This window comes from Papio anubis, chromosome 2 (assembly GCF_008728515.1).
Source record: "Papio anubis isolate 15944 chromosome 2, Panubis1.0, whole genome shotgun sequence".
Classification (NCBI taxonomy): domain Eukaryota; kingdom Metazoa; phylum Chordata; class Mammalia; order Primates; family Cercopithecidae; genus Papio; species Papio anubis.
In genome coordinates, this window is record NC_044977.1 from 110241437 (window position 1) to 110529794 (window position 288358).

General features: G+C 37.4%; 2 protein-coding genes, 1 long non-coding RNA gene and 2 other non-coding genes across 14 annotated transcripts; 2 read left to right on the plus strand and 3 right to left on the minus strand.

Annotated features, from left to right (window-relative positions):
- The first annotated feature begins 58178 nt into the window (after positions 1-58178).
- On the plus strand, positions 58179-116770 carry CCDC39 (coiled-coil domain containing 39). Its single transcript, XM_031663548.1, has 20 exons — positions 58179-58619; positions 70930-71049; positions 72941-73087; positions 74217-74375; positions 75180-75272; positions 75369-75497; positions 79967-80158; positions 82953-83056; positions 83699-83831; positions 86886-87080; positions 88007-88171; positions 90990-91127; positions 92721-92929; positions 103190-103313; positions 111518-111677; positions 112118-112224; positions 114076-114216; positions 114347-114526; positions 114681-114766; positions 115962-116770. The coding sequence occupies exons 1-20, from the start codon at positions 58530-58532 to the stop codon at positions 116116-116118; spliced, it is 2829 nt and encodes a 942-aa protein (XP_031519408.1). The 5' UTR covers positions 58179-58529; the 3' UTR covers positions 116119-116770.
- Positions 92724-129210, minus strand: TTC14 (tetratricopeptide repeat domain 14). 10 transcript variants are annotated; one of them, XM_031663550.1, is made up of 15 exons: positions 128923-129210; positions 128329-128453; positions 128018-128217; positions 127060-127144; positions 126764-126893; positions 126283-126438; positions 125468-125539; positions 124918-125037; positions 124687-124809; positions 123520-123637; positions 122479-122588; positions 121294-121670; positions 113455-113638; positions 104254-104348; positions 102273-103269 (listed from the first exon to the last, which is right to left on the minus strand). In XM_031663550.1, exons 1-14 carry the CDS (start codon positions 129081-129083, stop codon positions 104279-104281), a joined length of 2031 nt encoding a protein of 676 aa, XP_031519410.1. In that variant the 5' UTR covers positions 129084-129210; the 3' UTR covers positions 102273-103269; positions 104254-104278. The 10 variants fall into 10 exon arrangements, with proteins under 10 accessions (XP_021790327.1, XP_021790328.1, XP_031519410.1 ...); XM_021934633.2 differs by lacking the exon at positions 104254-104348 and adding an exon at positions 111282-111354 and having other exon boundaries at positions 103169-103269; XM_021934635.2 differs by lacking the exons at positions 102273-103269; positions 104254-104348 and adding an exon at positions 92724-92807.
- A 136-nt stretch (positions 129211-129346) lies between these two features.
- LOC116273795 lies at positions 129347-213005 on the plus strand. Its single transcript, XR_004182212.1, has 4 exons — positions 129347-129706; positions 147823-147990; positions 210024-210118; positions 211044-213005. It is a non-coding gene; the product is annotated as an uncharacterized LOC116273795 (long non-coding RNA).
- On the minus strand, positions 151172-151278 carry LOC116273895. The gene has a single exon (XR_004182399.1). It is a non-coding gene; the product is annotated as a U6 spliceosomal RNA (small nuclear RNA).
- LOC116273995 lies at positions 192398-192532 on the minus strand. Its single transcript, XR_004182478.1, has one exon. It is a non-coding gene; the product is annotated as a U8 small nucleolar RNA (small nucleolar RNA).
- Positions 213006-288358: the final 75353 nt, after the last annotated feature.

Below are 288358 nucleotides of genomic sequence, written 5' to 3' on the forward strand. Positions count from 1 at the left end.
TCCTGGAGACGGGACCATCAGGTTGCCTAAGGAGGGATGAAATGGCTCAGGTCAGAAGGAGAGTAGGTAAAAACTTTCATACTGATCAGTAGTGGGATTGCACCTGTGAATAACCACTGTACTTTGGGAAACATAGCAAGACCCCATCCCTAGAAAATAAATAAATATTAAGATATAAAACTTAAGAAATCAGTGCTCAGACTGGAGGTTGGTGGATAGCTTAGAGTTTGACCAGGCAGGGCAGAGAGGACCTGGAAAGCGTATATGCCTTTGGAATGATTCAGGCACTCAGAAGAAGTCTACCTAGATGGGCCACAATGTTCAGAGAGAATGGAGACATAAACAGGTAATAGTTTGATCAGACAGCAACATTAGGTGATACAGCAGGAGGTAGGTTCTCAAAGACAAACAGAGGTTTTCAGACTAGGAATTACGTGGAGATTCAGGTGGAAGCATGAGGCAAAAGAGGAAGCAGGTGGCTGGCCCTGATCTCTAGGCTGACTGACATTCAGGAACAAGCCTCCAGGGCCTCAGATAATTGGGGCGAACCAAGCAGGGTGTGGAGTCAAGAGTACAGTACAACACATGGAGTCAGGACCAGCTCAGGGGTTCTAAGTAGAGGCCTGGTCATAGAAACAAGATAGAAGGGCAGTTGCTAGAAAGTGAGTCCAAGGTCAGAGCATTAAGTACTTAAGATAATGAACTATGACTTTAAAATTGCTCTTACCTAGACCAACCTTAGAATGAGTTCTAAAACAGGCTGAGCGCTGATTTTTGCCAGGAAGCATTTAAGGAATCCTGTTTCTGTAGTTGATAGCCAGGTGGGGTATTATACTGAGTGATAAGATCATATAGAAAACATTTTTTAAAGTAATTGAAAGACATCTAACTTATTAAAAATGTTTGCTGTTTTTTCTCCCAAATTTGTTTATTAGAATTTTTATTGGTGAAATTTAATTTTACATTGAGAACATTTAGAGAAGCAGTAACATTCCTTCTGTTTTTTGGTTTGCTTTGTTTTTCAGTAATTATTTTCCAACTATCCCTTTACTATGAAACTATCCTTTCTGTTAAGATCATTTGCTTAGAAGTTATGCTTATGCAGATAGAGGGGAAAATTGCACATTGGTTAATAATAGTTACAAATTATCATTAGCACTATGCAGTTTTAATGAATCATTATCTATTTTAAGTTAATATTTCTGCGATGTGGATCTGACAATCCTATTTTTATAAAATAATCTGACTAATCAGGATGTTCTAATCAGGGCAGAAAATAAAATGCAGAAACTTGGGGTCTTCAGACCTTCCCTTGGCCATGGGACTAAAACTGTGTCTCTAATAAAAGCATTTTGAAAGACCCAGACATGGTATGAGGTTTCTTTTGGCTGGCCACCAAAAGACCTCAAGGACTTGCTTCCCTTATGGAGACAGTTTTCTTCAAGACTGTGGTCCAGCGAGCCAACAGGGCAACACACATGTTTTACAAGGGATTTTGATTTCCATTAAGTCTCCTGCACACTTTTGAGCAAAGGACGGGAGAGGGTATTTTCCATGAGGAGATCCGTTGAGTTTTTGTGCCAACTGAAGACTATGAATTAATACTTTTCTGATATTCCTAAAATTAAAACCCCATGAACTAACCATTTTAGGGTATTAAGCTTTGCTTCAAAATGCATTCTCCACAGATGAATCAAAGGGCCTAATGCATTTACCATTTGGGAATAATAAGGTGTGAAATGGGGTCTAGGACTTATATATTTACATAAGAAGAAAGAGCTGGAAAACTTAAGGAAAAACAACAACAGAGGAAGGTGCTACTGTGAGACTTGCTCTGAAAACACAGACATGCCAACTGCTCCTCTTCAAACCACGGCCCAGTCTATGGCAATTGACAAGCACATTTGAAAACCTCAATCCTTTTTTCCCTTGGGTTTCCTAGAACTTCTAGATTTTGACATTCTCCTTGTCTTTGCTGTGTACCCCTGGGAGAAACAAAGAGTGAGAAGAAACAAGGGAAAGGAGAAACATTTGTGTATTCCAAGTTTTCGGTGTTGATCAGGTATGACCATTGCTATAAGGAAATAGGCATTGAGGATTACTATAACATGAGGGAGCGGGGAAAGGGTTGAAAAACTAACTGTTGGGTACTATGATAACTACCTGCACATGGGATCATTTGTACCCCAGACCTTAGCATCAAGCGATATACCCACATAACAAACCTGCACATGTACTCCCTGAATCTAAAATAAAACTTGAATTTAAAAAATAAATAAAATGGAAAAGAAAAAGTCAGTATATAGAAACTTTAGAAATAGCAGTCATCTAGTTTTAACTTAAAATTGAGCAATTTAGGTTTTGCCCTGTTTCACACGTTTGTGTGAAGAGACCACCAAACAGGCTTTGTGTGAGCAACATGGCTGTTTATTTCACCTGGGTGCAGGCAGGCTGAGTCTGAAAAGAGAGTCAGCAAGGGGTGGTGGATTATCATTAGTTGTTATAGGTTTTGGGATAGGCGGTGGAGTTAGGAGCAATGTTTTGCAGGCAGGGGGTGGGTCTCACAAAGTACATTCTCAAGGGTGGGGAGAATTACAAATAATCTTCTTAAGGGTGGGGGAGATTACAAAGTACATTGATCAGTTAGGGTGGGGCAGAAACAAATTACAATGGTGGAATGTCACCAGTTAAGGCTATTTTCACTTCTTTTGTGGATCTTCAGTTGCTTCAGGCCATCTGGATGTATACGTGCAGGTCACAGGGGATATGATGGCTTAGCTTGGGCTCAGAGGCCTGACATGCCCTATGTGAGAAAAAGTTGCCTAAGTCATGTATAAATGTGCGCAGTTTGTTGCAGTTTCCTGTACCACCTGTGGCCCTCATGTCATTTCACTGAAGAATCATGGAATCACACAGCTTTGTAGCTGTGAGTTGAACATCTTAAGATAACTAGGATTTAATATTTTTACACAAAAACATCATTATTGATAGAATCACTTTTATTTGACTTACATCAAAACAAAGTCAGGACTGGAGTCATGCTGTCTGCAGTCCTTGAGTGAACAGAGGCTGTGTCAGCATAGGGTCAGCTGCATATGATGGCACACCCAAAGTTATAAAGACATAAACAAGATTAAAAGTTTATTTGTTTTTCAAGTAAAATTATTCTGGAGATAATGAGTCCAGGGTTGACCTGGTGGCTCTATGGTCATTGGGGATCCCAACTCCTTTGTTCTTGCTTCTTTGCCATTTTAAGCTTACCTCATTTCTGAAAATGGCAGTTCTAGCACCAGTCATGTTTGCATTCCAACCAGCGGGAATAAAGAGAAGATGTGTAAGATGGAAGGCAAAAGAGATTCCCAGAAGCTGCTGCAGATCTCTTCCAGCTGCATTTCGAAAGCCATTACTTAAGTGTATGTTGTTGCCTAGCTGCAAGAAAGGCTGGGATTGTATTCTGTATTCTGGGCAGTAATGTGTCCAGCTGAGCACTGGAGTTTTATTAATAAGGAGGAAGGTGAGAATGAATGTCAGAGTAGATAGTTATCAGTCTCTGTCTACATGTCAACTATTCTAATATCCATTCTTTACCTTGGTTACTTATTTCTTCACTTTGAACCTTACTGATTTTCTCCTAAATGCAAGTACAGAGCCCTGATATATCAGTTACATTATGTGAAGTCTATAACAATAATAATTAATTGGAAACACAAGAGATAAAAACAGAGATGGTTTCTAACTAAGAAATGAAAAACAAAAGGGAAAAGGGCCTTTCCATTTTCTCTCTCCCTCTTCTTCACTTTCTAATTCCCCACCACACACACACTTTTATATACATTCTGGCTGTTTTTCACTATTTCTTGGCTAGGGCATCTCACTGTACAGCAGAAAATATTTCACACAATCCAGAGAAGAAAAGAAAGACAGTTACTTGGCTTTTTTGCTCTTTATGAGAGGCCATTTTACAGAAAGGACAGCTAGTTTGTTTAGGGAATTAGTGAAGAGGAAGATAGTAGCATATAAAAGGCATCAGCTGAAAGGAAGAAGCAAAATCTTTTTATCACTCTTTTTTTTTTTGAGGCGGAGTCTTCACTCTGTCGCCCAGGCTGGAGTGCAGTGGCACGATCTCGGCTCACTGCAAGCTCCGCCTCCCGGGTCCGCGCCATTCTCCTGCCTCAGCCTCCCAAGTAGCTGGGACTACAGGCGCCTGCCACCGCGCCCGGCTAATTTTTTGTGTTTTAGTAGAGACGGGGTTTCACCGTGTTAGCCAGGATGGTCTCGATCTCCTGACCTCGTGATCCGCCCGCCTCGGCCTCCCAAAGTGCAGGGATTACAGGCGTGAGCCACCGCGCCCGGCCTTTTTATCACTCTTAAATGAGGAAAGTGAAAAGCCTTCTGAGCTTTTTTGATTAATTTCAAACCCTGCCTTTCATTGGATATTTTTTGCCCTCAATTTTTGGCCATCTGAGACATAAGTTATTTTACTGAGATAACTTCTAGAAGTGGTGGGTTTCACCTGTAACACCAACAAAAACAATGCATCAGAAGATTCATTTGTTGTCTAATTCATTTTCAGGATATACTGAGTTGCCTTACTCAAGGGACTTATCTGGTAACATTTGAGGACAATGTAGGATGGAGACTTTATTGTGTTGGACTTGACAGTAGGGTAATATGAGTGAAGTACAACATTATAATATATTAACTTATTAATTAGTTGGATGATGCTAGTACAACGTGGTAGAAAATAACATACACCAAGAACTGTGGTTCTTTGAGTATGTAATAATCCATTGAGGAGCTTGTTAAACACATCTGTTCCTAATCCAATCTCTAAAACTCTGATTTAGTACACCTAGGATAGATCCTAGGAATCTAAATTTCTAACAAGCATCCTAGGACGAGGCTTTGAGAGATACTGACCTAGAAATTCAGGTAGCATGAAGACCTTGATATGAGACTTAATGCTACAAGGGCTGGATTTGAGCTGTCTTCACCACTTACTAACTGTGTGATCTTGGACAAGCTATGTAACCTCTGAGCTCACTTTCTTTATTTTTAAAATGAGTGAAAATATAACTAGGATTGTTTTTCAGATTAACTGAAAGAACATATGTGAACACATATAGCACATTGCTTAACACTTGATAAACATGTAAAAAATTCCTCCATCATGTTAGGATCTGAAGTGCTCTAGAGACTATTTATCCAAAAGTTCTGTGGCAAATAGGCACCTGAAATTTCTACTAAAGCAGCAGGCCTTTTGGTTAAACTATTGTCTTCAGAAAACACCTATTGCTCACTGTTCAGTTCTCACCTATGAGTGAGAACATGCGGTGTTTGGTTTTCTGTTCTTGTGATAGTTTGCTAAGAATGATGGTTTCCAGCTGCATCCATGTCCCAACAAAGGACACGAACTCATCCTTTTTTATGGCTGCATAGTATTCCATGGTGTATATGTGCCACATTTTCTTAATCCAATCTGTCACTGATGGACATTTGGGTTGATTCCAAGTCTTTGATATTTTGAATAGTGCCACAATAAACATACGTGTGCATGTGTCTTTATAGCAGCATGATTTATAATCCTTTGGGTATATACCCAGTAATGGGATGGCTGGGTCATATGGTACATCTAGTTCTAGATCCTTGAGGAATCGCCATACTGTTTTCCATAATGGTTGAACTAGTTTACAATCCCACCAACAGTGTAAAAGTGTTCCTATTTCTCCACATCCTCTCCAGCACCTGTTGTTTCCTGACTTTTTAATGATCGCTATTCTAACTGGTCTGAGATGGTATCTCATTGTGGTTTTGATTTGCATTTCTCTGATGGCCAGTGATGATGAGCATTTTTTCATGTGTCTGTTGGCGGTAGGGAACATCACACACCGGGGCCTATCATGGGGAGGGGGGAGGGGGGAGGGATTGCATTGGGAGTTATACCTGATGTAAATGACAAGTTGATGGGTGCTGACGAGTTGTTGGGTGCAGCACACCAACATGGCACAAGTATACATATGTTACAAACCTGCACGTTATGCACATGTACCCTAGAACTTAAAGTATAATAATAATAATAATAAAAAAAAGAAATGCTCAAGTAACTAAATGTCAGGCTTTTTAAATAAAGTACAGTAATGAAAAAAAAAAAGAAAACACCTATTGCTACTCAGATAAGCCACTTTGAATTGCTAATCCTTACCTAGTGCTTTCTGTGTTGTGTTCTGTGGAATGGGGTCCTGTACCACCTTAAGAGGTGATAGTTTACAAAAAGGGTTCATGGTCAAATATTAAACAAAATCAACAAAGTTCCCTTAGTGTAAGACTTCTCTGAGCCTTTAATATGTTAATGCACATTTGAGTCTATAAGAGGGAGGTTTTGTGTAAACCCTTTCCAATTATTTTGTTTGTTTTTTTGAGACAGTCTTGCTCTGTCACCCAGGCTGGAGTGCAGTGATGTGATCTCAGCTCACTGCAGCCTCCAGCTCTGGGCTCAAGCGGTTCTCCTGCCTCAGCCTCCCAATTAGCTGGGGTTATAGGCATGTGCCACCACGCCCAGCTAATTTTTGTATTTTTAGTAGAGACAGGATTTTGCCATGTTGTCCAGGCTGGTCTCAAACTCATGGCCTCAAGTGATTCACTGCCTTGACTTTCCAAAGTGCTGGGACTATAGGTGTGATCCAGTGTACCAGCCACATTTTCCAAATTTAATTGAGAAATATATTTTCATGTATCATCTCAGGAGGTTTCGGTCTACAGAACACACTGGGAACACAATTACCTATTTCTACATGTGAAAGTTTTAGATTTGCCAGCAGACAGCAGTAAGCTAATACAGAGAATAGAATGTGGGTTTGTGGGGAAGGAATAGAAAACTTTGTGGGACATTGGATTCAGCCTAGGGAGGAAAGTCCAGGTGAGAAACTCACATCTGCCAAGGATGTCAGAAGGGTGCCAGGGATCCTGGAGGCTGAAGCCCTAAAATGGAGTAAGGAAGACTTGAAAGTCGAAATGCTTTAGTTATAATTTAATATAGTAGTGCTTGTCTGGGAAAACAAGTTCTATGCTTCCTTTCTCTATTCTTACATTTACCTTCACAGCTTCTGACCTGCCTAATTGAGATTACCTAGGTACTTACAAGGAAAGTTCATTCTTCCCACCCCTTTCCCCTGAAAAAGAAATTTAAATTGAGTGTTTAATGTATGTCAAGCATTGGGCTTGGAGCTAAGAACTGAAAGACATGCATAAGATGATGTTTATGTCCTGGAAGATCAACAGTGCAGTCAGAAGGAAATACAGGTGAAAAGATGCATACAACCATATGGTAATGTTAATTAAGTTATGCATACCACTTAATAGTGAATAAGGGACATTGCTTCTAGGATTAGAGATGTCAGGAAAATTTCACATACAAAGTTATGGTTTGATATGGTTTGGCTGTGTTACCACCCAAATCTCAACTTGAATTCCCACATGTTGTGGGAGGTAATTGAATCATGAGGGCAGGTTTTTCCCATGCTGTTCTCATGGTGGTGAATAAGTCTCATGAAATCTGATGTTTTAAAAATGCGAGTTTCCCTGAACAAGCTCTCTCTTTGCCTGCTGCTATCCATGTAAGACGTGACTTGCTCCTCCTTGCCTTCCGCCATGATTATGAGGCCTCCCCAGCCATGTGGAACTGTAAGTCCATTAAACACTTTTTCCTGTACAAATTACCCAGTCTCGGGTATGTCTTTATCAGCAGTGTGAAAATGGACTAATACATGGTTGAACCAATCCTTGAGGAAATAAGGCTTGACTGCAATGCAAAGATTTAGAAGCATGCAGGAGAATAGAGTCCTAGAGGACAGAACCTCAGCTAGAAGCAGGGAGCACATATATTATTTGATGGGAGCATGTTGTCATTTTATGAGGCGAAGCTCTAAGGGTAAATTCTCAAAACAATGACATTAAATTCTCCCTGTAATTGAGAAACATTTTCCATCCATGACACAGTGACATTAATGAAGAAGTCAGCACTTAATATAGTATCCATAGGGGAATCTAATGTGCTTGCGGTCACCCTGATGGATTCCCTCTCAGGTGAGTCTTCTAGGGACCTCACATAGTCACTGCTGAGTCTTGAGTTCATTACCTGTGCCCCTTGCTTGGCTGGTTCTTGAATTGGAATACCCATCTATTTTCATTTGAAACCAGTCATCCTTCAAGGAAGAAGTATGAATCTCATGGACACTCAGTGTGAAACTTTCTCTGTAGTCCAAAGTGTCATCTTTTCTCTGTTTATGGTCTAAAGATAACATAGACACACCATTCAACTCATTCACTGGAGTTGCATCTTATGTGGGAATTATCCCAGAACATTTCTTAAATTGTTGTTTGAATGGATATGGTCAGATCACTTTGAAGTTCAAAAACCAAGAACTAGTTACTTGGGTTTTTTCCTACTTTTTTGTCTGTCTCTCTTTCCTGAAGCAGTGGAGATGAAGGTTTCAATTTACCTATAGACTGACAAACAGAGAAAATGGGAGTTAAATGAAATATGAGGCCAAGGGACCTGTCCAGCCTCTCTGGATTCTGCTTTTATTTCTGGTTCATTGGTTAGTTTAGGGAGAGAAGAATCTACATCAGTTAGAAGTATGAATCGACTTTCCTAGACAAAAATGGCTACTCAATGGACTTTCAAAGACCAAGTGGCTACTCAATTTGAAGGCAACCAGATAGAGAAGCCATCTCTGCTTCAGAACAAGCGTCCCTGGTAAACAACTACTTCTTACGTGCAAGGCTCTATATATTCGAATATATTTAAAAAGAAAAAAGTAGAATTAGATGAAATAAAGCTATTTTCCCCAAAACTCAGGAAATAGGAGTTTTAAAGTGTGTGTACATAAAACAGAGATGAGTCTCCAGGCCTATTAGTTATATTAAGTTCTGACAGGGAAAAAAAAAAGCTATGCTGTTAGAGAAATAACGTTAAGAGCTACTAATGTGTATGCCTCCAGTGACAAAATATAAAAGAGAAAAGCAGAGCACTTATTCCTTCCAACTGCTATGGCTTTAGGCAAAACTTTGGCCACAAGGTCTGCTGCCTTCTAACTGACTTTCTTATTTCAACAATTGCACTAAATTCTGGGTAAATTAATTTTCCCTCAAAGTGAAAGGTTCTTTTAATAATTCCTTGAGTGTTCACATCATTGTCATTAATGGGCTTTGTTCTGTTCACTGTAGGATAACTTCTTTATATACTTGTCTTTTCAAAAGCTTTCTTCCAATGAATAGACATCATAGTAAGTCACTTGAAAAATCTCCCGTAAATATGGATTTTTTTTCAACATTATCAGCCATTGTCTCATAATTTCTTTAAAAAAAATAATTCTGACTTGGAATTACAGAAACCCTAGTCATGAATACCAGGTCAAATTCTATACTTGTAGCTTGCAAAAGCAGTTTGATAATAAATACAAAGCTTATTATAGTTAAAAACATTAATATGTTAGCATTTTAAAGAATTTATTTTTAAGCACATTTTATTCTCTGTACTTCGAAGTTTAATGATACAAAATAAAAAATATGAAGAGTTAAAAGTTCAAGGAAATGGTACTTCTGGAGACTATATTTCTGAAAAGCCTCTTTTTTTTTCAATTATCAAGTAAAGGATGCAGAGAATAATGTTTAAATGTGTGTCTCCAATGAGTTACACACGTGGAAGAGTCAATCTCTTTGTTCTTCCACTTACTAGATGTGTGACTTTGTTTTTCTAATCTATAAATTGGGGATAACAGCAACTACATAAAGGACTTTTATGAAAATGAAATGAGGTAGCCCATCTAAAGTGCCTAGAACAGTGTCTTAGACCTATCAAGATGGCTATATTATTATTATTGTTTTTCTATTATTGTGGCACTATATGGAACTTAAAACCAGGAAACCTAGCAATTCCAGGAATGACAATTTGGAAATTTTCTTTTTTGTGGGGCCCAAAGGAACAATTTTCAGGGATAATGGTTCTTATATTTGGGTGGACCAGGTATGAACACAGCTTTTCCAGAAGAGAGATGTGATTGGATATTATTTTATGTCTTCCAGGAGTCTGGCCAGCCATGCAGGGCGGGTCACCAAATCATCAAGTGGATTAAGAATAAATCGACAGATAGGCGTGGGCACAGTGGCTCACACCTATAATCCCAGTACTTTGGGAGGCCAAGGTGGGCAGATCACTTGAGGTCAGGAGTTCAAGACCAGCCTGGCCAACATAGTGAAACCTCGTCTCTACTAAAAATATAAAAATTAGCCGGGCGTGGTGGCATGCACCTGTAATCTCACCTACTTGGGAGGCTGAGGCACAAGAATCGCTTGAATCTGGGAGGCAGAGGTTGCAGTGATCCAAGATCACACCACTGGACTCAAGCCTGGGTGACACAGTGAGATTCTGTTTTTAAAAAAAAGAGACTGGGCGCAGTGGCTCACACCTGTAATCCCAGCACTTTGGGAGGCCGAGGCAGGCAGATCATGAGGTCAGGAGATTGAGACCATCCTGGCTAACACCATGAAACCCCGTCTCTACTAAAAGCACAAAAAATTAGCTGGGCGTGGTGGCAGGTGCCTGTAGTCCCAGCTACTCAGGAGGCTGAGGCAGGAGAATGGTGTCTACCCAGGAGGGAGAGCTTGCAGTGAGCCGAGATCACGCCACCGCACTCCAGCCTGGGTGACAGAGCAAGATTCCATCTCAAAAATAAATAAATAAATAAAAATAAAATAAAATTTACAGTCTACTAATCAGGTGTGTCAAAACACTTTTTCTATGGGCTACATTAATATCTATCTCTAGTTCTCATGCCACCAAGAGGCAGAAATTAAACTCCTAGTTAATTCAAGGTTGCGTCTAAATCCTGGATTTACTTGGCCCTCACCATGATTTTGGATTGAATGTTTGTGTCCCTCCCATACCCCTACATTCATAATCTGAACCCCTAAACACTAGTGTGGCTGTATTTGGAATAAGGAACTAATTAAGGTTAAATGAAATCATAAGGATGGGGTCTTAATCTGATAGTGTTGTTCTTTTTATTTTATTATTATTTTTGAGATGGAGTTTTGCTCTTGTTGCCCAGGCTGGAGTGCAATGGCACAATCTCAACTCACTACAACCTCTGTCTCCCGGGTTCAAGCAACTCTCCTGCCTCAGTCTCCTGAGTAGCTGGGATTACAGGCTCCTGCCACCATGCCTGGCTAATTTATTTTTTTATTTTATTTTTTATTTTTAGTAGAGACAGGGTTTTGCCCTGTTGGCCAGACTGGTCTCGAACTCCTGACCTCAGGTGATCTGCCTGCCTCAGCCTCCCAAAGTGCTGGGATTACAGGCCTGAACCACCGTGTCCGGCCAGATAGTGTTATATTCTTAGAAGAAGAGGCACCGGAGAGTTCATTCACTCTCTCTTCTCTGTGTGAGGACATAGTGAAAAAGCAGCCATCTGCAAAGCAGGAAGAGAGAACTCACCAAAACCTGAATCAACCTGCACCTTGATCTTAGACGTCCCAGCCTCAAGAATTATGAGAAAATAAATTTGTGTTGCTTAAGCAGTCTAGTATTTTATTAGGGCAACCTAAGCAGACCAATATACTCACCAAGGATTTTGGGAACTTGGCATCAAGAGTTGAGGGGAGAACTCATTCTCCAGTCCATTTTAAACATCTAGCATGATTGCTTTCTTCCCCCGCCCTTTTACTTTCTCTAGTCTGGACAATCTCTCTTTAGCCTCTGGAATGACAATCTCTCTTTAGACTCTGGAATGAGATGGTATGTCTCCCCTCCTCTCCTCTCCTCTTTTTTCCAACTTACTTACTCATTTGCAGTAGTTTTTTTTTTTCTTCTTCTTCTTCTTCTTTTTCTTTTTTTAGAAAGGGTCTTGCTTATTGCCTTGGTTGGTCTCAAACTCCTGGTTCCTGGGTTCAAGTGATCCTCCTGCCTTGGCCTCTCAAATGCTAGGATTATAGGCATGAGCCACTGCACTGGCCTAATTACTTTTTAATGGATAAATTCTATGTCCTGAATCCTTAAGATTAGATTTTTGAAATTCCTTAACCTCAGATTTTACAGATAAAAAGCTTTGTGTTTCATTATGAAGCCATCGGAGAAATGTGACTCCTACATATTTGATGATATTGAGGAATTATTTAATGTTTAAGTGTGATAAGAATATTGTGATCATATTTAAAAGATGAGCCTCTTCCAATTAATACATCATGTACAACAAAAAGATTGATGTAGAAAGAGGGAGTCCAAAAATCCTTTGTCTTTTGGAGAAATATGCTAAATATTTGTGGGTGAAATGATATGATGTCTGGGATTTGCTTTCAAAACTTCAAGACAGAAGGGGAGTGTTAGGTAGGTATAGATAAATGAGGATTGGCTTTGAGTTAATGGTTAGATGGGGTGCTACATATATAGGAACTAATTATATTAGTTTCTCTGCTTTTGTATTTGTTTGAGAATTTTCATTATAAATATGTTCTAAAAAATGAGTTCTAAGAACCTGTTATGGCAATCAGAAAACAAGAACTGACTGTCTTTGTATTCTGCATTCTTTTAGGTATTTTCCTCCTTTCCTGAAATAATGTGTAGTTCTGACCAAGTGAGAAGAATCATAAAGTAGAATCAGATTCTTGAAAGGAGGAAATCTTGTTACTACCTCAAATTTTCATCCTGTTGCACAAACCAACTACCCAATCCAGGGTTTGCATATGGATACATTTAATGAATAAAAATACGAATCACTGATATTTTCTTAATATCTTTTAGTTATTTATTCACCATGTTAGAGGTGCTAGTGATGTGAAAAGTTAGGAACTGCTAAAATATTTTATAAGCTGGAGGAAGTTTTTTTTTTTTTTAATCAACCAGTTTATTTTAAGTCAACAGATTTGGGGTTAAGGGTGGATTTATTAATCTGTTCTTACACTGCTATAAAGAACTACCTGAGACGGGGTAATTTATGAAAAAAAGAGGTTTAATTGACTTACAGTTCCGTAGGCTATACAGGAAGCGTGGCTGGGAGGCTTCAGGAAACTTATAATCATGGTGGAAGGTGAAGAGGAAGGAAGTACATGTTCACATGGTGACAGGATGTAGAGAGAGGGAGAAGAGGGAAGTGCTACACATTTTTAAACAACCAGGTCTCGTGAGAACTCACTCACTATCATGAGAACAGTGAGGGGAAGTCCACCCCCATGATTCAATCACCTCCCATCAGGCCCCACGTTCAACGCATGGGAATTACAATTCAAGATGAGATTTGCGTGGGCACACAGAGCCAAACCATACTAGTTGGGTAAAGATTTCACTATATGAGGTATTCTGTACAGTTTAGCTAATGGAAAATATTTACCAAATTATCTCCTCCATTGCTAAGAGTTTGTGGTAGTTGATCTAACTATACTCTGGAAAATATAAGGAGACCCTGTAAGAGAATGAAGGTTGAGAGTGTGAAGCATAGAATCAAAATAAAGTATTAGCCATGTTCAGGCTGATGTTGAAAATGGCAAAGGCAGCTAATGTGCGGAATGTAGAAGATTCAGCAGTGTGGCTGATTTCTGCCTGATTTGTCCCTTCATGGGAGAAATTTTATTCATGAAACATTTATTGAGTACCTATGCAGGGCGAGGCACTAAACATGAGAAATCAAATGATACATAGACCCCAACTTGAAGCTCAGTATTGTAGGAAGCTGGGGGTACGGCTTGGACTACCTCAGATTTTTATTCTCTCCTACCCTCACTCTTGTAGCATATATTCATAGCTATTAAGATCGGGGTAAAAAAAAATCCTGTAAAACTTTATTTATATTTAGTATGAACCATTTAGATACACATAGATTTAGTCTTCTTAATGACAAAGAATAGTGATGATGAACCATTATGGGATAAAATAATTAAGTGCATTACTTATCTTTGATAACTTTGAAATTCAGAGCTAGGTGTGGGGAAGAAGGTGTTTTCCTTCTTAATTCATTTATTCTGCCACTCATTTCTTCTTTTCTTTACCCCTGCCTACCTGCTAGAGTCACACTGAGAATTATTTTAATTTCTAAAAGGCACTTCTGTAGGAGAGAAAAAATAGTTACAGTGGAAATAAATGTTGGAACCAGCAGAGTGCCCTCTCTGAAGGACACTGAAGTAGCTAATAGTTCCCCTAAGAGATTACCAGTGGAGTGGTCCTACATGAAAGAAAGGTGGCATGAAAGATCATTACTTCAGTTATTATTAATGGATTGCTATTCCCACAAAGATCATCTGGGGAATGGTTCTGATTGGTTGGCTGGTACCATCAAAGGTAGTTTGTTTAGCTGTGTGACTAATGCCACTGTTTTCAAGGTCTGTTCATGGTACTTCAATTAGATGGAGGCTGTGGTAGTTAGAGAAGGCTTCTTGAACTCTTTGCTGAGTTTCAGGAAAGGAAAACTTTTCCATTAACTGTGAAGTTAAAAGAAAAATCCTATAATGTATTTCTTAACCAGATTAGAAACCAGAACCCTGGTAGGCTTTTGTTTAGCTATTTTGCTGAGAGTGTTCTGCTAAGGCCATGCAAAGAATGAATAATTCACATTGAAAACCTTAGCATTTTGCTTAAAAGCCTTATTTTCATTTTTGGAAAAAGTGACAGCAAGAATTAGTACCAGCACTTCTGTTTCAATAATGGTGGTGATGTTTAAATGACAACAAATACATAATTGGACTTACATGCACATTTATGGACACAAAAATGTCATTACCTATTTTGGTGGAACATTTTACACTTTATATACAAGAAAAATCAGCGTAAGTTGTTTTTATCTATAAGCGATGAATCAATGTGAGAAACCCTTGTGGCATTCATACTTTGAGAAAAATATACACTTTTTTCATTCCCTGATTTTGAAAGGATGATATTGTTTATTTTAAATAAGACCCTTAATGAGCCCTCCTAGAATAAATGGTAACCCATTTTCATAATATTCCTAAAGGTCTTTTGAAATTCAATACTTCGACTCCTCCCGAAATTAGAGGATAGAGACAAACTCTTGCATAATAATTCTTTGCTCAGTTGATTGAGCTGAAATTTTGTGAATATTACAGGGTATAAGATTCAATATTTTATGATGAGAACTGGGAAAAGGAATTAGGAAATTTAATGTTGTAGGAATAATGGAGGCACCGGCTGATACTATCTTGGGTACTATTTTACCCATGGAAAGCAAAGGACAGATAAAAATAATACAAAACAATGAAGTGAAAAGAACTACTCTTCCCTCAACTACTGCATAGATTTCCATTTTTAAAGCAAGAATAAATTTAGTTATAAATGGTTATGGGCTCAAAGACTTGCTGTGAAATTCTGGTTTACTCAACCCTAATGATAGGACTGAGTCTTTCCATGCCACCTCTGTTTCTGAGATGGATAAGCATTACAAATACTCCTATCACTTTTGATCTGCCAGTCTCCTGGCATTATTGTGTATATTCTATTTGCTAACTTGAATTCAATTTCTTTTAAAAATATGGTGACTTAAAAGGATGTTTTCCCAGATGTTGGATAAAGATAATAGGTATTGCTAACCTTAGAGGTTATACATGCGTGATATTTCAGAGTGACCATTAAACACTGCTGTTTCTCCTAGAGACAATTTTAGTTCATCTATTAGTTGGGACGTATGATTAAACTCTGTAAGTAAAACATATAAAATGACTAGCAATAGAAATGCTAAGGTGAACTATCCTGTCTTTAGCATCTGTATAGAATGAATTCATTTTTTTCCCCTCCTGCAGTGGCTCAGTAAGAATGTGGTGGCTGCTGCCATTTGTTACACATATTTCTCTGTTTCTTTTTCAGCCTCAGGTTATTCTCCATCCTCATTTTTTGACCAGATTGCTCCATAACTCACAAGCCCTCAGTGGTTCCCACAACTCACATTTCTCCAAAAGCTGGTTCAGTACAATTTGTGATAATCTTGGGTTTTGACCATGAATGCGAGCTGTCTCAAGTGCAGTCTACAGTAGACCACTGGCATTTTTTGTCTCTGATATTCTGGCTTACCACTCCTCTCCAAGTATACCCCTACTTGGTCATTTAGTGCCTGCCTGTACTAAATGTATTTCTTTCTTTCTTTTTTCTTTTTTAAATCAAATCTAACCAGAAGAAAGAAAATGTTAAACTCACACTATTGTCTAAATCAAATATATTGTTTCAAGGGTTGTATCTCTCAGCCACATCTACATATACTAGCTGACATAAGTTTTAGATAAAATTATTCTTTTGGGTAGAGTTTTAGATCTCAAAAAGCATAGTGGAAAAGTTTCTCAGGTGAGGGAATGAAGGTGCAATGAGTCAAGGGGTCTTGTCTAGCATCTTGGAAAATACTCTCAGTCTCTTACTTTGCTTACTTACAAGATTAGTTCTGGTGAAGCCTAACTCCGCTTCTCCAAACCATCTCTCTCTCTCCACCTTTATAGTGAAGATCAGGGAAACCTCCACTAAGAAGCTTTTCTTGATTAGTCTCACTATGCTTGAGCCAGCCTGTTTAAATTCTGGCCTACTGTTATCAGGCTGTTTAAGACCTCTGAGGGACTGGGCACTCCCACTTTTATAGGCCCTACCCCACATCATATCACATCAAAATGCACCAATATTCCATATTAATTATATATAGATTTTTTACTGTAAAAATAATTCAAAAGAATTTTTATCCTTTTATATCCAAAATTATTTGGTTATGTGTAACTCACTTAAGATTGATTATAATTTCTTGGTAATTATTTTGCATCCTCAGAAATTTTTGTGATGTGAAAATACACCTTACATTTTTTAATGTAATGAATTTTTATGAATATTAAATTTCAGAGGTAATAAGATATGAATGGAGCAGTTTATAGAAATTTAATTAAATACATTCATTTATTTTAAAAGTTTTTTTTTCTATTTTGTACTAATTTTTTTTTCAGATCTCAAACATAAATTCATGGAAAGCTCATAGACATGTATTTTAATGACGTCTATGTACCAGGCATTGTTCTGGCTGCTAGAATTAGAGTTGAAAAGACAAAGTGCCTGCCTTAAAGAGTGCAAGACATGAGGATATTTGAGTAAATAATACCAAAGCACTGTGATAAATATGCTAATAAAAATAGAATTAGGAGTACACAGGTGTCTGTGACCAACCAAGTCCTCAGAAGAGATGACTTTTGAACATAGAGATGACTGACTTCAGTCACTGCTAGATTGAAGAGTCTTTAGATCATGATATTTCAAGGAGGATTGTCTCATGGATTATTTTCACATTCTATTTCTTAACTAACACAATTTTGGGTTCTTGAGTTCTTACTATAGAAATCTGAAACATTTACCACAATGAGTCTGACATAATTTCCAACTCATGAGGCCACCCTTTGTTTTCAGGTGCCTCCCCCTCTATTACGGTGATAGAATATGAAGAGCAGAATGATTCAGTTGCATGTGATCTTCACAGAGAGCCTTCGAGGTCAGAGTTATCATAATCCTGTTTTATAGGTGAGGAAATAAAAACTAAAAGATGGTAAGTCGTTTGCCTAAAATTAGGCGGTTAGTCAAGTGGCAGAGCTGGGATTCAGTTGCCCATCTGTTTGGCCTCACAGGCTGTAAACCTCACCACTCTATAGATTGGGACACTGAATAGCACTTTGCCAAATGCATTCCTGTGGCTCTAGGTAACGGTATGTGTTCATTTTCTCATTAATTTTCTTTTCTGATGATGAAGTATAAAAGGAGGGGGGAAAAACCCAACCTTCTCTATGCCCAAGAAAAGGTAAAAACTTATATCAGGAAAAGGTAACTCAGAAAAGGAAAAATATTGAGCATAAAATCATCCCCCCAATACTTCCAGCCTTTCCCTTAACTTCTTTCATAAGGTGATAAGCATTTCCATCCCCACTCCACATTTTTGCCTACCTTAGCAAAAAATATTTTGCTTTATCCATAATTTTTGATGAGGGAAGATTCATCAGAATAAAAAGAACTATAGTATTTAATATATGTGAATGAATTTTAGAATGGTAGTTAAACAGAACAATAGAAGTATTCATATTATAATAACCATTTCTAATGATCCAATTCTAAGATTTTGTTAGAAGTTGATAGTAGAACTCACACAAACACTGAGTGAAAGGTACTAATAGCAAAAATTCTTCAGAGCCATGAAGATTAGTCTTTGCTGTAAGTTAGGATAATATTCTGTTAGAAGAATTCTGACTTTAGTATTGTGTAAGCTGTTTTCTTAATACATATCTACCCTCTGCCTAGGTGATAGTCACGAAATAAGGCATAGATAATGCATTTAGTAACACTGAGCTGAATCATGCAAAACATAATTTGTGTGCAATTTCAGGAGTATAAAATAAAAGTTGTTTTAAATATCATAAAAAGCAACCATAAAAATAAAGCATTCTAATCAGAGGGAAGAAATTCAAAAGCTTGTGTCAAAAAGGAAAACAATTTACTTGTGCTGGTACCCTTAATAAGTGCCCCAAAGCGTTCCAGTGCTGTTACATTCTCTAATGATATTACTGTATGTGGCACATCTCATCTAATCTGTTAGTAAAATCCTAAAGTCACTTATGTCAGTCTCTAATGCAAGCCAAATGAGTCTTTCCAGTAATAAGAAGCTTCGCAGAATTAGTTTTCGTTTTGCAGAAAATTGCCATTGGGGCTGGCACTTTTATCTAAAAATTTCACTCGTGCATAAGCAAAAAACTCATATATTATTTGGTTACATTCCATCAGTATGAGAAATAACATTGTGAGAATTCTATGCATGCTAATGATATATAGAAATCCACCTGCTTTCAGATAAAATGAGTTTAATTTTCTGTTGCCCACTGCCTGGTTGGCCTTTCATAAATTACTTATGCACAGCTATTATTAAAATAGAGGGAAAGCAAATTAGAAAGTCCTCCTATCTCTCCACTGGATTTAGCCAAGGCAGGGCTGTGACAGCTAGAGTCAGCGTTTTTGAAAAAATTCTGCTCTCTTGAAAAATTTTGCATCTCTATACAATTCTATACCACTGTTGTAAACGTTCTGACCTGCCTTCTTACCAAATTAACCTAAATCCTTTCTATTTTTCAACATTAATGGAATCCTCTAGAGTCCTGCTGATATATATTAAAATATATTTATTGGTTAATTTGAATTCCAGCATTTTGTACCTCATTTCCAGACTCCTGTTATATCTGAACAGCCTTGAGCTTTAGCATTTAAAACTTATAAATTAAGATACATATAGTACCTCTTACAATTATCAGATCACAACAACTTAACTTTCATTGGAGTATAGAATGGCAAATTTAACTTTCTGATAAAATAGAAAATGAAGGTTGTCTGCATGAAAGAGTTAATGGGATTTCAAAGGGTGTTTTCTAGCTGATGGTGATGAGAGTCTTTATGGGTCAATGAATACTTTATCTCTTGATTTAAGGACAGGTGAAAAGTTTTTATTTCCAGAGGGTTTTGGAAATCACTTAAGATTCTCAATTAAGTGGAATTCCCAATCACTTAAAATTAATTCCTGTTAATTATTTCACTTTGTTCAACTATGATCAAAAATTTCTTAGGATGTATCAGGTGACTATGTCTTCGAAGGCTGAATAAATATCATTGAAGAAGCTCTCCACTTTCAGTGCCATGGTGTTAAAAAAGCTTTCAAAATACTATGTTGAAAATAAATCCTAATTATAATTCTGACTGAAAAAGATAATGATAGCTTCCAAAACATTTCATAAAATTTCAATATAAAGAGGTCACTTGTTAAGACAATTGCATCCTGTGCCAGGGAGGATACCTACAGTACTCAAAGAGCATTTTAAACTAATTCCAAAAAATAAACTAAGCTTATTTTCTGTTAAGGTTCTTCTTCAAAGTGTTCTGATATAAGCTTTGTCCGTAACTAAATGGAGTTTTAAAAAGAGCAACTTGATAGTATAAGTTATTGATATGAATAAAATTACAAATGAGTATTTGTGGTGTATGTGTGGGTAAGAGTGGATGGGTCTTGGGAAAGCATAGTGGGATGGGGAAGGGAGATACATACCTCTTTTTCTCATCTTTGCTCTGAATCCAAACTAGCAATTTCCCTTTATTTTTGGGGAGAAATCTTTCAAACAAAGGTAACAAATGTGCTTACAGTGTTTTAAAACTGACACTCAAAAATAATATCAAGCAAGTAAAACCTAGCAACACAACTCAAAAGGCATATAAATGATTCTGAAAATGATGCTTCTATAAGATGGAGTAAAATATCATTTTCAGATCTATCCATAGCCGTTTTCAAATACTGTCATCTCTCCTGGTAAAGTTTAATGACAAAATGTTTGTTCCTTAACAACACCGAATGAAAAATACTGTTTATGTGTCCATCATTATAACTTCTAAAATTTTCAGTGTGTAATTATATAGTCTTAGGATGCTTTTAAATCTCCTCTGAAATTTGCAAGTTGAAATTCACCAGCAATTGAGCTTTGTAAAATGTTCCCAAAAGGCAGACTACAGAGTTTGAGCTCAGTCAGCTGTTTGGACCATGATATGTTAATCCTCTGTTTATAAGATACTTAACTAACTGAAACTTCCTAAATGTATTGTTTTGACCTTGGCAATGGTGATTTGAGCCGTTAAGAAATCCCATGGAAGACGAATAATCAAAGTGTCATTATTCCCCAGAAGTCTGCATAGAGTCTAGCTCTTGCATGTAGAGTGAGACAGCCATTCCTTGAGCTAATTTAAGGTATCAGTGTGATTGACATTGTGTATTCACAACTTCCTATACGTTCTAAGAGTTCTGGAATAGGAAGAAACAAATCTAAACTAAAACTAGAAAATAAATCAAATTATCAGGATACTTCAGGCAAAAAGACAAAATAAAGTTTTGCAAATAAATTAATCACATGCTATTCCTGAAAAACTTTAGTTTGATTTTTTTTTTTTTCCAGACGGTTTACTTGTTTTTTTTTTTTTTTTTTTTTTTTTTTTTTTGAGACGGAGTCTCACTCTGTTGCTCAGGCTGGAGTGCAGTGGCGCGATCTCAGCTCACTTAAGCTCCGCCTCCCGGGTTCACGCCATTCTCCTGCCTCAGCCTCCCGAGTTGCTGGGACTACAGGCACCCGCCACCACGCCCGGCTAACTTTTTGTATTTTTAGTAAAGACGGGGTTTCACCGTGTTAGCCCGGGTGGTCTCGATTTGCTGACCTTGTGATCCGCCAGCCTCAAACTCCCAAAGTGCTGGGATTACAGGCGTGCGCAACCGCGCCCGTCCTCAGACGGTTTACTTTTAATTAATTCCTCATTTTATTGATGAATTGTGTCTTTGTGAATTGCCTCAGAGGCAGCACGCATGTATTTGTAATAAGTTATAAACTCTTGAATCTAACAAACCTAGATTCGAAATTTGGCAATGGCATTACCTAGCTACTCTATGTTGGCTAGATACGTAACTTCACTTGAGCATCAATTTATTCATTTAGAAAGATGAGATGACAATACTCATAGTTTGTTGGGAAGAATGAGTAAAACATGCATAAAAATAATTGACTTATTAATATATAGGTACTTAATAAACATTAGGTGCACTTAATCAACTGAAGGTATGTAAGACTACTTTTTTGTGTGTGCACATATTTTTTCTAAAATTGTTGGTATGATTTCCACATATAACTGTTTAGTCAATTAGAGGGATGTAAAACCATTTTTTGTTGTTATACTTTAGATCTTATGTGTTTTTTAGTATATTGGCATGATCTCCATATGTAATTCTTCAATACGTACATCCATGAGTAATGTAGAGATGGGCTTGTTTCTCAAAAGAGAACTGGGACTTTGAACATATGACACATTTTAATACCTTCTAAACAAAAAAAATCTTGACATGTTCAATGCAGAATATTTAAGAAATATAGAACAACATATATTAAAACATTTAAATCTTTCTTTTCGTATTTCAAAGGCATTTAAATGTGCTATTTTCTCAGCTTTTTTTCTATTCAGATATTCAAAGTTGATGTCATATTGTATTTTCTATGATTTAATATATATTTCACTATAATAGTGCTTCACCATGACTTAACTATTTTAAAATACTATTTATATTTTATTGTATTTAAATTATTATACTGCTATTTTACATATTTTTATTATTGAAGCATAATTTTTAATGGCTGCAAAATAGCCAATTGAGTGACCTTACAATAATTTATCAAACCATTTACTATTTTTAGATGCTTAGGTTGTTTTTAATTTAAGGCTACTATATAGATTAATTAATGAAAGTTTTTATCTGTATTTCTTCTTATCTTCTTAGATTAGATAGTGGTCAACAAATACAAATATTTTTAAAGGTATTTATGATTCAATGACAAACTCTAGAAGAGTTGTAGCACTGTATACTCTCACAAGCAAACTGTGAGAATATTCTTCTCAAATCCTTCTTTTGTAACTTGAGCACATTATTTCTCAAAACTTTTGTAAATTTAATCATTGAACATTTTAATTTCTACCAAAAGTGTATGAGTACCAGCGTCATGTAAGCCTCATTAGCACTGAACATTATAAATGAAATAAGCTATTTTATTTGTTTTGACTAAATTTGTTTTAAAAAATGAAAGATACATTTGTTTTTACTAGGACCTTTTTTATTGCTAGTGAGTTTGAACTTTTTTCTCCTACATTTATTGGAATTAAAATGTCTTTTATGGTAAATCATCTTATCCTTTTTTCCTTTATCTATTGGTGTGTTTATCTTTTTGTTATTAATTTATGAGGACTATTTACACATTAAAATACAAACCCTTTATTATTTTACACTTATTGTTGGCCTTTTGATGTTTTAAACTTTTGGCATTTTTATCTTTTAATTTTATTTATTTATTTGTTAATGAAGTTTTATTGGAACAAAGTCATACTTGCTTATTTACTTATTATCTATGGCTGCTTTTAAATAACAAGGGCAGAGCTGAATAGTCACAACAGAGAGTATATGGCCTGCAAAGCCTAAAATATTTATTATCTGGTCCTTTATAGAAAAGTTTGCCCACTTTTGACTGTGCCATTACTTAACAATTATGGTGTGATTGGCCTGACTTCTGTCCTCCTCCATCAACACACACCCACTCAGAAAATTTTTGTGTTTATAGTGAAAACGTCCTTTTTTATTTTTAATATTGTAAATTTTAGCACTTTTATAAATGTTACCTCCAAATATTTCACTCCTAGGCAGCAGAAAATTATTGCTTAAAATTAGTTCTGGCCAGGTGTGGTGACTCACGCCTGTAATCCCGGCACTTTGGGAGACTGGGGCGGGAGGATCATGAGGTCTAGAGATCAAGACCATCTTGGCCAAGATGGTGAAACCTCGTCTCTACTAAAAATACAAAAAATTAGCTGGGCGTGGTGGTGCGTGCCTGTAGTCCCAGCTACTCAGGAGGCTGAGGCAGGGGAATCGCTTGAACCCGGGAGGCAGAGATTGCAGTAAGCCAAGAGCTGAGATCGTGCCACTGCACTCCAGCCTGGCGACAGAATGAGACTCCGTCCAAAAAAAAAAATTCATTCTAAACTTTATAGTTTCAGTGTTTACATTTACACAAACCATCTGAAATTTATTTTGGAATTTAGGAAGAGGTAGGCTGTTAGTTTTGTTTTTACACACAGTTGGGCACTTTTCCAACCCCTTGTATTAGATGTCTCATTGATTTATGATGCTTTCCGACTTAGATTTTGACTATTTTGATCTATTTATCTGTAGGTATTATCCCCCTATATTATTGTGCTCTTTTATATAATACAAATCTCAGTTATTTTTATTAGTATTTTGGTAATAATAATAGTGAATAATAAACATGATGATGACAAGTATTTCATTCAAGTCAAGGACTCATTTGCTAGGTAATCTTAGGTAAGTTATTCCATTTGAAGTAAGTAAAATGGAAAGAATCTGAGAGATGGAGAGAATATTATCTAGTGAATATTATCATTTAATTCTCATTAGTGGTTCCATCTTAACTCTTTAGTGACAGATTATGATAGTCTTACTTATCACACTTAACAGAAGTTGGTTTAGATAAGGTCCTGTCTAAACCAATTTGGGCCAATAAAACTTGAGAAGAGTCTTGCTTAGTCCTGGGAAAGAAGCTTCTTGTGTCTAATAAGGTTGGCAGGAGTAGTTTTTCTCTGTCTTTCTCTCTCTCTGACACACGTATGCACACACACACACCCTGCCCTCAAACAAGAACAAGGAATCCTGTTGCCCTGGCTACTGTTGGCAACCATCTTGAGATAATGAGGGAAGTCAGCCCAGGGACCAAAGACCAAAACTGACTCAAAGAGAAGAGAGAAGCTAAGAAAATAACATGAAGTGGAGCCTAGTACTCTGATATCCCTTTGTCTGAAGCCTACATTACCTCTGGCTGATTACTGTTACTTGCAATTGAAAGCATCGTGACTGATACATATTAAGTCTTCCAAGTCTAGTGTGATAAACAAATAAAAGCATGATTCTAGAGTGCTATAGACTATCACCAGGAACATGGCAATTGTTATTAATAAGATTTCTTTCGGGACAAAAATGTTGCTGCCATTATGCATGAGTTAGTTGATCTCACATCTCAGTCACAAGTGTTTGAGCATGCAGCTTCAATACATTTATTTATTAGAAACATTGCTCTACAAATATATACATATAAAATATAGTACATAATATATGTAATGTATATTATATATGCTATAAAATATACAAAATCACAAAAGAAATAAGGGATAAAAATGAAGTAGTTATTTAAAACATAATTTTATTTTGTTTATTTACTTATTACAGAAAACTCCTTTTCTCCCACTAACATAATCATTATCATCATTAAATTTATTTATTTTATAAAAATGTCTGCTGGGTAATACCCAATGCCAAATATTTATCATCTCAGTAAAAGTCAACAAATTTAGAACAGTTGTTTTTTAAAAAGCCACAACTCATCTTTAAGCTCAAACACTCTTCTAAGTACTTTTTGGAGAGACTACTAGCAAGCATCTGTAACATACTAGAATTTTTTTTTTTTTTTTTTTGAGATGGAGTCTTGCTCTGTTGCCCAGGCTGGAGTGCAATGGTGCAATCTCGGCTCACTGCAACCTCCGCCTCCCAATATGCCAGGATTTTCGTAGTCACTTCCAATCTAACTCTAGATATTGTAAAGATTCTATTCTTTAAAGTAATATCTATATGTACATTTATCCACAGACATAGACTGCAGTAGACCACTATATGCTAAAAGCTTGTAGATAAAAGCTTTCCTGTCAACCCTTTGCCTTGCTATAATTATACACGTCCTTCAGGCAAACTGATAAATGTTTTATGAAAGGCTGAACAATTTTGGATGCCAGTGTCAACCATTTATTAAATATTAATATAATTTATTTCTAAGACAAAAATAAAAATAAATATAAATTCATAATTTCTTCTCACCTGTCAATGAATTGTCTTATGCTCTCGGCTTGTGAGCACCCACAGTTGAATCCATTAATTAGATATAAATTGTGAGTTGCCACAAAAAAATTAACAAAGCCTATATATGCATCTATTTTTTTTCAGAAACTTCCATCATGAGATAATATGTCAAAACAATTGAAAAACAAATTCTAAGCAATAAACCATTCCAGCTGATAAACTGTTATGAATGCAGTGGGTCTCGTTATTTCAGCCACAGTATTGATTACAAACCTTGCAATAATAGTCACAAGCATGAAACAAGAGTAGTCAGTGCTAGCACGGAAATTGAGGAAAAGCAATGTTAAACCAATGATCACTTCTGCTAGTTATGGGATAGAACTAGAAATCTATCACGGTGTAACAAAACCACATACAGTATTATCTTAAATACTTTCCACATCAGCAGAGAGCCAATAATATTTATTTGTAGAGTTCAGCTGGTTTGAAAATTAAGGTAAAAATACCATTATATTTGGGTACTTTGAATTCTTGGCAAGTGAGTTATATTTTTAAAGGTAAACTTTTGCTTCCTAAGGACTAAGCTGTGACAACCCTTTTATATGTATTTCAATAATTCTGATTGAAAATTTTTCCAGTATGAGTGTCAATCTTTTGTTTACTAACAATGCAGACATTTTCAAGAGTCTTCAGTAGGTAACTATAAAGGGCTCCTCTGAGGTATATAAGACCGTCTACCATATCCTTAAATGTCTCTACATACCTGCCTTTTTTGAGTTCTTGCTTTATTTTTTGTGGCATTTCTCCATTTTCTTTTTCTTCTATGTTGTCATTTCTTATTAAAATACCGAAGTCTGTTTGTAGGAAATATCCGTCTACATCGCTTCTCTCCCTTCCTAATCTGCTGCTTCTAATCATTTTTGACCTTGGAACAAATTAGAAATGTCCATTAGGAAGTAGATGGATTCTGATTACTGATATAAAGTCTCTCCTACGAGAAAAGTGTGTAAATTTTACTGTCTGGGTATTATAATATACATTTCAACAACTTAACCTTTCTTTTTGGCTTTGAGATTGGTGAGGAGGTTAGAGACTCAAGCTTCAGAATAGGCAAACTGTTATTCAGGCATGCAGTGCTTCCTGCTCTTGGTCTTGACTTCTTGTCAGTGGATCCCTTCAAATCTGGCACTTGTCTATGTTGATCGTGAAGTCTTAACTCATGCAGGATAATCATAACACATTTCCTGTCTTCCCAGTTTCTCAATTTTTTTTCTTAGAATATGGTATTTTGAAAAACATGAAAACATCCTAAGAAATACCAGGAAGGAGTCCCACACTGAAACACAAATGGTACATTATCAAATTTTTATAATTCCTTCAGTCTAAAACCAAATTTACAGAATACTGATTGACTAAGAATTGTTTGTTTTACTTCTAGAAACTCAAAGCGACTGCCTAAATTTTTGGCTGAAATAAACTAAGAGGTGAATGAATGAAATAGTAAATAACTAAAATCAAATGTATTTATTGCTTGTCCCAAAGTAACTTTCAAATTACTTGAATATTTGCTAAAATTAGAGTTGATAGTGTTCACTCGATATTTAAAGCATCTTTTACAATAGATTTCTTTTCTTTTCTTTTTCGCAATTTAGAAATTACGAAGACTTTTTCTTTGCAATACCACTACTACTTTTTGTTTGCTTAGTATTTCAGAATTTCTAGAGCATTTTCTCCATAACTTATTTAATTCTCAGAACAATGCCAAGAGGCAAATGGGGCAGTTATTATAACTATTTTACAGGTAAGAAAACTAAGCCACTTTAAGACTGGTTAAGAGACTGATCAGGTCACATAGATGGTTTATGATTGGCAGGACTGAATGGGAATGCTAAATCTAGCCCAGGGCTTTTTACCCTTCAGCATGCTGCCTTGGGATACAGTTCACAGAACTCCTGATATGAAAATGAATGCTTAATAAAAAACTATTGAGGTGATTGACTGATTGATGAAAGAGTAAATATTCATGTATTAAGTAAGTAGGGATTGCAAAGTGTCTCATAATAGGCCTTGGGAGGACCTGGCTTACACCTATAAATTTTCATCTTCAGCCACTCTTAGGTCCCATTTCTACTGTCTATGAAATGGACCCAGGGATGCTCCTCTTTGGCAGTGGCAGTAGCAGTCACAGCTGTATGTAATAAACGAACTCTTCATTTAACTAAGATTGAGGAGGGACTATAAAAAGAGTGGCAAAGGGAATCATCTTCCTACTGAATAAGATGAAAAAATGTTCAAGATTCAGGGCAGGCCTTTGGCTCCTTATCTAAGTGGAAAAAGAACACTGGAACAGACAAGGAATTCTACCTTGCCACTTTGGATTTTGGGAGATGCCATTACAATGGTATATCACGTATCAATACATATAACGTTTAAAAATAAGCAGTCCCTTGTCCCCAGAAGTGAATTTCCTTTTTTATTTAGCATGGAACAAATTCTCGAAACTTAGTAAAGGGCATGCTACAATATTAAGAACTCTATAATTAATGTTGGCCAGGATTTGAATTTAAATCCTTTACTTTTCAGGGTCTAATTAAAGTCAGACATTATTGTGAGTGGAATAAGACATTTTCCTCACCAACCACATATTAATGGTTTCATGTGTAAGGCTTTTATGTTAAAAGTTTAAAATATATTTGAAATAATGTGTTTCCCTTTGAAGTCAGCAAGAGTGAAAAGTTATCTTGTCTTAACATAAAAGGAAATCACCTTTGATAAAAATGGTCTTATTAGGGCAAATATTATCGCTTCACAATTCTGAGTAGCTCTAAAATACACTGCAAGATTGTAAATATAATTATAGACACTATGTAAAGATAACTACTATAGTCTAAATTATTAATTCACTTAGATCACAGTTTTAGCTGTTAAAGAGAACGCTTGGGGAATGATGTTAATATCTGCAGATAGCTTAACAGCAAAACTGTTGGTGTGACATAATTGTGTACTCGAGTGCTTAATTTCAGGTTTTACTTGAACTGTGAAAGGTAGTTTAATATATATCATAGAAAATAAACTATAATAAAATTAGCTGTTGATGTTTACTATGTGCTCTAGAAAGAAAATACTGTTCATTTTCAGTCAATTATTTATTCCAGAATTATAAGTTGTATGTATTAATAGAATTAATGCTTTAAATACCTATAACATCTTTCACCCTAATAATTGAAGTGCTTTTACATCTATGACTTCATTGTCTCTTGACATCACTATATGTGCTTCATCAATGCTGTATGTAGAAACTTGACAAAAATATTTAAAAAGAATAAAAGTGTATGTGTTCCATTATATTTCAAACCTACAAATAAATGCTCATTGAAAATGGCATTATAAAGCTGAACTGAAAATAAAAATGCATAATCTCTGAAATCTATAAACTGCAAACATTTTAAAAAAGCAAAACTCCAAAACTACTGTTTCATAAAAGAATAATCTTCAAATTTCATGAAGAGGAAAACATTAGTTAGATTATTTAAAATCCAACTAGTATTGAATAAAATCATCAGGCATAAATAAAACAGCCAAAAATGCTTTAAAATGAGCTTTCAATTTTTGTGTAAAATAAAAGTGTGTTTTCATGCTCATACAAGCTTATAATCTTCTTCTGCCTCACTTCTTCCCTGATCTTAGGAAGAAAGGATCAAGTTCTTTTGCTTTTTTTCTCTGTTTTGTCAAAATAGAAATCATAGATCTCAGGAGAAAGGGGGCAAGGAAGTAAATCAAAGGACAAAGCTGAAGACCAAGTGGACTGAAAAGAAGATGGAATACATTTTCCCAAACACTGGTGTTCTCTGGAGTTGGCTTATCAACATCTTGTGTAATAGTCATATAATTGTCCCGCATTTCTATCTCCTCCTAAAACTAGAGAAATGGCCTCTTAATATTAGAAAGTGTATAACTATCACAAAGCCCTCAGATTAAGGTCCAGGACACAGAATGGAATATATGAGCACGCAGAAATGTATACCTTTAGATTGAACTTGGATGATTTACCTTTTGACTGTCACCACCAGCAAATCCTGAAATTGGATCTCTTGAAACTTATAGTTTTCTTTCAGCAGCACAGGAGTTAAGTTTTCTTCTAACTTGCCCTAGGTTCTCTCAGGAACTGGGAAAGCAGTTCTCCCAAATCCCAAGTAAGTTATTCAAGACAGTATAAGGCAGAGCTAAATTCTTCTGTTGAAGAATTTAACATGACTCAAACCGTAAGGAAATCTAAAGAAGGCTGCCAAACTATCTCGCTGCTGCCCTCCCCCACCAAAAAGGAGAGATAAAAATGTTAGATTTACAAAACAAACTACAATGTATGTGTATATATATCTCTATATATGATATATATATATTCCACATATATAGTTATATATAGATATATATACACACACACAATTTTTTTTAACCTACCACTTTGTCTTATTTGCATGAGCACAAATCGCTTTCAACTTAATGCCAGAGAAAAAGGCAACATTCCCGGTGATGACTTGCTGAAAAGCTCACTGTATTTGTTTGATAATGGATTTTAGTTCATTGTCATGTACTTCACTCTTCATCAGCAGGAGCACTTCAGGGTAAAGAAACAGGCTTTTACCACACTGGAACAAAAGCTATATAAGGAAAAAAAATCCTGAGCAGATGGAATATTATTTGCATTTGCACAAATAGTGCTTTTTAGCACAATTCATATTACCTCATTGTGAGCTAAAGTAAGCCAGATGTGTCTACAGCATGCTGCAGACGCAGAATCGGCTTTTTGTTTGTCAGACTCAGAGGTCCCAACCTTATGATATCTTTGTACTTGTATATCCATTAGTTTTATTTCAGTTACTTATCAGAAGGGAAAAGAAAAAAATGGCACTATGCAGTTAAGAGGACCATTGCATGGAGGGCTAAATTAACTATTTTTTATTTTCATGAATGAGGATCAAATAGGTTTCAGGTGTCTCAATATCTATCTGGAGATGTAGATGATGATGTTATAAAATTAAAATGCAGAATGTAAGTGTAATAAAATTCATTTCTCCATGATTGTATTAAATAATCTTTGACATATATTTTTCTTAAGTATCTCTCATGCAGAGTAGATCAACATATGATTTGACATGATTAAATAGAATTTTAGGTCTAAAGAAATCTTTGACACTAGATTAGCTTTCTCATTCTACAAATCAGGAAACTGAGGCTCAGGAACTAATGTGACTTGTGAAGGATGGCGTAGTCAAGAGTGGAGCCTGGTCTCCTGACCTTGAATCCAGTCCTGTACCCATATATCAGTATTTTCTGTAACATTTTACCTGTGCTTCAAGATCAAACAGGTTTGATAATTCAGGCTTCAAAAAAATTTAACAAATTTTTCTCAGCCAGAAAATAATAAGCCACACAATCCCAATTTACTTTGCCTATACCTCCTTTTTCCACAATACATACCAAAGGCCACTTGTTTTGTAGAATGCCCTTTTGAGGATAGCAGTGAAGTGCCATGCCTCCTACAATGAAAAGACAATGAACAAAATTAAGGAAATCAAAGGAAAAAAAAACATGGATGACTTCAAATTCTGGTATAGATAAAATAAGGGCACTTAGTTGCAGTTAAAACTGAGTGGTATTTTTAAAGTTTGCTAGAAACTATTTTATTAACTAAACATTTATTTATTTATTTCATTTCTTTCTTTTTTTTGAGACGGAGTTTTGCTCTTGTTGCCCTGTCTGGAATGCAATGGCATGATCTCTGCTCACCGCAACCTCTGCCTCCTGAGTTCAAGCGATTCTCCTGCTTCAGCCTTCTGAGTAGCTGGGTTTACAGGCATGCACCATCACAACTGGCTAATTTTGTATTTTTAGTAGAGATGGGGTTTCTCCACGTTGGTCAGGCTGGTCTCAAGCTCCCGGCCTCAGGTGATCCACCCTCCTCAGCCTCTCAAACTGCTGGGATTACAGGCATGAGCCACCGCGCCCAGCCTTTTTTATTTCATTTCTTAAATAAGCCTCTGATTTATAGGTTATATAGTATGCTTTGTATAAACCAGTGTGCTTGTCCTCCATATTGATAGTGAAATAGGGGCTGTGTCTGTGCTAGTGGTGGAACAGTGGCTGTTCTCTACTTGTGCTAACCCAGGGACTAGCCATTTGTATTTGTATTTGAGATGCCTCTTTCATTTGTCTACGCAATCATTCCATGATATGATCAAGCCTCTGCTAGAAATCAGGCACTGCACTGCGCATTGAGAGACCAAAAAACAAACAAACAAACAAAATGTAAACAGATAAACATATCAAGAAAAAATAGTTATGATAAAATGCTATTACCATATATTCCACACCATATATTATCATAGCATACTTTATGATATCATAATATGCATGAGTGCCTATAACAGGATGCCATAGGAGCAGGAAGTATTACACAGACCAGGCAGTCAAGGAAAGCTTCCTGGAGAAAAATATATCCACGCTAAGGCTCATAGGACAACCAGATGCCAGCTACTGTTAGGCACAGAGGGAAGGGGAGAAGGAAAAAGCACTGTAGATGCATTGTTGACATAGAAACTCAGCAAGAGGTGAGGGAAGACATGGCATGTTCTAGGGGTTCTGGTGCAAGAGTATCCATGTGTGAAAAGTAGAAGATATACGGCTGAAGAAGTAAGCAGACCCCAGAAGGTGAGGCTTTCATGAACCATGTTAAGGAGTTAACCACTGAACAGTGGAATGGGAAGCCTGTGCAGGTGTTTGCTTTGTGCGATTTACACTTTAGGATGATAACTCTGCTTCCTGCAGAGTTATCAAAGGGGCAGTGGGCAGGGAGGCTGAAAGCATGCAGACAAGTCCAGGAAAAAGGTGGTGGTGAACTGAGTTAGCATAGCAGTGGTGGCAATGAAAAGAAGCAGACAGATTCAAAGATTTTCAAGAAGGGAACATGGAAGAGTTGGATGACTTGTGTGGCCCAAGAAGAGAGAAGACCCTAAATGGTACATGTGGCTGGGTCATTGGTAGGTTAATTAACTACTTAGTTATCTTTTGTTCATGTTTTTCTCTAATCACTTGACAGCAAAGAAGGAAAAGTAACTTTTAATTTAGCAGTGCATTTAGCGTATTTTAATTTAGCAAATGTGTATAATTTGCAAAAGTAGAGAGAAGAAAATGAAAGTAATCTCCCATTCCTCCATTCACAGACAGGTACTTTTAAAATGTTTTAATATACAGGTATTTCTAACTGTCCAAATTCTTGTTATCTGAATTCGGAAACTGATATGAGTTTGGATAGCATGAAATATTTGTATTTCCTTCCAATCTTTTAATGTAGACATTTCACAAAATTGGCTACAAGTCAAATGTGTGATTGTGCTCTGATTTTCTATTTAATATTATATTTATACATTTCCCTATGTCATAATATAATCTTTAGAAACATGATTGTACTGACTGGATAATCATCCCCTGTACTATAATCTGTAAACCATTTCCCGATTGAAGAACATTTAGGTTATTTTTTCTTTTTTTGCTACAATAAATACTGTAGCAATGAACATGTTTTTATGCAGCATTAGCGTTTGTTTCCTTAGAATAAATTCCTAGAAGTGGAATTGCTAAATCAAATTATTCACATCTGTAAGTCTCTTAATAGATGATGCCAAATTGACCTGATGTTTTATGTGAATATTTCGAGTGTTCCCTGTGTTCCCAGAAAACTATGAGTGTTCTCAGAAAACAGAAACGTTTCAAAAATGCCCTGAAATCAGGGATACATACCAGTTATTGAAAAAAGAGAAAATGTGACTGTTTGGTTTTTTAGTCATTTCAAATAGAGCCATAGGTGTACCTGTCATAATAAACAATTGCCTGATGTCTCTTCACACCAACTGAGCATATAGCATCTATCACAGCCCAATAGAGTGGGGATGATGAAAGAGACCTAGTGAGGAGCTCATCAATTTGTGACACAGTCAGTGGAGAACAAATAAGACAATACATAATCAAGCATTCTGACTTCGTATCTACTCAGGTATTAATTCAGCACACATTTCCTGAGTGACCGTCAGGTGCCAGTTACTTTGTTAGAGAACTGAGATACAAAGATGAATGGCACAGAACCTGCATTCAAGAAGTCTGGCAGGTAGAAACAGACTCATAAACCAATAATATCTACCATTAGTCTAGTGTTTTCTATGTGCTACTCAGTATATTATTAAAAGATTCACAATTATCTTCTTTATTCTCAAAACAACCTTGTGAAGGAGGTATTTTTCTCAACCTCACTTTCCCCAAGCAGAACCCCACATCCTTGCCTTTTTTTTTCTTTTTTCTTTCTTTCTTTCTTTCTTTCTTTCTTTTTTTTTTTTTTTTTTACATAGGAGAAAACTATGACTTGGGTAATTTTCCCAAGGCCACATGACCAGTGAATTGTGGAGTGTAAATCCAACTCAGATCTGTACAAAACCTGAAGTCTGTTTTCTTGTCTCAGTGCTATAGGATAAGAACATTACAAGAAGTATAAAAAGAATATTACTGTACAAAGCCCCAGGGACCTGGGACAAAGGTTGAAATTCTACTAGAGGATGAAAAACTGAAGATCCAAAAAACCTCATGGAGATATTATGATTGCGTGTTATCATCTCAGATGAATATATATTCATAAGATAGGCAAAGGAAAAAGACCACTCCAGGTTGAGGGATTATCATGAACAAAGGCTTATTCTTTAAATGCTGATATTTTAGACTATAGAGAGTCCATTTTCCACCATCTTTTACTTCTCACTTTATGGGCTGTCTGTGAACAATCTCATCCATTCTGGAGACTATAAACACTGGTGTAGATATATTACTTTCAAGCCTATGTCTTTATTGGGACCCTCCTACAGATCAGCAGAACTGTATTTTTTTTTATTTTTTAATTTTTCTTTTTTTTAATCCCCCAGAGCAACCCTGCAAAATGAACTGTGTTCTTAACAACCCACTTCTCAGGTATGTTGACTTATTTCTGTAATCCCAGTTCTTCGGGATACTGAAGAGGGAGAATCACTAGAGGCCAGGAGTTTGAGACCAGCCTGGGCAACACAGTGAGACCCCATCTATGCAAAGAAAACCCCCAAGAATTAGCCAGGCATGATGCTGTGTGCCTGTAATCCCAGTTATTTGGTGGGCTGAGACAGGAGTATCACTTAAGCCCAAAAATATGAGGCTGCAGTGAGCTATGATCAAGCCACTACACTCTCATCTGGGCGACAGAATGAGACCTTTTCTCTGAAAAACAAACAAATAAACAATAACCCCCAACTGGACGGTTCCACTTGGATATTCAACAAGCACTTCAAATGAAACATGATTTGTTCCTTCCAGCCAGATTTTCTTCCTATACTTACTTAAGTTAACCTGATTTCAGAATCTTCTTAGATTTCTAACTGTTCCTCAACATTTAAAATTCATTGATAAACTCACCAGGAATCTAGAATCACTAGACTCTCTCTTAAATACCTCTTGATTTTGTCTTTTCTTCTTGTCTTCACTGCCATGCCTTAGTTCAGGCTTTTATTACTTCTCACCTGGAATATTGATTTCTAATGATACTGAAGCAATGTAGCATAGAGACAGTAAAGTGGAAAGAGCATAAACTTTGGAGGTGAACAAATATTTAGAACGTCATTTCCAACTTTTAACAACTAACTAAATTTTGGGGAGTTTCTTATTTGACTCATGGATTTTCCCTCTGTAAAATGGGAAGTCATAATATCTACATTTCAAGGTCATTATAAAGATTTGGTATAATAATGTGCATAAAGTACCCAACACCATGCCTTGTATACAATAAGTGTTCAATAAGTGGCAAGTGCCTTTTCTTTTAAGTCAGGACTTTTTTTAGTCACTGAATGAAAGAGATGCAGTTCGAATGAGCTTGAACAAAAGGAGGATAATATTGACACATGTAATTGATAATTTCAAGACAGGACTGAAGCAATGTCAATAGAGTTCTGCCTCTTTTTTCCTTTCACCTCGATTTTTCTCATGTGTTGGCTTCAATGTAATGGCAAGATGGCTGCTGGAAACTTAAGTCTACATTCTTGGAGAATGCTGTCTGAAAGGATTCAGGTATTAAACCTTAGAAGGGACACAGATTGGTCCTGCTTGAGTTATATGCTTACCCGTGAACTAATTACTGTGTCCCAGGAAATACAGCACAACATTAGCCCTGCCTTGTGGTTATGTGGGACGCTGTGACAAAGCAGAGAAGTTCTTTCAGGAAATTAACGCTTTCAGACAAAAAACAAAACAAAACAAAACAAAACAAGACAAAGAAACCCCATGCCTGACATACCTTTCCTACTCAACTCCTGGTCTTCATCATTTCTGTCCAGTGTATACTCCACAATATCATCAGAGTTACCTTTATAAAATATAAACTATATCGTGTGACTCTCAAAACCTTAAAACCCTAATATTGCTCAGAGAACACGGGGCCAATTTCTTTATAGAGGTCAAATATGCACATCTAGCTGACCCCAACCAACCCTCTATCCTTTCCTGCTGTGTTTAACCAATACCATCTATTCCTTTAATACACACTTTTTCCCTCTTATTGTTTACTGAGACTCTCTTCCCTGCTTAGAGTGATCTTTTTCTCCATGTCAGTTTAACAGTGGCCAGTCTGTCTTCTAGGCTGCACTGGAATTCATTCTTTTTGTTTATCCGGAACCCCTCTTCCTTTAAGAACCGGTTTTATTCTCACTGCAACAATGTGTTTTTGGAAGCCTTGTCATCACAGCAGCGACTCAATTCTGGTGACATGACCTAGACCAGGTAAATCATCAGTTTTGCAACCACAATGTTGATCCAAGGATAAAGAAGTAACCAAATGTGCCAAATGGAGTCCTTCCTAGATTGAAGTTAGGCAAGAGTTACTCTTTCCTTCTGAGTCATTAATTCGGAATTACGTTAGCCTAAAGCTGCCAGCAATCATGTTCTTCAATACAAGGAGAAAGCTCACATACAGTAGGAGAAAATGAGGCCACCATGCTTCATGACTCAGGAGAATCAGAGAGATAGAATGAAAGAGACTAGGAGAGTCTATGTGTTCCAGGCCATGTTCTGACAGTGCCAAACCATAATCTCTGTTTTGTTTTTTCTCATAAACTACTTTGAATTGAACCTCTGTCACTTGAAAGAAATTGTTTTCCAGGTCCTGCTTAAATATTTCTTTCACTAGGTTGCCTTTCTGGACTGTGTCCTTATAGACCTCTTTTATTATACTGATTACCGTCTGCTTTTTAGAAGGTATGCATACGTATTTAATCATTCCACTAGGTTCATTCATTCAGTAATGCTGGCCAAATGTTACCATATTTCTGACTGTGCTAGGCTGAAAGCTTGACTCCTACCCTACTTAGCATAAAGCTTGGTAAAGAGTCGAATTTTGAAAAATATTTATTGAATTGAATTGTGAAAGGTCATTGAAAGACCTTTGTGTCTTCACATTGTGCCCAATGACATGTATTTCTCTCTCCATTCTAAACTCTGCACTGATAACAGAATCACAAATGATTAAAATATTTCACTGAAAATGTAAATTTTGCAAAAAAATACGTGAACTGGAGAACATGAGCTACATTCAAAGTGGAAAAAGGTTAGGTTTTCAAATCATAAACTCAAGCCATTTCTGTGTCTTACCTCTAAATAGCAGGTACAAATTGGTTTATTTGCATTTTCTTGGTTAATTACACATTTTGGAATGATCTTTCCATGTGGAAGTCATTGATAACAGGATCTAATTCCAGAGACCAAAGTGCCATTAGTTTCATTGAATTGAAGCATTTTCAGAGGTTGGAGTCAAAGCCTGGGAATTAGAAATTATGGGTCTTAATTACATCTTGGTCACAGATTGGTTGTTTTCTTGGAAGCACACAGTCTCAAAAAATTCAAGTGCCTGTAAAATGAAGATGAGAATCTGTGCTGCCTTCAACTTCAGACCTTTATAGAGTTGAATGAAATAGTACCTATAAACACCTTTGAAATCCTAGGGTTGTGTGCATTAATTACTTTCCTGAGCCTTTAAATCCAGCGGCTATTTCAGCATTATGAACCAATAAGTAAATTGGACTGTGCTCTTATAGACCTTTTTTATTATGCTGATTGCTGTCTGCTGTGATTAAGATCTCTTGATACAGTGATACACAATCTACTTGTTGGCAAATAAGTCAAAGGTAAAGGGAAGAGAAGGAAGCTGACCTGAACTGGGTACGTAAGTTACACCAGTTGGTGTTGGGCTTGGCTCTTTACCTACCTTTAATCCTTAGCAAATTTTTATGAGATAGAGATAACATTTTACCCATAATGAAACTAAACCTTAGCTACGTCAAGTAATTTTCTTTAGGATCACGCAAGGAACAACTGGATGATGGTCTGTGTGCTGATCTTTTGTATAATTAATTATTATGTAAAAAGGGCTATGCTTTTGGTTCTGGCAGACTCAGCTGTTTACTTACAACGTTTATAAAAACTAGGCACAAATTATGGGTGTCTTATCAAAAGCAGTGCTATATATTTTATTGTTAATTATTGCCACCTATAAAAGGAACTTTAGGCTTTAAGGGTGTTTTTGCTTTATCAGAATGGCTCATAAACTTAGAAAGTTAGCCCTTGAGTTTGTCTCTAGTTGGGACTAGGAATTCTATGGGCAGTCATTCTCAAGCTACAGATTCAGCATCATATTCACTTTGGAATCTTGCTGAAAACTCCAACCCTGAATCCATTTCATGTAGACTCTGAAGAGTGTGTGTGTGTGTGTGTGTGTGTGTGTGTGTTTACAATCTCCTTTCTCAGGTAGGAAATTATGACCCAAAATGATATATTTCTCTGGGAAAAGCCTAAAGCCAGTTCTGTGGAGGCAGATAAGTGTAGGAAACCCAAGTTCTCTTTAATGTAACCTGGTTCCCTAAACTCACTCTCCAGTGGCAGATGTTTCTAAATCATCTCCAGAATTGACCTGTGATTCATAAAACCTGTTTGACAGAGTCATCACCTGGACCCAACATGTCCTCATTTCTCATTTTGGAGCAAGTCACAGCCAAAATAGTTAACAGAGGTGAAGAGGCGGCACTCTAGGTAAATATGTGAAGCAGCTAAAGTGAGAATCCTCTGGCAACAAGCCAAAAACCTTACCATGAAGGAGGCTGCACCCCATTCAACCAGCAGATAAGACAGGATAATACCTTCATGTTTCACTTGGCCAGTTCATAATGTACCACTCAAAAGGGAGCAAGTCTGTCAAGCTTGTGACTGCATTATCTGGTTTCCTTCACACTGCTCCTGCCATGCCTCCATTGTGTGGGAAGTGCATTACTTGTTGGAGCAGTGAGGCTCAACCAACGTGGAGAGCAGGCCTGGGAGGATTATGGTGAAGGGCAGTGAGGCTCAGCTAATGTGGAGCATGGGGAGAGGTAGAGAGATGTCTAACAGCACAAGCCCTGCTTTGCCTCACACAACCAGACCCAGTTGAAAAGCCGGTTCAGGTTTTGGTGGACAACTCTATCGGCAAAAGACAGCTGAAGTTTTTCTAAAGCTGTTTCTTTTGAGCTCAGAGGAAACAGTGTTAGGAGGTGAATACCACTCTCTTAATTTCATTTATTGAAAAAAAGGTGTGTGTGTGTGTGTGTGTGTGTGTGTGTCTGTGTACATTCATCCTTCCTTATGTTGGCATATAAACATGGAAGTCTTTTTTGGAAATAGCCATAGAGTGCTATGGGATAAAGGTATTTCATTGATATTCTTCTTGCACATAAGACGCATAATTTAACCTGATAATCCTTTCCCATGGAAACTGGCAGTCATCAAACAATATAGCATTGGTTTCTGATGATAATTAGGGTGTGTGAGGGTCCACATCTTGATTTAAGAGTTTATCTACATGTAAAAGCAAATAGTCTATAGCATAGTTAAAACAATCAGTATATATTGACTATGAATTTGAAATAGTTTCATAAAAATCATTATTTTTTAACTGAAATAGATATGCTAATCACATTGATCATGAAAACTGGCCTTAGAAAACCACAGGGATCATTTAAAACATGCAGAGTTTAACAAATTTAAATAGATCCACTCATAGATGATACCCTGCTTTTCCTCATCTCTCTGCCAAAGAAAAATTTAAATTCTTCAGTTGAGAACACCAACTAAAAAGTGCATAGTAGCTTTTACTAGAGAATCTCACATGCACATTTTTTTTAAGAGACAAAGTCTCTCTCTGTCACCCAGGCTGGAGTGCGATGGCACAATCATATTTCACTGTGGCCTCAAACTCCTGGGCTCAAGGGATCCTCCCACCTCAGCCTCCCAAGAAGCTAGAACTACAGTTGTGTGCCACTATGACAAGCTCAATTTCTTATTTTTATTGATTTATTGATTTTTGTAGAGACAGGGTCGAGCCATGTTGCTCAGGCTGGTTTTGAACACCTGGCCTCCAACTATCCTCCCACTTCGGCCTCCCAAAGTGCTGGGATTACAGATGTGAGCTACTATGCTTCACATGCACTTTTAAAAATGAGCATTGAACAATAACAAAGGCTATTAATAAAAATAGCTACCATCTACTGAGTAACTACTATTTGCCCTACATAGTGGTGTTTTACATATGTTTTCTCAGTTAATTATCTCAAAAACCCTATATACTGATGAGGAAAATAAAGCCTATAGACTTCAAGGTCATATGGCTAAACTAAGTGTTGGATTTAGGAATGCAACCAAAGAGGACTGATGCCTGGAACTTGGCACTTAACCATTACTCGATCTTAAAGTCACTAACACCAACAGAATGCAGAGACATAGCAAAAGGAGTTAAATGGCTTGTCATCTTGATAGATCTGGGGCAAGAGTTTCCAAATTGTCATTAGGAGTTACTCAGATTACATAAAATCAGCATTAAAACAAGCCAAGTAATCCTTCTTTTTTGCCAGCATGATATCAACAAAGGATTGACCAGGGAGATTAGATTTCCAGTTAATGTTTGTTAAAGCATGGCTGTTCCTATAAATATACAATGTAAGCACCACCCCACTGTCTAAAAGACCCCAGACATGCTCCATTACAACCTCCTTAAATTACTTTTAAATTAAGATTTGCTATTTAGAAATATACTTTCATTATTTGAAAAAAATATATATTCAATAAAAAAACACCTATCACCTCATCACCCAAAGACCACTGTTTACTTTTTGTTGTTCTTCTAGTTTGTTTGTATATTCTTCTAGTTTATTTCTGTGCCTATATATGCCTACTTTTAAAATAAAAACTAGATATGTCATAATATTATTTCATTTATTGTCTTTTATTATCAATATATGCATGATGTTATTAATATAGTACTTGCTTCCTCTACAACAAAGTATTTATTTGTTACAGAGTGCCATATGAATTTACAACCATTTCTTTCCACTTTTTTATTGTAGAAACAGAGCTATAATGATAACTTCTTGTGTATATACATAATTACTTCTCAAGAATTTATTTCTAAAATTAAAACTACTGGATAGTGCAGTGATTAAGGACACTTAGATTCTGTAGCTATAACTCAGCTTCACACCTTAAGAACTGTGAGATTTTGGGAAAATCACTTAGCTTCTAAGTGCCTCCATTTGGTTTTCTACAAAATGAAGATATTAGTACCTACCTGATTGTGTGGTCATTATTTTGTTTTTTAGTATATGAAAAACACTTAGAGCAGTGACTGGCACACTGCAAATACAACGTAGATGTTTGTAAAATAAAAAAAGTACTGGAGCAAAGGATATGCATCTTTTAAAAGACTTTAATAACATATTACCAAATTACCTTCCAGAAAGATTCCTCCAATCTTTATTCCTTACAGCAGCATGTAAGTGGAGTACTCATTTTCCTGTCCCCATGGAATAGTGGTTAAGAGTATGAGAGATCAGATCACCTTATTTCAAAATCTGGCTCAACCACCCAGTATCTGTGTTATCTTGGGAAAGCTATTTGAACACGCTAAGCTTCAGTTTTCTTTTTTTGTAAAATGGTGATGACAATAAATATCTACCTCATAGGAAGCCAAACTGAGACAATATAAAGTGCTTTAAAAAGTGCCTAGGGTAGGCCAGGCTAGGCGGCTCATGCCTGTAATCCCAACACTTTGGGAGGCCAAGGCAGATGGATCTCCTGAGGTCAAGAGTTTGAGACCAGCCTGGCCAACATGCTGAAACCCCGTCTCTACTAAAAGTACAAAAATTAGCCAGGTATGGTGGTGGGCACCTGTAATCCCAGCTACTTGGGAGGCTGAGGCAGGAGAATCTCTTGAACCTGGGGGACGGAGGTTGTAGTGAGCAGAGATTACACCACTGCACGCCAGCCTGGACAAAAGAGTGAAACTCCGCCTCAAAAAAAGAAAACAAAAAACAAAAAACAAACAAACAAAAAAATGGTGCCTAGTAGTAAGGGATCAATATATGCTGATAGTCTATGTTTTTAAAAATGCCTAGTATAGAGTAAGGGATCAATAAATGCTGTTAGTCTATGTTTGCTGTCTCTTCATTTCAAAGATGAGGAAAATTAGGACCAGAAAATATGGCATCTATGGCTGAAGCATTAAGGTAATAGGTCAAAATGATGCAAGAAATCAAGTGGGAAAAAAGAAATATTTGGTTCTGGATGATAAATATTTTCTGCTTGACTGGCCAATATGGATATCTTTTTAAAAATGTCAGGATGCCTTCCTGTGCCTAGTGCTCAGCATGTATTTGTCAGAGACATGTACAGGGGAACCGAAAGGATGGTTACTAAACTTGTCACTGTGCGTTCAGAAAGGAGGGAATTTCATCTTGAAAGAAAGAATCAAGAAAATATGATTTTACAAGGAAAAATAATAGTCTATGTATCAGAGTCCTTTGAATAAAATCAGTTTTCCAAGTATCAGATGTGGAACTAGTGATTGTGCTCAAACCAGTCAGCAAAAGTTGTATTAGCTATTCTGTGCAAAACAACAACTAAAACCATCTGACAATGAACATAACTCTACAGATAAAATTTACCAATGATACTTGCGTAGACAGATTGAAACTAGGTGGTGTTCTGTTCTTTTTGGGTGCCGCTGGCCAGCTTTTTATGAAAGTTAAGAGGCAGGACTGGATTCCCCGATTAGAGATGGTCTTGTAGAGTGTAAGACTCATCAGAGGAGACCTACAATTCTGATGGCTTGAAAGATAAAGGATCTAGCATTATTCACTTTGGGGAGTTTAAGACAGATAATTTTGTTATTTTTCTCAAGTTTGGCCAAGATTCTTAGAAAGGAAAGTGTACAATGGTTTATTTCTACTGAGAATGGAACTGTAGGAAGCAAATTTCAAGCTGCAGCGTGAAAGATTTAAGTTAGAATGATTGAAAAAATTTTATTTGCAATATGCCCTGAGAAACACTGCAAATGATTAACAAGGAAAGCTATGCAAGATCTTCACAAGCATATAAAATAGGACTGTTTTTGTGTTTGTTTCACATTATTTTTGTGGGTCTTAACTAAAGGCAGGAGAATAGGCTAGGTAGATGCCCAAGGTTCCTTTCTATGATTTGACGATAAAAAAAACTTGATCCTATAAAGATTGCTCTGGTTTCTTTTCTATTGCAGCTACCCAAGGAATAGCTGTTGCCTTGACAACAAGAGACATTCTTAGGTTCCTCATATGCTAATAGGAAAATGGCCAATTTTCTTCTTCATTAAAGACAACTGTTGGTTAATGTGTGCATCTCTCTCTCTTTCTCTTTCTTTCTTTTCCTCTTTCGCTGTCTCTCCCCTACCATTACTAGCTACCCTTCAATGAACCTTAGTGAGAGTCAGGGTTAAAAGAAAATAAGAAAGGGTAGAATAGTTTGTATCTTCAGAAATCCTCACTGAAGCTTAAAGAAACTCACTCATAAAGGAGTTTGGAGTAAGATAATGATATGGGAATAATAAGAAATTGGTGTTGAGTGTGGAGAGAAGAAAAAAATTTGATAGCATAAAATTCTCAGCTTATGGTAGGACATGGTAGGCACACTGACCGGATTCCAGGATGGAGTCAGTGTAACTTCACAGGTGTGTCAACATGTGATGGCATTTGTAAGACAGTTTTTCAAATAACTGCTTCCAACTATCTAGGTACATGAATACAGGCAGTTCATCTGCTTTTGAATATACTGACTAGATTGTACTCAACTTGAGCTTTACATAGGATTTATGTGAATAAAACCATAGAATATGGCAGAAGAACAGCAATTACTTCCACATACAATTCACTAAAGTAACAAGCAACAGTTAATTCCCCCAGGGCAAGAGCCATGGAATAATCCCTGTTTTCTCCTTTGCTACCTGAAATGTAGCCAAATACAAGCTAAGAAACAGATTGACAGCTGATAAAAAGTGCTTTGAGTAAACTTACCCATATATTATGTGGAGAGCTATAGCTCATAGAATAAAAGCAAGCCACCTCTCTGCAGTGTCTCTTAAATTAAAGCCTTAGCTATGAGAAAGCCAAGTGTCTTAGCCCAGTGGAGGGCTGCTTTTTCCATATACCAGCATGGAAGTTCAAGCTGAAGCCTCATACCAGCCTTGTTTTTGTGCTGTGCTCACATGGATGATGTGTACAGTATCATGACAAACACACATTTCCTTGTATCTTTACCCTGCATTTTTCTATATAGTGGTTACATGGTGGGTATGTTTTTTGTTTGCTGTTTTCACTACTTCCTGTTGTTTCAAGGATTTTTTTTTTTTGCATATTATTGTTGTTAGAAAGTATTTTTCTTTTAATTATAGGAGTAGTTCATGCTCATTGTAAAGAACATGAAAAAAGTTCAAGAAAGAATAAGGAAGGAAATGAAAGATAGTGTAATTTTGAAGAGCAACACTGAAAGCAAAGAAAGCCATTACCAATATTTCTTTTACTAACAACTAGTGCAGCATACGGGGCATAGAATTCCTGCCCCTTTTTTCTTTATTTCCTGTGCTGAGGCCTGGTCTTCCCGTGGACCCCGGAGAATTAGCTGATGTTTACAAACATACAGGTACTCGTAGGTGTTAACAGATACTCTGATGCCTTAAAGAGTGTGGTTGTTAGGAACACTGGAGAATATATAAGCATTTGAAAAGTTAGGCAAAACCATGTTTACACTTTATAAGGTGATCGTAAAGAGGTTTTGAAAACTTTGCTACTTGTGGCACAATATTGCTGGCAGATTTGGGGGTTAGTTTTTTCACCCCAAATCCCCTGGTCCCTGATATTTCCCACACAATGAGAAGAGCATCCTCTTGGTTGGCCCCACTTTAAAATAGTCACAAAGTCTTGCTTTCTGCCTCTTTTCTCTTCTCCTATTTCACATTCTCCTTTCCTCTCATCTTTCTCATTTAAAATTATTCAATTTATGCCCATTGTCTACAAGAAAATATTTTTGTGATCTGGTATCTTTCAGCTTTTCCTGTCTTATGTCATGTCATTCTCCCAGGCAAATGTTACCCCACAAAAGTCACCCTGTGACCAGCAGTGTTAAACTACTTGTATTTCTCCACTAATTACAACTAGTTCCTTGGACTCCCCCAGCGAAGCTCAGGAGTTTCTACATTATTGTCTTTTTATTGTTATTCCTACCACCTGGAATGCACTTTCACCCAACTTTTTATGGGAACCTTTGTATTCCTATCTTAAAAGCTTCAGGTAAGAGGCTTTTCTTCCTGGGTGGCTCCTCTGCCTCTGCTGCTCTCCCACCTGGAGACATAGAAATGCTTGTCTTGATGAGTCCTGACAGCCCTGCTATATACTGTGTGCACTTGGTCTGCTCTTGTTAATGTAACAAAATTTCTGGAAGGCAACATTCTAGTCTTTTTTGTTCACAGATACATGTCCCCATCACCTCTACTGAGAGCATGTCACGTATTAGGTGCTCAATGACTGTTAATACAATGAACGCATGAATGTCTACTGGGTACCTAGTGCTAGGGAGCCAGTGCTAAATAAGGTGGATGCTGTCTGACTTATGTTGCTTTTAGAGTAATAGAAGACCAGGAGAAATAAAAAGTACAACAAACTCAAGGAGGCAGGACTATGTCATGATATCAAAAATAATGTATTAGGGGGCACATATAGGTTAGAGAAGGTTGGCATTCGCTGGGCAAATGAGAGAAGAGTACCCAAGCAGAGGGAACAGATGTGTGAAAGACTGAAGTGAGAGAGAACTTGAGGAAAAAAAAAATTTAGTCAGGCTAAAAATTGTAGTGTTAAGGTAAAGGTGAGTGAAAGATAAGGCTGGGGAAGAAACAGGGCCCAGTTCAGTTCAGGAAGGCCTTATATGCCATGTTAGCGGGGTCACAGAGAGGCGTGGAGGAGTTTCCACAGGGAAGGGGTGATGTACTCAGATTTGAGGTTTGGAAAAATCACTTCGACAGAGGTATGGAGATGATATTAGAGAGTTCAGTTATGGAGGTCAGGAGTTCAGATAGGAGGCCACTTCTGTGGTCAGTTCTCCACTTGATGGTAAACTCAAGGGAAAGGATAATCATTTTTTTCAGTGTTGTAACTTAAGGGCTTAGATCACTGTCTCAATGAATGCAACGTTTCTTTTATAAATGAAGAACTTTACTTATAACAATTATCATATCTCAAAAAAGTAAGAATTTAAAAGCTACTTCACTTGGGAAGTTCTATCCCTTTACAACCCATCTAGTCATTGGGTCAATGTTACCACCTCTAGTTAGGCTAGTTACACAAAGGAGGTGTTAGCAGCACCCTACTCTGACCTCATCTACCAAGAGATATTTAAGTTGATTTATGTTATCCACTTTGCCTATATTATAATTGATCATTTTAATTATATATATTTTTGATCTTTTTCATTAAGTTGTCGTTCTCTTGATGAAGATCATGTGCTTTTCTATTTTGTGTAACGTACCTAGGAGTAACCGATTATATACTGTTTCCTTGAGTTTGTTCAAAGATAGGTAAAAGAGTTGAAGGAGATATGAATGAAGGAAAGAATAAATGATAAGTCATCTGAAAGCTTACTTCTGATTTTCCTATATTTGTACCAGAATTTAACCCTTAAACGGGTATAGTTCATCAACTAAAGCCATTTTATTAAGCCTTGTGTCAGCAGATTATGAATACCTGTATTATCTATAACACTGATTAGTGACCATAGCTCTCATTTTTCTTTTGAGTCAATGAAAAGAGCAAAAGAATTTTCAAAAAATTTGAAAGAATTTCATGAAATTGCATCATAATGAACTAAATCAAAATGTAATATGGTAAACTAATGCAGCAATGAAAATATTCTAATTTTTATTTTAATAGTTGATGTCTCCGTTATCCTTGATTTACAATGCAATGACACTTTTCAAAGCATTTTGAGTGTGTGGGATAACATATTATAAATTTGCAAACTCAAAAGAGGCAAAAAAGGGATAACTTCTGATTCAGATTATATGTCAAGTTTAGTTGTATTTAGAGTAAATAAGAAACATAAATTAATTGTTTGTAGGTTGCAGAGTGATATGGATTATTTGTGCTGACACTTAAATATCATCACTGCTTTCCTAAAGCTTTCTGTTTTTTATGATCCATAAATGAACATTAATTTATGTGACTAGATTAATCACTGATTCAACAAAAAACTTCATGTTTATAAATTTTTATATATCTAAGTTTATAACTTGAGTAACAAACTGATTTATCCATTATGATCCTGAATTTAAACTTTTATTGCTAATTATTATCATTATTATGATTGCTTTAAAACAATAGCAACTAGCAGTTTTTAGAAGAATAAGAGGGACTATGATTTTTTTTGGATTTTTCATGGATTGACACAGAGTTCTGTGTGGGGTCAACGATTTGTCATTTTAAAGTAAAAATGAACTGAGGGGAAAAATGTTAATAAATTGTTAGGTTGGTATCTGGTCCAAAATTATTTCTAGGGGGTTTTCTTCTTAAGTACATCTTTAAAGCTGCACCCAAAGATTTGACTCAGATGTCAAGAATAATGATCTTCATTATAATAGTAGACCTTGATGAGAGTTCTGGCTTAAAAGAAAAAAGAAAGAAAGAAAGAAAAGAGAGAGAGAAAAAAGCACTGTGGTACTTTACATATACAGACATGTAGCACCATCTACTGGATTAGAGTAAACGAATAAAATCCGTAAAGTGTGTTTTTTTCCACTAGTAAAAATGTGGACCTCTGAATATCAAAGCTTCTTAGAGTATTCGTTTAGCCAATTCCTTTGATTTTTAGGACTATTTTACTTGTATGTGAAAATACTTTGATATAAAGAGCCTTCTTTTCTTCTTTGTCTTGGGTTGTAGGAAATAGTCACAGAAAATTGTTAGCTTTTATTTCAAGTTACTCATCTACAGAAATTAATTACACAAACACACACATACACACGCACACACACCCCTGTATCCAGGTTAATTACATAATAATAGACATACACATCCTTAAAAATATTAAGTAAATTACATAATTTTTTTTACAAGGCAATGGTTATCATGGGCAAAAACAAATTGTGAATGTGTATTTCCCAGAAAAAGATATTGAAAATCTGTAATTAGAGAGGTCTTTACTGTACCTCTGCATTAGAAATTTTTTTTAATGTAGTTATGTCTCTCTGTTATTAGGACAAATAAATCCATAAGAATGATCCATTCATTAATTCATTATTAATTCAGTGAGTATTAATGAAGAGATTACTATGTGCCAGGAACAATGATTAAAACACTGAAAAAAGTAACAATGATTTCAGAAATATTGCATAATATTTGGCTGTGAGTTTAATGTCCCTTTGTAAAGACTTACATCCATCTCTTTCATTAACAGTGCCCAACAGAACAGCCAACAATCTGATACAGCCTTGTGAAGTGGACATGTTTAAAGATTTTTATACTTACTGGTCAAGATAATCATCACTAAAAAAGCACTTTGTATAGATAAGGAAATTATGAAATAGGACAATTACAGGACCCCTCTGACATTTTCCCTGTGTGACTTATTTCATTACCCAAGTCATTATCTATTTCATTATCCATTGTTATAAAATGCATTTCCTCAGGAGGTAGTGAGTACCTAATCAGTGGAAGTGTAAAAGCACTGCATGTTGCTGATGTACATTTTGTAGTAGGGGCAATCTTGGAGGTTTCTTCTAATTCTGGGGTTATAGGAATGCTGTGAATCTGGTCATGTGCAACTATATTAAGAATTAATTACATAAAAGAAGATCTGAACAAACAGAGACATTTACATATTTCTGGGTAGGAAGACAATATGATAAAATTTCAGTTCTTCAATTATTCTGCATATTCAAGAAAATTTCAGTGAAAATGCCTAGGACTCTTAAAAAAAACTTGACAAGTCAATTCCAAAGTTTGTTTGGAGGTGTAAGTGTGTGATACTAGACAGAATAATTGTGACGGTGGTGATAATATGTTTTGCACTACCATACTAAAAAGCTATGCTACTCAAAACAGTGTGGCACTTTTGTAAAGATAAATAAATCAATGAAACACTAGACATCCAGAAGCATATCTTTCCATGTATGAGAATTTAATATAAAAAGGATGCATTTCAAATCAAAGGAGAGAGATAAACTATTTAATAAATCGTCTATTGCTATTTGTTTTGAAAAAAGAGTTATGAATCTGCTTCCTCTCACACACAAACATACATTTCATGTGCATTACAAATTTTGCTGTAGAATATGTAATTACATAAATATGAGAAGGAATTATTGGAGACTTTTAAAATAATCTGGGAAAGGCCTTCCTCAGTGTAGCACAAAAAATAAAAATCACCAAAGACTGACAGATGTAACTACATACAAATCTAAAACTCTTGTCATTCTCTTGTCATGCCTATTCTTTCTACGGATTTTTATTGAGCACTGTTATGTTCCAGGCATTACTCTAGATTCTGAATATAGGGTGAACAAAATGCACATGCTTCTTGCCACTAAGCTTAAGCAATTTTTTTTAAATGCATATGGTTCCTATTGTCATGCATCTTGTAGTCTAGGGGAAAATATAGAAAATAAGCAAATAGAAACGTAATTATTAATTGTGGTAAGTTGTTTGAAGGTAATTACTAAATGTGGAAAGGTTGCCAGGAGAGAACAAAACTAGAAAAAACTGTATCAAATTAAATGGGCAGTTTAAATTTATATATAAACTGAAGAATATGGGGCCCTGGTGAATAATAAGGAACTAGCCATTAGGGAAGGAAAATGTTTTGGGAAGAGAGACGAGCATATCTGAAGACACTCCTTTTGTTTGTTTGTTTGTTTTGAAACAGGGTCTCACTCTGTTGCCCAGGCTGGAGTGCAGTGGTGTGATCTCACTGCTACCTCTGCCTCCCAGGCTCAAGCAATCCTCCCACTTCAACCTCCCAAGTAGCTGGAACTATAGGCATATGCCACCATGCCTGGCTATTTGTTTTATTTTTAGTAGAGACAGAGTTTTGCCATGTTGCCCAGGGTGGTCTTAAACTTCTGGCTTCAAGTGATCTGCCCACCCCAGCCTTCCAAAGTGTTGGGATTACAGGCATGGATCACCATGCCCGGTCAGTTTTTTGAGGCTCTGGAGAAACAATTTTGGAAAGTCGGTGTGGCTGAAACGTAGTTAGTGAAGGAAGAGTTGGCAAGAGATGGGATGAGAAAAATAGGCAGAGGTCAGATCACATAGGACTTTGCAGACCAGTTAAGGAGTTTGGATTTAAATCTAACTAAACTAGGTGTCCATTGAAGAGTTTTAACCTGGGAAAAATTTGATTTAACAAAAGACAACCCTTAAAATGGCATAATTACTTTGGAAAAAGGTCTTGTGTGTTTTTATAAAACTAATCATGCATTTATCTTTTTAAGAACAATTTTATTTAAGAAACAGGGTCTTGGTACGTTGCCCAGCTGGTCTCAAACTCCTGAGCTGAAGCAATCCTCCTGCATCAGCCTCCTGAGTAGCTAGGATTATAGGTGTGTGCCCCATGCTGGCCCAAACACCTATCTTTCATCAGCAATTGCACTTCTTGGAATTTATTCAAGAGAAATAAAAGCATACGTCCACGAAAACATTTGTGCTGGAAGTACAGGTTAATAATTCTGAAACTACTTTAAATGTATACTGGGGCTGAAAAAAATAAGTACATGAATAATGGATTGTAGGAGCAAGATTTCTCAGGACCAGCAGGGAAGTTATAAATAGGTAAAAAGGGAAGGCTAGTACAAGTTTTATGGTACTGGGTGAGAGTCAGAGATAGCAATATGTGCTAGTGTTTAGCTTATGCATACAGAGGCAAAAACAATGATAGATATGTATGAATTCATGGGTTAATAATGTACATACGTATATTATTTAGCTCTGACTCTGAGGGGACCTGAAAGCAATGACACCACCACAAAAACAAACATACCCAGATTCCAGATATTGGTTTCTACACACCATTCTCCCATAAAAGGAACCAGGGCTCCTTGGAGAAATGGCTGATTCTTGAGCTGGGTTAGGAGAAATACAAGATGAACCTGAAAAGTCATGCAGTACCAGAAAGTAAGGAGGTGCTCAAAAACAAACCAAATGAAACAAAAACAAAAGGATGAAGGCATGTCAAAGACACACAGGGACCAATGGCCAAGGCTGGAACAAATTGAGCCACAAAACGAATAACATTGTTTGGATTATAACCCCAAATATAAAATATACATTTGTCCATAGTAACATAAAAAGATTGAGCAAATAAAGAAAGAAGAAATAGTGTTATTTACAGAAAAATTTTAAATAATATATGTAGATACTATTCTTTTAGGAGATAGAGCTTAATCTCCCTCTTTTGAGACCAGGCTGAACTTAGTAAATTGCTTCCAAGTAATTGGGTATGGATGGGAAAAAATAGTAACTTCACAGTGAAGAAACCTGGCAAACATTATCATAACAGAATGACTGAAGGTAAAATCACAAATGATGTCATGGAGACATCATATACCTCTGATCTCATGTGATGAGGACACTTCACCTCTGTGGTTTTCTTTCCAAAAACCCCTAACTCCAGCCTAACCATGTGACAACCATTAGACAAAATCAAACTGAGGGATATTTTACACAATATTGGATGAGTCAGTGCTCCTGAATACTGTCAAGGTAATGAAAAAGAAAAAAATTGAGAACTCATTACAGACACGAGGGAGATTAATGAGATAAAACAATAAAATGCAGTGTGATATGCTGGATTGGATTCTGGAACAGAAAATGAACATTAATGGAAGAACTAGAAAGTCTGGGTTGGGCGCAGTGGCTCACACCTGTAATCCCAGTACTTTGGGACGCTGAGGCGGGCAGATCACGAGGTCAGGAGTTCGAGACGAGCCTCACCTCTACTAAAAATGCAAAAATTAGCCAGGTGTGGTGGCGGGCGCCTGTAATCCCAGCTACTCTGGAAGCTGAGGCAGGAGAATCGCTTGAACCTAGGAGGCAGAGGTTGCAGTGAGCCGAGATCATGCCACTTCACTCCAGCCTAGGCAACAGAGTGAGACTCCATCTAAAAAAAAACAAAACAAAAATTCAAGTGTAGCCTATAGTAATGTAGCACAGCTGGCTTCTTCATTTTGACAGATGTACCATGATAATGTGAAATAATAGCATTGGGGAAACTAAAACTTGGTGAGGGGTATCTGGAAACTCTGTTTACTATCTTTGTAAATTTTATGTAAATCCAAAACTATTCTAAAATAAAAAGCATGTTAAAAAGACTGGTACAAGGATGTTTATAATAGCTTTATTCATAGTTGTCCAAACCTGGAAACAATACAGCAATAAAAAGAAACATAAACTATTGCTATGTACCACAATTATGGATAAATATCAAAAACATTATGCAGAGTGAAAAAAAGTGTGTTATTTCAAAAAGTACAAACTGTCCTTGTATGAATCTGGGTCCAGTGAGGAGAAAGAAACCACATAGTAACTTAATAGAGAAAGTTTAATATAAAAATTGTTCATTATAACAGAGAATAAGAGTCACAATGATTGACTATTAAGATGTAAAGAACTCTAAGGAATATAAAAATAGCAACTATAAGGAGCAGTCAGTATCCCTAAAGCTGAAATACAGTACCCAAGGAAGAGACCTTCCCTCCCCCACCGCAGGGTTCAGAGAGTGGCCGAGTTGTTTTGGTGCAGTGGAACTGACTGAAAATCTATTCTTTATGATGCTAGGAAATCTGTTAATTGGAAGATGTCTCACCAGAGGCACTCTGCTACGGAACTGCCCAAGTGAAGAGTTCAGAGTGGGGTAGGGTGCTAAGGAAAGCTTCTGGATGCTGCTGCCTGCTACACTTTGCAGGAGCTGGGAACTGGAGAAGTCACAAGCACTGCAGGAGCCTAATGCTGGAGAAAATGCCTGTGATGCAGGGGCTGGACACTGGAGAAGCTGTGTGCAACACAGGAGCCAGGGGCTGGAGAAGCTCTGTGTGCTACGGGAGCCTGCCAGGTGAGCTCATGGAAACCAGAAAGAAAAACAAAGCAAAAAAAAAAAAAAAAAAAACCAAACTATTTTCCTTCTGCAAAGTATCTCCCGTACCCTCTGTTGATAAAGCTTAATTTTATGCCAACAGCCAAAAGAGAACTCTGTAAAGAGCCCATACAGTTTTAACAGAACAGGCAAAATGGGTGAATTTGGAGCTGAAAGGCAATAAATTATTAACTGGTACAATATGGTACCTTTCTGTTTATTTAGAATTTTAAAAGAAAGAAAACTTACAATAGAAAAATAAAAACCTGGAAAAATAGTTGTCTCTGGGGATTTGGGGAGGTGAGAGCAGGGACTGACTAGAAAGAGGCATGAGGGAATGTTTTATGGTAGTGGTAATATTCTATATCTTGAGAGTAGTTTAGGTTAACCAAGTCATGCATTTCTCAAAATGCGAGATTTGTGTATTTCTTTGTGTGTAAATTTCACTGTAGAAGAAAAATGTAAACAAAAGTAAACATATGCATGGTAAAATATTTAAGAAGGAGGTATATTGATTCTTACAATTTATTTTGAAATGCATGAAGAAATAATATGGATTGATGGATGAATAGAGAGATAAACGTATGATAACACAAGAAGAGGCAAATATTAATGGCAGGATCTAGGTACCAACTAGATCTAGAGGTCATCGGTGCTCATGGTAAAATTATTTCAGCCTTTTTTATGTTAAAAACATTTTGGAATTTGATGTCAGAAAGAAAAGATTACCTTAATTGCTGAGGGGAGGATGGATTTTAGGAGAACAAGAGCGGAAGTGGGCACATTGATGGGAAGACAATTTTGGTAATGTAATGACAGGTGATGAAAGCCTAAATTAGAGTAGTGGTAGTGGAGATGGAGAGCAGTAGGATCAGTGCAGCTTTGGGGGCTGAAAGTGAGATGTAATAGTGATGGATTGAAGATGGGAGGTGAGGAAAAGGAAGGAATCAGTAATCACAGTCAGGATTTGATTTTATACAGTTCAGTAGATGGTGGTGTGTTGGCTGTGTAGAGAAGACAGAGAAACAGGTTTGAAATATGTGCAGTTAAAATCAAGACCTGTGAATTGGGTTTAAGATATCTATAAGACATCTTGACGGAATTGTCTAGTAAGCAGCTGGATGTACGTTTGGAGAACAGAAGAGAGATCTGGGCTAGAGAAATGTTAAGAGTAAAATCAAGAAAATATCAGCAGTTTTGGACTGAGTTGGATCCCTCCCCTGCCCAAATTCATATGTTGAAGCCACTCCCAATTTGACTGTATTTGGAAACAGGGCCTTTACCGAGGGAACTAAGGTTTAAAGAGGTCATGACTGTGGAACCCTCATCCAACAGGACTGGTGGTATCCTTATAAGAAGAGAAAGAGACACCAGCAATGCATGTGCACAGAGAAAAGACCATGTGAGGACACGGCCATCTGCAAGCCAAGGAGAGAGGCCTCACCAGAAACCATCCCTTGCTCTTGAATTGCTAGCCCCCAGAACTGTGAGAAAATAAATTTCTGTTAAGCCACCTAGTGTATGATATTTTATTATGGCACTCCTAACAAACTAATACACCTATCATGGCATGTAAAGACATGAAAATGGATATCATCACCTAGGAAGCAAGTGTAAGAGTAGAGGGATCAGCTTTGAGTCTTGAGGAATACCAATGTTGAGTGGCCAAATGAGCCAAGATAAAGCAGCAAAGGAGATTAATAAAGTTAATGGGAAACTGACAGGAAAAAAAAGTTATAAAAGCCAAAAGAGGAAAATGTTTTAACAGGGAAGGAACAGCTGGGTTTAATGCTGCTGCTAGATTGGGTAAGTTGATGATGAAAGAGTTCGCTGAATAGGAAGCATGCTGATGGCAACAAGGGTAGTTTCTGAGCCATGCATGGCAAAATACACTAAAAACAAAGTTAAACAGAAGCCTCCAAAAACAGACTGGGAGAAAAATATTTACACACACACACACACACCACACCACACAGAAAGAGAGAGAGAGAAAGAGAGAGAGAGGGAGAATACTATCCGTAACACAGAAAGCACTGCTATAATTCAATAAGATCACTGAATAGGGAAAAACTGGGCAAAGAATATGATAAAGAAATTCTTAGAAGAAATGTGATGCTTGGTCTCACTTATTAGGGAAATGTCCATTAACTACGAGATACCACATTTTGTTATTTATATTGTAAAATATTTAATATTTTGTAATATCCAGGTATGCAAAGATACTCTCATATTTTTGGAGAATATGTAAAGCCTTTTTGAAGAATAATTTAGTGTTACCCATCAAAATAATATTGCTTATATCTGTTTTCCATTAATTTTACTTCTAAGAATTTTTCCTGCAGAGACATTTACATAGGTATGCAAGATTATATCTTATTTCACCAAATCTAACTTCATTGATTAAAAAGATGCATCTCAATTTCAGAGATATTAAAATGTGAAAATAAGTATAACCAGAATTGATGAAATGCAGTGTTATCAAGATGTGCATTGCAGCATTGTTTAACAGTTATAATTGATAATGCTGAATTTTAAGTTTCTATAAAAAGACTAAGGTAGATTCAAATGTACTGACATGGAAACATGGCCACTATTGTTAAGTGAAAAGAATGGATTTGCGGAAGAATGTTTACTATATGATTATATTTATGTAGGACAAAATTGACATATGTAAATATTTAAAGCTTCATTTAAAAATGCTGGTTAGGTAAACACTAAACAGTGGTACTCTCTTACAAGGAGGATTGGCATGGAGGTGAAATATATCTTTTTCTTTTACTTCATAAATAGAAGTTTTTTTTCTATCTTTTTAAACAAAGATAACATTATTTTTGCAGAACAAATAAACTTTATGTTTTAGCCTTAGCAACTTGATCTGGTAAATTTAAGGGAATAAGATAGTAAAACACCTTCTTTAGCATGTTGGAAATAAATTGAGCATTTCAGCAACAAAGCTTATAAAACTATGGGTTTTATTTCCAAAGCTAGATCTGGATGAATACAAATAGAGTTATGGTCTAGAACTTGTAGAATTCGAGTGAGAACTAGGTGATATGAGATGTCGTGATGATGAGGTAGAGAAGCAGGGATACCATTTTAAGGCAGAATTGTAGAATTTGGAGAAAGCATGGGCATTTCATCTAGAAGTAAATATCACATAATTGTTATCCTCAAATTCAGGAAATGGAATCTTTGACAAATGAGACATGGGACTCTCAGAGCTTCAGTTGCTAGACTTCTTATGCCCATGTGGTGTAAACGCATGGAACTTACCTATGTAACTGTTTCTGCAGGACATATTCCTAGAAGTAAAATTAATGGAAAGATGAAAAAGACTCCACAGTCATGCATTTGGCAGCTACAGCTGACACTGAGAGGGGTGCTTCAACTCATTGGCACAGGTCAAGGCAGCTCAGTATTCATATTAAAAACTGGGATGGTAAACTAGGTAATTTTAAGATACATGGGTGGTAATAATACCAATTATTTTATTTTATTTTTATTTTTTGCTTTATTAAAATGTAATTAAATGTGACTGGTTTCCTTAGCTCTTGTGAAGGTATTTTCATAGGTGCAGAGTTGTTCAAATGATGTTTCTGTGAGGGCTGATTGCTGGAAGTCTTTTGTTCTGCCATTTTCCTCCCCACCTTTGACCCAACACCAATAATTTTAGGAAGCCGCATTGCCATAACAAATCTCAAGTATAAATAACTATGTACCATCTTAACATAAGCTGAATACTAACATTTTCATTAGTTGGAATGACTACACTATTATAAAATAAGCAATGATCATTTATAAAGGATTAAATATCATTATATCTAAAATTCCACTATTCCATACAGGTTAAAATTTCTTCTACAAGTTGAGCCTTTCTCCCCAACCTTTAATCATTGTAGAAAGGGGGAATAAAATGCTTTGCTAATTCTAGTCTTTACAGGCACAAAGTCCACGAGATTAAGTTTATAGAAAACAATGTAGGCACAAAGAGACAAAGCTCCTACAGGAGGATTTCAGAACTATAGTAACAAATCGACTGTAAAAATATATTTTAAGACAGTCAAAATATGAATCTGAAATGGTTATTAGATGATATTGAAGAATCGTTGTTTTTTTTAAGATGTGATAATGATATTGTGCTTGTTAGATAACATTAACCACTCTTCTACCAATACATGCTCAAGTATTTAGGGATGTAATGTCATGATGTCTATGATTATCTTTTACTTGAGCAAAAGATACAGATGATGCTAATATGGCAAAATATGAATGCTAAATCAAGGTGATGCGTATATAGCAGTTATTTATACTTTGCTTTCTATTCCCATATACATTTAAAATATTTATAATAAAAGTTTAATAATGTCTAGGTAAAATAAAATTCGAAAGAGCAAAAAAAGGTTACAGGTGGCTATTGGATACGTAAAATTAATTCATGCACAACATCCCTTCTTTGCCTAAAGAAGCCTCAGTTTAATTTACCCAGAAAATGAAAGGATTAGATTAGTTGATTGTTTTGTCCTTTCCAGTTCTGAGATACTATACAAGACAGACTATAACTCAAATGCCTACCCATGCCAAGCAGGTAATTCAAATTAGTGAATTGGTAAAGTGCTTGTCGGTCTAAAGGGGGCGGCTCTCTAGCGGAACATTACCTTTTGATAATGGGGCTTGTGTGACCTACCCTTTTTCTAAGCGGAGGAAATACAGAAGTTTATGCGAAATTCCACACTTTAAATGTTAGCTAACGAAAATGCAAAGAAAAATGCAAGTATGGGAGTGGTGCCAGAGGGGCCACCATACCGCGCTACAAGTGTGCGGCCTCCCAGCGGACAGTGTCTGCGGTCGACCGCGACGGGGTGAGTAAGCACGGTGAGGAAGGCTGGCCGACTGAAAGAGGCGACGATCACAACATCCCAGTGATGCCAGAGAGAGAGTTCTGTTTCCAAACACCAGTTCACCCCGGTCTACTTTCACCTACTGTAGTAGCTGATGAAATCTACACAACACAGCAAACACAACTTGAAATGAAACGTAGTTTATTATCTCTGTTGGCTTCCGTCTTCCCCCAGGCAATCGGAGGATCCTGTGGTTTACTTCCAGTCACCTGCCCGGTGGTCCTCCAGCCCGCTCCGGGGGCCACAGGTTTCACACTCTCCGGGAGCGATCTGAGAGCCGCCTTTTCGTGGAAAGTTATGCTGCCGCCTGGCAAGCTCGGGAACCTCGGGAGGGGTAAGTTGCTGCTCTTCCCTCAGTGCTCAAGGTGAAAAAAAAAAGGTTATTTGGCCTGGAGGCAGGGATTTCTCAACCGGAAGTTTCGCCTTTGGTCTGGAGCGCTTCCTGTTTGGTAACTAAGGACGCGGGAAGGTTGGTAGGGCTCCCGCCGCAATTACCGCGGCGCTGTGCGGGTGCCTGGGCTTGACGCGGGTGCTGTTCACCCGATGTACAAGAAGGCGGATCTTTGTTCTGTACCTTCTCTATCCGTTTGCAGTCATGAGTAGCGAATTCCTGGCTGAGCTGCACTGGGAGGATGGGTTCGCCATCCCGGTGGCGAATGAGGAGAACAAGCTACTGGAAGATCAGGTGAGATCAGTTGAAGAAGGCGGGAGGAAGCAGAGAGGGCCTGCCGGGGGGCGTTTTCTGGTTGGCAGTACTACCCCAGCCCTTTTATTTCTCTCCTTTCCTAATCCTGTGCTTCCTCTAAAACTCTCCCCACCATCGCCGTCCTCCCTTACCCTATTTCAGTAATTGTTAAGCATTTAAAAATGTTATTAAAACCATAATTGACATTTAGGGTTATAAAGCTCGAATTATTACTTCCTCATGCCCATTCCTCTTATTTCATTCCTCCTGGTGGGAGAGGAAAGGCTGGTTCTGACGCCCGCTTTTTGCTTGCTCAAAAATTAAAGAGCTGCTTGGAAAAGAACTTCTGAGGTTTGCATAGCAACGGTTATTTGCGCACGTTTATAAATTAAACACTAGAAGGTTCATGTTTCTTTGTGAGTTTCCGTCTATAATGTTTAAAGCTGAAAGTGACTTGAGATGTTTTCAACAGGAACAGCCCAGTAAGAATGTGAAATGTGCAGTTTACAATTTTTCAAAGAGAAGATTGAGTTGTCACAGATTGACATAAGAAATTTTACGTTGTAAGGACGAACTTATACTCACTACAATTCATAGCAGTTGTTAAAAAAAAAAAAAAAATTGCAGGCCGGGCGCAGTGGCTCACGCCTGTAATCCCAGCACGTTGGGAGGCTGAGGCGGAGGGTTCCTAAAAGCCAGAAGTAAACCAGCTTGAACAGCAAAGCGAGACCCCCCACAAACCCCTCCCACCTCGTCTCTACGAAAAAATAAAAATAAAAAAATAAAAAGTTGCAGCCGGGTCAGCAAATTTTGAAAAACTGTGGTGGTGATTTGTGTAGAAGAAGGTCCAAGAATAACAGATGATGCTTACACAACTTTACAAAACGGAACAGAAAGTTTTCTCAGCTCTAAAAAAGGAAAATGAAAATCCCGTGACTCTACCTTTTGAAAAGAATGGAAATACTTTTTAAAACGTTCTGACCTATTTACTCGTGTAATTTAGAAGACTGCAATTTTTCCCCAAAGAAGGGCAATATTAAGAAATAGAAGAAATCTAGCACTGAGTACTGAGGAATTAATACTAAGTATCCAGCCCTGGGTTCAGATCCTACTTACCAACCCTAATCCTGCTTCTTTTTCTGTAAAGTGGAGATGGAGATAAACAAACTAATTACTTCGCGGGCTCTAGGAACATAATATGGGTTAAAGCTCCATCCAAATTTTAGGTTTTAGTATTATTGCTTATTGTGTCTCACAGAATTTTTATGTACATATTACCTATATTAGCTATTTTTAAAAATTACAGAGCCGTATAGTGAAGAAAAAAGAGGACCACAATTGCATTACATAAATAAACTCTGACATTTAAAAAGCAACTCCTGTAAATTTAAGATATTCAAACAGAATAGAAGGGTATGAGATAAAAACATAAGGTATTCCCTCCCCAAAGTGTCCGCTGTACTGTAGAAATGACTATCGTGGCATTAAACACACATTTCAGACATCTTGGTATACAGATATACAGAAAGAGAAAAATGAGGAGTATTATAATGGAATTCTGTTATATATATGCTGTTTTTAACACAATATTAATTTTAGTATTTGAGAGAAGAAAAGGCAGTTGTTGAATTTCAGGTAAATATTACTTGATCACAAGAGGTGCTGATTGCTAAAAAATTCCTCTAAGTTAAGAAAAACTACTTAAGAAAAAATAGTTTTTAAGAACTCTATATTTCAATTATAGATGACTGAATGTCTCTGATTTTAAAGAATAAGTTAGCACTCTTACACATTTTCCCATGTCCTCTTCCCCTATTAAAAATAATGGTTTTATCATTTTTAATATTATCAAGTTTTATTTGCATTTGATTCAATGCCCTTAATTTATCACAAGTGTTTAGTGTTAGTTTTATACTTGATTTGCTCTAATGGTCCTTACTGCAGTCACTTTTATTCAGTTTATCTTTCTTGAACTTTTCTTTTGATTTGTCTTTTGGCTGGCTGGATTTTATCCTCAAATGATTGTTGCAAGAAGGGCCCGTAGTACTGTGATTTTAATTTCTTGCATCCTAGATTGCCAGTCTACTTCCTTGCATTGCCTGCTTTAAGTTTATACATCTTAAATCAAAGTATCAGATCTTCAAGGTACTCTTCTATTCCTTCTGCCCCCTACTTCCCACCCACTTCCTTCTGGAGTACCCTATTTTACAATATGTACAGATTTCCCCACAGACCTGTTTTACAACTGTTGCCTTAGAAATTCTCTTTATTCTTCTGCTGAGTTGAGGCTGTATTTCCTAGATCACATACCTTCATTTTTCTTGTATAGGCATACCTTCAAGATACTGTGAGTTCAGTTCCAGACCACTGCAATAAAGTGAACGTTGCAATAAAGCAAGTCACACAGTGCATGTAAAAGTTATGTTTACTTTTACTTCAGTCTATTAGGTGTTCAATAAAAAATACCTTAATTAAAAATGCTTTATTGTTAAAAAATATACTAACAAGTATCTGAGCCTTCAAGGAGTTGTAACCATTTTGCTGGTGGAGAGTCTTGCTTTGATGTTGATGTTTGCTGACTGATCAAGGTGGTTGTTGAAGGTTCAAGTGGCTGTGCCAATTTTTTAAAATAAGAGAACAATGAAGTTTGCTGCATCAATGGATTCTTCCTTTCATGAAAAATTTTTCTGTAGCGTGCAATAATATTTGATAACATTGTATGCACAGTAAAACTTTCAAAGGTGGAGTCAATTCTCTCATACCCTGCTGCTGCTTTATCAAATAAGTTTATGTAATATTCTAAATCCTTGTAATTTCAACAGTGTTCACAGCGTCTTCACTAGGAGTAGATTCTATCTCAAGGAACCACTTTCTTTGCTCATCCATAAGAAACAATTCCTCATCTGTTCAAGTTTGTTATTAAGATTGCAGCAATTCAGTCACATCTTCAGGCTCCCCTTTTAATTCTAGTTCTCTAGCTATTTCTACCTTATCTGCAGTTACTTTCTCCATTGAAGACTTGAACCTCTCAAAGTTATCCATGAGGGCTGAAATATTCTTCTAAACTCCTATTAATACCGATATTTTGATCATCTCTCATGAATCATGAATGTTCTTAATGGCACCTAGAATGATAAATCCTTTTCAGAAGGTTTCCAGTTTACCTTGCTCAGATCCACCATAGGAATCACTATCTATGGCAGCTATAGCCCAACAAAATGTATTTCTGAAATAAGTCTTGAAAGTCAAAATTTCTTCTTGATCCATGGGCTGCAGAATGGATGTTGTGTTAACACGCATGAAAACATTAATCTCTTTGTACGTCTCCATCATAGCTCTCGGGTGACCAGGTGCATTGTCAATTAGCATTAATTTTTTTGTTTGTTTGTTTGAGAGGGAGCCTTACTCTGTTATTATCCAGGATGAGATACAGTGGTGTGATCTTGGCTCACTGCAACCTCTACCTCCTGGGTTCAAGCGATTCTCCTTCCTCAGCCTTCTGAGTAGCAGGAATTGCAGGCATGCGCCACCATGACTGGCTAATTTTTGTATTTTTAGTAGAGATGGAGTTTCACCATGTTGGCCAGGCTGCTCTTGAACTCCTGACCTCAAGTGATCACCTGCCTTGGCCTCCCAAAGTGCTGGGATTACAGGTATGAGCCACCACACTCGACCAATGAGCAGTAATATTTTGAGAGGAATTCCTTTTTTTCTGAGCCGCTGAAATCAAGAGTGGCCTTAAAATGTTCAGTAAACCAAGTTGTAAACAGATGTGTCATCCAGGCTTTTTTGTTCTATTTATAGAGCACGGGCAGAGTAGATTTAGCATAATTCTGAAGGGCCTCAGGATTTTCAGAATAGTAAATGAGCATTGGCTTCAACTTAAAGTCACTGGCTGCATTAGCCCCTAATAAAGAGTCAACCTGTCCTTTGAAGCTATGAGCCAGGCAATGACTTCTCCTACTGAGCTATAAAAGTCATAGATGGCATCTTCTTTTAATATATGGCTGTTTCATCTATGTTTAAAATCTGTTGTTTGGTGTAGCCACCTTTATCAATGATCTTTGTTAGATCTTCTAGATAACTTACTGCAGTCTCTGCATCAGAACTTGCTATCTCACTTTGTACTTTTGTGTTGCGGAGATGGTTTCTTTCCTTAAACATCATGAACCCAGCTCTGCTAGTTTTAAACTTTTCTTCTGCCGCTTCCTCACTTTTCTCAGCCTTCATAGAATTGAAGAAAGTTAAGGGCCTTGCTCTGGATTAGGCTTTGGCTTACAGAAATGGTGGTGCATGCCTGTAATCTCCACTACTCAGGAGGCTGAGGAAGGACAATTGCTTGAACCCAGGAGGTGGAGGTTGCAGTGAACTGAGATCACACCACTGCATCTGTAAGCCGATTGTGGCTGATTTAATCTTCTATCTGGACCACTAAATCTTTTGATGCGGGGAAGGTGAACTCCAAAATTGAGGCTTAGCCCTGGAGGGTTCTTGGCTCCATTCAGGAAAGATTTCAAGGGTGAGTCAGTGGTGTTAGACAGCAACTTTTCTTGAAGTGTCAGGATGCAACAGCTGAGGTACTGCTCCTTGTGGAGCAGGAATGCTTGAAAACAGGTGCCCAGAGTAGCAGCTCAGAGGAAGTTCTGTAGTCATATTTATACCCACTTTTAATTATACATATACTTAGGGTCAGATTATGCAGCAATTTCTAAAACAAGGGTGGTAATTTCTGAGTCATTGGGTTGTTGCCATGGGAACAATTTTTTTTTTTTTTTTCTGAGACAGAGTCTTGCTCAGTCAGCCAGCCTAGAGTGCAGTGACACCATCTTGGCTCACTGCAACCTCCGCCTCCCAGGCTCAAGCATTCTTGTGCCTCAGCCCTGCAAGTAGCTGGGATTACAGGTGCATGCCACCACACCTAGCTAGTTTTTGTATTTTTAGTAGACATAGGGTTTTGCCATGTGGGCCAGGCTGGTCTTGAACTCCAGGCCTGAAGTGATCCGCCAGCCTTGGCCTCCCAGTATGTTGGGATTACAGGTGTGAGCCACCGCGTCCAGCCCAAAGGGATGATCACTTCTGGGTATTGCCATGGCAGTGGTAAACTGACATGGGACACTGGTGAGCATGTCTTATGGAAAGCTGCTTCCCCTTCATCCCTGCTTTAGCTAGTCCTCAATTTGGTCTGGTGTCGAAGCCCTGCCTTTGAGTCTAGACCCACCTCGTATCTCACTTTCTCCATATCAGCAATAAGGCTTTTTTACTTTCTTATCATTTATATGTTCAAGGGAGTAGCACTTTTGATTTATTTTTAGAAATTAAATAAAGAGAAAAAAGTAAAGCGAAAAAAAAAAAAAAGAAAAGAAAAAAAAAAGGCACTGTGATACTTTACAAATACAGACATGAAGTACTATCTGTGGGATCAGAGTAAATGAATACAATCAGTAAAGTCTATTTTTCCACTAGTAAAAGTGTGGACCTCTGAATATCAAAGCTTCTTAAAGTATTGGTTTAACCAATTCTTTTGATTTTTAGGACCATTTTACTTATAGGTGAGAATACTTTGATATAAAAACCTTTCTTTTCTTCTTCGTCTTGAGTTCTAGGAAATAGTCATAGAAAGTTGTTAGCTTTTGTTTAATGTCACTCATCTTCAGGAATTAATTAGAAACACACATACACACCCCTTCCACACACACCACTGTACCCAACTTAATTACATGATAATACTTGTACATGTCCTTAAAAATATTAAATAAATTACATATATATATTTTTTTTACGAGGCAGTGGTTGTCATGGGCAAAAACAAATTGTGAATGCGTATTTCCCAGAAAAGGATATTGAAAGTCTGTAGTTAGAGAGGTCTTTACTGTTTCTCTGCATTATAACATTTTTTTTAACGTAGTTATGTCCCCCTGTTATGAGGAGAAATAAATCCATAAGAATGATCCATTCATTAATTCAGTGAGTATTAATCAAGAGATTACTATGTGCCAGGAACAATGATGAAAACACTGAAAAAAAGTAACAGTGATTTCTGAAATATTTGGCTGTGAAGTCAGTGCCCCTTTATAAAGACTTTATATCCATCTCTTTCATTAACAGTGCTCAACAGAACAGTCAACAATCTGATACAGCCTTGTGAAGTGTACATGTTTAAAAATTTTTATAGATACTGGTCAAGATAATCATCACTAAAAAAGCATTTTGTGTAGATAAGCAAATTGTGAAACAGGACAATTAGAGGACCCCTCTGGCATTTTCCCTATGAGACTTATTTGATTATCCAAGTCATTATCTATTTCATTATCTATTGTGATAAAATGCATTTCCTCAGGAGGTAGTAAGTACCTCAGGAAGTGTAAAAGCACTGCATGTTGCTGATGTACATTTTGTAGTCAGGGCAATCTTGGAGGTTTCTTCTAATTCTGGGGTTATAGAAATGCTCTGAATCTGGTCATGTGCAAGTATATTGAGAATTAATTACGTAAAAGAAGATCTGAACAAACAGACATTTACATATTTCTGGGTAGGAAGACAATATGATAAAAGTTTCAGTTCTTAAATTATTCTGTATATTTAAGAAAATTTCAATGAAAATGCCTAGGGCCCTTTTAAAACAAAACTTGACAAGTCAATTCCAAAGTTCATTTGGAAGTGAAAGTGTTTGATACTAAACAAAATAGTTGTGATGGTGGTGATAGTGTGTTTTGCCCTACCATACTAAAAAGCCATGCTACTCAAAACAGTGTGGCACTTTTGTAAAGATAAATCAATGAAACACCCGGCATCTAGAAGCACATCTTTGCATGTATGAGAATTTAGTATAAAAAAGATGCATTTCCAACCAAAGGAGAGGGATATACTATTTAATAAATGGTCTATTGCTATTTGTTTTGAAAAAAGAGTTATGAATCTGCTTCCTCTCACACATGAACATACATTTCATATGTGTTACAAATTTTGCTGTAGAGTATGTATAAAAGTACTACGTGAATTTATTGGAGACTTTTAAAATAATCTTCTGGGAAAGGCCTTCTTCAGTGTAGCACAAAACATAAAAATCACCAAAGAAAAGACTAACAGATATAACTACATACAAATCTAAAACTCTTGTAATTCCTATATCTGTTCTCTCTGTGGATTTTTATTGAGTGCTATTATGTTCTAGGCATTACTCTAGATTCTGAATGTAGGGTGAACAAAATGCATACGCTTCTTGCCATTAAGCTTAAGCACAAAATTTTTAAGAATGCATATGGTTCCTGTTGTCATTCATCTTATAATCTAGTGGCAAAGATAGAAAATAAGCAAGCAAATAGAAACATAGTTACTAATTGTGGTAAGTTGTTTGAAGGTAATTACTAAATGTGAAAAGGTTGCCATGAGAGAAAATAACTGGGAAAAACTGTATTGAATTAAATGGGCAGGGACAGCCTCTCTAATTTTATATACAAACTGAAGAATATGAGGCCCTGAATAATAATATAGAACTAGCCATTAGGGAAGGAAAATGTTCTAGGAAGAGAGGCCAGCTTATCTGAAGACCCCAAGTCTTCAGATAAAAACCAAGACACCTTGGTTTTTTCATTTGTTTTGTTTTTTGAGATAGGGTCTCATTTTGTTGGCAGGTTGGAGTGCAGTGGCGTGATCTCAGCTCACTGCAACCTCTGCCTCCCAGGCTCAAGTGATCCCCCTAATTTACCTTCCCAAGTAGCTGGGACTACCATCGTGTGCCACCATGCCCAGCTAATTTTTTTTTTTTTGGTAGAGATGGGTTTTGCCATGTTGGCAAGGCTGGTCTGGAACTCCTGGTCTCAAGTGATCTGCCCGCCTTGGCCTCCCAACATGCTGGGATTACAGACATGAGCCATTGTGCCTGGTTCAAAGGGGTAATAACTTCTGGATGTTGCCATGGCAAAGGTGAACTCACAAGGCACACTGCTGAGCATGTCTTATAGAAACCTGCCTCCACCTGTCCCTGTTTTAGCTAGTCCTCAATTTGGTCTGGTGTCTGAGTCCTGCCTTTGGAGTCTAGACCCACCTCCTACCTCACTTTCTCCATATCAGCAATAAGGCTATTTTGCTTTCTTAACATTTGTGTGTTCAAGGGAGTAGCACTTTTAGTTTCCTTCAAGAACATTTCCTTTGCATTCACAACTTGGTTAATTGTTTGGTGCAGGAAGCTGAGTTTTTGGCCTATGTCAACTTTGAGACTTCATCATTTCTAGCTTTTGATTTTTATACATAGAGGCCATTGTAAGGTTATTAATTGGCCTAATTTCAATATTGTGTTTCAATGAATAGGCCCCAAAAGAAGGAGAGAGATGAGGGAATGCCTGGTCAGTGGCTCAGTCAGAACACACACAATATTTTTTGATTAAGTTCATTGTCTTATAGAGGCATGGTTTGTGGCACCCCAAAACAATTACAATAGTAACATCGAAGATCACTGATCACTGATCACCATAATAGATATAATAATAATGAAAAAGTTTTAAATATTGCAAGAAGTACCAGCATGTGACGTAGAGATGCAAAATAAGCACATGGTGTTGGAAAAATGATACTGATGGACTTGCTAGACACAAGGTTGCCACAAACCTTCACTTTGTGAAAAATGTGCTATTGGAGAAGCACAATCAAGTAAAGTGCAATAAAATGAAGTATGTCTGTATTATCCCCTTATTTTGGTAGAATAGTTTCTTGTGTCTCCATAAGAAGGCTGTATGAGATGTAAACACTCTGAATATTTGAATCTCTGAAAATATCTTTATTTACCTTCACATTTGAAGGTAGTTTGGCTGGGTGGAAGACTCTAAGTTGAAAATAATTTTACTTCAGAATTTGGAATGTATCAATTATCTTCCAGCTGTGTTTCAGTTAGTAATCTGCTATTAGTCTGATTTCTGTTTCTTTGTAGTTTACCTTTTTTTAAAAAAACTCTGAAAGTATTTAGGGTTTTATCTTTCCATTGCATGTTTTATTTGGGAAACTATATAGATGAACTATATTTTCAAGTTCTTTGTTGCTTTTTTTGTAGCACTATGGTCTTGTTTTAGGGGGAAAATATCTTCTCCAGTCTGATTGTGTGTGTGTGTGTTTGTGTGTGTGTGTGTGTATGTGTTCAGTTCTTGTCTTTTTTGTTCTGAATTATTTGTTTCTTCTGGGATCTTGTTTGTTTATTTTGGCATCATGCACATGATGTAAGTTTTCAATAAATATCTGGTGATTGGTACATGTCCCTTTATATTTAAGAAAGAAGCTATAAAATGTTGTTTGGGAACTCTATGGGGAAGGGCTTTTCAACTTGTGGAGAGTTAATTATGCTTTCATTCAAAAGTCAGAAGTTTGCTCTGGGGACATTATGCAATTATAAATGGCATAACTGATGAAGCAAATAAAAGTCATAAAGCTCTATGCACCAAACACAGCAGCTAATTACATGAAAGCAAGACCTATTATAAATGCAAGTAGAATTTGACAAAAGTACAGTTACAGTGAGCTATTTCATTGAGCACCTTAGAATTAGACAACTCACTAGACAAAAATAAGGATATAAGGGATATAATACAATAAAAATAAAAACATAGAGACATCTATCTCTTGAATAGAGAATATATACTTTAAAACATACCCATAAAACATTTACAAGAGTGGATCATATACTATACCAAAATAAAAATCTTAATGCATTAAGTCAATGATGAAACTTGAAAGCATTATGCTAAGTGAATAAGCCAGAAACAAAAGGCCAAATATTGCATGATTGCACTTATGTGAGGTACCTAGAGTAGTCAAATTCATAGAGATGGAAAGTGGAATGGTGATTGTCAGGGGCTGAGAGGAGTGGGGAATGGGGAGTTAGTGTTTATAGAGGTTCAGGGAAGATGAAAAAGTTCTGTAGATGAATTGCTGGTGATGGTTGTATAACAGTGTGAATGTACTTAATGCCACTGAACTGTACACATAGCAGTGGTTAAAATGGAAAATGTTATGTTGTTGTATATTTTACCAAAATTAAAAAATTATAATCCCTAAAATGCTATACAAACAAACATTTTGTAGGTCACATTATTTGATAATAAGCCAATATAATTTATAATAATTTTAAAATTATTTTTTTAAATTATGTATTAAATAATTAAAAATGATCCTCCATATTAAATACTTAGGCATGTTTCTGAGAAATATTCTTCAGTGGCCCTTATATGAAAAAGAAATTGAAACGGAAAAATCACCTTTTAGAAAACAATAAAAAGAGACTGCTTCATGCCCAGATCCATGGGAAACAGCAAAAATTTTAAAGAAAACATATAGCCTTAAATGCCTTTTTAATTCAATCATTAAGACAAAAAGTAAAGAAGCTAAGAACTCAGTTTAATAATTTTTTTTAAAAAAGAACAAGAAACGAGAGGGAATTAAAAGTAAAAGTTTGATGACACAAGCAAAAAAATATGTATATAATATTAGTATAGGACATACAAAGGAGTCAATTAGTATTTTTTTCTTAAATAGAAATTCTAGTATTTCCTTTCACACTGCAGTGGATTGTGTTGTGTACCCTCAGGAGATATCCCTGACTTTGGGGACTGTAGCTCCAGACCTTAAGAAAACATATTTTTATTTTGTTGAGCTTATATTCTGCTTTGAGGGATAGTATATTCTAATAATCCTGAGAATCTGTCTTACAATTTCCCAAGGATTTATTTTGTTTAACATTTACGCAGTTTTGTTTCTAGTCAGAGTTATAATTCAAAGGTAAACAAAATAAGAACAGTTTCTAGGTACATGAGAGTCAGTTGTTCTGTTCTCTTAAGCTTAGCCCAGTTCAATGGGGTTTGAAAAGGAGTTCTTGGAGAAGAAATCATGCTTGGTGCCTAGCGACTATTCAAATTTATGGTTCCTGCTCTGTGTTTTTGTTACATCTTGTTAGTATGCTCTTGTTTACTTAAGATACCTTGTGAGGCCAGGCGCGGTGGCTCAAGCCTGTAATCCCAGCACTTTGGGAGGCCGAGACGGGCGGATCACGAGGTCAGGAGATCGAGACCATCCTTGCTAACACGGTGAAACCCCGTCTCTACTAAAAATACAAAAAAACTAGCCGGGTGAGGTGGCGGGCGCCTGTAGTCCCAGCTACTCGGGAGGCTGAGGCAGGAGAATGGCATAAACCTGGGAGACAGAGCTTGCAGTGAGCTGAGATCCGGCCACTGTACTCCAGCCTGGGTGACAGAGCGAGACTCCGTCTCAAAAAAAAAAAAAAAAGATACCTTGTGGTTTAGGCCGGGCGTGGTAGCTCATGCCTGTAATCCCAGCACATTGGGAGGCTGAGGCGGGCAGATCACCTGAGGTCAGGAGTTCAAGACCAGCCTAGCCAACATGGTGAAACACCTTCTCTACTAAAAATACCAAAAAAAAAAAAAAAAAAAAAAAAAAATTAGCCAGGTGTAGTGGTGGGTGCCTGTAATCCCAGCTACTCAGGAGGCCGAGACAGGAGAATCTCGCTTGAACCTGGGAGGCAGAGGTTGCAGTGAGCTGAGATCGCGCCACTGCACTCCAGCCTGGGTAACAAGAGCAAGACTCTATCTCAAAAAAAAAAAAAGATACTTGTGGTTTAATAATGGAATAGAATCTCATTTTTGCCCTATAAAAATATAGTATTGCTGTATGAAAAATGAGTTTTTGAGTAGATCTACTACTACTGCAAATCTGAGAGGTTTCTATTCCATGTAATATGGTGCTAATTTTCCCACAGTAATCTCCAAATCACAACACTATTTTATAACATTTAAAGAATTAGTAGACTTTAGAAGTTCATGTGGACGTTTAAAGAAACAGAATGCTATGTTTTTAATGTTTGTGTCCTCCCAAAATTCATATGGTGGTCTCAGTCCTCAATGTGATGGTATTTGGAGGTGAAGCCTTTGAGAAGTAAATAGGTCATAGAGGTAGCGCCCTCATGAATGGTGCTGGTGCCCTTTTAAGAAAAGACAAGAGGGAGATGATCTCTTTCTCTGCCATGTGAAGATACAGCAAGAAGGCATCTGTCTGCAAATCAGAAGGAAGGCCATTACCAGGAACTAAATTAGTTGGCACCTTGATCTTGGACTTCCTAGTCTTCAGAACTGTGAGGAATTTCTCATGAATCAAATTAAATTTTATTTAAGCTACCTAGTCTATGATATTTTTGTTATAGCAGTCCAAATTGACTGAGACAAGTAAATGAAAATTTAATTTTCTTCGATTTTAAGTCCTTCATATGGTAAAACTTAATAGAACTTTGGTTAATCATAGTATTTATTTTTTACAGTTGTCAAAACTGAAGGATGAAAGAGCAAGCTTGCAAGATGAGTTACGTGAGTATGAAGAGCGTATTAATTCTATGACTTCTCACTTCAAAAATGTTAAGCAAGAGCTCTCAATTACACAGGTACAGTAACTGAAATTTATGTTGATTATATCATGTATAGTCATGAAATATCTCATAGTACATTTACATCTGTAATTTTTACAGCTCTAATAGGAAGGCTTAGCATAGTTAAACTACTGTGAACATAACCTTGAACATGAAAGTAGATAGAAAAAGGCTTAGAGGAACTAACTAACTACTGACCCATTTTTTTTTTTTTTTTTTTTTTTGAGACGGAGTCTTGCTCTGTTGTCCAGGCTGGAATACAGTGGCATGATCTCAGCTCACTGAAACCTCTGCCTCCCGAATTCAAGTGATTCTCATGCCTCAGCATCCCGAGTAGCTGGGATTACAGGCACCTGCCACCATACCCAGCTAATTTTTATATTTTTAGTAGAGATGGGGTTTCACCATGTTGGCCAGGCTGGTCTCGAACTCCTGACCTCAGGTGATCTGCCTGCCTCAGCCTCCCAAAGTGCTGCTACTGCTCCGATTTTAAACAAAAAATTAATCCATATGAAAGGAGAAATCATTATTCAAACAATCTGTATTAGACAGCAGGTTATTTGAGAAAGGTATAATGATGGTGGTGAGAAATGATGACTATAAGCAGAAACAGAGCTAATATATCACGTAATAAAATTTCTGTCTCCTTTTTAATTTATCAGCACAACTCACTGGGGCCATTTTGAGTGGAGGCTAGTAGTCTACACATACGGCATTTTAGCATTGTTCAGGAATTGAAACTCATAGTAATAATCCTGAGATTAAAAAGTTAAATTATACTCAAGAGACTTTATTTAAGATAACTGGGGAAGACATTAGGCATCTTAGAAATGTTAACATAAATATAATAAAAATTAAAACTTCTGGTGATTAAGTAAGCTTGTTTTATAAATAATCTGTTCAAGTATAGAAACTCACTCCCTAATGATGCCCAGCAAACCAGGCAGCTCAGCAAACAGCATTGGAAAGTTCCCTAACTTCTATCTCAAACTAGTTTTTTTTAAAAGTGCATCTACTGTCTGAGAAATAGTATGCAGTTTCAAAAAATGAACAGTGCCATATTTTAAAAAGCAATTTATAATCATTATAGATAAGTAAGTATTACATGGCTTACAAGTCTTATTAGAAAGTTACAAATTTAATAAACTCAAAAACAAACTCAGAATTCTTGAATCTCAATGTGGTTGAGTAATTGATTAACTATTTGGAACAACACTTTTCCTTAAGTTATTGAACTACTGAGCTGGGGATTTGAGAGGCAGAGACTCTGTAGTTGTATCTTACTATCGTCGAACTTCAAATAAATAGAGTAATAGAGATAAAAGAAGAATAAGCCTCCAACAATGGTAGCTTTAGTACTGTAAAATTAATACTAAATGATAACTTTGAAGCACTGTAAAATTAGTTAACACATACTCTTTTATTACATACAACTGAACACAAAGGTGTGATTATATGCTAATATATTCTAGGGAATATTTACAACCATTGGTATTTAAATAATTATTTTAAAATAATGTCTTAATTAGAATATTTGATCAATTCATATAAAACATCTCATTTCTCAATTGTTTTTTAATGCATATTTCTTATTTGTAGATAATAAGTTTTAAGTCTAACCAAACCTTTGGTTTTCTTTAGTTTTCCTAGATCAAAGTAGATGTGAAAACTATTGACAGTATTTTCTCCTAGCACAGTTCATTGACTTTCTTACAACTAGTGAGCAACACCAACTATATTGTAATCACAGTCTAATGTAATGTAGGTTTTAGACTAGTGGAATTAATAGTACTTAATGTAAGCAATTTATGGGAACTTTGTTTTAATCTAATGGATTATTATAAATATTTTTATTCAAAATTTCTAAAATTTTAAAAGCCTTTTTATCTTGTGTGTTATTCTGTAGTCTCTTTGCAAAGCAAGGGAGCGTGAGACTGAAAGTGAAGAACATTTTAAGGCCATTGCTCAAAGAGAATTGGGACGAGTGAAAGATGAAATTCAACGACTGGAAAATGAGATGGCTTCAATACTGGAAAAGAAAAGCGATAAAGAAGTATATGTTGAAATATTACTTAAAATTCTGTGCTACTGCTCATTCTTCCATCACCAAATGAGCATTGAATTTTTTTTTTTTCTGTATGGGAAAGGCATATATTAGTTTTCTAGTGTTTCCTTACATATTTTTTGGACAATGAAAGGTACATAGAGCTGTGATTTGAATGAAACAATAATGGAATATTACATTTTTCCCATGATTCATTCACCAGCTACTTATTGAGACTTACTATAAGTACCATGCTTGCTGCCTGTTATAAAATACCAGGCATGGTTTATATGTAAGTGTAATATTTTTAATAGCCACATTTAAAAAAATCACTTTTAGTTTTGAATTTCATTTAAAATGTTGACCTTTCATATTGATTTATCAGTTTTGTGACTCTAACACTAAACTACTTTAACCTATTTCTGTGTTTTCTTTTGTTTGTAGTTACTTGATTCCCTGGGAGCTCTTTCCAAATTCTGATTCTTCTCTTTACATGTGCATATACATATGGAAATACACATACATATTTTATAATGTAATCTTTGTATATAATTACATACTTATTAATTTGTATTTGTTTATATAGTCTTCTCCGTTTTTTTATGAGTCTAGGTTTTTTAAGTGACTAAATTTAGTACATAAATGTTTTTATCTCTTTTACCATATTTACTTCGATTGGAAGTGTTTCCAACATTCTCTATAAGAGACTTCGTAGGGGCAAACAATATGATTGGAAATGGGGCTGAAGGATATTTGTCTTGGATTTGAGTTAGCATACCAAACATATTATTTTAACTATGATTGCATATATATTTGGGGTGGCTTTGGTGGAATGATTAATGCAGTTGCTGTGAGGGAGCTACCTTAAAGCCTAAAGCCTTTTAAAGCAACCTTTGGCTCAACTACTGTTCTTGACTTTGTATGGTCATCTCTCCTCTTTTTTACAATCAAAGAATTAAGATACAAGTGTAATAGTTATATAATTGAAATATGGCATATTATAAACATCTGGAAGGCAGGGACAGGATTTCTTCTTTTTAAATTTTGCTTCATAGTATATAAAGGTATGTTTTATTTTAGTCTGTATAATAAATAATGTTTTTTAATGTCCCCTTTTCTCTCTCTCTTTGGAAATTAGAATGGCATATTTAAAGCCACTCAAAAATTGGATGGTTTGAAATGTCAAATGAACTGGGACCAGCAAGCATTGGAGGCCTGGTTAGAAGAATCAGCTCATAAAGATAGTGATGCTCTCACTCTTCAGAAGTATGCACAACAAGATGATAATAAAATCAGGGTGAGAAATTACAAATTGTAACTGTTAAGTTTTCTCTAAATCTATAGTATGTCAACCTATTTACCTAAAGTTATACTTAACGATTTTTAAGGGAGCAATTCTGAAACTTCTAAGTCAGAGGCTTCTTGGAGAAGCTAATAAAGCCAAATGTCTTCTCTGTAGAAAAAAATGACTATATTCAAATGCCCATAAAATATTACTGACTGTTTTATAGATTCTCTGATTCCCTTTGATTATTTGAGGATCCACGGACCGCAGGTTAAGAATATCCTGATTTATAAGGATGCTCAAAAGCATTTCAGAAGAGAAAGTTTTCTACTAGAAGTATTTTAATGTATTTTGGCTATTTTGCCTAAAATGTAGTTTGAATATTACATGTAGTTTTTGCTGATTTGAGACTGTAGTGCTATTGATTATGTTATAAAAAATCACTTAAAATCTACTTATATCTGGTGATACTAATAAAGCTAGTATTATAAAACATGCTATTTTCTAGTAGATTTAATACCAAATGCATTATTTTAAAACTTTCAAATAGCAAATTATAACTTAAGTTTTTTCTAATTTACTTTAAAAATATTAAAAGTCATTTTAGAAACAATTGAGTTTTTATGCAGCTATGTGCAAACACATTACATTAGCTTTTTGGGATTAAAAGATAAGAAAGATATTATTTCACAGTTGTTTTAGATATCAAATAAATGTATATGTATAGTGTAATACTATTTAATGTTAGATACACTAATAACATTTAAATTAGTAGAATGAGAATTATAAGTATCTTTGTATATAATTACATTATAGGCACTGACTCTGCAATTAGAAAGACTTACTTTGGAATGTAATCAAAAAAGAAAGATACTTGACAACGAACTTACAGAGACTATAAGTGCACAGGTTAGTTTAAGGAAGATTTTTATTTCTTAATTTTCAAGGTGATGTTTGCAAAACCACTTAAATTTACAGAAATGTTGTTTGCTCTCTATTTGACAGTTAGAATTGGATAAAGCGGCACAAGATTTTCGTAAGATTCATAATGAAAGACAAGAACTCATTAAACAGTGGGAGAACACAATAGAACAGATGCGGAAGAGGGATGGAGACATAGATAACAGTGCTTTGGTAAAGTAGTTGTTTGGTCCTTGTAATGTTCAGCTGTATTTGTCTCTTTTGTATTTAACTCATTATTCCAAATGTAAATCACATTGTTATTTGAAAGTCAATTTTGTAGCAATATTGAGTAGTTTTGGTAAATATTTTTGAAAGCTGACTCTATATGCATTTGGAAATGTGGTGAAGATTATTTGCATGTAGTATTATAACTCCAAACACTGGATCCTGTCATCTCAGAATTGTGGAACAAGAGAGAGTCAGTAGATACTGTTGTTGCAATAAAACCAACGCCCTGACTTACACATGGCTGTCCAAGGTCCCTTGGATTTAATGTGTATGCTATTTGGCAGTAAGTTACAATAGGAAAATGAACCTCCATGAATAACCAAGGGACAAGGAGAGAGAGTCAGAAAAGAAACCTAGACTACAATTTGAAGCTGAGACACCAGTAATGACATAGAGGCTTGGAAGGGGGGAATAGTGCACTGATAACACAGACCAAGTGTTATCTCTTGTTATTTTCAGAAGTAATTTAGGATAATGTTTTTGGAAAATCATCAAGGAGTGAAATAATGGGGAGTAAAAGTGGGAAGATTTGAGAAAGAGAAGGAATTCGGAGTCAGGTGAGAAGATGGGTTAAATTCCATCTACTCCACGGAAAGGCATTTGGCAAGCAGCTCAGGCTACTGGGAGTTTAAATTTTGGTATCTGGGTGTGGTTTACTTTTGGTTGTTATATTTTCAATTTCTGTAAGTAACCAACATTTTGTCAACAAAATGGGTTATACCTCCCTAGGAGGGACAAAGGACAACCAATCCTAACTATGAGGTTCTCTTAATTCTTTTTTTTTTTTCTGAGACGGAGTCTTGCTCTGTCGCCCAGGCTGGAGTGCAGAGGCGCGATCTCTGCTCATTGCAAGCTCCGCCTCCCGGGTTTACACCATTCTCCTGCCTCAGCCTCCCGAGTAGCTGTGACTACATGCGCCCGCCACCACGCCTGGCTAATTTTTTTGTATTTTTAGTAGAGACGGAGTTTCACTGTGTTAGCCAAGATGATATCGATCTCCTGACCTCGTGATCTGCCTGCCTTGGCCCCCCAAAGTGCTGGGATTACAGACGTGAGCCACCGCGCCTGGCCCAGGTTCTCTTAATTCTTAATGCTGATACTATTTTTTTTTTTTTTTTGAGACGGAGTTTCACTTTTGTGGCCCAGGCTAGAGTGCAATGCTGTGATCTCAGCTCACTGCAATCTCTGCCTCCCGGATTCAAGCAATTCTCCTGCCTCATCCTCCCAAGTAGCTGGGATTACAGGCTCTCACCACCACGCCCAGCTAATTTTTTTTTTTTTTTTTTTTTTTCAGTAGAGACAGGGTTTCATCATGTTGGCCAGGCTGGTCCTGAACTCCTGACCTCAGGCCATCCGCTCGCCTACCAAAGTGCTGGGATTTCAGGCGTGAGCCACCACACCTGGTCTGTTATTAATATTTCTTAACTTCTCATTGCTTTCAAACATTAAGCTGTCAACTTACAAGGAAGAAGCTGAAGCAAAATTAATGGAGCAGAGTTTCTTTGGGCCAAGCTTGAGGATTGCAGCCTGGGAGTATAGATTCAAGTTGCCCTGATATACACTCCAATTAGCAGTAGTTGCAAGTAGATTTTTAAAGGGGGAAAAAAGAGGAAGTTCCTGATTTGTTTATCAAGAATTTACATTGAAATAACATCAGCTATTGATTGGCTATACATTGTTAAGCTGTGGGGTGTGGGTTATAGCATCTGCTGAGGCATTATTAGGTTAATTTACAGCTACTTGTGGCAATCGCAAGCTGTATCAAGAGATGAATACACAGCTCATAAAAGGGGTTGAGTGGGATGTTATTTCTGTCTGATTTTAACGCCTTTCTGGGCTTGATAATGTAAAATTCTCAGATAAAAATTCTTTTCTCAAGTCATGACTGCTTCCTCTCTGTAAGTCATGTGCCAATTATGGATCCACAATCAGTTTTCTCATACAACCCCATGGCTAAAGTAACTCAGTCAGCTGATTTGGCAGAATACACAACTAATAGCTCCCTAGTTACATTCACAGAGGTTCCTTTCTTACATGTTGACATCTCCTCGCTGTGCTGTCAGGGACTAAGGAGGGTGCTAAGAGGTGGTTCCATTGGCAGTGGGATGCTTCTAAGTGTTTGACAACTGCTCTCTGAGAATAAAACGAAACAGAACACATTTTTAAAAAACCCCTGATACATAGGATTTCTGATTTCTATGGTTTTATTATTTTCATACTGTTACCAGAAAGCGGTCCTGATCCAGACCCTGAAAGAGTGTTCTTGGATCTCATGCAAGAAAAAATTTGAGGCAAATCCACAGAGTAAAAGTGAAAGCAGGTTTATTAAGAAAGCAAAGGAATAAAGGAATGACTGTTCCATAGGCAAAGCAGCCCTGACGACTGGTGGTTGCCCATTTTTATGGTTATTTCTTGATTATATGCTAAATAAGGGGGTAGATTATTCATGCCTCCCCCTTTTAGACCACATAGGGTAACTCCCTGACATTGCTAGGGCATTTGAAAACTGCCATGGTGCTGGTGGGAGTTTCTTTTAGTAGGCTAATGTATCATAATTAGCATATAATAAGCAGTGAAGATGACCAGAGGTCACTCTGTTTGCCATCTTGGTCAGGGGAGGTTTTAGCTGGTTTCTTTACTGCAATCTTTTTTATCAGCAAGTTCTTTATGACCTGTATCTTGAGCCAACCTCCTGTCTCATCCTGTGACTTAGATTGCCTGTCTGGGAATGCAGCCCTGTAGGTCACAGCCTTATTTTACACTATTCATCTTCAAGGAAGATGGAGTTGCTCTGGTTCAAATGCCTCTGACAGTAGCATATTTGAGGGTGGCATATTTTATCTCCTAACTGAACTCTTTTGTTCCTCTTCCTGCAAAACAATTCATTCCTGCCTTCTCAGCATTTTCTTGTCAGGGGTCTGGTCATAAAATCCTGAAATTGTATTCTTAAAAGAAACCATGTGGAGAAGTGGAAAAATATTTTTCTACTATGCTTTTATTACAGTGTAGAAGTTTTACAATATTACTTAGTATTACCTATATGAAAAATTTGTGATGAATAACACTATTAAGTATGATATTAAAGTAGAATTAAAGCATCTGATTAAGTGGTAGAAAAAATCATAAGGCAAGAAACTCTGGATTCATATTTTGAAATATTTAAACTTAGGAAGTTTTGACGTGTCTTTTGAGTGAATGACAGTAAATATTTAGAATGCTACTATTATGGAATGCTAATTCTATAATCAAACAACTTAAAAACTGGATTAAACAACTTGAAAATTAAACAACTTTAAATTTTCCTTTTTAAAATATGTTATATCTCAGATGTGTAGCCATTTAATATGCTAATATGTATACATGCAGCATTTCTAAAATCTACTGATTTCAGAACACATACCTCCTCCCCCAGTCTCCTGTGATTAGTTGTTTGGAAGGACTTCATTTTGGAATACATGCAAGTAATACATATTAGGGTAATTTTTTTCTAATTCATCCAACTTATTGCCATCAGCATCACTTGTAAACACAACATCTAATCTTTTTATTTCCCAGCTTTGAAATCTTTTTGTTTTACATTACTTAAAAGGTAATCTTTAACATGATATTTGAATTTTTTCACAGTTTGGCCCTAACCCCTACTTTTCCAGCTTTATGCCTTTCATCTGGACCCCAACCCTTCTTAATGTATTCCCTTTGCACCCTTGCCTTCCCACCCTACACTTTAACTACATTAGAGTATTTATGCAACCCCATTCATGTTTGTAAGCCTGACTCAAATGATGCCTCTTGGGCACGTCTTTTTTCTTCTTCTACTTTTTCTTTTTCTTTTCCTTTTCTTCCCTATCCTGGAAAGCCAGGAAAGTGTAATGTCATCTAATGACTCCTCTTGGAAATAATTCATCATCTCTTTGTTCCCATGGTACTTTGTCCACATTTCAGTTACAGTGCTTTGTGTATTCTAGTTATTATTGTCTCTATGACCAGTGAAAGGCCTGAATGAAGACATTCCTATTGAAACCAGTAACTAAAATGCTATTTTCAAAACATGAAAAAAAACAGCCTGTAAAATATTTGGGAAACTTCACTGAAACCCCGCTTTCCAGTTGAAAAATATTCAACACTGTTACATTTGTAGGTTTTACCTTTCATGTATAACTGTTTTCTCATCTCTTTAGCAAAATACCAGATATATGAAAGAAATAGAGACATTTAACAATATGAATTTATAGACATTAATATGTAGCATACTAATATTTTGTTTTTATTAATATAAAAGTATTTAAAATGTTTTCTAAGAAGTTTTGGTAAAATAAGTACTAAATGTAATAATAGAAAAATAAAAACTAAATTCCTTTTAGTTTTGTCAGTTTAAACATATATTTAAGTAAATACATTTGTTTTAATCCTAGGAATTAGCAAGGATAAAGCAGGAAACAAGAGAAAAAGAAAATTTGGTTAAAGAAAAGATCAAGTTTTTGGAAAATGAGATTGGGAATAACACAGAGTATGAGAAAAGAATTTCTGTGGCTGATCGTAAACTTTTAAAAAGTAGAACGGCATATCAAGACCATGAAACTAGTAGAATTCAGCTGAAGGGTGAGGTATGTCAACTAAAAAAGACTGGCTTGTATGTTCATGACAAATTACTATAAAATATAAAATAAGCATAAAGCTTTTCCTATGATGAAGAAACAGCTTCTAGTTTTTTGGTTTTTTTTTAAATGTCTCTTTGTTAGTGGAACTTTTGGGATACTCTGATTAAGCCCCTAATTAAGCACCACGGGGTGCCATTCACATCACAGGTAAATGGTTTGCAAATATTTTCTTCCATTCTGTAGGCTGCCTTTTCATTTTACTGGTGGTTCCTTTTCCTTAAAGAAACTTTTTAGTTTGATGTAGTCCTGCATGTTTATTTTTGCTTTTGTTGCCTGTAATTTTGGTGTCAAATTCAAAAAATCATTACAGATACCAATGTCAAGGAGTTTTTCTCCTATGTTTTCTTTGAGAAGTTTTACAGTGTCAGGTCTTATAGTTAAGTCTTTAATCCATTTGGAATTAATTTTTGTATGTGGTACCAGAGAACAGCCCAATTTCTTTCTCTTTTTTTTTTTTTTTTTTTTTGCATGTGGCTATCCAGTTTTCTTAACGCCATTGATTGAAGAGACTATCCTTTCCCCATTGTGTATTCTTGACACCTTTGCTGGAAATTAGTTGATCATATATGCATGAGTTTATTTCCGGGTTCTCTATTCTGTTCCATTTTTCTATGTGTCTGTTTTTTTTTGCCAGTACAGTCAGCCTTCCTTATCCATGGATTCTGCATGTGCAGATTCAACCAACAATTGATGAAAAATATTCAGAAAAGAAACCCAATAAAAATAATAATATAACAATAAAAAGATATAAATTTTAAAAATATGAAAAGTGTTTACATAGCATTTACATTGTATTAGGTGTTATAAATAATCAAGAAATTATTTAAAGTATACAGGAGGATGTACATAGGTTATATGCAAATACATGTCATTTTATATAAGTGACCTACACATCTGGTAGATTTTGGTATCTGTGAGGGATCCTGGAACCAATCCCCTGTAGATGCCAATGGATGACTGCATCATTTGGTTTTGATTAGTTTGGCTTTGTAATACAATTTTTTTTTTTTTTTTTTTTTTGAGACTGAGTCTGGCTCTGTCGCCCAGGCTGGAGTGCAGTGGCCAGATCTCAGCTCACTGCAAGCTCCGCCTCCCGGGTTTACGCCATTCTCCTGCCTCAGCCTCCGGAGTAGCTGGGACCACAGGCGCCCGCCACCTCCCCCGGCTAGTTTTTTGTATTTTTTAGTAGAGACGGGGTTTCACCGTGTTAGCCAGGATGGTCTCGATCTCCTGACCTTGTGATCCGCCCGTCTCAGCCTCCCAAAGTGCTGGGATTACAGGCTTGAGCCACCGCGCCCGGCCTTGTAATACAATTTTAAATAAAAAAGTATGTTGCCTCCAGCTTTGTTCTTTCTGCTTAAGATTACTTGAGCTATTTGGGATCTTTTATGGCTCCATATGAATTTTAGAATTGTTTTTCTATTTCAGTGAAGAATGACATTGGAATTTTGATATTGTATTGAATCTGTCAACCTAAATAACAGAGAGAGGCCCTCTAAAAATATTGAGCTTAATTAGGAATAAGCAGGGCATTTGAAAATCCAGTATATACAGGCTATGACAGATTATAGGCATATCTAGGGAGGTAAAGGAAGGCAAAAGTTTTTAAAGGTAAAATGAGTAAGTTTACCTAAGTTGTTTAAAAATAATAACCCTTGGCTATAGGAATCAATAAGGGTAGTGTCAGTCCAAGGTTGATCAGTCAGTTACTGGGCAGATGTCTTTGTAGAAGGGTTTTTGTGCAAGGTTGCAGTGGTCTTTATGCAAGGCTGTGGTTCTGGCAGTGTCTCTTGGGATAGCTCTTGTTATTGGGCAAATATGTGTGAGAACTCTGTCTTCATGGCCTTCCCTAGCTCAATTTTGTCAGGGTTTGACACAAGTGATTCTATTTTGATTTTGACAACTTTTACAAATCTGTAGATCGCTTTGAATAGTATGAACATTTTAACAGTATTAATTCTTCCAACCCATGAACACAGGATATCTTTATGTCCTCTACAATTTCTTTCATCAATGTTTTATAGTTTTTAGTGTACAGATCTTTTTCTTCCTTTGTTAAATTTATTCCTAAATATTTTATTCTTTTTGATGCCATTGTAAATGGGATTGTTTTCTTGATTTATTTTTTTGGATTGCTTGTTGTAAGTGTATAGAATATAACTGGTTTTGTATATTGATCTTGTATCCAGAAACCTTGCTGAATGTGTCTGTTCTGAGAGTATTTGGTGGAGAGTTTAGGGTTTTTGCAAAGGTCCTTAATGAAAAAGAAAATTTGTATCTTGGATTTTCTGTTTTCATAATTTCGATTAATAGTAAAATGCAGTTTACTGTTGATTAACAGTAAAATGTAGTTATTAGGAGTCTGATGTATTAGAATCTTTTGAGATTTTTCAAATCCAATTAAACTTATAATTCTTATGAGCACATATATATTAGCTTATCTTGACTTTGGGGATGTGCTCTTTCTGAGCAGGTCTAGTGATATTAGACATTTCTGCATTTACTTTCAACACATATATGTTCTCTATAATTTTCTAGGATTATACAACAAAGCCGATTACAATTTGGTATCAGATCAGTATGGAAATCTGTTTATATATTAAATATAAGAAAATGGCTACTATTTTTGTGGGTGTGATGTAGGTTAAAACTTAAAGTAGGCAGAATAAAACTCAGAAATGAAATTAAGTTATAAGATACAGAGTAAATATATAATTTCTGTCTGTTAACTAATAAATAGCTGGATTCTTTAAAAGCCACTGTGAATAGAACTTCCAGTGATTTAGAAGCTCTGAGGAAAAATATTTCCAAGATAAAGAAGGACATTCATGAAGAAACAGCAAGGTAAGAAAAAAGCTATTTAAATATGTTTATGATTAATTCTACTATATCTAGAAAATTATTAAATATTTAAGACTACTTGTTGGTTAAATAACTGTAAGATTTTAGCTACTACTTTTTTTTTTTTTTTTTTTTTTGAGATGGAATCTCACTCTGTTGCCTAGGCTGGAGTACAGTGGTGCGATCTCAGCTCACTGCAAGCTCCGCCTCCCAGGTTCATGCCATTCTCCTGCCTCAACCTCCCGAGTAGCTGGGACTACAGGTGACTGCCACCACACCCAATTAATTTTTAATTTTTTGTAGTTTTAGTAGAGACAGGGTTTCACCATGTTAGCCAGGATGGTCTCGATCTCCTGACCTCATGATCCGCCCACCTTGGCCTCCCAAAGTGCTGGGATTAGAGGCGTGAGCCACCGTACCTGGCCAGCTACTACATTATTAAACCTAAAAAAATTTTACTCATATTTTCATCACAAAGACTCAGTAGCCATATTTTTATGGTCTATTAAATATGTAGTGGTAATAAAAAGGTTTACAGCAAAAAACCCCTTCAAGTTATACAAATAAATATTAGGATAAACTATTATTTGTTTGTATTAAATGCTTTTTAGGCACGTTTTCTATCTTGTGATAAACCTTCTTCAGGTTACAAAAAACTAAAAATCATAATGAGAAAATACAAACAAAATTAAAGGAGATAACTGAGAAAACCATGTCTGTAGAAGAGAAAGCTACTAATTTGGAAGATATGCTAAAGGAGGAGGAAAAAGATGTGAAGGTAAAGTTTAGTTTTAATTTTTTTTAAATCATAGAAAATTTAGCAACAGTAAATTAATTAGACTCAGGATCAGAGGACGAGGAGGTCTTGTAAGAAGCTCTGCTTTTTGGTATGATCACATTTATAATCTGGTTTTGGACTTTTGATGCATTGCTTCTGAAGTTATTCTCAGTCTCCTCTCTTCTTTTCTTCTTCTTCTTCTTTTTTTTTTTTTTTTTTTTTTTTTGAGACGAAGTCTCGCTCTTGTCACCCAGGCTAAAGTGCAATGGCAAAATCTCAGCTCACTGCAACCTCCACCTCCCAAGTTCAAGAGATTCTCCTGCCTCAGCCTCCCGAGTAGTTGGGATTACAGGTGCCTGCAACCATGCCCGGTTAATTTTTGTATTTTTAGTAGAGATGGGGTTTCACCATGTTGTCCAGGCTGGTCTTGATCTGCCTGCCTCGGCCTCCCAAAGTGCTGGGATTACAGGTGTGAGCCACTGCACCCAGCCAGCCTCCTCTCTTCTTAAACTACTAATTTTGATGTCTTTGTATTTATTTAGTTTTTATTTTATTTTATTATTATTTTTTTGAGACTGAGTCTCACTCTGTCCCCCAGACTGGAGTGCAGTGACATGATCTTAGCTCACTACAACCTCCGCCTCACAGGTTCAAGCGATTCTGCTGCCTCAGCCTCCTGAGTAGCTGGCATTACAGGCACGTGCCACCACACCTGGCTAATTTTTGTATTTTTAGTAGAGATGGGGTTTCACCATGTTGGCCAGGCTGCTCTCAAGCTCCTGACCTCAAGTGATCTACCCTCCTCCACCTCCCAAAGTGCTGGGATTACAGACATGAGCCACCATGCCTGGCTTGGTGTCTTTTTAAAAAAGTAGCTCCCCCACTGTGCCCTGGATTCCATTCCTTCCCAAAGCCTACTGTATCTGTGTCCCTGCCATCATCTATATATCTATTAGTCTATTGCATATAAATAGCTTGAAAAGTGGCTTTGTTTTACAACTGATTTCTACATGATTATCACTGTTTTTTTTGTAATCAAATTCCCATCATCATCTACATTTCTGATTTGTACTTCTTCATCATCTACTATCTCTTTAACCCCTTAAAATCTGGCAAATTTTCTTGGTAAATGGCCTTTGAAATGTTATCACTTTGCTAACTCTACTGGCAGCCTCTTCTACCTCAGTCTTTTTGGCATGTTGATGGCATTAAAGCCAATTTTTGAGGAGCTGGAAAAGGCTGGTGCACCATTTCCTCTTTGAAAACTTCAAAGTGAACTATAAGTGTGAACTTTAAGTGTGATCTGACACTACTTCTTGCTTTTACGCATTTCGGGGGGCTGAAAAACGGGTAGTTGAAGATGGTGGCAAAATCTCCCAATATGAGGCTTACATCTCATCTGGCTCTGCTTATATTTGGATGGGATCCAACTTCCTCAGTGTGCTGTAAAATTTCTAAGTAATAAAATCATGCTGCAGTCTTGACATGAATGGTATTCAAATTACACATTATTTTTTAAAAGTTTTGGTGTTTTTTTCCTAAGAGCATGATTCCCTGTAACAGATGATATGTATTAGTAGTTATGAGAAACTTGTAAACATTGTGAAATTTATATGAAATAGACCTTTTCATCACAGAGAATTAAAAACTTCAGACATTTTTGAAGAACTAGCTAAATTAGAAAAATTAATATTAGTAGCAGGGTGTACTGATTGTTTTTTCAGCAGGGCTGTGTTCATAGTCTTGGGGTTTTCTTCATTGCTGTTGGTTTTTGTTTGTTTGAAAAAATCCCAACCCTATCTTTTTTGGAGATATACTGTGTTATTCACCACTAAGCATTGACTTTAAAATTTTGCCAGGCAATCTTTGAGAAGATCTTAAGTCCATTGAAAATTGTCTATTATATGTAAAATAATGCATTGAATATCAGATTATATTTCTTGTTTATGCGAATATTTAAATGTACCAGTCACAGACTTGTTTTGTGTCATATTCAGGTTTGTTGGTTGCTAAAGGAAAATATGCTTATTTGGGTGTAAGATCACAGAGGCAAATTATTTCAGCATTTAAGAATGATAATTTTCAATTGATCATGGCATGGTAGATCAATTTAAAGCCTAGAACACATTGGTCGTGAGGCTTCCAGGACAAGACAGGTTTGCTTCCTGAGAGAGGAGCAGTGGGATGGGGGACTCATTTCTATTTCCTAGAGCTGCACATGGTAAAGAGGCCAACTGGAGGCAAAGAGTGAGTGACAGGTAGTTCCTGTAGTGTGCTGGGGCCAGCTCCTACCAGCTTACAAGAGCCAATAGTTAAATTTTTAGAAATTTTCCTAAATACACCTATGATTAAAAATGAAAATATATAAAGTCACAGTTAAATAAATGGCATTTACAAAAAAAGTAATACATACTCAGCACTCATTACTTCCAAATATTTTATTATTCTGTGCTCTTAAGGTTACTTATGTCTGTTTTATCTGTATGTTGGAAATAGCACAAAATGGTCTGCTTCTGTGAATTTCTTCCCAACTCTGCCTTTAGTGGAATCATGTTAGTAGCATGAAATTGGCCATAGTGGGAGTATTTATACCATGGAAATCAGATTCTCCCCCTAGCCTCTCATCTCCTGGAGAGATGATGGTTAAACATTTAGTGCCTGAAAGGTGGGAGATTGAATGACGTGATTTCTTCTCCATAGCACCCTCAAGACTTTAGTAAACTCTGTGAATGTACAGGCTGTATGTTTCCAGTGGACTTTATTTTTTGAGGAAATCAGTGGAATGGCCAACTGCTAGGCTAGGGGAGCATGGGATGAAATTAAGATGACAGGTCAAGGTGTATGACACAGGTATAAAAACTACCCTAGTCTACTAGAATAGAGTAGACCATAAGAAATGTTAGGGACTTGTTAAAAATTGTGGGAAGAGCTTTATCTTCTAAGGGGCTAAAATGGTGGAGGGTTCAAATTTATTTGAGTTTCTAAGTTATTATGTTCATATGAAATACAACATTTCAGTATATTTAATTTCATTAATCACTTCCTTATTATCAGGAAGTAGATGTTCAACTGAACCTCATAAAAAATGTGCTGTTTAAGAAAGCTCAGGAGTTACAGACTGAGACAATGAAAGAAAAAGCGGTTTTATCAGAAATTGAAGGAACTCGTTCCTCTCTGAAACATCTCAACCATCAGTTACAAAAACTGGATTTTGAAACCTTGAAGCAGCAAGAAATTATGTACAGTCAGGTAGATATTATTTTATGAATATCTTCCATATTGATTTATTACAGTTGTGATGGTCAAGATACACCATGTTCTAATAAAACAAAGAATTCTAAGTACTCTTGTGGAGGACAGACAGATGCTGAAGGTGAGACATCATGTTAGTTCAGTAGTAGGGTGAGGGAGCCTTAAAAGTTATTTTTTTCCTCTCAGTCTGAAATAAACAGGCAAGAGGAGAGAGAACTCTAGTTAGAGTGAGAACATTGTTTTAAAGGAACCTGAGACATTTGCATCCAGAGTAAAACAAAAGAAGGCCTGAGATATCTGAAACTGAGAAAAAGTGTATGTTGATTCTTAGTTATGCACCACCACCCTCACTCCCATGCTAATAGAGTAAAAGCATTTTTTTTCAGTTTTTCCTTATTTTGTTCTATTTATATATTTGTGTTAATGTCTTACTATTCTCCATCCCTACATCTTAATTTTCTCATCTAATACATATTCTTAGTTTTTAAAAATTACAGATGTTAAAATATAATATTAAGAATAATTAATTAGATGTTATTTGAACTTTTCATGGCTAACAATTAGTGACTACCTGTTTTGTATCCCTTAGATAATGTGCCCTCAGGAATCCCAATTCATGTAAATCCAGTGAATTTACTGAGACTCCATCATGGTAGTATGATAAACGTCCCCCAACTTTGTCATATTTTCAGAAGATTATTTCTGTGTCTATCATGGACCTTGATTGTTGAGATACAGTTTATTTTTGTTCCTCTTAGAGTGAAAAGGATTTTATCCTGAATTACTGAAAAACTAAAGTGACTTTATTACATGATAATGCCCAGTCCAAACTCATAAGAAAGTATTCACTTTGTTTTTACACTTATAGAAATGCTTTTGTTTGCTTCTTTGTAATAACTTTTTTTTTTTTTTAACTGTAACAGGATTTTCACATTCAACAAGTGGAACGGAGAATGTCATGGTTAAAGGGAGAAATTAATTCAGAAGAAAAACAAGCCCTTGAAGCAAAAATTGTTGAACTTAAGAAGTCTTTGGAAGAGAAAAAATCTACATGTGGCCTTTTGGAAACACAGATCAAGAAGCTTCATGTAACTTAGCCAAAATACATTTTATGTTTCAGATATCCTAGTCATTCTGTTTTAAGACTTGTTCCTAAGACTACTTTGAATAGGGTGATTGCCAGTCTACACACATATATAACAAATGTATGAACAATGTTCTTATTTTTGTACTATTAGTGTGTAATGTTACCATTGATGATGCATTTAGTATATGCTAAATATTGTATGACATACCTCTAGTATTTTATTTCATATAATTCTTACAAATGTGAGGAAGATACTATTATCTGTTTTATAGAGTAAGTAATTTGTCCAGGTTATACAGCTAGTACACAGAGAACTATGATTTGACCCCTCCTGCATTTGACTTCTAAATACTCTTAAAGAGTACACTGTTTAGAACATTGATAAGTTCTAGTTTTCTATTTTATAACTGCCATAAGAAATAGCTTGATTGCCCTTTGTCTTTAAAACACCATCTAAAAAGAAACTGCTCTTTAATGAGTCAGCAGTTGTTATTCAAATCTTCACTTAGTTATAATATTTGAAATGATTGGATTCTGTTAATAAAGTAAGAATGTCTTCATCTTTAGGAATTTTATTATGTTTATTGTAATATAAAAACTGTGTTAAAGTTTGACTAGAGAGTAAAAGTGAGAGGACTGAGCATGGACCTGAATGGGGTGAGAACTTAGCAGGGTCTAAATGTTATTTACCACTGGAAAGACTATTGATGTATCCTCTGGTGGTTATAAAAAGAATTGCCCTATCCTTGAGGGCTGCAAAAGGTGGAGAGGTATTACTTATTTTTTTCTCTTATTTTAAGAAGACAAAATTTTGGTTTGGAGTAGTTTGTAGTCTGATGAAATATTTTAAAATGGTTATCTTTGCTTAGTGGGGAAAAACACCGGTTTTTGGATCAGATAGAACTAGTTTTAAATTTCAAGGCTATACCACTACTACTATTTTAACTTTTCTGAGCTCTAGTTTACTCGTCTATTAAATGGGGGAAAATTATTATTTTAGGACATTTGGGAGAACTAGAAGCAATTTATATCTTAGCACAATACTTTAGTAGGTACTCAGTATGTGGTATTGTTTTGATTATTTAGAATATGAGAATATTAATGCTATACAATGTTAGAGGTATGACTTTGTTCCTTGCCCCTGGCCTGGAGTGTGTCTGTTTTGCTGTGTGGGGATGGTTATAGTTCTTCCCCCTTTGAACTACTCTGACTGCTCCCTCTATCATACCACTGTCAAGTGCTTATGCCTATTCCAACTCTGGTTTTAACAGAGAGATACGTAAATTAATAGAAATGTAAGTGAATTAATAAATTATATTAAAGCTAGTTAGCCTTTGGTCATTATGAAGAGCTGCTCTTTTCAATAGTAGCAACAGATTGTAAAGTCATCCTGTATGCCCTCTCACATGCCACTCCATCTAATTTTACATACAGAAACTAGTTTCTTCAGGTTGAAAATCACATTGTTTTAACTCTTTTTCTCAAATTTAATTTCATAAAATCACATTTTTATGCAACAAATTTCCTTCTTACTATCTTGCTGAAATCTTAGGTCCTAATACTTCAGAGAAATACAGGCAATTAAAAAGACAGGAGAGGAGGAACTGATGGAGGGAGGAAGAGAGAGAAAGAGATCTTGGAACTGGAAAGTTCAGATTCAGGAAACAAGGGAATAAGAGCATAAACCTTATTCTGGGTTCTGGGTGGAAAGAGAGATATAAATAGGTATCAAACTAGAAAACTGGTATCTGCGTATGTATGATCTATTTATGCATATGATGGAATTGGATCTAACCAAACATTTTTCTCTTTAGCAATATGCAGTTTTGTATGTAATTTAATAATAGCTGACATTTACAGGGAAGTTCTATGTGTCAAGCACTGTTATACACACGCTTTGACAGTAACATCTTTAATCTTCACAATAATGCAGGAAGGTAGGAACTGTCCTCATCTCCATTTTAGAGATGAGGAAACTGAGGAAGAGTACATCATACTAGAGTCAGATGGCTAGTATGTGATTAAGGCCATCTGATTCTAAGAGCTGGTACTCTTAAACAGCACCCTATGCTTTCTCAGACTGTTGATGTCCTTACTATCTGGGACTTGCATAGAATCAAACAATGAACTCCAGTATGGGAGTGGTGAACCATGTAATGAGCCAGTGTATGCTCCCATCTCCTCATAAATGGCAGTCCCCTAACACAGTCAGCCCTCTGTATCTACAAACTCCACATCTGCAGATTCATCCAACTGCAGACTGAAAATACTCAAAAAAAATGGGTGATTTGCGTCTGTACTGAAAATGTACAGACCTTTTTCTTGTCATTATTCCCTAAATGATATAGTATAACAACTATTTATATAACATTTACATTTTATTACATAAGTAATATAAAGATAATTTAAATTATACAGGAGGATGCGTGTAGATAACATGCAAACACTGCTATTTTATATAAGGGACTTGAATATCCATACCTTTTGGTGGTGGTAGTGCTGTTGTCCTGCAACCAATCCCCAGAGAATACTGAGGGATGACTGTGATTCATTAGGTTGAACTCGAAGTATATATTTCCTAGAATTACTGAACTCATACTAAATCCAAAACATCAATTGATGATAAAAATGAAAATGTTCCTATGTGACTATCCATGTATATTATATTAGAGACATAGCAGGAAGAGAGATAATAAAACATAGGATTATTATAAATATCTGAGTATATAATTTATGTAAGATACATATGATACAGTATGTATTTAATACTTTTGTTAATATTTAAAACATACATTTATATATCTTTTTTCTTTTTGCAGAATGATCTTTATTTTATCAAGAAGTCATATAGTAAAAACAGTGAAGAAAAACAGTCCCTTATGACCAAAATAAATGAACTAAACCTTTTCATTGACAGATCAGAGAAAGAACTTGATAAAGCCAAAGCTTTTAAGCAGGTGCAGTAAAATTGTATGCATATATAGTATTGAAAACCATATTTCCATGTTAATCATAGACAAATGAAAAAATACAGCAAATTATGAAAAAGAAAATGTCACTATAATCATTATACCCAATATAAACAGTGTTAAAGTCTGTTATTTCCCTCCAGTCTTTTAAGAAATTTGGCTTTTCATGTTGTATTTAAAAAACTTCTATATATCACATGTATCCTAAAACATTATTCAAAAACATATTTGAAGGCTTTCTATAAGTCCATTGCATGAAGTTACCATAGTATATTTAACCATCCCCTATGTTTTAGATTTTTGTTTCTTTCCAATGCTTGGCTATTGTAATAGTACTACATGTATAATGCAGTTGTTCAATTAGTTGTTCATTGTATAGTTCTATTCAGTTAGTTCCTTTGGATAAATTCCTAGCTATATAATTATGGTTCAGAAAGAAATGAATATTTTTAGTGTCTCAAAACTATTTTTAAGCCCAATTCTCTACTAGAGGGTACCTACCATTAATACTCCTATCAGTAGTGTGTAAGCATTCTATTTTATTCACTACCACTGAGGCTGGATGTCCTAATTTAGAAAATTGTTGCCAATTTGATAGTCAAACATGGTATCTCTTTGTTTTAGTCTGCATTTTTAAAATTGGTGGTTTAAAAATATTTTAATGATAAATTTTCAAACATTTATGTTTAAATAAAAATGTTTAAAACACTTTTCTCTGTTATGTCATGTTCCATATTTTTTTTTCTTTGGAGCTCTAGTTTGTATTCTTGGCCCAGTTTTCCACTGGGAGGTTTACATATATAAATTATAAAAAATTTTCATATGTAAAAATATTATCTCTGTCATAAATATTGTAAACATTTTCACCATTTACCTTTACATTTTTATTCAGTGTTTGTGACATAAAAGTTGTTTTAAACATCAAATCTTTTAGTTTTATTTTCTTTTTAATTTTTATGCTTAGAAACTTCTTGGTTACACTACAAATCACACAAATGTTTACTATTTCTAGTAGTTATATTGATTTCATCTCTTAAGATTTTTCATTCATCTAGAATATATTTTTGGTACACGTGAGATGTAAGTATCTAATCTCTCCAAATGAAAAGCTATGTTTATGAAACAATAAAATCTTATATTCTGGAGTGTTTTTCTTCTGGGGTTTCTATTCTGAAAATTGATTAATATGTGTACTCTTATGTCTTAAAATAAAAATATATTTCCACATTATTTTGTGAGATTCAGAGTATAAAAATGGCCATTCATAGGGCTTTATGTTTTTGGGATAGTGTAAGTTTAATTTCAGGAATAACTTCTTCCCTTTGTTTTTTATAATAGCAAAGCTTGACTTTAAAATTGAATTATAAAAAAGATTTGGAATAACTATAAACTCTTTTCTTAAAAAAAAAAAGGCTATGACTCTGATCAATTTAATTTTAGCCCTAGTTAATATCTTAGTCAATGGTTAAATTAGAAAAATATATATTTTCAAGTTTTACTTATATAGCCATAAAAGGAAAAATATTTTGGTTTTGCAATAAAAAATAATTTCAATATTTGACCATTTTGTTATGTTGATAGGATTTGATGATAGAGGACAGTCTTTTAAAACTTGAAGTTAAGCGTACTCGAGAAATGCTTCACAGTAAGGCAGAAGAAGTTCTTTCCCTAGAAAAAAGAAAACAGCAATTATACACAGCAATGGAAGAGCGAACTGAAGAAATTAAGGTTCATAAAACAATGCTTGCATCACAAATAAGATATATTGATCAAGAACGGGAAAACATAAGGTAATTTTTAGTTTTAAAACTGCTGAGGAATTAAAAAAAAAAGTGAGGGTGATGTCAGGAGAACTGGCTGTGCATCTTTTTCATATTCATTTGAAATGGCTTTTCATGTAAGAAAGACATAGGGCATGTTATAGCCATAAATCTAGGCTCTTCTTTTGGTTAATTCTTCATTCTTTAGGCTGTCCCTTTTACATTAAGATCACTAATCTACTTGGAATTACTTTTTATGTATGGTTTTTGATAAAGTCCAATAACATGTCTTTTTAAAAATAGATATTCAGTAGCTGCATCTATTGAAGTGATTTTACCATAGAGATTTTGTACATCTTTTATAAGATTATTTCTGGCTACATGTTTTTTCTTTAATGTTACTGTCAATTTCATTTTTGGTTTGTTGCTGGAAAGTAGAAATGCAGTTAATTTCTGCATATTAAGTATTCAGCAACCTTGCTTAACAATCAATCTTGTTCTAACAATCAGTAGATTCTACTTTTCTATAAACTGTATTTCATTTATATTATTTTCAAATAATAATGTTTTATTTCTTGCTTCGCAATCTTTATAACTTTTCTTTTTTCCCTAGTTCAATACTGAAGAGCAGTGTTGATTACAGGTATACTTGTCTTGTTACCTGATCTCAAAGGGAAAGCTTTCGTTGTTTTTGCATTAAGTATAAGGTTTACTGTTGTTTATTTCTATTTTTTAGATACCTTTTACCATATTAAGTGAGCTCCTATCTATTTTTATCCTTTACTAAGAGGTTATTTTGTTTAATCAAGAATGGATGTTGACTTTTATTATATGCTTTCTCAGCACTTATTGACAAGATGTAGCTTCTTCAATCTGTTAATGTGTTTAATCATAGTGATCAATTTTTCAGTCAAACCAACCTTACATTCTAGAATAAACCCAACTTGTCTGTTTCATATTGTCTTTTGCATACATCTAGATTTTGTTAGAGAATATTTTAATACAATTTTTGTATCTATGTTCATGTGTACAAATGACCCATAATTCTCCTTGCTCTACTGTCCTTGTCAGGTTATCAGGCTATTAAGGTTATGTCTGCCTTCATAAAATGACTTTTGTGTATTTCTTATTTTTCTGTACATGGAATATGTTTCTAAGAGAGTGGAATTATATCTTTGTCTTTCAAAGACCTCACTGGAAAAAAAAGCCACTGGGAACCCGAAGTTTTCTATAGGGGAACATTTTCAACTATTGGCTTATATACTGGTTATAGGACAATGCAGATTTTGTATTTATTATTGATTCTGTTTTGGCAAATTATATTTTTTCTCTAGGAAAAATTTTCTATATTTAAATTTTCAAATTTATTGCCAGTTATTTATAATTTATAAATTATAAACAGTTGTTTATAATTTTATTATTTAATAGTTGTAGTATTTTTAGAGATGACTTCTTTTATATTCCTGACATTGGTTATTTGTGCATTCTTTTGGGGTAGGATAATTCTCACAAGTTAATCAGTTTTAACATTATTTGGAAAGAATCTTAGGTATCTTCTACTGTCCATTATTTCATTAGTTTCTGATCTTGCCTTTACTACTTTTTCTTTCTTTTATATGGGTTTTTAATGTTCTTTTCCTAAATTCTTCAGATGCTTAGCTTATTAATTTTCAGCTTTGAAGTCTGAAAAAAAACCCTCTGAGTATTATATTAGCTGCATCCCACAAAAAATTAATACTGCCATTTTTTTCTTTTTTGCCTTTCCTGTCTTTCAATTGTCATAGACTTTACTTTTTGAACTTTATTGAGGTATACTTGAGATATATAAGTTGCACATATTTAAAGTGTACATTCGATAGGTTTTAACATATGTAATATACCAGAGAAACCATCACCACCATCAAGATAAGGTATCCGTCACCCCTACAAGTTTCCTTGTACCCCATTGTAATTCCCTTCAGTCCTTCCCCAGTGTTTCTCTCTCCAGACAACTGATCTGCTTTTCATCCATATAGTTCGGATTGCATTTTCAAGAGTTTTATGTAAATGGAATCCAATAGTAGGTCTGCCTTTTGTCTGGCTTTTTTCATTCAGCATAATTATTTTGAAATTCACCCATGTTGTGTATATCCATATACATTCCTTTTTATCAGGGGTTGACACACTTTTTCTCTAAGAGCTAGGTGAGTAACTTACAGTTCCTTGCAGGCCATATGGTCTTTATTTTTTAATTTTTTCCTAAAATTTTATTTCAATAATTTTTGGAAAACAGGTGGATTTTAGCTACACAGATAAGTTCTGTAGCAGTAATTTCTGAGATTTTGGTGTATATGAACCCAAGCAGTGTACAATGTACTCAAAGTCCTTTATCCCTCAGGTCCCTCTCACATTCCACCCCCTACAAGTCCCCAAAGTCCATTTTATCATTTTTATGCTCTTCCATCCTCATAGCTTAGCTCCCGTTTATAAGCGAGAACATAACAATATTTGGTTTTCCATTCCTGAGTTACTTCACTTAGAATAATGGAGTCCAACTCCATCCAAGTTGCTGCAAATGACATAATTTTGTTTCTTTTTGTGGCTGAGTAGTATTCCATAGTGTATTTTCTTTATCCACTTGTTGGTTGATTGGCATTTAGGCTGCTTCCAGTCACTGTTTTAATAACTCAACTTACTCAACTCTGTCATTATGGACTGAAAGCAGCCATGACAATATGTCAAAAAACGAGCATGGCTATTTTCCAATAAAACTTTATGAATATTGTAATTTTAAATTTTCATGAAATAGAATTCTTTTATTTTTCTAATCACTTAAAAATTTAAAAGTCATTCTTTGCTTGTGGGCTATCCAAAAACAGGTGGCAGGCAGGATGCTTTGCTGACCCTGGCTTTCTCTGGTTAAATAGCAGTATTCCATTGCACGTGTTTACTCCAGTTTGTTTATACATTTACCTGCTGATGGACATTTGAGTTCTTTAAAATTCTTAGCTATTATAAACAAAGGTGCTATGAACATACATGTTCTTGGTGTATGAATATATGCTTTCTTTTCTCTTGGATAAATACTTAGGAGTAAAATTGCTGGATCATGTGGTAGGTATATATTTAACTTTTCAGGAAACATTAAGAAATTGCCATGTATTCATTATTTCTGTCTTTCCAGCTTTTCATTATTTTTACTGAATTTTGTTTTGCCTTTTATTTGGAAAGTAAACATTCTAATTTTAATTATTTTGTTGGTTATTCTTAGATTTAAAAGAAACTTTAATCATTTCTATATGAATATTGAAAATTGATTAGTTTCTATTATTTTCCCCTTCCTAAAAATACTACTTTTAGCATCTTTTACCTCTTCTTTTCCTCTTCCCATCTTTCACATATGGTTGAAATACTGATGATAGTCTCTTGCTATTGTTTTTCATATTATGTCTTTACTTTTTAAAAAACTCCTTAATGTGCACTAAGCTGTAGATACAAATGTCAGCAATAATTTAAAATTACCTATGTGTTCTGTTTCTTGATTTAATTTTTTTTTTCATGTATCCCTTGTCATCATTCTATTTTCTTGGATTTCATTTCATTTTCTGGAGTATGATTTTGAATGTTTTTTCAAACTGATGTTTTCTGAAACTTTGCAGTCCTTGTATGTTTAATATATATTTATTCTCCCTTAAACTTGAATGTCAGAACATTGTAAAGCATTGACTACAGTGTTGTTTATGAGAAGTCTGATTATAGATTAATGATATTTATTTTGTAGGGAAACTGGGCTTTGTTTTCTTTCTGGAAGCTTTGGGACACTCTATCCTTGGTGTTTCATAATTTTCTTGTATGTTTCTGGGTGTTTTGTCATTTTAAAGTTTCTCTTGCTTTACCCTTCCTGGGTGAACTCTTTCAGTGATTTAAAAAAATATGTATCTTAGGTTCAGGGGTACACGTGCAGGTTTGTTATACAGGTAAACTTGTCATGGGGGTTTGTTATACAGATTATTTCATTACCCAGGTACTAATCCTAGTACCCAATAGTTATTTTTTTTGTTTCTATCCCTCCTTTCACTCTCTACCCACCAACAGGTCCCAATGCCCATTGTTTTCCTCTTTGTGTCCATGAGTTATCATTTAACTCCCACTTATAAGTGAGAATGTGCCGTGTTTGGTTTTCTGTTCCTGCATTAGTTTGCTAAGGATAATGGCCTCCAGTTCTATCCATGTTCCCGTGAAACACAGTATCTTATTCTTTTTTATGTTGCATTGTATTTCATGGTGTATATGTGCCACGTTTTTAAAATCTAATCTGTCACTGATGGGTATTTACTTGATTCCATGCCTTTGCTACTGTGAATAGTGCTACAATGAACATTTGTGCACATGTGTCTTTATGGTAGAATGACTTATATTCCTTTGGTATATACCCAGTAATGGGATTCCTGGGTGGAATGATACTTCTGCTTTTAGTTTTTTGAGGAATCACCACATAGCTTTCCACAGTGGCTGAACTAATTTACATTCCCAACAATATTGTATAAGCATTCCTTTTTCTCTGCAACCTCACCAGCATCTGTTATTTTTTTTTTTTTTTGACTTTTTAATGGTAGCCATTGTGACTTGTGTGAGATGGTATCTGTGGTTTTGATTTGCATTTTTCTAATGTATGTTGAGCTTTTCTTCATATGCTTTTTGGCACATGTAGGTCGCCTTTTGAAAAGTGTTCATGTCTTTTGCTCACTTTTTAATATGGCTGTATTTTTTTCTTGTAAATTTGTTTAAGTTCCTTATAGATGTTGGATATTAGACCTTTATCAGATGCAGAGCTTGCAAAAATTTTCTCCCATTTTGTAGGTTGTCTGTTTTCTCTGTTGATAGTTTATTTTGCTGTGCAGAAGCTTTTCAGTTTTAATTATATCTATTTGTCACTGTTTTTTTTTTTTTTTTTTTTTTTTTTTTGTGATTGCTTTTGGCATCTTCATCATGAAATCTCTGCCTTTTTCTCTGTCCAGAATAATATTGCCTAGGTTGTCTTCCAGGGTTTTTATAGTTTTGGGTATTACGTTTAAATATTTTATCCATCTTGATTTTTGTATGTGGTGTAAGAAAGGGGTCCAGTTTCAATCTTCTGCATATGGCTAGCCAGTTATCCCAGCACCACGTATTGAATAGCAAATCCATTCCCCATTGATAGTTTTTCTCAGTTTTGTTGAAGATGAGATGGTGGTAGGGATGCAGCCTGATTTCTGGGCTCTCCTGCTGCATTGGTCTGTATGTCTGTTTTTGTACCAGTACCATGTTGTTTTGGTTACTGTAGCCCTGTAGTGTACTTTGAAGTTGGGTAACGTGATGCCTCAAGCTTTGTTATTTTTGTTTAGGACTGCCTTGGCTACTCAGACTCTTTTTTGGTTCCATATGAATTTTAAAATGTTTTTTCCCTAGTTCTACAAAAATGTCATTGGTAGTTTGACAGAAATAGCATTGAATCTGTAAGTTGCTTTGGGCAGTATGGCCATTTTAATATTGATTCTTCCTATCCATGAGAAATCAGCTTTCTGCTGATTTCCTTGAGCAGTGTTTTCTAATTCTCATTGTAGAGATCTTTCACCTCCCTGGTTAGCTGCATTCATAGGTATTTTATTCTTTTTGTGTTGTGTAATGGGATGGCGTTCCTGATTTGGCTATTGGCTTGGCTGTTGTTGGTGTATAGGAATGCTGGTAATTTTTATATGTTGATTTTGTATCCTGAAACTTTGCTGAAGTTTTCTATCAGCTGAAGCAGCTTTTGGGCTGAGACTATGGGGTTTTCTAGATATAGAATCACGTCATCTGCAAACAAGGATTTAGATGCTCTTTCATTCTCTTGCCTGACTGCTCTGTCCAGGACTTCTGATACTATGTTGAGTAAGAGTGGTGAGAGAGGGCATCCTTATGCTGGTTTTCAAGAGGAATGCTTCCAGCTTTTCTCCCTTTACTATCGTGTAGGTTTGTCATAGATGGCTCTTATTATTTTGAGCTATGTTCCTTCAGTACCTAATTTATTGAGACTTTTTAACATGAAGAGGTATTGAATTTTATCAAAAGTCTTTTCTACATCTATTAAGATAATCATGTCATTTTTGTCTTTAGTTCTGTTTATGTGATGAATCAAATTTATTGATTTGTGTATGTTGAACCACTGACAGCTTGCCCCATGCACCTTGAAAAGCCGCAGGCACTCAATGTCAGCCCATGAAAGCAGCCACAGGGGCTGTACCCTGAAAAGCCACAGAAGCAGAGCTACCCAAGGCCTTGGGAGCCCACGCCATGTATCAGTGTGCCCTGGATGTGAGACATGGAGTCAAAGGAGATTACTCTGGAGCTTTAACGAGTGCCCTGCCAGGTTTTGGACTTGCATGGGGCTTGTGGCCCCTCTGTTTTGGCCAACTTCTCCAATTTGGAACAGGAACATTTACTCAATGCCTGTGCCCCCATTGTATCTTGGAAGCAACTCACTTGTTTTTTATTTTACAGGCTCATAGATGGAAGGGACTTGCTTTGTCTCAGATGAGACTTTGGACTTGGACTTTTGAGTTAATGCTGGAGTAAGACTTTGGGGGATTGTTGGGAAAGTATGATTGGTTTTGAAATGTGAGGACATGAGATTTGGGAGGCACCAGGGGCAGAATATGGTTTGACTCTGTGTCCCCACCCAAGTCTCATCTCCAACTGTAATCCTATGTCGAGGGAGGGACGTGGTGGGAAGTAATTGGATATTGGTGGTGGTTTCCCCAGTGCTGTTCTCATGACAGCAAGTTCTCACGAGATCTGATGGTTTAAAAATGTTTGGAAGTTTCCCTCTCTTGCTTTCTCCTGCTGCCTGGTAAAGATGCTGCTGCTTCCCTCTTGCCTTCCATCATGATTCATGATTATGTTTCCTGAGACCTCCCCAGACATGTGGAACTGTGAGTCAATTAAATCTCTCTTGTTGTAAATTATCCAGTCTCAGGTAGTATATTTATAGCAGTTTGAAAATGGACTAATACAATGGTTATTCCTTTAACTGTGGTGTAGACTGAGTACAGTCAACAGACTTCTTTTCTGGATGTTTTCACAGGGCCAAGGCTTTGTGTGGGGTCTTTATTTGTAGCTGACTTCTTATCTTTGGTTTCACAGGAGGATATGTTAGGAAGTTATTTTTGGTGTTGAAGCTTTGGGGTGTGATCCAATAGGTGGTGCTTAGGTGTAGTGGTCAGTAGGTAGGCTCTTGCTTGGCTGTGTGGCTCCTCTATATTTCCTCACAGTTGCATCATGCTCTTTCTCAATGCTCTGTAAGTGTGGGCTCCTCTCTCACCTGAGTGCTGGCTGTAGATCATGGTTTGGTGCTACTGGGCTGCCCACCACAGCTCTGGGGTGATCTCAGGGTTTATGTTTCTTTCCCAACTTGGAGGCAGCAGAGGAAGGTACCTTAGTAATGGTTGTGGCTGAGGGTCTTTTGGTTGTCTCCTGAGGGCTTCATCCCAGAGAGTTGCAGGTCAGCAATCACTGAGTGCAATAAAGCCAGGATGAGGTGGTCTGTGCTATGGGCCCAAGCTGGGGACACCCTGCCTGGTGATGAGCAGTAGGGGTTTATGTGATCCATGGGAGATGGACTGGCTTCCTCTGCTTGGGTGGATTACAGCTTGTTGCAAATACAGATGAGGTACTTAGGGTCTTTGTTCCTTGGTTAATCTGAGGATAGCTGGGGTAGTACCACTGCAGAGCCAGTGGCAGAGGCTTTTGGTTGCCCCTGGCGGTTCTACCTCTGAGAAGCATTTAGCTGCTGTTACTGGTAGTGTTCAGCTGGTGGGGTAGGAGGCTGTAGTGCTGGTGTGAGCTTGTGGCTTGCTGGGGAGTGAGTACGGAGTTAAGGGAGTCGGGATAAGACAGTGGTGTCTTTTCTGCATGGTGCCTGTAGTGTGCTGTAAGCTCAGGCATAGTCCTCAGGTTGTTTTCCCCCCAAATCAAGGGCAGCAGGGATAGAACTGCTGCTGTGGTCGTGGCAGAGGGGCTATCATATGCCTCAGGGAGTCTCCAGCAAACTCCAGTCCACTACCAGTGGGTATGCTCAGCCATGGGTGGAGCGACCGTTCTGTGGTCACGGGCTGGGGTCCCTGTCTGGTGAAGAGTCGGGATGGGGGTTCCCAGGGAAGAGAGGCTGAACTCCTTTCTGTGTGGTTTCTTTTAGTTATTTCATTCAAGTTTTTCTTCAGGTCAGAATATTTTTCTATTTAATTTTTTTCTTACCATCATAGTCTCTGTTTTCTCCATTTGTTGCTCACTTTTAGTAGACTGTGTTGGCCCTTTTAGGTCTGTCCTCCAGGTTTATTTTTCCTACTTGTATTTTACTTTCTCAGATATTCTTTCTCTCTCCCTATTTCCCTCTCCTCTGCCTCATCTCCCCCCCTTGTCTCTCTCTCCAGATTGCTCATTAAATCTTTATTCTTCACTGCTCTTACATTGAAAACGAAAACTTATTTGCAAGCACTGTTGTTCTTTCATTAGTCCTTTATTTTCATAGCAGCCCATCTTGTTTTATGGGTGTTTTTGGAATCAATATCCTCTTCTCTTTTAGAGGGTACTAATTAGAAGACTGAACATTGTCTTCTATGCATTATGTGTTAATCTCAGGTCTGTTCTTTGTTCATTTTGTTCATTTATGCTGTTTGCTTTCCATAAATGTTTGATGGTCCTTTGTTTTGTTAATATTAATAAATTCTTATTAATTGGTGGATATTGGCAGCTAACTGGTAAGGGTTTCCTCTGCAATTAAGCGGATTTCTGGTTTTCTCCAACAGATTACTCCTCTAAATAGGAGGGCTGATTGTAGGCTCTGAGCTAGTTTGTCCTGTAAAGAGCATAATAGCTATTAAGCAGGGTTAGGATTTCATGGTTACAAAAAGTTAGGAAGTGTTTGAGTGACGAACACTTCCTCTCATTCCTAAGTAGAACTGCCTTTCTTTTTCATTTACTTCCACTGTTGGGGAAGCCTAGACTTACTTCATGTTTTTACCTCTTTCTCTAGCTTCAACATGTATGCTAGGAACTGTGGTAACTTTCTGGTTATCACGGGAGCAGAAAGCATTCCTGGCATTTCTGTGTGCTTTGAGGGGTTGAGGGGAATGGCCCAGAGGTGTTGATTATAGCCTCACAGATCACTCTTGTTCTTTTTCTTATTTCTGAGTTTGATTTTTTTCAGACTTCTTTGGTGGAAAATGGCTTCTGCTTCTGCAGTGGTCTTCCATGTTTGTATCTATTTTTTTTTTCTATTAATCTTACCCCATCTGTTTTCCATGAATTCATGAAAAAATATTGTACCTTTCTGGTTCTCAGAACTGCTATGTTGCTGTTTTTTTTTTTTTTTTTAATCCTTTTTTTTATTTTAGAAAGGAAGAGCAATATACTATGACTGGTCCATAATCTTGAAGTCCAGCAAGGTTTTATGATCACATACAGGATGAGTAAATATTTTCTGAGGAAATGAGTGATAATTTAAAATAAGAAAAACTGTAACTTCTGACACTATTTAAACATATTTTACCATGAGTTTTCTCTAGCAGTAGAAAAACGGGTAGATGGAGGATTTCTTTTTCATCATGATAGCTTACTTTCATGAGTTTGTGGCAGGCAATTGTGTCACTCTCCATATTGCCATGCATATGTTAAGATTACTAAGTTCTAAAAAATAGCTCAAAAATATAAATTTACTAAAATAAAAGGAGAAATTAACCAATAGATTTAAGAATCTGAATCTGAATGCTGGAAGACAATTCTCAACCGCCTTGTTTGCACTATCTTTTTAAAGACGTTTGAATAGCCAACAGCCTCAGAAACTAGAGGTAATATCTCCTTCTGGAGCAAAAATTAGGCATGTTTGCTTATTCCCCACTATAAAATATTTGGGTTACCTAGGCTTGAGATTCCTCAGCTGTGATGCAAATCTACCATGTGCAGCATCCACTTGAGCCCCTTCTTGCCCCCATGGGATATAGGGAGCCAGGGGAACCAATGGCTATGTCATGAGAAATAAAGTCCTTTGTCTCTGAAACAGGAATCGTGTCTTTTGCCAGCAAAAGACACAGTGAAACTGTGGCAGGCTAACTTGTCAGCTTTCAAGTAGGGTAAATATCAGATCCTTCACACCGAATTATTAAAATGTGAGAACAAATTTAAGCTGTTTTAGTAGTAACACAAATCCAAATGTCTTCAATAAGAACACCTGATAGTCCTTTAAAAATTTAAAAGTATGTTATTCATTTCTCAGTGTTTTTTTTTTTTTCTTATTAGCACGGAGTTTCATGAGCGGCTAAGTAAAATTGAGAAGCTGAAGAATAGATATGAAATTCTGACTGTCGTTATGCTGCCTCCTGAAGGAGAAGAGGAGAAAACACAGGCCTATTATGTAATAAAGGTAATTTTAATTGATTCACAGTTATGATGGTATGTTTTCTTTGTTAACTCATTCATTGTAATCCTCTAAATTAAACAAAATAAAAAACAAAAAAACAAAATTGCAACTTTCCCTCCATGAAATCTAGCAACTATTTCACTTAGGGCCACTGTTACACTTAACAAAGGCCAAAACATTCATTCCTAAATGGAGATACTGAAAGCGCTATTCATTCTATATACCTCCAGTCTGTGAGGTCAAGCACTGCCCTCTGATTCCCAAAACTTACTGCGAACTTGCTCCAGAACTCTTCCTCTTTTGAGTTCAGGTCATTCTACTTGACCATTCTTTGACACTTTTTTTTTTTTCTATTATTTGTGGCATGTCATTTCCCCTAGTCAAGATTCGTAATCTTTTTAAGACCTATTACCACTCTAAGGGTCTTTGGTATGCATGTGACAACCTGTTCAACACTTGAGGCTTAAAGTTTCCTTGACTTCACTATAGCCACCCACTCTTATGCCACACCCTAGCTGGACCTTAGCATTTCTTGGAGCTACACCACTTCTGAATTTTAAACTCCAGTTTACCATTATAGTCCTGGTAAGGCAGCTGTTCAGAGAAGAAGAGGGCGCTTCCCTGCCCTCATATTATAGGGAGACAGACCAGGTGAATCTGGTTTTTTTTTCCCGATGTTTGACAGTAGTCTGTCATCCCATGGTTATCTTTAACCCATAAGGGGAAATTCATTAAGTGATGTGGAATTGAGTGCTATTCCCTTTCTAAGCACTGGTATAGTCATTTTTCCCATGTAGAAAATACCCTGAACAGGAGTAATTTCCTTTATAGAAAGGTCTAGGATATTTCTCAAAATGCTACAAACAAGGGATGGAACTTGTAACTTTGACTCATTTCCCTGTACCCTACACAAATAGGGGTGAGATGATCTTCCAGTTCATACCTTCAGAGAATGGCTCTTGTAGATGCTATCTCCATTTGACTTCTACCAACTTAATTAGCCAAATTTTCTCCTGTAGCTCTTCTTCAAATCTGCCCCTAACAAATACAGCAAGTATGGTATGCCTGTCACTTTGTTTAAAATTCTGCCTTTCCTATGAGAAATCAGTCCCAGCTCTCAAAATGTTCTTATTACTTGTCAGTCTGTAATACCTCAGGCTTCTGCCCAAATACGACTTTTCTCCTCTCAGGTTTTAAAAGTTCCTGAAGGATAAAGGGGAGGCTCTTTTTAGGTGTTGGGAAATAGGGAGATGTTGCAATTCCAATTAAGTTTCTCTACCAAGTGGTGTGATGGGTTACCTAAAAGTACTGGTGTTAAGTGTGCCTTTGTCCATATCCTACCACTGCTTAGACAGGTGTCCAGGAGTAAGCTACTTAACCGTGTGAGGCCTAAGTTTCCTCACTTGGAAAATGAAACAGGTAATACTGTTACTTTTGTTGGGAGAAATGAGAAAATACATGTAAAGCCCTTGGGATGGTGTCTGGCACAGAACGAGTCCTCAATAAATGTTAGTTATTATTGTTATTACTGTGATGATGCTGATTAACCTAACTCAAAGGAAAGCAGGCACATTTTATATGAAGAATATTCCTTCTGTTTACAGTGAAAGTGCTGGATAAATATCAGAATAATGATTATGTTAAATGAACTGAGGCTATCAGTGACTTCCTCAATGTCCTGATGCTGTATTTCTTATCTTCCATCTTATCTGGGATCCACAGCTTGGCACACAGTTATTCCCATTTTTTTGTTGTTGTTGTATAGCATATTTACACTTTTTACTGATAACACTTCACAAGTCTCAGATGTGTAAAAATGAAACTTAATAACTAAACTCAGTCTAGCTCGTATCAGGAAAAATTATGGCCTGAAAAATAGAGAAAAGCAAACCATGGGTGCAATGATGCCAGTGCAGGGTGAAACCAAAGTGCTGGCATTTTCTAGTGGGCCCTCCAGGTATTATCTGATTCTACAGGAGTGCACACCTTCGACTCTCGACTAACTTATTTTACAACTCTGTAGGTATAGATAACTTGTAGACAACTGATAGTAACACAAGTGATTCTTGCTGCTAACAATGTAAATGAATTTTGGCCAGCAGAAATACAACTCTGCTCTGTAGAAAAGATAACCCAAGCATTAAAGTTTATTACACTAAAATATATTAATATGTTTTGCATCTACCAGCAAATTCACTTAAGCATTTCTGATTCTACATGTCTATAATATAAAATCTGTTCTTCATATTCTTCTTTGAAATAGTCTAAAACATCTTACTGGCTCTTCATTAACAAGTTAAATAAAACCTTTAATAAATGTTCATTTCATATTTGTATGAGAATTTTTAACTATTTGAAAATAGTATCTTGGCATTTTCACTGCTGGGAAAAACCCTGCCAATTAGAAGTTAATTTTTGTTTTTTCAATGTAAATCTGTTTTTCAATGTAGCGGATTCTGTTTCTTGATGTAGTAGATTTAGGATTTAAATATAGTCAATTCAAAATTTTTTCCCTTCCCTATCCTTCTTATGTTACCTACAAAGGGATCTCTCCTGATGGATACATATATTGTTTACAAACACATATTGTTTATGACTGTAATAGAAATTTGATTACAATGCTAACCACTGTTGTCTTTTCTGAATGTTGTGGATTAGGCCTCAGCAAAACTATACACTATAGCCAAATGCTGCCCACCACTTGTCTTGTAAATAAGTACTGGGAGACAAAATACACTTATTCATTTATACATTGTTATGGCTGCTTACATGCTACAATGACAGAATGAAGTAGAATGGCCCATAAAGTCTAATTACTATCTGGCCCTTTACAGACAAAGCTTGTCAAGCCTTTTTATTAGTTTCTGAGGGCTGCTGTTACAAAATACAATAAACTAGATGGTTTAAACAACAGAAATATATGTCTCGGGCAGGGCGCAGTGGCTCACGCTGTAATCGCAGCACTTTGGGAGGCCAAGGCGGGTGGATCACGAGGTCAGGAGATTGAGACCATCCTGGCTAACACGGTGAAACCCGGTCTCTACTAAAAATACAAAAAATTAGCCAGGCGTGGTGGCAGGCACCTGTAGTCCCAGCTACTTGAGAGGCTGAGGCAGGAGAATGGCGTGAACCCGGGAGGCAGAGCTTGCAGTGAGCCGAGATCGCGCCACTGCACTCCAGCCTGGGCAACAGAGCAAGACTCTGTCTCAAAAACAAAAAAAGATAAAGGCGTTGATAAGGTTGGTTTCTTCTGAATGCTATGAAGAATAACCTGTTCTATGCCTCTCTCCTAGCTTCTGGTGGTCTGCTGACAATCTTTGGTGTTCCTTAGTTTATAAATGCATCACCCTGAAATCTGCCTTCATGTTTACATGGTGTTCCTTCCTGTGTCTCTTCACATAGTTTTCCCTCTGTCCAAATTTCCCATTTTAATAAGGACACCAGTTATATCAAATTAGGACCAACCGAATGACCTCATTTTAACTTGACTATATCTGCAAAGACCCTATTTCCAAATAAGGTCACCTTCTGGGGTACCACAGGTTGGGACATCAACATAACTTCTTATAAGGGACACAGCTCAACCCATAGCTCCTGTCTTTGGTCTTGTAGTAAGCTCCTGTCTTTGGTCTTTGTCCTATGGGGCATACATGGCTTTTTCATCAACTCTAGTATCTTCTTATATCTGACCCTTAAGGGCCAAACTGAAAAATATAATTAGTAACCAATGAAGGACTAGTATTTTTCAAACCTCATTTCCAAGTTTCTCTTAGTCTTTGCAAGGAAACAGTCTAGTTCTGACCACAATTTAATGAAACTGTCCAATTAAAGTTACTTGAAAATGTTGGTCAGAAACTTTTGAAAGATATATCATCTCTGATTTAGAAGTGAATGGAATCAGAATTTTAGAACTTCAAGCTATACATGGAATTATATCAGGAATTGGCATAAAATCAACAAATTCAACTCCTTCATTTGAAAAATGAAGAAACTGACCCAGTAGTCCACAACTAAAATCTGTTTGGCTCATTCCAGCTCGGTCTCCCACTGTACTATTATATTTCAAATGAAATGGGGTTACCAATTTGAGACTCACAGAAATTAGATATAATTTCTATAATTTTTTTGCTAAACTTTTTAAAATTATGTAATACTTATCACAAAGTATGTGTAACTAATGATCTGAAGCACAATAAAACAAATGCCAGTGAAAATGTTAAGAATGGAAATATTACTAATAAAACTTATCTTTACAATTCCCCCTGCCCTGCTGCAGGCTGCTGTGAAACTGACATATAAGCAGACGGCACTCCCCACAGCTTCCTACCCATGTAAATCACCTGAGGAACCACAACCTCTCTGGCCCTGGGCCCATAGCTGGTGCCATTTTGAGAATTTAATGCTGGGCTGTGCCTTAAAACACTACTGCAGCTACCACCTGTCCAAGGTGGGAGAGGGGTGACCAGGCACTCCAGTGCACCCCTAAGACAATTCCCACGACCTTGCTACTGGCTGTTGTGAGACAGAGGTGTGAGAAGACTGCACTCCTCACAACTTCTTACCCACCTGCACACCTCACCTAAGAGGGACCCTGCACTCTCTGGTTGCAAGGCCACAGCCAGCACCATTTGGAGCGTTTAATGCTACACTGTGCCCCACATTTGGGCCAAGTGCAGGCTGACTTGCTGCAGCTGTCTCCGATCCAAGGAGGGAGAAAAGAGACCAGGCACGCCCACGTACTCTGGTGACAATTCCTGCCACTCCACGATGGCTGCTGTGGGACTTCCTACAGCTTCTTACTCATGCTGTTGCACCTTTGAGAAAGGTTGCACCCTCCCTGGTGGCAGGCCTACAGCACAGCCACCACAGCCCATACCTGAGTATTCTGCCAGTGTCTCAGGAACCACCCCATCTCTGACTGTCACAGCCAGCACCTAAAGGTACTACAAAGGGGCCTGAGGACTAGTCTGCTGGCCCAAACCCATCCCCCAAGTCCTCAGGTATGCCATCCAGGGGCCCAGATAGTTACCAGCCCAGTGCATCACTGCTGGCACATGATCAGTCCTGCTATAGTCTGTTGGGGCAACTTAACCTACCAATACCACCACAGCTGACACCCACTCACGTGCACTACCAACAGGCCAGAGGACCAGCATGTCCAACCCATTGCAGCTACCAGCAACACCAGTGTGGACCTTCTGGGTTCCAGTGAGTTGCTTTACCACCACTACTGCCATTACCTGCATCACACCAGCTGCCCAGGGGCCTGAAAACCCGCCTACATGTCTGGCCCATCATTCCCACTACCAACATCTGAGCAAGCTACCCAGAGGCCCAGGAATCAGCCTTCCAGGACCCACTAACACCAGTGACAGCACCAGCTACTCTCGGGCCTAAGAATAGATACACTCAGCCCACCACTGCCACCAATGGGGCCCAAAGACAGGCTTACCTGGCATCCTAGACTGCAGCAAAACTTCAACAAAGGTCAACTAATAACCATACCTTAAGTCACTGAGGAAATCACAGATACCACTGACGTTGTGTACTGCCTAAGAAATCATACAAAGACCACACTACCACAGGCACCCCATATCAAAGCATCAACTACATATGTACATCTTCAGGAGAAAATCCTCCCCTAGGAAAGCAATTTCAAACAAATGAGCAGAAGCAACTGTTACATGAGATATGCATCTATCAATGGAAGGACACAAGAACCATGAAAAAGCAAGGAAATGTGAACCACCATATGACAACTGTTCAGCAATAGATCCCACTCAAAAAGAAATCCTTGAAATGCCAGATGAAAAATTCAAAATATTAATAGAAACTCAATTAGATGCAAAAGAAATCTGAAAACCAACACAAAGAAATCAGAAATCAATTCAGGGTATGAGCAAAAAATTTACCAGGGAGATATCTAAAAAAACAAAACAAAACAAAAAAACAAAGTAGAACTGAAAAACTGAAAGAACTACAGTACACACTGGACACTTCAATAATAGACTACACAAGCAAAAGAAAGAGTCAATAATAGATAAGACAAGCAACAGAGAGAATCTCAGACCTTGAAGACAGGTCTTTTAAAATAATCCAGTCAGACAAATTAAAAAAAATAAAAAAGAATAAAAAAGAATGAACAAGGCCTTCAAGATATTTCGAACTAGTAAAGTGACTGAACTTACAAATTATCAGTTATGCCTGAGGGGTAAGAGAGAGAAAAAAGCTTAGAAAGCCCATTTAAGGAAATAATTGATGAAAACATCTCAAGTCTAGTGACAGAGTTAGACATCCAGATACAAGAGGCCCAGCAATCCCCAGGAAAATACATTTCAAAATAATACCTCATCGTGGTGTATTGTAATCAGAATGTCTAAAGTCAAAGTGAAACTGCAAGAGGGAAGTTAAAATTCGCAAGAGAAAAGCATCTAGTCACCTATAAAGGAAACCCCATCAGAGTAACAGCAGACTTCTCAGCAGAAATCTTACAGGACAGAAAAGAATGGGACAGAATTTTCAAAGCACTAAAAGGAAAACAAAAACAAAAACAAAAACAAAACAAAAACACATCTGTCAGCCCCCAATTTTATATCCAGCAAGAATAAGCTTCATAAAGGAAGAAGAAATACCCAGCCAAGCAAACACTAAGGGAATTCTTCACCACTAGACCAGTCCTCTAAGAAATGCTCAAAGGAGTTTTAAAATGGAAACAAAATGTCAGTATTCACCATCATGAAAACACACAAAAGTATAGGACTCAAAGGTCTTATAAAACAAATAAACAAAAGAGGGAGAGAAAGGAATCACTGGCAACATAACAGAATTCTGGTATTTGTCTTTCTGTGTCTGAGTTGTTTCTCATCATCACTAATCATTAGAGAAATGTAAATTAAAGCCAACAATCAGAATGGCCATTAAAAGACAGAAAATTTTGTATGTAATTTATGTTTATTGCACTCTATGTTTATTGCAGCACTGTTTACAATAGCAAAGATGTAGATTCAACGGAAGTGTCCATTGATGGATGACTGGATCAAGAAAAGGTGGTATATATGCACAATGAAATACTATCCAAACAGAAAAATGAATGAAATCCTGTCTTTTGCGGCAACACAATGTAACTGGAGGCCATTATCTTAAGAGAAACAACTCAGACACAGAAAAACAAATACCATATGTTCTCACTTATATGTGGGAGCTAAATAATGCGCACACATGGAAATAGAGTGTGGAGTGATAGACATGGAAGACTCAGAAGCATGGTGGGGGTATCAGAGGGACACGGATAATGAGAAATTACTTAATGTGTATGATGTACAGTATTCCAATGATGGGTAGTACACTAGTCAACACTACACAATATATCCATGTAACAAAATATACTTGTACTCCATAATTTTTTACAAATAAAAATAATCGGAGAAAACTTTATATTTTTAATTGACTACATTCAAGTTTAAATACATACATCTCAGAACTGAATAAATTAAAATGAAATTATTAGTGATTTTGACTAAAAATTTTCTTGCATATATATACACATATATATGTATATATATGCATACTATCTATGTCAGCCTTTAGGACATTCTTTGGAACTGTTTAGGTACAGCTCTACAGAACCTAGCCCAGTGACAGCATTACCCTAACCTGGTAGAAAGTCACCGAGTATGTCCACTCTTAGAGGAAATAATTTTGGTCTTTAGCAATTCATAGACTTCATCTTTTTCAGCCACATTTATTACAATGATCTTTTTTTTTTTAAATTATTTTTAAAATTGTGGCAAAATATCTTTTACTCCTAAATTTTGAAATAAAGTGTTCCTGAACCTCCTTCAGGCCAGAAACATTCTTCTGGTTTAATATCTAGTATCAAACCTCTCTCCCTCTCTTCCCAGTAATATTTATATTTGATTAACTCTTTGGCAATTTTTGCTGGAAAATTTTATGTAAGCCTTGGTTACTTACTACATTTCCATGATGGTTTTGAATTCTGTATCCTATGTGCCATATTTTGAAGGCCTGATAATTTGGGCTTCCACTGTAAATCAAGTGCAAGAAATAAATGCTTGGTGCTGTATGTAGGCCACAAGATAAACTGTTATTGTCACAAGTTAACCATTTTCTGCCCCAAAGACAGCCATTAGGCATTTCTTCCCCTAGTAAATGCTTTTATTCAACCAGTTCTATTCTGTACTTCATAGGCTGCTCAAGAAAAAGAAGAACTTCAAAGGGAAGGTGACTGTTTGGATGCTAAGATCAACAAAGCTGAAAAAGAAATCTACGCTCTAGAAAATACCCTGCAAGTGCTGAATAGCTGTAACAACAATTACAAGCAATCTTTTAAAAAAGTGACTCCATCTAGTATGTAGGAGTTAAAATTTTTTATACATATATACAGTGACAAGTGCATAGTTAAAAGGAATACTGTGAGACATGAAGAACAAAAGTATACTATGTTTGATTGGGTCAGAAAAACTAATCCCTTTTCTTTGCTCCCCCCATGCCGTTTTTTTGCTATGTGGTTTTCTAGGGTGTTACTTCCATTATTAGTTCAGGTTCTGTATGGCATATCACCTCTCTAGGGTAATTAATTCAAAAACTGAAAAAAATGGCAGCATATTGCTCCTCTATGTTGACAAAACAAGAAATGGCTACTACATGCCCATAGTGTTTTTCTACAAGTGGATATAAAAGATTTAACCTTTCTTAACAAAAATATTGGTGCAATTTACATAACACTTTAAAATTTGATTTCTACATAGCATGTTGAAATTTTAAACTAAAAATGTTCTACATTTCAGGTGATGAGTATGAGCTAAAAATTCAACTAGAAGAACAAAAAAGAGCTGTTGATGAAAAATACAGATACAAACAAAGACAAATCAGGGAACTTCAAGAAGACATCCAGGTAAATTCTACAGACATTTTAGTAATATGCCTTCAATAAAAGTCAACTATCATTACTGCTACTTCTATTCTCTTGCTCTTCCACCAAGAAGACAGTTATTTAGAATCTCTTTTAGGGAAGCAGATAGTAAGAGATAACAGTCTCTATTTAAAGGAGACAAAAACAAGTGCTCAAAGTCTTAGGTAAATTAGTTAAAATCCCAGTGCTAAGCCCTGACAATTACTTGTTATTAGTTGGTAGATAATGGTTATTATGATCTACCCATTAACCCTTTAATGAATTTTAATTTCTTAAAGATCACATTAAGATTGCTCCTTAAAAAAGTTTGAAAGAAAAAATAATAATATAGTAGAAAGTAGTTACTAAAGCAAATCACTGAAAGATAAAAGAATGTGCCTTGTAAGCAGGTGCTAAACATTGACTTTACTAATAAAGCTGAAGAAGAGATACTGTGAATCTTTGCAAATTCCATGATTTCAGTTGTCATTGTTGTTTTACTTTTTCCAAAATACTATAAAAATACTTTCCAGTTAAATTACATACAAAATTTAATCCACAAAACCATTATACAGTCATGCACTGCAATGGGAATGCGTTCTGATGAATGCATCCTTGGGTGATTTTGTCACTGTGTGAACTTCGTTAAGAGTGTACTTACACAAACATAGATGGTATAGCCTATTGTTGCTAGGCTGTAAGCTTGTAAAGTGTGTTACTGTATTGAGTACTACAGGCAACTGTAACACAATGGTACTTGTGTATCTAAACAAATCTAAACAGAGAAAAGGTACAATAAAAATATGGTATAATGGATTAAAAAAACAGTACACCTGTACAGGGCACTTACCATAAATGGAGCTTGCAGGACTGGGAGCTGCTCTGGGTGAGTCAGTGAGTGAGTGGTAAGAGAATGTGAAGACCTAATTGCTGTACACTACTGTAGACATGATAAACCATGTACACTTAGGCTACAGTAAATTCATAAAATAATTTTAGTTCTCCAATAATAAACTGACCTTAGCTTACTAGAGCTTTTTAACTTTAAACATTTTTAATTTTGTAAAATTTTTTGACTCTTGTGGTAACACTTAGCTTAAGCACACATTGTTCAACTGCACAAAAATTTTCTTTATATCCTTATTCTCTAAGCATTTTTCTATTTTTTTTTTTACTTTTTAACTTGTTTTGTTAAAAACTAAGACACATACACACACATAAACCTAAGCCTACCCGTGGTCAGGATCATCAATACTACTGTCTTCCACCTCCATATCTTGTCCCACTTGAAGGTCTTCAGGGTCAGTAACATGAATGGAGCTGTCATCTATGATAACAATGCCCTCTTCTGGAATACCTCCTGAAGGACCTGCCTGAGGCTGTTTTATAGGTAATTTTTTAAATAAATAGGAGTACACTGTAAAATAATGAAAGTATATTGTATAGTAAATACATAAATCAGTAATATGTTTTATTATCACTATCAAGTATTATGCACTGAACATAATTGTATGTGCTAGACTTTTATATGACTGGCAATGCAGGTTTGTTTACACCAGGCATCACCACAAACTCATGAGTAATGTATTGTGCCACAACATTACAACGTCGCTAGGTAACAGGAATTTTTCAGCTCCATTATAATCTTATGGGACCACCATCATATATGCAGTCCATCATTGACCGAGATGTCATTAAGAGATACATCACTGTACTTATAACTCACCAACAGAAATAATGTATATTATGTACAAAAATAAATGAATTAAAATTAAACAAATACTTGATAAATGACAAGTTATATAAAAGTCAATTTCTGATTCTAAAAAATACATGTTAATACTTTTTCTACAGAGCATGGAAAATACATTAAATGTTATAGAACATTTAGCAAATAATGTCAAAGAAAAGTTATCAGAGAAGCAGGCTTATTCATTTCAACTAAGTAAAGAAACGGAGGAGCAGAAGCCAAAATTAGAAAGAGTGACCAAGCAGGTATTGACATCTTTTAAAAACTGACCTTTCATATTTACATTTTTGAAGTCCCAAATCCTCCTTCATCTATTAAAAATATTAAATTCTGGAAAACAGGTTTATAGAATAATTGACTATTATTTACCAACAGTGTGCAAAACTCACAAAGGAAATCCGTCTTTTGAAAGACACAAAAGATGAAACACTGGAAGAACAAGACATCAGACTTCGTGAGGTCAAACAGTTTCACAAGGTTATTGATGAAATGTTAGTTGATATCATAGAAGAAAATGCTGAGATCCGTATTATCCTTCAAACATACTTTCAACAGGTAATACAGCACCTTCTATTAAATATATTTCTTAAACACTTCATGAAAATAAAAACTTTTATGACATTCATCATGAAGTGAAAGCTAATTAAAAATATTTCTCTTCTAAAAAACAGTAAGTAGTACTAATGATTGCTATTGAATATTCCTCCAGAGTGGGTTAGAACTACCTACGGCTAGTATTAAAGGCAGTCGTCAGAGTTCTAGATCTCCTTCACATACTTCACTACTATCAGCAAGGTAAGTGGGAGGTTAAAAAAAATCTGCTTAACTCTCACAGCTGTACACTAAGTGATCCCAGCCACTTCTACATTACCGCAGCTGTTGGACAGGCCCATGGACTCAAGGCCAGTGCTCTTTTCACCCTCAGACATCTCACTAGTCAGCATCAGATAGATTAGATGCAGAAACAGCCAACAGAACAAGAATTTCCTTCTGACTTCTGCTGGTGTCACTATTTCTAGTATAGCCCAAGTGCTCTGTGACTATCAGTTATTTCAGTAGGATAAAACAGAAATAAATTTGGGGGCTACATCTAGCATTTGGGGGTAAACCCCAAGTTGGGGGAAATTTTTAAAAAACATATAAGGGCCGCTTAGATGTAAAGACATATAAGACACAATTTCTGTGATTAAAACCACATTGTGGTATTTTACATAATCAGGATTTGACTTTATGAAGCTTTATTTTGCTAAAAAGGAAACTTTTTTTTCTTCTGCAGTTGTTATCCAACAGTTCTATCACCAGATGCTTAAAGCAACATTCTTGTGCTTTGCTGACAAAAGTTTATTAATAATGATCCTGATTTTAGAATTCACAATCTCCTGCATTCAGCAGCTACTTATTAAATTACTATTCCTTAGTCCAGGTAAAAATTTCATGAAGAGGCCCCTAAAAAACAGTGTTTCATTTAAGTAAAAAACCTGTTTCTATATAATTGAACATCCCTGTACTTTCATAAAATATATATTTAAAACTTATTTCAGAATTATATAGCTAGTTGTTTTTCAAATGACCCCACCATTTTATTCATCAATATGCCTCTCACTCTTCTCTTCAGCTTAAATTACAAAAGGTATCATTTTATAATTTTTGCCAGCACCAAATCCTCTTGGCCCTCTTTCCTCTGTCTTGGAAACTTTCAATGCTTAATGATTCCAACTCTAAAAAACTGATTATAGTTCAAAGCATTTTTACCATGTAGGAACATACTTACTGAACTACTTTTCTACTGGTTTGAAACTCATGTATGTTCATCTTTCTTTTCCTCTTTAAACTTTTTATCTATTGATGGTCATTTAAAAACGTATTAACACTACTAATATGCACTTTTTTGGTCTCTTTACTTATGGAATCATTATTTTGCCAATAATGATAGAGTCTATACTGAAATACAAACTTTGCATTAAATTTATAATTCTGGTTTTTCTTCTAGGTCATCTAGGAGTACAAGTACATCTACTTCTCAGTCTTCAATTAAAGTACTGGAGCTTAACTTCCCGGCTTCTTCTTCACTAATAGGCAGCCCTTCTAGGCCAACTAGTGCTAGAAGTAGCTCTAGTAATGGTAAGAGCAAAAAGAGCAGCAAATAAACATTTTAATCTCTTCTGAAAAAGTTGTAAACACAAAAACAAAAGTATACTTTAAAATACAAAACGACCCAACACATTTTAGATAAAATGTGTTATCCACTAGATAGTGGAAAGTGTAAAAACTTAGTGGTAAATGTAAAACTTGTTTAAAAAAAAAAGGAACGTTCTCATTTTCTCCATACTGAAGAAAAACATTAATAGCAGATTCTTGACAAGGCTACATATTATACAAGCATAGAAAAAATGCTGTATTTCACTGTAATTTTGATGTTCGTAGTGTTAGAAAATAGTTTGCTTCATTATTTCACGAAACTACACTCATTTCTAATGTAACAATCTTTCAAGAAGAAATGTCTAAAAATTTACTGTACTATTATGAGCTTATTACAATGTGAAAATCTCAATTACCCTACAAGACACCAAAATTAGGTTTTCTTTATTCAAAGTAACTATTTCTCAGACTTTTGGGGGAGGAAATTTGTTAAAGGCAGTTTCTTCTTTTGCTGTAATTTTTAACCAAAAAATAGCATCAACCCCCCACACCCCCCAAAAAAAACCAACTGATAAGAGAAACACTGTATATCAATTTTAAAATGCAGCTTAGGGCCGGGCGCGGTGGCTCAAGCCTGTAATCCCAGCACTTTGGGAGGCCGAGACGGGCGGATCACGAGGTCAGGAAATCGAGACCATCCTGGCTAACACGGTGAAACCCCGTCTCTACTAAAAATACAAAAAAACTAGCCGGGCGAGGTGGCGGGCGCCTGTAGTCCCAGCTGCTCGGGAGGCTGAGGCAGGAGAATTGCGCGAACCCGGGAGGCGGAGCTTGCAGTGAGCTGCGATCAGGCCACTGCACTCCAGCCTGGGCGACAGAGCGAGACTCCGTCTCAAAAAAAAAAAAAAAAAAAAAAAGCAGCTTAAATTTATAAAAATCACTTCTGACCTTGAAGGAAATCATACGCATTAAAGATTTGCCAACCAAGTATAAAGAATATAATTTTGAAATTTTCTTAATAAACAATTTAATGAAAGCTAGATAGGACATGATTTGCAATAGAAATTTCATTTAGCGTGAGGTAGACTGCCAAATATAGTAGTTTTTCCAGTTAATACTTTATTATAACATGTGCCCAACACTTTGTACTCTTGGAATGGTGTGGAATATTAGAAAACTGGATTTTAAATAAATGTATTAGAATTCATGAATGTAAATGTTGTCTCCTTCAAACCTGGGGAAAAAATACTCATTACAACTGTCATTATTTTAGAACTGTTGTTTGTATTTCTTTCTGAAAAGCAGTAGTGGTAGTGAATAGTTCTCCTGATTATTTTTTGTTTTGTTTTAGAAATAGGAAAAGGCATAGCAAAGTCCAAAGAATAAGGTGGGCAGAAAAAAACACTAGGTAATAAAATTTCTGGCTAAACTACTGCTCTAATGCATGAGATTTATAAGACCTAAAAACTGATTAAAGTCACTTTGCTCATCAAAGTTCTTATTCTCAGCCCTATGCTAGTTTGGGAATTACTTAAAACTTGAAATAGTATTAAACACTGTTCTATGAAGGCAGAGGTTGTATCTTACTGCCTCTGTAACCTTGGATAGTTACTTCCCTGTTTTCCTCATTTGTACTATAGACACAGAAAGTTACCTACAAGTTTATTGAATTGGATATTAAAAAAAATGCACAGGGCTTGACACACAGAAATTGCACTAACAATCTCTACTTACCGAGTTGCCACCTGGAACTTAGCACAGTATTTGTGGAATGGTTTGGTTCTTAGGCCAGCATATAAATCTACATTTAATCCTTAAATAACAGTTCTAACTTCAGTGTACTAATGATAAATGGTGCAACAGGGGATCAACCTATCTCCAAATCTGGACACTTATCCTCATATCCAAAAATCACGCTTCATTTGCTTATGGAGACCAAAATATGATCTTGAGAAAAATTACTGAAGATGTCACTAGGGATTCTTGACAATGTAAATCCCCAGTAATTTTTGCTGTGATGAGCTTCCTTAAAAATTGGTTTGTCTGCTCTGCTTAACATGGCAAAAACTGCAATTACTTTTGCACCTACCTAATAAATTCAGGTAGCGTATAGGACAAGGTACTATTCTCTTACACTGAATGGGGTGTAATAGCCATTCAGACTGATGCGAGATATCTCATTTGGTTTTAACTTGCATTTCTCTAATTAGTGATGCTGAGCATTATTTTATATGCTTCTTGGCCATTTTTATGTCTTCTTTTGAAAAATATCTATTCATGTTTTCTGCTCACTTTTGGATAGGGTTTTTTGGTTGTTGAATTCCTTGTAAATTCTGGATGAGTCCCCTGCCTGATGCATAGTTTGCGTATTTTGTCCCATTCTGCAGGTTGTCTGTTCACTTGTGTTCTTTTGCTGTGCAAGAACTTCGTAGGTTACTTAAGTCCCATTTTGTTTTTGTTGTGTTTAAGAAACCAGTCTGGCTGTCACCCAAGCTGGAGTGCAGTGGCACAATCAGAGCTCACTGCAGCCTTGAACTCCTGGGCTCAAGCGATCCTCCCGCATAGCTGGGACTATAGGCATGCACCACCACACCCAACTTATTTGTAAATTTTTTGTAGAGATGGAGTCATGCTGCGTTGCCCAGGCCAGTCTCAAACTTCTAGCCTCCAGCAGTCCTCCTCCCTCAGCCTCAAGTGCTGGGATTACAGGCATGAGTCACTGTACTCAGCCCCTCTTGCTTGCACTTTTGAGGTCTGAATCATGAATGTGCCTATACCAATGTTGGTAGGTTGGCAGGGGGTGAGGGATGAGAAATTATGAAATGGGTTTACAATGTACATCATTTGGGTGATGGTTACACTAGAAACCTAGACTTCACCACTATACGATATATCCATGTAACAAAAATGTACTTGTACCCCTTAAATTTATATGAATTAAGGAAAAAAAATGTTTTTAAATGTTGTGTTTAAAATTTTAGGCTGTACTAGGGATTCCAAAATGTCAAAGGCTATGCCAAGAGGTAGTTTTCACTCATTATAAACACCACAATGTAGGACACTATGTAAAGATGATACTGGAGCTATTAATACATAGAATTAAGGACTCATTTAAGACGAATTTCTTAAAGAATCTTCTTCTTGGTGCAAAGACTAATGCTTTGAGTGACTAGCCGATTTCTACCACCATTATCTATTGCTCTTGAGCAGGGTTTCTTTTCACTGTTCCATTTGCAAAACAAATTTCAGATTTCTCACTAGGCTCTCATCACTGGAGTTTGGTAGACACAAATAATACACACTCAGTACTTAAGGCCTAGACATTTTACTGTTGGCAAGAACTGCAAGACAGAACAAGGAATAAGTCTCTTCTTCCTCTATTATTCTCCCTCACTTAGACCTCTGCAGATACCCAGCTACCCATCCACTTATCTAGTGTCACTGTGACAGTATCTAAAGCTCATTATAATTTACAGCCTTGAGAATCTTAAACTGCAAAGACTCCAATGACATCATAAACCCAGTACTTATGATTCCTATCTCTATCTCCCAAAGAATATACTACCCTATTTTCACAATTTCGGGAGGATCTTTATAATCCAAGTCTCTTTGTTCGTCAGCTGTAGCTGCTGGAATTTATTCTGAGTAAAACCAGGCTCTAGTTTGTCTATTTATTTATTCAGACTCTGAGAAAGGGGTCATCAGAGAAGCATCAAGGCACAGGAGGCGGTAAGGAGAAATGCAGGTCAGATTTAAAAACATGCCTAATGCCCTCTGGACTGAACATCTGCAATATGAGGACAGTTTCCCAATTTTCTTTCACTACAAAAAAGCCAGATTTACAATGTGCTTGTCTGCTACTGCTATGTTTTTGCTAAAAGGATTCTTTTTCTTTTCTGATTTACCCTTGCGTGGAATACAGGCCTTAAGGGCCTTGCAAATATTTAAAGTTAAAAAGCGTTTTATGGCTATGCTAGCAATGAGGTAAAAAATAATAATGGAGAAATAAGCAAAATGGGCTTCTATTCAACTTTTATGATCTTATTCCTAAGGCACTTATGCTGGGTGGAAGCCAATGACTGTTCACAAACCACTTTTAATCAAATCAGGCTTTAGAGGAAAATTAAGACATATAATCTACCATTTAAAAATTAAAAAAAAATTGGGCAAAAAATGTAATATTTAAACTGATAAATATAAAAGTGTTCAAGAAACATTCGAACATATAATCTTTCAAAAGCTGACGATTTTTAATTTAACAGAAAAATCAATTTTTATAAAAATGATCCAAGTGTTCAATGCACAAATTTTTCTCTCAAACAGCAGGATAAGATGGACCCAGGAATTCTCATATACCGTAATTGAATGAAGAAACAGTACTTTCAGAGAATTATCTTTAAGTGAAGAAATTCAAATTGTCAGAGTAATATACTGTACATAAACATATACATAAAAACTCTAAAAACCAGGCTGTGACAAGGGACCTACAACTGAAACAAAATTTGAGAAAACCTTAAAAGCATTTGTTTCCTGTAATCTCTACAAATAATTTTAGGAGCAGAGATTTCTGCACTGAACTGTTATGACTAAAACACCCAAAAACTTAATGGCATTTTGTGTAATGGTGCTGATATCCTTGGTGTATTAATTTTTTGACTTATTTCCTTTTTCTTTTTCAAATTCAGCTATCTGATTAAATATATTCAGTAAATTCTGAGGTAAATTTTTTTTAACACTGCTTTCTGAGTGTTCTTTGCTACTTAGTGCATCTTCTTCTGGAACCTCTGTTTTGACATCCTCCCCATAATTGTCCTCTCTTTCATATTCTCCTTGATTTGTATTTAATCGGTATCTTTGCTCATGTCTACTGAAATCACGTGATCCAGAGTGAGTATATTTTTTGTATTTCTCAACTGACTTCCACGAGTAGTCTGAGCTTGCTGGCGAGGTAGAATGCCTCACAGAACCTGGTTCCCACCTTCTATAGTGCTCTTTTCTTCCCTCTATATCCTTTTCAAATCTCCTATAACCATAAATCTTGTCCTCTGAATTCCTACAGAAGGAATCTGAGGAATTTCTTCTACTAGAAAAATGTCTTTCTGATTTATATGGCTTTTCTGTTTTGCTACTACCTGCTTGGGTTCTATAGCTATTACAAAAATCTCTTGGATCTTCAGACCTACCTCCAAAATCATCCGGTATTTCAAGTGAAGATGAAGAGAGAGGGCATCTATCTTTCTCTTTTATCTGTGTCTTTTCATACTGTAACCTATCCTGCTTCCCCAGTAGTTTCTCCACTTCTTGTTTATGGTTAAGAAAAGACGCTGAAGTATTAGCTGGAACTGGGTAGCACTCATCTTTCCTATTCTGATCTATCTGACTTGAGGATGCCCTAGATGAATGCCTTCTGGAACTGCGAGAAGACTCTGAACGGTTCCTCTTATGTTTCTTATGCCTTTTGTGACCAGAAGAGGAAGAGGATGATGATGAAGACACTGATTCATCAGCAGAAGAAACACTTGAAGAGGAAGAAGTTGATTTTCTTCTTTTCTTCTTTAGCCTAAAAAAAACAGTTAACCTGTCATATATGTACAAAAATGTTTCTAAATTATTCATAAAGATGTGGGCCCGATTTGTTTCCTTTCAAGATTTTATAAAAGCTGTGGTTCAGATAAATGATACAATAATCTCGGCTATTACAAGATCTGATTTTACTATTAAGCACTTTTGGGGGAAAAATGCTTGCAGACAGGTATCATTGTAAGCAAATCCATTATTCCTGAAAGACAGACTTTTTCAACACTACCTTAAAAACTTAAGACTACTGAACACATAAAGGAGAACTCAAGTTTTTTATTTGGCTACCTCTAGTTCATGGTTTCTTCACCTGATTACTGGTATATTCAGCCAAATAATTCTTTGTTGGGGGTAGGGGTGGGAGCTGACTTGTGCATTACAGAAAGTTTAATAGCATCCCTGACCATTATACACTAGATGCAGTAGCACCCTCAGTTATGGCAATCAAAAACGTCTCCAGATCTTGTCAAATGTCCCCGGGGGAATAAATCCCCCCTAGTTCAGAACCACTGCTCTAGTTCTAAAACATTTCTTCCGAAAATATAATTAAAGTAACTTATTCTATATTTTAATTCTAAGATACATTTTTTTGGTAGAATTCTAGCCTCAAATTCCACTTCATCTCTTTAATAGGAAAACACATGGAACACATACTTGCTAAAGATTCTTAACAGTCATTGATTATCACTTGAAATACTTCTATATTTTTATTTACTTTACCTCCAGTATGGCACTTTGGGTTCAATTCAGTAGTTGCCTTAAGTTTAAAAATACTGAATATTATAGTTTACCTCTTCTCTTCTTTTAAGAGCTTACGCAACTTTTCTGCACTTGTTTCTATTTTCTTTGTTTTCTGCTTTTCTTCCTTTTCAGCTTGTTTTTCTCTTAATTCCAAAGATTTCTTTTAGAACCCAGATATCGAAAAAAACCACACGTTAAAAATAGCAGCATATATAAAACCCAGTATTCAAAAGACCACCCCCAGCCAGAAACCCAATTTAGTAAAACCAAATCACCATAGAGCCAGCATTAAACAGTATTTTTTTAACATAAAAAAATTAGTCATACAGATGTTTGGCATTAGTCATTGAAATGGCCAGGACAGCATTGAGGACCATATTGCAGTTGGTATCCCATAAAAAAAGGGGAAGCCATTGCAGTGGTACCCATGACCCAGAGTACAAGAAAGGTTAAAAAAAAAAAAGTACATAAAAATTATTTTTAAAAATTGAAAAATTTAAACAGGACACATTTTACAAATAAAATTCAAATAAAGACATTCCATTAAGGTGAATTGAAGGAGGAATCACCATGTTCAAATACAAACCATTTAAAAAAATAGCACAGCCCAGTTGGATGCATGATTACATAGGAAATCATTTTCCAGTTTGTGGATGGGGATGAGCAGCACCAGATGTCACAGACACAGCAGCAATGGTCCAATTCAGAAGAAAATGCATGAGAAAACATCATCATCAGTATTACAGGAAAAGACAATTTAAAATATGTCTCATAAAGGTTTTTATAATTAACTCAATTATAGTAGCAACAATGGTAATTTAAAAACCACCAGGTAAGCTCACTACACATTTCTCAAAACAACATACCAAATTTAGGTAATAGTTTTCTCATAGCTATTTTTACTTTCAATTACGGACAAATACAGAGGCACTACGAAGCAATGTCAAACCCAATTAGGAAGAACCGTACCTAAAAAGAAACTTTTCATAATGCCTTACTTGAGTAATCTAGAAGTTTCCCTTAGAAGAAAATTAAGTTTGGGCATTATTTCAAATATCACTAAATTTTTCTAAGAGGAAATAAGGAATCACCTGCATATATTTATGAAGTTTCTGCAAAGCATCCTCTGCATCTTTAAAAGTCTCATCCAAAGCCAAAGCTTTCTTATAGTAACTTTCAGCATTTAAAAACTTTTCTTCTTCTTCTAACCTAAATTTAAAAGAAAGATTTAGCTTTTTTGTAAAAACAACAAAACTATCCAAATATGCATACAGGTCAGAGGCTCATAAGAGAGAGCTTACTAGGGAAAAGCCACATTTAGTAAATTATTTTCCAAAATAAAATACCAAAATAATATGCTTTTTACTGTAATTTATTTCAAAGACCACATAAACAGAAATCCATTACTAGTAACTAATATCCAATATTGGCACATTTTGGCAGTAATACATGAAAACCCATGATAAATAGGTGTCCACAAATTTAGTATAATCTTGAACTGTAGCACGTAATTATAGCAGCAGGCTCCTTTTCCCTAGCAGTTTATGAAAAATTATCTATAGAAAATTTTGGAAATCTTTGGAAATACCAACATACACATATATCACAACGAGCCTGTAAATAGCATAATCATTAAATGAAACTCACAAGTGTGGGGTGTGAAACACCAGAATGAGAAAGTTTAGACACAGAGCAGTCAAAGGACGTTGCAAAGTGCTTTTGATTCTTAGAAGGAAAAAGAAATTACTGTAAAACAAATACAAGGGGATCACTTTTGTGTCAGTAGACTGGATATGGGAAACAAAGGACAAGTCAAAGATGAGCAATATCTCTGGCTTAAGTAACTGCAAGGTATTGCTATTCACTCAGCTAAAAGACACCAATACAAGGCTATAAGACAACCACATACAAATAGGTACTAGTTTTCTACCTAGTAAGAATGTAAAAAGTTGCTCCAATCATTAAATAGAAGTTCCTATGAATTATCAACGAATATTGCAAAATTTAACTAACTTGGAATTTGTGATCACAAACAGGAATGACTATACAAATAGTACAGCCATTAAACCAAAAAATCTGAGTATATTATCCAGGGAAGGAGTATTTGCCTAATCTCTTGTACTTTTCCATTTATTTATTGAAACCAAGAGTGTTCTCAATTAAGTGCTTAAGAAACTATTTCCTTATGTTAAGTTCAAAATTTTTTAGTAGTTGGTTGAACATAAGACCTCTACTATTAAACAAAATCTGACACTTACTGTCCTCCTCTCTCTACAAGTGTCTGGCAGAGGTATTTTCTTGCATTTCTGTGAGTTGGACAGTTTTCTAATGCAAGCTCAAAATCTTCTATTGCTTTGTTCAAACTTCCTTTTGTCGCATATCTAGAGACATGAAACAAAATTAGAGGGCTGTATCTCACAAGCTCTTCATAAATCTTGTTTGCATTTACCTGGTAAACATTCCTTAAAATCCAAGTATGATTCACTTACAGTGCTCCACGAGCTACCAAAGCTTCCACGTTTTGTTTGTCTATTTCCAAAGCTTTATTGTATTCATTCATAGCATCCACATGGCGTCCAACTTTAAAATAATCAACTCCAATCTTCACACTAAGACAGACATTTGTAAAGCATCACAAACACTTCAAACACTATCTAAATAAAATGTTAGCGTGACTAAGTTTTAAAAGCAAATGTCATCAAACTTGGCAAATATTTATTTTTCAGAATACTCACAATATACCTAAGGAGCATTCTTCTGCCTTTGGACATTTTCACAATAAATATTGGTGAAACCCAGATATCAATATACTAATTCCTTTTGAGAAAACAGAAACGCTGAATAAAACTTATCTGTTAAGTGTAAAACCTGGTAAGTATAAAATGTAAGACTACTTACATCTATAAAAGGAAAGCTCATGTCAAAAAGGCATCACTTTAATTCATCTCAAATTTGTCTTATTGATGACATAAGCATGCTTGCTTTGCCCTAAGCTTTTAGACTAGATATAATGCAACTGTTGAAAGACAGTCTTCATACCATTTTAAAGCCCAAGACGCAGATTGTTTTTTTCTCAATGCAGAAGCAAAATCATCTTCAGAGAAATTTTTGCTATTAAAGAAAATAAAAATTAAAAAGTTAAACCACAAATATTTTTTAAGTAACTATACTTAATTCTGCTTGACAGGCACTCAACACTGAAAGTATGAATCCCAAGCAAGAAATTTGCATTCTATTTACATACCAAAATCTTTGAACTTTCGAAATGATTATTATTGTTAAACAGTATTTTTCTTGGCTGGGTGCAGTGGCTCATGCCTGTAATCCCAGCACTCTGGGAGGCCGAAGCGGGCAGATCATGAGGTCAGGAGATTGAGACCATCCTGGCTAACACGGTGAAACCCTGTCTCTACTAAAAATTAAAAAAAAAAATTAGCCAGGCATGGTGGCGGGCACCTGTAGTCCCAGCTACTCAGGAGGCTGAGGCAGGAGAATGGCGTGAACCCGGGAGGCAGAGCTTGCAGTGAGCCAAGATTGCACCACTGCACTCCAGCTTGGGTGACAAAGCGAGACTCTGTCTCACAAAACAAAAAAAACAGTATTTTTCTTTAGCATACACATAAAATTCTTATAAAAAGTTTCTGCATCCTTCTCTACTTGTTTACATGGTATACATCTTAATCACTGATAAGACAGTCCAGTCCAGAAGATGGGATCACCTGGTTCATTCAACCTTTGGCATATGCCTGCTACTAGGTGGCTTAGGACGGTCAAATATGTCCTTCAGCTATGCAGCTTCTGAGCTTACCACCACTCCCCTCACCACCTAAGAGAATAATACTGATTTACTATACCTTTGTAGGCCTCTCATTAAAGATGGTGGATTAGATTCATCTATTCCTAGTTTTTCTAGAAGGAATTCAACTACTCCTGGATTAACAAATCCTAAGGAACTCTGCATGATATTTTCATAGGACTCCAAAGAATTGCTATTTAGTTCAACACTTCTCCTTAAAAAAAGAAAATACAAACACAAAAATTGTAAAATGACTAATCTGACACTCCATTTCAGACAAATAGTAAAGAATGAAGAAATAGTATCATTTGAGGTTTAAATATTAATACCATTTTTTGCATAAGATGGTGTGGCAATATTATGATATGGTTACCTTTTCCCAAGTCTGAAGTAGTTTAACTGTTATAAAAATAACATGAACACATTTTGCAATAAGAGAAATTAAAATTCCCCTTTGTTGTCAAAAGTTTCACAAAATTTGGTATTCCTCAATGCAACAGACTTTCGTAATGAACTGTTGTTGAAATAATATAAATTACCTGTAGTACAAAGGAAGCTCTTCAGAGCTAATTACACCTAATTTAATACCAGATAGGTGTGGTGGAAGAGAAGAGCTATATAGAGATACTGCCAGCTTTTCGTGGTATCTGTCAATATCCTTGATTCCAGCTTAAGAAAAAAAAAGAGAACTAAGCTTATTAGTAAGAAAACGTAAACTAACATAAAAAATATAAACTTTCCCAAACACTACCCACTTAGACTGTATTTTTTAAAATTAATAAAAACAAAAATTCAACAATCATTACTTTTTTATTAGTATGATGAAACTAATCACCTCGGATGATGTCACCAGTTTGGTAATATGATAAAGGATCCCCATGGTTACTGTGAGACGGCACATCTCTTAAGGGACAAAGAGCCTGTAATGAGAAGTATTTTAAAACACTAGACATTTCAAGCTTTGGTAAGAACAGTGTCTTCTTTTATCTTCACTATTTGGTATGAAACAGCTAGTAGATGAACAACCTAAAGTAAAAATTTAAATAACGATTTAGTTAAAAGTAATTTTTGTGTCCAAACACAGTAAAATATGTTTGCTGGTTCGGTTAAAAAACTAAAATCTCATGAAACTTTCCATTAGTTTAGGAACCAAATATGATGGCTTATGACAGTATACTACACGCATCAAAAGCAAACTAAAATTTGTCTAAAAGGTATAAGGATTCCAGTGAAAATGAAATGTGAATTCTCCAAAGTTTTTGTCTGTTATCCAGTCTGTAATACCTTCTGCTTTTCTTCCTTTTTATCCGCCTGGATAGATGGCAAATACCCAATCTTTTATCATGACACATTAGTTCAAATTCAGGACTATCCATCTTGGGCAAAGTATTATTGTAAATATATAAATGACAGACATTTCTAAATTATCCACATGAAAATATACAATGCCAAATATTAACTAATTAAGAATACATATGTTCAACTACAAGAAATAAGTCTGAATACCAATCAACCTCACTATGTCCACTGATACCTCTTTGAGCACTTAAAAAAGGACACTGTGCCTGCCAACCAGAGTTTAAATCTAAAAAATCCCCAAAACCAGAATTGGAGGGACAAACTGGGTAAGTAACTTTCACTAATTTTTGTTAACGATTTTTCTCCAATTAACATTTAATTTCCAAAAGTATCTTGGCAGGTATACTTGAGCACAACTACATGCAAAGATATAATTCTTGCATTGAGGTGAATTAACAAAAACAGAAGCAATCCAAATAACAAAAATAACTTACTGTGATTTCTAAGTGGGCTATATCTCTCATGATACCACTTCCTAAACAGATCAACACCATGAAAAAACCGAATTCCCGAATAGAACTAATTCTTCCAATCACTATATCACCACGCTCAATATCTCGGAAAAACAGCTCTCTTCGATCCATACTAGGTATCTCCATGAATTGCTCTAAAGGTGGCATGACTGCATAATGATCTTAAAAAAAAAAAAAATTAACAAAATCACTAACGATAGTTTTGAGTTCCGTTTCACCTGAAGTACTGTTAAACAGAACGGCAATCTTAAAGGTTTTAAGGCTAAACTCACCTTCACTATCTTCATTAATTTCAGAAGTTGCAGGTGCATCTGATTTCCAGGAAAGTGCAAAAAGAAGATCTGCTTTTTTGGAGATGAATTTCTGTATCTCGATGTTGTCAACTCTCTTCTCTTTTCTTAAAAAGAAAAAAAAAATACGAAAATTGGTTTATCTGCAAAGCCTTTTTACAAACTCTAACCTTCTGCTTACGGCTTTCATCGGCCATTCCTCTCCATCCCAAGCTCCAGATCATACAATCTCAGAGAAAAAGTTTTAACTAGGCATTCCCTCATTAACTAACCTGGAGGTGGAGAACGGGGAAACTTAAAAAATGACGCCTCCAACCCAGATACGAAAGCTCAAGGGATTTTAGCTAAGGAATCTGCGCCTCTAGCAAGCAGTGCCATAGAAAAAGTTCACCCCGCAAACCGCATTGCACACCTCAAGAGCGCCCTCCCTCCACCCAGCCCAAGGCACCAGCGCGCGATCCTCCTGTGCTCACGGCCGCGGCTCCACTTCCTCTAGACGCAGACTCGGGGCTGCGGTAGTGGCTGCCAGAGCTGCGTCCCCTCTCCCGTGACGCAGTGGCACCAACGTCGCATTACCTGCCCTGCAACGGCTGCTGGGGCGGCGGGCCCCGGGTTGGCTCGGCGGCCGACCCCAGGAGGCTTCGGAAGTGTGGATTATCCTGCTGTTCGCTCCGGAGTAGAGAGAGCAAAGAAGACCCATGGCAATTTAGCGACTGCCGCAGAAGGTCCCGGTCCATGGCTAGAGACTGCAGGGCCCGGAGGCTGACGGGCTGATGGTCCCCGGTTCCGTGTCCTCTACTTGAGCCGGGTGGTACGGGAAGCAGAAGAAACCGTCTAGAGGCTGCCGGAAGTACACAGAGAGCACAACCAGTTACACCCGGAAGTGTTCTGGGGCCGCCCCCACGGCGGCGGCGCGGAGCTCAGCCTCGGTCTCGCGAAACCGAGCGAGACTACGGAAGGCCGAAGGATTGGGCTCAGCATTGCTTGGGCTAAAGTCTGAATAGGGCTTCCAGGAAGTGATGTATGTGAGAAGTTTCATTTTTCAAATGTACGTGGAGTCGCTATTGCGTCGAAATAGCTCGAGCGCTAACCTAGGGTAAACAATAATTCCTTTTCGTATTCATCAAGGTGCTTCTAAGTGCCAATACCAGGGTAAGAACCCCAAATGAGTCGCACAAGCTTCTTCCCTCGAAGTACTCTGCGTAAATCAATACCTATGTCTCTGACGTAACCGCATTCAGCCGGCTGCTCCGGGAACGTTTCCAGGTCTTTTAACGTGCAGAAGGAAGGAAGGACACGGACATTTGTTAAGCACCTGGAGTGGTATTCTCCATCCATACCCCATGTACTGTTAGTGATTGTGAGTTCTAAAACTAGGATGGCTTTAATGTCTCGACATGTGCATATGCCATTCAAGTGTTACAGTAACTGTAATGTATACATTCATTTCTTATTTAGTTTATCTCAATGGTTGCTCAAAATTTAGTGTCTATAGGACTTACTGTATAGTGATGTGTACGCAAAAGTCAATATACTGTACTTATGGACAATTGAAGTGATTTTCAAAGGGAATTTCAACTTAGGTCCTCCATCCCCTTGCTTATTGACTTGAGAACCCAACCACTACGATAGCTATTGTACTTTTTCATTTTAGAAGACGAGGAAACATGCTCAGAGAGTCTCAGTAAATTGCTCAATGTCACACAGATAGTAAGAGGCTAGAGTTAGGGTTCCAAATGAAGTATTAATTGATCTTCTCAGGCAGAGTTGCTGGATTGAGTACTTTATCATATAGAAGGCCTCAACCCTAATTTTGAGATCATGTAGCTTCATTTTATTCCAGTAAAAAAATTTGTACCATTTAAATATGTGCAGTGCAAATAGTTCAGTATAGTCCTCTTGAGCAGAAACAAACGGTGGCAGTTAGTCTCCTCGCTTCCCACCATGTGTCTTTTAGGAAATCAACTTGCCCTTCACTGTGTTACCACTTTTGTATAGGAAATCTAGTCCAGAACATAATCGATAGTGACACACTGTTTTGTGGAAAACCTAGGCAAATAGGTAAACAGTTTATTGAAATTTGAGAAAATGCAACAAACAAGAATGCAACTGTAAAAGATAAATTTGGGCTGGGCGCGGTGGCTCACACCTGTAATCCCAGCACTTTGGGAGGCCGAGGGCAGATCACTTGAGGTCAGGAGTTCAGAGACCAACCTGGCCACCCTGGCGAAACCCCATCTCTACTAAAAATACAACAATTAGCCGGGCGTGCTGGCTTATGCTTGTAGTCCCAGCTACTCGGGAGGTGGAGGCACGAGAATCGCTTGAACCCGGCGGTCAGAGGTTGTAATGAACTGAGATCGTATCACTGCAGTCCAGCCTGGGTGCCGGAGGGAGACTCTTATCTCAAAAAAAATAAATAAATAAATTTCAAGCTTCTATAGGCATATCAACTTTAATAAATGGTACAGACTGGTTTTAAGCCATAACTCTAGAGAATGGTTGTTTTTAGGAAAGAGTGCTGTCACTGAAAAGGAAAGCTGACCACTAAAAATGATTATAGACAGCTTGGTAAATACGTGATTTGTGTTAGAGTCAATCTGTGATCGAGGACCTCATTTTTTGGAGGGACTAAGAAACCAGTGTCTGAGAACCGGATGCCAAACAGTGTTACTTAGCCTGGGAATGTCACCTTCTGAGGCCATTCTTTAGTAGCACATGGTTTTATCACTATGGGATCTGTCTATACTTCTTCCTAATTCCAAGACTAGGATAACCCTCCCCCACCTCATATCTTGAACACCTAAAATGGCCATGAACATAGAAAGCAGCTCCTTTTAGGGGGTACGCAGCATTTATCTGGGGTGATATTTTTCGTATAGTAGTGACAGAAGAAACGAACTTTAAGCAAATGTGCTCAAAACTCAGGGTGGGATTTTCTGTCTTTGGTTAGTTCTTTATGTGAAAGTAGCCCCATTAGTTGGGTGCCAAAGGCAGTCTTATTCTTTACTTCCGGAATATCACTCCCATCGCAGAGGATAAAGCCTTTTACAGTTACAGGTGTATTTGAATTTTCTTTTGAGACAGACACCCCTTTGACTTAGAAGGGGACAGAGCACTGGATCTTTGACATAGGACTGGAGGGGGTGAGGAAAGGAAATGGGACTAGCTTTGCTTCTCATTTTAGAAAAACCAGTCCCACATATGGGCCTTCTCAAGTGGGTGAGGAAGAAAATACTGTTTTTCTTTTTTACTTCTTGCTTTACCTTAAAAAATATCTTTTTCGAGAAATGTTTCCAGATTAAGCAATATGAATAACTAAATGAATATGTTGAGGAGAGGGACAGGGGAAAGTGTGGGATGGGGTTGGGGGAAGAAGACAGGACATTTAAAGCAGTCAGATCTTTGATGTCTGGTTCCTTTGCCTATTTTTATTGTAAGTGTTAAATTCCATTTCTAAATAAACACATAGGTACATTCTTTAATAAACACTCTAGACCCTAGAGATATAAAGGTGAAGAAAACAATTCTGGTTCTTGAGTGGTTCACAGTCCAACACAGGATTAGACATAAGAAGAAACACATAATGGCACAGTGGTAAGTGCTATTGTGGACGCCTACTAGGGTGTCTGCATAGATCCCTCTTTTCTGTGAAATGAGGTAGTGGGAGTTGCTGGGGGTAAGAAGAGAGAGGGGGAGGCAACTATGTGCAGTCCAGGCACAGAGGGCAATATAATTAAAGAAGTAGAGGTGTGAAGAAGCAAGATGCATTCTGGAGACAGCAAGTGTGAAATGGAGGTAGGTAGGGATATTTTAATTATAGACATTTGGTTATGTAAGTGTGTCATTTCAGGTAGGCTATAGATTGGTGGGAAGAAACCCCTGGTGCCTCTCTGTGCGTACAACACACACACATACACCCCCACACACAGAGTAAATTCCTGATTTCTTTAGCAAAGAACACAGAAACTTAGGGGAAGCAAGGTAGCCACATAAAGAAGTGGGAGAAGCAGCATATCTCATTTTAGCTTTTCTTGGATCTCCCAAGTTTCCACAAATAACTTGTGCAGCTAGTGACATCATCTGCAAAAGATAAAGTCTTTTTTTTTTTTTTTTTTTTTTTTTTTACATCTCAGAAACTTTTATAACCAATTGTTAAGGATACACAAATAATCCATGACTTTATGAGAAATATTTGTAGATAGATTGTTTCTGGTTCTTGATCCTGACGCCAACAGTTTCAACAAGGCCTCACCTTTAGCTGTGGTTAAGGTTGGAGTGTGTGTCTGTCAGGGATGGTGGGTACCAAATAAGGTCCTAGAAGTCTATTACGATACTTCTAACTTTAATTTTTCAGTATCTTTTAAAGGCTGTCTTCTTTTTAGAAAAAAATGGACTTTATTTTTTAGAGCAATTTTGGGTTAAAAGCAAAAGTGAGGAGAAAGTAAAAAGTTTCCCATGTATCCCCTGCCCCCACACATGCGTAGCCTCCCTCATTATCAACATCCCCCACCTGAGTGGTACATTTGTTAAACTGATGAACCTACACTGACACCTCTTTATCATCCAAAGTCCATAGTTTATCTTAGGTTTCATTCTTGATGTCATACATTCTGTGGATTTGGGCAAATGTGTAATGACATATATACCATTATGATGTATTATAAAGTGGTTTTGCCACCCTAAAAATCCCCTGTGCTCTGTTTTTCTTTTTCTTCTTGGAACCCCTGACAACCACTGATTTTTTTTTACTGTGTCCGTATTTTTGCCTTTTCCAGAATGTTATATGTTTGAGATCATATAGTATATAGCCTTTTCAGACTGGTTTCTTGGTAATATGCATTTCAGTTTCCTCCATGTCTTTTCATGGCTTGATAGCTCATTTATCTTTAGTGCTGAATAGTATTCAATTTGCTGGATTTATAAAACAATTTATCCATTGTCCTATTGAAGGACATACTGGTTTCTTCCAAGTTTTGGCAATTATGAACAAAGCTGCTATAAACATACATGTGCATGTTGTTGGTGAACATAAGTTTTCAACTCTTTTGCATAAATAGCAAGGAGTACAGTTTCTGGGTTGTGTGGTAAGAGTATGTTCAATTTTGTGAGAAAGCACCAAACTGTCTTCCAAAGTGGCTGTACCGTTTTATATTCCCATCAGCAATTAATAAGAGTTCCTGTTGCTCCACATCATCACTGGTGTTTGATGTCAGGATGCTGAAATTTGGCCATTCTAATAGATGTGTAGTGGTATCTCATTGTTATTTCCATTTGCATTCCCCTGATGATATATGATGTGGAACATCTTTTTATATGCTTATTTGCCATCTGTATATCTTCTTTGGTGTGGTGTCTGTTAAGGTCTTTGGCCCATTTTTTAATTGGGTTGTATGTTTTCTTATTGTTGAGTTGTAAGAGATTTTTTGTATGTGTGTGTGTATATATATATTTGAAAATATTTTCTCTTGGCCTGTGAATTGTCTTTATATTCTCCCAGTGGTATCTTTTGCAGAGTAGAAAGTTTTAATTTTAGTGAAATCCAGCTTATCAGTTTTTTTTTTCTTTTATGGATCATGACTTTGGTATTGTATCTAAAAAGTCATCACCAAATCCAAAGTCATCACCAAATCCAAAGTCATCTAGATTTTCTTCTATGTTATCTTCTAAGAGTTTTACAGTTTTGCATTTTACATTTAGATCTATAATCCATTTTGATTTAATTTTGTGAAGGATGTAAGACCTGTTTATAGATTCATTTTTTGCATAGGGATGTCCAGTTGTTCCAGCACTACTGGCTGAAAAGAGTATCTCTTTTCTCCATTGTAGTGCCTTTTTACTTTTGTTAAAGATCAGTTGACGGTACTTATGTATTATGTAGGTCTATTTCTGGGCTCTTTATTCCGTTCCATTGATCTATTTATTTATTCTTTTGCCAATACCATACTGTCTTAAGTACTATAGCTTTATAGTAAGTCTTGAAGTCAAGTGGTGCCAGTTCTCCAACTTTGTTCTTCTCCAATTACTCTCTTTATTTTCCTGAAAATAGTCCCTTTTTGTTGCTTAAGCAAGATGAGGAAATTTGTAGTTTGGAACCAAGGATGTTGACTAATACACTAAGAAACGACCAACTAGTAGCCTTTGCATTTTCTACTCTGCCATTTTAAAAATGAAGAAACAAATATGGAGAGGTTAATAAATGCTTTCATTTTTCAAAAACTAACTTTAGAATACATGTTGTCTAGCTGTGTTTCTAGTACTCTTTCTACCATACCATGCCATTTAGAAGGTCAGTGAAACCATGCTCTTTAAGGATGTAGCTTTAAAATATTGTATGGAACTTATTTTATTAAAAAAAATTATGACATAGGTCAGGTATCCCTTATCTGAACTGGTTGGGACCAGAATGTTTTGAATTTGAGATTTTACAATAATTGCATATATATAATGAGATACCTTGGGGACTCAAGTCTAAACAAAAAATTCGTTTATGTTTTATATGCACCTTATACCCATAACTTGAAGGTAATTTTATTTTCCCCTTGGGACGCTGAGTAAACATGGTGTCGTGTTCCTACATTTTGACTGGGATCTACCACATAAGGTCAGATGTGGAATTTTCCGCTTGTGGCATCATGTGAGTGCTCAAAAAGTTTCCAACTTTGGAGCATTTTGGATTTTGGATTTTTGGAGTAGGGATGCTCAACCTGTAGTTAATTTTATGTGTCATCTTCACGGGATCAGGGGATGTCCAGATAGTTGGTTAAAGACTGTTTTTGGGTGTGTCTGTGACAGTGTTTTTAGATGACATTAGCATTTGAATTGGTGGACTCAGTAATGTAGATTGTCCTCTGCAGTGTAGTTGGTCATCAGCATATCCATTGAGGGGCCAGGATCAGTGGCTCATCCTGTAATCCCAGCACTTCGGGAGGGCCAGGAGGGCAGATTGCTTGAACCCAGGAGTTTGAGACCAGCCTTGGCAACATGGCAAAACCCTGCCTCCACCAAAAATACAAAAATTAGCCAGGTGTCACATGCCTGTAGTTCCAGCTACCCAGGAGGCTGAGGTGGGAGGATCATCTGAGCCTGGGAAGTTGAGGCTGCACTGAACCTTTCCCAGCCTGGGCAACAGAGTGAGAGTGTCTCAAAAAAAAAAAAAAAAAAAAAATTCAGGGCCTGAATAGAACAAAAGGCAAAAGTAGGGAAAACTTGCCCCTTTTTGGCCTCACTGTTTGAGCTGGGACATCTCATTTCATCTTCTTTTGCCCTCAGAGTAGGATTTATATCATTGGTTCTCGTTGACCTTTGGACTCAGACTAAATTATGCCAGCAGTCTTCCTGGGTCTCCAGCTTGCAGATGACTGATCACAAGACTTCTCAGCCTCCATAATCCTCTATAATTGTATGAGCTAAGTCTTCATTGTGTGTGTGTGTGTGTGTGTGTGTGTGTGTATATATCTCCTGTTGTCTGTTTCTCTGGTGAACTCTAATACAAATATCCATCGTTATGTTATTATCTAAAGATCACCATGAACTCTTTCATTCCCATGATGGGGCCACTTGATTTCATTTCTAAGCACATGGTGTAAAAGGTTTAGATTACAGATTTGCTACCATATAAGGTAGCTATCTATGTTCAACACTATTCAAAGCTGTCCTTAAGTGACTCAAGAAAGAATGAGGAATACTAAATGGAAGATATGGCTAACTCAGCCAAATATCTATCCCCATTGTTAGAGGAATAATTCAAACTGCAAGCCCTTCTGATAAATGTTGGCACATCTTCATTCATTCCAGTAGTTTATGCTTGAAAAGATTCTCCCAGCTTTTATTTCTTTTTCATATCACAGGCCAACACCTTTCTTCAAGAAGAAAAACATTGTCAGTCTAATCCACTTGAGGGTGCTATAAGATCATCATGGTATCCAGTTTTATATCCTCCACCAGAAAACCTGCTAACTAAACAAGGATTTAGGGATGGGGAACTGTAACCCTATTATATACAGTCATTTTGAGATCATTGTATCTCTAACACTGTCTCCACCTTTTAGTGACTGATAAATGTTTTGAGGATATTATTTTAATTTAAATCAGTTCATATCTCATTAGAATTGATTAACTTAGTAATCTTGAGTTATTTTTTTCTAAGAAGAAAGATTACTGATTTCAATTTCAATTCAACATGTTTCTAAACAGACCCAGAGGTGAATATTGCACAAATCCAGGACAAGGGGCCAGAGTAGTGATACAGTTACATTATAATCCATGTTAAATGTATGGGGCATTCCTGGAGATGTGCAACTTTAGACCAGCTGTAGTGACCATCTGCAGTGCTAGTCTCAGCTAGCATTTCTTTCATGTTTGTCTTTGTTTACAAAAAGGATGAGGAAATAGAATGAAGGTATTTCAGATTAAATCTATCATGATTGTTAGAAGAAAAGTCGAAAGATGTATGTAATACTGATAAGGAATAGGTTAAGATGCTTATCATCAGGTTCTTGGTCATGACTGCTCCTAAAGACACACACACATACACACACACACACACCCCTCTTAGATTCTTAGATTCTTGTAGCAATTTCTCAGAATGCTATGTCAGAGAACATGTCAGGATTATCATCAAAAGAATTGAAAGTTTAATGCTAAATAAATAGTATTCTTTGTCAATACATTCTGGATTGCTTTGATTTTTAAAATGCAATTTAGATATTCCTTTAAATGAAAGCAATTGGTCATCTTCTAATTTTTAAACACTAATTCTTTTTTATTTTATTGATGGCAGCACTAAAGGAGAATTTCAGGGAGTAGAGATATATTACTGGCTTAGTATATTGCCCTTCTTAATGGAATTCATTGGAAGATCCAGGATATCAGGGCAATGATTTAACCTTAATCTGGGCCACATTTAGATATAGCCTTTGATTATCTGTAGACATAATGGTCAAATTGCCAAATGCATTAATTTATTCATTTAATAAATATTTGAGGCTTAGGCTGTATTTTAGATGTTAGGGATATAATAGTGAAAAAAATATACCAACCTTCCTTCCTCTCTGGAGTTTATATTCTGGAGGGAGACATATAATGAATAACAAACATAATAAGTAAGTAAATGATATAGTGCATGTATTAGAAGGTGATAGATCCTATAGAGAAAGAAGTAAGTCAGGGTAAGGGGCATTGGAAGTACAGGGGGATGGGTGTAGTAGTTTTGATTAGTTATAGCAGATCTAATTAAGAAGGTGACATTTGAGCGAAGATTTGAAGTAGATGAGGAGTCAGTCATTCAACTTGTTTGAGGGAAAAGAGTTCCAGGCAGAGGGAACAGCCAATGCAAGTGTCCTGAGACAGGAAGGTATTTGATGTATTTGAGAAAGAGCAAGGAAGACAGTGTGGCAGGAACAGAATGAGCATGGAGGATGGAAGTGTGGGGCATTGTAGGCCATTGCAAGAACTTGGCTTTTACTGCTAGTGGTTGGGAGCAGCTTCAGGGTTTTAAGGAGGAGGGCGTATTATGCCTTTCATTATAAGAGTATCACTTTGGCTGTTATCTAGGCAGGAATTGATTAAATACCTATTGCTCATAATAAAATGGAGAAAGTTTTATAGGATGTCTTTTTATTTCTTAGGAAACATAATTTCATTTTAAAATTTACCTGTCAATGCATAGAATAAGAATATGAAGTTTTAAAAGCTACAAGAAGATTAAGAGTTTAGGGCCAGGCACATTGGCTCCTGCCTGTCATCCCAGCACTTTGGGAGGCTGAAGTGGGCAGATCACTTGAGATCAGGAGTTTGAGACCAGACTGACCAACATGAAGAAACCCCGTCACTAATAAAAATGCAAAATTAGCTGGGCATGATGGCGCATGCGTGTAATCCCAGCTACTCAGAAAGCTGAGGCAGGAGAATCGCTTGAACGCAGGAAGAATCGCTTGAACTCAGGAGGTGGAGATTTCAGTGAGCCAAGATGGCACCGTTGCACTCCAGCCTGGGAAACCACAGCGAGACTCTGTCTCAAAAAAAAAAAATAAATAAATAAAGAGTGTGAGCAACTATTGTGAAATAGGGAGTTATCACAGTGGAAAGAGCTTAGCCCAGAAGTCCCAGCTGTATTTTGGGTAAATAATCTAATCTTCCATGCCTCTCTTGCCACCTTTAAAACTAAGGGGTTGGATGAGATGAACTTTGAGATCTAACCCTTAACATTCACTGTTCTATGATGAAAACAGTTCAGGTGCTAAAACTGCATGTCTCCCTTTAAGCCAGTGTGCTTCTTTTTCTATGAAATCAGTATGAAGTTATTTTCCTATTGTATTGCAGTACTGGTAAGTGTGGATTCCTACTGTGGCTGGTCTCTTTAAATGAATCAAATTCTTTACAGTTCCTTTAGTTGTAGTTAGAAAAGGGACCAGCCACAGAAGTCACAGGCAGAGACTGGCTAATCACTGTTTGGAAGTCTCAGTGTGGCAGTTCCATGAGGTAGATTGAGTTTTGGATACTGATCATAAGTTTTTCAAGTGCAGAAATTCAAGTAAGGCTTGACATACTGATACACACTAACCAAACTAAACACTGACTTACAAATCACATTGACAGTGAATTAAGGGTGAACTGTAATGTTATGTGAATCAGAAACTCATATTGAGTATCAATATATTCTCCTGTGGAAAGCCAACTTCAGTCAGAAGCTTGTTTGTGAGCCCAAAATAAGAACAAAAGCAGCCTGTTGGGTGTTTTTAATCAAACTATGTAATCTTATGCATTCGTTTCCTCTGCATGTGTATTTCTTCTAAGACAATCAAAAACTGTGGTTGCCTGGCATCCTTTTCTTTCTCTCTTTAATCTTTTACACACACACACACACACACACTTGTATATAATATATAAAATATACATGTATACATGTGCTATATATATAACTGATTAATAGCAAATATATTGGGAATATGACTGCTACTATGTCTATATTTGAAAACTGCTTTCAATTTTGTTTTAACTTTCTTAAAATGGAAGCCCAATATATAAAATAGACAGTAACATACTGAGAACTCAGCCGAGTAATATATTTTCCTTTTTGTCTCCAACCCCCTCTCCCTCACACACAGCAAATGATGGCTGGAGAGGTTACCTTTAAGTCAGCGATCCTCGATCCCCAACCTTTTTGGCACCAGGGACTGATTTCATTGAAGACAATTTTTCTATGGACTGGGGCAGTGGGGATGGTTTTGGGATGATTGGAGTGCGTTACATTTATTGTGCTCTTTTTTCTGTTACTATTACATTGTAATATACGATGAAATAATTATACAACTCACCATAATGTGGAATCAATAGGAGCCCTGAGCTTATTTTCCTGCAGCTAGATGGTCCCGTCTGGGGATGATGGGAGACAGTGACAGATTATCAAGCATTAGATACTCATAAGGAGTGTGCAACCTAGATCCCTTGCATGTGCAGTTCACAGTAGGGTATTCACTCCTATAAGAATCTATTGCTGCGGCTCATCTGACAGGAGGTGGAGTTCAGGCGCTAATGTGAGCGATGGGGGAGTGGCTGTAAAAATATATGAAGCTTCGCTCTCTTGCCTGCTGCTTACCCCCTGCTGTGTGGCCTGATTCCTAACAGGCCATCGACTGGTACCTGTCCGTGGTCTCGGGGCTGGAGACTCCTGCTTTAAGGAATATCTCAGACTTTTTAACAGGTTAGTTCTTCTGGCAGGATTCTATATCATTGATTAGGTTTCAGCTTAAGTTATAATAATATACTAATCAATGTTTTCTATGGCTATACTTTAGTCACTAAAGTATTCTCTATGTCTAGATGGCAGTCCTAGACGTAGAAAAAAGAACTGTACACTTCTCAAATTCTACACATATACACTTTCTTTTCTGACTGTAGTCATTTCCACAGATGGTGTTTCTTATTCATTATACTTTGATCTTTCATGGTTTCACTTTCTCAGAAAGTAATTTTATTTCTAAGTTCAGGAGGGCTCCATTCTTTGCCCAAGTAAACTCATTATAAACCCTCCATGATCTTGTCTCTGTCTATGTTTCCTAACTCATTTTCATTTTCAACCCTTTTCATCAATCATCAGAATTCAACCACATAGATTTTCTGGTATTTTCTAAATACACCAAATTTTCCCCACCTCATAGCTTTTGTACTTGTTTTTTCTCTTTTTATTTTATTTTATTTTATTTTATTTTATTTTATTTTATTTTTTGTTCTTGTTTTTTAAAACACTCTTCCCTCACTTTAATTTCTCTTTATCTTCAGTTCTCAACTTAAGGGTACTTCTTTCTCACAGCACTCCATTTATTTCTAGCATACATTTATCATAATTTATTTCCTTATTGATTGTCTGTATTCCCCACTAAAATATAAGATTCATGAAGGCAGGGCCATATCAGTCTTGTTCATGGCTCTGTACTCCATACATCATGGCTCTGTGCTCAGTGCCTGGCACATAGCAGATACTAAATAAATGCGTTTGAATGAATGAATGACTATGTACAAATATTTATGTGTAAAAATCACACTCAGAGTAATGGATGGGTCATAGTATGTCATATATGTGGGTGAGAAAGACTTAGTTAACCAGGTTGGATGGAAGTGGGGGACTGGAAATAAACTTCAGTTCTGGGCAATGGGACCATCTGTTGGCTTGGAGGTATTTATGGTAAACAAAACATGTCATTGGGTATTATAGCAACTGGCAAAGGGTAATATAACAAAAAAGTAGCCCATGTTGCAGGTCAAACCTGAAATAAAAGTGCTTTCTAGACAGGTTCAGGCAGCATGGTGATTAGATACTTCAGAAGCAGGGAGGAGGAATTTTTTTTTTTTTTTTTTTTTTAACTTGACTTCATGGAAGGTTTTTGTTTGTTTGTTTTAAAATAAGCTCAAATATGAGTTGAATGATGTGCTGGCTAAAAACAAATGTAATCCTCTGGTTTTGTTCCTTTATCTGCCACTCCAGGTTTACATTTGGATTTTGTCTTTTATCTTGTGTTAATAATTGTTTATTTCATTGTATCTGAGACTAGGGATAGTCTCTCTGTGGTAGTCCAAGCTTATGGGACAAATATCTGCATATTTCTCATATTATGGTTTTTCAGGGAAGCGGAACCAATAAGATGGGTATATGTATCTTTAGAAGGAAATTTATTTTAAGGAATTGGCTCATGTGATTTAGGTGGCTGGCAAATGAAAGTATACAGGGTAGACTGGCAAGCTGGAGACCAAGGAAAAGCTAATGCTGCAGTTTAAGTCTGAAGGCTATCTGCTGGTAGATGGCCCTCTTTCTTGATGGAGGTCAGTCTTCTGTTCTATTCAGATCTTCAGCTAGCTGGATAAGGCCTTACTCGGATGATAGAGGGCAATCTGCTTTACTCAGAGTTCATCAATTTAAATGTTAACCTCACCCCAAACACCCTCACAGAAACATTTTGAATAATGTGCGACTACCTATCTGGGCACCATGGCCCAGGCAAGTTGACATAATTAACCATCGCAATTATGTCCTACTTCAATGTCATATTTTAAGACAATGAAGCCTATTTAAAGCATTACAGCCCCACGATGGTGAAGCAGCTGGAAATCACATGATTTGAGGAACAGCTGAAGTCGCTAGGAATGTATAGAAATTCTGCCTCATTTAATCTACTGGGTTCCACACTTACAGCCAATATCAATCTGAGTTGCATCATCATTTCTTACTCATATCAGAGTTATAATATGAATGGTAGAGATTTCATAGTCTTTTGGTCTAAAATTGATTTAAGTTGATTTAAAGGCCTTTATCAACAAAATTTCTAAGCTTATAATGCTTTTTTATTTTGCCCCTTTCAAGGTCTAGAACTTAAAGATACTGCTTCTCCTCCATGGTGGTTTCTGAACAATAATTTATGTGTCGAGCATTGAGTAAAAAATTTTGGGTCATGTGATGACCGATTTTGCGTGGGTCATTGACTCCAGGTGACTTCCTTTTCTGAGTGATCAAAGCCATTCCTAATTGTAGCAGCCTAGAATTTTGCTGTTAACCATTTCATGTCTGTTTCTGTGGCCACATTTCACCTCTAACAAACAAAAGAAACACCATTATCTTAGGAAAGTTGTTTGGCTATGTTTTTATTTTTATTTTTTCGGAGACTTTTCATTAGCCAACAGTCCAGAATTTATTGTATTCATTTTCATTGGCATTGTGGTGACTAGCATGAATGTGAGAATTGTAACTCAGAAATTCGCCTAACATTTATTTGACTATCTCTTTGTTCCAAATAGCTGTAAGTGCTGGGAATTCAGTAATGAACAAATCATAGGAAAATCCCAGTTGAAAAAAGATCGTGTGAGTGGTTATTGCTGATGTTTTACTTTCATCCTGAGGAATCTTTTCCTTAATTCTAAACCTATGGACTTGGATATGAAAGGAAAAGTATACTGTTTTTTGTAGCTTCCATCAGCTCCACAGAATAAAATAACTAGTAGTCTTTTATAATTTAAAGATATAGGGAAGAAAAAAATTCACAATGAAATAGTATAATTTGACAATAATAAATACCGTCACCTTGACTATCTCTGTATAACTAAGATATTTCTAAGCCATTGTCATTGCCTTTTATTTCAGGCTAAATTAAAGATAACTCATTTTCTGAATTGCATAACAAAATAGTCTCTGTAGGACCCTTGGAGCTAGTGTTGTGCAAACTGTATCAGTGAAATTTCTGTATCATTTACTAGGATATTTGTTTTGTGGAACAGTCTTGGTTTACATAAACTCTTTTCCCAGTTCTCATGGAGCAAGAGAGTTGAACTAGGAGACAGATTTTCTTATGATAGAGTCTATTAAAATTATTTAAAAATATGTTTTGTATAGGTAATACTGAGTGGATTGACAGGATATTGCTGCTGAGATATCTCTGGGCAGTCTGTCTTTTACAAACCTCTTTGTCTTTTTCAAACATTGATGCCTTATCTGTTCTGAGAACTCATATGTGATATTTTTGGCATGCTTGTCCATTTAGGTTGTATGTAACTTTCAGTTTTCCTAAAACTCTATCATGGATGTTCATTTCAGTTTCTCTAAGATCCATGCAAGACCCATGTTCACTTGGGGCATATGACACACTTCTTCTGTAAGGCTAGCCTTACCATGTCACATCTTAGGTCTTGGAGGGAGTTATGAAAATTGTCTTAGTTCTTCCTCACTTTAGCATCCATTTACTCTCTTCCACATACTATGTTTTATTTTCCCAAAGACCATGAAGTGATCAAATACCAGCTCCCCAAGGAACTTTTTTCAGTTTAATTAGAAAAGAACAGTACTCAGTTCCTTTACTGTTCTTCTGGAAGTAATTTCTAGCTCCTGTACCCATCTTCTTCCTCTGTTCCAGTAAATTATCTTTTGTCCTGTATTGTCAATCAGACTTCTAGCCCTATCTTACTATGTCACATACCTGGATTATAGTCATTGCAGTAGTAATGGAATTTGACAATAAATCTAGTTTGCAGACCTATGGCAACTGGGGTTAAGGTATGGCAGCATGACTTAGGAATTATTGATGTTTTTTCCTGGTCTACATGATTAAATGGTGATGCTTTTCTCAGTGGGGCACTTACCATAGAAGGGTAACTATTGTTTCACAGACTGTCAATAATAGTATATATGAAGAAAGTCAAAAGCCTTGACTCCTGATTGCAGCTATGACTGAGGAACTGGTACAAGACTAACCCTTCTGCCATAACAAATCCCCTGCCACAGAAAGGAAACAACAAAATTATATGAAACAACTGCTTTTAGATATTGGACAACAGGCCATGAAGGACTGCACTGTCTGAGAGAAGAAAAATACACTAGATAACTGTTATTAGTGCTGGGTTTTCTGGTTAGAGGCAATTACTGGGCAAGGTGCAGAGAGGTGAAACCCAGACAGAGCATGGCAGCCTTGCTGAGATGATGAGAGAGATATTAGAGTTTGGAGAGGCTCAAACAGCTGAAATTTATGGGCAGGAGACCAAAGAGGAGAGAGCTAAGCAGGGAAAGAACTCCAGAAATCTGCATAGGTTCCTTTTGAGTATTTGATTACTAATCTGCACAAATATAGGGTGAGACTCCACAAGACCAAAGAACAATTACCAGGGAAAGAATAATTACTGGGAAGCTATAAGCTGAACAAGTATCAGAATTTCACAGGACTGAACAACTAGGGTAGAAAGACCCTGTGGAACACTCAGACAATTCATTAGAGATTGCCAAAAGGCCATACCGCTTTTTAGTTTTAGTCCTAAGAAGAAGGGCTAAAAGTAGTCTTCTAGTAAAATCTATTCTAGACCCTTCTTAACAAGGTTGAAAAGGAAGTTTCAAAATAAACAATGCAATTCAACATGTCCTATATATATATATAGATATCAAAAGTTACTAGACATGCAAAAAAAAAAAAAAAAAAAAAAAACCATGAAAATGTGACCCATAACCAGGTTTGAAACATCCATTCATAGAAACAGTTCTAGAAACAGGCAAAATTAATGGACTTGGACTTTTAAAGAGCTATTTTAAATATGTATGCAAATTGAGGCTGGGCACGGTGGCTCACGCTTGTAATCCCAGCACTTTGGGAGGCCAAGGCTGGCAGACCATGAAGTCAAGAGATCGAGACCATCCTGGCCAACGTGGTGAAACCCCGTCTCTACTAAAAATACAAAAATTAGCTGGGCGTGGTGGCGCACGCCTGTAGTTCCAGCTAATCGGGAGGCTGAGGCAGGAGAATCACTTGAACCTGGGAGAGGGAGGTTACAGTGAGCCAAGATCACGCCACTGCACTCCAGCTTGGCAGCAGAGCAAGACTCCGTCTCAAACAAACAAACAAACAAACTAAAAAAAAAAGCAGAGTAGGAGTGGAGATGGAAGAAAGGAAAAATAACTTAGGTATTTATTTATTTATTTTTTTCCTGTCGGTTTCTGCCTTGGAATAAATTCTGGTGCAAGTACAATGAAGGAAGAGAGTAGAGGTAAATTTCTTCTCCCCGTCTTCCTCTGATGAGTCTAGTCTCTGTGTCTTACACTTTCTCCCTGGAGCTCTAGTAGGCTTGCCGAGGTTTACCATGCTGTGGCAACTTGAAAAAAATGAATCAGAAAATGCATAAGTGATGCTTTAGAACAGTGAATACCTGCTGGACAACCCTGGGACTCTGTGGAGTCCAAGAGGCATGGAAAAAAGCAGTGAATGTTTCTCTGTGTCCACAAGAAAGAAAGGGCATAGACTATAGGTGAGAAAGTGGAACTAAACAGACTTGGGGGAGACTTATTCGCTTCCTTAGCCAGGATGAGGAAACTCCTGGGGAAGATGCGAGAAGATCAGAAGAAAATGCTGCCATGTCTCAGTAGATTATCAACACAGTGGGGAGACATGATCTCCAAGGACACCAGCTCCTAAGAATGAGACTGGTTAAAATTCAAAGTACATAACTCTTCTATCAGGATGGCATGGTGGCATTTATTAAGACTCCCAGCTCAGCAACAACTAGGGAAGAGGAAGAGGGCAAAAAGAAAGCAATCTTAAATAGTGCTAAGTGCACTATTTATTTTGGTACGTCTCAGTTTGTTTCATTTTGGTACATCTCAGTTTGTTTCTTGTTAAACAGGCTAAAATAAAATGATATCCTGCTCCCCAATTGCTCTTCTAAACATGTAGCTTTAGATTCATTACTGAATAAGTTTAGAAATGTACTTATTTCTGTAGAGAAACATGAAACCAGTCAACAAATTTGTGCGAAGCTAATGCACTTTGTGTAGGTAAGCAATTTACAAAGTAATATGTAGGTATGTTATTGAAAGGAAAAGTTAAAAATAAATAAATAAATAAAAGCATCATAGACAGCTAAAAAGAAATGATCTTCTCTATCATTTTAAAGATGTGATGATTAAATACTTGCATACTTCACTTTGTCTTATCAGCACATATGCAGCTACATTAAAAATCTCCATCTACCCTATCAGTGTGATCTGAGAGAACAGAATACTATGTCTACTTGGTTAAAACTTTTCTTCTCTAAACATCAGGATGATTTAAGGAAAATACACATCTAAGCTCAGTTCTAGTAGTTCCTTGCCACTCACTTGGAAAAATTCACTGTGAGTTGCAAGTTCATGTAGTACTATACCTGGTTAAAATACAGCAGCTCTACCATTGTTACCTCATCATACTATAATTTCTTTGGGACATGAACTTACATTTATACAATATTTTACTATAAAATGCTGTCTAATTTAGGGTCACTTCGATTTTTTTTTTTTTTTTTTTTTGACAGAGTCTCACTCTGTTGCCCAGGCTTGAGTGCAGTGGCATGATCTTGGCTCACTGCAACCTCTGCCTCCCGAGTTCAAGTGATTCTCCAGCCTCAGCCTTCTGAGTAGCTGGGACTACAGGCCTGCGCCACCACACCTGGCTAACGTTTTATATTTTTAGTAGAGATGGGGTTTCACCATACAGTCCAGGTTGGTCTCGAGCTCCTAACCTCGTGATCCGCCTGCCTTGGCCTCCCAAAGTACTGGGATTACAGGCGTGAGCCACAGTGCCTGGCCATGGGTTTCATTGGTTCTTAATGCCTAAAATAACTTGTACATTTCCAGCTTTAAATTTCTATGACTATGTGATCTTTAGTTTTCATAACCTTTTGTTTTGGGAAAGAAGTTACACTTCCTTTTCAGAGTAATATAGCCCAAAGTGTCATTTATTTTATAACTAACATCAAATTGACTCATTAATTCACCCTCCTGTGCCAATAGAAGGAGTTTGGGAAGAAAATATAACTAACAACAAAAATATAAATGGCTTTCTTTTTTCAGGGATTAGCAGGCTAAACAGAATGCTTATGTTGTGGAAAGTGCTTATGAAATCAAGAAAGGCAATAGAAATATTTAATAACACAAATCAAATTATTGCATATGGCAAGTTTTTTTATATATATATATAAATGTATATATATATAAACATTTGTTTCATGTCTTTATTGGCATAAAATGTGGAAATTAGAAGGTAGACGTTGTCACCATATTTTTAAATGCTACTTAGCCTAAACTGGTAGGTTCTTATATTCCTGAACATCATGACACTTGACAGCTAAGAAGAGAATCAGATTCCAAATACAGTACTGGGGCTTTAGTGGTTATTTGTTGTTTTTTGGTTGCCTAGTATCTATTTTTCCTAGTTTTGGTAATAGTACCCAAGGGCTCACCCTTCCTCCACTCTCTGTCATTGGGCTGTGGTTGGCCTGTAGCACTGAATCTAAAGACAGGCCAGTCATCTTGCTTAATACTTACGATTAAATCGATTGGCTTAGGAATGGGCAGGTGACTTGATTTAGGACAACAGTAGTCAAGCCCAGAATCTCTGATTAAAGTGTTGAAAGGACCTTTTAAAATTTTATTAGTTTAATTTAAATTATTATTTATTTTTTTTTTGGAATGTCAAGCTGAAATTACTATCAGATATCTTGCCACCACATGGAGGCTTTGAGTGAAGTCTACATGGAGGAGAACAGAGCTGACAGATGGAAAGATACTGAATCCCAGCAACATCCTTTGAGATGCTGGATCAGCTGAGCTGGGCTTGAAGATAGAGCTACTCCTGTACTTTTAAGGTACATAAGTCAATGAATTCCCTTGTTTGCTTGGATTAGCTTGATTTTATTTTCTGTTACCTGTAGCAAGAGTACTACTACCTTGAATATTTCCCACTTGCTCTCCAGATTCACTCTCTACTTTTTTTTTTTCCCCAACCTTCTCTGTGCCCGGGGACTTACCTATAAGGATTGTATCAAAGAACACATTTGCCCTCTGGCTTCTGATTGTGTTCAGCCAGTGGGAATCTCCCTAGAGAGGGAGGTCAGAACATATATACTCTAGGGGCTCTCCCTGCTATATCACAATAGGGTGAATGGTTCCTCTTTTAAAGGCTATTGATCCTGTCAATTGCCCTTTCCTCTCCAGGTTTAGTAGCCATCTTCTCCCTGTACACATCAGATCCAGGGGAGTTATACCTTCTTACAGTTGCAAGCTCTGGAATAAAACAGTATCCCTAACTGGTTTCCCTTAGCCCTTCCATATTTCTGCAAATAGTGCCTCTATTAAATTCTTCTGTATTATACAGTTTGAGTGAGCTGTCTCTTTGTACCAGGAGCCAGAGTGATACATACTCCATTCATTTTGGTATTCAAAATAAGTGGAAAATGCAGTATTTTTAAAAGACAAAATCATATTAGCCATTTGAACAATTTATTGCTTGATAGTGAATACCCAATTTAGTATCACGATAAGATTTTAGAATTTTTGCAGTACATGGAATTTTAGGAAGTCTGTGGTGCAGGGAACTGAAGGCTGTTGCCATCTACATGAGTGGGGACTTATTCTAAGATTTTAGATTATTTTCTAGACTACCACTCACAGAAACTACCTTTTAGTGCAACCACGGTAGAACCCTGCATTTTTCTTATCCGTAGTATCTCTAGGTAAGCATCACTGTGCTCTTATAAATTTATATTTTCACTTCTCCAGGTCTTAGAAAGAGGACTGCTTGATTTTTTTGTGAATAAATGAATAAAGGAAATAATTTTAAGATGCACACTGAAATCTATGCTCAGTGAATTTACATCTCATGATTTATTAGAACAAACTTTCCATAGGTCTTTTGTAGTTCAGAAGGACACAGCAACAAGTATGTTAATTTCAAATTTATTCACTGAAGCAAGTTTTGAAGAAGTCAACTAGGTATCATGTAATTACCCTGTGTATTTTAGGTATTAAGATTAATTTAAGATGATTTATCACTCTGTTTACCATGTTAGGCTTTTCTTCAATTAGTCTAAATTGATGAGTCCTGATGAGCTTTTTTAGTGATATACTATTTAAAAGATTAACTACATTGAACATATGTAATGGATTAATAGCAGTGTCTATTCAATATTAGCTTGAGGCTATGGAGTATATTCAATAGTCAACATGAAGCAAAATATTATTTATGCTTTGAATGGAGAATACTTTACTAAACCAGTCAAGAAACCTTCTCATCTGGCTTTCCCTGGTTCTTCACTTGCAGTACTATTTTATATTGGACAACAGTTCAAACTAGTAATAAATATATGATTGCCATATTCTTCTGAACCACAATATCTACTAATGTTGCTAATCAAACAAAATATTTGGATTGCCCCAACCTAAGAAAAAAAAATTTAGGCCATAATGTTGCTAGGTGTATCCTGTCATATGTGTAGCATGCTTCCTTTCAATCCATTTCAACGACAAGCTTAAAAAATATGTGCCAGTCTTCAGGGAAATATAATAGATAAAACAGCTAAGAATATAAGTGTTATAATTAACATTACATAAGAGTTCTGTAATAGGAATTAGAGATTCAGTTTATGCAAGTCAAAAGGTGGTAATAAGTAGCATATTTTCATCTTCCAAATAAAGGAAAAGCTCAAACTTTACAAACATGGTAGGGTTTTTATTTTCTCCAGAGTCATAAGTCAGTGAATAGATAGATAGATGATTCTTATAGTGTAGAATTCTGCTAGGCACCTTTGTTGATTCAAGAGCACAAAGAAATATGATTCCTGCTTTTAAGGACAGTGAAATGAACTATTAACACAAGTCCTCTAGTAATCCAGCCCTCTGAAATGTTATGGCTTCTTATACTGCCTTGTGTTAATAGTTCACTTCTCTTAAATTAGATTACACTTGATGAACCAATATTGACACATTATTATTAACAAAAGTCTGTAGTTTACATTAGGATTCACTCTTTATATTATAAAGTTCTGAGTTTAGAGAAATGTATAATATCATGTGTTCACCATTACAGTATCATACAAAATAGTTTCATCACCCCCCAAATCTCCAATGTCCCACCATCCCTCCATTCCTCCCCTAAGCCTGGAAACCACTCATCTTTTTCCTGTCCTCATAGTTTTACCTTTTCCAGGATGTCATATAGTTGGAATCAAATAGTATGTAGCTTTTATAGACTGCCTTCTTTCACTTAGCAATATACAGTTAAGTTTCCCCCATGTCTTTTGTGGCTTGATAGCTCATTTATCTTTTTAAAAATCACTGAATAATAGTATATTGTATGATGTGCCACAGTGTGTTTATCCATTCACTTATTGAAGGATATCTTGGTTGCTTCCAGAAAGCACAGTGCTGAGTGATGAGTGCTGTAAGAAAGATATGCAGGGTGTTAAAATGAAGAATGAGTTTAGCATTTAGAGGAGGCTTCACAGAGAAGGTGACACAAGCTGAGTCTTGAAGGATTAGTAGGAGTAGAAAGGTATACTAGGGCAGGGGTCAGGGGAACAGTGGACTATAGGTAGAGGAGAAAGAATACAGAGATGTGAGACAGCATGGCACATGTAAGGCACTGCAGAAACCCAATATGGCTGTTTCATAATGCAGGTTGGGGCTGGGCTGGAGGAGGCATAAGAGACTATCCTAGAAGGACTTTGTATACTAAAGAGTTTAGATTTATTCTGGATAAATGGAGAGCTGTGGAAGGATTTTAAAGGGAAGAGTGATTTAAAAAATAACAACGTGGCTAATAGAAAATTTGAAATTACGTATGTGTTCACATTATATTTCTATTGGTCAGTTTCTATTTGGATATCCTGTCATCAGTTTGAAAATTCCATGTCTAAAATGAAATGTTTCATTTTGCTCTCAAAACCAATTCTTCTCTTTTCTATTTCTGCTGGTGGTGTCATAACCTATCTTCCCATTGCCTCATTACCCTAAAATCTGGCTCTACTAAAACATACCAATAGCCTCCTAATAAATATGGAACACTTCATGAATTTGCATGTTCTCCTTGCACAGGGACCATGCTAATCTTCTCTGTATCATTCCAATTTTAGTATATGTGCTGACAAAGCAAGCACCTAATTTTTTTGTGATCCTCATTTTCACTGGTCTTTTTTTCCTACTGCTTCATGCAACTGAATCTCTACTTTCTTGATTATCTTCCTCCTTTGACTTCTGTAACTCTGAGCTACTACAGTTCCTATCCAGTTTCTCTGATTACCTTTCCTCTCCTTTCTTTCACTGGCTTCTCTTCTTCTTCATACCTTAGAGATCTAGCCACATGCTCTGCTTTGTTTCCCTTCCCTCCTCTTCAGATATCTCATCTATTATAATGACATAATCATTGCATAAATGAAAATGATCACATTACCATCTCCAGTCTCAACCCTTCTTTTTAGCTGCACTATTGCATCTGCAGTTTTCTGCCAGATGTTTCTATTTGGACATCCTGTCATCAGTTTGGAAATTCTATATCTAAAATGAAATGCATCATCTTGCTCTCAAAACCAGTTTTTTTTTCTTTTCTGTCTCTGCTTGTGGTATCACGATTCTCTTTATCACCCAGCTTGAAATCTCTGATTTAAGTTGAACTCTTACCTTTCTCCCTAGCCTCTCCCATTCCTCCAGTCATGAAAACCTGTAGGCTCTTCCCTCCTAATGTCCCTTGTATCCATTCCCTTTCTCTGGTCCCATGGATAGGTATCCTCACATGCTACACAGTCAGCTGCTGCTTTCTGAACTCAGGGTACCTGGGAATATGAATGGATAAGAAACACCAAGGTATGGGGTGGGGAGTGAGAATGGCAATTCCTTAGATAAATGCTCCAAAGTGATTTATTCGCAGTATATTTTGAAGTTGCTGACAGAACATAAATGAAACTAGTGATTTAAAAAAGAGCTGTTCTTATATAGTTATGGTCAGAGATGACATTCTTTATTTGGAGGTAAAGAGTTAAATGTAGATATACAGGCAGGAAAAAAAAAAAAAAACAGCATGAAAGCACAGTATGTACATTAGAAGAGCTGAAGAGAAATGAGCCTTATCATGCAAACCAGATTGACTTTGAAACATATTGAAGTCATAATATTCTGAAATTCTTATTGTAGGATACATATTGAGATTGTCAGAAAGGCTACATGACCACTGGGGCTTTTGCAGCACTGACAACATTTTTACCTATTTTGTTGCTTTGGCTTTTGAACTCTCTTCCCTCCCTTCTTTCTTTCTTTTTTTTAATGGAAAAGTGGTTCCTGAAGAGACAAAAACCACTCCACGCATTCTTTAATTGCTTGACACCTTTCATATGTTATGGCCACAAGGCACTCTATAATTCTCAAAGATATGAGACAGAAAACTGCAAAAAAGCAAAGTGTAAGGGTCTTTGGGTAGCCTTAGATAGAAGTTACTTAGGCAATTCAAATGAAATGAAAACACTGTATAATACAAAGTTGTATTTGAGTTTGGGCAGGCTGGTCAGAGATGACAATGCAAAGAGACTGTGTGCCCTGTTTTTGTTCCTACCATGACATACTAGTGATGCATGACACAGTATGCAGGTCCTTCATGTTCTCCAAAAACCCTTAAGACAGATTGTTATTTTTAGTGTATTTCCCAATAAAAACTTTTGCTTCTTTGTTGTGTAAGTCTCTGACATCATTCTGATGTTATTTATCTTAGTTAAAGAATCAGTGAGTACAAAACTGGGCTTGGGCAAGGATGTGTTACCATTTTTATTTTGATGTACCCAGTCTCATGTTTCTGCCCTCCAATCAGACTCCCATTACTCTTATGGTTTTTCATCTTTTCATGCATTTTTAAGGGGAAATATTCCTTATACTTGTATCATTCACTTATGTTTTAGTTTACTGACCCTCAAACTTGTGTATGCATAAGTGTAACTGGAGGAGCTAATGTAAAATGCAGGTTACAAGTCCCTAGTTCTACAGATGCCAATTCAGTAGGTCTGGGAGAGGATTTTTTACTAGGTTCTCTAGTTATTGTGATGCAGTATGCTGCAAGATCATACTGTGAACAACACAGGTATAGTGAATTTGAGAAAATTTCTTCTAATTCCTAAGTTATTGTGTGCATATTATTTCCTGTTTTTCATTTTGGAACACAAGTTTTATGTCCCTGCACATAGAATTTCAGATGACAAATGGTGTGGGAAATATTGAGGAACAGAGTAAGTAGAAGCCTATGTGGTATGTGAAGGTGATGCCAATTTAAACAAAAGTTTAAAGTATTAAAATGGTGTTGAAATCCATTTCCTCTAGATGGATTTTTTTTTTATTAAATGCCTTAAGTAGAAATTATTTATATAACCAATCAGTGAAACAGCGAGGCTAGGATGAGCCAAGTGAAGAGATGGGCAGGATCCTATGTTTACTTGCTCATTCATTTTTCCATTATTTTTGAGGAAAAAAAAGTATTACTGACATTGATCAAGAAAGGCCCCCCTTTTTATTGTGGTAAAATGTGCATAAAAAAATTTACCATTTTAACCATTTTAAGTATACAGTTTATGGCCTTGAGTATATTGACATGGCTGTACAACCATCATTTGCAGAACTTTTTCATCTCCTCCAACTGAAACCCTAGACCCAATAAACACTAACTCCCCATTCCTCCCTTTTCCCAGCCCCTGGCAACCACCAGTCTACTTTCTGTCTCTATGAATTTGACAACATTAGGTACCTCATATAAATGAAATCATACAGTATTTGTCCTTTTGTTGCTGACTTATTTTCACTTCACAAAATGTCTTCACGGTTCATCTAGGTTGTGTGTGTTGGAATTTCCTTCTTTTTTAAGGCTGGCTAATAATATGTCATTGTAGGTATGCACAATATTTTGTTTATCCATCTATTGATGGACACTTGGGTTGCATCCCTCTTTCACTATTGTGAATAATGATGCTGTGAACATTGATGTACTATTCGAGTGAGAAAGCCCCTTTTCTAATTTAGAAAAAAAACCCTAAAAGGTCATTTCTGTGCTTTTTAGATACATAAAATTTCTACATCCTCAGCCACCTACTCATAAAGTAGGTATAATGCTACAGCTTGCTTGCAGAACACACAAATCCCTAGGTTGTAGGTCTGCTGCATTATTATTTATTTATCTGTTCTGACACAAATAACATACTTGCTCAACAGACGGTGAAGTCTGCAAGTAAAATACCATTTGAAAATCGGAGTTCAGTTTTGCCAGCCAGTGACCTGGAACCAATCCATATGTAATAGTACCACAGCATACATAATACAGACATATAAGAGAAAAATAAAAATACAGCAGAGATCATTAAACCTATAGCAGACTTGTTTTTAGCTCAGTTCTTTCTGCTCTTGCAAGAAAGAAAGGAAGGAAGTTTCATCAGTGATGCAAAAGCAAAATGATTATTAGGTAAATGTGTTTTCAAAAAAAGAAGTAAGTATAGGCAGAAAGAAGACAAAAAGAGCCAGAGCCTTTGCTAGATCATTGGGTTGAACAGAGAGGCCTAGCTATGTATGAGAGAATGTTGCTTTGGAGTGTCTCCCATGGAGGTTTTCCTGACTCCCCCCATTTGTGTTAGTGTACTGGGAAGACCCTATGAATAGCTCCTATAACACTTCTCTCCTTAGTTTGAAAGGAAAAGAAGCACTCTTCTGGTCTTCCTGGAATTTATACTCTGGTTATGGAGAAGTAGAGAAGTGAAACAGCTCAGTAAAAGCAAACAACCAAGAAATAAGATATATGAGCGACAGAGACAATGATGCTTTAGAGAAAAGGGGAATTGATATAGACTGATATATTTGGAAGGCAACTCAGGAAGAAGTTGGATGGGGGAGGGTTTGATCTGGAATTGAAAAAACAGACAGGCTCCGGATCAGTGGAGAGGCGGAAAGCTTCTCTGAGAGATGTTATGTTGTAGAAGCTATGCTAAAGACAGAAGGCAAGACTTGAGCAGGCTTTTTGTGTGTGTGTGTGTGGTGGGGTGGGTGTGTGGGGGATGGAAGGGATATACTAGAATGTTCCTCTAAAATAAGGAAAATACAAAAACAGTTTTAATTCAAGCAGCACTTCCTTTTCCAAACACTTGCACACTTATAACACACACATACACAAGCTTCCTTTCCTTAAGTTTTTTTCTTGCGATAACTAGACATCACAGCTTGACAAGATTATCTCTTTTCAAAGAGTTATTACAGACTCAGGAACAATTTAGCCACCTCTTTCAACTCTGCACATTGGGCCAACCTATGCAAAACTTGCAGATTAAATTCTGAGTACATATCAGAGTAGCAGATTGGGGTTTGGCAGAACTGGGTCATTAGATTCATTGATAACTTTGTGCAGAAGATGCCAAAAGACTAAAGAACATAAAGGGTTTCAGGAATCTTTATGTCTGATGAACTTGTGGGTAGTTTTGCAGTTTTCCTCTTATCTCCAAATCAGCAATTCTAAAGAGCAGCTTGTGTAATGTGCACAATAAATAGTCACTAAAGAGCAATTAGAACAAATAACCATGGAACATTCAATGAACAGGGAGTTAATACATTTCCCTGAAGTAATTAACATTCCCTTTCCTTGTTTTGTTTAAATTTTGTTTTTACCTAAATTACCTTAATGCTGCCCTTAGTGAAACAGTTTAAAATTAGAGTTGCTGGAATTGGATCTTTCTTGATTAAGTGCTAGAAATACTGAGGTTAATTAGATCAAATCTGTATCTGGAGCTGTTGAGTACAGATCAGTGGTCCTGACGTTTTCCACGGAAGCCTTTCTCCTATCTCACAGTAGGCCCAGATTTTAAGACACAAAGTTCTGCACCATTACCCCTGGAGCTCCCTTTTGTACATGCATGTCTGTAAAAACAAAATACACAGAGACCTAATGATTTGGAAGCATTATCTTGGGACTCCTGTCTTCTCACATTTTGCCTTAGAAACGGCTACACAAGTTGCATCACCTTATGTGAGCTGAGGTAAGGCTTAGCAGAAATGTTCCAAAAGTATAGCCTTGTGGTAAAGAAGAACCAATTTATAAAAACCAAATGTCCATGGACCCCTGAATCAAAGGGTGTCAACTAAGTGAGATATGCCTCTGTCATCACCATTTCTTGCAAATTCAATGGCTGTCAAACTTCTGCCTATTTTCCAGTGGAATAAGAACTTGAAGGTTACAATAAAGATCTCTGTTAACTGCTCCTACTCCTCCCACATCCCAGGAGTAAATTTTATCTGGCTGTTTTAGCAATGGAAATATGAATAACTCAGAAACATATTTCATACTTTTCTTAAAGACCAGTGTAGAATTATAGACTCAAAATACTGCTGGTACAAACATTCATCATTATAAGCAATAGGATAATCAAATAATTACCAATAAACTAGATTGATAATATTGAACCTAAGTGAAAACCTCTTTTTAAAATTGTTTTGTTATTTTTTATTTTTAAATTATTTTTGTTTGTTTGTTTTTATTTTTTATTTTATTTTATTTTTTTTGAGATGGGGTCTCACAGTCTCGTCCAGGCTGGAGTAAAGTGGCGTGATCTCAGCTCACTGCAAGCTCCGCCTCCCAGGTTCACGCCATTCTCCTGCCTCAGCCTCCTGAGGAGCTAGGATTACAGGCACCCGCCACCATGCCCGGCTAATTTTTTTGTATTTTTAATAGAGACGGGGTTTCACCGTGTTAGCCAGGATGGTCTCAATCTCCTGATCTCACGATCCAACTGCCTCGACCTCCCAAAGTGCTGGGATTACAGGCATGAGCCACCGCGCCCAGCCTGTTTGTTTGTTTTTGAGACAGAGTCTCACTCTGTGCCCCAGGCTTGAGTGCAGTGGTGTGATCTTGGCTCACTACAACCTCCCGGGCTCAAGTGATTCTCCTGCCTCAGCCTCTCAAGTAGCTGGGACTACAGGCACCTGCCATCACGCCCAGCTAATTTTGTATTTTTAGTAGAGGTGGGGTTTCACCATGATGGCCAGGGCAGTCTTGAACTCCTGACCTCAAATGATCCACCCACCTCGGCCTCCCAAAGTGCTGGGATTACAGGCGTGAGCCACAGTGCCCAGCCATGAAAACTTCTATATAATAACTTCTGTATAATTAAATAGTAAGAATTGCAGCAGTCAACACCAGAAGTAATTCATTCGTTCGTTCTTTTAGCCCACAAGTATAGACGTGTATATGTATATATATATGCACACAGACATATATACATTTGCATAATGTACAAGACATGCTATGGGCTGGGTTCATATTGGTGAAAAAACAGACGTGGTTACTGACCTTATGAAGCGTAGTCTACTGAGACCAACAGACTTTAAACAATTTAATTAATTACAACTATGGTAAGTGATGTGGAATAAAAGTATAGTATGTTATGGTTATGATGGTATATAATGTCTTTGAAGTAATGTAGGGAATATAATATGTAATCTTTGTACTGTTAAAACTAAACAGGCTCAGAGGTGGAGAAAAATCCTAATTTTAAATTGGTTTTAGTTTGTTATAGTCAAATTTAAGTAGTGCTTAGTAAACCATTTAGTTTTATTAAGCATTATTAGATTACTAATAAGTAGTTTATAGTACATAAAGATAAGTATATAGCACTTGGCTCATTAATGAATCCTTAATGACCAAAGAAATAATTCACAATTTTGAATCAGATCCTACCACAGGGAACCTTGCAGCTCTCAGGAGGCCAAATATTATAGTTTAAGAGTTGTCACCTTAGACCAAGGATGACCTGTATGAGCAAGCAATAACAGGCCCCTGGGCTGTTACTGTATGGCTTGTGAGATAAGAATAATTCTCACATTTTAAAACGTCAAAAAATAAATAAAAAGAAAGCTTTTTTTGTGACATGTGAAACATATGAAATTCAAATTTCAGTGTCCATAAGTAAAAGTTTATTGTAACACAGCCATACCCATTTGTTTTTGTGTTAGCTATGCTGCCTTTGTGCTACAATAGCGGAGCTTTGTGGTTGCTACAAAGATCTTATGATCTGCAAAGCCTTAAATATTTACTCTCTGGCCCTTTACAGAAAAAGTTGACTGACCCCTGACCTGGATTATAGCACTTTAAAAGACCCCCTTTTTGCAACACTACCAGTCCCCAACTTTAAAAGCTTTCTGTATTAGAGTTTTCCAGAGAAACAGAACCAATAGGGTGTGTGTGTGTGTGTGTGTGTGTGTGTGTGTGTGTGTGTAGGGAGACAGAGGTTTATTTTAAGGAATTGGCTCACATGATTGTGGAGGCTGGCAAGTCCAAAGTCTGAAGGGCAGATTGGCAAGATGGAGACACCCAGGGACGAGTTGATGTTTCAACTCAAGTCCAAAGGCAGTAGGGAGGCTGAGTTCCCTCTTCCTTGTGAGATATGAGTCTTTTTTTCCTCTTGAGGCCTTTAAATGGTTGGATGAGGTACACTCACATTACGGAGGGTAATCTGCTTTACTTATTTAAATGTTAATCTTATCTAAAAAAATACCTTTACAGCAACATCTAGAGTGGTGTTTGACCAAATATCTGAGTACCATGGTCTAACCAAGTTAACAGACAGAATTAACCGTCACATTTTCTTAACAGATACTAGAAATATGATCCCCAGAGTATTAAACAAAACTCTTATTTATAAGTGTCTAATGATTGGGATGGATGAAGACAGTGAGCCCAACAATAATCAATTGGTGTGGGGCAAAATTAGTTAAGGATTTTTTTTTTTTTTAAAACATGGTATGCTAATTCATAAAAGGGAAAACTTGGCTGCATATACCGTCAATCAGTTGCAGCAAACAATATGGTTCTGAACCAAGCAGAGATTTTAGCAGAGGCGTTAACTCAGTGATCTGAATTTCCTTAGAGTTTTTTTCCTTGACGATCAGAAGACAAGGAGAAAACGAGCTTTCCTCCAGGCTTCAGGAGGTGTAACCTCAAACTTTGTCCATCTAGCAAAAGTAGGGACTTGCTGCTTTCTTCTGGATGCTCCCAGACCTCTGGTTATTGGCCACATGAGCCTGGGGATTCGGTGTGGGGAGGAAATCTACTTGAGCTTCCATACTGTCTCTGAGGGTTGACCTCTAAGGGGAGCTTCCATCCTTTCTGACTAGAGGCCTCTTAGAGAATTCCTTTGGTTTTACCACTCAATGGATGGGCCATTGTCTCAGTGCATCCACTTTCTCCTGTGAGCCTTAATTATAATACTACAATTTGTATTTTGAAGTTTTATGCCACAAAAGAAGCAGTAATCCAACTAGCTTCATAGCCCATCCTCTGGAATTCCCTTTTCAGCTTTTTCTCTTGGCAGCCCCACTTCTCACTCTACTGTTCATCTCCTCTGAGTCCTTTCCAAGGGAGTGCTGCAAAGTGAGATTGCCGTTAGGTCTATGGATATCTCGACCCAAGAACAGATGCCAGCTCTTTCTGTTCCTCCTTCGGTTTCAAGCCGCACCCACCCATAGGCCCAGTCCTACCCTCAAAACCTCCAGGTTTAAAATTTATTTTATTCTGTTTCATCAGACCATCAAGGCACATTTCTACAACATCAAATTTTGGTGTAGTTTAGACATTTAGCTAGCATTTATTAAGTGCCTAGGATTTTTCAGGCACTTTATTTTTATTTGAATCTTATGGCAACCAGCAGGCTAAACATTACTAAATTATTTTACCAATAAAGAAACTTAAGTTCTGTGAGGTTAAAAATATTTTTCAAAATTACATGGCATGTAAGTGGGAGGCCCAAGATAGTGAGCTCAGGCTTGTTTAAATCCAATGTCTGTGTTCTTTCTATTGTTATACAGTATCTGAGAGATCAGCTTCAGCTTTTGAGTTCCTGGTTAGATAATGCCTTATAGGACTAGCTAGCACAACTTATTGATATGCAAAGCCACTATCTATGCAATTTTGTCAGCTGTATGTTTTTTTGGTACTTAGAGTGGAATATGGCAGATGTCAGGAAGCAACAGGCATCTGCTGTAGCCAGAAATCGGCACCCACATAAACATCAGTTGCCTAAACGTTTTCTTTAATATATCCTGATATTTCCTCAGAAGTACACCATCTGCTCATGGAATAGATAACCTGAAAAAGTCTGACGCAGTTTTTCTTAAGTTATCTCTTTTCTTATAATGCATTACTTTGGTTCTTATGCATACCTAATCCAATCCTGTACAGAAGCACAAAATATCTGCCAGCTTACCCACATAAAATGGATTAAACATGAGAAGAAAAATAGGTAGAGATTAAGAGCTCAGCCTCTGCTCTTTGACAGACAGTATTTTAAACACTTAGCACAGTGACGAACGTATAGGGAAACTCAATAAATGCTAGATATTTTTATTGGTATCTTTTTTTTACTTGCAGAACTTTCTCCCTTACTGTGAGTGGACTAATGATAATAATGAAGCCAGTTTAATTGATCTTTTATTTTGCCTTATGTAGCATGTAAAGTTAAAAAATCAAACTAAGTTTTCCATTCATTTGTTTATTAAGAATACTTATTGTTCATCAAATATCTTTCTTTCTTCCCTTCCCTCCCTCCCTTTCTTTCTTTCTTTCTTTGACGGAGTCTTGCTCTGTCACCCAGGTTGGAGGTCAGTGGCACGATCTTGGCTTGCTGCAACCTCCGCCTCCCGAGTTCAAACGATTCTCCTGCCTCAGCCTCCTGAGTAGCTGGGATTACAGGCACACGCCACCACACCCAGCTAATTCTTTTTTGTATTTTTAGTAGAGATGGGGTTTCACCATGTTGGTCAGGCTGGTCTTGAACTCCTGTCCTTGTGATACACCTGCCTCAGCCTCCCAAAGTGCTGGTGTCAAATATTTTTCTAGTTGCCAGGAAGAAAATGTTGAGCAAAAAGAGAAGGTCCCTGTGTTCAGGGCCTTAGAGTCTAGTGTGAAAAAGAGAGAGAAAGCAAATGACCACACACATACATGTGTACTTACAGAGAGAGGGGAGTGAGAAGAAGTAGGGTAGAGGTTTCTGTTGGTAGTGGGGAATTTGACTTCATATATGACATGTGAGTTGAGATCCATAAGATGAGTGGGATCTCACTAAGGGAAGATAAGTGAAAGGTAAGTTATTCTAGAGGAAATGACATGTTCATTGCTCCTTCTTTCTCTTCCTTTCCTCCTTCCTCAGTTCCTCAAAGCTCATGACAGCACCAAGGGTAATGCACTGTATGTCTCTTCCAGGTGTTAAAAATACTAAAAATCTTTCATTACTGGTTGGTAAAGAGTTTCTGCAGCAAAATCTTTGAGTGGGTCCTCCCTAGTCTTCCCTCCGCCTTGGCGGCCCTAGACCCTTTCCCAGAACCCAGCAGAGCTCCCCATAATCAGCAACTAAATGGTTGATGCCTGCTGCAGAAGAGGCTCTCGGGACCTAATTCCTCATTCAGGCTGGAGTCTGCTCTGCTAGATTGGTGCTGGTGCCATATTAGTTGTGAAATATTTCGAATGTCACTCATTGATACAATATCCACAGTTTCTCTATTTCATCTCCTGGGAGAGGTATGAAGAAGTGATAAATTACCTACCTAAATCAGTCTCAAGAGTTATTTGCTCGTCCTTTAATTTTTTAAATTTGCTTATAGTTTTTAGTTTATTATCTATAACCTTTGAAGCTAACAGCAGAGAAACTATCTTGCCCTTTGCATGAATTACTAAGTGTCTCACTTTCATTCCTTGGTTCATTGTGATTATATTTTACTTTTGTGTTACTTATTTTAATGACAGAGTCACAGAAATTTTACTCTATCCTTCAAATACAGTTTAAAATGTATAGATTTAATCACAGTAGAAGGTAAGCAAGAGAGCACAAATTCCAATCTATTTCTAGAGGATTAAATTCACAGTTCTGGTTAGCAAAGAAGAAGACTATTGCTTTTCATACTGCTTTGAAAATTGAGAGCTAACTGTTGTGGTTGAACTGAGATATCAGCCAGTATAGAAAATTTTAGTTTTATTATTGCCTGTACATATGGATGTCAAATCTTAGATATTGCAGTGGGATATTTAATAAAAAGAAAAATGGGTTACATCCACTATATTGTCCTTTAACTCACTAAATTTTCCTCATTTCTGTAGACGTCTAAGTGAGGAATGGATGCTTTTAGCATGTGAACAGAATCTTCTAAAGCCCTTTCCTGAATGATCACTGGAAATAAGGGCTTGTTTTTCAGTTTCTCTGTGTTAGCTGTGTTTAATCTATTTGATTTTTCTTTATGAAGAAGTCAGGTTCTTGGAAGCAGCAGCCTTACCTTTCCATACATTATGTATGCACGCCACCTAATTTGGCACAGGTTTTAACAATACACAGTATCAGTAATTATTCCAAAGTTTCCATCTGAGCTAACAAACTTCAGTCTTAGCCAGCGGCTTCTCACTTTTAATGATGAATAGTCAATACCTACAGAATATAAAAGACTGCTGCACAGGTTGTGTTTGTTACTTAACGGAAATTCTCAGGGAATCTGAGAAAGTTTTCAGAGGTTGTGATGAGCAGAGGAAGCAGGGGGCAGCTTTCATTTCTACATCTCCACATGGCAGGGGATTTTAATACAGTAATTATCTTAGTGTTTAATGCTAATGAGTTAACTCTCATCTAACAGATATATAGCAGTTATATTTTGGTAGGAAAGAATACAGAACATCACCACAGAAGTTCAAAGACTTCAGGAAGTTTTATTTAGATAGCAAAATATATTCCATGACAAAAACAAACTGAATAATGAGAAATGAAAAAATGTGTCTACCTCAAAGGAAAGAGAAAACAGCAAAGCCTCCTCACACCATCACCAGGAAAAGAGAAAACGAGAGAGGAGTGCTACTGCAGGTGGGGCATTTACCTCCATAATAAAGGTGCTGTTATGGGCCACTAATTCCAGGCAATCTACCCTAACATAGATGAGTGGTGAAGTCTATTCAGAATCTTGACAGGGCCAGGTCCTGTGAATATCATGGTATCAAAAAATGATGGAGCTTGGAATTGGAGGAATTAATTCATTTGGTTAATAGTTATTGAGCATTTACTATTATAGCTGCCACTATACAAGCACTGAAGGTAAAGCAATTAAAAAGGTACCCTAGGCCTGTATCCTCAAGGTTATTATCAAATAAATTTTGAATGTAATTTCAGGTAACTGCAAATGCTATGAAGAGAAATGAAGTCCGAGGTGTGGGGATTGTGAGTGAAGGGCTGAGTTGTTTTAGTGAGGGTAGTCAGGAATTGCTGTTTGTGGAAGAGACACTTAGTCAGGGGCCTGAATGATATGAAGGTGTGAAATGTATAAATGTCTTTGGGAAGAACATTCCAGGCAAATAGAAATGCCAGTTCACGGGACCTGAGGTGGGGGTGAGTTCACATATTTGAAAAACAGCCAGAAAGAGAGTGGAGTAAGTTAGGAAGGGTGGGTAAGGATGAGATGAGAGAGGTAGTCAGGCTACATCATGTAGTATTTTATTCCAAATTTGACGGGAAGTCACTGAAGGTTTTGAGTAGGGCGAGGGGTGATGTGATCTACTCCATGTTTTAGAAACGATTACTCAGTATGCTATAAGGAGATGAGACTATAGAAGAGTAAGTAGAAAAGCAGGAAAGCCAATAGGGAGGCAATTGCAATATTCCTGGTGATGATGAAAATGGACATGCACTAAGTGGTAGCAGTAGAGTGGTGAGAAATGGTTGGATTCTGGATTTATTTTGATGGCAAACCTAATAAGACCTGCTAATGGGCTGTGGGGTGAAAGAAAGGCAAACATCAATAATGATTCTTTGATTTTTAGCTTGAGCACCTGGGTGAATATTGGCAACTTACTACTATAAACTGGGAAACAAGCCTTAGGAAAGATGCTGTTATCAGAAGTTATCCACTTTACCTCAAAAGACCAGCAAGGTCTCTTAATCTCTGTCATGACCAGCTACCTAAATCTGTCAGGTTACCCATCACCAGAGGGTCATAGCTCTGGAGTCAGACTGGTTTCAAATCCTAGCTCTGCCATTTACTATATGTGTAACATTAACAAGTTACTAACCTCTCTGTGACTCAGTATACTAATCTGGAAAGTGGGGATGAAAACAATGGTGCTTGCCTCATTTAGTTTGTGTGGCAGTTATTGTATGAGTTTACATATAGCTCTTCAACAGTGTGGCATATGGTTTTTGTTCTCTAAGTTAGCTGTTATCACACAGACTTTTCTGTCCATAAGCCATTCTTATGTCTTAGACCCTATTATTGCTAATAATTGGAGTACAGTCTATATGGAGTTCTGGAGGCTTCATTTAAATGCAGGAATTTTTTAGGCTATTCAATTCAATGATTTCAACTTGTTGAAAAAATTGTTTTTGACAGATGTGTAATCTAGGCCATAGGGAAGTTAAGTGAGTTGACAGAGGTCCCAGAATTAATTAGTGGCTGAGCTGGAATGCCTACTTGGATCATTTTCACTGTATTTTTACATCTCTACCTTTCTTTTAATTTGAATTTCTTGACTTTTCTGTATCCTATCAAATTTCATATCTCTTATTGATAAAGTCACTTAAAGATTTTTGAATGTCGTTGGTCATTAATAGTGTCTATCACACATAAATCATATTTGACAATTTTTGAGTCATATAGGCTCATAAATGTATAAACCCACTGGACATTACATTTGTGTTGTGTTTTGTTTTTAGCAATAACAAGCAAGATTCAGAAGTCCAACAAGTAAGATATTGATTTCAGTAAGAGAGAACTAGTAAGCAAGCTATTTGAGAAATACACTCTTGTAAGAATATTGTTTCATGAAGTCTTGAGCAACTTGGGAAATAGTAAGTAAGGAGAGCAAAATGAGGGAATCACTGTGCAGGGAAAAAGAACGTACTTACTAGGCATGAGTTCCTCTCATAGATTCTAGTCCAAATATTAACTAGTTGTGCCATGTCAAAGAAGTCATTCAACCTCCCTGTTCCTTAGTGTTTTGCATGTAAAATGAGAGGAGGGAGCCAGATGATATTGGGATCTGTGCCATCACTAGACCGCTAAGGTAAGGCTTAAGTGATCTTGTCACCATTTTACATTTTGTTCATTGAGTCTTATTCAAAGGATTCATATGTAGAACCATTTGAAAAATATTGGCTAAAGATAGCTTAGGAGTTGAAGGAAAGTGTTAAAAATAGAATCAAATAAATGGATTTTCTCTGAGCAAAAGGCAGTCATCAGTTTCACAGACTCTGAGGACTGGTATAAGGAGTGAGCAGCAGGGTGATTTTAAGAGCTCTTCTTGGGAAATTTCGTGACTATCAGACTCAACATTAGTCTATCCTTGCTGTGTCCTGCCCTGACCTTGTATGCTATTTGTAGTTGTGCCTCTAAAGTCTGGCATTTTCCTCCCAAGCCCAGACTAATACTTTATTTGCCTGCACAGGTCTATGAAGTGCACTGCTGTCAGACTCCCTCTAAGAACACTTCAACTGCTCATGAAGCGGGGGGCCTTAACTGTTTACTTCTTTTGGAAGCCTCCATCTGGCCCATCTATCTTTATTCTCCCAGGATCCCAAGTACATTGTGATTATTGTACTTTCTTTTGCTGACCAAAGTCAGTTTTATCTCTCAGTCTGCTCATTAGATGGGGCCATCTAGTCCCTGGACTCTGTCATCCCTGCTGGAACTTCTGAACCCATTCTGACAGCAGGGTCCCAAAGTTTTATTTATCTTCTCCATAGTTCCTGGGTCTACAGGGGTTGGATCATTCACCAACACTTCCCAGCACTGTCTCTAAAAAGCCTACTTCTTCGTCATGGGCTATCTGGTGAAAGGCCCGGTCTATTTGTTCATTCTATTTTCAGAAATGAGCTGAAAGTCACTGGGGCTATACTAAGGAACTTCGGGTACTATCCCTTAACACTCTTACCATCCATTCAGTTCCACTGACCTTCATGGAAGCAGTCAGTTACTATGGCTTATTTAAATAGACAGATGGGGGGCAGGGGTTGGTATATTGTCAGTAGTAGAATTAGAATCTCTGATCCACAGAATACTGTTCTTTTATTAAAGATGTCCTATAGAAGTTTGAAGTGATATAAAGCTCATTTATCCAACAGATTTATTATTATTCTTTTAACACAAACTATATATGAAGCATATACATGGGACTAGAGTTAAAAATAGTGAAAAAGGCATTTTGGTAATGTCTGAGGTATCCAGAGGACCTGGGAATAGTTACAGATACTCTTCGCATGTCTTCCTTAGAGCATATGCAAACTGAGCCATAGAAATGGTCCTAAACATGCTATGGTTGCCCCAGGTAAATATGCAAACTACTATTGGTTATATTTTCTTTGGTTATATGAGACTATATTTAAAGAAATGAACAAAATTCCCTGTCATGTCGATTACATGAATAAGTACTCAGAGTTTATTGTATAAGTAAATCAATAATCAAATGTTTTTATGAAATGATCACAGTTAAGTTCACTACCATGGAAGTTAAAATAGAACTGAGTAGCTGCAACTCTTAGCTATTGTTTGTCAAACACAGGAAAAATCCAAGTTTGGGGTATTTTACAGACTGCAGGCTTTTTAGACTTGAGAGGTAACTTCACTGCCAAAGGCTGCAACTGAAGAGCCAGCAGGAAAATTTCCACACTGACCAAAACAATGATAGTTTTCCTGTTACCCCCTGTAAAATTTATCATGACGTTGGCTGTTGGCAGGGGCTACAGATGAAATTGGGAAACATTGCTGTCAACAGCAAAAGTACTTTAATATTTATGCTTTTGACCTCAAATGAAATTTAGATGGCTAACTGAAAAATGATTTATATTTACCTTAACAGATTATTGATTTATGCTTTGTTTGGCACTCTCAATATCTGTATTCCTTCAATCTTGAAATGCTTTTAGGTGGTTCTTGTGGTATAATAGAAAAAAATAAAGTCAGATGTAAATTCAAATCCCGGCACTGCCACATATGACAAGTTATTTAACCTCTTCAGCTTCCTATTTTTCTTCTGTAAGATGAGGACAATAATAATAATGATACCTATAATTATTATTCATAGTATCTTTGATATAATGTGTGTAAAATATATAGTGTAGTGCTTCACACACAGTAAGTGCTCAACAAATACTAGTTAATTATATTAGATTGGTGCAAAAGTAATTGTGGGTTTTGCCATTAAAAGTACTAGCAAATGCCATTAAATGCCAATTAAAAGTAATGGCAAGACCTGCAACGCCATTAAAAGTAATGGCAAAATCCACAATTACTTTTGCACCAAAGTAATATTAATGTCAATTAAGATATTGCCAATATGAAATACCAATTAAAAGTAATGGCAAATGCCATTAAATGCCAATTAAAAGTAATGGCAAAACCCACAGTTACTTTTGAACCAACGTAATATTAATACAGTACCTTATATATAATAGATTATTATGAGTTATTATTAAATGAAAGAAAAAGTGAATAACTTTAGTATCACAGGATCTCAGGAATATTTTACCATTTATTATAATTTTGCCCAGCTCTTTTTCATAGATCCAGCACATCACATTTTTCTTTTGTGAATAGGTACACTCTTTCTTAATCTCAGCCCTTTGGTGTCATGACAGGGAAGCCTTGGGATATTTTGTTTCTCAGGCCAAGTTTCATTAACCTGTGAAGGGATAATGGGAAAATCTGGGAAAATTTTCATCTGGGAAAAGAAATGGACATGGAGCTACTGCACACATGGTTTGGGGTATTTTTCTCTTAAGAAATAGAAACATTAAACATGGGAAGTAACAAGAACATGAAGCATTCTTCAGATTCTGCACATCTTGCCCTACATTATGAGAATCTTATGCTTGCTGCTGAATAATTTCTATTGGAAGAAAGTGTAATGCACATTTCACTGCCCCAAATAAAACCGGAAAAGTAGCATTTGTATATTGTCACTAACAGTCACGTTTTGTACAAAAGAGTGAGGAAGATCATCTCAGCTCCAGTGAAGCATTAACTGTAAACAAGCCCTTCTTTGTCCATCTCTCCTATAATTAGATGTGGGTCAGGGGATGCCACTGTTGGGAAATTTGAAACAATAAAAGGAAAGGACTCTCACAAGAAAAAAAAAAGGGCCATGCAAACAGTGTGAGTGATATTTGATTATGTCTCAATATTGTTTTGAATAGAAAACAAAAATAACTTCATTGAAAAACCATTCTGGCTGATAACTGTTTATACAAGCTCTAAATCTTTCCTTCACTGCCTTATACAAACATTGATTGGTTAGTTTCTGACCTATCAACAAGAGTCTCTCTGATTAATGGCTAAGTAGTTTCCCAAGCAATGTCTCATTTTTATTGTCTAATTTCATATTCCTTCTGCATTTTAAAATGTATTTATCTTGTATTTAAAATGTATTAAAATGTATTTAAAATGTATTTATGTTCTTTTTCTTGTTTTAAGAATAAACCTTTACTCATTACTAATTCTAATATGACTGAAGGGCATTGGTCAAAGTCAGGATAGCATCAGGGAAGATTAGTTACCTGCCAAGAGGTATCTATTTTGACACATTCATATTGGTTTAGGTCAGGCTCTCCTTGAAGGAAAAGAAGCCTAAACATGTATTAAGTTATGTGACAAGAACATACTGATATTTGACCATTTTTGACCTACAAGACTGGCAATTTCACATAGTTCAACCTAATCCATCAAAGATGGTTTCTCCTCCTGTCTCGGAGGAGAACCATTTATTTATTTATTTATTTATTTATTTATTTTAGGGTGATGAAACTATTCTTTTTTGTTTTTATTTAAGTTCTAGGGTACATGTGCACAACCTGCAGGTTTGTTACTTTTGTATACATGTGCCATGTTGGTGTGCTGCACCCATTAACTCATCATTTACATTAGGTATATCTCCTAATGCTGTCCCTCCCCACTCCCTCCTCCCCACAATGGGACCCGGTGTGTGATGTTCCCCTTCCTGTGTCCTAGTGATCTCATTGTTCAATTCCCACCTATGAGTGAGAACATGCGGTGTTTGGTTTTCTGTTCTTGCAATAGTTTGCTGAGAATGATGGTTTCCAGCTGCATCCATGTCCCTACAAAGGACACGAACTCATCCTTTTTTATGGCTGCATAGTATTCCATAGTGTATATGTGCCACATTTTCTTAATCCAGTCTGTCACTGATGGACGTTTGGGTTGATTCCAAGTCTTTGCTATTGTGAATAGTGCTGCAATAAACATACATGTGCATGTGTTTTGATAGCAGCATGACTTATAATCCTTTGGGTATATCCCCAGTAATGGGATGGCTGGATCAAATGGTATTTCTAGTTCTAGATCCTTGAGGAATCACCACACTGTTTTCCACAATGGTTGAACTAGTTTACAGTCCCACCAATAGTGTAAGAGTGTTCCTATTTCACCACATCCTCTCCAGCACCTGTTGTTTCCTGATTTTTTAATGATTGCGATTCTAACTGGTGTGAGATGGTATGTCACTGTGGTTTTGATTTGCATTTCTCTGATGGCGAGTGAACAACAAAGCAAGGCCTCATCTCTAAAAAAGAAAATAAATAAAATATCAACAGTAAGAGAAAAATATTTTCCAGAAAATATGAAAGAAAACTGCATAATGTAGGTGTTATATTAAAAGTACACATAAATTGGCAAGAAAAAACTGGTACTTGTCTATGATAAGAACATTATTTAAAAAAATTTTAACCAGGCATGGTGGCACATGCCTGTAGTCCCAGCTGCTCAGGAGTCTGAAGCAGGAGGATCACAAGTACCCAGGAGTTTAAGGCTGCTGTGAGCTGTAATTATACTACTGCACTCAGCCGGACAGCAGAGTGAGACCTTGTCTCTTAAAAAAATTTTTTTTGATAGACTTTATTTTTAGAGTAGTTTTAGGATTACAAAATAATTGCAGAGAAAGTACCCCGCTCCCCGCCCATGACACAAACATTTACCTCTTATTAACATCCTGCATCAGTGTGACACATTGCTAAAATTGGTGAACCAATATTTATATGTTATTATACACTAAAATCTACAGTTTTCATTAGGGCTCACTCTGTGTTGTAGTTTCATGGGTTTCAACAAATGCATAAGGCCATGTAGCTACCACTATAGTATCATATAGAATAGTTTCATCACCTGGAAAATTGGTTAGCCATAAGTAGAAAGCTGAAACAGGATCCTTTCCTTACTCCTTATATGAAAATTAATTCAAGACGGATTAGAGACTTAAATGTTAGACCTAAAACCATAAAAACCTTAGAAGAAAACCTAGGTAATACCATTCAGGACATAGGCATGGGCAAGGACTTCATGTCTAAAACACCAAAAGCAATGGCAACAAAAGCCAAAATTGACAAATGGGATCTAATTAAACTAAAGAGCTTCTGCACAGCAAAAAGAAGTTACCATCAGAGTGAACAGGCAACCTACAGAATGGGAGAAAATCTTTGCAATCTACTCATCTGACAAAGGGCTAATATCCAGAACCTACAAAGAACTGAAACAAATTTACAAGAAAAAAACAAACAATCCTATCAAAAAGTGGGCAAAGGATATGAACAGACACTTCTCAAAAGAAGACATTCATACAGCCAACAGACACATGAAAAAATGCTCATCACCACTCGCCATCAGAGGAGAACCATTTAATAGAGAGATTGATAGAGTAAACCAGTTCATAGAGATTGATGTGTAAACAGGAATGCTACTTTCACAACATGTAATAGCCACTGTTAACTGCTGTGTGAAGCAGTTACTGGTACACTGTGACCAGGGTGACAGAACTGCCCTGCAGGCGGATCTATACAAGAAGCCAAATGATAAGCCAGTGATGATCAAAGCTACAGAATGTATATATTTCTTTTTTTTTAAAAGACTTTATAAGTTAAAAATACCATGAAGATATATACAAATATAAAACTAGGTAAAAACCCTTCAGATGTCCAAGTTTTTAGTAACAACCACCTAAACCCCCTACAAATCAGATACAAACAAAACTACAAAACCAATAAAATATAAATGAGTCACACTGATTTAATAAAAGTATTTTTTTTGTTGTTGTTTGCTCCAACTAATTCACAGATTGCATTATTGATAGTACAGATTTGAATAGTGGAGAGTCCTCCGAGTCTGTGTGAGTAAGCATCCTATGCATGTGATCACTGAGTTTTCTCTACATCATCTCTATTGTGAAAGCTTCATTCCTACAGAGTGGAGTGAAGTCGTTTGGTTTTCCCTTGGATGGGTCATTAAACAATGGGACCACCTCTGCTCTTTTGAACAGGGGTTGGAACAATTAAGAGTTACTCTTTGGTGTCAGAACTACAGCAAACACCAGCACAAATAACTCTTTGTATCTATTTACGCTTATATGGTTTCAGGGGGTAGCTCCTTGGGGATTCAGCTTTATGTGGGGGTGTCTGATGTTAGTTTCCCAACCCTCTAGCAAATCATTTACTTTAGCTGCAACATTTTGCTTGGCTCAATATAGAAGGCATGGTAAGACTATCTAGTCAGTAAAATAGCTACAACAAGAAGATTTCAGTTGCCATTCTTTTAGTAATAAATAAATAAAATAAATCTTTGAAATTAAATTCTCATTTATGGTTTAAATCTTGCCTAACTTGAGATTGTATTCCTCTGCTTTCCTTTCAGTAGACAGTTTTCCTGTCAAATTTCATTAGATTAGAAAAACACTATAAAGCTTCCATCCAAACCTTCCATCTCCTAATTGCTGACAAAGGATGATGGCCTTCCAACTTTATGGATATTAAAAAGTTAAGTAATGACTCAGGTGTTAAGTAATAGTATAGATTTTTAAAATATCAATTTTGCAATGGACATTACCAAGCATATCACTTTTGTATGTTAGGAAGAAGAGTAAACAACAAAAAACAAATATTTTAAAAATAAGCCTAAATTGTATCAAAGATCCCTCATGGTAAGATTTTTGTCTTTTTTTTTTTTTTTTTAAGGAAAGCTGTTTAAAATCAATTAAAGTCATTCTATTGATTTATAGCTAATGAGTAGAAAAAGTGATCTTGGCCTAAATGCCAGTTGTTTCAGCTGTTCCTTAAAATAAAGGGCAAGAAAATGGGGTTAGCACTTTTTAAAAAAATTATACTTTAAGTTCTGGGGTACATGTACAGAACATGCAGGTTTATTATATAGGTATACATGTGCCATGGTGGTTTGCTGCACCCATCAACCCATCATCTACATTAGGTATTTCTCCTAATGCTATCCCTAGCCCAGCCCCCCACCCCCTCACAGGCCCTGGTGTGTGATGCCCCTCACTCCTGGGTTCTCATTGTTCAACTCCCACTTACAAGTGAGAACATGTGGTGTTTGGTTTTCTGTTCTTGTGCTAGTTTGCTGATAATGATGGTTTCCAGCTTCATCCATGTCCCTACAAAGGACACAAACTCATCCTTTGTTATGGTTGCATAGTATTCCATGGTGTATATGTGCCACATTTTCTTTATCAAGTCTATCATTGATAAGCATTTGGGTTCGTTCCAAGTCTTTGCTATTATGAACAGTGCTGCAGTAAACATGTTTGCATGTGTCTTCATAGTGGAATAATTTATAATCCTTTGGGTATATAGCCAGTAATGGGATGGCTGGGTCAAATGGTATTTCTAGTTCTAGATCCTTGAGGAATCACCACACTGTCTTCCACATGGTTGAACTAGTTTACAGTCCCACCAACAGTGTAAAAGCGTTCATATTTCTCCACATCCTCTCTAGCATCTGTTGTTTCCTGACTTTTTAATGATCGCCATTCTAACTGGCGTGAGATGGTATCTCATTGTGATTTTGATTTGCATTTCTCTAACGACCAGTGATGATGAGCTTGAAAAAATATGTTTGTTGGCTGCATAAATGTCTTCTTTTGAGAAGTGTCTGTTTATATCCTTTGCCCCCTTTTTGATGGGTTTTTTTGATTTTTTCTTGTAAATTTGTTTAAGTTCTTTGTAGATTCTGGATATTAGCCCTTTGACAGATGGGTAGATTGAAAAAATTTTCTCCCTTTCTGTAGGTTGCCTGTTCACTCTGATGGTAGTTTCTTTTGCTGTGCAGAAGCTCTTTAGTTTAATTAGATCCCATTTGTCAATTTTGGCTTTTGTTGCCATTGCTTTTGGTGTTTTAGTCATGAAGTCTTTGCCCATGCCTATGTCCTGAATGGTATTGCCTAGGTTTTCTACTGCGTTTTTATGGTTTTAGGTCTAACATTTAAGTCTTTAGTCCATCTTGAATTAATTTTTGTATAAGGTGAATGGAAGGGACCCAGGTTCAGCTTTCTACATATGGCTAGCCAGTTTTCCCAGCACTATTTATTAAATAGGGAATCCTTTCCCCATTTCTTGTTTTTGTCAGGTTTGTGAAAGATCAGATGGTTGTAGATGTGTAGTATTATTTCTGAGAACTCTGTTCTGTTGCATTGGTCTATATCTCTGTTTTGGTACCAGTACCACACTGTTTTTGTTACTGTAGCCTTATAGTATAGTTTGAAGTCAGGTAGCATGATGCCTCCAGCTTTGTTCTTTGGCTTAGGATTGTCTTGGCAATGCGTACTCTTTGTTGGTTCCATATGAACTTTAAAGTAGTTTTTTCCAATTCGGTGAAGAAAGTCATTGGTAGCTTGATGGGGATGGCATTGAATCTATAAATTACCTTTGGCAGTATGGCCATTTTCATGATACTGATTCTTCCTATCCATGAACATGGAACATTCTTCCATTTGTTTGTGTCCTGTCTTATATCCTTGAGCAGTGGTTTGTAGTTCTCCTTGAAGAGGTCCTTCACGTCCCTTGTAAGTTGTATTCCTAGGTATTTTATTCTCTTTGAAGCAATTGTAAATGGGAGTTCACTCATGATTTGGCTCTCTCTTTATCTGTTTTTCGTGCATAGGAATTCTTGTGATTTTTGCACATTGATTTTGTATCCTGAGCCTTTACTGTAGTTGCTTATCAGGTTGAGGAGATTTTGGGCTGAGATGATGGGGTTTTCCAAATATACAGTCATGTCATCTGCAAACAGGGACAAATTTGAGTTCCTCTTTTCCTAATTGAATACCCTTTATTTCTTTCTCTTGCCTGATTGCCCTGGCCAGAACTGCCAACGCTATGTTGAATAGGAGGGGTGAGAGAAGGCATCCCTGTCTTGTGCCAGTTTTCAAAGGGAATGCTTCCAGTTTTTGCCCATTCAGTATGATATTGGCTCTGGGTTTGTCATAAACAGCTCTTATTATTTTGAGATATGTCCCATCAGTACCTAGCTTATTGACAGTTTTTAGCATGAGGAGCTGTTGAATTTTGTCAAAGGCCTTTTCTTCATCTATTGATATAATCATGTGATTTTTGTCTTTGGTTCTGTTTATATGATGGATTATGTTTATTGATTTGCATATGTTGAACCAGCCTTGCATCCCAGGGATGAAGTCAACTTGATCGTGGTGGATAAGCTTTGATGTGCTGCTGGATTAGGTTTGAGGATTTTTGCATCGATGTTCATTATGGATATTGGCCTGAAGCTTTGTTTTTTTTGTTGTGTCTCTGCCGGGCTTTGGTATCAGGATGACGCTGGCCTCATAAAATGAGTTAGAGAGGATTCCCTCTTTTTCTACTGATTGGAAGAGTTTCAGAAGGAATAGTACCACCTCCTCTTTGTACTTCTGGTAGAATTTGGCTGTGAATCCATCTGCTCTTGGACTTTTCTTGGTTGGTAGACTGTTAATTGTTGCCTCTATTTCAGAGCCTGTTATTGGTCTATTCAGGGACTCAACTTCTTCCTGGTTTAGTCTTGGGAGGGTGTATGTGTCCAGGAATTTATCAATTTCTTTATTTGCGTAGAGGTGTTTATAGTATCATCTCATGGAGTTTGTATTTCTGTGGGATTGGTGGTGATATCCCCTCTATCATTTTTCATTGCATCTATTTGATTCTTCTCTCTTTTCTTCTTTGTTAGTCTTGCTAGGAGTCTGTCAATTTTGTTGATCTTTTCAAACAGTCAGCTCCTGGATTCATTGATTTTTTGAAGGGTTTTTTGTGTCTCTGTCTCCTTCAGTTCTGCTCTGATTTTAGTTATTTCTCGCCTTCTGCTAGCTTTTGAATGTGTTTGCTCTTGCTCCTCTAGTTCTTTTAATTGTGATGTTAGGGTGTCGACTTCAGATCTTCCCAACTTTCTCTTGTGAGCATTGAGTGCTATAAATTTCCCTCTACACACTGCTTTAAATGTGTTCCAGAGTTTCTAGTATGTTGTGTCTTTGTTCTCATTGGTTTCAAAGAACGTCTTTATTTCTGCCTTTATTTCATTATTTACCCAGTAGTCATTCAGGAGCAGCTTGTTCAGTTTCCATGTAGTTGTGCGGTTTTGAGTGAGTTTCTTAATCCTGAGTTCTAATTTGATTGCACTGTGGTCTGAGAGATAGTTCATTAAGATTTCTGTTCTTTTACATTTGATGAGGAGTTCTTTACTTCCAACTATGTGGTCAATTTTGGAATAAGTACTATGTGGTAGTGAGAATAATGTATATTCTGTTGATTTGGGGTGGCGTGTTTTGTAGATGTCTATTAGATCTGCTTGGTCTGGAACTGAGTTCAAGTCCTGAATATCCTTGTTAACTTTCTGTCTCATTGATCTGTCTAATGTTGACAGTGGGGTGTTAATGTCTGCCATTATTATTGTTTGGTAGTCTAAGTCTCTTTGTAGGTCTCTCGGAACGTGCTTTATAAATCTAGGTGCTCTTGTATTGAGTGCATATATATTTAAGATAGTTAGCCCTTCATGTTGCATTGACCCCTTTACCATTATGTAATGGTCTTCTTTGTCTCTTTTGATCTTTGTTGGTTTAAGGTGTGTTTTATCAGAGACTAGGATTGCAATGCCTGCTTTTTCTTCTTTTCTTTTCTTTCCATTTGCTTGGTAATTCTTCCTCCATCCCTTTATTTTGAGCCTACGTGTGCCTTTGCAGGTGAGATGGGTCTCCTGAATATAGCACACCAATGGTCTTGACTCTATCCAATTTGCCAGTCTGTGTCTTTTAATTGGGGCATTTAGCTCGTTTACATTTAAGGTTAATATGGTTATATGTGAATTTGATCCTGTCATTATGATGCTATCTGGTTATTTTGCCCATTAGTTGATGCAGATTCTTCATAGCATCGCTGGTCTTTGCAATTTGGTATGTTTTTGCAGTGGCTGGTACTGGTTGTTCCTTTCCATGTTTAGTGCTTCCTTCAGGAGCTCTTGTAAGGCAGGCCTGGTGGTGACAAAATCTCTCAGCATTTGCTTGTCCGTGAAGGATTTTATTTCTCCTTTGCTTATGAAGCTTAGTTTGGCTGGATATGAAATTCTGGGTTTAAAATTCTTTTCTTTAAGAATGTTGAATATTGGTCCCCACTCTTTTCTGGCTTGTAGGGTTTCCGCTGAGAGATCCACTATTAGTCTGATGAGCTTCCCTTTGCGGGTAGCCCAACCTTTCTCCCTGGTTACCTAACACATTTTCCTTCATTTCACCCTTGGTGAATCTGACCAAGTGATCAGGTGAATGTGTCTTGGGGTTGCTCTTCTTGAGGAGTATCTTTATGGTATTTTCTGTATTTCCTGAATTTGAATGTTGGCATACCTTGCTAGGTTGGGGAAGTTCTCCTGGATAACACCCTGAAGAGTGTTTTCCAACTTGGTTCTGTTCTCCCCATCACTTTCAGGTACACCAATCAAACATAGATTTGGTCTTTTCACATAGTCCCATATTTCTTGGAGACTTTGTTGGTTTCTTTTCACTCTTTCTTTCTCTAATCTTGTCTTCTCGCTTTATTTCATTGAGTTGATCTCCAATCTCTGATATCCTTTCTTCCACTTGATTGATTCAGCTATTGATACTTGTGTATCATACTTGTGTATGCTTCACGAAGTTCTCATGCTGTGTTGTTCAGCTCCATCAGGTCATTTATGTTCTTCTCTAAACTGGTTATTCTAGTTAGCAATTCATCTTACCTTTTTTTCAAGGTTCTTAACTTCCTTGCATTGGATTAGAACATGCTCCTTTAGCTCAGAGAAGTTTGTTATTGCCTACCTTCTGAAGCCTGCTACTGTCAATTCGTCAAACTCATTCTCCATCCAGTTTTGTTCCCTTGCTGGTGAGGAGTTGTGATCCTTTGGAGGAGAAGAGGCATTCTGGTTTTTGGAATTTCAGCCTTTTTGCACTGGTTTCTCCCCATCTTCGTGGATTTGTTTACCTTTGGTCTTTGATGTTGGTGACCTTCGGATGGGGTCTCTGAGTGGACATCCCTTCTGTTGATGTTGATGGTATTTCTTTCTGTTAGTTTTCCTTCTAACAGTCAGGCCTCTCTGCTGCAGGTCTGCTGGAGTTTGCTGGAGGTCCACTCCAGACCCTGTTTGCTTGCATATCAGCAGCTGAGGCTGCAGAACAGCAAAGAAAGCTGCCTCTTCCATCTCTGGAAGCTTCGTCCCAGAGAGGCACCCACCAGATGCCAGCCAGAGCTCTCCTCAGCTCTCCTCTATGAGGTGTCTGTTGGACCCTACTGGGAGGTGTTTCCCAGTGAGGATACACAGGGGTCAGGGACCCACTTGAGAAGGAGTCTGTCCTTTATCAGAGTTTGAATGCTGTGGTGTGAGATCTGCTGCTCTCTTCAGAGCTGTCAGGCGCTGCACCCACAGCCACCCCTTCCCCCAGCTGCTCTGTCCCAGGGAGATGGGGGTTTTATCTATAAGTCTCTGACTGGGGCTGCTGCCATTTTTTCAGAGATGCCCTGCCCAGAGGGGAGGAATCTAGAGAGGCAGTCTGGCCGCAGTGGCCTTGCTGAGCTGCAGTGGGCTCTACCCAGTTTGAACTGGGTGGCTTTGTTTACACTGTGAGGGTAAAACCATCTACTCAAGCCTCAGCAATGGCGGATGCCCCTCCCCGCACCAAACTCAAGTGTCCTAGGTCGACCTCAGACTGCTGTGCTAGCAGCGAGAATTTCAAGCCAATGGATCTTAGCTTTCTGAGCTCCGTGGGGGTGGGACCTCCTGAGCCAGACCACTTGGCACTCTGGCTTCAGCCCCTTTTCCAAGGGAGTGAATGGTTTTGTCTCACTGGCATTCCAGGTGCCACTGGAATATGAAAAAACTCCTGTAGCTAGCTCAGTGTCTGCCTAAATGGCCACCCAGTTTTGTGCTTGAAACCTAAAGCCCTGTCGCATAGGCACCAGAGGGAATCTCCTGGTCTGTGGGTTGCAAAGACCATGGGAAAAGCGCAATATCTGGGCCAGAGTGCACCATTCCTCCCGGTATAGTCTCTCATGGCTTCCCTTGGCTGGGGGAGGGAAATCCTCTGACCCTTTGTGCTTCCTGGGTGAGGTGATGCCCTACCCTTCTTCAGCTTGCCCTCCGTGGGCTGCACTCACTGTCCAACTAGTCCCAGTGAGATGAACTGGGTACCTCAGTTGGAAATGCAGAAATCACCCACCTTTTACGTCGATCTCACTGGGAGTTGCAGACCAGAGCTGTTCCTATTTGGCCATCTTGCTAGCCTCAGGCTCGAGTTAATACTTTTAGGAGGTGTTAATTGGTTCTCTGTGAGGTTGTCCAGAATTCACTTATCCTACACAAACATTTTGGAGATCAATTACTGATGAGATTAAAGAATTTAAAGATGATTTTAAGAAGCAAAATTCTGAAATGTAACTGATATAAAATTAACTTGGAATTTTTTAACTTTTATGATCTGAATGTTGGTGTTTCTCCACAATCCATATGTTGGAACCTAATAGTCATGTGATAGTATTAAAAGGTGGGGCCATTTGAAAAAATCATTAAATCATGATGGTTCTACCTTCATGAATGGGATTAGTGCTTGTCTTAATCTGTTTTGTGCCATTATAACAGAATACCCAAGACTGGGTAATTTATAAAGAGTACAGATTTATGTATCATGGTTTTTGAAGCTGGGAAGTCCAAGATCGAGGGGCTAGCATCTTGTTTAGGGACTTCTTGCTGCATCATAAGGCATCACATGAGCAAGATACAGAAAAAGTAGCTGAACTCCCTCTTTTAAAATGAGCCCACTTCCATATAACTAACATACTGCCATGATAACAGCATTAATTCATTCATGAGAGCAGAGCCCTCATAGCTGAATCATCTCTCATTAAGCCCCTCCTCCTAACACTGTGGCACTGGGGTTCCAGTTTGAAATATATAAACTTTGGAGGACACATTCAAGCCATAGCAGTGCCTTTACAAAAAAGGTTGAAGGATGTGCCCCTGGCCTTTCACCATGAGGGAATGCAGCAAGAGGTACCATCAATAAAGCAGAGAGTGAGCCTTCAGCAGACACTGAATCTGCTGATGTCCTAATCTTGGACTTTCCAACCTCCAGAACTATGAGAAATAAATTTCTATTATTTATAAATTACTCATTCTAAGACATTTTGTTATAGCAGCCCAAATGAAGACAGAAATATACCATTGTATTGTAATAGTTAACTTTTAGTGACTGAAATACAGAAGACAAAGGATATTCAGAGAGAAAGAAATAATATTTCTTTGTAACTTATTTATTACTAATCAACAAACATTAATTGAGCATTTTGCTTTTGAACTAGATACTGGAAATACAAATAACTCAGTGGCTTCACATATGTAATTTTTTCCTTCAAGAATGTTGCTACTAGTTCTCTATCTAGAAACCTACTTATTCTTCCAGATTCAGTTTAAGGGATATTCCCTGAACAAAGATTAATTCGTTGATCAAGCCTCTGTTCTTTGGTATATTATTTGTATATTGTATATTGTGTGCATATTTATGTATATTGTATATTATGTGCATGTTTTCAACCATGACTCTATTTTCTGCACTCTGTTTTTTTATCAAAAGAGGAATTAAGACATTAAATAAAAAGCAACTTCAAATATGCTTTAAAAAGAATAAGAATGGTTAAATAATATACTTCTTGAGTCAAGTTTTAATCCTTTGTAAGTACAGATATAAAAATATTTTATCATTGTGGTGATAATAACTAAATAGATAAAAGTAATGTGTCTACCAACTCATATCTACAAACTTAAGTGTAAACTCTTCACAGAGAGATATCACTGTTAACCTTTTATCTTTCCTTCTTGCTTTTAATGTTCACTGTTTTATAAAATTGTGATATTATTTTTGCCTCATTCTCTACACGTTACATGAGAAGCACTTTTTTTTTTTTTTTTTTGAGGCGGAGTCTCGCTCTGTCGCCCCCAGGCTGGAGTGCAGTGGCGCGATCTCGGCTCACTGCAAGCTCCGCCTCCCGGGTTTACGCCATTCTCCTGCCTCAGCCTCCCGAGTAGCTGGGACTACAGGCGCCGCCACTACGCCCGGCTAATTTTTTGTATTTTTAGTAGAGACGGGGTTTCACTGTGTTAGCCAGGATGGTCTCGATCTCCTGACCTCGTGATCCGCCCGTCTCGGCCTCCCAAAGTGCTGGGATTACAGGCTTGAGCCACCGCGCCCGGCCGAGAAGCACTTATTTATGTGGCTAAATATTCTTCAAATTAATGATTTTTTTACTGGTATCATATCATGTGTGTATCATATTTGGTTTAGCTATTACTCTATTCTTGGACAGTTAGGTTATTTTCAGTTTCCTAGTATTATAAATCATGCTGAAATTCTTGAAGAAACTTTTTATTTTGAATTTTAACATTTCCAGAAGTGATATTACTATGTCAAATGATATGAGCACTGTTAAAGTCAAATTACTTTCTAAAAAGTTTGTTCCATGAGTAATAAATGAACATGCCAATGTTACCACACCCGCCCTTGCCAACACTAGACATTATCATTTCAAAAACTTTGCCAGTTTGATACACAAGAAATATCTCATTTTATTTCTTGAATAATTATTACTGTTTTTATTCTGCTTTTGTCCTTTGGACAGTTGTGTTTTCGACCATGATTCTATTTTCTGCACTCTGTTTTTTAGCAAAAGAGGAGTTAAGACATTAAATAAAAAGCAACTTCAAATATGCTTTTAAAAAGAATAAGAATGTCTAAATAATATACATCTTGAGTCAATTTTTAATTGTTGATAAGTACAGATATCAAAGCATTTTACCATTGTAGTGCTAATAACTGTAATGAGTAAAACCAAGACTCATATTTTAAAAACCATCCCCCAAGCTGGGAGGGAACTAAGAGATCAAAAAATGATTCAGACAAGCCCAGCATGGCGAGTAAGTAAGTTTATTAGGGCTTGCATATGAGGCACTCCTGGATGGCAGCAGGGCATCTTTAGAGATCTGTCCTGCCTCCCATCTCTAAGCTGCTTTTAAGTTAATTTTCTGGCTCTTTGCTGTGTGTGTGTGTGTGTGTGTGTGTGTGTGTGTGTGTGTGTGTGATGGGACTGTTTTCCTTGTTACCTTCTCATATACTCTCTCCGAGATGTTTGAGTTCTTAGGGACACCTGCTCCTTGGCTAGGCATCATGGCTTTGTCTCACAGCTTGGCCTCCGGGGTTCAGGCAGCAGACATAAACCCTTAAGTAACATGGTGAGGGACCTGTCACACTGCAATCCATCAGCCCTTACATTCTTTCCACAAATCTTGTGTAAGAGTCCCTGAGTGGGGTATGAGGGGAAGAACTCTACAAGTTTGTAACATGTAGACATGGCTTGTGTGTACAAGTCACATCCACAGTATACATAACAGCAGAAAAAGCAGAAGCTAACTATAACTATAACGTCTATTAGCAAACATAACTCCAATAAGTAGGTAAAGTATGTAACCATTTTGAGCATGAGTCAAAGAAACCTAATTGGGCTGTATCATGGAACTAAGTTGACATATTATTCAATGCATCTGTGACATTATCCTTTTTATCAGGAATATAGGTACAACAACAGGTAGTGTGTATAAGGGCACATATTGTTGGGTCTCCATCAAATTTGCCATTAGGCTTCCAGGTGGAGACAATCCCCAGTGAACCTGGGTTGCACTGTTGGCACTGATGCACCTGACACTCCAGTTCTGTACGAAGAAAGGCAGACTGTTGCGAGGCATATCATTATCATTTGATAAGGGGAGGTATCCATATACCCAATAATTGGACTGGTTGCTGACTGCTACTGTAGTTACATTCCAGTGCAGCTTCCGTGGGTAGCAGGAACAACAGCCTATTGGCATAAACACAGGTGTTTAGTAGGAACCATCATGGGTGTATCCACTGCTTGTAACATTATTACTGCTATGTTATCTCCCATTGGCCCCATTAGGGAGGCCACCATGTACTTCATGCCTGGCTTACGGTACAATACATAGTTTCCTTCCCCAAGAGTGGGCACAATAGCCAACTGCTAAGTTTCCAGCCTTGCCCACACTATCAGCACTATGCCTACTCCTGTAGGTATTGGTGCTGCCATGTGTTGATATTGTAAAGCTCTCAGACCTCTATAAAGGAGCATAGCTTGGATCACCTCTCCTCCATCAGTCCTCATAGTGCCCTCCAGTGCCATAAAACTGACCCAGCATGGGAGCACGTTCCAGCTCAACTTCAGGTCCACGTAGCCATTGCCTCTTGGCAGATCCACTGCTGTTCTCAGGAGCACAGTCTGCCCATCTGCTTTGGGAGCATGGATTGGAGTCTCAGGTAATATTGAGAGTTTGTGACACCTGTTTTACAGGCCTACCCAACCATTCACTGGGAATGATGCCATGTGTGGTAGTGGGTGACTCATTTAAAATTTGTATAGCTTCAGGAGATCCTTAGTCTAGTACCCTTAAGAATTGCCCTGAGACAATGCACATAATTGAATTTTTAACAGACCATTTTTTTCTATGAGGCCTACCCTGTTGGGTTATATGGCCAGTGGAATCTTTAGTCTATATTTTGTTCCGATGCCCCATGTTGGATATCATGACCTGTGAAATGGGGACCTTGATCACAATCCTTTTTGGCATGTCATACATGACACCAAGAGCAGTGAGACTCTTGGTGTTGAGTCTGGAGTTAAACTGGAGTTGAGTGGCATGTCTTACTGGGAAGGCCCCTCTAGTAGCCTCATTGTTGTGTCTGTACAAGTTAAGGCATACCTTCTCCCTCTACTTGGGGACAGGAGGCCAATATAACTGACTTGCCAGTCTTGTACAGTTGTATGGCTTGATGTATGTGAGTTGGTGTGGAGGGAACTTTTCCAGGTTGCAGTTATGAGCAGCTTTCACAGTTCTGAGCAGCTGCCAAAGCATCTCCAGATTGGATTGGGATGCCTGCCGCCTTTCGTATGGCCCACCCGTCGCTGCCCCTTGGTGGCTGCTCATATGATGTACCCATATGGCAGCCTCCTCCAATGGGCTTGAGCAAAATGCCCAAACATGAGTAAGGGCATCTGCCTCCTGACTTCTCAGAGGCAACCTGGGGCTGTGTGTATCCACAAGGTATACCTAAGTTAGACATCATTCTCTTATAACTTGATGTGAATGTCTTGCCACATGGACATTCCCCAAAGGGGCTTGCCACAAACCTGCCAACTGTCTGTGGCCCACTGATTGATTCACGTGGTAAGTCCTCTTTGTGTAGCCCAACTATCTGTATAGATGATTAGCAGCCAGGCCTCATAGGTGATGAGTATCTAAACTGCCTGTAACCTAGCCCTTTGTCCTAATCCCCATTCTCTCCGTATGGTGTCAGCACCACAAACTGCTGACGATTGGTGTTGGGTAACTTTGCTAGACCCATCAGGGTACCAGGCCTAGTAGGTATCAGCTGGTACTCCTCATATATGTGGTTGACCTGGTAGGTGGCTCCATTGCCATGTCTGCCACCTCCACTTGTTCAAAGTGGATGGATCTTAATACCTCCTATAGTGCCCGACTTAAAAGGACTAGTGGACAAGACACCCCTAAGTTGTAGACAGGGATGCCATTTACACAGTGTGATTGTGTCACTCCAGGCATGGGCTTGGCTAGGAGACCTTTCATGCATCCTTTTATGGAGTGGGCAGTTTTTTCTGCAGTGACCTGCTTTCTGGTGATGGCCTCCACTTGTTGCAATGTCCTATACAGGGCCAAGAGTTATTGCTCCAGGACTGTATAGTAGGATTCTGACCCCTTCTACAATTGAAATAAAAGCTCAACAGGTAACATTCCTGTTGGTTGCTTTTGCCACAAACCCCAGCTCATCCCTGTGGCATCTCTAGTGGCTTCTAATCCAAAAGGATGCACCTAATGCTTTGGCTTGTTTTATCAATATTTTTGCTTTGTCAAATGCCTCTTGCTCTATATGTGTACAGTCTCATTTTTAATTTTCCTTTATTGAAGGAAAGGGGAAGAGTTTGTACCAAATGAAGAATGAGTGTTCTTCAGTAGCCCAGTAAACCTAGGACAACCTGGAGTTAGCTTACTATCTGGGGAACAGGCTACTGTGATACCTTATTGATGACAGCTCTGGGTATGTTTTACATCTTATCCAGCCAGGTGACTCTCAGGAATTTGATGGCTATACTGGGCCCCTGTTTCTTCCTGGGGTTAACTTCTCATTCCCTGTTCTTTGGGCCATCCAAGATAGTTTGTAGGGCAGTCTCCAAATCTGTAAAAGGCTCTGAGGTTTGCATGTCATCATTAATATAGTAAAACAGGGAGATCAAAGCAGGAAAAGAGAGTCTAGACAGGTCCTTTGAAACCATACTGTGACATGATGGGGCTGTTCAGGTACTTTTGTGGTAGCACCTAAAAAGTCTATCGTTGGCCTTACTAAGTGAAGGCAAACTGGTCTTGTGAATCTTCCACTAAAGGAATACTAGGAAAGGTGTTAGACAAGTCAGTCACAGCATGGACATTTCCCAGCTTACAAACCACTTGCTGTAACAGTTGAGCAATATTGGGTACAGCTGCATGTGCAGGGCACACCTCTTTGTTCAGCTCATGGTGGTCTACGTCATTCTCCAGGTGCTATCTGGCTTCTTCACAGGACACATAGGGCTGCTACACGGGTTGTGGGCCATACTGACTATTTGTACTTTGTGCAATTCTTGAACTGTTTGGGTGATTTCAGAGTGTCCCCCTGACAGACAGTATTGTTTCGTATATATTGCCTGCTTGGGCTGGGGCAAGTGTACAGACACCCATTTGGCCCATCATCCCTTTTTTGTTCCTTAATTACTTTTTGGACATGGTCTTTGTTTTTATCCAGTGCATTAAAGTCCACCAATGCTTCCCCCGTATGATAACCTTTTTTAAATTGGAAATTATCAAGACATTCAATGAGTGCCTAAAATAACTTTGAGAGTTTAAATTACATGAAAGTTTTACCCACAAGCATTGACCACATTTACATTTACTCTATTCACTTTTAGTAGTTTATCTAGGTTACTAGTGAGAACCAAGACATTATGTAAAGCTAAATATCATTGCAAGCTATTTTTCTGTTAACTATTTTCATAGCTTGTGAATATCAGGTATTCAGCTGAGCAAGAACCTTCAAGTTAAACATGGGCATTTTTGCTGATAACTCAGAAAAATTCAGCTGTTCCCATTAAACCAACAATATCAAATTATTCTTGCTTATAAGAAAAATCACACAAATAAAGATAATTTTGTTTATGTCTGGGTTTACAGTTTTATAACCTTCATGTCAAACCCTGACACCATAAAGTATCTAGCAAAGGTAAATATAAAATGTATCTAATTAGCAAACTTAGACAAAAATGTATGCTGACACTTTTGAAGACATATTTTTATTTTACCAGTAATTTTAAAGCCAGCTTATTTAGTGCAAAGATTATTGAATTTATATAAACTTGGAAAGCATTTGAACTTGTTTAATTTATGAGTACTCATTTATTTATAAGCTAATGTGGTAGAATGCTAGATATAACACATAACGTAATACATGTACATACACATCAACGCTTGTAAACATGTATGCACACATACAAAGATTCAATGGCTTTCACCTTGGAATTCTAGCCATGAGACAGCAACATAAACTCATTACATTACAAAAGACAGCTGGATTCCAATTATTTTTTATAAAATTGGGATCTGTTCACATGACTAAACTTTATTTGTCCTGATAGTTAATCCAAGGAAAGCTATGGATCAAAATTTTGGGTAAAGCAGTTTCTATGGAAGTTTGATTTTTAAAAACCTCTTTTGTCCTTTTTTTCCCTTCAGTTTCAAGTGAACTACATTGTTTAAATTTTAGCTGGAACTGGCTGAACTGTATAAGAAAAACAAAATCCCCAAATAACCTTGAATTAGTGTTACCATAAACAGTGAGTTTTATTTAAACACTAGCAACTTAAAAATAGCAGATTCAAAGCAGGCAGAAAAAGCAAGAGAGAAATAGAAAGTGTTAGAAGACTCTGCTTAACTTTATAGTTGTGGGTTAACCATTTGACCATTTGAACTCTGATTTTTTTTTATTTGGTAATTTGCCCATCAGTTTTCAAATGTGCACAAGAAGGGGCCATGATATGTAACAAGCTGGAGTCCTAGAAAGCCTGATATGCCTTTGACCCTCTGCAGGAGTTTCTACTCTTTCTCCCTTTCCTGCTCTAATGATTTCTTAGTAGCTAGCCTTATTGCAACAACAGTGCATTTACTCTCCTTATTGTATTTTAGTATCTTAGCTTCTTGCAATAGGTATTTAGTCTCCACCAGTGTTTTCCAAGTGTCCCCATACTTATATGGTGGCCCACAAAGGTTGAGCAGTTGGGCATGTCCACCTCACATGCACGTTGCCAACTCTAAGATTTCCTCCATAGATACTCCTTCCTGACTCACCATTTGATCTCTCAGATCCTGTTCACAATGCCAATTGTAATGAGAAAAACCTGGAATCATATTTTTAAAAAATCCCCCAAACTGGCAGGGAGCCAAGGGACCAAAAGGAGATAGCAGTGAAGTAGAATAGAATTGAATACAGAATCTGAGCTCTGGCCCTACTGTGTGAATACCTGAAAAATACCCATCTCTCTAAAATGGTATTTTCTTATTTGTAACAAGAATAAGTTTGGTTAATAGCAATCCACAATAATAAATTTATAAGAGAAAACCAGGATTAAACATAGTCTTTTATTTTATCAGAAAAAAATGGCCAGCCATACTATTTATCTATAGGAATTGATTTTAAACATATTTAGGTTTATTTATTAAAATCGAACCCTCTGCCATTTCTTAAAATATTAAATGATTTGTGAAAATCTATTTCTTCCCTTCAACCTTACTGAGATGAAATCTAAAACCTAGGTTGACCTTGGAGATTATCTGTTGGATCTGATCCAATTCAATGGAGTGCCAAATTTGATTTACGATTTCTTTTGGAGAGTCTACGTAAAATGAATTTGGGAGCTTAATTCTAAATGTTTAGGTCTATCAAACAGCTCTTTTTAAAAAAGAGAAGCATTGGTAAAATCATTTTATCTTTCTAGATTCTAAAAATATACTATTGAATACATAAGGCATGCACTCTACCTGTTTCTTTTAAAGTTACTAGATGCTTGATTTGTTTGAACAAAGTGACAGGTAGTAATCTATCATAATCTCTTCATTTACAAAGTAAAAATTATCGGATGTTATCCAGTGACGTAAATCTGGCAGGTGAACATCTTTCTTTGCTCTCGGGTAAAGCTGTAAATCTTCATTCATGAGTTTTTTTCTTCTTTAAACACATGTATAGCTGTTTAGTTGAATTATAGAAGCTGAGACCTGAAAGAGATCTTATGAATGATTTTGCTGTAACTCTTCATTGTAGCACGTGCCTCATCCTACAATTAATTAGGTTATACCATTCATTGGTGTAATTTCTACACACATCAGGTTTGGAAGACCTGAAGCTTGAACTGATATTTTCACTCCTGGTAGATCACTTTTCTTTCATATCATCTGACGCATAGAAGATACTCTAATGATATCCACTGGCTAAATGAATGTGGCAAATAAAAGTATTTTGTCATTGTGGCAAAATACTTTAACATCACAGGCTATTTTTACATGGTAATGGATGTAAAGGTAAGATAACCAAACAGAATAAGGAAGTTTCAGTTTGAGCTCAAGCCTGGCGACTTTTGAAATCATTTAAACTCTACAAGTCTTAATTTCTTTATCTCTAAGATGAAGTACCAAAGGAATTTAGAATTGTTTTTTTCCTGTTTCTCTGGCAAATGACTTTGGCAATTTGATAGGAATAGTGTTGAATCTGTAAATTTTGGGGGGCAGTATGACCATTTTAATGATATTGTTTCTTCCAATTCATGAACATGGAATGTTTTTCCGTTTATTTGTGTTGTCTCTGATTTCTTTCAGCAGTGTTTTGTAGTTCTTCTTGTAGATATCTTTCACCTCCTTGGTTAAATGTGTTCTTAGGTATTTCAGTTTTTTTGTGTGTGGCTACTGTAAATGGGATTGTATTCTCAATTTGACTCTCAGCTTGAATGTTATTGATATATAGAAATGCTACTGATTTTTGTACATTGATTTTGTATCCTGAAACTTTACTAAAGGCATTTATCAGTTATAGGAGCTTTTGGTGGAGTCTTTAGGGATTTCTAGGTATAGAATCATATCATCAGTGAAAGAGATAGTTTGACTTCTTCCTTTCCTATCTGAATTCATTTTATTTCTTTCTCTTGCCTGATTGCACTGGCTAGAACTTCCAGTACTATACTGAATAGGAGTGGTGGGAGAGGGCATCTTTTTCTTGTTCCAGTTATCAAGGGTAATGGTTCCAGCTTTTGCCTGTTCAGTATGGTGTTGGCAGTGGGTTTTTCATAGATGGCTCCTATTATTTTGAGATATGTTCCTTTTATGCCTAGTCTGTGAGGGTTTTTATCATCAATGAATTTTGGATTTTATTGTACACTTTTGCTGCATCTATTGAGGTAATCATATGGCTTTTTCTTTTAATTCTGTTTATGTGGTAAATTACATTTATTGATTGCATATATCGAACCAGCTGTACATCCCAGGAATAAAGCCTACTTGATCAGGGTGTGTTAACTTTTTGATACGCTACTGGATTTAATTTGCTAGTATTTTGTTGGGGAATTTTGCATCTATGCTCATCAGGAATATTAGCCTGAAGTTTTCTTATTTCATTGTGTCTGTGCCAGATTTTGGTATCAGGCTGATGCTGGCTTCATAGAATGAGTTAGAGAGGAACCCCTCCTCCTCAATTTTTTTGGAATAGTTTCAGTAGGATTGATAACAGTTCTTTGTATAGCTGATAGAATATGTCTGTGACTCCATCTAGTCCAGGAAGTTAACAAAGCTGGAGGCATTATGCTACCTGACTTCAAATTATGCTATAAGGCTACAGTAAGCAAAACATCATGGTACTGGCACAAAAAAGACACCTACACCAATGGAACAGAATAAAAAACCCAGAAATAAAGCTGAACACCTGCGACCATCTGATCTTTGACAAAGCCAACACAAATAAGCAATGGGGAAAGGAATCCCTATTCAATAAGTGATGCTGGGATAGCTGGCTAGCCATGTGCAGAAAAATGAAACTAGATGCCTACCTTTCACCATGTAAAAAAATTAACTCAAGATGGGTTAAAGATTTAAAAATAAGACCTCAAGCTATAAAAATCCTAGAAGAAAACCTAGGAGGTACCCTTCTCTATATCAGCCTTGGCAAATAATTTTTGGCAAAGCCCCCAAAAGCAATTGCAAGAAAACCAAAGGTTGACAAGTAGAACCTAATGAAAATAAATATCTTCTGCACAGCAAAATAACTATTGACAGAGTAAACAGACAACCTACTGAATGGAAGAAAGCATTTGCAAACTATGCCTCTGATAAAGGTCTAATATTTAGAATCTATAGGAATTTAAACAGATCAACAATCAAAAACAACCCTATTAAAAATGGGCAAAGGACATGAACACATTTCTCAAAAGAAGACACACAATGCCAATGAGCATGTGAAAAAATGTTTAACATCACTAATCACTAGGGAAATGAAAATCAAAACCTCAATGAGATACCATCTCACACCAGTCACAATGGCTATTACTAAACACTCAAAAAACAACAGATGCTGGTGAGGCTGCAGAGGAAAGGGAACACTTATACACTGTTAGTGAAAATGTAAATTAGTTCAGCCACTGTGGAAAGCAGTTTGGAGATTTCTCAAAGAACTCAAGACTGAACTACCATTCAACTCAGCAATCCCCTTCCTGAGTATATACCCAAAAGAAAATAAGTTACTCTACCAAAGAGGTACATGCATGCATATGTTCATTGCAGCACCATTCATAGTAGCAAAGACATGGAATCAACTTAGGCACCCATCACAGTGGATGGGATAAACAAAATGTGCCACATACATACCATGGAACAGTATGTAGCTGTAAAAAAGAATGAAATCTCATCCTTTGCAGCAACATGAATGCAGCTGAAGGCCATTATCATAAACAATGCATGTTCTCACTCACAGGAACAGAAAATCAAATATTGCATGTTCTCACTCGTAAGTTAGAGCTAAACATTGGGTACTCAGGGACATAAAGATGGGACCAAGAAACACTCTGGCCTACTTGAAGGACGAGGGAGATGGGTTGAAAAACTACCTATTGGGTACTGTTCTCAGCACTTGGGTGATGGGATCAATCATACCCCAAACCTCAGAATCATGCAATATGGTCATACAATATGACCAGGTAACAAACCTGCACACGTACCCCCTGTTTCTAAAATAAAAGTTGAAATCATTAAAAAATAAAATTAAAAAAATGAAGTCATTGGCCTTTATATTTACCAAGATTCTTTTACTTGAAACATGTTTATTATTGAAAGTTAAAGACTATGAGTGTATTCTTATTTCATATGTTAATTTGCAAATAGAATTAATGGTAGGTGTGAATTTTGTAATCTGATTATTGGGCTCATATCCTACCTTCACATTTTTAGCAAGTAACATTGAGATTGATCTGAGACTTGAAACAATGCTCTCAATATTTGAGAACATATTTGCATGTAAAATGCCGACTAGGACCATTTTATTATAAAGTTATGTCTCTAATAATTCAAAATGTGCTATTAATTAGTTTTAAAATTTGGGACTAGCAAAGTCAGGACTGAACATATCAAGGTATCAAATACTTTACTGTCAGTCTACCTCATAACTTCTAACTCCACCTCTGGCTTTGTCTGACATCAGGGTCAGACTCTTACTGACATTTGTGAAGGATAGAAAGTGGCTTCATTAAAATCTTCAAAGGAAACCAGAGTAAAATAAGAGACAAAGGGGTTCCTAAGAGAAAAGAATTACCGCAACAAATGAAAGAGTCTGTCACAATGGGAAGAGAGAATTGATGTAGGGTACAAATGTGAGGCTGCTTTTAAATTTACACAGCTCAGACTTCTGTGGTCACTTATGACCCTGGAAAAGAGATAGTTAATGTGTGGAAGTTAAAAGCAATTTATTACTATGAGCCCAAACATTTCTGCTGTCAGATTCCTTCTTCCTTCTCATGGAAGGGATGAAAATATGGACATCATTTCTCTACCAGTCAGAGAGAGGTGAGGACTGGAGGTCAAGGTTGGGTTAACACCAATGTATTGGTGACCAGAATAAAGTATCAGGTGGCGTTTATGACAGGAACTTGGAGGCAGGTAGGATGTCATCCCAAGCATCAGAATTTGAGAAGATAGACACTCCCAATGATGTCAAAGGCCATTGACACCATGTGGGTTCTATGCCAAGCAGAATTAGCTAAGAGGAATGTAAAGTGCCAGAGCATAAGGATAGCAGAGACACAGGAAACTGTGTAAATTTTATGTGAGATAGTCCCCATCCACTTTGGAGTATCTAAGAGACATCAGAAAGGATAGAAGCCTTGCCATTTGGTAGAACTGTTAATCTAGTGGTGTTGGCAAAAAGGATTGAAGTAGCTATACTTAAGATCCACAAGCAGGTTGTAACTAGAGAGTCACTTGAGTTAAACTATATTTTATACAATGAATTTTAAAAATCCTACTAATTTGGTTGATGAGATAATCATTTATGTAGAAAAAACCCAATCATTAACCAAAATTGGAAGAGCAGTTTCTTTCATACTACAGACACAATTTACTATTTTACAGTTTGTAGCTTTGGTCCTTATTTCAAAACCTGGGGTCCCAGATTAATCAAAGAGTCTGACATCAGGTGCTCCTTGTGGCTATTGATCACCCACATCCCATATTTTAGCCATATACCTCTAATATATCTTTTTTTCAGGAAGAATAAGGTGGAATAATCAGGATATTGTAAGTTGTGATTACCCAGAGACTTTAATCATGTATTATGTGAACTCCAATTATCATGTTCTAATCTGCCCTTCAAAAGGAGAAACAGATAAGAATTATTCCACCTGACCCTAACTCCAAGATATTGTTATGGTATCTTTGTTACATTTATTCCTGCTCTCTGTCTTGATTTTCTTTATTTAGTTTGGCAAGCTTCTGCTCTTTGGCTATCTTGCTGCCGTTTCCCTTTGAACAGATCAAGGGTTCTACACAGACATTGGATACATGCTATGTACAAGTTTGCTTTGTGTTCTTGTCTTGTTATTTAACCATTTAACAGAAGGGCCTGTTTAGCGCTACATGTGCAGCTTTGAAAGAGTTTAATTTACTTACATGCATTTTGAAGTTCTGAAAAATTGCTATTGTGCTCATTTGATTTTTTTTCTATTTAGGGTTCTCCTCTTCTTTTGTGTTTAGAGGAAAGATAAATTGAAGGAAGATAGAGGGAAGGAGAAGAAACCATTTCTTTTTCAGTCTCCATTTGAGAATTTAAGAAGAAACATCAAAGAAACTAATTATACATTTTAATAAAAATGAGCAGATTCAACTCATGGGGAATAACGATATGTAAAAATACATTTGAGTTTTAACTTCAAAGTAGAAGTTAAAGGGGTTACTAAATGGTTCCAACTTTTTTGTAGCTAGATTTGACAGATATTTTAGGGGTTTTCAATAGGGGGTTACTAAATGGTTCCAACTTTTTTTGTAGCTAGATTTGACAAATATTTATTGAGGGATTACTCTGGCCTTCAGATGCAATGAAATAAAATCACCGAACATCCCTGGGGGTTATTACTTAATCTCACTTTTAAGATGAAGAAACTAAGGTAAAATTTAGTGTGGCTAGTAAGTGGCAGAATCAGGATTAGAGCTCAGGCTTACACATTACTCTTCCATTGTGCCCCAAACCAATGCTTCTCTGTTTTGTGTTGCTATAACATGCTACTGCACACTAAATAATTTATAGACAGAAATGTATTAGCTTAAGGTTCTGGAGACTGGGAAGTCCAAGATTGTCTGGCAAGGGATTTATTGCTGTATCATCCCATGACAGAAGCACAAAGAGAGGGCACATGAGAGAAAAAGGGGCCAAAATTATCATTTTGTAAGGAAACCATTCCTGTGATAACTCACCCACTACAGTGATAATGACATTACTCCATTCATGAGGGTAAAGCCCTCATGGTCCAACCACCACTAATCATTAGGCCTTATCTCCCAACAATGTTGTAATGAGGATTAAGCTTCCAGCACATGAGTTTTGGGGGACATACTCAAACCTTAGCTTCTCCAATTATGATCTACACATAAATCACCAGGGGGTCTTGTTAAACTGTAGAGTTTTTAAAAAAATTATTTTTAATTTTTGTGTATACATAGTAGGTGTGTATATTTATGGGGTACATGAGTTATTTTGATATGCATACAATATATAATAATCACATCAGGGCAGAAACTGATAAATCAGTAAAATTTTAGAATACAAAATTAATGTATACAAATCAGTAGTCTTGCTATATACCAACAGTGACCAAGCTGAGAATCAAATCAAGAATTCAACCCATTTTACAATAGCTGCAAAAAAATCAAAATACTTAGGAATAGAGAGGGCATCCCTGTCTTGTGCCAGTTTTCAAAGGGAATTTTTCCAGTTTTTGCCCATTCAGTATGATATTGGCTGTGGGTTTGTCATAAATAGCTCTTATTATTTTGAAGTACGTTCCATCAATACCGAATTTATTGAGCATTTTTAGCATGAAGGGCTGTTGAATTTTGTCAAAAGCCTTTTCTGCATCTATTGAGATAATCATGTGGTTCTTGTCTTTGGTTCTGTTTATATACTGGATTATGTTTATTGATTTGCGAATGTTGAACCAGCCTTGCATCCCAGGGATGAAGCCCACTTGATCATGGTGGATAAGCTTTTTGATGTGCTGCTGAATCCGGTTTGCCAGTATTTTATTGAGGATTTTTGCATCGATGTTCATCAGGGATATTGGTCTAAAATTCTCTTTTTTTGTTGTGTCTCTTCCAGGCTTTGGTATGAGGATGATGTTGGCCTCATAAAATGAGTTAGGGAGGATTCCCTCTTTTTCTATTGATTGGAATAGTTTCAGAAGGAATGGTACCAGCTCCTTCTTGTACCTCTGGTAGAATTCAGCTGTGAATCCATCTGGTCCTGGACTTTTTTTGGTTGGTAGTCTATTAATTATTGCCTCAATTTCAGAGCCTGCTATTGGTCTATTCAGGGATTCAACTTCTTCCTGGTTTAGTCTCGGAAGAGTGTAAGTGTCCAGGAAATTATTCATTTCTTCTAGATTTTCTAGTTTATTTGCATAGAGGTGTTTATACTATTCTCTGATGGTAGTTTGTATTTCTGTGGGGTCGGTGGTGATATCCCCTTTATCATTTTTTATTGCGTCTATTTGATTCTTCCCTCTTTTCTTCTTTATTAGTCTTGCTAGCGGTCTGTCAATTTTGTTGATCTTTTCAAAAAACCAACTCCTGGATTCATTGATTTTTTGGAGGGTTTTTTGTGTCTCTATCTCCTTCAGTTCTGCTCTGATCTTAGTTATTTCTTGCCTTCTGCTAGGTTTTGAATGTGTTTGCTCTTGCTTCTCTAGTTCTTTTAATTGTGATGTTAGAGTGTCAATTTTAGATCTTTCCAGCTTTCTCTTGTGGGCATTTAGTGCTATAAATTTCCCTCTACACACTGCTTTAAATGTGTCCCAGAGATTCTGGTATGTTGTATCTTTGTTCTCATTGGTTTCAAAGAACGTCTTTATTTCTGCCTTCATTTCGTTATGTACCCAGTAGTCATTCAGGAGCAGGCTCTTCAGTTTCCATGTAGTTGAGCGGTTTTGATTGAGTGTCTTAGTCCTGAGTTCTAGTTTGATTGCACTGCGGTCTGAGAGACAGTTTGTTATAATTTCTGTTCTTGTACATTTGCTGAGGAGTGCTTTACTTCCAATTATGTGGTCAATTTTGGAATAAGTGCAATGTGGTGCTGAGAAGAATGTATATTCTGTTGATTTGGGGTGGAGAGTTCTATAGATGTCTATTAGGTCTGCTTGCTGCAGAGCTGAGTTCAATTCCTGGATATCATTGCTAACTTTCTGTCTCGTTGATCTGTCTAATGTTGACAGTGGAGTGTTGAAGTCTCCCACTATTATTGTATGGGAGTCTAAGTCTCTTTGTAAGTCTCTAAGGACTTGCTTTATGAATCTGGGTGCTCCTGTATTGGGTGCATATATATTTAGGATAGTTAGCTCTTCCTGTTGAATTGGTCCCTTTACCATTATGTAATGACCTTCTTTGTCTCTTTTGATCCTTGATGGTTTCAAGTGTGTTTTATCAGAGACTAGTATTGCAACTCCTGCTTCTTTTTGTTCTCCATTTGCTTGGTAGATCTTCCTCCATCCCTTTATTTTGAGCCTATATATGTCTCTGCATGTGAGATGGGTCTCCTGAATACAGCAGACTGATGGGTCTTGACTCTTTATCCAGTTTGCCAGTCTGTGTCTTTTAATTGGACCATTTAGTCCATTTACATTTAAGGTTAAGATTGTTATGTGTGAACTTGATCCTGCCATTATGATATTAACTGGTTATTTTGCTCGTTAGTTGATGCAGTTTCTTCCTAGCCTCAATAGTCTTTACATTTTGGCATGTTTTTGCAATGGCTGGTACCGGTTGTTCCTTTCCATGTTTGTGCTTCCTTCAGGGTCTCTTGTAAGGCAGGCCTAGTGGTGACAAAATCTCTAAGCATTTGCTTATCTGTAAAGGATTTTATTTCTCCTTCACTTATGAAACTTAGTTTGGCTGGATATGAAATTCTGGGTTTAAAATTCTTTTCTTTAAGAATGTTGAATATTGGCCCCCACTCTCTTCTGGCTTGTAGAGTTTCTGCCGAGAGATCTGCTGTGAGTCTGATGGGCTTCCCTTTGTGGGTAACCCGACCTTTCTCTCTGCCTGCCCTTAGGTAGTACCATTAAGGACATAGGCATGGGCAAAGACTTCATGTCTAAAACACCAAAAGCAACGGCAGCAAAAGCCAAAATTGACAAATGGGATCTCATTAAACTAAAGAGCTTCTGCACAGCAAAAGAAACTACCATCAGAGTGAACAGGCAACCTACAGAATGGGAGAAAATTTTTGCAATCTACTCATTTGACAAAGGGCTAATATCCAGAACCTACAAAGAACTGAAACAAATTTACAAGAAAAAAACAAACAACCCCATCAAAAAGTGGGCAAAGGATATGAACAGACATTTCTCAAAAGAAGACATGCATACAGCCAACAGACACATGAAAAAAATGCTGATCATCACTGGCCATCAGAGAAATGCAAATCAAAACCACAATGAGATACCATCTCACACCAGTTAGAATGGCAATCATTAAAAAGTCAGGAAACAACAGGTGCTGGAGAGGATGTGGAGAAATAGGAACACTTTTACACTGTTGGTGGGATTGTAAACTAGTTCAAACATTATGGAAAACAGTATGGCGATTCCTCAAGGATCTAGAACTAGATGTACCATATGACCCAGCCATCCCATTACTGGGTATATACCCAAAGGATTATAAATCATGCTGCTATAAAGACACATGCACACGTATGTTTATTGCAGCACTATTCAAAATATCAAAGACTTGGAATCAACCCAAATGTCTATCAGTGACAGACTGGATTGAGAAAATGTGGCACATATACACCATGGAATACTATGCAGCCATAAAAAAGGATGAGTTTGTGTCCTTTGTAGGGACATGGATGCAGCTGGAAACCATCATTCTTAGCAAACTATCACAAGAACAGAAAACCAAACACCGCATGTTCTCACTCATAGGTGGGAACTGAACAATGAGATCACTTGGACTCGGGAAGAGGAAATAACACACCGGGGCCTATCATGGGGAGGGGGGAGGGGGGAGGGATTGCATTGGGAGTTATACCTGATGTAAATGACGAGTTGATGGGTGCTGACGAGTTGATGGGTGCAGCACAGCAACATGGCACAAGTATACATATGTAACAAACCTGCACATTATGCACAGGTACCCTAGAACTTAAAGTATAATAATAATAATAAATTAATTTAAAAAAAAAGAAAAAAAATACTTAGGAATATACCTAACCAAGGAGGTGAAAGACCTCTGCAAGAAAAACTACAAAACACTGATGAAAGAAATCAGATGATACAAACAAATGGAACAAATATGCTCATGGATGGATAGAATCAATATTGTGAAAGTGACCAAACTGCCAAAAACAATATATGAATTAATGCAGTTCCCATCAAAATACTATCATTCTTCACAGAACTAGAAAAATAATTCTAAAATTTATATGGTATCAAAAAAGAGCCTGCATAGCCAAAGCATGACTAAGCAAAAAGAACAAATCTGAAAGCATTACATTACCTGACTTCAAAATACACTATAAGGCTAGAGTCACCAAAACAGCATGGTACTGGTATAAAAATAGGCACATAGGCCAATGAAACAGAATAAAGAACCCAGAAATAAAGCCACATACTTACGCCAACTGATCTTCAACAAAGCAAACAAAAACATAAAGTGTGGAAAAAACACCATATTTAACAAATGGTGCTGGGATAATTGGCAAGCCACATGTAGAAGAATGAAACTGGATCCTCATCTCTCACCTTATACAAAAATCAACTCAAGATGGATCAAAGACTTAAATCTAAGACCTGAAACCATAAAAATTCTATAAGATAACATTGGAAAAACTCTTCTAGACATTGGCTTAGGCAAAGACTTTATGACCAAGAACCCAAAGGCAAATGCAACAAAAACCAAGATAAATAAATGGGACATAATTAAACTAAAAAACTTCTGCGCAGCAGAAGAAATTGTTAGCAGAGTAAATAGACAAACCACAGAATGGGAGAAAGTCTTTGCAAACTGTGCATCCAACAAAGAGTTAATATCCAGAATCTATAAGGAACTCAAATCAGCAAGAAAAAACAATCTCATCAAAAAGTGGGCTAAGGACATGAATAGACAATTCTCAAAAGAAATCATACAAATGGCCAACAAACATATAAAAAATGCTCAACATCACTAATTATCAAGGAAATTCAAATCAAAACCACAGTGTGATATCACTTCACTCCTGCACGAATGTCCATAATAATAATAAAAAAATAGATATTGGCGTGGATGTGGTGAAAAGGGAACACTTTTACACTGCTGGTGGGAATGTAAACTGGTACCACCACTAGTAGTTTCCTTTTCACTGTGAAGATTCCTTAAATAACCAAAAGTAGATCTATCATTTGATCCAGCAATCCAACTCCTGGGTATCTACCCAAAAGAAAAGAGATCATTACACAAAAAAGATATGTGCACGCACATGATTATAGCAGCACAATTAGCAATTATAAAAATATGGAACCAGCTCAAATGCCCGTCAATCAATGAGTGAATAAAGAAAATGTGATACACACACACACACACATATGTATATATATACACACACACACACATACACACACACACACACACACACACACACACACACACCCCATGGAATACTACTCAGCCATGAAAAGGAATAAAAATAATGGCATTTACAACAACCTGGATGGAATTGGAGACCATTATTCTAAGTGAAGTAACTCAGGAATAGAAAACCAAATATCCTATGTTCTCACTTGCAAGTGGGGGCTAAGCTATGAGGATGCAAAGAATGATACAATGGACTTTGGGGACTGAGGCAAAGGGCAGGAGGGGGTGAGGGATAAAATACTACACATCAGGTACAGTTACTCTACACCTGCTCAGGTGATGGGTGCACCAAAATCATTATTACCCATGTAACCAAACACCACCTGTTCCCCCAAAACCAATTGAAATAAAAAAGAAAAATTAAAAAAAATCACATTAGGGCAAATAAGGTATCCATCACCTCAAGCATTTATCATTTCTTTGTGTTACAAACATCCCATTTATATACTCCTGTAGTTGTTTAAAAATCTATAATAAGTTTTCTTGACTGTAATCACCCTGTTGTGCTATCAAATACTAGATCTTATTAATTCTATCTAACTATATTTTTGTACCCATTAACCAGGCAGGGTCCCTCCCTGCCCTGCACTATTCTTAGCAGCCTCTGGTAATCATCATTCTATGCTCTATCTCCGTGAATTTAATTGTTTTAATTTTTACCTCCCACAAATGAATGAGAACATGTGAAGTCTATCTTTCTGTGCCTGGCTTATTTCACTTAACATAATGTCCTCCAGTTCCATGCATGTTGCATATGATAGAATCTCCTACATTTTAATGATTGAATAGTACTCTGTTGTGTATATGTACCACATTTTCTTTTTCCATTCATCTGCTGATGGACATTTAGGTTGCTTCCAAATCTTGGCTATTGTGAATAAGCATGGCAGTGCAATAAACGCATGGCAGTGCTTATTATAAAATAAAAGTATATCTCTTTGATTTACTGACTTTCTTTTGAGCGTATACCTAGCAGCAGGATTGCTGGATCGTATGGTAGCTATCTTTTTAGTTATCTGAGAAACTTCTGTATTGTTCTCCATTGTGGCTGTACTAATTTACATTCCCACCAACAGTGTATGAGGGTTCCTTTTTCTTTACATTCTCACCAGCATTTGTTACTGTCTGTCTTTTGGATATAATCCATTTTAACTGCGGTGAGATAATAATATCTCATTTGATTTGTATTTCTCTGATGATCGGTGATGTTGAGCACCTTTCCATATACATGTTTGCCATTTGTGTGTCTTTTTTTGAGAAATGTCCAAATCTTTTGCCCATTTTTAAATTGGATTATTAGATTTTTTTCCTATTGAGTTGTTCAAGCTCCTTACATATTCTGGTTATTAATCCCTTGTCAGATAAATAGTTTGCAAATATTTTTTCCCATTCTGTGGGTTGTTTCTTCATTTTGTTGATTGTTTTCTTTGCTGTGCAGAAGCTCTTTAACTTGATGTGTTCTCATTTGTCCATTTTTGCTTGGGTTGCCTGTGCTTTGGAGTATTACACAATAAATCCTTGCCCAGTCCAATGTCCTGGAGAATTTCCCTAATGTTTTCTTTTAGTAGTTTCATAGTTTGAGGTCAAATATTTGTCTTAATCCATTCTGATTTCAATACTCTCTTTCCCTTTCTCGTCCGGTATGATGTTAAAACCAGGTACTGTGAATTTGGTTCTTATGAAAGTGCTTTCTTGTGTGTATAGTTGTTCAATTTGCTGTTCCTGCCAGGGTGGGTGGGAGAGAATTATCACTGGAGGATTCTTCTTGGCCATGATCTACTCTCACTCTAAACCATGAGTTTTAGTGCAGCAGGGTTAGAGTGTGAGATTCTGCTTGCCTAACAATCTCCCAGAGAAAGCTGATGTAGCTGTTCACACACCACACTGTGAGTGACAAGACCTTACACTTTTCTCACTTGGAGAAATAAAAAGGAACTTCCGTAATGACAAGCTTAAGAAGCACAATTAATACACCTACCAGTTTGCCTTTTAAATATTTTGTTATTGGAAAAATCTTACCTTGTATTCTTTATGATCCCAGAATAATTTGATGGATTCACAATTGTTCTGGTATGATCCAGTGAATATATAACACGCCTTTGAGAACATGACATAAAGTAGGAAGTACTAGTAAAGAAAGTACTCAGTGACTTTTTTGAAAGAGGAGATTGAAAACAAATCCAAATTAGACAATGCAGAGTAATTATGGCAAAGAAAGTTTGGGTGACTACTGAGAAAATTACTTCCTCAATCAGTTGTGTGGAAGATTTAATTGAAGAAAATGAATACACCCCCATCTTTCTCTTCTCTTTAATATTTATTTGGGCTTTAAATAGGCAATATCAGCTGTAATCTAATTGAGGTCAACAGCCCCCAAGTTATAAACAGAAGCTGTTCAGTCAAAATTTTCCAAATCAAGTCTGACATCAGATAAGCCATTTTGAGGGCTTTGAGATTGAAGTATATTTCTCTGTAGTGCTCCTAAATTAGTGAATTCTTTTCTGGTGACTAAAAGCATTAATAAAACTATTTTTAAATTTATTTTAATGATAGTCACAAGAAGATTTCACTGATAGTAGAAGTTACAGCAGGCAATCTACTTCTAAGAAATGAGCATTCTAAATTTTAGAATAAATAGCAGAGTATGAAGAATTTAGAGGTGAGGATGTCAACTGCCCTAAGACCCCTTCCTCCAATGTCATATGAAGACATTGAGTCCAAAAGAGATTTATTAACTTGTTTGAGGTCAATCAGCTTGTTGGTGGCACAATATTTGTTAGAAGTTTGGTCAATGGGGCCGGGCGCGGTGGCTCAAGCCTGTAATCCCAGCACTTTGGGAGGCGAGATGGGGAGGATCATGAAGGTGAGTCGAGACCATCACAGCTAACTTGCAGTGAAATGCCCGTCTCTACTAAGAATATACAAAAAACTAGCAGGCGAGTGGCGAGCGCCTGTAGTCCTACTTCTCGGGGAGGCTAGAACTTGAAAAATGGCGTAAACCGGGGCCCGGAGCTACAGTGAAACTGAGATCAGCCACTCAGCCTGGGTGACAAGCCGAGACTCCGTCTCAAAAAGTTTGGATCAAATGGGCGGTAGCGATTGGCTCCGCCTGTAATTCCAGCACTTTGGGAGGCCGGCGAGGCTGGATCGCTGAGGTCAGGAGATGGAGACCATCCTGGCTATTGCCTATGAAACCGTCTCTACTAAAAATACAAAAAATTGAGCGAGGTAGTGTGAGGGCGCCTATAGTCTGGCAACTACTCGGGAGGCTGAGAGGCAGGAGAATGGCTGATGAAACCAGGAGGCAGAGCTTGCAATGAGCGAATTCGCCACTGCACTCTAGAATAGGCGACAGTGAGACTCCATCTCAAAAGGAAAGGAAAAAACGAAGTTTGGTCAATGGTCACAGAGTCAACTGTTAGAAAGGCCAAGTAAGAAACAATATAGCTTCATAAAATATAACATAAAAGGAGGTCATGGGAAATGTGGTAAATAGCATGGGGAAAGGTCACTGCCACACAGTTGAAACTATTTATATGTGAAAATGAGGGCTCAGTATAGACAGATCATCTGCCTTTGATTTTTAAATTTTTAAAAATTTTTAATTTTGTGAGACAGGGTCTCACTCAGGCTGGAATGCAGTGGTGCGATCTTGGCTCACTGCAAACTCTTCTTCCCGGGCTCAAGTGATCCTCCCACCTCAGCCCCCGAAGAAGCTGGGACTAAGGCATGCATGCCACCACACCCGCTAATTTTTGTGTTTTTGTAGAGATGTGGTTTTGCCATGTTGTCCAGGCTGGTCTCAAAGTCCTGAGCTCAAGCAATCCACCCTCTTTGGCCTCCCAAAGTGCTAGGATTACAGGTGTAAGCCACTGTGACTCGCCTCATCAGCTTTTTAAGTAAAAGTTGGGAATTCAGAATTATATGTAAAATATTTTAATTGAAAAATACAATGAGCAAAAACAAAAGCAAAAACAGTGTGAGTCAAACAAAACACACATGTAGAGAAGACTGGACCTATAAGGCTGTGTTTGTACAATGTCTGACCCAGATCTTTTGTTCTACCAATCTAATGTGCTTTTATTTTTTTAAAAAATTTAAGTTTTAAAGTTTTAAAAATATCTGTGGGTACATAGTAGGTGTATATATTCATGGGATACATGCGATGTTTGATACAGGCATGCAATGTGAAATAAGCATATCATAGAGAATGGGAGTATCCATTCCCTCAAGCATTTATCCTTTGAATTACAAACAAACCAATTATACTTTATAAGTTATTTTAAAATGTACAGTAAAGTTATTATTGATTATAATCACCCTATTGTGCTATCAAATCATATGTCTTATTTATTCTTTCTATTTTTTTGTACCCATTAACCATCCTTACCTCCCTCCAGCCCTCCAATACCCTTTCCAGCCTCTGGTAACCATCCTTGTACTTTCTATGTCCATGATTTCAATTGTTTAGATTTTCAGATTCCACAAATAAGAACATGCAATGCTTGTCTTTGCCTGCCTTACTTTTCTTAACATAATGATCTCCAGTTCCATCCATGTTGTTGCAAATGACTGGATCTCATTCTTGTTTATTGTTGAATAGTACTTCATTGTGTATATGTTCCATGTTTTCTTTATCTATTCGTCTGTTGATGGACACTTAGGTTGCTTCCAAATCTTAGCTATTGTAAACAGTGCTGCAACAAACAGAGGAGTGCAGATATCTCTTTGATATACTGATTTTCTTTCTTTTGGTACATACCCAGCAGTGGAATTGCTGAATCACACAGTAGCTAAATTTTAGTTTTCTGAGGAGCCTCAAAACTGTTCTCCATAGTGGGTTGTACTAATTTACATTCAACAGAGTACAAGGGTTCCTTTTTCTCTGCATCCCTGCCAGCATTTTTTATTGCCCATCTTTTGGATATAAGGCATTTTAACTGGGGTGAGATGATATCTTATTATAGTTTTACATTCATTCAATGTTATTATTGATAAGTAAGGACTTACTCCTGCCATTTTGTTATTTGTTTTCTGGTTGCTCTGTGGTCTTCTCTTCCTTCTTTGTTTCATTCCCATCTTCCTCTAGTGAAGGTGATTTTCTCTGGTAATATAATTTAGTTTTCTTGCTTTTTATTTTTTGTGTATCCACTGTATGTTTTTGGCTTGAGGTTACCATGAGGTTTGTAAATCTATCTTATAACCTAATATTTTAACCAGATAACAACTTAACACTATTTGCCTAAACAAGCAAGGAAAAAGAAAACTATTAAAAACTCTATGCCTTAGCTTCATCCCCTCAATTTTTAACTTTTGTTGTTTCTGTTGATATTTTATTGTACTCATTATGTCTTGGAATGTTGTAGTTATTATTTTAGATTGGTTCGTTGTTTAGTCTTTCTACTTAGGATAAGAGTTCCAATGTTACAATATTCTGTGTTTTTCTGTGTACCTACTCTTATAGTGAGTTTTGTACCCTCAGATTGTTATTAGATCTTTAGGGTGTCAATTTTCTGGCCAGAAACCTCTGTGACTGCAGTGCCTTTGCCCAAGTTCTTGTCCCATGTTGTCCGGGAAGAATGAGGTATGCAGACAAGTGAAGAGTGAACAAGATGAAGATGAGCTTTATTGAGTGTTACAACAGCTCATAGGAGACCTGCAGTGGGTAGCTTCTCTCTGTGGGCAGATTACTGTCAAGTGTTCAGTTCTCAGCAGTGAGGAGGCCCTGGAGAGGGTAGCTACTCTCTGCTACTGGTCATTCTGATGTCTGTAGCTCTCAGCAGATATGAGGCCTTGGAGAGGGTGGCTCCTCTCTGCTGGCAGGTCACCTCTGCAGCTCTCAGCAGAGAGGGTAGCTCCTCTCTGCAACTGGTTGTCCTGTCATCTGCAGCTCTCAGCAGAGTGTCGTTCCTCTCTGCAGCTGGTTTTCCCATTGTCTCTCTGCCCTCTTTATCCTCTGGTCATCCTCTGCTCTGCTCTGGCTGAGCCCAGGAATTTTATGGACCTCAGAAAGGAGGAAATGTGTTCCAGTTAGTCCATGGGTGGCCATGGGCAGCCTGGAAAAGGCACCAGGAGATCCCTCTTTGGTCTGTGGGTCTGGCACTCCAGCCCCCAGCCTTCAGGCCCTCCCTGGCCTAAAGATGGGGCCTTACTGGGGACCTGCGTTCTTCTGCCCAGGAATCAATCTGTCTCCAGCTGCCATTCATGGTCCTTGGGGCTTGGCCCCAATCCCCTGCTCAGAGATTAGAACAGGTTACAGGAGTGGAGAGAGGTCAGGCAGCAGGAGAAGATACCCCAAAGCCTGCAGGGATTGAGGGGTTCCTTTCTGGGGCCCCCGAGGGAGCAGGCTGCAGAGATGCCCAGGTTCCTGTGCCTGGGAGGCAGAATGCAGCTGCACCCGGGAGCTCTCGCTCTGCCAACTCGGAAGGGGTGGGGCTCCTGCTTGTCTGTGGCTCCCACCTAATCCATGAACCAGAGGTCCAAGTCTGCAGTCGAGGGTCCTGCAGCTGCAGCTGTACCTTGGAGGTCAGATCCTGCCTGTTCCCAGCCCCTCTCCCAGAGCACAGGGAGGCTCAGGTCCACAGCAGCAGTTTGGGTGGCTGTGGCTCCTGCCTGCTCCATAGAGCGGGAGGCCTGGGTCTGCAGTTGCCTTTGGGTGGCTGCAGTGACACCCAGGGAGCTCCTGCCCCGGCTCAGAAGGGGCAGGGCTCCCACCAGCTCCATGGAGTGTGCAGCCCCAGCCATGCTTCCCTGCTGCAGCCAGCATCATGGCAGAAGCCACTGCCATCAAGATGATTATTTATCACTCATTAATATCCTTTTTTTTTTTTCCACTGAAGTACTAGGTTTAGCATTTTTTGTAGGACATGTCTGGTATTAATGTAATCTTTCAGCTTTTGTTTGTGAAAGTCTTCGTTTCTCCTTCATGTTTCAAAGATACTTTAGCTGGATATGCTATTGTAGGGTAAAAGTTTTTTTCCATCAGCAGTTTAAATATGTCATGCCACTCTCTCCTGAATGGTAAGGTTTCCACTGAGAAGCCTACTATCACACTGACCTATTGGAGCTTCATTTTATGTTATTTGTTTCTTTTCTCTTGCTGCTTTTCGGACCCTTTCTTTATCCTTGACCTTTGGGAGTTTCATTATTAAATGCCTTGAGGTAGTCGCCTTTTGGCTAAATCTGCTTGGTGTTCTATAACCATCTTGTACTTGGATACCGATATCTTACTCTGGGTTTGGGAAGTTCTCTGTTATTCTGCCATTGAATAAACGTTTTACCCCATCTCTTTCTCTACCTCCTCTTTAGGGCTGATAACTTTTAAATTTGTGCTTTTGAAGCTATTTTCTTGATCCCGTAGGTGTGCTTTATTGTTTTTTACTTTTTTTTTTTTTTTTTTGCCTCATCTGACCTGTATTTTCCAATAGCCTGTGTTGAAGCTCACCAATTCTTTCCCCTGCTTAATCCATTCTGTTATTAAAGGACTGTGATGCATTCTTCGGTATGGCAATTGCATTTTTCAACTCTAGAATTTCTGCTTGATTCTTTTAATTATTTCTATCTCTTTGTCTGCTTGTCTGCTATCAAATTTATCCGATAACATTCTGAATTCCTTCTCTGTGTTATCTTTAATTTCTTTTTGTTTCCTCAACCCAGATATTTTGAATTCTCTGCCTGAAAAGTCACATATCTCTGTTTCTCTAAGATTGCTCCCTGGTGCTTATTTAGTTCATTGGGTGAAGTCATGTTTTCCTGGACGGTGTTGATGCTAGTAGATGTTCTTCAGTGTCTGGGATTGAAGAGTTAGGTATTTATTGTAGTCTTCACTGTCTTGAGTTATTTTTAGCTGTCCTTTTTGGAAAGGTTTTTCAGATATCTAAAAGGACTTGGGTGTTGTAATCTAAGCTGTATTTACTTTAGGGGGCCTCAGTAATGCTGTGGCACTTGCAGACTTGTAGAGGTACTGTCTTGATGTTCTTGGACAAGATCTGGGAGAATTCTCTGGATTACCGGGCAGACATTCTTGTTTCTTCCCTTCCTTTCCTTTACCCCAAACAAACAGAGTCTGTCTTTGTTCTGACCCACCTAAAGCTAGGAGTGGAGTGACACAGCACCCGTGTGGTGACCACCATGACTGTGCTGGATCAGACCTGAAGCCAGCACAGCACTGGGTCTTGCCCAAGGCCTGCTGTAGCTACCTTCTGGCTACTGTCTATGTCCCCTCAAAACCCTGGGGCTCTACAATCAGCAAGTGGCAAAGAAAGCCAGGCCTGTATCTTTCCCTTCAGGGAGGCAAGGTGCCCCAGGCCCTGGGTGGGTCCAAAGTAGCTGTCTGAGAGTCAGGGACTAGAGTAAAAAAAAACCTTAGAAGTCTACCTGGTGTTCTATTTTATTGCAGCTGAGCTTGCACTCAAACCACAAGATGCAGTCCTCCCACCCTTCCCTCCTCTTTTTAAAGGCAGAGGAGCCTCACCCTGTAGACACCACCACCCCAGGCGACAAAGAAGATGGCCAGACTACCAACCAATGTTCCCTTAAGTCCCAAAGGCTATTAAGTCAACTTTTGGTGCATGTTGCCTGGCCTTAGACTTACCCTTCAGGACAGTGGGCTCCACTCTGGACCAGGGCAGGTCCAGAAATGCCATCTGATATGGTTTGGCTCTGTGTCCCACCCAAATCTCATATTCAATTGTAATTCCCAGTGTTGGAGAGGGATCTGGTGGAGGTGAGTGGATCATGGAATGGATTTCCCCCTTGCTGTTCTCATGATAGTGGGTTCTCATGAGATCTGATGATTTAAAGATGTGTGGCACTTCCCCCTTTGCACTTTCTTTCTCCTGCACCACCATGTGAAAATTGTGCCTGCTTCCCCTTTGCCTTCTGCCCTGATTTTAAGTTTCCTGAGGACTCTCCGGCCATGCCTTCTACACAGCTTGCAGAACTGTGGGTCAATTAAACCTCTTTTCTCTGTAAATTACCCAGTCTCAGGTATGTCTTTATAGCAGTAAGAAAACAGACTAATACACCATCCAGGAGTCAAGTCCTGGAATTGGGAATGCCAAGAGCCCACTTGGTGCTCTGCCTCGCTGTGGCTGTGCTGGTATCTCAGGTGCAAGAGAAAGTCCCCTTTACTTTTCCCTCTGCTTTTTTTCTCAAGCAGAAGGAAAGCCCTGTAGCTACCACAGCTGGGAGGTTATCAGTGTTATCAGCCTTGGCATTCATTCTTGGTCTCAACCATTTGTGATACCTTCTGATAGGTCAATGTCACATAATAAATGGCCATTTTCCTAAGGCATAAATTTAAGCTGCAATATATGATTGCTGTGCAGAAGAGAGATATTTATTTGGTGGGAGAGCTTAAACTATAATTCAGCATTTTTGCAAGTATTAAAAAAGTTAATACGAGTAAAGTATATCAAGCATATAGAAAATCAATGTTAGCTAATACTATTATTTATTATTTCTTGTGGCTTTGTTGTTTTCTATTTTCCACTGTGCTTATAATAATTCTTGTAAAACCATTCTGTGGTGCGATTTGTGGGGAAAATTATTTGCTGCTATTATAGTCCAGAATTGGGAATTATCCAAGAAACCGAGACTTATCCCTTGCAGATGTCAAGGGTTTCTTCTGTTTAGCCCTGGGATCTCGAGGAAAGTCACCAAATTTAGCCTAGCACATAAACATACCAACCTGGGTAATAATTAAGGTGCCATGCCTTACCCTATTTTTGAGAGGTAGGATACTAAAATTGAAGTTAAATTTATCAGCATATTTTGAGAATAGGTATGATGGAAATGGATTCCAGTATTTCTGGATGGAGACAACTACTTGCTAGCCCCAAAGGAAAAGGCTGCTAGAGCTCAAAACTGCTTCTGCAAAGTACTTCTGGGAAACTGGAAACTTTGTGAGTCCTTTGAGACTCATACCATTTGACTAGGTCACTCTTTGTCCTTCCTTATCATTATCATCTGTAGATTTTAAGGATTATATGATTTCTGACCAATAATAATTTAATTCTAATTTTCTACTGGGGTGTGTGTGTGTGTGTGTGTGTGTGTGTATGTGTGTGTGTGAGAGACAGGGTCTCACTCCATCACCCAGGCTGGATTGCAGTGGTGTGATCTCGGTTCACTGCAACCTCTGCCTCCTGGATTCAAGTGATTCTCATGCCTCAGCCTCCTGAGTCAGCAGCTGGAATTACAGGCACGCACACTGATTTTTGTATTTTTAGTAGAGATGGGATTTTCCCATATTGGCCAGGCTGGTCTCGAACTCCTGACTTCAAGTGATCTGCCTGCCTTGGACTCCCAAAGTGCTGGGATTGCAGGTGTGGGCTCCCACACCTAACCTTATTGACTTTTTCCATTAAAAAGTTTATTTTCATGTATCACATTTTGAGTTAGTTATATTATGCAAAAATTATGTTGTAGAAAAGGCATATTTAGTTTTTGGTCTGATGAATGTGGCTAAGAGAAAAATTTATCATGGCTGTGAGCAGTCCAAAATATGGTCTAGAATAAGGAATGTAGGAAATGGAGACTACTGTAGGCCTTATTAAATTATAACATTTCATAATTAAATGAAAACTAGTAAATGAAATATAAACATCGGACTTGATTTTTTCCCTAAAGATGCAGTTTTAAAACTTAAATGAAAAAATGCCGATAGAAAATTATCTTTAGAATTTATCTTTTTCGACTAGTTAGTTACCTTTTGCATTTTTTAGTAATAAAATTTACTTAGTGGAGTATTTTCTTTCCTTAACCATACTTTAATATTTTTGTCTAACTTACCTCTTTCTCATCCTGAAGGCAGACAGTGAGCAGCGAGGGATTTGGAGACAAACTTTGGGGAATTTGAGTGTTTTTAAAAATCACCTCCATAAAATCTTTATTTTATTTTTTTCACAAAACCCTTAGACATAAAGTTCTCTATGTGCTGTTCCAAACGAAGTCTCCTTTTAGGCAGAGCTGTGGTGTTCCAGAATTAAGTCTCCTTTTGGCCTGCCTTTCTCCCTAGGCAGAACACCTGAGCCACAGTATCAGAACTAGGGATGGAAGCCTGCTTTTTCTGGAATGAAACCCCTCACTCTTCAAGTGGCCACAAGAAAAGAGGTAACAGTCCCTGGTCTCCATATTCATGTGTGAAATCTCTGCCCTATGAGCAAGCTGAGATGAGGGCAATTTGGAACCCAGTATTGTGGCCGGAGTAGACTTCCATTCTTTGAGCCAGGGCAGAGATGGGGAGACCCAGCGCTCTCTACCATCTAGAATAGAGTTTCTGCAGCACAGGGTATGGTTGGGGCAGGGTGGCAGCCTACTCCTGATGCGGGGGAACTGTAGCCCCAAACCAGGTGTGGGGAAGGAATAGAACTCCTGTCTTCTTGGTTGCAACTGCCTGGAGTAAGGAACTTGGGGTACAGCTTCTAAAATACAGAATTGGCACTGGGGGAAAGGGAGCAAGTCATGATCCAAAGGCCACAGACTTGCTTTTCTTGCTGATATTTACTAGATTTTCTTAAATACATGTTTCACCATTTGCTGTATGTTCTTAAGACACTCGCCAGATGACTGTTGTGTGTATTTTAAAAGTAGTTTTTACCAGTTTTATTTCTTTTTTCTGGGGAGACAATCACTGAGCTTATTATTCCAGTGTTCTGGAGTTACAATTTTGAGCTTTTTCTAGAGGTGCAAGTCACAGAAATTCCTAGTGCTTCATGTTTCTCATTTATAAAATAAAGCTTGTCATAAGTATTTACTCAGATGATGTCTGAAAATTACCTAGTTCGTAGAGCTAGAATAGAATGGATATTAGATCTCTTTTCTGCTTACCCTTTTGCTAATTATAGATTCAATGTTTTTTACTCTATTTCATCAAAAGCCTTCAGCTCAAATTTACACCATATATATTCTGTCTATAAAGACTTCAGATCACTCAGCTATTTGTCAGAAAAATAAGATGCTTAATCAATCAGTGAAAATCTTAATGTTTATTTCATCTTAATTCAACAACTATTTATTGATTTCCAATTCTTGCTAGTTATTGTGAAAACCTATCTCTAGAGAGGCTAACAGACTCTTGCTGGCTTTGAAAGAAACAAGCTGCCATATTGAAACAAACTACCATATTGTGTGTGAGCTGCCCTAAGGAAAGACACACATGGTAAGGAATTAGAGGGTGACCTCTGGCTGATAGACAGCAAGAAACTGAGGACCTCAGTCTGAGAACCTGCAAGGATCTGAATTCTTCCAATTACCATGTGAGCTTGGAAGCAGCTCCTTCCCCAGTCAAGCCTCGGATAAGACCCCAGCCCTGGCCAACACCTTGATTGCAGCCTCTTATGAAGATTGTAGTCCCTAAGCAGAAAATCCAGATAACCTGTGCCCATATTGCTGAGCCATAGAAATTCACTGAGATAATAAATGTGTGTTTCAAGTTGCCGAAATTGTGGTAATTTGTAGATAACTAATAGGTAACTAATAGATAATGTATGCCCTGTTCTTTAAACATATTCATTTATTTCTCCCTTTCTTTTCTCTAGCTCAGGGTTTCTCAACCTTGACACTACTAACATTTTGGCCCAGATAATTTGTTGTGGGGAGCTTTCCTGTGCATTGTAGGATGTTTGCAGCACTTCTGTCCTTTACCTACTACATGCCAATAGCACCCTCCCAATTTTAACAATAAAAAATACCTTCAGATATTGCCAAATGCTCCCTGGAGGGAGGACCCTCCCTATTGAGAACCATTGTGTTCCCTTTGTTTATAATACACTTACCCATCATTTTTGCTTGATAATCTGTTATAACAGAGTTCAAATGTCATGTTCTCTGATGCTTTGACTGACAAAGATTGTAAGGCAGATTATTTTTAGAAATGTCTCCAAATTCTTTCTGTCTGCACCCTGATAAGGTGGGTTGTACATGGTGTAAAATTTTAGAATGACCTAATTATTTATATTATTATTTTTATTATTTGCAGGATTGTGTAGGGGTATAGAACAATTTTCTGTTTCCCAAGGTTTACAGAATATTGATTTAAAATCATTATGTGTGACCTCAAACAATCAAATATTTGAGACCCTAGCCCTGGCCAACACCAGTCATAGATTTACGTAGTCAAAGTATAGCAGGAAATGGGAAAGTGAATAACTGCCATTGGATGAAAGTTTTCATAAACATGATAAATTTAAAAATATAATCATTGTCAAAAATAATCAAGCTTGTCTTCTTTTTGTTTACTAACAACTTTCTTCATGTGGACAATGTGAGACATTTTGGTTTTGACATCAAAGCAGTAGCGTAACTCTGTTCCATACATAATTTATTGTGTTTTTGAAGTGTGAATTCAGAAACTCATTTTAATGCATAATTAAGCTAAATTTTATGTGGTTTATTTCATTTCACTTTTGGAGATTATCTACTTGTGTCTGACTTGCATTTATGAATGCTTTAGTAACTCAATAGTGAGACATTGGAGTCATTTTCTTAAAACCAAAAAAAAGAATGTCCCATGGGAGATGGAGGTATGGTATTCTTGACTCTGAGAAATCTTTACTTTTCTAATCACCTGAGAGATATATTGAGGGTACACTTACGATCTTCTATCTAATCTGCATGATTGTATTCTGAGATTTTGCTGCCATCTTGAATTACAGGATAGCATGTTGACAGTCAACTTCAAGGATTTCTCATAGGCATATTTGGTGGAAACTAAACTTTATTAGTCCCTGTGTGAATTAAGATAAGAAAAAAATTAAAGTTACTCCCTTTTCCTTTAACTTGGCAAATGAAACAGATAAAAGCTTTCTCTGGTTCTATTTCACAGTTTAAAAATTACCATAATTTGAGAGGAGTGTGCTGTTTTCACTTGGCCATTTGTAGACTTTAATGGACTTGAAGGTTAAACTTTGTTATTGTTTGGCTCTGTGTCCTCACCCAAATCTCATCTTGAATTGTAATCCCCACATGTCAAGGGAGGGATCTATAATCCCCATGTATCAAGGGAAGGAGGTGATTGGATCATGGGGGCAAGTTTCCCCATGTTGTTCTTGTGATAGTGAGTGAGTTCTCACAAGATTTAATGGTTTTATGTGTCTGGCATTTCCCCTGCTTGCACTTCTGTCTGCTTTCTCCATGTAAGGAAGGTCCTTGCTTTCCCTTTGCCTTCTGCCATGATTGTAAGATTCCTGAGGCCTCCCTAGCCATGTGGAACTGTGAATCAATTAAACCTCTTTCCTGTATTAGTTACCCAGTCTTGGAGAGTATCTTTATAGCAGTGTGAGAACTGATGAATATAGATTTGATTGCTTTATATATTGCAGTTGTATGTTAGTATCTTGGTGTTTTGATTTTTTACTGAAACAATTCATTGTGTACAGAGCTTCAAGTTCATGGATAGCTTAGAGACAGTGGATCCTCTATACATTATATACTGATACATTGCATCATTTAGGACTCTAGATTGCGAGCTCCAGAAAATGAAACTCAAACCGGCATAAGCAAAATAAAGAATTTAATACCTCATGTAACTAAAAAGTCCAGAAGGTATGTCTGGCTTTCAGGTGTAGGTGCAGACCTTGAGGCCCAAGGTCTCAAATGATTTCATTAGGACTCTGTTTCTCTCCATTCATTAGCTCTGTCTTCCATTGTTTTCTACTATAACTACAGCCTGAATTTTTAAGAACGTGGCAAGTGCTATGAGAATTACGTAGCTGGAGTAAAGCAAAGGAGCAGTTCCCTGAAGAAGGAGGAGGGGAGTTTGGGGAATGTGGAGTTCTAGTCAGAAGAAAAGATGAATATGGAGTAGACTGAAAATTGATACCTACTCCAGAACCCAAATTTTAAGCATGTGGAATAGTAAAGAGTAATGTAATCAAAGAAAAAGGAGTTTTAGTTCGACTTTTATTTCATCAAATTTTCATAGCTTGATTTATGCATCTCACTAGTAAGAATATACATGCCAGGAAGACGAGATGTTCATTTTCATTGGGCAACCTTCACCTTGGGTAACACTTGAATGGCTTCCAACTGTTTACTTCTGCAACACTTCCTTATTCCTGCTCTTGGTACTAATAAGTCTGCGTGAATACTCTGTTTAGATTTGTAAATATGGTTAGTGTTCTGTTTCTTTAAAATTATGTATGTGTGGAGTTTCCATTTGAGGTAACAAAAACGTCCTGGAATTAGATAGTGGTTATGGTTGTACATCTTGTGAATATGGTATACTAAAAACACGGAATTGTATAGTTTCCAGTGGTAATTTTATGGTATGTGAATTATATCTCAAGAAACAAAGGAAAAAGTACATAGAAATAGCTTAGATATGCGTTATCCTCATGAATATCATTGTCAACAATCCAACATAGATTAAATAAATAAAAAAACAAGAATCGGGCCCTTTTTTTTTTTACAATAAAAACTTTCACTATTTTTATACATGGTGTTCACACAAAGCTTATAGGTTTTCAATATGGGGAATTACTGTTCCCTTCATAATCCTTTGTTTTGTTATGATTGCACAATGATATACATTTGTTGTAAAAATGATTAATTGCCATGTGTACACTTTCAACAAGTGTACACCATTTTGTAATTCTTTTTTTCTTCTTTTTAACTTTTAAGTTCAGGAGTATATGTGCAGGTTTGTTATATAGGTAAACTTGTGTCATGGGTTTTTTTGTTTTTTTTTTTTTTTTTGTACAGAGTATTTCATGACCCAGGTATTAAGCCTAGTACTCATTAGTTATTTTTCCTGATCCTCTCCTTCCTCCCGCCCTCCCCATTCTCTGGTAGGCCCCCCATATCTATTGTTTCTCTCTCTGTGTCCATGTGTTCTCATGATTTAGCTCCCACTTTAAGTGAGAACCTGTATTTGGTTTTCTATTCCTGTGTTCATTTGCCAAAGATAATGGTCTCCATCTCCTTCATGCAGCCATATCATTCTTTTTTATGGCTGCAGAGTATTCCATGGTGAATATGTACCATATTTGCTTTATCCAGTCTAACATTGGTAGGCATTTGGGTTGATTCCATGTCTTTGCTATTGGGAATAGTGCTGCAGTAAACACACATGTGCATGTGTTTTTATGATAGAACAATTTATATTCTTTTTGGTATATATGCAGCAAGAGATGGCTGGGTTGAATGGTAGTTCTGTCTTTAGGTCTTTGAGGAACTGTCACACTGTTTTCCACAATGGTTGAACTAATTTACATTCCCACTAACAGTGTGTAAGCGTTCCTTTTTTTCAGCAACCTCGCAAACATTAGTTATTTTTTGATGGCTGTGATATGGTAGTTCATTGTGGTTTTGATTTTCATTTCTTTAATAATCAGTGATGTTGAGCTTTTTGTTTTTCATATGCTTCTTGGCCGCATGTATATCTTCTTTTGAAAAGTATCTATGTTTTTTGTCCACTTTGTAATGGGATTGCTTGTTTTTTTTTCTTGTAGATGTGTTTAAGTTCTTTATAGAGGCTGGATTTTGTCAGATGCATAGTTTGCAAAATTTTTCTCCCATTCTGTAGGTTGTTTACTCCGTTGATGGTTTCTTTTGCTGTGCAGGAGCTCTTCAGCTTAATTAGATCCCGTTTGTCAATTTTTGCTTTTGTTGCAATTCCTTTTGCATCTTTGTCACAAAATCTTGGCCATTCCTATGTCTAGAATGGTATTGTCTTGGTTGTCTTCCAGAGTTTTTACAGTTTTGGGTTTTACATTTAAGTCTTTAATCCATCTTGAGCTGATTTTTGTATATGGTGTAAGGAAGGGGTTTAGTGTCAATCTTCTGCATGTGGCCAGCCAGTTATACCAGCACTGTGTATTGAATGTAGAATCCTTTCCCCATTGCTTGTTTTTGTCAGCTTTGTTGAAGATCAGATGGTTGTAGGTGTGTGGCCTTATTTCTAGGCTCTCTATTCTGTCCCATTGGTCTGTGTGTCTGTTTTTGTACCAGTATCATGCTGTTTCGGTTACTGTAGCCCTGTAAAGTCAGGTAGCATGATGCCTCCAACTTTGTTCTTTTTGCTTAGGATTGCCTTAGCTATCTGGGTTCTTATTTGGTTCCATATGAATTTTTAAGTAGTTCCTTCTAGTTCTGTGAAGAATATCATTGATAGTTTGATAGAAAGATCATTGAATCTCTAAAATAGCTTGGGGTATTATGGCCATTTTAATGATACTGATTCTTGCTATCCATGAGCAAAAGATGTTTCTCCATTGTTTGTATCATGTCTAATTTCTTTGAGAAGTGTTGTAGAGTTCTTTTACCTCCCTAGTTGGGTGTATTCCTAGGTATTTGTGTGTGTGGGTGTGTGTGTGTGTGTGTGGCAATTTTGAATGGAACTATGTTTCTGATTTGGCTCTTGGCTTGATGTTTGTTGGTGTGTAGAAATGCTAGTGATTTTTATACATTGATTTTGTATCCTGATACTTCACTAAAGTTATTTTATCAGTTTAAGGAGCTTTTGGACCAGAACTATGGGGTTTTCTAGATATAGAATTATGTCATCTGCGAACAGGGATTGTTTGATTTCCTGTCTTCCTGTTTGGATGCCCCTTATTTCTTTCTTTTGCCTGAATGCTCTGTTCAGGACTTCCCAATACTACATTGAATAAGAGTGTTTAGGGAGGACATTCTTGTCTTGTGCTGGTTTTCAAGGGAAATGCTTTCAAGTTTTCCCCATTCAGTATGATGTTGGCTGTGGGTTTGTCATAGATGGCTCTTATTATTTTGAGGTATGCTCCTTCAATATCTTGTTTATTGAGAGATTTTTTTTAACATGAAGTGGTGTTAAATTTTATCAAAAGTCTTTTCTGCATCTATAGAGATGATCATGTCTTTTTTTGTCTTTAATTATGTTTATATCATGAATTACATTAATTGATTTGTGTGTGTTTAACCAACCTTGCTTTCCAGGGATAAAGCCTACTTGATTTTGGTGGATAAGCTTTTCGATGTGCTGCTGGATTCAGTTTTCCAGTATTTTCTTGGGGATTTTTTGTATCAATGTTCATCGAGGTTATTGGCCTGAAGTTTTATTTTTTCACTGTGTCTCTGACAGGTTTTGGTATCTGGATGATACTGGACATATAGAGTAAGTTAGGGAGGAGCCTGTCCTCTTCAATTTTTTTGGAATAGTTTTAGTAGGAATGGTACCAGTGCTTCTTTGTACATCTGGTGGAATTTGGCTGTGAATCAGTCTGGTCCTGGGCTTTGGTAGGCTATTTACTACTGATTCAATTACAGAGCTTGTTATTGATCATTTCAGGGACTTAATTTCTTACTGGTCCAGTCTTGGAAGGGTGTATGTGTCCAGGAATTTATCAGTTTTTTCTAGATTTTTTAGTTTGTGTGCATAGATGTGTTCATAATATTCTCTGATAGTTATTTGTATTTCTGTAGGGTCGGTGATAATATCACTTGTGTCATTTCTAATTGTGCTTATTTGGATCTTCTCTCTTGTCTTCTTTATTAGTCTAGCTAATGGTCTATTTTATTAACTTTTCAGAAAAAAAAACTCCTGGATTCACTGATGTTTTGAATGTTTTTGTGTGTGTGTGTGTGTGTGTCTCTAGCTCCTTCAGTTCAGCTCTGATTTTGGGTATTTCTTGTCTTCTGCTAGCTTTGAGGTTTGTTTGCTCTTTGTCACTAGTTCTTTTAGTTTTGATATTAGGTTATTAAACTGAGATCTTTCTAACTTTATGATGTGGGTTTTTAGTGCTATAAATGTCCCTCTTAATACTGCCTTGACTGTGTCCCACGGATTCTGGTATGATGTGTCTTTGTTCACATTAGTTTTAGAGAACTTCTTTATTTCTGCCTTAATGTAATTATTTACCCAGAAGTCACTCAGGAGCAGATTGTTCAATTTTTATGTAATTGTATGGTTTTGAGTAAAATCTTGATTTCTAATTTGATTGCGCTGTGATCTGAGAGAATGGTGGTTAGGATTTCAGTTCTTTTCCATTTTTCTGAGGAGTGTTTTATGTTTAATAATGTGGTTGATTTCAGAGTATGTGCCATGTGGTAATGAGAAGAATTTATATTCTGTTCTTTTGGGGTATAGAGTTCTTTAGATGTTTATCAGGTCCTTTTGATCGAGTGCTGAGTTTTGGTCCTGATTATCTTTGTTAGTTTTCTCCCTTGATAATCTGTCTATTACTGTCAGTGGGATGTTGAAGTTTCCCATCATTATTTTGTGGAATTCTAAGGCTCTTTGTAAGTATCTAAGAACTTGCTTTATGAATCTGGATGTTCCTATGTTGGGTACATACAAATTTAGAATAGTTGGGTTCTCTTGTTGAATTGAACCCTTTGCCATTTTGTAATGCCTTTCTTTGTCTTTTCTGATCTTTGTTGTTTTAAAGTCTTTTCTGTCTGAAATTAGGTTTGCAACCCCCACTTTTTTGTTCTTCGTTTGCTCGGTAGATTTTCCTCCATCCCTTTATTTTGAGCCTATGTGTGTCATTGCATGTGAGATGGTCTCTTGAAGACAGCATATCATTGTGTCTTGGGTCTTTATCTAACTTGCCACTGTGTCTTTTAATTAGGGCATTTAGTCTATTTACATTCAAGGTTAATATTGACAAGTATAAATTTGATTCTGTCATCATGATATTAGCTGGTTATTGTGCAGACTTATTTGTGTGGTTGCTTTATAGTATTGCTGGTCTGTGTACTTAAGTGTGTTTTTGTAGTGGCTGGTAACAGTCTTTCCATATTTAATACTTCCTTCAGGAGCTCTTATAAGGCAGGTGTGGTGGTGAAAATTTTCTCAGCATTTGCTTGTCTGAAAAGGATCTTATTTCTCTTTCACTTATAAGGCTTAATTTGGCTGGATATGAAATTCTGGGTTGGAATGTTTTTTCTTCAAAAATGTTGAATATTGGCCCCCAATTTCTTCTGGCTTGTACGCTTTCTACTGAGAGATTTGCTGTTTATCTGATGAGTTTTCATTGTAGGTGACCAGGCCTTTCTCTCTAGCTGCCTTTAACATTCTTTCTTTCATTTCAACCTTGGAGAATCTTATTATTATGTGTGTTGCGGATGATCTTCTTGTGAAGTATCTTACTGGGTTCCTCTGCATTTCCTGAATTTGAATGTTGGCCTCTCTAGCTTGGTTGAGGAAATTCTCATGGATGATATCCTGAAATATATTCTACAAGTTGTTTCCATTCTTCTCATCTCTTTCAGGGACACCAATGAGTCATAGATTTAGTCTCTATATAATCCTGTATTTCTCAGAAGTTTTTCATTTCTTTTTTCATTTCTTTTTCTTTATTCTTGTCTGACTGTCTTATTTCAGAAAGCCAGTCTTCAGGCTCTGAGCTTCTTTCCTGAAGGTTGGTCGGTTCTGCTGCTAATACTTGTGATTGCATTATGAAACTCTCACAGTGTGTTTATTCAGCTTTATCAGGTCCGTTATGTTCTTTTCTATACTGACTATTTTGTCTGTCAGCTCCTATATCATTTTATTGTGATTCTTAGCTTCCTTGGATTGGGTTTCAACATTGGATACTCCTGCATCTCAATGATCTTCCTTCCTGTTCATATGTTGAATACTATTTTTGTCATTTCAGCCACTTCAACCTGGTTCAGAGAAGCCTTGCTGAAGAGGTAGTGCAGTCATTTGGAGGAAAGAAGGCACTCTGGCTTTTTGAGTTGTTAGAGTTCTTGCACTAGTTCTGTCTCATCTTTGTGAGGTGGTGTTCCTTCAATCTTTAAAGTTTCTGTCCTTTGGATGAGTTTTTTTTTTTTTTTTTTGAGAAGGAGTCTTGCTCTGTCACCCAGGTTGGAGTGCAGTGGTGCGATCTTGGCTCACTGCAAGCTCTGCCTCCTGGGTTCATGCCATTCTCCTGCCTCAGCCTCCCGAGTAACTGGGACTACAGGCACCTGCCACCACACCCGGCTAATTTTTTGTATTTTTAGTAGAGAAAGGGTTTCACAGTGTTAGCCAAAATGGTCTCAATCTCCTGACCTCATGATCCTCCTGCCTTGGCCTCCCAAAGTGCTGGGATTACAGGCATGAGCCACTGTGCTCAGCCTGAGGTTTTTTTTTTTAAATCCTATTTGATGACCTTGAGGGTTTAATTGTGGTATAAGGTTGGTTTGGTCACCTACCTTTGTTTCTGGAAGATTTTAGGGGGCCAAAACTCAGCTCCCAACTCCTGGATTGCATGTTCTAACTTTGGGGGACTTATATGGGGCCCCAACTTTGTTCTCTAGCTCCTCTAGGTTTGGAGCTCACTGTGCTGGGGCATCCAAAGTGCTCTTGGGCTGCTACTCACTACACTCGAATGGGTGGTGCCAGTCAAAGCCTTTAATAGGATGATGGCATTGGGATCCATCCTTGTTTGCATGTGCCAGCATCAGCGGCAGTGCAGTGGGGTGCACATTTGTTGGCTGCGGCAGGGTGCTACTGGATTCCAGGGTGCCTTCCTCCATGTGGGAATTCACAGCAGTGGAGGAGGCAGTGAGGCTGGGGACACAAGGGGACCCGTTGGTGACTGTGCAGGTGGTCATGCTGATGGTGGTGTTAGCATGGGGGCGGGGTGCTGGCAGGTCCAGATCTGTGTGTGTCATCTGTGGCCATTCAGGGCAGGGGAGAGTCTGCTGTTCTCTGTGCCTAGTTTCATTCTGGTGGCAGGGTTGGGCAGGGGCAGGCCACTGGTGTGGGAAGGGCTGGCAGGCTTTGTGCTCACTGGCTCTGACTGCAATGGTGGGACCATGGGGGCAGAGTGCACTCTTGTTGGCAGCAGAGGCAGGGCAGTACACACATGCTAGCAGGTCAGGGAAGGCAAAATCTACCCGCACATACACATACAGGCAAAACCACATGGAGGGTGGCTATGGGCCTGAGGGGAAGCTGCAGTAAGGGGAGGGAGCGGTCAGGCTATTGTGTGGCTGCAGGGGCACCCTGGTGGAGCTCTCTGCTAGTCAGGTACCACCAGAACAGGAGCTATGATGCTGGCCTCCAGGACACCCAAGGCTACACTGCAAGCAGGTACAGCCAGGCTGGGGCCTCAGGAGAAGCCAGCAGACCAAGGGGTACTGTGGTCAGACTGACCTCCTCTGATGGGCAAGACCACCTTGCAGAGATCAAGTCCAACAGTTCCCCAAGGCCAAAGTCTCCTATGGGAGCAAGTTGAGTGTAGAGGGATGACTGTCCCTGGCCATGCTCTACTACAGATGCTCCTGCACTAAAACCTTTGGGCTCCACATTGACTGGCTTGCTGCCTCACCACTTCTCTAAGGAGTTCCCCATGCCACTCAAGTGTCCATGGTAGTCGAGGGATCTCCTCCTGCCAGAATTCTAGAGGCCCTGGATGAGAGTGGGTTGCTCCTTGCCAGTTCAACTCATTCATTCCCCTGGAGTCTTTTGGAGCTGGGAACAAGTCCTGTCATGCAGTACCCCATTCAGGATTCTCATGTTTCTCCTCCTTCAGCCCAGCTTCTGTGTCTTCCCTCCATCCACTCTCAGTGCCTTCCCTCTGAAGATCTGTTGGAAGTGTGTCAGTCATCCTGGTCCCTAGGGAGCTGTTCCCCCTGACTACATCTAGTCAGCCATCTTGTCTGACTGCAAATTGTGTTCTATTTTAAGTTTGTTCTGATGACATTGATATAAATGTAATATTTGTCCTGTTGCATCTGATATAAAACTTTTGAGTTTGAAACAATTATGCATGTTCCTGATATGTTTTATTATGTGTTGTTTTTATTAATTATAGAGGAAAATGTTTTCCAGTTCTGGGCAGGAAGCTAACTATTCCCTTATTTATCACCTAGTTTATTTATAATTTTGGAGTGTTTTGTACATTTTTTCTGAGGTGGCAAAGATAACTTTAGCAGAGTAATTTCTTTTGCAAATACATTTTTTTAAGGACCAAAATTACCCTATAATTTTACTTTTGTTATTAGGAAACCTGTTTTGTTCTGCACAAAGCTTGGTTTGGCCATGGGTAAGGAACTTCAGAAGATTAGGGAGAAACCTATGAAATTGTTTCACCATCTGTTATTTATGTAGAAACGTGTCATCATAGCTGCTGAGGTATTCTTCACTTTTTCCCCCCTTTTCATCTTATTCTTTCTTTCACATCATGCTTTACCTCTTTAACTGAGATTTATAATATGGCACTAGCCTGCTCTTATTTATATACACCCCAAAACTGAAGTCACTACAAAGGAATCTGTCTCCCTCAATCCACATCAGTCACTATATCCTACTGATTCTGCTTCCTATAATCTCCTTTTCTATCTGCTTCTTTTTACCCCACTGTTATAGGTCTTCACAATTTTTTCACCTATCTTCTGTCACTCTCCAAAATGGTCATTCCCCATTCTCACCTTCCCAATTCTGCAGTCTTAGTGCTGTAGACAAGGTTATTTTTCTAACATGCCAGTTTGATTGTGTAACTTGTTTTAGATGAGTTCCCATAGCCTTCAGGATATATTTCAGATGCTATGGCTTGACACATCAAATCCTTTGTGTTCTGGTGTCTGAACATTTATTCAGAACAATTTCCTGTATTGTTGGCACCTGCATTCTTTGCTCCAAACCAAATGCACCTGAGGCTTTTATTCATACAGATCACTTTCTCATTTGACTTTTCCCCACTTCTTTGTCCTGCCTAGCTCAGTTAACTCTTACTCATTCTTCAAATTTTTGTCCAGTCATTACCTTTATTCTAATGGTATTCACAACTACTGTGACTCAATTTGATGCCCTTTATCTGACCCCCTTAGCACCTTGGCATAACATCAGGGTTCTGGTAGGTGCTCAGTAAATATTTGCTGACTGAACATGTGATAGTTACTTTTATTTAAGAACTTGGCTAGGCTATGGTGCCCAGTTTTTTGGTCAAACATTAGTCTAGGTGTTGATGTAAAGGTATTTTGTAGATGTTATTAACATTTATAATCAGTCGACCTTAAGTAAAGCAGGTTATGCTCCATAATGTGAATGGGCCTCATCCAATCAGTTGGAGGTCTTAAATGACATTTCCTAGAGAAGAAGGAATTCTTCTTGAGTTTGCTGCCTGAAGGAATCTTGCTTAAGTTTGCTGCCTGCTGGCCTGCCCTGCAAATTTCAGACTCAAGACTACAACTTCAATTCTTGTTTTTCTCAAGCTGGTCAGACTGCCCTTTGAATTTTTGACTTCCATCCCACATAATTATAATTATGTGAGCCAGTTCTTTAAAAATAAATTTCTTATCTATCTATCTATCTATCTATCTATCTATCTATCTATCTATCTTCTATCTATCCTATATATCTATCATCTATGTGTCATCTCTCCTACACCAAGAGGTTATGTATACCAACTCTATATGTACTATGTATGTCTTCTTGATTCTTAATTCTGTTTCTCTGGAGAACCCTGATTAATACATAATGTATTTTATTAAAATTGAGGATGCTCTGAATATATATTATTCCAATCATTTGAAGAAATGCTATAAATATTATAGTTTGATATTTGAAGATATAAAATAATACAATTTAGCTACATTTTAAGTTTAATTAAGCTCTTAAAGGACACTTTTTTTTTTTTTTGAGGCAATGTCTTGTCCTTTCACTCAGGCTGGAGTGCAGTGACACGATCATGGCTCACTGGGCTCCTGCCCCAGCCTCCTGAGTAGCTGGGACTGCAGGTGTGTGCCATATATTCTGCTGTTATTTAATTGTTTTTTTTGTAGAGACAATTGTCTCACTATGTTGCTTAGGTTGGTCTCAAACTCCTGGTCTCAAGTGATCCTCCTACCTCAGCCTCTGAAACTGCTAAGATTACAGGTGTGAGACACTGCACCCAACCAGGAAACTTCTTATTAAAATTTTACTTGTTAATAAGTGTATGTACAAAATTTTCAGTGGATTAAGTCTACCACATTTAAATATTGTATTTTTGTAGCAATATATAAAGTGAAAATAGGGCCTTTCCATGGAACCTTAAGGAAGCCCAGCTTTAAAATGACTATGGGATTATTACTGGCAATCTTGATTCTATACCTTGTTTTTTGTTCACTAATATTTCGGTGATAGAGTTCTGGTGAGTTTTGCAAAAATAACCTGAAATACAGAGTATGGCTTACTCTCCTAGTTACAAGTTTTTATTAAATGCTAAAAGGTGTGATAAAGTGTTGGAGCCCTTTTGAGCTAATTTCTATTCATTTCCCTCAAATGTTCCACGAGGAAATGGAGTGCAACAAAGGAATTTTATAGCTCTACAGGGATTGACTTGTCCTTTATCGAAGGCATTGTTCACCTTAGTGGACAGATTAATTTTCTTTCATCTTGATATAAGCAAGAATAGGTTTTCAATATGAAGCAAAAATAAGCCAAAAAATAAGATAAATGTGCCCATATGAACTAACATTTTCTGTAAACCAAACAATAAGTGTACTCTTGACATTTAAACCATTACCAAAAGCTTATAAGATAAATTTAAAAATAAAACAAATTTTATGGAAAGATAAGAGTTACAATAGCTACAAGTTCAGCAGTCTTCTAATAAGTCTTACTTTTGTTATTATCAGGCAGTTATGACTTGAACCAACATGGTGCCAGTTGAGCTAAAATTTAATTCAAGAATTATGCTCCTACTGTTAGTAAAGCACTAGTCAAAAGCAAAAATATATTTAATTGGAAACAGATTGATATAAGAACAATGAGAGAGGTACACAAAATGTTTCAGAGGAATGATAGCTATAGAGTGAGAATAATGTTAAGTGGTAAGAGTTGGATATGGTTCATAGAATTGGAATTGGAGTTGGGCCATGAACAATGATCCAGTACTTTGACTAACAGTTTTGGGAGTGAGGAAGAAATTTTCGAGCATCAGAGCCATTAGAGCATCATAAGGAAGACTCTAAAGGCAGGAAAATACAAAGCTATTTGAAGTAGGGTTTCAATTCCAGATAATTGTCTGGAAAGGGAAATCTTGGCACCCAGGAGATCATGGTTTAAGGACCATTTTAGTGATCTAGAGGAACATGATGAGAATCTGAGCTCAGGCAGTGGCTGGAGGAGAGATAAGGGGGTGAATGTGAAAGACAGTATAAAGCTATATTTGATATTTTAAGTTCTTAGATAAACTTTTTAAAAATGAAATTTTCTCTCTTCACAAACAGACTTCGCCTAATAATCTAAATTAAATTTGAAGGGAAAATTCAAATCTTGTATGAATTTAAATATTTAACATGAGTATTTAAATTTTTACCTCTCCTAATTAAAAGGTGGGTCCTCAGTGTGGAAAACAGAGTCAACTCCAGACTACTATGAAAAGATAGGTAAGAGAGTGCTGGGCTGTTTTAAATTCAGATGCTTAGTCTTAATTAAACTTAATCCCAGAGTACTAAAAGGGCTTGTGGTTATGGTCACAGGCCACAATTTGTGATCTTTGAAGGATGATGCAGAACAAGGATGAACAGTATACTGAAATAGATAATACTTGTTTCAATTATTAAAAGGGTATGTGTGTGTATTAAATGTGGAGTGTAGGGAGATATATTTTTTTGGAATAGAATTATGAATTTAACAAATATTCCTAGAGTAATTCTGGAAGAGATATATTGAAGGGTAGCTTTGTATGTATAGAAAAAAAGTATTAAATATTAGGAAACATAAAGTGTTCAAAGAACAAGTTATGCCAAACTTAGTTTCTTTTTATTTTTTATCATATTAGTTGCATATGTTCATCAAAGACAATTTGAATCACCCAGAAAAGTATAACAAAACAAATAATCTAAATATAAATTTTACTGACATTTGTGTGTATTTCTTGCCCTTATGTTTTAGGTCTTCTATGTAATGTATTTAGAGTTCATTTTTAAATATAATATTGATTAGATTTAAAAAATTATTTGTTTTAAAAAGATTTTTGCAAATAGTTCTGCAAGGTTTGTAATGAAAATTAGCAGTCACTTGCCCTATCCCTTTGGATCCCAGAAGTAACTCTTATTGTTTAAGCTGTTTCTTTTAAAATTTACTTTTGTATTTATAAATAACAGATTTCTTTTACTATGATTACATGATTTTTCAGATCTATTGATTTCCTATAATGGAAGATGAGACTTAGCTCTTGTTCACCCACTTCCCCAACCACTTGAAAACATACCCACACTCACTTTGTTTTCTTTGATATTATGTAATAATTTTTGTTAAATATTTAATATCTATATTATGATGATGATTATATAAATATAATTTCCAGCCCAGCTCTTCAGTGTACTCTGATAATATTTCCTTTCTTGTAAAACATTTTTACTTGCCTAGTTTTTTATTTGCTTAGTTTTTGATGTACTTTTTATTAAGTAATGTGTTTGTCATTCATTCATGTAAGCCAATCCCTCAGTTTCATCTTTTCCTTGGTGATATATCTGTGTGACATCTTTGGAGCCATCTGACCTCAGTCTCCAGAATGGATAAATTTCCCTCTGAACCTGATTCTCAGCTGGCTTCTTGGGATTTACTTTTGTTCATAGGCATCCTAGGGATTATCTTTACTTTTTTCCAATATTGGATCCCCTTTTTTTCTGGATTTCACATTTTCCTATTTCTAGATTTATTATCTTTTAGTGCGACACATCCTTCTGTAGCTTTTTGATAAATAATTCACTGAAGTAAAATTTTGAGACTTTATATATCTGAAAATGTCCTCATTTTACCTTTACTTTTATTAGTAGTTTTCAGGAATAGAAGTCTAAGTAGGGACTATTTCTCCTTCAGAATTTTGAAGGCATTTTTATATTTTGGTTTATCCTTTCATCTTTTAAATAAAAGACATTGAAAGTAAATATGTGTGTATGTATACATATATATGGATAGATTCCAACTAGTCCTTCTGTTTTCAGTCTCACTGGTACCCCTACCTTTATTATTACATCTAGGTTCTGAGCCTCTCTGGCATTATATGTTTTAAATCAGCTAACATTTTGGCTCCCTGCATTTTTGTTGTTGTTGTTCTGTTACATTGATTATTTTTCAAATTCAAAATTTTATTTTTATCATCCCTTGTCTGCTGTCTTATTTTGCATATTCTTTGTCCTTTTAGTTTTATGACTGTAAAAATACTTTACTGGCTTCATAGTGGAACTAGTCTGTTTCTACAGAGTATTTTTTTTCCCCAATTAATATTCTACTCTGTGAAAGCCTATATCTTACATACTCTTGTGTAAACATTGGTTAAATAGAAATAACTGTTACAGGAAAGGGGTCCTGATCCAGACCCCAAGAGAGGGTTCTTGGATCTTGTACAAAGAAAGAATTTAGGGTGAGTCCACAGTGCAAAGCAAAAGCAAGTTTATTAAGAAAGTAGAGGAATAAAAGAAAGGCTATTGCATAGACAAGGCAGCCCGAAGGGCTGCTGGTTGCCCATTTTCGGGGTTATGTTTTGATGATATGCTAAACAAGGGGTGGAGTATTCGTGCCTCCCCTTTTCAGACCTTATAGGGTAACTTCCTGATGTTGCCATGGCATTTGTAAATTGTCATGGCACTGGTGGGAGTGTAGCAGTGAGGACGACCAGAGGTCACTCTCGTCACTTTCTTGGTTTTGGTGGGTTTCAGCTGGCTTGTTTACTGCAAACTGTTTTATTAGCAAGGTCTTCATGACCTGTATCTTGTGCTGACCTCCTGTCTCATCCTGTAACTAAGAATGCATTAACTGGGAATGCAGCCCAGTAGATTTCAGACTCATTTTACCTAGCTCCTATTCAAGATGGAGTTGCTCTTGTTCACATGCCTCTGACATAACTGCATAATACTACATAAAATAAATGTACCATCTTTCTTTTACATATCTATATATTTAAGGTATACAACATAATATTTTGACATGATTACCACAAACAAATGAACATATCCATCACCTCATTGTTACCCTTTTGTGTGTGCATGTACCATCTTCCTTAACCTTTCTTTTGCTATTACATATTTCAATTTTTTTTAAACAATGAACACGTTTTTGCATAACGTTTTTTCAGGATGTGAAAAATAATGTCAACTATGAATGAATTTACTAATGGTAGGCTGCAGGATCCTATACTTAGCTTTGTCCTATTAGCTTTGTTTTTTAGTGACTTTGATGAAGTAATCTTTCAAAAAATTCTTTGCCTGTGAGATAAGGTTTAGGACAGATACAGTTTACTTTGCATGATTCCAGAAGGTATAATGTGGATTAAAGTTTTAAAGAGGCAGATTTTAGTTTAAGAGAAGAATTCTAATACAGTATTTAGAGTCATTCAAAAAAGAAACAAAGCTGCTTAGTAAGAAAGTAGGCACCTCTTTGCTAAATAGTGAGCTCTAGGAGGGCCAGGACCATCTGGTTCTCTAAAGTCCAACCAACCCCTAACACAGGGCTGTTATAGAGTGGGCATTTAAAAAACAGGTATTGAGTGTTGAAAGTATTTATCCTAATTAAACATGTGATCAAATTGTTATAGTAGAAAAGATGCCTATTCGTAATGAAAAATTTACCTCTAAAACCCTTCAGAGGCATTCTGCATCTGAAAGGACATCCTAAAAGCCAACAGCTTATAACATGGGGAAAAAATAAATTCAGTATCTAAAAGTCTTCCTTTAGACATCTGCATAGAACCATTGGTGATATCATTTTAGATAGATAACTCACCTAGATATGTTGTTTATTTCAATAGTCAAAGGATTAATGACTTAATTTGCTTTGGTAGTGCTTCACATGACTCCATTTTTTTTCTGCGCTGTAATCACAGGCCATTGTTCTCTACTTAAAGCTGATTACCCAGAGAGTTGTTTTTCCCATCTTAGTATCCTCTTAATTTAGCAGAATCATTTCATTTTGATCATCTTTTTGACAAAATAATGAAATATCAAATTACCTAACAAATATAAAAGTTACACATTTTTGTATTTAATAATTTTTTATACGTTAACAACTTCTTTGCATGTATATTTCCCTTTTTTCTTAGTGTGCACATTTTGCTTAAACAGCCATCATTATTTTGCCTTATTTACATGCTTTACATGCCCTAGGAATTGCAGGAAATTTATATATGGCAAAACTTTAGTTCTTTATAAGCTGTCTGCTATTACTCTGAGTATGAAGTTCAAGTTAAAACAATTTGTAAAGCCCTTAAAAGAGACATGACCTTTAGCACTCCCTGTATTGCTGAGTAGTTTATCTGGTTTCATTTACAACCAGCCACTTCAAAATTGAACATGAAATTAGCAATTCTTTACATCATTTTCCTATTCCCATTTATGTGGAGTTCATGTAAGTCTAAACTCTCATAACATTTTATCTTGACTTCTTATACACCATTTATCCTTTTGACCATGTGTTTGTACTGGCTAAAAAGAGCCAGATTTCTCCAGGGAAGTACCCATGATTGAGTTGTCTGAATTTCCTGAAAACGTCTACCAAGAGCTTGATAAATATTTGTGAAACAGATTAAATTAAGTATATAATTGAATCAATTTTTTTTTGGTGAAACTCATTATATAAATGTAACAGAAAAAATAATATTTTACTGACTGACATCAGCATTCCTACTGTGAAGAGTATGGTTTGCTTAAAAAAATACATGATAAACTGCTTTGCTAGGTGGAACGTGATGCCTCAAGGGAAACCATTCTGTGTAAGAAATGAATACGTATTTCTAGGTGTGGGTGAGCAAATATAAGAGGAAAAGGAAAGATATGGATAAACGTTTGTGTGTTTAGAAGGAGAGGCTTCCAAACTACATGGCAGGAAGCTTGCAGCCTCTGAAAAAAGTGGGAAATTCCAGCTTTGGGGTGGTCTATAATACCTATTCAATAATACACATGACTAACATTCCAGTTGAAATTGTTTGTGTTGCAGTATGAAAGTCCCCAGGGAATATGGTTCACTGAGGATAAACTGTGGAGAAATAAATAAGTTGCCTAAACTCTTAGAGCCATTAAATACTGGGGCCAGGATTTGAATCTAAGTGTTCCAATTCCAGAGGCAATATTCTTGATAACTATACATGTTATGTAGTGCTGTACTATTTGGCATAGTAAAAAAATCTAAGCCATGAAAAAAGGTGAAACCATCTTAAAAGTATTAAGTGAAAAAAAAAAAAGGTAGATCAGCAACTGAGAACAGCCCTGTCTCAAGTTTCAGCACTGCTGTTTCTTTCTTTTTTTTTCCTTTGCAGACAATATGATTTTATTTTTTTTATACTTTAAGTTCTAGGGTACATGTGCACAACCTGCAGGTTTGTTACTTTTGTATACATGTGCCATGTTGGTGTGCTGCACCCATTAACTCATCATTTACATGAGGTATATCTCCTAATGCTGTCCCTCCCCACTCCCTCCTCCCCACAATGGGACCTGGTGTGTGATGATCCCCTTCCTGTGTCCAAGTGATCTCATTGTTCAATTCCCACCTATGAGTGAGAACATGCGGTATTTGGTTTTCTGTTCTTGCAAGAGTTTGCTGAGAATGATGGTTTCCAGCTGCATCCATGTCCCTACAAAGGACACGAACTTATCCTTTTTTATGGCTGCATAGTATTCCATGGTGTATATGTGCCACATTTTCTTAATCCAGTCTGTCACTGATGGACATTTGGGTTGATTCCAAGTCTTTGCTATTGTAAATAGTGCCACAATAAACATACATGTACATGTGTCTTTATAACAGCATGACTTATAATCCTTTGGGTATATCCCCAGTAATGGAATGGCTGGGTAAAATGGTATTTCTAGTTCTAGATCCTTGAGGAATCGCTACACTGTCTTCCACAATGGTTGAACCAGTTTACAGTCCCACCAACAGTGTAAAAGTGTTCCTATTTCTCCACATCCTCTCTAGCACCTGTTGTTTCCTGATTTTTTAATGATTGCCATTCTAACTGGTATGAGATGGTATGTCATTTTGGTTTTGATTTGCATTTCTCTGATGGCGAGTGATGATGAGCTTTTTTTCATGTGTCTGTTGGCTGTATGAATGTGGATTAGAGACTTAACTGTTAGACCTAATACCATAAAAAGCCTAGAAGAAAACCTAGGGAATACCATTCAGGACATAGACATGGGCAAGCACTTCATGTCTAAAACACCAAAAGCAATGGCAACAAAAGCCAAAATTGACAAATGGGATCTCATTAAATTAAAGAGCTTCTGCACAGCAAAAGAAACTACCATCAGAGTGAACAGGCAACCTACAGAATGGGAGAAAATTTTTGCAATCTACTCATCTGACAAAGGGCTAATATCCAGAACCTATAAAGAACTCAATTAAATTTACAAGAAAAAAATGAACAATCCCATCAAAAAGTGGGCAAAGGATATGAACAGACACTTCTAAAAAGAGCACTGCTGTTTCTTACTTGTGGTAGAAAGATTTTTCAGTTATCTAGTGCTTTGTTTCTTAATGTCTTCAACTTTAAATGAGAACCATGCCTAACTTAATGTCTTTCATGGGAAAGTTTTGAGAAGAAACTAATACATAACTGAAACATTTAAGTGATGTAGAGAAAGATCTAATAGAAATTACAGACTGGGGTCACGCCCAAGATGGCCGAATAGGAACAGCTCCAGCCTCCACCTCCCAGCGTGAGTGACACAGAAGATGGGTGATTTTTGCATTTTCAACTGAGGTACCGGGTTCATCTCACTGGGGTGTGTCATGTTGCACAGTTGGCACTGGTCCACAGGTGCAGCCTGACCAGCGAGAGCTGAAGCACGGCGAGGCATCGCCTCACCTGGGAAGCGCAAGGGGGAAGGGAATTCCTTTTCCTAGCCAAAGGAAATTGAGACACACAGCACCTGGAAAATCGGGTAACTCCCACCCTAATACTACGCTTTACCAAGGGTCTTAGAAACGGCACACCAGGAGATTATATCCCACACCTGGCCTAGAGGGTCCCATGCCCACGGAGCCTCCCTCATTGCTAGCTCAGCAGTCTGAGATCTAACTACAAGGTGGCAGCGAGACTTGGGGGAGGGGCACCCGCCACTGCTGAGGCTTGAGTAGGTAAACAAAGCAGCTGGGAAGCTCGAATTGGGTGGAGCCCACCACAGCTCAAGGAGGCCGGCCTGCCTCTGTAGACTCCTCCTCTGGGGACAGGTCATAGCTAAACAAAAAGCAGCAGAAACCTCAGCAGAGGTAAATGCACCCGTCTGACAGCTTTGAAGAGAGCAGTGGATCTCCCAGCACGGAGGTTGAGATCTGAAAACGTACAGACTGCCTGCTCAAGTGGGTCCCTGACCCCTGAGTAGCCTAACTGGGAGACATCCCCCACTCAGTGCAGACTGACACCTCACACCTCACATGGCAGAGTACACCCCTGAGACAAAGCTTCCAGAGCAAGAATTGGATAGTAACACTTGCTTTTCAGCAATATTCTATCTTCTGCAGCCTCTGCTGCTGATACCCAGGCAAACAGGGTCTGGAGTGGACCTCAAGCAAACTCCAACAGACCTACAGCTGAGGGTCCTGACTGTTAGAAGGAAAACTAACAAACAGAAAGGACACCCACACCAAAACCCCATCAGTACATCACCATCATCAAAGGCCAAAGGCAGATAAAACCACAAAGATGGGGAAAAAGCAGTGCAGGAAAGCTGGAAATTCAAAAATTAGAGCACATCTCCCCCTCCAAAGGAACGCAGCTCATCGCCAGCAATGGATCAAAGCTGGACGGAGAATGACTTTGACGAGTTGAGAGAAGAAGGCTTCAGTCGATGAGACTTCTCAGAGCTAAAGGAGGAACTATGTAACCAGCGCAAAGAAACTAAAAACCTTGAAAAAAGATTTGACGAATGGCTAACTAGAATAACCAATGTAAAGAAGTCCTTAAAAGAACTGATAGAGATGAAACCCTTAACATGAGAACTACGTGACAAATGCACAACCTTTAGTAACTGACTCAATCATCTGGAAGAAAGAGTATCAGCGATTGAAGAACAAATGAATGAAATGAAGTGAGAAGAGAAGTGTAGAGAAAAGAGAGTAAAAAGAAATGAACAAAGCCTGCAAGAAATATGGGATTATGTGAAAAGACCAAATCTACATCTGATTGGTGTGCCTGAAAGTGAGTGGGAAAATGGAACCAAGTTGGAAAACACTCCACAGGATATCATCCAGAAGAACTTCCCCAACCTAGTAAGGCAGACCAACATTCAAATTCAGGAAATACAGAGAATGCCACAAAGATACTCCTCGAGAAGAGCAACTCCGAGACACATAATTGTCAGATTCACCAAAGTTGAAATGAAGGAAAAAAATGTTAAGTGCAGCCACAGAGAAAGGTCGGGTTACCCACAAAGAGAAGCCCATCAGACTAACAGCAGATCTCTCAGCAGAAACTATAGAAGCCAGAAGAGAGTGGTGGCCAATATTCAACATTCTTAAACAAAAGAATTTTCAACCCACAATTTCATATCCAGTCGTACTAAGTTTCATAAGTGAAGGAGAAATAAAATCCTTTACAGACAAATGCTTAGAGACTTTGTCACCACCAGGTGTGCCCTACAAGAGATCCTGAAGGAAGCACTAAACATGGAAAGGGACAACCGGTACCAGCCATTGCAAAAACATGTCAAAATGTAAAGTTCATCGAGGCTAGGAAGAAACTGCATCAACTAGCGAGCAAAATAACCAGCTAATATCATAATGACATGATCAGATTCATACATAACAATATTAACCTTAAATGTAAATGGACTAAATGATCCAATTAAAAGACACACACTGGCAAACTGGATAAAGAGTCAAGACCCATCAGTTTGCTGTGTTCAGGAGACCCATCCCACATGCAGAGACACACATAGGCTCAAAATAAAGGGATGGAGGAAGATCTACCAAGCAAATGGAAAACAAAAAAAAGCAGGGGTTGCAATACTAGACTTTGATAAAACAGGCTTTAAACCATCAAAGATCAAAAGAGACAAAGAAGGCCACTACATAATGGTAAAGGGATCAATTCATCAGGAAGAGCTAACTATCCTAAATATACATGCATCCAATATGGGAGCACCCAGATTCATAAAGCAAGTCCTTAGAGACATACAAAGAGACTTAGACTCCCATACAACAATAATGGGAGGCTTTATCACCCCACTGTCAACTTTAGACAGATCAACAAGACATAAAGTCAACAAGGATATCCAGGAACTGAACTCAACTCTGCACCAAGCAGACCTAATAGACATCTACAGAACTCTCCACCCCAAATCAACAGAATATACATTCTTCTCAGCACCACATTGCACTTATTCCAAAATTGACCACATAGTTGGAAGTAAAGCACTCCTCAGCAAATGTACAAGAACAGAAATTATAACAAACTGTCTCTCAGACCACAGTGCAATCAAACTAGAACTCAGGACTAAGAAACTCAATCAAAACTGCTCAACTACACGGAAACTGAACAACCTGCTCCTGAATGACTACTGGGTACATAATGAAATAAAGGCAGAAATAAAGATGTTCTTTGATACCAATGAGAACAAAGATACAACATACCAGAAACTCTGGGACACATTTAAAGCAGTGTGTAGAGGGAAATTTATAGCACTAAATGCCCACAAGAGAAAGCAGGAAAGATCTAAAATTCTCAAAAGATCTAAATTCTCAAAAGATCTAAATTCTAAAAAGATCTAAAATAAACAAATGAAAGAACACCCTAGCATCACAATTAAAAGAACTAGAGAAGCAAGAGCAAACATATTCAAAAGCCAGCAGAAGGCAAGAAATAACTAAGATCAGAGCAGAACTGAAGGAGACAGTGACACAAAAAACCCTCTAGAAAATCAATGAATCCAGAAGCTGGTATTTTGAAAAGATCAACAAAATTGATAGACCGCCAGCAAGACTAATAAAGAAGAAAAGAGAGAAGAATCAAATAGATGCAATAAAAAATGATAAAGGGGATATCACCACCGACTCCACAGAAATACAAACTACCTTCAGAGAACGCTATAAACACCTCTACACAAATAAACTAGAAAATCTACAAGAAATGGATAATTTCTGGACACTTACACTCTCCCAAGACTAAACCGGGAAGAAGTTGAATCCCTGAATAGACCAATAGCAGGCTCTGAAATTGAGTCAATAATTAATAGCCTACCAACCAAAAAAAGTCCTGGACCAGACAGATTCACAGCCGAATTCTACCAGAGGTACAAGGAGGAATTAGTAACATTCCTTCTGAAACCATTCCAAACAATAGAAAAAGAGGGAATCCTCCCTAACTCATTTTATGAGGCCAACATCATCCTGATACCAAAGCCTGACAGACACACAACAAAAAAAGAGAATTTTAGACCAATATCCCTGATGAACATCGATGCAAAAATCCTCAGCAAAATACTGGCAAACCTAATCCAGCATCACATCAAAAAGCTTATCCACCATGATCAAGTGGGCTTCATCCCTGGCAGGCAAGGCTGGTTCAACATATGCGAATCAATAAATGTAATCCAGCATATAAACAGAACCAAAGACAAAAACCACATGATTATCTCAATAGATGCAGAAAAGGCCTTTGGCAAAATTCAACAGCCCTTCATGCTAAAAACTCTCAATAAATTCGGTATTGATGGAATGTATCTCAAAATAATAAGAGCTATTTCTGACAAACCCACAGCCAATATCAGACTGAATGGGCAAAAACTGGAAGCATTCCCTTTGAAAACTGGCACAAGACAGGAATGCCCTCTCTCACCACTCCTATTCTACATAGTGTTGGAAGTTCTGGCTAGAGCAATCAGGCAAGAGAAAGAAATCAAGGGTATTCAGTTAGGAAAAGAAGTCAAATTGTCCCTGATTGCAGATGACATGATTGTATATTTAGAAAACCCCATCGTCTCAGCCCAAAATCTCCTTAAGCTGATAAGCAACTTCAGCAAAATCTCAGGATACAAAATCAATGTGCAAAAATCACAAGCATTCTTATACAACAGTAACAGAAAAACAGAGAGTCAAATCATGAATGAACTCCTGTTCACAATAGCTTCAAAGAGAATAAAATACCTAGGAATGCAACTTACAAGGGATGTAAAGGACCTCTTCAAGGAGAACTACAAACCACTGCTCAGTGAAATAAAAGAGGACACAAACAAATGGAAGAACATACCATGCTCATGGATAGGAAGAATCAATATTGTGAAATTGGCCATACTGCCCAAGGTAATTTATAGATTCAATGCCATCCCCATTAAGCTACCAATGACTTTCTTCACAAAATTGGAAAAAACTGCTTTAAAGTTCGTATGTAATCAAAAAAAGCACCCTCATTGCCAAGAGAATCCAAAGCCAAAAGAACAAAGCTGGAGGCATCATGTTGCCTGAGTTCAAACTATACTACAAGGCTACAGTAACCAAAACAGCATGGTACTGATACCAAAACAGAGATCTAGACCAGTGGAACAGAACAGAGCCCTCAGAAATAATGCCACACATCTACAGCCATCTGATCTTTGACAAACCTGACAAAAACAAGAAATGGAGAAAGGATTCCCTATTTAATAAATGGTGCTGGGAAAATCGACTAGCCTTAAGTAGAAAGCTGAAACTGGATCCTTTCCTTACTCCTTATATGAAAATTAATTCAAGATGGATTAGAGACTTAAATGTTAGACCAAAACCCATAAAAACCCTAGAAGAAAACCTAGGGAATACCATTCAGGACATAGGCATGGGCAAGCACTTCATGTCTAAAACACCAAAAGCAATGGCAACAAAAGCCAAAATTGACAAATGGGATCTCATTAAATTAAAGAGCTTCTGCACAGCAAAAGAAACTACCATCAGAGTGAATAGGCAACCTACAGAATGGGAGAAAATTTTTGCAATCTACTTATCTGACAAAGCGCTAATATCCAGAACCTGTAAAGAACTCAATCAAATTTACAAGAAAAAAACAAACAACCCCATCGAAAAGTGGGCAAAGGATATGAACAGATACTTCTCAAAAGAAGAAATTCATACAGCCAACAGACACATGAAAAAATGCTCATCATCACTCACCATCAGAGAAATGCAAATCAAAACCACAATGACATACCATCTCATACCAGTTAGAATGGCAATCATTAAAAAAATCAGGAAATATTTGCTGGAGAGGTTGTGGAGAAATAGGAACACTTTTACACTGTTGGTGGGACTGTAAACTGGTTCAACCATTGTGGAAGACAGTGTGGCAATTCCTCAAGGATCTAGAACTAGAAATACCATTTGACTCAGCCATCCCATTACTGGGGATATACCCAAAGGATTATAAGTCATGCTGCTATAAAGACACATGCACACGTATGTTTATTGCGGCACTATTCACAATAGCAAAGACTTGGAATCAACCCAAATGTCCATCAGTGATAGACTGGATTAAGAAAATGTGGCACATATACACCATGGAATACTATGCAGCCATAAAAATGGATGAGTTAGTGTCCTTTGTAGGGACATGGATGCAGCTGGAAACCATCATTCTCAGCAAACTATTGCAAGAACAGAAAACCAAATACCACATGTTCTCACTCATAGGTGGGAATTGGACAATGAGATCACTTGGACACAGGAAGGGGAACATCACGCATGAGGTCCTATTGTGGGGAGGGGGAAGGAGGAGTGGGGAGGGACAGCATTAGGAGATATACCTAATGTAAATGACGACTTAATGGGTGCAGCACACCAACATGGCACATTTATACATATGTAACAAACCTGCACATTGTGCACATGTACCCTAGAACTTAAAGTATAATTAAAAAAGAAAAAAAGAAATTACAAGGTCCTATATGAATACTAAAGATAACTTGAACCATCAGCTAATCGCCCAGTGGAACTGTATAGTGTCTCAGCTACTAGTTGAGTTGAAAAATGGAAATGACAAGTGATTCAAGCTTTGAAAGATATTTCCTATATCTTGAATATTTTCTTAGCGGTGAAATATACTTTGAGGAAAAACAGATGCTGGATTTGACCCCTTGGCCTTAGCCAGACTTAATGTTTTTTTTAATTTCTCATTTTCAGTTTATTGTTTTAACATGTTATATGCACAATAAATTCATTGTATAAAGAAGGCTTAGGATGCTTCCCTTTTTTATTCATCCCCAATGTGGACAAATATACAGTCAGAGAACAACTGGAAAGCAAATTAAAGTCCTTCGAATCAAAGTCTATAGGAAACTAAATGGTAGCAGCCCATTGATCACCCACACAGTCTGGCAATGTCAGAGCAATTACACTGGGCCAAAGACACTAAGTATAAAGTATTACACAAACAAATTTAAAATGGGTGGGATGGAGGCCTATAACACTTTGCTGGAATCAAAATAGTTTCCATGAAGAGAAAGAGTCCCAGTGTATGTTCAGTTCCCAAGAAACAGCAATTTGAGCAGAAGCTCCATAATGCTATTTAATAATATTATTTTCCACTTATAGTTCAAAATAGAGTGATTGCTTTCCATGAGGTCAGTGATCTTTGTAAACGTGAAATATTATTGTGATAAAGGCAAGGAAAGACAAACTAAAAAAATAAGGAAAAAACCCCCAAAATCATCCAAAAAGGAAAGTTCAATTTGTAAAAACAAACAAAAGAAAAATTGTATTATGTTGTATTATTGGTTTAAAAATTATAATGAGGGATTAGGAACAAAATGAGGAGGAGGAAGGGAGGAACAACGGAAAAAACACAGTCCTTCAGGAGTACTTCAGGAGAACGAATCCACCCTGAGATAGGTCTGGGTGACTGGTAATTGACACTGAGACCCAGAAGATTTCATCCAATTTTACATAACAAGGTTGATAAGTTTTTAGGATTCTCCTGGTGATTTTTTTCTATTTTTTGTAGTGATTAATGAAGCGTGATTTGCAAAGAGAGGGCTTGTACATTTCTTCATTAACTCTTCATGTGTAATTTCTGTGGAAGGAGCCTGGTGCTAGATACCCTAAGGCTGTGAAAACAAGACTTTGACTCTGCTCTCAGGGAACTTACAGTTTTATAGGGGAGACTCATATCTAAAATAATATTAAAAAAGTAGAAAATGGTAAATCTAAAAGTGTAATTCAGATATAGTCCCATGGAGACTTAGAGGTAGGAAAGATTACTTATGTCACTGGAGATGTGAGAAAGATTTATGGGGAATTCAGGACATATGTCCCAAGGAGAGTGAATAATTATATTTGGTTAGAACCTAGGATATGATGTAAGATTTCTGGTGGTTGACATTTAGGGTTACAAAAGTGGCCCCTTCTCTGTGAGGGTCTGAAATTTGGGGTATGGACTGCAGCATGATTTAATAGCAAATGGGCCTGATCTAATCCTTTCATATACTGTAAGTCACAGCCAATGACAACTCACCTTTCTATTTTTTCTAGGGGAAATTGACCCAGATTTGTTCCATGGTGTTGTGTCAGAACTCAAAAAAAAAAAAAAAAAAAAAAAAAAAAAAAGGAATCTTTCCTATGTTGAATTCCATTCATATCATTCCATGGGCACTGTTTATTTAAGTATTTTCTTTTACTTAGAGATTTAGTTCTAAGAGATTTGCTTTCATAAAAGCATTTGAGTGACACATACTATAAGAAATTCAGTTTATTTTCAATATATTTGTATTAATTCTATTGAATAGATTATTGATTAAAGGAAAATCTATTAGTATTTAATGACACTTGCTTTTTATGACATTGCATGCTCATATACAATCACAGTGAAGAATCAGAAGGTACCCTATATAACATGAAATATTTTGAAGAAAGTCGATCTTGAATTTTACTTTAGGTTTTCACCTTTTAGGTTGTGCTTAAATAATAAGTGTGTAAAAGGCACTAAAACTCGGTGTGTGTATATATATTCATATATATTTATATTTATATATATTTGAAAATTTTCTAGCAATTTATGAAGTTAGGAAAAAGAAAGTCAACCAACCCTAGAGCTCCTAAGAATTTAGTGATTTGTTACTTAACATCTCTTTTAACCTTGATCAACTCTCAGTCTGCAGTTATTACAAAAGGTATCAACTTCTCACCTCTTACTGGGAAAATAATCATTAAGACCTCCTCAACATCTCCCCTATTCATTGCCTTCTTCCTCTAACAAGTGCCAGATCTATTTCAGATCCTCATTATCTCTTCTCTTGACTATGTCAAGGGCCTCCTAATTGGTCTCACTGCCTTTTGTTTCTGTCTCGTGGAAACTAACCCAACTCCTAAGAAACTATTCATGCTAAAATATAGCATAGATTATGCCATCTTCTTACACAAAATTATTCAATAATTCCCTATTGCAATCTGATCTAAGCTCAGATAGCTTGCCTTGATTTGCAAGGCCATCACAATCGATTTCCTTCATATATCGTATGTTCGAGTCAAAGTTGATAACTGCTGGCCAGGCATGGTACCTCATGCCGGTGACCCCAGCACTTTCGGAGGTCAAGGCAGGCATATCACTTAAGCCCAGGGGTTCAAGACCAGCCTGGCCATCGTGAAAACCCATCTCTGCAAAATATAATAAAGAAATTAGCCAGGCATGGTGGCATGTGCCTGTAGGGAGGCTGAGGTGGGAGGATCGCTTGAGCCTGGGAGGTCGAGGCTTCAGTGAGCCATTATCATGCCACTACACTCTAGTCTGGGTGACAGAGTGAAACCCTGTCTCAAAACAAGCAAACAAACAAGCAGAAAAAAACTCCATCAAAGCTGATAACTTCCCTGTAAATTGGTTAAAAGTTGATAACTGCCATGTGTCACTGGAGATGTGAGGATTTAGGGGGAAGTCAGGAGGCATGTTCCAAGCAGACCTCTATGCTTAAGCACATGATATCTGGAAAGTCCTCATTATTTCTAGTTGTAGGAATCCTCATCATCATGCAAAGTAACAAGCACTTTCAGCCTAATTCTACCATGCCTCAGCCCCTCCCAGTCCAGCCAGAAGTAGGGGGTTATCCTTTCTCTGAACATCCAAACTCTTTCTTTGAACTACCTTTATGATAATTTACCACAATCTGCCCTGCATTATCAGTTTTTGTGCGCTCACTTAAGCCTTTCTTATACTGTAAAATCCTTAAAGACCACAGTCACATCTTACTGTCCTCATACCTCCCGTAGCACCTGTCCCAGTGGTCTGCATATTGTTGTTACTTAATCGATTCTGTTCCTTGAAAGATGTATTTAATGTAATTTTGACCTGCCCAAAAGTTATGATTGTTATCCATCTTATTGGTAGAAATTGGGGGCTTCCAATAATTACTTTGAATTAGTTATCCCAAAACATCTGACGTATTTTAGGTCATTTTTTAATGTAAAATATTTTAATTAAAGTTGATATAACTGGACATAATATGAGAAGAGTGACAGAAAAGAAAATGCTACAGATTGTACTTATGAATTTGTTGAGCTCAGAATAAGGAAGCAGCATCAGTTCCAGAAATATCTGCTAGTTAAGACCCTAGAAGTCAAACATACCTAACCATCGTGCATATCACATTCTTTCAACAGGAGGTGCCAAGAAGAAAAGGAGCAATCTGCCATCTGCTAGGCCATCTGTTTCATAAGACCTATTCCTTATTTACAGCCATTGGGGTTTTCATTTATTTTAAAAAATGATCAGCATCATCAAAGACCCCAAATAAGAGCATATAATATTATCTAATAGGCATCTAGGTTAGCAGAAGATTCTATTTTTCTCCAAGTTGTTTCCCTATTGAGTCATATCCTTCACAATGTATGTAATATAGAAAGAGCACAATCTGTGAATCAGAAGCCCTAGGTCTGAATCCTAACTCTGCTTCCTACTAACTTATCTAGGGCAATTGCCTACCTACCTGACCTTAAAATTCTTCCATGTAAAATGGAAATAATAACGTACCTCACAGGATGTGAGTCAAAATGTAAGCTCCATAAAGGCAAGCATCTTCATGTGTTTTGTTCAGTGATGTATCCTAAGGACTCATAACATTGTTTGGCATGTAGAATATGCTCATTCAATACTTGTTGAATGTGATAATGCTGAAATAAGGTTGATACTTATAAAAATGCTGTAAAGACTATTAATCAAATAATAGAATTCCAAGATAAGGAACTTAAGGATTTATCTAATTCAGTCTCCTTGATTTATAGATGAATAAACTGAAGACTGGAAATACTGAACAGCACAAGATGTTATAGCCACATTCCTTTATAAAATTGTATAATCAACTGGGTGCAGTGGCTCATGTCTATAATCCCAGCACTTTTGGAGGTGAGGTGGGTGATCACTCGAGGTCAGGAGTTCAAGACCAGCCTCGCCAACATGGTGAAACCCAAACTCTACTAAAAATACATAAATTAGCTGTATGTGGTGGTGTGTGCCTGTAGTTCCAGCTACTTGGGAGGCTGAGATATGAGAATTGCTTGAACCTGGGAGGCAGAGGTTGCAGTGAGCCAAGATCACACTACTGCACTCCAGCTTGGGCAATAAAGTAGATTCCATCTCAAAAAATAAAAAAAAAATAAAAAAATAAAAAATAAAATAAAATTGTATAATCCATCACCTTAGTACAATGCTTTACAAACTTCAGTCTTCTGTGTAAAACCTTCTCTATTTTTGCTATATTCATATACTTTAGTTTTACTTACTACTCTTTTTAGGTTGGGTTAAATCATTAAACGTCAATACTTCCCTTGTCTTAAGCAAAAATGTTTGTGCAATAACATTTTGTTGTTCAAGTAATAGTTTTTCAATACACATTAAGATAAAAATTGTACACTTAGGTACGACCTAAAATTGTTTTGCCTATTTCTAGTTGTGTGTATTCCATGCCCTTAGAAAAATACTACCTAAAGCCATCTGGGATGCATTATGACTCTGTATGAACATTCTTCATGGAATAAAGTAGCAAATAAATTTCTAATATGGTAAATTCACAAGTTTTTATATTAGAATAGAGGAGCATGTTACCACAGGGCCTGCCTTGGAAAAGCTCCTGAGGGAAGCACTAAGTATGGAAAGAAAATATGGTTACCATCCACCACAAAAACATACTTAAGTACAAGGACCAGTGACACTGTGGAGCAACCACATAAACAAGTTTGCAAAATAATCAGCTAGCATCATGATGACAGGATAGAATGTACACATAATGATATACCCTTAAATGTTACTGGGCCAATTAAAAGACACAGAATGGCAAGCTGGGTAAAGAACCAAGACCCATCAATATACTGTGTTAAAGAGACCCTTCTCACATGCAGAGACACACATAAGCTCAAAATAAAGGGATGGAGGAAATTTACCAAGCAAATGGAAAATAGAAAAAAGCAGGGGTTATAATTCTAGTTTCTGACAAAACAGACTTTAAACCAACAAAGATAAGAAACGAAAAAGAAGGGCATTACATAATGGCAAAGGGTTCAATTCAACAAGAAGAGCTATCTATGCTAAATATATACACACCCAATACAGGAACACCCAGATTTATAAAACAAGTTCTTAGAGACATACAATGAGACTTAGAGTCCCACACAATAATAGTGGGAAACTTTAACACCCCGCTGACAATATTAGACAGATCATCAAGACATAAAATTAACAAGGATATTCAGGACCTGAACTCAGCTCTGGATCAAGTGGACCTGATAGACATCTACAGAACTCTCCACCCAAATTCAACAGAATATACATTCTTCTCATGGCCACATGGGACTTACTCTAAAATTGACCACATAATTGGGAGTAAAACTCTCCTCAGTAAGTGCAAAAGAAGTAAAATTATAACACACAGTCTTTCAGACCTCAGCACAATCAAATTAAAACTCAAGACTAAGAAATTAACTTAAAACCACACAACTACATGGAAATTGAATAACCTGCTCCTGAATGACTCTTGAAAAACAATGAAATTAAGGAAGGTATCAAGAAGTTCTTTGAAACTCATGATAACAAAGGGATAATGTGCCAGAAACTCTTGGATGCATCTAAAGCAGTGTTAAGAGGGAAATTTACAGCACTAAATGCACGTATCAAAAAGCTAGAAAGATCTCAAGTTAACAATCTAACATCTCGAGTAAAAGAACTAGAGAACTAAGAATAAACCCCAAAACTAGGAGAAGACAAGAAATAACCCAGATTGGAGCTGAACTGAAGGAGTTAAGGACATAAAAAATCCTTCTAAAAAGAATCTGCAAATCCAGGAGTGGGTTTTCTGGGGGGGGGGGGGGGGGGGGGGAAAGGTAGAGTGCTAGCTAGACTAATAGAGAAGAAAAGAGAGAATAATCAAATATACACAATCAAAATGATAAGGGGGATATCACCACTGAACCCAGAGAAATACAAACAACCATCAGAGAATGCCATAAACACCTCTATTTACATAAACTAGAAAATTGAGAAGAAATGGATAAATACCTGGACACATACACCCTCCCAAGACTGAACCAGGAAGAAATGGAATCCCTGAATAGATCAATAATGAGTTCTGAAATTGAGGTGGTAATAAATAGCCTACCAACCAAAAAAAGCCCAGGACCAGATGGAGTCACAGCTGAATTCTGTCAGAGGTACTAAGAAGAGCTGGTATCATTTCTACTGAAACTATTCCAAAAAAATTAAAAAGGAGGGAGTCCTCCCTAACTCATTCTGTGAGGCCAGCATCATTCTGATACCAAAACCTGGAAGAGATACAAGAAAGCAAGAAAACTTCAGACCAATATCCTTGATTGACATTGATGCAAAAATCCTCAATAAAATACTGGCAAACCAAATACAGCAGCACATCAAAATGTGTATCCACTACAACCAAGTTGGCTTCATCCTGGCCTGGGATGCAAGGTTGGTTTAACATACGCAAATAAGTAAGTATGATCCATCATATAAACAGAACTAAGGACAAAACCATATGATTATCTCAATTGATGCAGAAAAGACCTTCAGTAAAATTCAACATCCTTTCATGTGAAAAACTCAATAAACGAGGTATTAAAGGAATGTACCTCAAAATAGCAAAAGCCATATATAACAAACCCACAGCCAATAACATACTGAATGGGCAATAGCTGGAAACATTCCCCTTGAAAACGGGCACAAAGAAGGATGCCCTCTCTCACCACTCCTATTTAACATAGTGTTGGAAGTTCTGGTCAGGGACATCAGGCAAGAGAAAGAAATAAATGGTATTCAAATAGGAAGAGAGGAAGTCAAATTATCTTTATTTGCAGATGACATGATCCTATATCTAGAAAACCCCTTAGTCTCAGCCAAAAGCTTCTTAAACTGATAAGCAACTTCAGCAAAGTCTCAAGATACAAAATCCATGTGCAAAAATCACTAACATTCCTCTATACACCAAGAGGCAAGCAGCAGAGTCAAATAACAAATAAGCTCTCATTCACAATTGCTATAAAAAGAATAAAATGCCTAAGAATACAGCTAACAGGGGAGTGAAGGACCTCCTCAAGGAGAACAGCAAGCCACTATTCAAAGAAATCAGAGAAGATACAAATGGAAAAATACTCTATACTCATGGATAGGAAGAACCAATATCATGAAAGTGGCCATACAGCTCAAAGTAATTTATAGATTCAGTGCTATTCCCATTAAACTGCCATTGGCATTCTTCACAGAATTAGAAGAAAACTATTTGAAAATTCATATGGAAACAAAAAAGAGCCCAAATAGCCAAGACAATCCTAAGCAAAAAGGACAAATCTGGAGGCATCACCCTACCCTACTTCAAACTATAGTACAAGGCTATAGTAACCAAAATAGCATGGTACTGGTAGAAGAACAGACACATAGACCAATGGAAGAGAATATAGAACTCAGAAATAAGACTTCACACCGATAGCCTTCTGATCTTCAACAAACCTGACAAAAACAAGCAATGGGGAAAGGATTTCCTATTTAATAAATGGTGCTGGGAGAACTGGCTAGCCATATGCAGAAAATTGAAACTGGACCTCTTCCTTACATACAAAAATCAACTCAAGATGGATTAAAGATTTAATTGTAAAACCAAAAACCATACAAACCCTAGAAGAAAATCTAGGCAATACCATTCAGGACATAGGTATGGGCAAAGATTTAATGACAAAGATACCAAAAGCAGTTGGAACAAAAGCAAAAATTGACAAGTGGGATCTAATTAAACTAAAGAGCTTCTGTACAGCAAAAGAAACAATCATCAGAGTGAACAGACAACCTATAGAATGGGAGGAAAGTTTTGCAATCTATCTCACAAAGGTCTAATATTCAACATCTACAAAGAACTTAAACAAGTTTACAAGAAAAAAAAAACAACCCCATTAAAAAGTAGGCAAAGGACATGAACAGACATGTATCAAAAGAAGACATACATGTAGCCAAGAAACATGAAAACTTGCTCAACATCACTGATCATTAGAGAAATGCAAATCAAAATCACAATGAGATACCATCTCACACCAGTCAGAATGGCTATTATTAAAAAGTCAACAAACATCAGATTCTGGCAGTGTTGTGGAGAAAAAGGAATGCTTTTACACTGTTGGTGGAAGTGTAAATTAGTCCAACCATTGTGGAAGATAGTGTGATGATTCCTGAAAGACCCAGAGGCAGAAATACCACTTGACCCAGCAATCCCATTATTGGGTATACACTCAAAAGAATATAAATATTCCATTATAAAGATATATGCATGCATATGTTCATTCCAGCACTATTCACAATAACAAAGACACAGAACTGACTTAAATGTCCATCAGATAGACTGGATAAAGAAAATATGGTACATAAACACTAAGGAATACTATTCAGCTATAAAAAGGAGTGAGATCATGTCCTTTACAGGAACATAAATAGAGCTGGAAGTCATTATCCTCAGCAAACTAATGCAGAAACTGAAAACCATATACTGGATGTTCTCACTTATATGTGAGAGCTAAATGATGAGAACACATGGACCCTTGGGGGAAACAACACACATTGGGGCCTGTAGGAGCATGTGAGGGTGTGAGGAGGGACAGCATCAGGAAAAATAGCTAATGGATGCTGGGCTTAATACCTAGGTGATGGGATACTCTGTGTAGCCAACCACCATGGGACACATTAACCTATGTAACGAACTTTCACATCCTGCACATTTACCCCTGAATTTAACATAAAAGTTGGGGGAAAAAGAGGAGTATAGATAACTGAAAATACCAAATAATTGGAAAATCAGCATACGTTTTTCTCTTCATTTTCTGTTTCAGTGGAGATGAAGAGTCAGATCATCATGCTGTTGTAGTGGGTAAACGTTTCAAAGTTATAAAGTTGGCTGTGCAAATATGGCAGTTTATTTCTTTATAATTGCACTTAGGTCTTGTGACTCCATTCCTGTCATTGTTGGAGAATGTAATCTAGTTACTTAGAGGTCGATATACATATTAGTGAATTTTGTCTCATCTTTTTTTGAAAAATAAATACTTTATCAATTAATATTCTTCTTTTCCTCCTTTTTTTCCTTGTCCCAGGAGGAAATTAAAGTTCAGCCCAGGCAGGATGGGTAAGATAGGTGGTGCTCTCATATGTCATGCTGACATTGGTCTTTAGGTGCTTTGCAGTCACCTGCTCTTTTTCCTGCTCAGATAGTTTTCTCCATCCCCCCACATCTGCTCTCCAGGGTCTGCCATAATCTCTAGTTTGTATGGCCCTCATCACATTCCCTGACAGTATCTGCTCATCAAAACCATGTGATTCAGTCTGGCTCACTGATTCTCCCCCGGCCTCTTGTGCCACCCATTTCTAGGTGTATGAGTTACTCTCTCACACCAGATCTGGCCGGTGAGGTGTCCTCAGATCATTTGACCTTCTCCCTAGGTGTTCCACTCTATCCTAGGCTGCTTGTGTGACTTCTCTAAAAGTCTTGCAATCTCCTCTGGCTATATTCTGGGAATTAAGATACTAGTTATTTTGCTTCACAATTCCCCAAACTTGTTAGAGGTTTCTATTTTCCTCTCACCCACATTCCTGGGGCTTCATATCTGAGTCCAGATTCTCTGCTTCTCTCTCTCTTTGCGGATTCCTTTCTTTCTACTTCAGTGGAGTTTAAAAAATATTTTTGTATGTGGGGGAAAAACTGTTTCTACATCCTCATTCCTTATTTTACACTACGTGGTTTATGGTGTGAACTTTATATGCTGAGACTGCCAGGCTATTAGTTTTTTGAAGCTCATAAACCACTCTTATTTACTCTACAAGCCCAGCCGTTACAACTAAAAACCTTACTTTTCAAGCCTATTAGATTTTTGGAGGTAAAAACCTGACTCCTCAAAGTTTTGAATCCTAAACCATTCTCATGGTAGTGTGTCTCTGAATTAATGCAGAAGGATTAAATATAGGGAAGTTGGAGGAAAGGGGAGGCATAGAGTTGACACTTAAAACTTGGAAACATTATGCAAAAAATTCATAACACATTATGCATAAGGATTCTTCATCTGTGTATGCACCTTAAACTATTATTTTATTATCTTTGTTTTTCAGACAAAACAAGAATTCTAATCCTTAATTTGTGGTTTTTTTTCTTTTAGTTCTTATTTTTTTAAAATCCTTAAATTTGCTGGCTCTGTATGATCCTCATATTTTGGGGTACCATAGTTATAAAGGCGAATAAACATCTATACTTGTGTAATATTTTAAATTTTAATTAGGAAAGCTTCTCTTATAAATACCTCTATTTTTTCCCCATAATTCTATTAGGGAGGCATTACTCACAAAAACAAGGAAACTGAGCCTCAGAGAAGTATAACTATGAAGTAGTAAGACTGACTTTTTAAATGACTAATTTTGAAATAAAAATCCTAACTACGTATTTTTGTAGCATAAAATTACATATTTGTATGTGGTATTAATATGCTTATGTATATCTTAAAGTTTGGTAATGGAAATATATGCAGTATATGTATAGTCAAAAGGGTTATCTTAATAATATCAATTGTACAATGCTTTGTTTTATTATTTTGAAATTACTTTTCTTTATCCAAGTGATACATACGCATAGTTAAAAAAAAACCCTTTTTTTTTTTTTGACACAGATTCTCACTCTGTTGCCCAGGCTGGAGTGCAGTGGAACGATCTCGGCTCACTGCAAGCTCCACCTCCCAGGTCCAGGCCATTCTCCTGCCCAGTCCCCGAGTAACTGGGACTACAGGCGCCCGCCACCACACCTGGCTAATTTTTTAAATGTTTTTAGTAGAGACAGGGTTTCACCATGTTAGCCAGGATGGTCTCGATCTCCTGACCTTGTGATCCGCCCGCCTCAGCCTCCCAAAGTGCTGGGATTACAGGCGTGAGTCACTGAGCCCAGCCACACATAGTTAAAAAATTAAGTTAAACTAAAAGGATATCTGACCCAGTCTAGTTCTCCACTTCAGAAGGAAGCTGTTTCAAGTCTTAGAGCGGTTTTATCTTACATTAACTTTCATATTTCTAAAAAGATACACTTACACTGTTATTTTTTGGCCTAGCCATTTAGACATTATCTACTGACTTCCTCTTAAAATGGTTGATGATTTATTGTCATTCCAAAAGTGTTATATTAGATAAATGTTGATGTAACTACACTTATAAATGAAGTCAGGCAAACTTAGAATCACTTTTATCATGATTAGACATTAGCAAAATTATTCTTTTTTCTGTAGTTTCTATTTTATTTTAGCCACTTGAATACTGTTGAGTTGTAGTGCCTCATTTTAATTTGTTCATATTGTTCCTGAAATAATGTTTTATAACTTTTAATTTGAAAACACTACCATATGTATGCACATGTGCAAGTGTGCACACACACACAAACAGTGACAGGAAGTGTTAAAAAATAATAAGAAACATACTTTGGAAAAACTTGCATTTATTTTTTAATATTTAAAAAATAAAGAGTTGCCCCGGATTTGCAGATAGTTTGAAATGTTTTTCAATTTTTTTCCTGATGACTTTACTTACATTAGTAATTATACTAGTAACAATTCAACTCCAATAGGTTTCTTGAAAATTTCCTTTGAACTTTCTGCATATTTTCACCTTGACATTTTCATTTGAAATAATTGGGTTGGATTAAAAATGTCAGTAAATTCTTTTTAGTTCATGAAATCTCACATCTAGCAGGATAGTTACATAAAATTAATTATCCGATGAAAATAGTAAATTATAATCTATTCACATAAAAACTGCTGAAGAGCAAGAGCTATTTTATTGATGCTTAGAATATTGACAGGCTTAAACAGAAATAAAAATATTTGAAATATTATTGTATCTTGGTGAAATTTTTGGTCAGCAGAATTTTTGATGCAGAAAACATAATTAAAAATCAATTTTTGGGGGCAGAGCAAGATGGCCAAATAGGAACAGCTCCAGTCTCCAGCTCCCAGTGCGAGCGACTCAGAAGACAGGTGATCTCTGCATTTTCAACTGAGGTACTGGGTTCATCTCACTAGGCAGTGCCAGACAATCGGTGCTGGTAGCCCGACCAGCAAGAGCTGAAGCAGGGTGGCGAGGCATCGCCTCACCTGGGAGCATGAGGGGAATCACTAGCCAGAACTGGGGACACAGCACCTGGAAAATCAGGGTAACTCCCACCCCAATACTGCGGCTTTGCAAGGGTCTTAGCAAGCGGGCTTTACCCGAGATTATATCCCACACCTGGCGGAGGGTCCACTCCCCACAGACCTCTCAAGTACTAGCACAGCAGTCTGTGATCTAATGGCAAGGCAGCGAGGCTGGGGAGAGGGGTGCCTGCATTGCTGGGCACCAAACAGGCGGCAGAAGCCTCTGGGAAGCTCGAACTGGGTGGAGCTCACAGCAGCTCAAGGAGGCCTGCCACTCTCTGTAGATTCACCTGCAGGGGACAGGGCACAGCTAACATAACAACAAAACAACAACAACAACAAAAGCAGCAGAAACCTCTGCAGATGCAAGCGACTCTGTCTGACAGCTTTGAATAGAGAAGTGGATCTCCCAACACGGACGTTGAGATCTGAGAACGGACCGTTCTGCTCAAGTGGGTCCTGACCCTGAGTAGCCTAACTGGGAGACATCCCCCTTCAAGGGCAGACGTGCCCCTCCACCGTGAGTACACCCCTGAGAGGAAGCTTCCAAAGCAGAATAAGGGCAGAATTACACGTCAACATTCAGCAGCTCTTCCTATGTTGTGCAGCCTCTGCACTTTGGTACAGGCTGACATTGGGTGGACCTCAAGCAATCTCCAACAGACCTACAGCTGAGGGTCCTGACTATTAGTGGGAAAACTAACAAACAGGAAGGACACCCACACCAAAACCCCAACAGTATGTCACCATCATCAAGACCAGAGGCAGGGAAATGAAACCTACAAAAAGATGGGGAAAAAAGCAGAACCAGAAAAGCTGGAAATTCAAAGATGCGCGCATCTCCCTCAGGATCGCGGCTATGCGCCAGCAATGGATCAAAGCTGGATGGACAACGTGACTTTGGCGGAGGATGAGAGAAGAGAGGAAGCTGATCCATCAAACACTGAAATAAGGGAAGAATTATACCGCTACAAAAGAAACTAAAAAGCAGAAAAAGTGGAAAAGATTGATGGCTAAGAGTAATTAACAGAGAAATACATAAACGAATGGACAGAGATGAAAACCATGACACGAGAAATACGCTTGATACAAGCTGAAACCGACTTCGATCAACTGGAAGAAAAATTATCAGCGACGAGGATCAAATGAATGAAATAGGCGAGAAGAAATCTCGACAAAAGCCAGAAAAGTACCGGATTATAAGAGCCAATCCCTACGTCTGATTAGGGTGCCCATAAAGTGAGGGGAAAATGGAACCAAGTTGGGAAAACACTCCTTTGGATGTCCAAAGAGAACTTCCCCAACCTAGTGGGGCAGGCCCAGCATTCAAATTCAGGAGGTACAGAGAGCCACAAAGATACTCCTCGAGAAAGGCAACTCAAGACACATAATTGTCAGATTCACCAAAGTTGAAATGGAAGGAAAAATCTTAAAGGGCGGCTTGAGAGAAAATTGAGTTCCCACAAAGGAAGCTATCAGACTGCTTCATAGAATCTCTCGGCAGAAACTCTACAAACCATAAAAGAGTGGGGTGTATTCCAACATTCTTAAAAGAAAAGAATTTTTAAACCAGAATTTCATATCCAGCAAAACTAGGTTTCGCAGTGAAGGAGAAATAAAAATCCTTTACAGATAAGCAAATGCTTAGGGAATTTTGTCACCACAGAGGCCTGCCTTACAGGGAATGGAAGAGGCTTTCAACATGGAAAAGGGAACAACTGGGTACCAGCCATTGCAAAAACGTACCAGAATGTAAAGACCATCGAGGCTAGGAAGAAACTGCAGCAACTAATGAGCAAAATAACTAGTTAATATCATAATGGCAGGATCGGATCACATAACAATATTAACCTTAAATGTAATAAATGGAGGCTGACCTTTCCAATTAAAAGATACAGACTGGCAAACTGGATAAAAGAATCAAAGATTATCAGTCTGCTGTATTGGGAGACCCATCTCCTGTCTGGGCCTTGCAGGCTCAAAATAAAGGGATGGAGAATCTACAGCAAAATGAGAGAGAACAAAAAAAAGCAGGGTTGCAATACTAAGTCTCTGATAAAACACCTTTAAAACATCAAAGATCAAAAGAATGCACAAAGAAACTAGGCTACATAATGAGCAAAGGGATCCAATTCAGCAGGAAGAGCTAACTATCCTAAATGCTCTTACTTTAACCTGGAACACGGGTCATAAAGCAGAGTCAGCCCAGAGGAACACAAAGACTTAGGGCTCCCCTACAACAATAATGGGAGACTTTAACACCCACTGTCAACATTAGACAGATCAGCGAGACAAGAAAGTTAACAGGATATCCAGGAATTGAATATGCCGCCAGCAGACTAATAATAAGACATCTGGGAACTCTCCACCCCGAAATCAACTGAAGGAATATACATTATTCTCAGCCACGACATCTAGCACTTATTCCAAAATTGACCACATAATTGGGAAGTAAAGCGCTCCTCAACAAATACAGAACAGAAATTATAACACACTGTCTCTCAGACCACAGTGCAATCAAACTGAAAACAGGACTAGAAACTCGTCAGAAGCACTGAACTTTAAAACTGGAAACTGAATAATATACCAGACCTTTGCATTTTAGATTTTTCAGCAGAAATGAAGGCAGAAGCAAAGTGTTCTTTGAAACCAGGTGAGCAAAGATACAGCACTGCAGAATCTCTGGGACACATTTTAAAGCAGGTGTGGCAGGGAGACTATGGCACTAAATGCCCACTAGAGAGGCTGGAAAGATCTAAAATTGTACTCTAACATCACAATTAAAGAACTAGAGAAGGAGAAGAGTAGAAGCACATTCAAAGTAGCAGAGGCAAGAAATAACTAAAAGATCAGAACAGAACTGGAAGAGTGGGAACACAAAAAAACCCTCCAAAAATCAATGAATCAGGGTTGGTTTCATAAGAAAAAGATCAACAAAATTGATAGACTACTTTATACAGACTATAGCAAAGAAAGAAAAGAAGAATCAAATAGATGCAATAAAAAATGATAAAGGGATATCACCTGCGACCACACAGAAATACAAACTACCATCAGAGAATACCATAAAGCCACCTCTATGCAGATGAAGCCCAGAAAATCTAAGAAGAAATGGATAATTTCCTGGACACTTACACTCTCCCAAAACTAAACAGGAAGAAGTTGAATCCTGAATAGACCAATAGCAGGCTCTGAGTTGGAGCAGCAATTAATAGACTACCAACCAAAAAAAGTCCAGGACCAGATGGATTCACAGCTGACTTGTACCAGAGGTACAAGGAGGAGCTGATACCATTCCTTCTGAAACTATTCCAATCAATAGAAAAGGAGGGAATCCTCCTTAACTCATTTTATGAGGCCAACATCATCCTGATACCAAAGCCTGGCAGAGACACAGCAAAAAAAGAATTTTAGACCAATATCCCTGATGAACATTGATGCAAAATTCCTCAATAAAATACTGGCAAACCAGATTCAGCAGCACATCAAAAAGCTTACCCACCATGATCAAGTGGGCTTCATCCCTGGGAGGCAAAGCTGGTTCAACATATGCAAATCAATAAACATAATCCAGCATATAAACAGAATCAAAGACAAAAACCACATGATTATCTCAATAGATGCAGAAAAGGCCTTTGACAAAATTCAACAGCCCTCCATGCTAAAAACGCTCAATAAATTCGGTATTCATGGAATGTATCTCAAAATAATAAGAGCTATTTATGACAAACCCACAGCCAATATCATACTGAATGGGCAAAAACTGGAAGCATTCCCTTTGAAAACTGGCACAAGACAGGAATGCCCTCTCTCACCACTCCTATTCAACATAGTGTTGGAAGTTCTGGCTAGGACAATCAGGCAAGAGAAAGGAATCAAGGGTATTCAGTTAGGAAAAGAAGTCAAATTGTCCCTGATTGCAGATGACATGATTGTATATTTAGAAAATCCCATCGTCTCAGCCCAAAATCTCCTTAAGCTGATAAACAACTTCAGCAAAGTCTCAGGATACAAAATTAATGTGCAAAAATCACAAGCATTCTTATACACCAGTAGCAGACAAACACAGAGCCAAATCATGAATGAATTTCCATTCACAATTGCTTCAAAGAGAATAAAATACCTAGGAATGCAACTTATAAGGGATGTAAAGGATCTCTTCAAGGAGAACTACAAATCACTGCTCAGTGAAATAAAAGAGGACACAAACAAATGGAAGAACATACCATGCTCATGGATAGGAAGAAACAATATCATGAAAATGGCCATACTGCCCAAGGTAATTTATAGATTCAATGCCATCTCCATCAAGCTACCAATGACTTTCTTCACAGAATTGGGAAAAACTGTTTTAAAGTTCATATGGAACCAAAAAAGAGCCCGCATTGCCAAGACAATCCTAAGTCAAAAGATCAAAGCTGGGAAGCATCATACCTGACTTTAAACTATACTACAAGGAATTTGTGTGGTAGCATGATGTTGGTGGCAACGCAGAGATATACACCAATGGAGAACTGAGGAGTCCTCAGAAATAAATACCACATCACAGCCATCTGATCTTTGACAAACTCAGAGAAACAGGCATGGGAAAAGGATTCCCTATATTTAATAAATGCTGGGAAAATTGGCTAGCCATAAGTGAAAGCTGAAACTGGATCCTTTCCTTACTCATATACGAAATTAATTCAAGATGGATTAGAGACTTAAATGGTAGACCCTAATACCACAAAAACCTAGAAAACCTAGGAATACCATTCAGGACATAGGCATGGGCAAAGGACTTCATGTCTAAAACACCAACAACAGCAACAAAAAGCCAGAATTGACAAATGGGATCTCATTAAACTAAAGAGCTTCACGCAGCAAAAGAAACTACCATCACAGTGAACAGGCAACCTACAGAATGGGAGAAAATTTTTGCAATCTACTTATCTGACAAAGGGCTAATATCCAGAACCTACAAAGAACTGAAACAAATTTACAGAAAAAAAACGCCCCATCAAAAAGTGGGCAAAGGATATGAACAGACATTTCTCAAAAGAAGGGCAATGCATACAGCCAACAGACACATGAAAAATGCTCATCACTGGCCATCAGAGAAATGCAAAATCAAAACCACAATGACATACCATCTCACACCAGTTAGAATGGCAATCATTAAAAGAATCAGGAAACAACAGGTGCTGGAGAGGATGTGGAGAAATAGGAATTACTTTTACACTGTTGGTGGGATTGCAAACTAGTTCAAACATTATGTGAAAACAGTATGGCAATTCCTCAAAAGTTAAGAACTAGAAATTATATATGACCTAGCCATCCATTACTGGGTATATACCCAAAGGATTATAAATCATGCTGCTATAAAGACACATGCATGTGTATGTTTATTGCGGCACTATTCACAATAGCAAAGACTTGGAATCAACCCAAATGTCCATCAGTGACAGACTGGATTGAGAAAATGTGGCACATATACACCATGGAATACTATGCAGCCATAAAAAAGGATGAGTTCGTGTCCTTTGTAGGGACATGGATGCAGCTGGAAACCATCATTCTCAGCAAACTCTTGCAAGAACAGAAAACCAAACACCGCATGATCTTACTCATAGGTGGGAACTGAACAATGAGATCACTTGGACTCGGGAAGGGGAACATCACACACCAGGGCCCATCATGGGTAGGCGGGAGAGGGGCGGGGGGAGGGATTGCATTGGGAGTTATACCTGATGTAAATGACGAGTTGATGGGTGCTGACGAGTTGATGGGTGCAGCACACCAACATGGCACAAGTATACATATGTAACAAACCTGCACGTTATGCACATGTACCCTAGAACTTAAAGTATAGTAATAATAATTTAAAAAATCGATTTTCACTTGATTGTAGAGACAATAACATTGTGCATTATATATCAAATCACGATTCCAATGAAGATTTGTGTTCTTTTGTTTAAAAGGCTGTCAAATGTGAAGTAACTTTTAATTGCTGAAGCAATTGTCTTTGTCCCTGCTAACAAAGGATTCTGAATTCTTTTGTCTAAACAATAGCCGGGAGTTTTCATCATCAGCGGTTAAGTATGCTTGTCGTACTGACAAAATCTGTATACAGTACTCTTCTTGCACCTTAAAATAATCAAGGTATGCTAAACCCTATTCCAATTGCATGGAGGAATATGTTCGCAGAATACATTTAACAAGTACAGTCACTTACTGCGATATTATTTTCATGGTCATGTTTATATTTTCTTCATTATAATATAACTTGGGCATGCCTGCCATCAGGAGTTATGAAAGCTAAAGCATAACTGTTAGAATAATTTGATTATGCACAGGTAATAGAATATTGATACACTTATGCCTGTGAGATTTCATCTACTCTACTTTTATGAAGACTTGGTACTAAAGTAAATCATATGTGCTATATATTGTAATAGCAAAAAAAAAAAAAAAAAAAAAAAACAAAAAAAAACAGGCTAAATTTTCATTCACAAAATGCTGTTAAAGTAAATTATGGGGTGCCCATTTGGAAAAAAATATCTCAAAACACAGTGATAAATGATAAAGAACAAATTGTAGGGTTCATATATATAAATTTGTTTAAAATTTATTATGCACATGCATAAGCTTGTATCTGCATAGGAAATTTCTGGAAAGAGATCTCCAGAGTGGAGAAGTGGTGAGGGGAAGGAAAGGAGACTTTATTTTTTATTTACTTCTGTATGGCTTGAATTTGTTTTCTAAAACCATGAGCAGTATTTCTATTACTGCTCTAAAATTAATTGATTAAAAACATTCTTTTGCAAAGATATGAATAGACATTTTAAAAAATAAATACAAATTACCAATAAACCTACAGAAAAATGTATGCCAGTAGTATCCTAACACTGCAGCCAGATTTTCTTAAAGTCTTGCCAAAGATGAATTTTATTTCAAGAACAATTTTTTTGGTTGGTAATGATGTCATACTGATTTTGAATTATAGCCTAGTGATAGTCATAGCCATAGGCAATATTATTAAACTTTTAACTCTCATGAGCTCCAGTACACAAGAAATTAGCTAGGTACCTACATTTCACTACTGATTCCGGGACTAAAAACTATAGGATAAACTTAGGGTTATAAAATCAAGAGAAACCACATTATTATCTGTGGAAACATATCTTACCTCTACTTTTTCAAAGGCCTGCACTACTGGATCTAATTTACATTTATTGTACAAGGCCTTCTACCAAAACCTGTAGTCGTCCACATTTTTACAGAAATATTTTTTTATGATTGGACTGAAACATGAAGCATTTATGTGTAGCTTCCTCCAAGTACTGAATATAATGTACTCTTGGCTTCCCAGCAGTCCTTGTTAAATCCAGTCATCATGTTCAAGACCTGTGGTTTTATGGGACAGTCAGAGTACATTTTAGTCTGTACAATTTACAGATAACTTCTCCAGAAGGCAGTGAGGGAATGAGGTTCTACCCTTTCTTTCAGCAGCTCCACTGCTTGATCCAACTGTTTGAACAATTATATGTAGGGTTATACAACACAAGGAAGGGGAAATGGTAATTTCTAACTATAAGATCTATATCTAAACTGTTACTGATAATGAAGAAAATTTAAATTAATAAATGATTAATGGAGCTGGATTCTTTTTTTCTTTGAGATGGAATCTTGCTCTGTCACCCAGGCTGGCGTACAGTGGCGCGATCTCGCTCACTGCAACCTCTGTCTCCCGGGTTCAAGTGATTCTTGTCCCTCAGCCTCCTGAGTGGCTGGGACTACACGTATGTGCCACCATACCCAGCTAATTTTTGTAGTTTTAGTAGAAATGGGGTTTCACCATGTTAGCTAGGCTGGTCTCGAACTCCTGACTTCAGTGACCCACCTGCCTCGGCTTCCCAAAGTGCTGGGATTACAGGTTTGAGCCACCACACCCGGCCATAGTTAGATTCTAGAAATATGATCAGCTATTACAAACTAGTGGTCTTGTATGTATTTGGCTGGCGCAGCGTTTCTAAAACTTTAAACTTGAATGGCTTTTTAGGCCAATAATGTACTCCCTAGCTTACCACAAGCAGCACCACTTCCTAAATTTTTGTTCCTACCTTTTCCCACATTTACATTCATACACTTGTCTTCTGAAGGGATTTGAGAATCTATATGCTTTAACATTTCTTAACTTCTTGCCATTTAAGAGTATTAAGTTATAATTTTAAAGTAATATGGTGAGAGGTATAGAGATCATAAGGAAGTAATCTTCCTAGTTCTAATAGGGTAGGAATGGAGATTCTGTAGAATCTTTCAATTTCCAGCCTTTACCTACTGTGATTTCTGAGCTTCCAAAGGGTTAATTAGTCATGTAGGTATCAAGCAAATATGGACTTAAAATGTTGAAGAATACACATGATAAGAAATTCTAGGTATGTGTTATCACAAAACTGGATCAAGATCAGAAATAATGAATTCTTGTTTTAGATACCAGGATATTCAGAATTCTGGCATTAGCCAATATGCCTGTGCCTGCCCACCTGTACTTCAACCAAAGTTAAATTATCAAGATTTCTGATAAAAGAGGCTTTTAGGCTTTGAGAATGAGGTAACTTACCCTCTAAAATCCATGCCGTTATAAGCAATCTTGATAAATCTGGAGGGAGGGTTATCAAATCAGTCTCTGCGTTTCATTTTCCCACTTGCTACGTTTCAACTGAGAATTTTCAGCAATCGTGCTGTATAGTCTACAATTTTTTGAGGATAAAAGAAAATTCAGACATTTGTCTGTTTAAATCTAAGATTCTACAGCTATTGACTTACTAATGTTGACAGGGATCCACTTATCTAATTCTTCTAGGATGAAGTACAGCTTGGCTGACCCAGTTCTTGGGATGGGAGGATTAATGAACTCTAAACCAAACCTCCTGAGGGAAAGAATTTTGGAGGTGTCAGTAAGCATCCTACTTATGCTATTACTATTAATGACTGAATTGTTTGTTTCTAATTTTGTTTAAAAAGTGAGAGAGGTGGTAAAATTATTTTATTGATTGCTTAAACATTCAATTACCTGGAGACAAGATGCAAGAAGCTGGGATTGGTAGTGGCTAAGTAGGTTGGCTCTGGAATTAGAGGGCCAGGGATTGAAATCTGACTCCTTCACATTTTGACTTGGGCATTGTCAAACTGTTTGACTTGGGCATTCTCAGAGATTATCAGTTGCTTCTGGGGAGGCAGTAAGAGTTGGGGATAAGTATGTGGTATTTGGCATTAGCCTTCCTGTTTAAATCCTGCCCTGGTACTTCCAAATTGTGTGATCAGGAACATGATAAGTGCTCGAAAATTTTTATCCTCTTCCCCCTTCTCTTCCTGCTCTTTTTTCCCTGCTACTCTTCTTCCACTTTAGTAGTAGTAGTGGCAGTAGTAGTCAGCATAGTTGTAAAGGCTAATGGCATAATTTCTATGGTAAGAGTGGAATTAGATGTTGGGGAAGATTACCATGTAAGACTCCCATATTACCAGAAACAAAATTTGTGTTCAGGGAACACACTTGAGGAGGGGAAGGGAGGGAAGCAAAGAAGATTGGGGCTAGTTAATTTTGAGAGTATTATTTGACAAGATCAACAGCATTTCTGGTGGTAGGCACTAATACAAAGTTTGAACATTAGCCGATGATAATAGTAGAATTGGAAATCAGTCTCATTTTCTGGTTACTTTTCTCTTGTGTGAAAACCTGGAACCCGAATACTAAGTATTCTTGGTCCATGTTCTTTATTTACCAACATAGAATAGCAAAGCATTGTTTTTTTTGTTGTTGTTGTTGTTTTACTTTAAGTTCTAGGGTACACGTGCACAATGTGCAGGTTTGTTACATATGTATACATGTGCCATGCTGGTGTGCTGCACCCATTAACTCGTCATTTACATTAGGCATATCTCCTAACGCTATCCCTCCCCACTCCCCCCACCCCATGACAGGCCCTGGTGTGTGATGTTACCCACCCTGTGTCCAAGTGTTCTCATTGTTCAATTCCCATATATGAGCGAGAACACGTGGTGTTTAGTTTTCTGTCCTTGTGATAGTTTGCTGAGAATGATGGTTTCCAGCTTCATCCATGTCCCTACAAAGGACATGAACTCATCCTTTTTTATGGCTGCATAGTATTCCATGGTGTATATGTGCCACATTTTCTTAATCCAGTCTATCATTGGTGGACATTTGGGTTGGTTCCAAGTCTTTGCTATTGTGAATAGTGCTGCAATAAACATACGTGTGCATGTGTCTTTATAATAGCATGATTTATAATCATTTGGGTATATACCCAGTAATGGGATGGCTGGGTCAAGTGGTATTTCTCTAGATCCTTGAGGAATCGCCATACTGTTTTCCATAATGGTTGAACTAGTTTACAATCCCACCAACAGTATGGAAGTGTTCCTATTTCTCCACATCCTATCCAGCACCTGTTGTTTCCTGACTTTTTAATGATCGCCATTCTAACTGGTGTGAGATGGTATCTCATTGTGGTTTTCATTTGCATTTCTCTGATGGCCAGTGATAATGAGTGTTTTTTCATGTCTGTTGGCTGTATAAATGTCTTCTTTTGAGAAGAGTCTGTTCATATCCTTTGCCCACTTTTTGATGGGGTTGTTTGATTTTTTCTTGTGAATTTGTTTAAGTTCTTTGTAGATTCTGGATATTAGCCCTTTGTCAGATGGGTAAATTATAAAAATTTTCTTCCATTCTATAGATTGTCTGTTCACTGTGATGGTAGTTTCTTTTGCTGTGCAGAAGCTCTTTAGTTTAATGAGATCCCATTTGTCAATTTTGGCTTTTGTTGCCATTGCTTTTGGTGTTTTAGTCATGAAGTCCTTGCCCATGCCTATGTCCTGAATGGTATTACCTAGGTTTTCTTCTAGGGTTTTTATGGTTTAGGCCTGACATTTAAGTGTTTAGTCCATCTTGAATTAATTTTTGTATAAGGTGAACCGAAGGGACCCAGGTCAGTTTTCTACATATGGCTAGCCAGATTTCCCAGCACCATTTATTAAATAGGGAATCCTTTCCCCATTTCTTGTTTTTGTCAGGTTTGTCAAAGATCAGATGGTTGTAGATGTGTGGTATTATTTCTGAAGCCTCTGTTCTTTCCATTGAATCTATATTTCTGTTTTGGTACCAGTACCATGCTGTTTTAGTTGCTGTGTATGTAGTATACTTTGAAGTCAGATTAGCATGAGAATTACCTCCAGTTTTGTTCTTTTGACTTCAGTTATCTTGTAATTACAGGCTCTTTTGGTTCCACCTTAGACTTTGAAAAGGAGTTTTTTTCCAATTCTGTGAAGAGACTTGTGGTAGCTTGATGGGGATGGCATTGAATCTACAAGTTACCTTGGAGTAGCCCATATTCATGATATTGATTCTTCCTATCATGAGCATGGAATGTTCTTCCATTTGTGTCCTCTTTTATTTCATTGAGGCAGTGGTTTGCTTGGATTCTCAGCCAGAAGAGTCCTTCCACATCCCATGTAAGTTAGTTCATTATTTTATTCTCTTTGGAAACCAATTGTGAATGGGAATTCCTCATGATTCAGCTCTCTGTCTATCATTGATGCATATACAAGAATGCTTGTGATTTTGCATTGATATTGTATCCTGAGAGACTTTGCTGTAGAGTTGCTTATCAGCTTAAAGGATTTTGGACTATGATGATGGGGTTTATCTTTTTATTTTATTTATTTATTTATTTATTTATTTATATTTTTATTTTTATTTTTATTTTTATTTATTTATTTTTTATTTTATTTTTATTATTAGTATACTTTAAGGATTCTAGGGTACATATTGCGCCAACGTGCAGGTTTATTTACATATGTATGCTTGTACCATGTTATATGCTGCACCTATCAGCTCGTCGGCACCCATCAATCATCATTTACATCAGGTATAGCTCCCAGTACAGTCCTCCCCTCTCCACTCGATGGTAGGAAATTTGCGGTGTGTGATGTTCCTTCCCAAGTCCAGGTGATCTCATTGTTCAGTTGCCACCTATGAGTAGGGAACTTGTCACGGTGTTCCGGTTTTCTGTTCTTGTGATAGTTTGCCTTTCAAGAATGATGGTTTCCAGCTGCATCCATGTCCTACAAAGGACACAAACTCATTCTTTTATGGCTGCACAAGTATTCCATGATGTATATGTGCCACATTTTGGTAATCCAGTCTGTCACTGATGGATGTTGGAGTTGATTCAAGTCTTTGCTGTGTGAATAGTGCATAATAAACATCGTATGCATGTGTCTTTATAGCAGCATGATTTATAATCCAACTTTGGGTATATGCCCAGTAATGGGATGGCTGGAGTCATATAGGCATCAGTTCCTAGATCCCTGAGGAATCCTTAATACTGTTTTCCATAATGGATTCAGACTAGTTTACAATCCACCAACAGTGTAAAAGTGTTCCTATTTCTCCTCCTCTCAAAGGCACCTGTTGTTTCCTGACTTTTTTAATGGGGTACCCATTCACTGGTGTGAGATGTTATCATTAAATGGGAGAACCTTACCATGCTCATGGATAGGAGAATCAATATCAATGCTGAAAATGGCCGCCTGCCCAAGGTTATTTATGGGTCAATGCCATCCCCATCAAGCTACCAATGAGTTTCTTACAGGGTGGAAAACTGCTTCAAAGTTCATATAGGACCAAAAAGGCCGCGTCTCAAGACAATCCCACAAGTCAAAAGGAGACAAAGGCGCTGGAGGCATCGCATACCTGAAGCACAGGCTATACTGCAAGGCTGCAGTAGCCAAAGGCAGCATGGTACTGGTACCAGGCAGGGGTCTGAGACCAGTGGAGACAGAACAGGGAGTCTCAGAAATATGCTGCATCTACAGCCATCTGATCTTTATGGAGCACAGCACAAACAGAAATGGGAAAGGATTCCTATTTAATAAAATGGTGCTAGGAAAATTGGCTAGCCATAAGTAAAAGCTGGAACTGGATCCCTCCCTTACTCATATCTGAAAATTAATTCAAAGGATGGATTAGAGACTTAGAAATGTTGAATAGACCATAAAATCCTAAGAAGGAAAGAAACCGAGTAAGTACCCATTCAGGACTATAGAGCTGTAGGCAAAAGACTTCATTTCCTAAAACACCAAAGCAATGGCAGCAAAAGCCAAAATTGACAAATGGGATCTCATTAAACTAAAAACTACACAGCAAAAAGAAACTACATCAGAGTAGACAGGCAACCTACAGAATGGGAGAAAAGTTTTGCAATCTACTTATCTGACAAAGGCTAATATCCAGAACAAAAGACTCAAACAAATTTACAAAGAAAAACAAACAACCCCCATCAAAAAGTGGGCAAAGGATGGTAGGGCATTTCTCAAAAGAAGACATGCATACAGCCAACAGACACATGAGAAAAATGCTCATCATCACTGTGCATCAGGATGATGGGAGTTTTTCTAAATACCTAGTGTCATCTGCAAACCAGGGACAGTTGACTTCCTCTTTTTCCTAATTGAATACACTTTAGTTCAACATCCTGCCCTGATCCAACCTGGCAAGAATTTCCAATACTATGTTGAATAGGAGAGAGGTGAGAGAGAGAGGCATCCTATGTCATGTATGAGTTTTAAATGGAATTCTTCCAGTTTTTTCCCATTCAGTATGATGAAATTGACTGTGGGTTTGTTACAAAATAAGCTCTTCTTATTTTGAGATACATCCCATCAATCACTGGTTTGTTGGGAGTTTTTATGCTGATGCTGTGAGTCTCTAAAGACTTGCTTTAGCAGGTCAGATTGCTCCTGTATTGGATGCATATATATTTAGGATAGTTAAGCTCTTCTTCATTGAATTGATCCGCTATCGTTATGTAAATGACCTTCTTTGTCTCTTGCAGGTCTTGTTGGTTTAAAGTCCTCTGTTTTTTATCAGGACTCATTGCAACCCCTGCTTTTGTTTGTTTTCCATTTCCTTGGTAGATCTTCCTCCATCCGCTATTTTGAGCCTATGTGTGTGTCTCTGCGTGAGATGGATCCTGAATGCAACACACTGATGAGTCTTGACTCTATCCAGTTGCCAGTCTGTGTCTTTTAACTGGAGATTATTTAGCCCATTTACATTTTAAGGTTAATGTATGTGTGAATTCGATCCTGTCATTATGATGTTACCCAGTTATTGTGTACTTGTTAGTTGATGCAGTTTCTTCTAGCATTGATGGTCTTTACAATTTAGCGTATTTTTTGCAATGGCTGAGTACCAGTTGTTCCTTTCCATGTTTAGTGCTTCCTTCAAGACTCCTCATAAAGCATACCTCGCGGTCCCGCAAAATCTCATCAGCATTTGCTTCTTTTCCATTCCTCCACCATTCCATTCCATTCCTTCTTCTTCTTCCTTCCATTATACCACTGTCCATTCCACTCTGCTCCACCATGCCATGTTAATTATACCACCATCAACTCATTTATCCAAATTATAGCTCTGTTCCATTCCATCCCCCTCCCCCCCTCCATGATAGGCCAGGTGTGTGATGTTCCCCTTCCACAGTCAAGTGATCTCATTACATTCCAGTTCCACCTACCAGGTAGAACATGCATTTTCTAGTTTTTCTGTTCTTGTGAGTAGTTTGCTAAGGGTGGTTTCCAGCATCCATATCCTAGGGACCTGGAAACTCATGCATCCTTTTGTAAACATATTAGTAATTCCATGAGTGTATTATATGTACTTACATTTTAAACTTAATCAATCTGTCACTGATGGACATTTGGGTTGATTCAAGTCTTTATAGTGTGAATAGTGCTGCAATAAACATCATTGTGCATGTGTCTTTAGAGCATGATTTGCAATCAACCCCAGGTATATACCCAATGCGTGGGATGGCTGGGTCCTTGACGTTTGTCCAGTTCCTAGATCCTGAGGAATCGCCATACTGTTTTCCATAATGGTTGAGACTAGTTTACAATCCACCAACAGTGTAAAAAGTATTTCAATCACATCCTCTCCAGCACCTGTTGTTCCTGACTTTTTAATGATTAAGCCAATTTCTAACTGGTGTAGGGGATGGTATCTCATTGTAGTTTTGATTTGCATTCTCTGATGGCCAGTGATGATGAGCATTTTTTCATGTGTCTGTTGGCTGTATAGATGTCTTCTTTTTGAGGAAATATCTGTTTCATATCCTTTGCCCACTTTTTTGATGGGGTTGTTGTTTTTCTTATGGAGTTGTTTGAGTTCCTTGTAGGTTCTGGATATTAAGCCCCTTTGTCAGATGGAGTAGATTGCAAAATCTTCTCCCATTCTGTAGGTTGCCTGTTCATGTGATGGTAGTTTCTTTTTGCTGTGCAAATGCTTTTAGTTTAATGAGATCCCATTTGTCCCATCCAATTTTGGCTTTTGCTGCCGTTACTTTTAGTGTTTTAGGCATTAAAGTATTTTTACACTATGTCACCAGATAGGTACTACCTAGAGTTTTCCTCTAGGATTTTTATGAGTATTAAGTCTAACATTTTAAGTCTCTGAATCCATCTTAGATTAATTTTTCGTATAAAAGGTGAAGGGATCCAGTTTCAGCTTTTTACTTATGGCTATTAGTTTTCCCAGCACATTTATTAAATAGAGTCGCTTTCCCCATTTTCTTATTTGTGTCTCAGGTTTGTCAAAGATCAGATGGCTGTAGTGTAGTATTATTTCTAAAGGACTCTGTTCTATTTCCATTAGTCTATATCTCCTGTTTGGTACCAGTACCATGCTGTTTGCTTGGTTACTGTAGCCTTGTAAGTATAGTTTGAAGTCGGTGGTGATGCCTCCAGCTTTGTTTTGACTTAGGATGTCTTGGGAGATGCAGGCTCTTTTTGGGTTCCATATAGGCTTTAAAGCACTTTTCAATTCCTGTAGAAGAAACTCATTGGTAGCAGTAGGGATGCTTGTTGAATCTATAAATAACCCTTAGGTAGTATGGCCATTTCACGTCATTTGATTCTTCCTATCCATGAGCGTGATATGTTCTTCCATTTGTTTGTAGTCATCTTTTTATTTCAATCGGCAGTGGTTTTGTAGTTCTCCTTGAGAGGTCCTTTACATCCCACTGGGTGGATTCCTAGGTATTTGATTCTCTTTGGAAGCAATTTAGCGTTGTTCATTCATGATTTGGCTCTCTGTTTGTCTATTTACTGAATTGTATGCAGAGATGCTTGTGATTTTTTGCACGTGAGTTTTGTATCCTAGAGACTTTGCTGGGGTTGTATCAGCTTAGGAGGATTTTTGGGCTGAGACAATTAGGGTTTTCCTAAATATACAATCATGTCATCTGCAAACTAGGGACAGATTTATTCTTCTTTTCGTAATAGATACCTTGATTTCTTTCTCTTGCCTAATTTGCCCTAGCCAGAACTTCCAACACACCTTGTTGAATAGGAGTGAGTGAGAGAGGGGCATCCCTGTCTTAATGCCAGTTTTCAAGGGGGTTTTCAGTTTTACCCATTCTGTATGATGGCTGTGGGTTTGTCATAAATAGCTCTTATTATTTTGAGGTACATTCCATCAATGCAGATTTATTGGCCGTTTAGCATGAGAGGAGTATCTTTGTGGCGTTCTCTGTATTTCCTGGATTTGAATGTTGGCCTGCCCTACTAGGTTGGGGAAGTTCTCCTGGATGATATCCTGAAGAGTGTTTTCCAACTTGGTTCCATTTTCCCCCTCACTTTCAGGCACCCCAATCAGACGTAGATTTGGTCTTTTTACATAATCCCATACTTCTTGCAGGCTTTGTTCATTTCTTTTTTCTTCTTTTTTCTTTTGGTTTCTCTTCTCGCTTCATTTCATTCATTTGATCCTCAATCGCTGATACTCTTTCTTCCAGTTGATCGAGTTGGTTACTGAAACTTGTGCATTTGTCATGTATTTCTTGTGTCATGGTTTTCATCTCTTTCATTTCGTTTATGACCTTCTCTGCATTAATTACTCTAGCCATCAATTCTTCCACTTTTTTTTCAAGATTTTTAGTTTCTTTGTGCTGGGTATATGTTTCCTCCTTTAGCTCTGAGAAATTTGATGGACTGAAGCCTTCTTCTCTCATCTCGTCAAAGTCATTCTCCGTCCAGCTTTGATCCGTTGCTGGCGATGAGCTGCGCTCCTTTGCGGGGGGAGATGCGCTCTTATTTTTTGAATTTCCAGCTTTTCTGCCCTGCTTTTTCCCCATCTTTGTGGTTTTATCTGCCTCTGGTCTTTGATGATGGTGACGTACTGATGGGGTTTTGGTGTAGGTGTCTTTCCTGTTTGATAGTTTTCCTTCTAACAGTCAGGACCCTCAGCTGTAGGTCTGTTGGAGATTGCTTGAGGTCCACTCCAGACCCTGTTTGCCTGGGTATCAGCAGCAGAGGCTGCAGAAGATAGAGTATTTCTGAACAGCGAGTGTACCTGTCTGATTCTTGCTTTGGAAGCTTCCTCTCAGGGGTGTACTCCACCCTGTGAGGTGTGGGGTGTCAGACTGCCCCTACTGGGGGATGTCTCCCAGTTAGGCTACTCAGGGGTCAGGGACCCACTTGAGCAGGCAGTCTGTCCCTTCTCGGATCTCAACCTCCGTGTTGGGAGATCGACTGCTCTCTTCAAAGCTGTCAGACAGAGTCATTTGTGTCTGCAGAGGTTTCTGCTGGGTTTGTTATTGTTTACTGTGCCCTGTCCCTAGAGGTGGAGTCTACAGAGACAGGCAGGTTTCCTTGAGCTGCTGTGAGCTCCACCCAGTTCGAGCTTCCCAACAGCTTTGTTTACCTACTTAAGCCTCAGCCATGGCGGGCGCCCCTCCCCCAGCCTCGCTGCTGCCTTGCCAGTAGATCACAGACTGCTGTGCTAGCAATGAGGGAGGCTCTGTGGGTGTGGGACCCTCCTGGCCAGGTGTGGGATATGATCTCCTGGTGTGCCTGTTTGCTTAAAGCGCAGTATTGGGGTGGGAGTTACCCGATTTTCCAGGTGTTGTGTGTCTCAGTTCCCCTGGCTAGGAAAAGGGATTCCCTTCCCCCTTGCGCCTCCCAGGTGAGGCAATGCCTCGCCCTGCTTCAGCTCTTGCTGGTCGGGCTGCAGCAGCTAACCAGCACCCATCGTCCGGCACTCCCCAGTGAGATGAACCCAGTACCTCAGTTGAAAATGCAGAAATCACCGGTCTTCTGTGTCGCTCGCGCTGGGAGTTGGAGACTGGAGCTGTTCCTATTCGGCCATCTTGCTCTGCGCCCCCGAAAGACTCTGAAATTCTTTTCTTTAAGAATGTTGAATATTGGCCCCCACTCTCTTCTGGCTTGTAGAGTTTCTGCTGAGAGATCTGCTGTTAGTCTGATGGACTTCCCTTTGTGGGTAATCTGACCTTTCTCTCTGGCTGCCCTTAACATTTTTTGCTTCATTTCTACCTTGGTAAATCTGACAATATTGTGTCTTGGAGTTGCTCTTCTCGATGAGTGTCTTTGTGGCATTGTCTGTATTTCTTGAATTTGAATGTTAGCCTGCCTTCCTAGGTTGGAGAAGTTCTCCTGGATAATATCCTGAAGAGTGTTTTCCAACTTGGTTCCATTCTCCCTGTTACTTTCAGGTACACCAATCAAATGTAGATTTGGTCTTTTCACATAGTCGCATATTTATTGGAGGCTTTGTTCATTTCTTTTTACTCTTTTTTTCTCTCAACTTCTCTTCTCACTTCTTTTCATTCATTTGATCTTCAATCTCTGATACCCCTTCTTTCGCTTGATCGAATCAGCTATTGAAGCTTGTGCATGTGTTGCGTAGTTCTCATGCCATGGTTTTCAGCTCCATCAAGTCATTTAGGGTCTTCTCTATGCTGTTTATTCTAGTTAGCCATTTGTCTAATCTTTCTTCAAGGATTTTAGCTTCTTTGCGATGGTTTTGAACATCCTCCTTTAGTTCAGAGAGGTTTGTTATGGACTGATCTTTTGAAGCCTTTTTCTGTCAACTCGTCAAAGGCATTCTCCATCCAGCTTTATTCTGTTGCTGGCGACGTGCTGCAATCCTTTGGAGGAGAAGAGGCACTCTGATTTTTAGAATTTTCAACTTTTCTTCTCTGGTTTCTACCCGTCTTTGTGGTTTTGTCTACCTTTGGTCTTTGATGATGGTGACCTACACATGGGGTTTTGTTGTGTATGTCCTTTTTATTGGTGTTGATGCTATTCCTTTCTGTTTGTTAATTTTCCGTCTAACAATCAGGACCCTCAGCTGCAGTTCTGTTGGAGTTTGCTGGAGGTCCACTCCAGACCCTGTTTGCCTGGGTATCACCAGTGAAGGCTGCAGAACAGCAAATATTGCAGAACACCAAATGTTTCTGCCTAATCCTTCCGCTGGAAGCTTCATCTCAGAGGGGCACCTGGCTGTATGAGGTGTCAGTTGGCCCCTCCTGGGAGGTGTCTCCCAGTTAGGCTACTCAGTGTTCAGGGACCCACTTGAGGAGGCAGTCTGTCTGTTCTCAGATCTCAAACTCTGTGTTGGGAGAACCACTGCTCTCTTCAAAGCTCAGCTGGAAATGCAGAAATCATCTGTCTTCTGTGTTGCTCATGCTAGGAGCTGTAGACTGGAACCATTCCTATTCGGCCATCTTGAAATACTAATCGCATTTTTTTTTTTATAAACTGATTCTCTACCAACCCAATCCTCCAAACTTCCCATTAGCGTTCTCCAAGTTACTAGGAGTTCATGAGGGACCTGGCCCTGGAAGATGTTCAGTAATGTCTTTTAAGTTGTATCCCTTCCAACATTGACATGCTGCTGCCTTTTTGTTTTGCAAAAGCTTTACTTTCACTTTCTTCTAAAGTTTCTAACTAGTCTAAAACAAGGTCAGACACAGATATTTTTCTTGAATTCACACAAACACACAAGATATCAATCTCTCAATCTCTCTTTGGTTCTATTTTTTACTTTAAAACTATTTAGTGGTATGATTTATCTAGCCCATCAACAAAATTGTGACCCATACTTGTCAACCTCTGGTAAACTCTACCATAATTTTTTTTTTTTTTTTTTTAGACTCAGTCTCGCTCTGTCACCCAGGCCGGAGTGCAGTGGCACGATCTTGACTTACTGTAAGCTCCACCTCCCGGGTTCACGCCATTCTCCTGCCTCAGCCTCCTGAGTAGCTGGGACTACAGGCGCCCGCCACCATGCTCTGCTAATTTTTAACAGTTATTTTTAGTAGAGACTGGGTTTCACCGTGTTAGCCAGGATGGTCTTGATCTCCTGATCTCGTGATCTGCCTGCCTTGGCTTCCCAAAGTGCTGGGATTATAGGCGTGAGCCACCACGCCCCGTCCTACCATGATAAATTTTTTGCCTTTGAGTGCAGTAACAAAGAGGCTATATGTAAAGTATATGTATGTAGTTGGCATTGCCTAAGAGTAATTTAATAAAGGAAACACAGAAATCCACTCACTGGAAGGGATCAGTATTTCCTAAAATAACTGCAAGTTTCTGAAATTGTCTAGTTTCTTTACTAAAGCCAAAGCATTTTGACAAGAAATAGAAAACTTCCCTTAAACTGAGATTCTGGCATATTGGTTTCTTTGGTAATTTCCTTCCCTTTCAGCAAAATCATTGTCCTGTAAATGACATTTCTCATCTATATTTTAGATCACAAACTTGACAACTTATTTGTCTATTCCTTTAAGTATACCTCCTTCACATGAACATATTTCCTCTGTATGAACTACTAAAAGTAACCACTTTTTCCCCTAACACTTTTAAGTAGAACAATAATTATTTGACATTTCATTAATTATTGATATGATCTAAAACTGTACCATAACTTCTTACTGCCTCCAATATTTTATGGTCTTCCACTATACTCTTCTGCTCATCATTAAAAGTTTTAACCATTTTAAGTTTTGTAACTATGTACCTACCCCTTCTTTTGGTCTTTCTACTGTGTGTTCATTCTTGGAGGCAGGAGGCAGTGGATGTGTAATATAGAAGTACCAGAACATAGCACAGTTTCAAAAAAGTCAGTGCATTACAGCTTAAGTAGGGCAGCAGTGGAGAAAAAGAGTACTCTCATGTTATAGGTTGTAGGAAATAATTCCACAACATGTTGGGTATTTACTATGTGCTGTTCACAATCCTAAGCAATGACAATCATTATCTCATGTAATCCTAACCAGACTTTGAGGGAATAATTATTTTTTCACTTTATAAATGAGAAAACAAATGCTCCACAGGTAAGTTGCCTAAGGATACACAGCTAGCAAATACCGGAATTACAATTTCAATCCAGTGTAATGGCTATGACACTATTTTAATGGCTATGTTACATCACCTGTCTCTAAGGACACCAAACCTTCATGATCCCCACTCTCTCATCATTTACTGCCTCAAGGCTGAGAGTATTAGCTCACTCATCGTTATTGGCATCACCTGGGAGCTAGCTAGAAATGGAGACTCTTAGGTCCTACCCCAGACCTACTCAGTCAGAATCTTCTTTTTAACAAGGTCTCCAGGTGTTTTGCACATTAAAGCTTGAGCACCCAAGGCCATGTGCAACTTATTTTCATCTTGCCATTGCCGGCTCAGCTTCTGACAGGTAAAGCTAAGCTTGTGTCACCCATTCCATGTTCCTGCCTCTGTGTCTTTGAGCCTTCCTGCCTCCCAGAATGTACTCTCCCTGATACAGTTTGCCTCTGTGTCCCCACCCAAGTCTCAGCTCAAATTGTAGTCCCAATGAGTGGAGGGAGGGACCTAATGGGAAGTGATTGGATTATGGAGGCACTTTCCCCCAAGTTGTTCTCCTGGTAGTGAGAGTGTTGATGAGATCTCACTGTTTTAAAAGTGGCAGTTTCCCCTGCATGCTCGCTCTCTCTCCTATCACCTTGTGGACAAAGTGTCTGCTTCCCCTTTCACCTTCCACTGTGATTCTAAGTCTCCTGAGGCCTCCTCAGCCATGCAGAACTGTGAGTCAATTAAATCTTTTTGTTTATAAATTACCCAGTCTCAGGTAGTATCTTCATAGCAGTGTGAAAACAGACTAATACACTCCCCTCAATTTCTTTCCCTAACCAAAGCTAGCACATTCCCAAAGAACTTATTTACTCAGTGCCACTTTATTATTCTTTTGTATTCCAATCAGTTGGAATTAATAATTTTTTTTTCTTTTGGACTCCCACAGTACTTATCTCATATTTCTATGAAGCCTGTGATTGCTTCATGTTGGGAGAAGGACCCTGTCCTTCTCATAGCTTTTGTTTTCACAGCCCAAGTTCTGGAGAAGTGCCTTCTTTGACATTGCAGGTGTTCAGTAAATGTTCATTGTTTAAATAAATAAATGGTTTGAAGGGTTCCTTTTTTTCATGCTTTCTAGAAACTTTGTCTTAATTTATTCTTTGTTCTGAAGGTTGTTTAGAATCATGATTCTTAATTTCCAAGTAAAGTTTTATCCTGGTCAACTTTTAATTATGTATTTCCATTTTTGTTTGGTGATGAATATAGACTCTATTTTTAGAAACTTGTAGCTAAGCACATAATAGAGTTTTATAAATGAACATAAGAAAAAAAGAAAAAGTAGTTGGGAGGTGAAAAATTCTACATACAATTATAAAATTTAGTTTAATTTTATATTCACTTCAATGTTATTACAAAATCTAATTCTGAAAGAGGTATGATAATATTGTATATGTACTATAATATATGAATAATCAAACAAATATAGGTTTCACAGTCTTCAAATACATTCCTTAGATATGTTATACTTTAAAAACTGCTTTTTCAAAAAAATTCTCACTCTAACCTAAAACTTAAAATTTTAGACTAACATGCACTATGATATCTGTGTTTGGGTTGTACCATAGTTTTCCATACATTTTCCTTAGCAGCATTTACATAATTAAGGCATATTTAATTTGCATAGACAATCTGATTTCTGCTACCCTTCATTCACAACCCTCAAAACCCCCCATTTTCCTTAAGACAGATATAATGTTATTGGCAGTGATATAATCTATCTTTGTTAGAAATAGTAGCAATTCTACATATTCAGATGGTAGAGTGGTGCGGGAAGCTGTATCCTAAGTTTATAAGCTGCAAAGGAATATCAACTCTGGCTATGTAATTAGCATTCAAAAATGCTTTTAAGTCTCTCCCTGTGTGCCCTTCTCTTCAGCTGCTACCTCCACTGTCCTTGAGCCCCATGTTTTGGGTAGGTCTTGTGGCATAGCATCTGTTTGTGCACAATACAAGTAGGTCTGGCGAGTTTGGGCCATTACAGAGCATGCAATGGTCTGGGGTCTCTCTGTTCTTGGGCTCTCTGGGAAGTGGCAGCAGATGGGAAGACAAATTGAATAAAGGGAGAGGGTGCCCAGAACACAACTGTGAGATGTGACCTTACATAATAATTGAAGAGAAATATTAGCTCCTGCTGCCTAATTGGGTTTGGTTCAATCTAAAATTCTGTTTACATTAATTAGGTTCACTGAAGAATGGGAAGCTTGCTGAGCTTGAAAATCTCCTCTCTTTCAAAATAATGAAAGAAGGTTGGCTTCCTGGGTGGGTTCTTTGCCACTCTTTCACTCTATGCCCCATCCCCCAATTATTTTAGACATTAGTAGAATGCTTTTCTGAAATGATTGAGGTTAAATGAACCTTGCAGTTAGGCACTTACTTGTTTTGGACTCAGCTCAAATAGGTGTAAATATTGTTTAACTGGCCCCTGGAAAAAAAAAATGGGATGGGAGTAAGAGCATCCACTGGAAACCTTTTCATTTCTCACTCAACAAAGGAACAGCTGGCTTTTAAAGTCTGTTACTCACTAATCTTCACTTTTTCATAATTACTCTCATGTTTTCTAATTCTAATCCTTTACCTCTTCTTAGTAAGGATCCTGGCAAGAAATAGATGGCACATACAAATTAGGTAACTTCAGAGTTTAATAAGGCAATAATTTATAAGGGTGTGGGGGCTGAATGTAGGGAAAATTCAAGGGATAATGCAGTAATCTGGGTGTGATAACAATGGCCTTTTGGTAACAGGAGCTGTGGGCTTTAGTTGAGGGTCACAGTCTAGGCCATAAAAACCCTGCACTGGGGAGCCAAAGGAATAAATACCCCAATTTTCCTTTCTTCTTTCTCTTAACTTTTGGTGGCGTATTCCTTTTTACTGTACCCAACTGGAAGCAAGAGGACGAGAGAGCTTGTAAATGTCTATACAGGTGCATATACACATACCTTTCCCCACCAGAGAGCAGGTGGAGAGTGGATTTGGAGGGACAAAGGAAAGATCATTAGCATCTCTGACTTCTGCTTCTCTGAATCCTTTATAAGTTCTATTTCCTCCTTCTCCCCACCATGTGTAAGTATCATCCTTCGCCATTTGCTCCTCTCATTCAAACTGCTCTTTCTTGCAGATCGTACTCTTTCTTATTCTCTCATAACTGCAAAGTCTCTGTCAGTGCTTTCTAAAATGTCAGCTCTCTCTCTAGCTAGGTTGATTTTTAGATTTTTAAAAAAATCTAGGCCTGTCTTCCTCCAGAGCCACCATAGCTCACTATTTATCATGATTGTACTTTGCAGTACAAGGACTGTGACTGTCTGCATACTATTCATTGAGAAAATTGTAGTTAAGTAATGAAGTAATATTTTTCTTCTTAAAACAACTGAGGAGGATCAGACCATATCCATTCTTCAACTCAGTGCTGCTACATTGATTTGATTTGGACAGAAACTGTTGGTGTAATTAAGTAGGATTACTGCACTTTCCAGGCCATGCAGTGGTTGAAATTAAAAATAATTCCTAAGATACAATGTGCAATTGAGAGCATAGCAATGGCAACCACATACCAGATAAGTGTCCCGTAATACCATTCCAATTCATTGGCCTAAGTATTCTGACTCCAGAGCATATACTTTTAGTACTTCACCATCTTGGACATGGGAGTTGGACAGAAAGGGAGGCACCAAATATGATGCCAAAATTTTGATTTCAAGTGATGGAGAGAATGATGAGAAGTCACAAAGGCACCAAGTTTTGAGGGGAAGACAAAGAGTTCCATTTCAATTCGTGCTATCTAAAAGGAAGTGTCCATTAAGCAACTGGATATGAGGAAGAAGGGAGTTTAGAGAGTGTGGGTTTTAGGAAAGTAACTGTACCTACAGAGATTCAGGAGTCATAAGCATAGAAGTGGTAGTTAAACTGACAGTGGATATGCTTGTCCCTTTCAAGTATGTGGAATCAGAAGGAAAAAGGGCTTAATTTTCCTCCCCTTTGCTACACCATCAAATTCAAGATATCATTTTTTATCTTCTGTGTAGTCTCCTTACTGGTCCTTATTTTGACTCCTTGTTAATTCATTCCCCTACACAGCCTGCAGCCAGGGTGATCTTTTAAAATGTGAATCAGCAAAGTTTAAAACCTTCAGTTTTCTCATACTGGGAGTAAAATCCAAACAATTTATTTTAAAAGTCTACAAGACCCTGGATGTCTATAAGGCACATGCTCTACCTTACATCTAACTGCATTTTACACTATTTTCCACTTTTCACTCTAAGCTTCAGTCGTACTAGCGTTCTTTAAATTTCTGGCAAACACCAAATTCTTTTCCACACCATGGTCTCCAATTCTTCATCTGCTGTTATCTTCTTACCCTTCAATCATCAGCATAAATATCACTTGCTCAGAGAACTTCCCCCTAATGCCCAAATGTAGAGTTCTCCATTGTTACATCTTATTATTTTGCTTCATAGTGCTTATCTCAATTTAGGATTATATAATAATAGATTTCTCACAGTGAAATGGGAGAGGCAGATATTTTATATTATATATAAAATTTGATTGTTAGAAATCTACTCAACACTCAGTGCCTACCATGTAGTAAATACTCAGCAAGAACTTGTTGAAACAATGCATCTATAATCATTCAAATTATCTATAGTATACACTATAGGCAATATTCTCTATCACTTATTCTCTACTTATTTATTTCTCTATCATTTATTTATATGATTCTTCATGCAGCAGGCACTAAGTAATTGGAACTCTAAAGCCTCATTTTTAGTTTCTCCACAGGTTTAAAGAGAATCTTGTTATACCTTATGCAAGCAGCTGTGGGTGAATTTCTGTCAAGATCAAATAAAGACAGCAGCATTCAGCTGGAAGACAGGAATGACCTTTCTCTATGTTCTGTTTAGAAAAAAACCCTTATTTCCATAATTGGCTATGGTGTTGTCTATAAATATTATGCAAACTACCCTGAGTCCTTATAATAACCTTATAGGTTATAATGAGAAATGAGTAGCAGTGGCCCTGATGACAAGCAATCCTCTGGGTATGAATGTTTTCAGCATGTTTATGGAGCAGGATGGCAAGATTAGGGTTCATGAAGTAAAGGCAGGTGAAGCAGAACCTGTACTTTTACTAGATCATCTCTTTTATTTTTTTACTCTTTTCCAACTTTATCTGTTTCCTCCAGGGTAGATGGTGAAATAGTAGAGAATATAGAAAAAAGGTAAGAAATATTACATGTAATCTGGTTGTAAAGGCTTTCTAATAAAGAAGGGGCAATAAGAGTCCCCTAATAAAGAAAGCACTGCACACCCAGTGTCTCCAGAGATGACCTTTTGTGACCCAACTCAGCCCCTGCTCCTAGAGGGGCACCTTCTCTCTCTTTCTCTTGGATTTCTCTATTCTAGGCAGTAAAGTAGGTTATATATGGTAGCTCTAGCCAGGTTACTTTCTGTGGTCTCACCTTGGCCTGTAGAAATTCATATTGTTACTAGCTGTGGGGAAACTAGAGTGTTCTCCCTTGCCTCCTCCTCTGTTTACTACCACCATGGTCAGCTCCAACCACCTTCATAATCTTCAGGTGAAAGGCAAGCATCCATTTTCCTGTTCTCAGATACCTTCAATTTCCAGGGTAACATATCAGATGTTTCCATGAACTCACACTCCGAGTTCCTGCCTTGCCGGTCATGCTGAGATGGACCTCTGCTTCTGTGGTTCACCTTGAGAAGTGAGATGTTTGTCTCCCCTTCTCTGAGGTTACTTCCAGTCTTCAAGAGTGGCTCTCTAGGAGTTCTATCCAGTGGGAGGAAAGAAGAAAGCCAATGTGCTTTTCTTTGAATCCCCTTACCAAATGTTCTCCTGCCTATGTCCTTTCCCTCACTGAAGTCCCTTTTCAAAATAGCAACCAGAGTAATGTTTGTAAAAAGTCAAGTTACATGTTATCACTTCTTTGTTCAGAATTTTCCAGGGGTTTCTCATTTCACTCAGAATAAAAACAAAATCAAAGTTCTTGTAAATAATAATGAATAAAATTTAATAAAATAATAAATACAATTCAAAGTTCTTATCATGGTCCATAGCCCCCCTTGATCTGCCCCCTCACTATTTCTCTGGTCACATTATCTTCTATTTCTTTACTTTAGCTCATTCTGCTCCTTTCTTTTTTTTGAACACACCAGGTATACTCCTTTCCATATGCCTAGAATGCTCTTCCTCTGAATATCATTTGGCTACCTTCTTAATCTACTTCAACTTGGATGTCACCTTCTCAGAGAAACCTTTGCTGACTACCTTATCTAAAATGGCCCTCCCATTCTTCTGATATCTGAGCATCACTGACAGTGCACATTCTGAGCTTTAAAAATCCACAGCCATTATGTCTTTCATTGAGTCTAATAGAAATATGCATTTTTTACTTTATTGATTTTTAAAAATATATCTATTCATTTAGCTCTTGTGTTCCTGGGAAGGAAGGATTATTATGCTCTTTATTAGTACTGCAGCAAATAGGTACTTCATAAATGCTTTTTGAAGCCTGAAGGAAAATCCAGACAGACAAAATAGTTTCTGTAGCTCTTTAAAGCTCACTACAGGACATGAAATTTACTGATTTATATAGTTTGGAAATTGAAAGTTATAATGAATTTTTTTGCAGTCTTCTTACACTCTAATTTCTACTCTAACCCTTTCTGTATAACACTGTCACACCACATTTTAAAAAGAACTGCTGTTATCACCTTCCTTCTGTACTTGCAGCCTTCAAAATAATGTATGTGTAATTGTATGTGTGCATAATGCCTGCTTGTGTGTATCATGTTCAGCCAAAGCTTGCTTGCTCTTTCCTTACTTCTTTGTGATAAAGGAAGCCTCCTTTATTACTGTTATTCAGTAAACATCATTACATACTGGTCTGTTTTAGGTATTTTACCTACAAGATTTCCCTTTAACTCTTACAACATTGATATGGTTGGCTATGTCCCCACCCAAATTTCATCTTGAATTGTAGCTCCCATAATTCCTACACTTTGTGGGAGGTACCTGGTAAGAGGTAATTGAGTCATGTGGGGTAGGTCTTTCCTATTCTGTTCTCATGAAAGTGAATAAGTCTCCTGAGATCTGATGGTTTTATATAGGGGAGTTCTACTACACAAGCTCCCTCTTGCCTAGTGCCAGGTAAGATGTTCCTTTGCTCTTCCTTCATCTTCTGCCATTATTGTGAGTCCTCCCAAGACATATGGAATGGTCAGTCCATTAAACCTCTTTTTCTTTTATAAATTACCCAGACTCAGGTATGTCTTTATTAGTAGTGTGAAAACAGATTAATACAGTAAATTGGTACTGGTAGAATGGGGTGTTGCTGTAAAGATACCTGGAAATGTGGAAGTGACTTTGGAACTGGGTAACAGGCAGAGGTTGAAACAGTTTGAAAGGCTCAGGAGAAGATAGGAAAATGTGGGAATATTTGAAACTTCCTAGAGATTTATTAAATGGCTTTCACCAAAATGCTGATATTGATATGGACAGTAAGGTCCAGGTTAAGGTGATCTCAGATGGAGATGAGGATTTGTTGGGAACTAGAGTAAAGGTCATTTTTGCTATGCAAAGAGACTAGTGGCATTTTGCCACTGCCCTACAGATCTGTGGAACTTTGAACTTGAGAGAGAAGATTTAGTGTATCTGGGGAAAGAAAATTTTAATCAGTGAAGCATTCAAGAGGAAGCACAGCATAAAAATTTGGAAAATTTGCAGCCTAAGGGTGCAGTAGAAAAGAAAATCCCATTTTATGGGGAGAAATTCAAGCTGACTGCAGAAATTTGCATAAGTAACAAGCCAAGACAAAGGGGAAAATGCCTCCAGGGCATATCAGAGACCTTCACAGCAACCGCTCCCATCACAGGCTCAGAGGCCTAGGAGGAAAAAATGGTATCCTGGGCTGGGCCCACCTAGGGCCCCCTTGCTGTATGCAGCCTAGGGACTTGGTGCTCTTCATCCCAGCCGCTCCAGCCATGGCTAAAAGGGGCCAAGGTACAGCTCGGGCCATGGCTTCAGAGGATGCAAGCCCCAAGTCTTGGCAGCTTCCATATAGTGTTGAGTTTGCGGGTGCACAGAAGTCAAGAATTAAAGTTTGGGAACCTCTACCTAGATTTCAGAAGATGTGTGTAAATGTCCTGATGTCCAGGCAGAAGTTTGCTACAGGGGTGGGGCCCTCATGGAGAATTCTGTTAGGGCAGTGCAGAAGGGAATTGTGGGGTGGATGCCCCCACAGAGTTCCCACTGGGGCACCGACTAGTGGAGCTGTAAGAAGAGGGCCACCATCCTCCAGACTCCAAAATGGTAGATCCACCAACAGCTTCACCATGCACCTGGAAAAGTTGCAGACACCCAATGCCAGCATGTGAAAGCAGCCAGGAGTGGGGCTATACCTGCCAAGTCACAGTGGCAGAACTGCCTAAGGCGGTGGGAGCCCATTTTACATCAGGGCATGCACACTGATGTAAGACATGCCCTGGATGTGAGACATGGTGTCAAAGGAGATAATTTTGGAACTTTAATATTTGACTATCCCATTGGATTTTGGACTTGCATGGGGCCTGTAGCCCCTTTGTTTTGGCGAATTTCTCCCATTGGAATGGGTATATTTACCCAATACCTGTGCCCCATTGTATCTGGGAAGCAACTAGCTTGCTTTTGATTTTACAGGCTTATAGGTGGAAGGGACTTGCCTTGTCTCACATGAGACTTTGGATTGTGGACTTTTGAGTTAATGCTGAAATGAGTTAAGACTTTGGGGGACTGTTGGGAAGCCATGATTGGTTTTGAAATATGAGGACATGAGATTTGGGAGGGGCCAGGGCAGAATGATATGGTTTGGCTGTGTCCCCACCCAAATCTCATCTTGAATTGTAGGTCCAATAATTCCCAGATATCATGGGAGGGACCCAGTGGGAGTTAATTGAATCATGGGGGTGGGTTTTTCCCATGCTGTTCTTGTGATAGTGAATAAATCTTATGAGATCTGATGGTTTTATGTAGTGGAGTTGCCCTGCATAAACTCCCTCTTGCTTGCTGTCATGTAAGAAGTCCCTTTGCTTCCTTCATCTTCCACCCTGATTGTGAGACCACTCCAACCATGTGGAACTGTGAGTCCATTAAACCTCTCTTTCCTTTATAAATTACCTCCTCCTAGGTATGTCTTTATTAGCAGCATGAGAGCAGACCAGACTAATACAAACATTTTGCAAGGATCCATTATTATCCTCATTTTACAGGTGGAGAAAATGGGGCTTGTACTGGTTAAGTAGACTGTCCCAGGTTACCCAGCTAATAAGTGGTAGAATTGCAACTGGGAGCTAAGTCTACCTCTTCCAAAGATGCTATACCAATGTTTCCTCAAACTCAAAAGACTACTCTTATTTTCTGTTTGGATATTATTTTTTTACCCTTTCATAAAGGTATAGTGTAGATACAATAAAGTACACAAATATTAAGTGTTCAGTTCAATGGATTTGTAAACATATGCTCATCCAGGTAACTACCATTCATATCAAAATATAGAACATCTCTAGCATGTCAGATAGATCACATTTTAAGGATCAGAAAATTTCTAAAGATGGCTAATGCTAATTTATTTTTATCAAATTCACATAAGCCAACAGAAAACTATATACAAACTCCTTATATTTACAGTACTTGTAAAAACAAATTTATAATTTTATGTAAATATATAATTTTAATATAATGAAACTAAAAACTCAATACAATTTCAATTAGGATAAATTTAATGAGACAGATAATGTATTGCTAAAATAAAATCTGCTCACCATGTGAATATACTATTGATTATATATCTAGATTCTTTGCATTTGTTGTATTGATATCACTGTGTGATATCTTTTCCCCATTTGAATTGTATCAGAATCTTTATTCATACATTACTTTATGATGTCATTTAGACTTTGTTGGATGTGAATAAATAATTTATGTTTATTATTATTTCTGAGTGGCAAATAGTTATATACATTTATAGGATACAATGTGATGTTTTAATATATACAATGTATGATTACATCAAGCAAATTAACATATTCATTACCTCTTTTACCTATCATTTATTATAATGAGACATATGAAATTTACTCTTATTTTGAAATGTACAATATGTTATAATAGACTATAGTCACCCAATGCCTGTACCCCGTTGTATCTGGGAAGTAACTAACTTGCTTTTGATTTTATAGGTTTATAGGCAGAAGGGACTTGCCTTGTCTCAGACGAGACTTTAGACTCTGGACTTTTGAGTTAATCCTGAAATGAATGAGTTAAGACTTTGGGTCTTAACTACTGTGCAATAGATCTCAAAACATATTCCTGTGTCTATCTGAAACTCTCTGCCCTTTGATCAACAATCCCTCGTTTCTCCCCTCCTCATCTCCTCAGTCTTTGTTAACCATCATTCTACTCTAATTCTGTGAGTTCAACTTTTTTAGATTCTACATATGGGTGAGATTGTGCAGTACTTGAGTTTCTGTGCCTGGCTTATTAATATTGCTTAGCATAATGTCCTCCAGATTCATCTGTGTTGTCACAAATGACAGAATTTACACTCTTTTAGAAGTTAAATAGCATTCCATTTTGTATATATACCACATTTTATCTATTATTTGTTTATTGATACTTAGGTTGATTTTATAATCTTGTCTATCGTAAATAATGCTGCATGAACATGGGAGTGTAGATACTCCTTTGACACGTTAATTTCACTTGATTTGGATATGTAACCAGTGTGGGATTACTGGATCACAATAGTACTATTCTTAGTTTTTTTGAGGAATGTCTACACTATTTTCCATAATGGTTGTATTAATTTACATTCCCACCAACGATATACAATGTATTTCTTTATTAGCAGCGTGAGAACAGACCAGACTGTTTTCTCTGAATCCTCACCAACACTTTCTGTCTTTCATCTTTTTGATAAAAGACATTCTAATAGATATGAGATGATATCTTACTGTGGTTTTAATTGCATTTTCTAATGATTAAAGATGTTGAACTTTTTTTTAGTGTACCTGTTGGCCATTTGTCTGTCTTCTTTTGAGAAATGTCTGTTTCTTTGCCCATTTAAAAATCAGATTATGTTTTCTTGCCATTGATTTCCTTATATGTTTTGGATATTAATCCTTTATCAGATGTATGGTTTGTAAGAATTTTATCATATTCTGTGGGTTGTCTCTTCACTTTATTAATTGTTTTCTGTGCAGAAGCTTTTTAGTTTTCTGCCATCCCATTTGTCTCTTTTTGCCTTTGTTGCCTGTACTTTTGGGGTCATATTCAAAAAATTATTACCCAAACCAGTTTAATGAAGATTTTCTGTATGCTTTCTTCTTTTTTACAGTTTTGGGTCTTACAATTAAATCTTTAACCCATTTTGAGTTTATTTTTGTATATAATGTGAGACAAAGGTCCAATTTCATTTTTCTGCATGTGGATATCCAGTTTTCCCAACACCGTTTATTGAAAAAACTGTCATTTATCTATTTTGTGTTCTTGGCACATTTGTAAAAATCAATTGACCATTAATTTGTGAGTTTATTTCTGGACTCTGCATTCTATTCCATTGCTTGATGTGTCTGTTTTTATGCCAGTACGATGCTGTTTTGATAACGATTTTCTTATAGTATGTTTTGAAATCAAGGAGTTTGATGCCTCCAACTTTGTTCCATTTGGCTCAAAATTGTTTTGGCTATTGGGGGGCTTTTGTAGTTCTAGACAAATTTAAGAATTGTATTTTACATTTCTGTGAAAAATGACATTGGAATTTTGGTACAGATTGCATTAAATCTGTAGATCACCTTGGTAGTATGGACATTTTCACAATGCTGATTCTTCTAACCCATGAATAGAGGACATCATTCAATTTATTTGTGTTTTGTTCGATTTCTTTCATCAGTGTTTTATAGTTAAATATACAGGTATTTTGCACCTAAGTATAAAGATCTTTTACACCTAACTATTGTTAAACTTACCCCTAAGTATTTAATTTTTTTGTTGCTATTGTAATTGCTTTCTTAATATTCTTTTCAGATCATTTATTAGTACATAGAAACATTACTGATTTTTGTATATTGATTTTGTATCCTGCAAATTTACTAAATTTATCAGTTCTAACAGTTTTGTGGTGGAGTCTTTTTTTCTTTGTTTCTTTTCTTTTTTGAGATGGGGGTCTCACTGTATTGCTGAGGCTGGTCTTTAACTACTGAAAGTTGATCCTTTACCTCAGCCTCCCAAATTGCTAGGATCACAGGTGTGAGCCACTGCACCTGGCCTTGTGGTGAGGTCTTTAGAGTTTTATGTATATATAAGATTATTTTGTCAGGAAATAGAGACAATTTCTTTCTTCCTTTATTATTAGAATGCCTTTTTATTGCCATCTTGCCTAATTGTGCTGGCTAGAACTTCCAGTACTATGTTGAGAAGAAGTGGTGATAAGAGTGGGCATCCTTGTTTTGTCCCTGATCTTAGTGGAAAAGATTTTAACTTTTCACTATTGCGAATGATAATAGCTATGGGTTTCATATAGTCATTGTGTTGAAATACATTCCCTTTAACCTAATCTGTTGAGAGTTTATATCATGAAAAGGTATTGAATTTTGTAAAATACTTTTTCCGTGTCTATTGAGATGATGACATAATTGTTATTCTTCATTTTGTTAATGTGGTGTATTACATTTATTGATTTCTATATTTTGAAACATCCTTGCATCCCAGAGATAAATCCCTGGGATTTAATGTGGTGTTGAATTTGTTTTGTGGTATTTTGTTGAGGATTTTTTGCATCTATGTTCAGCAGAGATCTTCTCTGCTGTTGGTCATTGTCTGGCTTTGGTATCAGGTTGATGCTCATCTTGTCAAAAGAGTTTAGAAATTATTTTTTCCACTTCAATTTTTGGAAGAGTTTGAAAATAATTGGCGGGCAGTTCCAAGATGGCCAAATAGGAACAACTCCAGGCTATGGCTCCCAGCGTGAGCAACACGAAAGGCGGGTGATTTCTGTATTTCCAACTGAGGTACCGGGTTGATCTCACTGGGGCCCGTTGGACAGTGGATGCAGGATGGTGGGTACAGTCCACTGAGAGAGAGCCAAAGCAGGGTGAGGCATCCCCTCACCCGAGAAGCACAAGGGGTAAGCACAAGTTTCCCTTTCCTAGCCAAGGGAAACTGTGACACACAGCACCTGGAAAATCAGGTCACTGCCACCCTAATACTGCACTTTTCCAAGGGTTTTAGCAAATGGCACACCAGGAGATTATATCCCATGCATGGCTTGGAGGGTCCCACGCACATGGGGCTTCCCTCATTGCTAGCACAGCAGTCTGAGATCTAACTGCAAGATGGCAGCGAGACTGGGGGAGGGGCGTCCGCCACTGTTGAGACTTGAGTAGGTAAGCAAAGCAGCTGAGAAGCTCGAACTGGGTGGAGCCCACCGGAGCCCAAGGAGGCCTGCCTGCCTCTGTAGATGCTACCTCTGGGGACAGGGCATAACCAAACAAAAGGCAGCAGAAACCTCTGCAGATTTAAATGTCCCTGTCTGACAGCTTTGAAGAGAGTAGTGGTTCTCCCAGCATGGAGTTTGAGATCTGAGAATGGACAGACTGCCTCCTCAAGTGGGTACCTGACACCCGAGTAGCCTAACTGGGAGGCACCCCCCAGTAGGGGCAGACTGACACCTCACACAGCTGGGTACCCCTCTGAGACAAAGCTTCCAGAGGAACGATTAGGCAGCAACTTTTGCTGTTCAGCAATATTCACTCTTCTGCAGCCTCCGCTGCTGATACCCAGGCAAACAGGGTCTGGAGTGGACCTCCAGCAAACTCCAACAGACCTGCAGCTGAGGGTCCTGACTGTTAGAAGGAAAACTAACAAACAGAAAGGACATCCACACCAAAACCCCATCTGTACGTCACCATCATCAAAGACCAAAGGTAGATAAAACCACAAAGATGGGGAAAACAACAGAGCAGAAAAGCTGAAAATTCTAAAAATCAGAGTGCCTCTCCCCCTCCAAAGGAACACAGCTCCTCGCCAGCAATGGAACAAAGCTGGATGGAGAATAACTTTGACAAGTTGAGAGAAGAAGGCTTTAGACGATCAAACTTCTTCGAGCTAAAGGAGGAAGTTTGAATCCATTGCAAAGAAGTTAAAAACCTTGAAAAAAGACTTGACAAGTGGCTAACTAGAATAACCAACGTAGAGACGTCCTTAAATGACCTGATAGACCTCAAAACCATGGCACAAGAACTACGTGATGCATCCATAAGCTTCAGTAGCTGATTTGATCAACTGGAAGAAAGAATATCAGTGATTGGAGATCAAATGAATGAAATGAAGTGAGAAGAGAAGTGTAGAGAAAAAAGAGTAAAAAGAAATGAACAAAGCCTCCAAGAAATATGGGACTATGTGAAAAGACCAAATCTACGTCTGATTGGTGTACCTTAAAGGGACGGGGAGAATGGAACCAAGTTGGAAAACACTCTGCAGGATATTATCCAGGAGAACTTCCCCAACCTAGCAAGGCAGTCCAACAATCAAATTCAGGAAATACAGAGAACACCACAAAGATATTCCTCGAGAAGAGCAACTCCAAGACACGTAATTGTCAGATTCACCAGAGTTGAAATAAAGGAAAAAATGTTAAGGTCAGCCAGAGACAAAGGCTGAGGTACGAACAAGGGAAGCCCATCAGGCTAACAGCGGATCTCTCGGCAGAAACTCTACAAGCCAGAAGAGAGGGGGGACCAATATTCAACATTCTTAAAGAAAATAATTTTCTACTAAAAATACAAAAACTAGCGGGCATCCTGTAATCCCAGCTACTTGGGAGGAGGCTGAGGCGGGAGGAATGCGTGAACCAGGCTGAGGCTGCAGTGAGCGAGATAGCGCCCACCTGCCTCCAGCCTAGGAGACACAGTGAGACTCCGTCTCAAAAAAAAAAAAAAAAAAAAAGAAAATAATTTTCAGCCCAAATTTCATATCCAATGAAACTAAGTTTCATAGAATTGAGGAGAAATAAAATGCATACAAGCAAATGCTGAGAGTTTTTGTCACCACCAGGCCTGCCCTACAAGAACTCCTGAAGGAAGCAGTAAACATAGAAAGGAATAACTGATACCAGCCACTGCAAAAATATGCCAAAATGTAAAGACTATTGATACTGGCAAGAAACTGTATCGACTAATGAGCAAAATTACCAGGTAGCATCGTAATGACAGGATCAAATTCACACATAACAATATTAACCTTAAATGTAAATGGACTAAATGCTCCAAGTAAAAGACACAGACTGACAAATTGGATAAAGAGTCAACACCCATCAATGTGCTATATTCAGGAGACCCATCTCATGTGCAGAGAAACACATAGGCTCAAAATAAAGGGAAGGAGAAAGATCTACCAAGCAAATGGAAAACAAAAATAAGGCAGGGGTTTCAACCCTAGTCTCTGATAAAACACACTTTAAACCAACAAAGATCAAAAGAGACAAAGGAGGCCATTTACATAATAGTAAAGGGATCAATTCAACAAGAAGAGCTAACTATCCTAAATATATATGCATCCAATACAGGAGCACCCAGATTCATAAAGCAAGTCCTTAGAGACTTACAAAGAGACTTAGACTCCCACACAAGACTAATGGGAGACTTTAACACCCCACTGTCAACATTAGACAGATCAATGAGACACAAAGTCAACAAGGATATCCAGGAATTGAACTCAGCTCTGCACCAAGTGGACCTAATAGACACTTACAGAACTCTCCACCCCAAATCAACAGAATATACATTCTTCTCAGCACCACATCGTACTTATTCCAAAATTGACTACATAGTTGAAAGTAAAGCACTCCTCAGCAAATGTACAAGAACAGAAATTATAACAAACTGTCTCTCAGACCACAGTGCAATCAAACTAGAACTCAGGATTAAGAATTCACTCAAAACTGGTCACCTACATGGAAACTGAAAAACCTGCTTGTGAATGACTACTGGGTACATAACGAAAAGAAGGCAGAAATAAAGATGTTCTTTGAAACCAGTTAGAACAAAGACACAACATACCAGAATCTCTGGGACACATTTAAAGCAGCGTGTAGAGGGAAATTTATAACACTAAATGCCCAAAAGAGAAAGCAGGAAAGATCTAAAATTGACACCCTAACATCACAATTAAAAGACCTAGACAAGCAAGAACAAACACATTCAAAAGCTAGCAGAGGGCAAGAAATAACTAAGATCAGAGCAGAACTGAAGGAGATAGAGACACAAAAACCCTTCAAAAAATCAATGAATCCAGGAGCTGGTTTTTTTGAAAAGATCAACAAAATTGATAGACCACTAGCAAGACTAATAAAGAAGAAAAGAGAGAAGAATCAAATAGACACAATAAAAATTGATGAAGGGGATATCACCACTGACCCCACAGAAATACAAACTACCATCAGAGAACACTATAAACACCTCTACACAAATAAACTAGAAAATCTACAAGAAATGGATAAATTCCTGGACATGGACACACTCCCAAGACTAAATCAGGAAGAAGTGGAATCCCTGAATAGACCAATAAGAGGC

Bases quoted from the DNA above. Each gene is read 5' to 3' on its own strand.
- CCDC39 (XM_031663548.1), top strand. From the start codon at position 58,530: ATGAGTAGCGAATTCCTGGCTGAGCTGCACTGGGAGGATGGGTTCGCC. The intron at 111,678-112,117 runs GTATGTAGGAGT...TCTACATTTCAG, and splicing joins TAAAAAAGTGACTCCATCTA to GTGATGAGTATGAGCTAAAA. The intron at 114,767-115,961 runs GTAAGTGGGAGG...TTTTTCTTCTAG, and splicing joins ACTTCACTACTATCAGCAAG to GTCATCTAGGAGTACAAGTA.
- TTC14 (XM_009201311.1), bottom strand. From the start codon at position 129,083: ATGGACCGGGACCTTCTGCGGCAGTCGCTAAATTGCCATGGGTCTTCT. The intron at 127,145-128,017 runs GTAAGTTATTTT...TTCTCATTACAG, and splicing joins TAGCCCACTTAGAAATCACA to GCTCTTTGTCCCTTAAGAGA. The intron at 125,038-125,467 runs GTATGAAGACTG...TGTCTGTCTTAG, and splicing joins GCGTCTTGGGCTTTAAAATG to TGTGAAGATTGGAGTTGATT.